The sequence below is a fragment of the Dromaius novaehollandiae genome, chromosome 2, assembly GCF_036370855.1.
Source record: "Dromaius novaehollandiae isolate bDroNov1 chromosome 2, bDroNov1.hap1, whole genome shotgun sequence".
Classification (NCBI taxonomy): Eukaryota; Metazoa; Chordata; class Aves; order Casuariiformes; family Dromaiidae; genus Dromaius; species Dromaius novaehollandiae.
The window spans coordinates 170,045,988-170,262,516 of NC_088099.1; the positions used below are offsets into that span (position 1 = coordinate 170,045,988).

At 55.2% G+C, this 216,529-nt stretch overlaps 6 long non-coding RNA genes across 8 annotated transcripts; 3 read left to right on the plus strand and 3 right to left on the minus strand.

Annotated features, from left to right (window-relative positions):
* Positions 1-34,258: 34,258 nt before the first annotated feature.
* LOC135327369 (uncharacterized) lies at positions 34,259-41,901 on the minus strand. Its single transcript, XR_010387487.1, has 3 exons — positions 41,791-41,901; positions 34,861-35,008; positions 34,259-34,700 (listed from the first exon to the last, which is right to left on the minus strand). It is a non-coding gene; the product is annotated as an uncharacterized LOC135327369 (long non-coding RNA).
* Positions 41,902-42,560: 659 nt separating this feature from the next.
* Positions 42,561-55,205, minus strand: LOC135327370 (uncharacterized). The gene is made up of 3 exons (XR_010387488.1): positions 55,095-55,205; positions 43,163-43,310; positions 42,561-43,002 (listed from the first exon to the last, which is right to left on the minus strand). It is a non-coding gene; the product is annotated as an uncharacterized LOC135327370 (long non-coding RNA).
* A 657-nt stretch (positions 55,206-55,862) lies between these two features.
* On the minus strand, positions 55,863-62,543 carry LOC135327371 (uncharacterized). The gene is made up of 3 exons (XR_010387489.1): positions 62,433-62,543; positions 56,465-56,612; positions 55,863-56,304 (listed from the first exon to the last, which is right to left on the minus strand). It is a non-coding gene; the product is annotated as an uncharacterized LOC135327371 (long non-coding RNA).
* Positions 62,544-63,925: 1,382 nt separating this feature from the next.
* On the plus strand, positions 63,926-206,598 carry LOC135327372 (uncharacterized). Of its 3 annotated transcripts, none has more exons than XR_010387492.1 (4): positions 63,926-64,022; positions 205,565-206,284; positions 206,383-206,438; positions 206,539-206,598. It is a non-coding gene; the product is annotated as an uncharacterized LOC135327372 (long non-coding RNA). The 3 variants fall into 3 exon arrangements; XR_010387490.1 differs by having other exon boundaries at positions 205,565-206,298; positions 206,539-206,589; XR_010387491.1 differs by lacking the exon at positions 63,926-64,022 and adding an exon at positions 205,262-205,318 and having other exon boundaries at positions 205,565-206,298; positions 206,539-206,589.
* A 4,449-nt stretch (positions 206,599-211,047) lies between these two features.
* LOC135327373 (uncharacterized) lies at positions 211,048-212,233 on the plus strand. The gene is made up of 4 exons (XR_010387493.1): positions 211,048-211,375; positions 211,466-211,506; positions 211,590-211,634; positions 211,734-212,233. It is a non-coding gene; the product is annotated as an uncharacterized LOC135327373 (long non-coding RNA).
* A 67-nt stretch (positions 212,234-212,300) lies between these two features.
* On the plus strand, positions 212,301-214,117 carry LOC135327374 (uncharacterized). Its single transcript, XR_010387494.1, has 4 exons — positions 212,301-212,791; positions 212,883-212,923; positions 213,007-213,062; positions 213,162-214,117. It is a non-coding gene; the product is annotated as an uncharacterized LOC135327374 (long non-coding RNA).
* The last annotated feature ends 2,412 nt before the right edge of the window (positions 214,118-216,529 follow it).

Sequence of the window (216,529 nt, forward strand, 5' to 3'; positions counted from 1 at the left end):
TTTCTCCCTTCTTCCCCAGAGGCATTTCTTGACAGTGTAGACACCTTAACATCCCTCTAGTGTGCTCTGGACCCCACTTTTCCACAGAGTGGGGCCCCCCACCCCTCCTGTGGCACCCCAGACCCCTTAGACATCCTCTAGTCTCCTCGAAACTCCTCCAGATTTCTCCCTTCTTCCCCAGAGGCATTTCTGGACCATGTAGACACCTTAGGGGTCCGGAGCACACTAGAGGGGTGCTAAGGTGTCTACATGGTTAAGAAATGTCTCTGGGAAAGAAGGGAGCAATCTGGAGGCCTTCTGAGGAGACTAGAGGGTGTCTAAGTGGTCTAGGGGGCCATAAGAGAGCTGGGGGCCCAATTCTGTGAAAAAGAGGTGTCCAGAGCGCACTAGAGGGGTGCTAAGGTGTCTACATGGTCCAGAAATACCTCTGGGGAAGAAGGGAGAAATCTGGAGGGGTTGCGAAGAGACTAGAGGGTGTCTAAGGGGTCTGGGGGCCCAGAAGAGTGCTGGGGGGCCCAATTCTGTGGAACAGAGGGGTCCAGAGTGCACTAGAGGGATGCTCTTTTCCACAGAGTCCAGATCCCAGCTCTCTTGTGGTCCCCAGGCCGCTTAGACACCCTCTAGTCTCCTCGCAACCCCTCCAGATTTCTCCCTTCTTCCCCAGAGGCATTTTTTGAGTGTGTAGACACCTTAGCACCCCTCTAGTGCACTCTGGACCCCTCTTTTCCACAGGATTGTGCCCCCCGGATATCTTCTGGCCCCCCAGACCCCTTAGACACCTTCTAGTCTCCTCGCAACCCCTCCAGATTTCTCCCTTCTTCCCCAGAGGCATTTCTTGACAGTGTAGACACCTTAGCACCCCTCTAGTGCACTCTGGACCCCTCTTTTCCACAGAATTGGGCCCCCCATATATCTTTGGGATTTCCAGACCCCTTAGACACCCTCTAGTCTCCTCGCAACCCCTCCAGCTTGCTCCCTTCCTCCCCAGAAGCATTTATGGACAGTGTAGACGCCTTAGCACCCCTCTAGTGCACTCTGGACCCCCTTTTCCACAGAATTGGGCCCACCAGATATCTTTCAGATCTCCAGACGCTTTAGACACCCTCTAGTCTCCTCGCAACACCTCCAGATTTCTCCCTTCTTCCCCAGAGGCATTTATGGACAGTGTAGATGCCTTAGCACCCCTCTAGTGCACTCTGGACCCCTCTTTTCCACAGAATTGGGCCCCCCAGATATCTTTGGGACCTCCAGGCCCCTTTAGACACCCTCTAGTCTCCTCGCAACCCCTCCAGATGTCTCCCTTCTTCCCCAGACCCATTTCTTCACAGCGTAGACACCTTTGCACCCCTCTAGTGCACTCTGGACCCCTCTTTTCCACAGAATGGGGCCCCCCAGCTCTCTTTTGGCCCCCCAGGACCCTTGGACATCCTCTAGTCTTCTCGCAACCCTTCCAGATTTCTCCCTTCTTCCCCAGAGGCATTTCTTGATTGTGTCAACACCTTAGCACCCCTCTACTGCGCTCTGGACCCCTAAGGTGTTGACGTGGTCAAGAAATGCCTATGGGGAAGAAGGAAGCAATCTGGAGGGCTTCTGCGGAGACTACAGGGTGTCTTGGGGGTCTGGGGACCAAATGAGAGGTGGGGTCCCCACTTTGTGGAAAAGAGCACCCCTCTAGTGCCCTCTTGATCCCTCTGTTCAACGGAATAGGACCCCTAGCTCTCTTTTGGCCCCCCAGACCCCTTAGACACCCTCTAGTCTCCTTGCCACACCTCCAGATTTCTCCCTTCTTCCCCAGAAGCATTTATGGACAGTGTAGACGCCTTAGCACCCCTCTAGTGTGCTCTGGACCCCCCTTTTCCACAGAATGGGCCCCCCCCAGCTCTCTTTTGGCCCCCCAGACTCCTTAGACACCCTCTAGTCTCCTCGCAACACCTCCAGTTTTCTCCCTTCTTCCCCAGAGGCATTTCTGGACCATGTAGACGCCTTAGCACCCCTCTAGTGCGCTCTGGACCCCTCTTTTCCACAGAATGGGGCCCCCCCAGCTCTCTTGTGTGCCTCTAACCCCGTTAGACCCCCTCTAGTCTCCTCGCAACCCCTCCAGATTTCTCCCTTCTTCTCCAGAGGCATTTTTTGACAAAGTAAACCACTTAGCACCCCTCTAGTGCGCTCTGGACCCCTCTTTTCCACAGAATTGGGCGCCCCAGATATCTTTGGAACCTCCAGACCCCTTAGACACCCTCTAGTCTCCTCGCATCCCCTCCAGATTTTTCCCTTCTTCCCCAGAGGCATTTCTTGACAGTGTAGATGCCTTAGCACCCCTCTAGTGCGCTCTGGACCCCTCTTTTCCACAGCATTGTGCCCCCCAGATATCTTTGGGACCTGCAGACCCCTTAGACACCCTCTAGTCTCCTCGCAACCCCTCCAGATTTCTCCTTTATTCCCCACAGCCATGTCTTGACAGTATAGACGCCTTAGCGCCCCTCTAGTGCACTCTGGACCCCTCTTTTCCACAGAATGGGGCCCCCCGAGCTGTCTTCTGGCCCCCCAGACCAGTTAGACATCCTCTCGTCTGCTAGCAACCCCTACAGATTTCTCACTTCTTCCCCAGAGGCATTTATGGGCAGTGTAGACCCCTTAGCACCCCTCTAGTGCGCTCTGGACCCCTCTTTTCCACAGAATTGGGTCCCCCAGCACTCTTCTGGCCCGCAGGCCACTTAGACACCCTCTAGTCTCCTCGCAAGCCCTCCAGATTTCTTCTTTCTTCCCTAGAGGCATTTCTTGAGCGTGTAGACACCTTAGCACCCCTCTAGTGCGCTCTGGACACCTCTTTTCCACAGAAGGGGGCCCCCCAGTTGTCTTTTGGCCCCCAGACCGCTTTAGACACCCTCTAGTCTCCTCGCAACCCCTCCAGATTTCTCCCTTCTTCCCCAGAGCCATTTCTAGTCCATGTAGAAACGTAAGCACTCCTCTAGTGTGCTCTGGACCCCTTTTTTCCACAGAACGGGGCCCACCAGCCCTGTTCTGCTCCCCCAGACCCCTTAGACCCCCTCTAGTCTCCTCGCAACCGCTCCAGATTTCTCCCTTCTTCCTTAGAGGCTTTTTTTGACTGTGTAGACGCCATAGAACCCCGCTAGTGTGCTCTGGACCCCTCTTTTCCACAGAATGTAGCCCCCCAGCTCTCTTTTGGCCCCCCAGGACCCTTAGACACCCTCTAGTCTTCTCGCAACCCCTCCAGATTTCTCCCTTCTTCCCCAGAGGCATTTCTTGACCGTGTCGACACCTTAGTACCCCTCAACTGCGCTCTGGACCCATAAGGTGTTGACGTGGTCAAGAAATGCCTATGGGGAAGAAGGAAGCAATCTGGAGGGCTTCTGCGGAGACTACAGGGTGTCTTGGGGGTCTGGGGACCAAATGAGAGGTGGGGTCCCCACTTTGTGGAAAAGAGCACCCCTCTAGTGCCCTCTTGATCCCTCTGTTCAACGGAATAGGACCCCTAGCTCTCTTTTGGCCCCCCAGACCCCTTAGACACCCTCTAGTCTCCTTGCCACACCTCCAGATTTCTCCCTTCTTCCCCAGAAGCATTTATGGACAGTGTAGAGGCCTTAGCACCCCTCTAGTGCGCTCTGGACCCCCCTTTTCCACAGAATTGGGCCCACCAGATATATTGGGAATCTCCAGACCCCTTAGACAGCCTCTAGTCTCCTTGCAACCCCTCCAGATTTCTCCCTTCTTCCCCAGAGGCATTTCTTGACAGTGTAGACGCCTTAGCACCCCTCTAGTGCACTCTGGACCCCTCTTTTCTACAGAATTGGGCGCCCCAGATATCTCTGGAACCTCCAGACCCCTTAGACACCCTCTAGTCTCCTCGCAACTCCTCCAGATTTCTCTCTTCTTCCCCAGTAGCATTTCTTCACAGCGTAGACACTTTAGCACCCCTCTAGTGCACTCTGGACCCCTCTTTTCCAAAGAATGGGGCCCCCGAGCTCTCCTCTGGGCCCCCAGACCCCTTAGACATCCTCTAGTCTCTTTGCAACCCCACCAGATTTCTCCCTTCTTCCCCAGAGGCATATCTAGACCACGTAGGCACCTTAGCACCCCTCTAGTGTGCTTTGGACCACTCTTTTCCACAGAACTGGGCCCCGCAGCTCTCTTCTGGCCCCCCAGACCCCTTAGACACTCTCTAGTCTCCTCGCAACCCCCTCCAGATTTCTCCCTTCTTCCCCAGAGGCATTTTTTGACAGTGTAGACGCCTTAGCACCCCCTCTAGTGCACTCTGGACCCCTCTTTTCCACAGAATTGGGCCCCCCAGATATCTTTGGGACCTCCAGACCCCTTAGCCACCCTCTAGTCTCCTCGCAACCCCTCCAGATTTCTCCCTTCTTCCCCAGAGCCATTTCTTGACAGTGTAGACGCCTTGGCACCCCTCTAGTGCACTCTGAACCCGTCTTTTCCACAGAAGGGGGCCCCCTAGCTGTCTTCTGGCCCCCAGACCGCTTTAGACATCCTCTAGTCTCCTTGCAACCCCTCCAGATTTCTCCCTTCTTCCCCAGAGGCATTTCTAGCCCATGTAGACACGTAAGCACTCCTCTAGTGTGCTCTAGATCCCTCTTTTCCACAGAATGCAGCCCCCCTAGCTATCTTCTGGCCCCCCAGGCCCCTTAGACACCCTGTAGTCTCCTCGCAACCCCTCCAGATTTCTCCCTTCTTCCCCAGAGGCATTTCTAGCTCATGTAGACACGTAAGCACTCCTCTAGTGTGCTCTGGACCCCTCTTTTCCACAGAATTGGGCCCCCCAGCTGTCTTCTGGCCCCCCAGACCACTTAGACACCCTCTCGTCCTCTCGCCACCCCTCCAGATTTCTCCCTTCTTCCCCAGAGGCATTTCTTGACCGTGTCAACACCTTAGCACCCCTCAACTGCAATCTGGACCCCTAAGGTGTTGACGTGGTCAAGAAATGCCTATGGGGAAGAAGGAAGCAATCTGGAGGGCTTCTGCGGAGACTACAGGGTGTCTTGGGGGTCTGGGGACCAAATGAGAGGTGGGGTCCCCACTTTGTGGAAAAGAGCACCCCTCTAGTGCCCTCTTGATCCCTCTGTTCAACGGAATAGGACCCCTAGCTCTCTTTTGGCCCCCCAGACCCCTTAGACACCCTCTACTCTTCTTGCAACTCCTCCAGATTTCTCCCTTCTTCCCCAGAAGCATTTATGGACAGTGTAGACGCCTTAGCACCCCTCTAGTGTGCTCTGGACCCCCCTTTTCCACATAATTGGGCCCACCAGATATCTTTCGGATCTCCAGACGCTTTAGACAGCCTCTAGTCTCCTTGCAACCCCTCCAGATTTCTCCCTTCTTCCCCAGAAGCATTTCTAGCCCATGTAGACACCTTAGCACTCCTCTAGTGTGCTCTGGAACCGTCTTTTCCACAGAATTGGGTCCCGCAGCTCTCTTCTGGCCTCCCAGGCCCCTTAGACTCCTTTTAATCTCTTCGCAACCCCCTTCAGATTTCTCCCTTCTTTCCCAGAGGCATTTCTTGACAGTGTAGACACCTTAGCACTCCTCTAGTGTGCTCTGGACCCCTCTTTTCCACAGAATTGGGCCCCCTAGATATCTTAGGGGTCTCCACACCCCTTAGACACTGTCTAGTCTCCTCGCAACCCCTCCAGATTTCTCCCTTCTTCCCCAGAGCCATTTCTTGACAGTGTGGACCACTTAGCACCCCACTAGTGCACTCTGGACCCCTCTTTTCCACAGAATGGGGCCCCCCAGCTCTCTTGTGGGCCTCTAACCCCGTTAAACCCGCTCTAGTCTTCTCATAACCCCTCCAGATTTCTCCCTTCTTCCCCAGAGGCATTTCTTGACAAAGTAAACCACGTACCACCCCTCTAGTGCACTCTGGACCCCTCTTTTCCACAGGATTGTGCCCCCCAGATATCTTTAGGACCTCCAGGCCCCTTAGACACCCTCTAGTCTCCTCGCAACCCCTGCAGATTTCTCCCTTCTTCCCCAGAAGCATTTCTTGACAGTATAGACGCCTTTGGACCCCTCTTTTCCACAGAATGGGGCCCCCCGAGCTGTCTTCTGCCCCCCCAGACCAGTTAGATATCCTCTCGTCTGCTCGCAACCCCTCCAGATTTCTCCCTTCTTCCCCAGAGGCATTTATGGACAGTGTAGACCCCTTAGCACCCCTCTAGTGCGCTCTGGACCCCTCTTTTCCACAGAATTGGGTCCCCCAGCACTCTTCTGGCCCGCAGGCCACTTAGACACCCTCTAGTCTCCTCGCAACTCCTCCAGATTTCTTCTTTCTTCCCTAGAGGCATTATATGACAGTGTATACACTTTAGCACCCCTCTAGTGCGCTCTGGACTCTTTTTCTTCACAGAATTGGGCCCCCCAGATATATTTGATATCTTCAGGCCCCTTAGACACCCTCTAGTCTCCTCGCAACCCCTTCAGATTTTTCTGTTCATCCCCAGAGGCATTTCTTGACAGTGTAGACGCCTTAGCACCCCTCTAGTGCACTCTGGATCCCTCTTTTCCAGAGAATTGGGCCCCGCAGATATCCTTGGGACCTCCAGGCCCCTTAGACACCCTCTAGTCTCTTTGCAACCCCTCCAGATTTCTCCCTTCTTCCCCAGAGCCGTTTCGTGACAGTGTAGACCCCTTAGCATCCCTCTAGTGTGCTCTGGACCCCTCTTTTCCACAGAATTGGGCCCCACAGATATCTTTGGGACCTCCAGACCCCTTAGACACTCTCCAGTCTCCTCGCAACCCCTCCAGATTTCTCCCTTCTTCCCCAGAGCCATTTCTAGTCCATGTAGAAACGTAAGCACTCCTCTAGTGTGCTCTGGACCACTTTTTTCCACAGAACGGGGCCCACCAGCCCTCGTCTGCTCCCCCAGACCCCTTAGACCCCCTCTAGTCTCCTCGCAACCCCTCCAGATTTCTCCCTTCTTCCCCAGAGGCATTTCTGGACCATGTAGACCCCTTAGCACCCCTCTAGTGCACTCTGGACCCCTCTTTTCCACAGAATGGGTCCCCCCGCCAGCTCTCTTTTGGCCCCCCAGACGCCTTAGACCCCCTCTAGTCTCCTCGCAACCCCTCCAGATTTCTCCCTTCTTCCCCAGAGCCATTTCTTGACAGTGTAGATGCCTTAGCACCCCTCTAGTGCACTCTGGACCCCTCTTTTCCACAGAATGCAGCCCCCCAGCTATCTTCTGGCCCCCCAGGACCCTTAGACACCCTCTAGTCTTCTCGCAACCCCTCCAGATTTCTCCCTTCTTCCCCAGAGGCATTTCTTGACCGTGTCGACACCTTAGCACCCCTCTACTGCGCTCTGGACCCCTAAGGTGTTGACGTGGTCAAGAAATGCCTATGGGGAAGAAGGAAGCAATCTGGAGGGCTTCTGTGGAGACTACAGGGTGTCTTGGGGGTCTGGGGACCAAATGAGAGGTGGGGTCCCCACTTTGTGGAAAAGAGCACCCCTCTAGTGCCCTCTTGATCCCTCTGTTCAACGGAATAGGACCCCTAGCTCTCTTTTGGCCCCCCAGGCCCCTTAGACACCCTCTAGTCTCCTTGCCACACCTCCAGATTTCTCCCTTCTTCCCCAGAAGCATTTATGGACAATGTAGACGCCTTAGCACCCCTCTAGTGCGCTCTGGACCCCCCTTTTCCACATAATTGGGCCCACCAGATATCTTTCGGATCTCCAGACGCTTCAGACACCCTCTAGTCTCCTCGCAACTCCTCCAGATTTCTCCCTTCTACCCCAGTGGCATTTTTTCACAGCGTAGACACCTTAGCACCCCTCTAGTGCACTCTGGACCCCTCTTTTCCAAAGAATGGGGCCCCCGAGCTCTCCTCTGGGCCCCCAGACCCCTTAGACACCCTCTAGTCTCTTTGCAACCCCTCCAGATTTCTCCCTTCTTCCCCAGAGGCATATCTGGACCATGTAGGCACCTTAGCATCCCTCTAGTGTGCTTTGGACCACTCTTTTCCACAGAACTGGGCCCCGCAGCTCTCTTCTGGCCCCCCAGACCCCTTAGACACCATCTAGTCTCCTCGCAACCCCCTCCAGATTTCTCCCTTCTTCCCCAGAGGCATTTTTTGACAGTGTAGATGCCTTAGCACCCCTCTAGTGCACTCTGGACCCCTCTTTTCCACAGAATTGGGCCCCCCAGATATCTTTGGGACCTCCAGACCCCTTAGCCACCCTCTAGTCTCCTCGCAACCCCTCCAGATTTCTCCCTTCTTCCCCAGAAGCATTTCTTGACTATGTAGATACCTTAGCACCCTTCTAGTGCACTCTGGACCCCTCTTTTCCACAGAATTGGGCCCCCTAGATATCTCTGGGATCTCCAGACCCCTTAGACACCCTCTAGTCTCCTCGCAACCCCTCCAGATTGCTCCCTTCTCCCCCAGAGGCATTTCTTGACAGTGTAGATGCCTTAGCACCCCTCTAGTGCACTCTGGACCCCTCTTTTCCACAGAATTGGCCCCCCAGCTCTCTTGTAGCCCCCAGGACCCTTAGACACCCTCTAGTGTACTCGCCACCCCTCCAGATTTCTCCCTTCTTCCCCAGAAGCATTTATGGACAGTGTAGATGGCTTAGCACCCCTCTAGTGCACTGTGGACCCCTCTGTTCCACAGAATTGGGCCCCCTAGATATCTTAGGGGTCTCCACACCCTTTAGACACTCTCTAGTCTCCTCGCAACCCCTCCAGATTTCTCCCTTCTTCCCCAGAGCCATTTCTTGACAGTGTAGACCGCTTAGCACCCCTCTAGTGCACTCTGGACCCCTCTTTTCCACAGAATGGGGGCCCCCAGATATCTTTGGGGCCTCGAGACCCCTTAGACACCGTCTAGTCTCCTTGCAACCCCTCCAGATATCTCCCTTCTTCCCCAGAGGCATTTCTTGATAGTGTACACGCCTTAACACCCCTCTAGTGCACTCTGGACCCCTCTTTTCCACAGAATGGGCCCCCCCAGCCCTCTTGTGGGCCTCTAACCCCGTTAAACCCCCTCTAGTCTCCTCACAACCCCTCCAGATTTCTTCTTTCTTCCCCAGAGGCATTTCTTGACAAAGTAAACCACGTAGCACCCCTCTAGTGCACTCTGGACCCCTCTTTGCCACAGGATTGTGCCCCCCAGATATCTTTGGGACCTCCAGGCCCCTTAGACACTCTCTAGTCTCCTTGCAACCCCTCCAGATTTCTTCTTTCTTCCCTAGAGGCATTATTTGACAGTGTATACAGTTTAGCATTCCTCTAGTGCGCTCTGGACCCTTTTTTTTCACAGAATTGGGCCCCCAGCTTTATTTGGAATCTCCAGGCCCCTTAAACAGCCTCTAGTCTCCTCGCAACCCCTTCAGATTTTTCTGTTCTTCCCCAGAGGCATTTCTTGAGCGTGTAGATGCTTTAGCACCCCTCTAGTGCACTCTGGACCCGTCTTTTCCACAGAATTGGGCCCCCCAGCTGTCTTTTGGCCCCCAGACCACTTTAGACACCCTCTAGTTTCCTTGCAACTTCTCCAGATTTCTCCCTTCTTCCCCAGAGGCATTTCTAGGCTATGTAGACACCTTAACACTCCTCTAGTGCGCTCTGGACCCCTCTTTTCTACAGAATTGGGCCCCCCAGCTCTCTTCTGGCCCCCCAGACCCCTTAGACACTTTCTAGTCTCCTCGCAACCCCTCCAGATTTCTCCCTTTTTCCCCAGAGGTATTTCTTGACAGTGTAGACCCCTTAGCATCCCTCTAGTGTGCTCTGGACCCCTCTTTTCCACAGAATTGGGCCCCGCAGATATCCTTGGGACCTCTAGGCCGCTTAGACACTCTCTAGTCTCCTCGCAACTCCTCCAGATTTCTCCCTTCTTCCCCAGAGGCATTTCTGGACCATGTAGAAACGTAAGCACTCCTCTAGTGTGCTCTGGACCACTTTTTTCCACAGAACGGGGCCCACCAGCCCTCGTCTGCTCCCCCAGACCCCTTAGACCCCCTCTAGTCTCCTCGCAACCCCTCCAGATTTCTCCCTTCTTCCCCAGAGGCATTTCTGGACCATGTAGACCCCTTAGCACCCCTCTAGTGCACTCTGGACCCCTCTTTTCCACAGAATGGGTCCCCCCGCCAGCTCTCTTTTGGCCCCCCAGACGCCTTAGACCCCCTCTAGTCTCCTCGCAACCCCTCCAGATTTCTCCCTTCTTCCCCAGAGCCATTTCTTGACAGTGTAGATGCCTTAGCACCCCTCTAGTGCACTCTGGACCCCTCTTTTCCACAGAATGCAGCCCCCCAGCTATCTTCTGGCCCCCCAGGACCCTTAGACACCCTCTAGTCTTCTCGCAACCCCTCCAGATTTCTCCCTTCTTCCCCAGAGGCATTTCTTGACCGTGTCGACACCTTAGCACCCCTCTACTGCGCTCTGGACCCCTAAGGTGTTGACGTGGTCAAGAAATGCCTATGGGGAAGAAGGAAGCAATCTGGAGGGCTTCTGTGGAGACTACAGGGTGTCTTGGGGGTCTGGGGACCAAATGAGAGGTGGGGTCCCCACTTTGTGGAAAAGAGCACCCCTCTAGTGCCCTCTTGATCCCTCTGTTCAACGGAATAGGACCCCTAGCTCTCTTTTGGCCCCCCAGACCCCTTAGACACCCTCTAGTCTCCTCGCAACTCCTCCAGATTTCTCCCTTCTACCCCAGTGGCATTTCTTCACAGCGTAGACACCTTAGCACCCCTCTAGTGCACTCTGGACCCCTCTTTTCCAAAGAATGGGGCCCCCGAGCTCTCCTCTGGGCCCCCAGACCCCTTAGACATCCTCTAGTCTCTTTGCAACCCCACCAGATTTCTCCCTTCTTCCCCAGAGGCATATCTGGACCATGTAGGCACCTTAGCACCCCTCTAGTGTGCTTTGGACCACTCTTTTCCACAGAACTGGGCCCCGCAGCTCTCTTCTGGCCCCCCAGACCCCTTAGACACCATCTAGTCTCCTCGCAACCCCCTCCAGATTTCTCCCTTCTTCCCCAGAAGCATTTCTTGACTATGTAGATGCCTTAGCACCCCTCTAGTGCACTCTGGACCCCTCTTTTCCACAGAATTGGGCCCCCCAGATATCTTTGGGACCTCCAGACCCCTTAGCCACCCTCTAGTCTCCTCGCAACCCCTCCAGATTTCTCCCTTCTTCCCCAGAAGCATTTCTTGACTATGTAGATACCTTAGCACCCTTCTAGTGCACTCTGGACCCCTCTTTTCCACAGAATTGGGCCCCCTAGATATCTCTGGGATCTCCAGACCCCTTAGACACCCTCTAGTCTCCTCGCAACCCCTCCAGATTGCTCCCTTCTCCCCCAGAGGCATTTCTTGACAGTGTAGATGCCTTAGCACCCCTCTAGTGCACTCTGGACCCCTCTTTTCCACAGAATTGGCCCCCCAGGACCCTTAGACACCCTCTAGTGTACTCGCCACCCCTCCAGATTTCTCCCTTCTTCCCCAGAAGCATTTATGGACAGTGTAGATGGCTTAGCACCCCTCTAGTGCACTGTGGACCCCTCTGTTCCACAGAATTGGGCCCCCTAGATATCTTAGGGGTCTCCACACCCCTTAGACACTCTCTAGTCTCCTCGCAACCCCTCCAGATTTCTCCCTTCTTCCCCAGAGCCATTTCTTGACAGTGTAGACCGCTTAGCACCCCTCTAGTGCACTCTGGACCCCTCTTTTCCACAGAATGGGGGCCCCCAGATATCTTTGGGGCCTCGAGACCCCTTAGACACCGTCTAGTCTCCTTGCAACCCCTCCAGATATCTCCCTTCTTCCCCAGAGGCATTTCTTGATAGTGTACACGCCTTAACACCCCTCTAGTGCACTCTGGACCCCTCTTTTCCACAGAATGGGCCCCCCCAGCCCTCTTGTGGGCCTCTAACCCCGTTAAACCCCCTCTAGTCTCCTCACAACCCCTCCAGATTTCTTCTTTCTTCCCCAGAGGCATTTCTTGACAAAGTAAACCACGTAGCACCCCTCTAGTGCACTCTGGACCCCTCTTTGCCACAGGATTGTGCCCCCCAGATATCTTTGGGACCTCCAGGCCCCTTAGACACCCTCTAGTCTCCTTGCAACCCCTCCAGATTTCTTCTTTCTTCCCTAGAGGCATTATTTGACAGTGTATACAGTTTAGCACCCCTCTAGTGCGCTCTGGACCCTTTTTTTCACAGAATTGGGCCCCCAGCTTTATTTGGAATCTCCAGACCCCTTAAACAGCCTCTAGTCTCCTCGCAACCCCTTCAGATTTTTCTGTTCTTCCCCAGAGGCATTTCTTGAGCGTGTAGATGCTTTAGCACCCCTCTAGTGCACTCTGGACCCGTCTTTTCCACAGAATTGGGCCCCCCAGCTGTCTTTTGGCCCCCAGACCACTTTAGACACCCTCTAGTCTCCTTGCAACTTCTCCAGATTTCTCCCTTCTTCCCCAGAGGCATTTCTAGGCTATGTAGACACCTTAACACTCCTCTAGTGCGCTCTGGACCCCTCTTTTCTACAGAATTGGGCCCCCCAGCTCTCTTCTGGCCCCCCAGACCCCTTAGACACTTTCTAGTCTCCTCGCAACCCCTCCAGATTTCTCCCTTTTTCCCCAGAGGTATTTCTTGACAGTGTAGACCCCTTAGCATCCCTCTAGTGTGCTCTGGACCCCTCTTTTCCACAGAATTGGGCCCCGCAGATATCCTTGGGACCTCTAGGCCGCTTAGACACTCTCTAGTCTCCTCGCAACTCCTCCAGATTTCTCCCTTCTTCCCCAGAGGCATTTCTGGACCATGTAGAAACGTAAGCACTCCTCTAGTGTGGTCTGGACCCCTTTTTTCCACAGAACGGGGCCCACCAGCCCTCGTCTGCTCCCCCAGACCCCTTAGACCCCCTCTAGTCTCCTCGCAACCCCTCCAGATTTCTCCCTTCTTCCCCAGAGGCATTTCTGGACCATGTAGACCCCTTAGCACCCCTCTAGTGCACTCTGGACCCCTCTTTTCCACAGAATGGGTCCCCCCGCCAGCTATCTTCTGGCCCCCCAGGCCACTTAGACACCCTCTAGTCTTCTCGCAACCCCTCCAGATTTCTCCCTTCTTCCCCAGAGGCATTTCTTGACCGTGTCGACACCTTAGCACCCCTCAACTGCGCTCTGGACCCCTAAGGTGTTGACGTGGTCAAGAAATGCCTATGGGGAAGAAGGAAGCCATCTGGAGGGCTTCTGCGGAGACTACAGGGTGTCTTGGGGGTCTGGGGACCAAATGAGAGGTGGGGTCCCCACTTTGTGGAAAAGAGCACCCCTCTAGTGCCCTCTTGATCCCTCTGTTCAACGGAATAGGACCCCTAGCTCTCTTTTGGCCCCCCAGACCCCTTAGACACCCTCTAGTCTCCTTGCAACCCCTCCAGATTTCTCCCTTCTTCCCCAGAGGCATTTCTTGACCATGTAGACGCCTTAGCACCCCTCTAGTGCACCCTGGACCCCTCTTTTCCACAGAATTGGGCCCCCCAGATATCTTTGGGACCTCCAGACCCCTTAGACCCCCTCTAGTCTCCTCGCAACCCCTCCAGATTTCTCCCTTCTTTTCCAGAGCCATTTCTTGACAGTGTAGACTCCTTAGCACCCCTCTAGTGCACCCTGGACCCCTCTTTTCCACAGAATTGGGCCCCCCAGATATCTTTGGGACCTCCAGACCCCTTAGACCCCCTCTAGTCTCCTCGCAACCCCCTCCAGATTTCTTCCTTCTTCCCCAGAGGCATTTCTTGACCATGTAGACCCCTTAGTGCCCCTCTAGTGCACTCTGGACCCCTCTTTTCCACAGAATTGGGCGCCCCAGATATCTTTGGAACCTCCAGACCCCTTAGACACCCTCTAGTCTCCTCGCAACTCCTCCAGATTTCTCCCTTCTACCCCAGTGGCATTTCTTCACAGCGTAGACACCTTAGCACCCCTCTAGTGCACTCTGGACCCCTCTTTTCCAAAGAATGGGGCCCCCGAGCTCTCCTCTGGGCCCCCAGACCCCTTAGACACCCTCTAGTCTCTTTGCAACCCCACCAGATTTCTCCCTTCTTCCCCAGAGGCATTTCTTGACCATGTAGGCACCTTAGCACCCCTCTAGTGTGCTTTGGACCCCTCTTTTCCACAGAATTCGCCCCCCAGATATCTTTGGGACCTCCAGACCCCTTTAGACACCCTCTAGTCTCCTCGCATCTCCTCCAGATTTCTCCCTTCTTCCCCAGAGCCATTTCTTCACAGTGTAGACGCCTTAGCACCCCTCTAGTGCGGTCTGGACCCCTCTTTTCCACAGAATTGGGTCCCCCCAGCTCTCATCTGGCCCCCTAGGCCCCTTAGACCCCCTCTAGTCTCCTCGCAACCCCTCCAGATTACACTCTTCTTCCCCAGAGGCATTTCTAGCCCATGTAGACACCTTAGTACTCCTCTAGTGTGCTCTGGAACCGTCTTTTCCACAGAATTGGGTCCCGCAGCTCTCTTCTGGCCTCCCAGGCCCCTTAGACTCCTTTTAATCTCTTCGCAACCCCCTTCAGATTTCTCCCTTCTTCCCCAGAGGCATTTCTAGACCATGTAGACGCCTTAGCACCCCTCTAGTGTGCTCTGGACCCCTCTTTTCCACAGAATTGGGCCCCCCAGATATCTTTGAGACCTCCAGACCCCTTAGAGCTCCTCTAGTCTCATTGCAACCCCTCCAGATTTCTCCCTTCTTCCCCAGAGGCATATCTGGACCATGTAGGCACCTTAGCACCCCTCTAGTGCGCTCTGGACCCCTCTTTTCCACAGAATTGGGTCCCCCAGCACTCTTCTGGCCCGCAGGCCACTTAGACACCCTCTAGTCTCCTCGCAACTCCTCCAGATATCTTCTTTCTTCCCTAGAGGCATTATATGACAGTGTATACACTTTAGCACCCCTCTAGTGCGCTCTGGACTCTTTTTCTTCACAGAATTGGGCCCCCCAGATATATTTGATATCTTCAGGCCCCTTAGACACCCTCTAGTCTCCTCGCAACCCCTTCAGATTTTTCTGTTCATCCCCAGAGGCATTTCTTGACAGTGTAGACGCCTTAGCACCCCTCTAGTGCACTCTGGATCCCTCTTTTCCAGAGAATTGGGCCCCGCAGATATCTTTGGGACCTCCAGACCCCTTAGACACTCTCCATTCTCCTCGCAACCCCTCCAGATTTCTCCCTTCTTCTCCAGAGCCATTTCTAGTCCATGTAGAAACGTAAGCACTCCTCTAGTGTGCTCTGGACCACTTTTTTCCACAGAACGGGGCCCACCAGCCCTCTTCTGCTCCCCCAGACCCCTTAGACCCCCTCTAGTCTCCTCGCAACCCCTCCAGATTTCTCCCTTCTTCCCCAGAGGCATTTCTGGACCATGTAGACCCCTTAGCGCCCCTCTAGTGCACTCTGGACCCCTCTTTTCCACAGAATGGGTCCCCCCGCCAGCTCTCTTTTGGCCCCCCAGACGCCTTAGACCCCCTCTAGTCTCCTCGCAACCCCTCCAGATTTCTCCCTTCTACCCCAGTGGCATTTCTTGACAGTGTAGATGCCTTAGCACCCCTCTAGTGCACTCTGGACCCCTCTTTTCCACAGAATGCAGCCCCCCAGCTATCTTCTGGCCCCCCAGGACCCTTAGACACCCTCTAGTCTTCTCGCAACCCCTCCAGATTTCTCCCTTCTTCCCCAGAGGCATTTCTTGACCGTGTCGACACCTTAGCACCCCTCTACTGCGCTCTGGACCCCTAAGGTGTTGACGTGGTCAAGAAATGCCTATGGGGAAGAAGGAAGCAATCTGGAGGGCTTCTGTGGAGACTACAGGGTGTCTTGGGGGTCTGGGGACCAAATGAGAGGTGGGGTCCCCACTTTGTGGAAAAGAGCACCCCTCTAGTGCCCTCTTGATCCCTCTGTTCAACGGAATAGGACCCCTAGCTCTCTTTTGGCCCCCCAGGCCCCTTAGACACCCTCTAGTCTCCTTGCCACACCTCCAGATTTCTCCCTTCTTCCCCAGAAGCATTTATGGACAATGTAGACGCCTTAGCACCCCTCTAGTGTGCTCTGGACCCCCCTTTTCCACATAATTGGGCCCACCAGATATCTTTCGGATCTCCAGACGCTTCAGACACCCTCTAGTCTCCTTGCAACCCCTCCAGATTTCTCCCTTCTTCCCCAGAGGCATTTCTTGACCATGTAGACCCCTTAGTGCCCCTCTAGTGCACTCTGGACCCCTCTTTTCCACAGAATTGGGCGCCCCAGATATCTTTGGAACCTCCAGACCCCTTAGACACCCTCTAGTCTCCTCGCAACTCCTCCAGATTTCTCCCTTCTACCCCAGTGGCATTTCTTCACAGCGTAGACACCTTAGCACCCCTCTAGTGCACTCTGGACCCCTCTTTTCCAAAGAATGGGGCCCCCTAGAGCTCTCCTCTGGGCCCCCAGACCCCTTAGACATCCTCTAGTCTCTTTGCAACCCCACCAGATTTCTCCCTTCTTCCCCAGAGGCATATCTGGACCATGTAGACATCTTGGCACCCCTCTAGTGTGCTTTGGACCACTCTTTTCCACAGAACTGGGCCCCGCAGCTCTCTTCTGGCCCCCCAGACCCCTTAGACACCATCTAGTCTCCTCGCAACCCCCTCCAGATTTCTCCCTTCTTCCCCAGAGCCATTTCTTGACAGTGTAGATGCCTTAGCACCCCTCTAGTGCACTCTGGACCCCTCTTTTCCACAGAATTGGGCCCCCCAGATATCTTTGGGACCTCCAGACCCCTTAGCCACCCTCTAGTCTCCTCGCAACCCCTGCAGATTTCTCCTTTCTTCCCCAGAAGCATTTCTTGACTATGTAGATACCTTAGCACCCTTCTAGTGCACTCTGGACCCCTCTTTTCCACAGAATTGGGCCCCCTAGATATCCCTGGGATCTCCAGACCCCTTAGACACCCTCTAGTCTCCTCGCAATCCCTCCAGATTGCTCCCTTCTCCCCCAGAGGCATTTCTTGACAGTGTAGATGCCTTAGCACCCCTCTAGTGCACTCTGGACCCCTCTTTTCCACAGAATTGGCCCCCCAGCTCTCTTGTAGCCCCCAGGACCCTTAGACACCCTCTAGTGTACTCGCCACCCCTCCAGATTTCTCCCTTCTTCCCCAGAAGCATTTATGGACAGTGTAGATGGCTTAGCACCCCTCTAGTGCACTGTGGACCCCCTCTGTTCCACAGAATTGGGCCCCCTAGATATCTTAGGGGTCTCCACACCCCTTAGACACTCTCTAGTCTCCTCGCAACCCCTCCAGATTTCTCCCTTCTTCCCCAGAGCCATTTCTTGACAGTGTAGACCGCTTAGCACCCCTCTAGTGCACTCTGGACCCCTCTTTTCCACAGAATGGGGGCCCCCAGATATCTTTGGGGCCTCGAGACCCCTTAGACACCGTCTAGTCTCCTTGCACCCCCTCCAGATATCTCCCTTCTTCCCCAGAGGCATTTCTTGATAGTGTACACGCCTTAATACCCCTCTAGTGCACTCTGGACCCCTCTTTTCCACAGAATGGGCCCCCCCAGCCCTCTTGTGGGCCTCTAACCCTGTTAAACCCCCTCTAGTCTCCTCACAACCCCTCCAGATTTCTTCTTTCTTCCCCAGAGGCATTTCTTGACAAAGTAAACCACGTAGCACCCCTCTAGTGCACTCTGGACCCCTCTTTGCCACAGGATTGTGCCCCCCAGATATCTTTGGGACCTCCAGGCCCCTTAGACACCCTCTAGTCTCCTTGCAACCCCTCCAGATTTCTTCTTTCTTCCCTAGAGGCATTATTTGACAGTGTATACAGTTTAGCACCCCTCTAGTGCGCTCTGGACCCTTTTTTTTCACAGAATTGGGCCCCCCAGCTTTATTTGGAATCTCCAGGCCCCTTAAACAGCCTCTAGTCTCCTCGCAACCCCTTCAGATTTTTCTGTTCTTCCCCAGAGGCATTTCTTGAGCGTGTAGACGCTTTAGCACCCCTCTAGTGCACTCTGGACCCGTCTTTTCCACAGAATTGGGCCCCCCAGCTGTCTTTTGGCCCCCAGACCACTTTAGACACCCTCTAGTCTCCTTGCAACTTCTCCAGATTTCTCCCTTCTTCCCCAGAGGCATTTCTAGGCTATGTAGACACCTTAACACTCCTCTAGTGCGCTCTGGACCCCTCTTTTCTACAGAATTGGGCCCCCCAGCTCTCTTCTGGCCCCCCAGACCCCTTAGACACTTTCTAGTCTCCTCTCAAACCCTCCAGATTTCTCCCTTCTTCCCCAGAGGTATTTCTTGACAGTGTAGACCCCTTAGCATCCCTCTAGTGTGCTCTGGACCCCTCTTTTCCACAGAATTGGGCCCCGCAGATATCCTTGGGACCTCTAGGCCGCTTAGACACTCTCTAGTCTCCTCGCAACTCCTCCAGATTTCTCCCTTCTTCCCCAGAGGCATTTCTGGACCATGTAGAAACATAAGCACTCCTCTAGTGTGGTCTGGACCCCTTTTTTCCACAGAACGGGGCCCACCAGCCCTCGTCTGCTCCCCCAGACCCCTTAGACCCCCTCTAGTCTCCTCGCAACGTCTCCAGATTTCTCCCTTCTTCCCCAGAGGCATTTCTGGACCATGTAGACCCCTTAGCACCCCTCTAGTGCACTCTGAACCCCTCTTTTCCACAGAATGGGTCCCCCCGCCAGCTATCTTCTGGCCCCCCAGGCCACTTAGACACCCTCTAGTCTTCTCGCAACCCCTCCAGATTTCTCCCTTCTTCCCCAGAGGCATTTCTTGACCGTGTCGACACCTTAGCACCCCTCTACTGCGCTCTGGACCCCTAAGGTGTTGACGTGGTCAAGAAATGCCTATGGGGAAGAAGGAAGCCATCTGGAGGGCTTCTGTGGAGACTACAGGGTGTCTTGGGGGTCTGGGGACCAAATGAGAGGTGGGGTCCCCACTTTGTGGAAAAGAGCACCCCTCTAGTGCCCTCTTGATCCCTCTGTTCAACGGAATAGGACCCCTAGCTCTCTTTTGGCCCCCCAGACCCCTTAGACACCCTCTAGTCTCCTTGCCACACCTCCAGATTTCTCCCTTCTTCCCCAGAGGCATTTCTAGCCCATGTAGACACGTAAGCACTCCTCTAGTGTGCTCCAGATCCCTCTTTTCCACATAATGGGGCCCCCCAGCTCTCTTCTGGCCCCCCAGACCCCTTAGACACCCTCTAGTCTCCTTGCAACCCCTCCAGATTTCTCCCTTCCTCCCCAGAAGCATTTATGGACAGTGTAGACGCCTTAGTACCCCTCTAGTGCGCTCTGGACCCCTCTTTTCTACAGAATTGGGCCACCCAGATAACTTTGGGACCCCCAGACTCCTTCGACCCCCGCCAGTCTCCTCGCAACCCCTCCTGATTTCTCCCTTCTTCCCCAGAGGCATTTCTTGACAGTGTAGACGCCTTAGCACCCCTCTAGTGTGCTCTGGACCCCTCTTTTCCACAGAACTGGGCCCCGCAGCTCTCTTCTGGCCCCCTAGACCCCTTAGACACCATCTAGTCTCCTCGCAACCCCCTCCAGATTTCTCCCTTCTTCTCCAGAGCCATTTCTTGACAGTGTAGACTCCTTAGCACCCCTCTAGTGCACCCTGGACCCCTCTTTTCCACAGAATTGGGCCCCCCAGATATCTTTGGGACCTCCAGACCCCTTAGACCCCCTCTAGTCTCCTCGCAACCCCTCCAGATTTCTCGCTTCTTCCCCAGAGGCATTTCTTGACCATGTAGACCCCTTAGTGCCCCTCTAGTGCACTCTGGACCCCTCTTTTCCACAGAATTGGGTGCCCCAGATATCTTTGGAACCTCCAGACCCCTTAGACACCCTCTAGTCTCCTCGCAACTCCTCCAGATTTCTCCCTTCTACCCCAGTGGCATTTCTTCACAGCGTAGACACCTTAGCACCCCTCTAGTGCACTCTGGACCCCTCTTTTCCAAAGAATGGGGCCCCCGAGCTCTCCTCTGGGCCCCCAGACCCCTTAGACACCCTCTAGTCTCTTTGCAACCCCACCAGATTTCTCCCTTCTTCCCCAGAGGCATTTCTTGACCATGTATGCACCTTAGCACCCCTCTAGTGTGCTTTGGACCCCTCTTTTCCACAGAATGGGCCCCCGCCAGCTCTCTTCTGGCCCCCCAGACCCCTTAGACTCCCTCTAGTCTCTTTGCAACCCCTCCAGATTTCTCCCTTCTTCCCCAGAGGCATTTCTTGACAGTGTAGACGCCTTAGCACCCCTCTAGTGCGCTCTGGACCCCTCTTTTTCACAGAATTCGCCCCCCAGATATCTTTGGGACCTCCAGACCCCTTTAGACACCCTCTAGTCTCCTCGCATCTCCTCCAGATTTCTCCCTTCTACCCCAGAGCCATTTCTTCACAGTGTAGATGCCTTAGCACCCCTCTAGTGCGGTCTGGACCCCTCTTTTCCACAGAATTGGGTCCCCCCAGCTCTCATCTGGCCCCCTAGGCCCCTTAGACCCCCTCTAGTCTTCTCGCAACCCCTCCAGATTACACTCTTCTTCCCCAGAGGCATTTCCAGCCCATGTAGACACCTTAGCACTCCTCTAGTGTGCTCTGGAACCGTCTTTTCCACAGAATTGGGTCCCGCAGCTCTCTTCTGGCCTCCCAGGCCCCTTAGACTCCTTTTAATCTCTTCGCAACCCCCTTCAGATTTCTCCCTTCTTCCCCAGAGGCATTTCTAGACCATGTAGACGCCTTAGCACCCCTCTAGTGCGCTCTGGACCCCTCTTTTCCACAGAATTGGGCCCCCCAGATATCTTTGAAACCTCCAGACCCCTTAGAGCTCCTCTAGTCTCATTGCAACTCCTCCAGATTTCTCCCTTCTTTCCCAGAGGCATTTCTGGACTATGTAGACACCTTAGCAGTCCTCTAGTGCGCTCTGGACCCCTCTTTTCCACAGAATTGGGCCCCTCAGCTCTCTTCTGGGCCCCCAGACCCCTTAGACACCCTCTAGCCTCCTTGCAATCCCTCCACATTTCTCCCTTCTTCCCCAGAGCCATTTCTTGACAGTGTAGACCACTTAGCACCCCACTAGTGCACTCTGGACCCCTCTTTTCCACAGAATGGGGCCCCCCAGATATCTTTGGGGCCTCGAGACCCCTTAGACACCGTCTAGTCTCCTTGCAACCCCTCCAGATTTCTCCCTTCTTCCCCAGAGGCATTTCTTGGTAGTATACACGCCTTAACACCCCTCTAGTGCACTCTGGACCCCTCTTTTCCACAGGATTGTGCCCCCCAGATATCTTTGGGACCTCCAGGCCCCTTAGACACCCTCTAGTCTCCTCGCAACCCCTCCAGATTTCTCCCTTCTTCCCCACAGACATGTCTTGACAGTATAGACGCCTTAGCACCCCTCTAGTGCACTCTGGACCCTGTTTTCCACAGAATGGGGCCCCCCGAGCTGTCTTCTGGCCCCCCAGACCAGTTAGACATCCTCTCGTCTGCTAGCAACCCCTCCAGATTTCTCCCTTCTTCCCCAGAGTCATTTATGGGCAGTGTAGACCTCTTAGCACCCCTCTAGTGCGCTCTGGACCCCTCTTTTCCACAGAATTGGGTCCCCCAGCACTCTTCTGGCCCGCAGGCCACTTAGACACCCTCTAGTCTCCTCGCAAGCCCTCCAGATTTCTTCTTTCTTCCCTAGAGGCATTATTTGACAGTGTATACACTTTAGCACCCCTCTAGTGCGCTCTGGACCCTTTTTTTTACAGAATTGGGCCCCCCAGATATATTTGGAATCTTCAGGCCCCTTAGACACCCTCTAGTCTCCCCGCAACCCCTTCAGATTTTTCTATTCTTCCCCAGAGGCATTTCTTGAGCGTGTAGGCACCTTAGCACCCCTCTAGTGCACTCTGGACTCCTCTTTTCCACAGAATGGGGCCCCCCGAGCTCTATTCTGGCCCCCCAGACCAGTTAGACATCCTCTCGTCTGCTCGCAACCCCTCCAGATTTCTCTCTTCTTCCCCAGAGGCATTTATGGACAGTGTAGACCCCTTAGCACCCCTCTAGTGCGCTCTGGACCCCTCTTTTCCACAGAACTGGGTCCCCCAGCACTCTTCTGGCCCGCAGGCCACTTAGACACCCTCTAGTCTCCTCGCAACTCCTCCAGATATCTTCTTTCTTCCCTAGAGGCATTATATGACAGTGTATACACTTTAGCACCCCTCTAGTGCGCTCTGGACCCTTTTTTTCACAGAATTGGGCACCCCAGATATATTTGGAGTCTCCAGGCCCCTTAAACAGCCTCTAGTCTCCTCGCAACCCCTTCAGATTTTTTTGTTCTTCCCCAGAGACATTTCTAGTCCATGTAGACACATAAGCACTCCTCTAGTGTGCTCTGGATCCCTTTTTTCCACATAATGGGGCTCCCCAACTCTCTTCTGGCCCCCCAGACCCCTTAGACAGCCTCTAATCTCCTCACAACCCCTCCAGATTTCTCCCTTCTTCCCCAGAGGCATTTCTGGACAGTGTAGACGCCTTAGCACCCCTCTAGTGCACTCTGTATCCCTCTTTTCCACAGAATTGGGCCCCGCAGATATCCTTGGGACCTCCAGGCCCTTTAGACACCCTCTAGTCTCCTCGCAACCCCTCCAGATTTCTCCCTTCTTCCCCAGAGCCGTTTCGTGACAGTGTAGACCCCTTAGCATCCCTCTAGTGTGCTCTGGACCCCTCTTTTCCACAGAATTGGGCCCCACAGATATCTTTGGGACCTCCAGACCCCTTAGACACTCTCCAGTCTCCTCGCAACCCCTCCAGATTTCTCCCTTCTTCCCCAGATCCATTTCTAGTCCATGTAGAAACGTAAGCACTCCTCTAGTGTGCTCTGGACCCCTTTTTTCCACAGAACGGGGCCCACCAGCCCTCTTCTGCTCCCCCAGACCCCTTAGACCCCCTCTAGTCTCCTTGCAACCCCTCCAGATTTCTCCCTTCTTCCCCAGAGGCATTTCTGGACCATGTAGACCCCTTAGCACCCCTCTAGTGCACTCTGGACCCCTCTTTTCCACAGAATGGGTCCCCCCAGCTCTCTTTTGGCCCCCCAGACGCCTTAGACCCCCTCTAGTCTCCTCGCAACCCCTCCAGATTTCTTCTTTCTTCCCCAGAGGCATTTCTTGACAGTGTAGATGCCTTAGCACCCCTCTAGTGCACTCTGGACCCCTCTTTTCCACAGAATGCAGCCCCCCAGCTATCTTCTGGCCCCCCAGGACCCTTAGACACCCTCTAGTCTTCTCGCAACCCCTCCAGATTTCTCCCTTCTTCCCCAGAGGCATTTCTTGACCGTGTCGACACCTTAGCACCCCTCTACTGCGCTCTGGACCCCTAAGGTGTTGACGTGGTCAAGAAATGCCTATGGGGAAGAAGGAAGCAATCTGGAGGGCTTCTGTGGAGACTACAGGGTGTCTTGGGGGTCTGGGGACCAAATGAGAGGTTGGGTCCCCACTTTGTGGAAAAGAGCACCCCTCTAGTGCCCTCTTGATCCCTCTGTTCAACGGAATAGGACCCCTAGCTCTCTTTTGGCCCCCCAGGCCCCTTAGACACCCTCTAGTCTCCTTGCCACACCTCCAGATTTCTCCCTTCTTCCCCAGAAGCATTTATGGACAGTGTAGAGGCCTTAGCACCCCTCTAGTGCGCTCTGGACCCCCCTTTTCCACATAATTGGGCCCCCCAGATATATTTGGAATCTCCAGACCCCTTAGACACCCTCTAGTCTCCTTGCAACCCCTCCAGATTTCTCCCTCCTTCCCCAGAGGCATTTCTTGAGCGTGTAGACCCCTTAGCACCCCTCTAGTGCACTCTGGACCCCTCTTTTCCACAGAATTGGGTCCCCCAGCACTCTTCTGGCCCGCAGGCCACTTAGACACCCTCTAGTCTCCTCGCAAGCCCTCCAGATTTCTTCTTTCTTCCCTAGAGGCATTTCTTGAGCGTGTAGACGCCTTAGCACCCCTCTAGTGCGCTCTGGACACCTCTTTTCCACAGAAGGGGGCCCCCCAGTTGTCTTTTGGCCCCCAGACCGCTTTAGACACCCTCTAGTCTCCTCGCAACCCCTCCAGATTTCTCCCTTCTTCCCCAGATCCATTTCTAGTCCATGTAGAAACGTAAGCACTCCTCTAGTGTGCTCTGGACCCCTTTTTTCCACAGAACGGGGCCCACCAGCCCTCTTCTGCTCCCCCAGACCCCTTAGACCCCCTCTAGTCTCCTTGCAACCCCTCCAGATTTCTCCCTTCTTCCCCAGAGGCATTTCTGGACCATGTAGACCCCTTAGCACCCCTCTAGTGCACTCTGGACCCCTCTTTTCCACAGAATGGGTCCCCCCAGCTCTCTTTTGGCCCCCCAGACGCCTTAGACCCCCTCTAGGCTCCTCGCAACCCCTCCAGATTTCTTCTTTCTTCCCCAGAGGCATTTCTTGACAGTGTAGATGCCTTAGCACCCCTCTAGTGCACTCTGGACCCCTCTTTTCCACAGAATGCAGCCCCCCAGCTATCTTCTGGCCCCCCAGGACCCTTAGACACCCTCTAGTCTTCTCGCAACCCCTCCAGATTTCTCCCTTCTTCCCCAGAGGCATTTCTTGACTGTGTAGACGCCATAGAACCCCGCTAGTGTGCTTTGGACCCCTCTTTTCCACAGAATGCAGCCCCCCAGCTATCTTCTGGCCCCCCAGGACCCTTAGACACCCTCTAGTCTTCTCGCAACCCCTCCAGATTTCTCCCTTCTTCCCCAGAGGCATTTCTTGACCGTGTCGACACCTTAGTACCCCTCTACTGCGCTCTGGACCCATAAGGTGTTGACGTGGTCAAGAAATGCCTATGGGGAAGAAGGAAGCAATCTGGAGGGCTTCTGCGGAGACTACAGGGTGTCTTGGGGGTCTGGGGACCAAATGAGAGGTGGGGTCCCCACTTTGTGGAAAAGAGCACCCCTCTAGTGCCCTCTTGATCCCTCTGTTCAACGGAATAGGACCCCTAGCTCTCTTTTGGCCCCCCAGACCCCTTAGACACCCTCTAGTCTCCTTGCCACACCTCCAGATTTCTCCCTTCTTCCCCAGAAGCATTTATGGACAGTGTAGACGCCTTAGCACCCCTCTAGTGCGCTCTGGACCCCCCTTTTCCACATAATTGGGCCCACCAGATATCTTTGGGACCTCCAGACGCTTTAGACACCCTCTAGTCTCCTCGCAACCCCTCCAGATTTCTCCCTTCTTCCCCAGAGGCATTTCTTGACAGTGTAGACCCCTTAGCACCGTTCTAGTGCACTCTGGACCCCTCTTTTCTACAGAATTGGGCCCCCAAGATATCTTTGGGACCTCGAGACCCCTTAGACACCCTCTAGTCTCCTCGCAACCCCTCCAGATTGCTCCCTTCTTGCCTAGAGCCATTTCTTGATAGTGTAGACCCCTTAGCATACCTCCAGTGCGCTCTGGACCCCTTTTTTCTACGCAGTGGGCCCCCCAGCTGTTTGCTGGCCCGCCAGGCCCCTTAGACATCCTCTAGTCTGCTCGCAACCCCTCCAGATTACTCCCTTCTTCCCCAGAAACATTTTTTGACGGTGTAGACACCTTAGCACCCCTCTAGTATGCTCTGGACCCCTCTTTTCCACAGAATTGGGTCCCCCAGCTCTCTTTCGGGGCCCCAGGCCCCATAGACCCCGTCTAGTCTCCAGGCCACATGTCCAGATTTCTCCCTTCTTCCCCAGAGGCATTTCTGGACAGTGTAGACATCTTGGCATCCCTCTAGTGCACTCTGGAGCCCTCTTTTCCACAGAATGGGCCCCCCAGCTCTCTTCTGGCTCCCCAGGCCGCTTAGACGCCCTCTAGTCTCCTCGCAACCCCTCCAGATTTCTCCCTTCTTCCCCAGAGGCATTTTTGGACAGTGTAGACATCTTGGCACCCCTCTAGTGCACTCTGGACCCCTCTTTTCCACAGAATTGGGCCACCCAGATGTCTTTGGGACCTCCAGATCCCTTAGACACCCTCTACTGTGTTCACAACTCCTCCAGATTTCTCCCTTCTTCCCCAGAGACATTGCTTGACCATGTAGATCCATTAGCACCACTCTAGTGCACTCTGGACGCCTCTTTTCCACAGAATGGGGCCCCCCGAGCTCTATTCTGGCCCCCCAGACCAGTTAGACATTCTCTAGTCTTCTCGCAACCCCTCCAGATTTCTCCCTTCTTCCCCAGAGGCATTTATGGACAGTGTAGACCCCTTAGCACCTCTCTAGTGCGCTCTGGACCCCTCTTTTCCACAGAATTGGGTCCCCCAGTACTCTTCTGGCCCGCAGGCCACTTAGACACCCTCTAGTCTCCTCGCAACCCCTCCAGATTTCTTCTTTCTTCCCTAGAGGCATTATTTGACAGTGTATACAGCTTAGCACCCCTCTAGTGTGCTCTGGACCCTTTTTTTCCACAGAATTGGGCCCCCCAGATATATTTGGAATCTTCAGGCCCCTTAGACACCCTCTAGTCTCCCCGCAATCCCTTCAGATTTTTCCCTTCTTCCCCAGAGGCATTTCTTGAGCGTGTAGACGCCTTAGCACCCCTCTAGTGCACTCTGGACCCCTCTTTTCCACAGAATGGGGCCCCCCGAGCTCTCTTCTGGCCCCCCAGACCAGTTAGACATCCTCTCGTCTGCTCGCAACCCCTCCAGATTTCTCTCTTCTTCCCCAGAGGCATTTATGGACAGTGTAGACCCCTTAGCACCCCTCTAGTGCGCTCTGGACCCCTCTTTTCCACAGAACTGGGTCCCCCAGCACTCTTCTGGCCCGCAGGCCACTTAGACACCCTCTAGTCTCCTCGCAACTCCTCCAGATATCTTCTTTCTTCCCTAGAGGCATTATATGACAGTGTATACACTTTAGCACCCCTCTAGTGCGCTCTGGACCCTTTTTTTCACAGAATTGGGCACCCCAGATATATTTGGAGTCTCCAGGCCCCTTAAACAGCCTCTAGTCTCCTCGCAACCCCTTCAGATTTTTTTGTTCTTCCCCAGAGACATTTCTAGTCCATGTAGACACATAAGCACTCCTCTAGTGTGCTCTGGATCCCTTTTTTCCACATAATGGGGCTCCCCAACTCTCTTCTGGCCCCCCAGACCCCTTAGACAGCCTCTAATCTCCTCACAACCCCTCCAGATTTCTCCCTTCTTCCCCAGAGGCATTTCTGGACAGTGTAGACGCCTTAGCACCCCTCTAGTGCACTCTGTATCCCTCTTTTCCACAGAATTGGGCCCCGCAGATATCCTTGGGACCTCCAGGCCCTTTAGACACCCTCTAGTCTCCTCGCAACCCCTCCAGATTTCTCCCTTCTTCCCCAGAGCCGTTTCGTGACAGTGTAGACCCCTTAGCATCCCTCTAGTGTGCTCTGGACCCCTCTTTTCCACAGAATTGGGCCCCACAGATATCTTTGGGACCTCCAGACCCCTTAGACACTCTCCAGTCTCCTCGCAACCCCTCCAGATTTCTCCCTTCTTCCCCAGAGCCATTTCTAGTCCATGTAGAAACGTAAGCACTCCTCTAATGTGCTCTGGACCCCTTTTTTCCACAGAACGGGGCCCACCAGCCCTCTTCTGCTCCCCCAGACCCCTTAGACCCCCTCTAGTCTCCTTGCAACCCCTCCAGATTTCTCCCTTCTTCCCCAGAGGCATTTCTGGACCATGTAGACCCCTTAGCACCCCTCTAGTGCACTCTGGACCCCTCTTTTCCACAGAATGGGTCCCCCCAGCTCTCTTTTGGCCCCCCAGACGCCTTAGACCCCCTCTAGTCTCCTCGCAACCCCTCCAGATTTCTTCTTTCTTCCCCAGAGGCATTTCTTGACAGTGTAGATGCCTTAGCACCCCTCTAGTGCACTCTGGACCCCTCTTTTCCACAGAATGCAGCCCCCCAGCTATCTTCTGGCCCCCCAGGACCCTTAGACACCCTCTAGTCTTCTCGCAACCCCTCCAGATTTCTCCCTTCTTCCCCAGAGGCATTTCTTGACCGTGTCGACACCTTAGCACCCCTTTACTGCGCTCTGGACCCCTAAGGTGTTGACGTGGTCAAGAAATGCCTATGGGGAAGAAGGAAGCAATCTGGAGGGCTTCTGTGGAGACTACAGGGTGTCTTGGGGGTCTGGGGACCAAATGAGAGGTTGGGTCCCCACTTTGTGGAAAAGAGCACCCCTCTAGTGCCCTCTTGATCCCTCTGTTCAACGGAATAGGACCCCTAGCTCTCTTTTGGCCCCCCAGACCCCTTAGATACCCTCTAGTCTCCTTGCCACACCTCCAGATTTCTCCCTTCTTCCCCAGAAGCATTTATGGACAGTGTAGACGCCTTAGCACCCCTCTAGTGCGCTCTGGACCCCCCTTTTCCACATAATTGGGCCCCCCAGATATATTTGGAATCTCCAGACCCCTTAGACACCCTCTAGTCTCCTTGCAACCCCTCCAGATTTCTCCCTCCTTCCCCAGAGGCATTTCTTGAGCGTGTAGACCCCTTAGCACCCCTCTAGTGCACTCTGGACCCCTCTTTTCCACAGAATTGGGTCCCCCAGCACTCTTCTGGCCCGCAGGCCACTTAGACACCCTCTAGTCTCCTCGCAAGCCCTCCAGATTTCTTCTTTCTTCCCTAGAGGCATTTCTTGAGCGTGTAGACGCCTTAGCACCCCTCTAGTGCGCTCTGGACACCTCTTTTCCACAGAAGGGGGCCCCCCAGTTGTCTTTTGGCCCCCAGACCGCTTTAGACACCCTCTAGTCTCCTCGCAACCCCTCCAGATTTCTCCCTTCTTCCCCAGATCCATTTCTAGTCCATGTAGAAACGTAAGCACTCCTCTAGTGTGCTCTGGACCCCTTTTTTCCACAGAACGGGGCCCACCAGCCCTCTTCTGCTCCCCCAGACCCCTTAGACCCCCTCTAGTCTCCTTGCAACCCCTCCAGATTTCTCCCTTCTTCCCCAGAGGCATTTCTGGACCATGTAGACCCCTTAGCACCCCTCTAGTGCACTCTGGACCCCTCTTTTCCACAGAATGGGTCCCCCCAGCTCTCTTTTGGCCCCCCAGACGCCTTAGACCCCCTCTAGGCTCCTCGCAACCCCTCCAGATTTCTTCTTTCTTCCCCAGAGGCATTTCTTGACAGTGTAGATGCCTTAGCACCCCTCTAGTGCACTCTGGACCCCTCTTTTCCACAGAATGCAGCCCCCCAGCTATCTTCTGGCCCCCCAGGACCCTTAGACACCCTCTAGTCTTCTCGCAACCCCTCCAGATTTCTCCCTTCTTCCCCAGAGGCATTTCTTGACTGTGTAGACGCCATAGAACCCCGCTAGTGTGCTTTGGACCCCTCTTTTCCACAGAATGCAGCCCCCCAGCTATCTTCTGGCCCCCCAGGACCCTTAGACACCCTCTAGTCTTCTCGCAACCCCTCCAGATTTCTCCCTTCTTCCCCAGAGGCATTTCTTGACCGTGTCGACACCTTAGTACCCCTCTACTGCGCTCTGGACCCATAAGGTGTTGACGTGGTCAAGAAATGCCTATGGGGAAGAAGGAAGCAATCTGGAGGGCTTCTGCGGAGACTACAGGGTGTCTTGGGGGTCTGGGGACCAAATGAGAGGTGGGGTCCCCACTTTGTGGAAAAGAGCACCCCTCTAGTGCCCTCTTGATCCCTCTGTTCAACGGAATAGGACCCCTAGCTCTCTTTTGGCCCCCCAGACCCCTTAGACACCCTCTAGTCTCCTTGCCACACCTCCAGATTTCTCCCTTCTTCCCCAGAAGCATTTATGGACAGTGTAGACGCCTTAGCACCCCTCTAGTGCGCTCTGGACCCCCCTTTTCCACATAATTGGGCCCACCAGATATCTTTCGGATCTCCAGACGCTTTAGACACCCTCTAGTCTCCTCGCAACCCCTCCAGATTTCTCCCTTCTTCCCCAGAGGCATTTCTTGACAGTGTAGACCCCTTAGCACCGTTCTAGTGCACTCTGGACCCCTCTTTTCTACAGAATTGGGCCCCCAAGATATCTTTGGGACCTCGAGACCCCTTAGACACCCTCTAGTCTCCTCGCAACCCCTCCAGATTGCTCCCTTCTTGCCTAGAGCCATTTCTTGATAGTGTAGACCCCTTAGCATACCTCCAGTGCGCTCTGGACCCCTTTTTTCTACGCAGTGGGCCCCCCAGCTGTTTGCTGGCCCGCCAGGCCCCTTAGACATCCTCTAGTCTGCTCGCAACCCCTCCAGATTACTCCCTTCTTCCCCAGAAACATTTTTTGACGGTGTAGACACCTTAGCACCCCTCTAGTATGCTCTGGACCCCTCTTTTCCACAGAATTGGGTCCCCCAGCTCTCTTTCGGGGCCCCAGGCCCCATAGACCCCCTCTAGTCTCCAGGCCACATGTCCAGATTTCTCCCTTCTTCCCCAGAGGCATTTCTGGACAGTGTAGACATCTTGGCATCCCTCTAGTGCACTCTGGAGCCCTCTTTTCCACAGAATGGGCCCCCCAGCTCTCTTCTGGCTCCCCAGGCCGCTTAGACGCCCTCTAGTCTCCTCGCAACCCCTCCAGATTTCTCCCTTCTTCCCCAGAGGCATTTTTGGACAGTGTAGACATCTTGGCACCCCTCTAGTGCACTCTGGACCCCTCTTTTCCACAGAATTGGGCCACCCAGATGTCTTTGGGACCTCCAGATCCCTTAGACACCCTCTACTGTGTTCACAACTCCTCCAGATTTCTCCCTTCTTCCCCAGAGACATTGCTTGACCATGTAGATCCATTAGCACCACTCTAGTGCACTCTGGACCCCTCTTTTCCACAGAATGGGGCCCCCCAAGCTCTATTCTGGCCCCCCAGACCAGTTATACATTCTCTAGTCTTCTCGCAACCCCTCCAGATTTCTCCCTTCTTCCCCAGAGGCATTTATGGACAGTGTAGACCCCTTAGCACCTCTCTAGTGCGCTCTGGACCCCTCTTTTCCACAGAATTGGATCCCCCAGTACTCTTCTGGCCCGCAGGCCACTTAGACACCCTCTAGTCTCCTCGCAACCCCTCCAGATTTCTTCTTTCTTCCCTAGAGGCATTATTTGACAGTGTATACAGCTTAGCACCCCTCTAGTGTGCTCTGGACCCTTTTTTTCCACAGAATTGGGCCCCCCAGATATATTTGGAATCTTCAGGCCCCTTAGACACCCTCTAGTCTCCCCGCAATCCCTTCAGATTTTTCCCTTCTTCCCCAGAGGCATTTCTTGAGCGTGTAGACGCCTTAGCACCCCTCTAGTGCACTCTGGACCCCTCTTTTCCACAGAATGGGGCCCCCCGAGCTCTCTTCTGGCCCCCCAGACCAGTTAGACATCCTCTCGTCTGCTCGCAACCCCTCCATATTTCTCCCTTCTTCCCCAGAGGCATTTATGGACAGTGTAGACCCCTTAGCACCCCTCTAGTGCGCTCTGGACCCCTCTTTTCCACAGAATTGGGTCCCCCAGCACTCTTCTGGCCCGCAGGCCACTTAGACACCCTCTAGTCTCCTCGCAACTCCTCCAGATTTCTTCTTTCTTCCCTAGAGGCATTATATGACAGTGTATACACTTTAGCACCCCTCTAGTGCGCTCTGGACCCTTTTTTTTCACAGAATTGGGCCACCCAGATATATTTGGAATCTCCAGGCCCCTTAGACACCCTCTAGTCTCCTCGCAACCCCTTCAGATTTTTCTGTTCTTCCCCAGAGGCATTTCTTGACAGTGTAGACGCCTTAGCACCCCTCTAGTGCACTCTGGACCTCTCTTTTCCACAGAATTGGCCCCTCAGTTCTCTTGTGGCCCTCAGGCCCCTTTGACATCCTCTAGTCTCCTTGCAACCCCTCCAGATTTCTCCCTTCTTCCCCAGAGCCATTTATGGACCATGTAGACGCCTTAGCACCCCTCTAGTGCGCTCTGGATCCCTCTTTTCCACAGAATGGGGCCCCCCAGCTCTCTTTTGGCCCCCTAGGCCCTTTAGACAGCCTCTAGTCTCCTCGCAACCCCACCAGATTTCTCCCTTCTTCCCCAGAGGCATTTCTGGACCATGTAGACCCCCGTAGCCCCCCTCTAGTGTACTGTGGAGTTGCTTCTGTATTTGCTTTCAGCATTCCTCATTGTCCCTTGTGGTTCTTGTGCCAGGGCCTGTGTGCCTGGAGTGGGGAGATAGAGTTTCCATGGGGGTGGGGGGAGCCTGCAGGCACCATCCTGTCAGCTGCACTGAGTCCTGTGACATGCCTTATGACCCCTCTGGTGTGCCCTAAGCCCCTTTGTTTGTATTTTGCTTTGCCCCAGAGCCCTGCATTTGCCCTCTGATGCCCTCCGGAGCCCTCAATTCACATTTTGGGTTGCCCCCAAGGGCTCTGTGTGTCTTTTGTTGGGCCCTGTGGTTGTTTTGCAGCACACTGCAAAGTTCTCTGTTTAGCTTTCTCTCCTGTCCCAGAGTTTTCTGGGTGCTTCTTGGTGGTGCCCCCAGAGTCACTCTGTTTGCTCTGTCATTGCCTTTTTCTACTTCTGTTGTACCCAGAGCTCTCCATTTGTTCTCTTGTCCTCTGCATACTCCCCTTTCCCCTCTCTATACCCCAGGCCTCTCCCTTCAGCTTTCAGGAAGCTGCTCTCAGGAGTGGGGGTGCCTCTGCTGCCCTGGCAGCCCCAGTTGTCCCTGATGGGGCTGATGGCCATTCCCTCTCCCCAGTTCCTGATGGGCTGCAGCTGCAGGCCCTGGGGCTGGGATGAATGCCAGGTGGAGCTGGGTGGCAGGACAGGCCCCAGGTGGGGCTCCATGGCTGGGGCAGGTGGGACAAGCCCCAGGTGGGGCTGATGGCAAGGGCGGGCACACGCCTGGGCTGGGGCTGCATTTGGGGGAAGCTCATGCTGGGGCTGGTTCTGGACGATGGAGCTGCTGCTGAGCACTGCTGCCTGGGACCGGCACGTGGCTGCCCTGCGGAGGAGGTGAGCGGGGCTGGGGGGGTGCGCGCTCCGGGCTGCAGGTCCCTCATGTGCCGGGGGTCCTGGTGGGTGGGAGTGTCCCGGGCAGCGCAGCACAACTGGGGTGCACTGGGGCCAGGGGAAACTGCACCGGGGCTAGGGAGGGTGGTGTGCTGGGGCAGTGGGGGCTGAGGATGTGGTGGGGAAGAGCAGTGCTCCGGGGCCATGGAGGTGGAGGGAGGGAGGAAGGGGGTGTGCCGAGGCTGTGGTGGTATGGGGGGGGTAAGGGGGTGCATTGGGGTTCGGGTGGGGAGGAAGGAGGTGCGGTGGGTCTGCAGTGGTGCTGGGGGGGAAGAAGGGGGGTGCGCCAGGATGGGGCAGGGGGGAAGGCAGGCGGTCCGCTGGGGCTGTGGTGCGGTTTATTGCGCAGTCGGAGGAGCACGGGGAGGGGGGGGGGTGTCTCCTATGTCCGCTGGGGACCGCGTTGGGGAGGGGGAGGAGGGATCCCAGGGGAAGCGCAGGGAGGGTCGTGGGGGGAGGCAGGGGCAGTGTTGGAGTTGACCTGTAGCCGGCCGCGGCGGTGTCGGGGGAGCCCCGGGCCGGTGCTGGGGATCGCGGGGTCGCGCTCGGGGCTCTGCGGTGGATTCCGGGGAGACAGGGAGGAAAAGGGAACGGGGGCGGGACGGAAAGGAACGGAATCTCCACAGGGTTAAACTTCACCTAGCGCTACGGGGGGAGGGGGGGGGGGTCCGGGGGGCGCCGCTGGCATGCCGGGAGCGGTAGTCTTCCGGCACCGGGCTTCCGGGAGGCCTTTTTTTGTTTGAACGGCATGCCGGGAGATGTAGTCTTCCCGCATTGGGCTGCTCGGACAGCATGCTGTGCCTCTCGAGGCGGCCGGAGGGGCAGTCCTTTGCCAGCGGGGTTCTCACCAGCCGGCCACGTTATGCTCTGTGGCAGGCCAGGAGCTGCAGTTCCAGGTGCCGGTGCCTTCTCAGCCCTGCAGCAGTGGCCCGCTGGGTCTGTTCCTTACTGGACATGTGCCGCTCACGCAGGAGTCCCCATAGGTCATTGGGGACAGTGGCATTTCCCTGGTTTTCCCTGGTACAAGGCAGGAAGCATTTTCCATCTCTGGTGTGACCAGGCAGGCTTGCCCCCAGGGGCTGGGGCCGTCCCTCTTGGAAATGGGGAGGGCAGGGAGAGTAGGAGGGCGCTGCGGGCTCCTGGTAGTTGTAGCTTTGCTCAAGATTGGGGCCAATTAGGCAGCAGCTATGAGGAGTGGCAGTGCTGGGAGGGCACGGTGCAGAGCTGTCCTGCTGTGCAGCACAAGGGAAAGTCCTCAAGGAAATGTGAACAGCACTGTCTCTGTCCAAGGACCCCAAAACAGCCTGAGAGACCCTGGAACAGCCACCCCACAGCAGTACCGGGGACACCATGTCACTGCCTCCCAAGGGCACTGCGTTCAGCTACCTTTAACTGTGTGGAAAGAGCCTGCAGAGGAAGGAGCCCTGGCCACAGGTACAGAGAATCCCCGGTAGCCTGGAACTATATCTCTTTTCTTTACAAAGATGCCATCTCTTTGATGCCTTGCTGCTGCTTCCATCTTGCTCGGTGCCCAAGTCTACTACATTCAGATCCACCTTTCTTGCTGCCCTCTGCTCTGTCTGAGCTGCTTGCCAGATCAAAAGGCGTGTGCGGCTAAGAATTAGGCCAAGGTGTCTCAACTGCTTGCTATAGGACAACCGGGGGGTGAATCGGCAACAGGACAGGAAAGTACCTGTGGATGAGAAACAGCTGCTTTAGAGATCTAAGACGCAGGGGCAACTGAGAGGAGTGAAAGGAGCAGGGGAAAATGGTGATGAGGAAGGTGTGCTGTTAGAGGCAGTACAGTGCAGAAGAGAGGGAAAGCTTGCTCCTATGATGAAATAAAAACTGACCTTAAGAGAGATTTGCTTTTTGCTCTTCAGGTTATGAGTACGCGTGACTTCCTGAGAACTGTTCTGAGCATGCAGTGTTGCAGGTCACGACTGCCTGGGCAGCGATCCCCAACTTGTCTGCCGAGACTACGCAACAGCTCACAGCTGCCTGTGCAATGAAAGCAAAGGCCAACTTCTCAGAGGGAAGAAGCAGGCTCCACACAGGAAGATTATGGCAGGTGAGCTAATGCCCCAGAACCTTCAGTTTTCCTCCGCGTCCCCCCCAGGACTCACCCATTTGCTCCCTAGTTCCCTCAGGACCAATCCATTTGCTTTTAGGTATGCTCCAAGGCACTCCATTTGTTCTCTTGTCCCTTCAAAATTCTTTGCTTCTTTCTAGTTCCTGCAAGGTTATTCTGACATTTGGTGTCTGTAGGCCCTCTGGTAGCATCAAGACTCCTATGTTTGTCCTCTTGTCCTATTAAGTCCCCCCTCTTTTCCCTCTAGTCTCCTCAAAACCTCTCCGTTTGCCATTGGTGCGTCTCGGCGCCTTTGCTTTTCCCTCTAGTCCTCTCAGGATGCCTCTCTTTGCCCTCTGAGCCCCTTAGGGTCCATCTCCTAGCCCTTTAGCCCCATCAGAACCCCTCTGAGTGCCACACGCTGCCCTCAGGACGCCTTGGTTTGCCTTGGGGGTACCCCAGAACCCTATGCATTCATTGCGCCCTTTCAGTATGCCCTACAGCCCTTCTTTTCCATTGGCTGCACTGTAGAGTCCTCTCTATGCCCTATCGCTATGACCATTCCATGTGCCCTCTATCCCATCAGATCCCCTTTCCTTCCGCTCCCCTTTCCTTCCAGTCCCCTTAAGGCTCCTCTGTCTTCCTTGGTTGTGCCTCACATACCTCTATGCGTCCCCTAGTCTGCTCAAAATCCATCCCCTCCTGTCCCCTCAGAGCACCTCCTGAGGTCTTCCTTGTTAGCCAGTTCTCCTATTTTGGCTGTTTAGGCCCCTTAGGACCCCTCTGCTCTGCTGAGCATGCCTCCTGGGGTGCTGGTATGGCCCCAGAGCTGTTCTCTGGACCCCAGGCCTCCTAGAGAACAGCTGGTCTCCTCAGAAACCTTTCATATTTCGTCCTGGTTCCCCACAGTTGGGTTTTTGGCCACCTAGTCCCCTTAAAACTCCTCGCCTGCTCAGAACACCCCTACTGGGGTGCTTGCTGTGACCTGGAGCTGTCTTCGGGCCCCCCAGGCGCCTTAGACAGCCTCTAGTCTCCTCGCAACCCCTCCAGATTTCTCCCTTCTTCCCCAGAGGCATTTCTTGACAGTGTAGACCCCTTAGCACCCCTCTAGTGCGCTATGGACCCCTCTTTTCCACAGAATTGGGCCCCCCAGCTCTCTTTGGTCCCCCCAGACCCCTTAGACATCCTCTAGTCTCTTCGCACCCCCTCCAGATTTCTCCCTTCTTCCCCAGAGGTATTTCTGGACCATGTAGATGTCTTAGCACCCCTCTAGTGTGCTCTGGATTCCTCTTTTCCACAGAGTGGGGCCCCCCACCCCTCCTGTGGCCCCCCAGGCCCCTTAGACACCCTCTAGTCTCCTCGCAACCCCTCCAGATTTCTCCCTTCTTCCCCAGAGGCATTTCTGGACCATGTAGACACCTTAGGGGTCCAGAGCGCACTAGAGGGGTGCTAAGGTGTCTACATGGTCAAGAAATGTCTCTGGGAAAGAAGGGAGCAATCTGGAGGCCTTCTGAGGAGACTAGAGGGTGTCTAAGTGGTCTAGGGGGCCATAAGAGAGCTGGGGGCCCAATTCTGTGGAAAAGAGGTGTCCAGAGCACACTAGAGGGGGTGCTAAGGTGTCTACATGGTCCAGAAATGCCTCTGGGGAAGAAGGGAGAAATCTGGAGGGGTTGCGAAGAGACTAGAGGGTGTCTAAGGGGTCTGGGGGCCCAGAAGAGTGCTGGGGGGCCAAATTCTGTGGAACAGAGGGGTCCAGAGTGCGCTAGAGGGGTGCTCTTTTCCACAGAGTCCAGATCCCAGCTCTCTTCTGGTCCCCAGGCCCCTTAGACACCCTCTAGTCTCCTCGCAACCCCTCCAGATTTCTCCCTTCTTCCCCGGAGGCATTTTTTGACTGTGTAGACGCCATAGAACCCCTCTAGTGCGCTCTGGACCCCTCTTTTCCACAGAATGCAGCCCCCCAGCTATCTTCTGGCCCCCCAGGCCCCTTAGACCCCCTCTAGTCTCCTCGCAACCCCTGCAGATTTTTCCCTTCTTCCCCAGAGGCATTTCTTGACCGTGTCAACACCTTAGCACCCCTCTACTGCGCTCTGGACCCCTAAGGTGTTGACGTGGTCAAGAAATGCCTATGGGAAAGAAGGAAGCAATGTGGAGGGCTTCTGCGGAGACTACAGGGTGTCTTGGGGGTCTGGGGACCAAATGAGAGGTGGGGTCCCCACTTTGTGGAAAAGAGCACCCCTCTAGTGCCCTCTTGATCCTTCTGTTCAACGGAATAGGACCCCTAGCTCTCTTTTGGCCCCCCAGACCCCTTAGACACCCTCTACTCTCCTTGCAACTCCTCCAGATTTCTCCCTTCTTCCCCAGAAGCATTTATGGACAGTGTAGACGCCTTAGCACCCCTCTAGTGTGCTCTGGACCCCCCTTTTCCACATAATTGGGCCCACCAGATATCTTTCGGATCTCCAGACGCTTTAGACAGCCTCTAGTCTCCTTGCAACCCCTCCAGATTTCTCCCTTCTTCCCCAGAAGCATTTCTAGCCCATGTAGACACCTTAGCACTCCTCTAGTGTGCTCTGGAACCGTCTTTTCCACAGAATTGGGTCCCGCAGCTCTCTTCTGGCCTCCCAGGCCCCTTAGACTCCTTTTAATCTCTTCGCAACCCCCTTCAGATTTCTCCCTTCTTTCCCAGAGGCATTTCTTGACTATGTAGACACCTTAGCACTCCTCTAGTGTGCTCTGGACCCCTCTTTTCCACAGAATTGGGCCCCCTAGATATCTTAGGGGTCTCCACACCCCTTAGACACTGTCTAGTCTCCTCGCAACCCCTCCAGATTTCTCCCTTCTTCCCCAGAGCCATTTCTTGACAGTGTGGACCACTTAGCACCCCACTAGTGCACTCTGGACCCCTCTTTTCCACAGAATGGGGCCCCCCAGCTCTCTTGTGGGCCTCTAACCCCGTTAAACCCGCTCTAGTCCTCTCATAACCCCTCCAGATTTCTCCCTTCTTCCCCAGAGGCATTTCTTGACAAAGTAAACCACGTACCACCCCTCTAGTGCACTCTGGACCCCTCTTTTCCACAGGATTGTGCCCCCCAGATACCTTTAGGACCTCCAGGCCCCTTAGACACCCTCTAGTGTCCTCGCAACCCCTGCAGATTTCTCCCTTCTTCCCCAGAAGCATTTCTTGACAGTATAGACGCCTTTGGACCCCTCTTTTCCACAGAATGGGGCCCCCCGAGCTGTCTTCTGCCCCCCCAGACCAGTTAGATATCCTCTCGTCTGCTCGCAACCCCTCCAGATTTCTCCCTTCTTCCCCAGAGGCATTTATGGACAGTGTAGACCCCTTAGGACCCCTCTAGTGCGCTCTGGACCCCTCTTTTCCACAGAATTGGGTCCCCCAGCACTCTTCTGGCCCGCAGGCCACTTAGACACCCTCTAGTCTCCTCGCAACTCCTCCAGATTTCTTCTTTCTTCCCTAGAGGCATTATATGACAGTGTATACACTTTAGCACCCCTCTAGTGCGCTCTGGACCCTTTTTTTTCACAGAATTGGGCCCCCCAGATATATTTGATATCTTCAGGCCCCTTAGACACCCTCTAGTCTCCTCGCAACCCCTCCAGATTTCTCCCTTCTTCCCCAGAGCCGTTTCGTGACAGTGTAGACCCCTTAGCATCCCTCTAGTGTGCTCTGGACCCCTCTTTTCCACAGAATTGGGCCCCACAGATATCTTTGGGACCTCCAGACCCCTTAGACACTCTCCAGTCTCCTCGCAACCCCTCCAGATTTCTCCCTTCTTCTCCAGAGCCATTTCTAGTCCATGTAGAAACGTAAGCACTCCTCTAGTGTGCTCTGGACCACTTTTTTCCACAGAACGGGGCCCACCAGCCCTCTTCTGCTCCCCCAGACCCCTTAGACCCCCTCTAGTCTCCTCGCAACCCCTCCAGATTTCTCCCTTCTTCCCCAGAGGCATTTCTGGACCATGTAGACCCCTTAGCACCCCTCTAGTGCACTCTGGACCCCTCTTTTCCACAGAATGGGCCCCCCAGCTCTCTTCTGGCTCCCCAGGCCGCTTAGCCACCCTCTAGTCTTCTCGCAACCCCTCCAGATTTCTCCCTTCTTCCCCAGAGGCATTTATGGACAGTGTAGACCCCTTAGCACCTCTCTAGTGCGCTCTGGACCCCTCTTTTCCACAGAATTGGGTCCCCCAGTACTCTTCTGGCCCGCAGGCCACTTAGACACCCTCTAGTCTCTTCGCAACCCCTCCAGATTTCTTCTTTCTTCCCTAGAGGCATTATTTGACAGTGTATACAGCTTAGCACCCCTCTAGTGTGCTCTGGACCCTTTTTTTCCACAGAATTGGGCCCCCCAGATATATTTGGAATCTTCAGGCCCCTTAGACACCCTCTAGTCTCCCCGCAATCCCTTCAGATTTTTCCCTTCTTCCCCAGAGGCATTTCTTGAGCGTGTAGACGCCTTAGCACCCCTCTAGTGCACTCTGGACCCCTCTTTTCCACAGAATGGGGCCCCCCGAGCTCTCTTCTGGCCCCCCAGACCAGTTAGACATCCTCTCGTCTGCTCGCAACCCCTCCATATTTCTCCCTTCTTCCCCAGAGGCATTTATGGACAGTGTAGACCCCTTAGCACCCCTCTAGTGCGCTCTGGACCCCTCTTTTCCACAGAATTGGGTCCCCCAGCACTCTTCTGGCCCGCAGGCCACTTAGACACCCTCTAGTCTCCTCGCAACTCCTCCAGATTTCTTCTTTCTTCCCTAGAGGCATTATATGACAGTGTATACACTTTAGCACCCCTCTAGTGCGCTCTGGACCCTTTTTTTTCACAGAATTGGGCCACCCAGATATATTTGGAATCTCCAGGCCCCTTAGACACCCTCTAGTCTCCTCGCAACCCCTTCAGATTTTTCTGTTCTTCCCCAGAGGCATTTCTTGACAGTGTAGACGCCTTAGCACCCCTCTAGTGCACTCTGGACCTCTCTTTTCCACAGAATTGGCCCCTCAGTTCTCTTGTGGCCCTCAGGCCCCTTTGACATCCTCTAGTCTCCTTGCAACCCCTCCAGATTTCTCCCTTCTTCCCCAGAGCCATTTATGGACCATGTAGACGCCTTAGCACCCCTCTAGTGCGCTCTGGATCCCTCTTTTCCACAGAATGGGGCCCCCCAGCTCTCTTTTGGCCCCCTAGGCCCTTTAGACAGCCTCTAGTCTCCTCGCAACCCCACCAGATTTCTCCCTTCTTCCCCAGAGGCATTTCTGGACCATGTAGACCCCCGTAGCCCCCCTCTAGTGTACTGTGGAGTTGCTTCTGTATTTGCTTTCAGCATTCCTCATTGTCCCTTGTGGTTCTTGTGCCAGGGCCTGTGTGCCTGGAGTGGGGAGATAGAGTTTCCATGGGGGTGGGGGGAGCCTGCAGGCACCATCCTGTCAGCTGCACTGAGTCCTGTGACATGCCTTATGACCCCTCTGGTGTGCCCTAAGCCCCTTTGTTTGTATTTTGCTTTGCCCCAGAGCCCTGCATTTGCCCTCTGATGCCCTCCGGAGCCCTCAATTCACATTTTGGGTTGCCCCCAAGGGCTCTGTGTGTCTTTTGTTGGGCCCTGTGGTTGTTTTGCAGCACACTGCAAAGTTCTCTGTTTAGCTTTCTCTCCTGTCCCAGAGTTTTCTGGGTGCTTCTTGGTGGTGCCCCCAGAGTCACTCTGTTTGCTCTGTCATTGCCTTTTTCTACTTCTGTTGTACCCAGAGCTCTCCATTTGTTCTCTTGTCCTCTGCATACTCCCCTTTCCCCTCTCTATACCCCAGGCCTCTCCCTTCAGCTTTCAGGAAGCTGCTCTCAGGAGTGGGGGTGCCTCTGCTGCCCTGGCAGCCCCAGTTGTCCCTGATGGGGCTGATGGCCATTCCCTCTCCCCAGTTCCTGATGGGCTGCAGCTGCAGGCCCTGGGGCTGGGATGAATGCCAGGTGGAGCTGGGTGGCAGGACAGGCCCCAGGTGGGGCTCCATGGCTGGGGCAGGTGGGACAAGCCCCAGGTGGGGCTGATGGCAAGGGCGGGCACACGCCTGGGCTGGGGCTGCATTTGGGGGAAGCTCATGCTGGGGCTGGTTCTGGACGATGGAGCTGCTGCTGAGCACTGCTGCCTGGGACCGGCACGTGGCTGCCCTGCGGAGGAGGTGAGCGGGGCTGGGGGGGTGCGCGCTCCGGGCTGCAGGTCCCTCATGTGCCGGGGGTCCTGGTGGGTGGGAGTGTCCCGGGCAGCGCAGCACAACTGGGGTGCACTGGGGCCAGGGGAAACTGCACCGGGGCTAGGGAGGGTGGTGTGCTGGGGCAGTGGGGGCTGAGGATGTGGTGGGGAAGAGCAGTGCTCCGGGGCCATGGAGGTGGAGGGAGGGAGGAAGGGGGTGTGCCGAGGCTGTGGTGGTATGGGGGGGGTAAGGGGGTGCATTGGGGTTCGGGTGGGGAGGAAGGAGGTGCGGTGGGTCTGCAGTGGTGCTGGGGGGGAAGAAGGGGGGTGCGCCAGGATGGGGCAGGGGGGAAGGCAGGCGGTCCGCTGGGGCTGTGGTGCGGTTTATTGCGCAGTCGGAGGAGCACGGGGAGGGGGGGGGGTGTCTCCTATGTCCGCTGGGGACCGCGTTGGGGAGGGGGAGGAGGGATCCCAGGGGAAGCGCAGGGAGGGTCGTGGGGGGAGGCAGGGGCAGTGTTGGAGTTGACCTGTAGCCGGCCGCGGCGGTGTCGGGGGAGCCCCGGGCCGGTGCTGGGGATCGCGGGGTCGCGCTCGGGGCTCTGCGGTGGATTCCGGGGAGACAGGGAGGAAAAGGGAACGGGGGCGGGACGGAAAGGAACGGAATCTCCACAGGGTTAAACTTCACCTAGCGCTACGGGGGGAGGGGGGGGGGGTCCGGGGGGCGCCGCTGGCATGCCGGGAGCGGTAGTCTTCCGGCACCGGGCTTCCGGGAGGCCTTTTTTTGTTTGAACGGCATGCCGGGAGATGTAGTCTTCCCGCATTGGGCTGCTCGGACAGCATGCTGTGCCTCTCGAGGCGGCCGGAGGGGCAGTCCTTTGCCAGCGGGGTTCTCACCAGCCGGCCACGTTATGCTCTGTGGCAGGCCAGGAGCTGCAGTTCCAGGTGCCGGTGCCTTCTCAGCCCTGCAGCAGTGGCCCGCTGGGTCTGTTCCTTACTGGACATGTGCCGCTCACGCAGGAGTCCCCATAGGTCATTGGGGACAGTGGCATTTCCCTGGTTTTCCCTGGTACAAGGCAGGAAGCATTTTCCATCTCTGGTGTGACCAGGCAGGCTTGCCCCCAGGGGCTGGGGCCGTCCCTCTTGGAAATGGGGAGGGCAGGGAGAGTAGGAGGGCGCTGCGGGCTCCTGGTAGTTGTAGCTTTGCTCAAGATTGGGGCCAATTAGGCAGCAGCTATGAGGAGTGGCAGTGCTGGGAGGGCACGGTGCAGAGCTGTCCTGCTGTGCAGCACAAGGGAAAGTCCTCAAGGAAATGTGAACAGCACTGTCTCTGTCCAAGGACCCCAAAACAGCCTGAGAGACCCTGGAACAGCCACCCCACAGCAGTACCGGGGACACCATGTCACTGCCTCCCAAGGGCACTGCGTTCAGCTACCTTTAACTGTGTGGAAAGAGCCTGCAGAGGAAGGAGCCCTGGCCACAGGTACAGAGAATCCCCGGTAGCCTGGAACTATATCTCTTTTCTTTACAAAGATGCCATCTCTTTGATGCCTTGCTGCTGCTTCCATCTTGCTCGGTGCCCAAGTCTACTACATTCAGATCCACCTTTCTTGCTGCCCTCTGCTCTGTCTGAGCTGCTTGCCAGATCAAAAGGCGTGTGCGGCTAAGAATTAGGCCAAGGTGTCTCAACTGCTTGCTATAGGACAACCGGGGGGTGAATCGGCAACAGGACAGGAAAGTACCTGTGGATGAGAAACAGCTGCTTTAGAGATCTAAGACGCAGGGGCAACTGAGAGGAGTGAAAGGAGCAGGGGAAAATGGTGATGAGGAAGGTGTGCTGTTAGAGGCAGTACAGTGCAGAAGAGAGGGAAAGCTTGCTCCTATGATGAAATAAAAACTGACCTTAAGAGAGATTTGCTTTTTGCTCTTCAGGTTATGAGTACGCGTGACTTCCTGAGAACTGTTCTGAGCATGCAGTGTTGCAGGTCACGACTGCCTGGGCAGCGATCCCCAACTTGTCTGCCGAGACTACGCAACAGCTCACAGCTGCCTGTGCAATGAAAGCAAAGGCCAACTTCTCAGAGGGAAGAAGCAGGCTCCACACAGGAAGATTATGGCAGGTGAGCTAATGCCCCAGAACCTTCAGTTTTCCTCCGCGTCCCCCCCAGGACTCACCCATTTGCTCCCTAGTTCCCTCAGGACCAATCCATTTGCTTTTAGGTATGCTCCAAGGCACTCCATTTGTTCTCTTGTCCCTTCAAAATTCTTTGCTTCTTTCTAGTTCCTGCAAGGTTATTCTGACATTTGGTGTCTGTAGGCCCTCTGGTAGCATCAAGACTCCTATGTTTGTCCTCTTGTCCTATTAAGTCCCCCCTCTTTTCCCTCTAGTCTCCTCAAAACCTCTCCGTTTGCCATTGGTGCGTCTCGGCGCCTTTGCTTTTCCCTCTAGTCCTCTCAGGATGCCTCTCTTTGCCCTCTGAGCCCCTTAGGGTCCATCTCCTAGCCCTTTAGCCCCATCAGAACCCCTCTGAGTGCCACACGCTGCCCTCAGGACGCCTTGGTTTGCCTTGGGGGTACCCCAGAACCCTATGCATTCATTGCGCCCTTTCAGTATGCCCTACAGCCCTTCTTTTCCATTGGCTGCACTGTAGAGTCCTCTCTATGCCCTATCGCTATGACCATTCCATGTGCCCTCTATCCCATCAGATCCCCTTTCCTTCCGCTCCCCTTTCCTTCCAGTCCCCTTAAGGCTCCTCTGTCTTCCTTGGTTGTGCCTCACATACCTCTATGCGTCCCCTAGTCTGCTCAAAATCCATCCCCTCCTGTCCCCTCAGAGCACCTCCTGAGGTCTTCCTTGTTAGCCAGTTCTCCTATTTTGGCTGTTTAGGCCCCTTAGGACCCCTCTGCTCTGCTGAGCATGCCTCCTGGGGTGCTGGTATGGCCCCAGAGCTGTTCTCTGGACCCCAGGCCTCCTAGAGAACAGCTGGTCTCCTCAGAAACCTTTCATATTTCATCCTGGTTCCCCACAGTTGGGTTTTTGGCCACCTAGTCCCCTTAAAACTCCTCGCCTGCTCAGAACACCCCTACTGGGGTGCTTGCTGTGACCTGGAGCTGTCTTCGGGCCCCCCAGGCGCCTTAGACAGCCTCTAGTCTCCTCGCAACCCCTGCAGTTTTTTCCCTTCTTCCCCAGAGGCATTTCTTGACCGTGTCAACACCTTAGCACCCCTCTACTGCGCTCTGGACCCCTAAGGTGTTGACGTGGTCAAGAAATGCCTATGGGAAAGAAGGAAGCAATGTGGAGGGCTTCTGCGGAGACTACAGGGTGTCTTGGGGGTCTGGGGACCAAATGAGAGGTGGGGTCCCCACTTTGTGGAAAAGAGCACCCCTCTAGTGCCCTCTTGATCCCTCTGTTCAACGGAATAGGACCCCTAGCTCTCTTTTGGCCCCCCAGACCCCTTAGACACCCTCTACTCTCCTTGCAACTCCTCCAGATTTCTCCCTTCTTCCCCTGAAGCATTTATGGACAGTGTAGACGCCTTAGCACCCCTCTAGTGTGCTCTGGACCCCCCTTTTCCACATAATTGGGCCCACCAGATATCTTTCGGATCTCCAGACGCTTTAGACAGCCTCTAGTCTCCTTGCAACCCCTCCAGATTTCTCCCTTCTTCCCCAGAAGCATTTCTAGCCCATGTAGACACCTTAGCACTCCTCTAGTGTGCTCTGGAACCGTCTTTTCCACAGAATTGGGTCCCGCAGCTCTCTTCTGGCCTCCCAGGCCCCTTAGACTCCTTTTAATCTCTTCGCAACCCCCTTCAGATTTCTCCCTTCTTTCCCAGAGGCATTTCTTGACTATGTAGACACCTTAGCACTCCTCTAGTGCGCTCTGGACCCCTCTTTTCCACAGAATTGGGCCCCCTAGATATCTTAGGGGTCTCCACACCCCTTAGACACTGTCTAGTCTCCTCGCAACCCCTCCAGATTTCTCCCTTCTTCCCCAGAGCCATTTCTTGACAGTGTGGACCACTTAGCACCCCACTAGTGCACTCTGGACCCCTCTTTTCCACAGAATGGGGCCCCCCAGCTCTCTTGTGGGCCTCTAACCCCGTTAAACCCGCTCTAGTCTTCTCATAACCCCTCCAGATTTCTCCCTTCTTCCCCAGAGGCATTTCTTGACAAAGTAAACCACGTACCACCCCTCTAGTGCACTCTGGACCCCTCTTTTCCACAGGATTGTGCCCCCCAGATATCTTTAGGACCTCCAGGCCCCTTAGACACCCTCTAGTCTCCTCGCAACCCCTGCAGATTTCTCCCTTCTTCCCCAGAAGCATTTCTTGACAGTATAGACGCCTTTGGACCCCTCTTTTCCACAGAATGGGGCCCCCCGAGCTGTCTTCTGCCCCCCCAGACCAATTAGACACCCTCTAGTCTCCTCGCAACTCCTCCAGATTTCTTCTTTCTTCCCTAGAGGCATTATATGACAGTGTATACACTTTAGCACCCCTCTAGTGCGCTCTGGACTCTTTTTCTTCACAGAATTGGGCCCCCCAGATATATTTGATATCTTCAGGCCCCTTAGACACTCTCTAGTCTCCTCGCAACCCCTCCAGATTTCTCCCTTCTTCCCCAGAGCCGTTTCGTGACAGTGTAGACCCCTTAGCATCCCTCTAGTGTGCTCTGGACCCCTCTTTTCCACAGAATTGGGCCCCACAGATATCTTTGGGACCTCCAGACCCCTTACACACTCTCCAGTCTCCTCGCAACCCCTCCAGATTTCTCCCTTCTTCTCCAGAGCCATTTCTAGTCCATGTAGAAACGTAAGCACTCCTCTAGTGTGCTCTGGACCACTTTTTTCCACAGAACGGGGCCCACCAGCCCTCTTCTGCTCCCCCAGACCCCTTAGACCCCCTCTAGTCTCCTTGCAACCCCTCCAGATTTCTCCCTTCTTCCCCAGAGGCATTTCTTGACCATGTAGACCCCTTAGCACCCCTCTAGTGCACTCTGGACCCCTCTTTTCCACAGAATGGGTCCCCCTGCCAGCTCTCCTTTGGCCCCCCAGACGCCTTAGACCCCCTCTAGTCTCCTCGCAACCCCTCCAGATTTCTCCCTTCTTCCCCAGAGGCATTTCTTGACCGTGTCGACGCCTTAGCACCCCTCTACTGCGCTCTGGACCCCTAAGGTGTTGACGTGGTCAAGAAATGCCTATGGGGAAGAAGGAAGCAATCTGGAGGGCTTCTGTGGAGACTACAGGGTGTCTTGGGGGTCTGGGGACCAAATGAGAGGTGGGGTCCCCACTTTGTGGAAAAGAGCACCCCTCTAGTGCCCTCTTGATCCCTCTGTTCAACGGAATAGGACCCCTAGCTCTCTTTTGGCCCCCCAGACCCCTTAGACACCCTCTAGTCTCCTTGCCACACCTCCAGATTTCTCCCTTCTTCCCCAGAAGCATTTATGGACAATGTAGACGCCTTAGCACCCCTCTAGTGCGCTCTGGACCCCCCTTTTCCACATAATTGGGCCCACCACATATCTTTCGGATCTCCAGACGCTTTAGACAGCCTCTAGTCTCCTTGCAACCCCTCCAGATTTCTCCCTTCTTCCCCAGAGGCATTTCTTGACCATGTAGACCCCTTAGCACCCCTCTAGTGCACTCTGGACCCCTCTTTTCCACAGAATTGGGCGCCCCAGATATCTTTGGAACCTCCAGACCCCTTAGACACCCTCTAGTCTCCTCGCAATTCCTCCAGATTTCTCCCTTCTACCCCAGTGGCATTTCTTCACAGCGTAGACACCTTAGCACCCCTCTAGTGCACTCTGGACCCCTCTTTTCCAAAGAATGGGGCCCCCGAGCTCTCCTCTGGGCCCCCAGACCCCTTAGACATCCTCTAGTCTCTTTGCAACCCCACCAGATTTCTCCCTTCGCCCCAGAGGCATATCTGGACCATGTAGGCACCTTAGCACCCCTCTAGTGTGCTTTGGACCCCTCTTTTCCACAGAACTGGGCCCTGCAGCTCTCTTCTGGCCCCCCAGACCCCTTAGACACCATCTAGTCTCCTCGCAACCCCCTCCAGATTTCTCCCTTCTTCCCCAGAGGCATTTTTTGACAGTGTAGATGCCTTAGCACCCCTCTAGTGCACTCTGGACCCCTCTTTTCCACAGAATTGGGCCCCCCAGATATCTTTGGGACCTCCAGACCCCTTAGCCACCCTCTAGTCTCCTCGCAACCCCTGCAGATTTCTCCCTTCTTCCCCAGAAGCATTTCTTGACTATGTAGATACCTTAGCACCCTTCTAGTGCACTCTGGACCCCTCTTTTCCACAGAATTGAGCCCCCTAGATATCTCTGGGATCTCCAGACCCCTTAGACACCCTCTAGTCTCCTCGCAACCCCTCCAGATTGCTCCCTTCTCCCCCAGAGGCATTTCTTGACAGTGTAGATGCCTTAGCACCCCTCTAGTGCACTCTGGACCCCTCTTTTCCACAGAATTGGCCCCCCAGCTCTCTTGTAGCCCCCAGGACCCTTAGACACTCTCTAGTCTCCTCGCAACCCCTCCAGATTTCTCCCTTCTTCCCCAGAGCCATTTCTTGACAGTGTAGACCGCTTAGCACCCCTCTAGTGCACTCTGGACCCCTCTTTTCCACAGAATGGGGGCCCCCAGATATCTTTGGGGCCTCCAGGCCCCTTAGACACCCTCTAGTCTCCTTGCAACCCCTCCAGATTTCTTCTTTCTTCCCTAGGGGCATTATTTGACAGTGTATACAGTTTAGCACCCCTCTAGTGCGCTCTGGACCCCTCTTTTCCACAGAATTGGGCCCCGCAGATATCCTTGGGACCTCCAGGCCCCTTAGACACCCTCTAGTCTCTTTGCCACCCCTCCAGATTTCTCCCTTCTTCCCCAGAGGCATTTCTTGACAGTGTAGATGCCTTAGTACCCCTCTAGTGCGCTCTGGACCCCTCTTTTCTACAGAATTGGGCCACCCAGATATCTTTGGGACCTCCAGACTCCTTCGACCCCCGCCAGTCTCCTCGTAACCCCTCCAGATTTCTCCCTTCTTCCCCAGAGGCATTTCTTGACTGTGTAGACGCCATAGAACCCCTCTAGCGTGCTCTGGACCCCTCTTTTCCACAGAACTGGGCCCCCCAGATATCTTTGGGACCTCCAGACCCCTTAGACCCCCTCTAGTCTCCTCGCAACCCCTCCAGATTTCTCCCTTTTTCCCCAGAGGCATTTCTTGACCATGTAGACCCCTTAGTGCCCCTCTAGTGCACTCTGGACCCCTCTTTTCCAAAGAATGGGGCCCCCGAGCTCTCCTCTGGGCCCCCAGACCCCTTAGACACCCTCTAGTCTCTTTGCAACCCCACCAGATTTCTCCCTTCTTCCCCAGAGGCATTTCTTGACCATGTATGCACCTTAGCACCCCTCTAGTGTGCTTTGGACCCCTCTTTTCCACAGAATGGGCCCCCGCCAGCTCTCTTCTGGCCCCCCAGACCCCTTAGACTCCCTTTAGTCTCTTTGCAACCCCTCCAGATTTCTCCCTTCTTCCCCAGAGGCATTTATGGACAGTGTAGACGCCTTAGCACCCCTCTAGTGCACTCTGGACCCTGTTTTCCACAGAATGGGGCCCCCCAAGCTGTCTTCTGGCCCCCCAGACCAGTTAGACATCCTCTCGTCTGCTCGCAACCCCTCCAGATTTCTCCCTTCTTCCCCAGAGGCATTTTTTGACAGTGTAGACCCCTTAGCACCCCTCTAGTGCACTCTGGACTCCTCTTTTCCACAGAATGGGGCCCCCCGAGCTCTATTCTGGCCCCCCAGACCAGTTAGACATCCTCTCGTCTGCTCGCAACCCCTCCAGATTTCTCCCTTCTTCCCCAGAGGCATTTATGGACAGTGTAGACCCCTTAGCACCCCACTAGTGCGCTCTGGACCCCTCTTTTCCACAGAACTGGGTCCCCCAGCACTCTTCTGGCCCGCAGGCCACTTAGACACCCTCTAGTCTCCTCGCAACTCCTCCAGATATCTTCTTTCTTCCCTAGAGGCATTATATGACAGTGTATACACTTTAGCACCCCTCTAGTGCGCTCTGGACCCTTTTTTTCACAGAATTGGGCACCCCAGATATATTTGGAGTCTCCAGGCACCTTAGACACCCTCTAGTCTCCTCGCAACCCCTTCAGATTTTTTTGTTCTTCCCCAGAGGCATTTCTAGTCCATGTAGACACATAAGCACTCCTCTAGTGTGCTCTGGATCCCTTTTTTCCACATAATGGGGCTCCCCAACTCTCTTCTGGCCCCCCAGACCCCTTAGCCTCTAATCTCCTCACAACCACTCCAGATTTCTCCCTTCTTCCCCAGAGGCATTTCTGGACAGTGTAGACGCCATAGAACCCCGCTAGTGTGCTCTGGACCCCTCTTTTCCACAGAATGCAGCCCCCCAGCTCTCTTTTGGCCCCCCAGGACCCTTAGACACCCTCTAGTCTTCTCGCAACCCCTCCAGATTTCTCCCTTCTTCCCCAGAGGCATTTCTTGACCGTGTCGACACCTTAGTACCCCTCTACTGCGCTCTGGACCCATAAGGTGTTGACGTGGTCAAGAAATGCCTATGGGGAAGAAGGAAGCAATCTGGAGGGCTTCTGTGGAGACTACAGGGTGTCTTGGGGGTCTGGGGACCAAATGAGAGGTGGGGTCCCCACTTTGTGGAAAAGAGCACCCCTCTAGTGCCCTCTTGATCCCTCTGTTCAACGGAATAGGACCCCTAGCTCTCTTTTGGCCCCCCAGGCCCCTTAGACACCCTCTAGTCTCCTTGCCACACCTCCAGATTTCTCCCTTCTTCCCCAGAAGCATTTATGGACAGTGTAGACGCCTTAGCACCCCTCTAGTGCGCTCTGGACCCCCCTTTTCCACATAATTGGGCCCACCAGATATCTTTCGGATCTCCAGACGCTTTAGACACCCTCTAGTCTCCTCGCAACCCCTCCAGATTTCTCCCTTCTTCCCCAGAGACATTTCTTGACAGTGTAGACCCCTTAGCACCGTTCTAGTGTACTCTGGACCCCTCTTTTCTACAGAATTGGGCCCCCAAGATATCTTTGGGACCTCGAGACCCCTTAGACACCCTCTAGTCTCCTCGCAACCCCTCCAGATTGCTCCCTTCTTGCCTAGAGCCATTTCTTGATAGTGTAGACCCCTTAGCATACCTCCAGTGCGCTCTGGACCCCTTTTTTCTACGCAGTGGGCCCCCCAGCTGTTTGCTGGCCCGCCAGGCCCCTTAGACATCCTCTAGTCTGCTCGCAACCCCTCCAGATTACTCCCTTCTTCCCCAGAAACATTTTTTGACGGTGTAGACACCTTAGCACCCCTCTAGTATGCTCTGGACCCCTCTTTTCCACAGAATTGGGTCCCCCAGCTCTCTTTCGGGGCCCCAGGCCCCATAGACCCCCTCTAGTCTCCAGGCCACATGTCCAGATTTCTCCCTTCTTCCCCAGAGGCATTTCTGGACAGTGTAGACATCTTGGCATCCCTCTAGTGCACTCTGGAGCCCTCTTTTCCACAGAATGGGCCCCCCAGCTCTCTTCTGGCTCCCCAGGCCGCTTAGACGCCCTCTAGTCTCCTCGCAACCCCTCCAGATTTCTCCCTTCTTCCCCAGAGGCATTTTTGGACAGTGTAGACATCTTGGCACCCCTCTAGTGCACTCTGGACCCCTCTTTTCCACAGAATTGGGCCACCCAGATGTCTTTGGGACCTCCAGATCCCTTAGACACCCTCTACTGTGTTCACAACTCCTCCAGATTTCTCCCTTCTTCCCCAGAGACATTGCTTGACCATGTAGATCCATTAGCACCACTCTAGTGCACTCTGGACGCCTCTTTTCCACAGAATGGGGCCCCCCGAGCTCTATTCTGGCCCCCCAGACCAGTTATACATCCTCTAGTCTTCTCGCAACCCCTCCAGATTTCTCCCTTCTTCCCCAGAGGCATTTATGGACAGTGTAGACCCCTTAGCACCTCTCTAGTGCGCTCTGGACCCCTCTTTTCCACAGAATTGGGTCCCCCAGTACTCTTCTGGCCCGCAGGCCACTTAGACACCCTCTAGTCTCCTCGCAACCCCTCCAGATTTCTTCTTTCTTCCCTAGAGGCATTATTTGACAGTGTATACAGCTTAGCACCCCTCTAGTGTGCTCTGGACCCTTTTTTTCCACAGAATTGGGCCCCCCAGATATATTTGGAATCTTCAGGCCCCTTAGACACCCTCTAGTCTCCCCGCAATCCCTTCAGATTTTTCCCTTCTTCCCCGGAGGCATTTTTTGACTGTGTAGACGCCATAGAACCCCTCTAGTGCGCTCTGGACCCCTCTTTTCAACAGAATGCAGCCCCCCGGCTATCTTCTGGCCCCCCAGGCCCCTTAGACCCCCTCTAGTCTCCTCGCAACCCCTGCAGATTTTTCCCTTCTTCCCCAGAGGCATTTCTTGACCGTGTCAACACCTTAGCACCCCTCTACTGCGCTCTGGACCCCTAAGGTGTTGACGTGGTCAAGAAATGCCTATGGGGAAGAAGGAAGCAATGTGGAGGGCTTCTGCGGAGACTACAGGGTGTCTTGGGGGTCTGGGGACCAAATGAGAGGTGGGGTCCCCACTTTGTGGAAAAGAGCACCCCTCTAGTGCCCTCTTGATCCCTCTGTTCAACGGAATAGGACCCCTAGCTCTCGTTTGGCCCCCCAGGCCCCTTAGACACCCTCTAGTCTCCTTGCCACACCTCCAGATTTCTCCCTTCTTCCCCAGAAGCATTTATGGACAGTGTAGACGCCTTAGCACCCCTCTAGTGCGCTCTGGACCCCCCTTTTCCACATAATTGGGCCCACCAGATATCTTTCGGATCTCCAGACGCTTTAGACACCCTCTAGTCTCCTCGCAACCCCTCCAGATTTCTCCCTTCTTCCCCAGAGGCATTTTTTGACAGTGTAGACCCCTTAGTGCCCCTCTAGTGCACTCTGGACCCCTCTTTTCTACAGAATTGGGCCCCCCAGCTCTCTTCGGGCCCCCCAGACTCCTTAGACCCCCTCTAGTCTCCTCGCAACCCCTCCAGATTGCTCCCTTCTTCCCCAGAGCCATTTCTTGACAGTGTAGACCCTTTAGCACCCCTCTAGTGCGCTCTGGACCCCTCTTTTTCACAGAATTGGGCCCCCCAGATATCCTTGGGATCCCCAGATCCCTTAGACACCCTCTAGTCTCCTCGCAACCCCTCCAGATTTCTCCCTTCTTCCCCAGAGCCATTTCTTGACAGTGTAGACGCCTTAGCACCTCTCTAGTGCGCTCTGGACCCCTCTTTTCCACAGAATGGGGCCCCCCAGATGTCTTCTGGGCCCCCAGACCCCTTAGACACCATCTAGTCTCCTCGCAACCCCTCCAGATTTCTTCCTTCTTCCCCAGAGCCATTTCTTGACAGTGTAGACGCCTTAGCACCCCTCTAGTGCATTCTGGACCCCTCTTTTCCACAGAATGGGGCCCCCCAGCTCTCTTCTGGACCCCCAGACCCCTTAGACACCCTCTAGTCTCCTCGCAACCCCTCCACGTTTCTCCCTTCTTCCCCAGAGCCATTTCTTCACAGTGTAGACGCTTTAGCAACCCTGTAGTGCGCTCTGGACCCCTCTTTTCCACAGAATGGGGCCCCCCCAGCTCTCTTCTGGCCCCCAGACCCCTTAGAAACCCTGTGGTGTGCTCGCAACGTCTCCAGATTTCTTCCTTCTTCCCCAGAGGCATTTCTGGACCATGTAGACACCTTAGCACCCTTCTAGTGCACTCTGGACCCCTCTTTTCCACAGAACAGGGCCCCCCAGATGTCTTCTGGCCCCCCAGGCCCCTTAGACACCCTCTAGTCTCCTCGCAACTCCTCCAGATTTCTCCCTTCTTCCGCAGAGGCATTTCTTGACAGTGTAGACGCCTAAGCACCCCTCTAGTGCGCTCTGGATCCCTCTTTTCCACAGAATTGGCCCCCCAGCTCTCTTCTGCTCCCCCAGACCCCTTAGACTCCCTCTAGTCTCCTCACAATCCCTCCAGATTTATTTTTTCTTCTCCAGAGCCATTTCTGGACCATGTAGACGCCTTCACATCCCTCTAGTGTGCTCTGGACCCTTCTTTTCCACAGAATGGGGCCCCCCAGCTCTGTTGGGGCCCCCCAGGACCCTTAGACACCCTCTAGTCTCCTCGCAACCCCTCCAGATTTCTCCCTTCTTCCCCAGAGGCATTTCTAGACCATGTAGACACCTTAGCACCCCTCTAGTGCACTGTGGACCCCTCTTTTCCACAGAATGGGCCCCTCAGTTCTCTTCTGGCCCCCCGGACTCCTTAGACACCCTCTAGTCTCCTCGCAACCCCTCCAGATTTCTCCCTTCTTCCCCAGAGGCATTTCTGGACCATGTAGACCCCCGTAGCCCCCCTCTAGTGTACTGTGGAGTTCCTTCTGTATTTGCTTTCAGCATTCCTCATTGTCCCTTGTGGTTCTTGTGCCAGGGCCTGTGTGCCTGGAGTGGGGAGATAGAGTTTCCATGGGGGTGGGGGGAGCCTGCAGGCACCATCCTGTCAGCTGCACTGAGTCCTGTGACATGCCTTATGACCCCTCTGGTGTGCCCTAAGCCCCTTTATTTGTATTTTGCTTTGCCCTAGAGCCCTGCATTTGCCCTCTGATGCCCTCCGGAGCCCTCAATTCACATTTTGGGTTGCCCCCAAGGGCTCTGTGTGTCTTTTGTTGGGCCCTGTGGTTGTTTTGCAGCACACTGCAAAGTTCTCTGTTTAGCTTTCTCTCCTGTCCCAGAGTTTTCTGGGTGCTTCTTGGTGGTGCCCCCAGAGTCACTCTGTTTGCTCTGTCATTGCCTTTTTCTACTTTTGTTGTACCCAGAGCTCTCCATTTGTTCTCTTGTCCTCTGCATACTCCCCTTTCCCCTCTCTATACCCCAGGCCTCTCCCTTCAGCTTTCAGGAAGCTGCTCTCAGGAGTGGGGGTGCCTCTGCTGCCCTGGCAGCCCCAGTTGTCCCTGATGGGGCTGATGGCCATTCCCTCTCCCCAGTTCCTGATGGGCTGCAGCTGCAGGCCCTGGGGCTGGGATGAATGCCAGGTGGAGCTGGGTGGCAGGACAGGCCCCAGGTGGGGCTCCATGGCTGGGACAGGTGGGACAAGCCCCAGGTGGGGCTGATGGCAAGGGCGGGCACACGCCTGGGCTGGGGCTGCATTTGGGGGAAGCTCATGCTGGGGCTGGTTCTGGACGATGGAGCTGCTGCTGAGCACTGCTGCCTGGGACCGGCACGCGGCTGCCCTGCGGAGGAGGTGAGCGGGGCTGGGGGGGTGCGCGCTCCGGGCTGCAGGTCCCTCATGTGCCGGGGGTCCTGGTGGGTGGGAGTGTCCCGGGCAGCGCAGCACAACTGGGGTGCACTGGGGCCAGGGGAAACTGCACCGGGGCTAGGGAGGGTGGTGTGCTGGGGCAGTGGGGGCTGAGGATGTGGTGGGGAAGAGCAGTGCACTGGGGCCATGGAGGGAGGAAGGGGGTGTGCCGAGGCTGTGGTGGTATGGGGGGGGTAAGGGGGTGCATTGGGGTTCGGGTGGGGAGGAAGGAGGTGCGGTGGGTCTGCAGTGGTGCTGGGGGGGAAGAAGGGGGGTGCGCCAGGATGGGGCAGGGGGGAAGGCAGGCGGTCCGCTGGGGCTGTGGTGCGGTTTATTGCGCAGTCGGAGGAGCACGGGGAGGGGGGGGGTGTCTCCTATGTCCGCTGGGGACCGCGTTGGGGAGGGGGAGGAGGGATCCCAGGGGAAGCGCAGGGAGGGTCGTGGGGGGAGGCAGGGGCAGTGTTGGAGTTGACCTGTAGCCGGCCGCGGCGGTGTCGGGGGAGCCCCGGGCCGGTGCTGGGGATCGCGGGGTCGCGCTCGGGGCTCTGCGGTGGATTCCGGGGAGACAGGGAGGAAAAGGGAACGGGGGCGGGACGGAAAGGAACGGAATCTCCACAGGGTTAAACTTCACCTAGCGCTACGGGGGGAGGGGGGGGGTCCGGGGGGCGCCGCTGGCATGCCGGGAGCGGTAGTCTTCCGGCACCGGGCTTCTGGGAGGCCTTTTTTTGTTTGAACGGCATGCCGGGAGATGTAGTCTTCCCGCATTGGGCTGCTCGGACAGCATGCTGTGCCTCTCGAGGCGGCCGGAGGGGCAGTCCTTTGCCAGCGGGGTTCTCACCAGCCGGCCACGTTATGCTCTGTGGCAGGCCAGGAGCTGCAGTTCCAGGTGCCGGTGCCTTCTCAGCCCTGCAGCAGTGGCCCGCTGGGTCTGTTCCTTACTGGACATGTGCCGCTCACGCAGGAGTCCCCATAGGTCATTGGGGACAGTGGCATTTCCCTGGTTTTCCCTGGTACAAGGCAGGAAGCATTTTCCATCTCTGGTGTGACCAGGCAGGCTTGCCCCCAGGGGCTGGGGCCGTCCCTCTTGGAAATGGGGAGGGCAGGGAGAGTAGGAGGGCGCTGCGGGCTCCTGGTAGTTGTAGCTTTGCTCAAGATTGGGGCCAATTAGGCAGCAGCTATGAGGAGTGGCAGTGCTGGGAGGGCACGGTGCAGAGCTGTCCTGCTGTGCAGCACAAGGGAAAGTCCTCAAGGAAATGTGAACAGCACTGTCTCTGTCCAAGGACCCCAAAACAGCCTGAGAGACCCTGGAACAGCCACCCCACAGCAGTACCGGGGACACCATGTCACTGCCTCCCAAGGGCACTGCGTTCAGCTACCTTTAACTGTGTGGAAAGAGCCTGCAGAGGAAGGAGCCCTGGCCACAGGTACAGAGAATCCCCGGTAGCCTGGAACTATATCTCTTTTCTTTACAAAGATGCCATCTCTTTGATGCCTTGCTGCTGCTTCCATCTTGCTCGGTGCCCAAGTCTACTACATTCAGATCCACCTTTCTTGCTGCCCTCTGCTCTGTCTGAGCTGCTTGCCAGATCAAAAGGCGTGTGCGGCTAAGAATTAGGCCAAGGTGTCTCAACTGCTTGCTATAGGACAACCGGGGGGTGAATCGGCAACAGGACAGGAAAGTACCTGTGGATGAGAAACAGCTGCTTTAGAGATCTAAGACGCAGGGGCAACTGAGAGGAGTGAAAGGAGCAGGGGAAAATGGTGATGAGGAAGATGTGCTGTTAGAGGCAGTACAGTGCAGAAGAGAGGGAAAGCTTGCTCCTATGATGAAATAAAAACTGACCTTAAGAGAGATTTGCTTTTTGCTCTTCAGGTTATGAGTACGCGTGACTTCCTGAGAACTGTTCTGAGCATGCAGTGTTGCAGGTCACGACTGCCTGGGCAGCGATCCCCAACTTGTCTGCCGAGACTACGCAACAGCTCACAGCTGCCTGTGCAATGAAAGCAAAGGCCAACTTCTCAGAGGGAAGAAGCAGGCTCCACACAGGAAGATTATGGCAGGTGAGCTAATGCCCCAGAACCTTCAGTTTTCCTCCGCGTCCCCCCCAGGACTCACCCATTTGCTCCCTAGTTCCCTCAGGACCAATCCATTTGCTTTTAGGTATGCTCCAAGGCACTCCATTTGTTCTCTTGTCCCTTCAAAATTCTTTGCTTCTTTCTAGTTCCTGCAAGGTTATTCTGACATTTGGTGTCTGTAGGCCCTCTGGTAGCATCAAGACTCCTATGTTTGTCCTCTTGTCCTATTAAGTCCCCCCTCTTTTCCCTCTAGTCTCCTCAAAACCTCTCCGTTTGCCATTGGTGCATCTCGGCGCCTTTGCTTTTCCCTCTAGTCCTCTCAGGATGCCTCTCTTTGCCCTCTGAGCCCCTTAGGGTCCATCTCCTAGCCCTTTAGCCCCATCAGAACCCCTCTGAGTGCCACACGCTGCCCTCAGGACGCCTTGGTTTGCCTTGGGGGTACCCCAGAACCCTATGCATTCATTGCGCCCTTTCAGTATGCCCTACAGCCCTTCTTTTCCATTGGCTGCACTGTAGAGTCCTCTCTATGCCCTATCGCTATGACCATTCCATGTGCCCTCTATCCCATCAGATCCCCTTTCCTTCCGCTCCCTTTTCCTTCCAGTCCCCTTAAGGCTCCTCTGTCTTCCTTGGTTGTGCCTCACATACCTCTATGCGTCCCCTAGTCTGCTCAAAATCCATCCCCTCCTGTCCCCTCAGAGCACCTCCTGAGGTCTTCCTTGTTAGCCAGTTCTCCTATTTTGGCTGTTTAGGCCCCTTAGGACCCCTCTGCTCTGCTGAGCATGCCTCCTGGGGTGCTGGTATGGCCCCAGAGCTGTTCTCTGGACCCCAGGCCTCCTAGAGAACAGCTGGTCTCCTCAGAAACCTTTCATATTTCATCCTGGTTCCCCACAGTTGGGTTTTTGGCCACCTAGTCCCCTTAAAACTCCTCACCTGCTCAGAACACCCCTACTGGGGTGCTTGCTGTGACCTGGAGCTGTCTTCGGGCCCCCCAGGCGCCTTAGACAGCCTCTAGTCTCCTCGCAACCCCTCCAGATTTCTCCCTTCTTCCCCAGAGGCATTTCTTGACAGTGTAGACCCCTTAGCACCCCTCTAGTGCGCTATGGACCCCTCTTTTCCACAGAATAGGGCCCCCCAGCTCTCTTTGGTCCCCCCAGACCCCTTAGACATCCTCTAGTCTCTTCGCAACCCCTCCAGATTTCTCCCTTCTTCCCCAGAGGTATTTCTGGACCATGTAGATGTCTTAGCACCCCTCTAGTGTGCTCTGGATTCCTCTTTTCCACAGAGTGGGGCCCCCCACCCCTCCTGTGGCACCCCAGACCCCTTAGACACCCTCTAGTCTCCTCGCAACCCCTCCAGATTTCTCCCTTCTTCCCCAGAGGCATTTCTGGACCATGTAGACACCTTACTGCCTTTCTAGTGCACTCTGGATTCCTCTTTTCCACAGAGTGGGGCCCCCTAGCTCTCTTGTGGCCCCCCAGGCCCCTTAGACACCCTCTAGTCTCCTCGGAACCCCTCCAGATTTCTCCCTTCTTCCCCAGAGGCATTTCTGGACCATGTAGACACCTTAGGGGTCCAGAGCGCACTAGAGGGGTGCTAAGGTGTCTACATGGTCAAGAAATGTCTCTGGGAAAGAAGGGAGCAATCTGGAGGCCTTCTGAGGAGACTAGAGGGTGTCTAAGTGGTCTAGGGGGCCATAAGAGAGCTGGGGGCCCAATTCTGTGGAAAAGAGGTGTCCAGAGCACACTAGAGGGGGTGCTAAGGTGTCTACATGGTCCAGAAATGCCTCTGGGGAAGAAGGGAGAAATCTGGAGGGGTTGCGAAGAGACTAGAGGGTGTCTAAGGGGTCTGGGGGCCCAGAAGAGTGCTGGGGGGCCAAATTCTGTGGAACAGAGGGGTCCAGAGTGCGCTAGAGGGGTGCTCTTTTCCACAGAGTCCAGATCCCAGCTCTCTTCTGCTCCCCAGGCCCCTTAGACACCCTCTAGTCTCCTCGCAACCCCTCCAGATTTCTCCCTTCTTCCCCGGAGGCATTTTTTGACTGTGTAGACGCCATAGAACCCCTCTAGTGCGCTCTGGACCCCTCTTTTCAACAGAATGCAGCCCCCCGGCTATCTTCTGGCCCCCCAGGCCCCTTAGACCCCCTCTAGTCTCCTCGCAACCCCTGCAGATTTTTCCCTTCTTCCCCAGAGGCATTTCTTGACCGTGTCAACACCTTAGCACCCCTCTACTGCGCTCTGGACCCCTAAGGTGTTGACGTGGTCAAGAAATGCCTATGGGGAAGAAGGAAGCAATGTGGAGGGCTTCTGTGGAGACTACAGGGTGTCTTGGGGGTCTGGGGACCAAATGAGAGGTGGGGTCCCCACTTTGTGGAAAAGAGCACCCCTCTAGTGCCCTCTTGATCCCTCTGTTCAACGGAATAGGACCCCTAGCTCTCGTTTGGCCCCCCAGGCCCCTTAGACACCCTCTAGTCTCCTTGCCACACCTCCAGATTTCTCCCTTCTTCCCCAGAAGCATTTATGGACAGTGTAGACGCCTTAGCACCCCTCTAGTGCGCTCTGGACCCCCCTTTTCCACATAATTGGGCCCACCAGATATCTTTCGGATCTCCAGACGCTTTAGACACCCTCTAGTCTCCTCGCAACCCCTCCAGATTTCTCCCTTCTTCCCCAGAGGCATTTTTTGACAGTGTAGACGCCTTAGCACCTCTCTAGTGCGCTCTGGACCCCTCTTTTCTACAGAATTGGGCCCCCCAGCTCTCTTCGGGCCCCCCAGACTCCTTAGACCCCCTCTAGTCTCCTCGCAACCCCTCCAGATTGCTCCCTTCTTCCCCAGAGCCATTTCTTGACAGTGTAGACCCCTTAGCACCCCTCTAGTGCGCTCTGGACCCCTCTTTTTCACAGAATTGGGCCCCCCAGATATCCTTGGGATCCCCAGATCCCTTAGACACCCTCTAGTCTCCTCGCAACCCCTCCAGATTTCTCCCTTCTTCCCCAGAGCCATTTCTTGACAGTGTAGACGCCTTAGCACCTCTCTAGTGCGCTCTGGACCCCTCTTTTCCACAGAATGGGGCCCCCCAGATGTCTTCTGGGCCCCCAGACCCCTTAGACACCATCTAGTCTCCTCGCAACCCCTCCAGATTTCTCCCTTCTTCCCCAGAGCCATTTCTTGACAGTGTAGACGCCTTAGCACCCCTCTAGTGCATTCTGGACCCCTCTTTTCCACAGAATGGGGCCCCCCAGCTCTCTTCTGGACCCCCAGACCCCTTAGACACCCTCTAGTCTCCTCGCAACCCCTCCACGTTTCTCCCTTCTTCCCCAGAGCCATTTCTTCACAGTGTAGACGCTTTAGCAACCCTGTAGTGCGCTCTGGACCCCTCTTTTCCACAGAATGGGGCCCCCCCAGCTCTCTTCTGGCCCCCAGACCCCTTAGAAACCCTGTGGTGTGCTCGCAACGTCTCCAGATTTCTTCCTTCTTCCCCAGAGGCATTTCTGGACCATGTAGACACCTTAGCACCCTTCTAGTGCACTCTGGACCCCTCTTTTCCACAGAACAGGGCCCCCCAGATGTCTTCTGGCCCCCCAGGCCCCTTAGACACCCTCTAGTCTCCTCGCAACTCCTCCAGATTTCTCCCTTCTTCCGCAGAGGCATTTCTTGACAGTGTAGACGCCTAAGCACCCCTCTAGTGCGCTCTGGATCCCTCTTTTCCACAGAATTGGCCCCCCAGCTCTCTTCTGCTCCCCCAGACCCCTTAGACTCCCTCTAGTCTCCTCACAATCCCTCCAGATTTATTTTTTCTTCTCCAGAGCCATTTCTGGACCATGTAGACGCCTTCACATCCCTCTAGTGTGCTCTGGACCCTTCTTTTCCACAGAATGGGGCCCCCCAGCTCTGTTGGGGCCCCCCAGGACCCTTAGACACCCTCTAGTCTCCTCGCAACCCCTCCAGATTTCTCCCTTCTTCCCCAGAGGCATTTCTAGACCATGTAGACACCTTAGCACCCCTCTAGTGCACTGTGGACCCCTCTTTTCCACAGAATGGGCCCCTCAGTTCTCTTCTGGCCCCCCGGACTCCTTAGACACCCTCTAGTCTCCTCGCAACCCCTCCAGATTTCTCCCTTCTTCCCCAGAGGCATTTCTAGACCATGTAGACACCTTAGCACCCCTCTAGTGCACTGTGGACCCCTCTTTTCCACAGAATGGGCCCCTCAGTTCTCTTCTGGCCCCCCGGACTCCTTAGACACCCTCTAGTCTCCTCGCAACCCCTCCAGATTTCTCCCTTCTTCCCCAGAGGCATTTCTGGACCATGTAGACCCCCGTAGCCCCCCTCTAGTGTACTGTGGAGTTCCTTCTGTATTTGCTTTCAGCATTCCTCATTGTCCCTTGTGGTTCTTGTGCCAGGGCCTGTGTGCCTGGAGTGGGGAGATAGAGTTTCCATGGGGGTGGGGGGAGCCTGCAGGCACCATCCTGTCAGCTGCACTGAGTCCTGTGACATGCCTTATGACCCCTCTGGTGTGCCCTAAGCCCCTTTATTTGTATTTTGCTTTGCCCTAGAGCCCTGCATTTGCCCTCTGATGCCCTCCGGAGCCCTCAATTCACATTTTGGGTTGCCCCCAAGGGCTCTGTGTGTCTTTTGTTGGGCCCTGTGGTTGTTTTGCAGCACACTGCAAAGTTCTCTGTTTAGCTTTCTCTCCTGTCCCAGAGTTTTCTGGGTGCTTCTTGGTGGTGCCCCCAGAGTCACTCTGTTTGCTCTGTCATTGCCTTTTTCTACTTTTGTTGTACCCAGAGCTCTCCATTTGTTCTCTTGTCCTCTGCATACTCCCCTTTCCCCTCTCTATACCCCAGGCCTCTCCCTTCAGCTTTCAGGAAGCTGCTCTCAGGAGTGGGGGTGCCTCTGCTGCCCTGGCAGCCCCAGTTGTCCCTGATGGGGCTGATGGCCATTCCCTCTCCCCAGTTCCTGATGGGCTGCAGCTGCAGGCCCTGGGGCTGGGATGAATGCCAGGTGGAGCTGGGTGGCAGGACAGGCCCCAGGTGGGGCTCCATGGCTGGGACAGGTGGGACAAGCCCCAGGTGGGGCTGATGGCAAGGGCGGGCACACGCCTGGGCTGGGGCTGCATTTGGGGGAAGCTCATGCTGGGGCTGGTTCTGGACGATGGAGCTGCTGCTGAGCACTGCTGCCTGGGACCGGCACGCGGCTGCCCTGCGGAGGAGGTGAGCGGGGCTGGGGGGGTGCGCGCTCCGGGCTGCAGGTCCCTCATGTGCCGGGGGTCCTGGTGGGTGGGAGTGTCCCGGGCAGCGCAGCACAACTGGGGTGCACTGGGGCCAGGGGAAACTGCACCGGGGCTAGGGAGGGTGGTGTGCTGGGGCAGTGGGGGCTGAGGATGTGGTGGGGAAGAGCAGTGCACTGGGGCCATGGAGGGAGGAAGGGGGTGTGCCGAGGCTGTGGTGGTATGGGGGGGGGTAAGGGGGTGCATTGGGGTTCGGGTGGGGAGGAAGGAGGTGCGGTGGGTCTGCAGTGGTGCTGGGGGGGAAGAAGGGGGGTGCGCCAGGATGGGGCAGGGGGGAAGGCAGGCGGTCCGCTGGGGCTGTGGTGCGGTTTATTGCGCAGTCGGAGGAGCACGGGGAGGGGGGGGGTGTCTCCTATGTCCGCTGGGGACCGCGTTGGGGAGGGGGAGGAGGGATCCCAGGGGAAGCGCAGGGAGGGTCGTGGGGGGAGGCAGGGGCAGTGTTGGAGTTGACCTGTAGCCGGCCGCGGCGGTGTCGGGGGAGCCCCGGGCCGGTGCTGGGGATCGCGGGGTCGCGCTCGGGGCTCTGCGGTGGATTCCGGGGAGACAGGGAGGAAAAGGGAACGGGGGCGGGACGGAAAGGAACGGAATCTCCACAGGGTTAAACTTCACCTAGCGCGACGGGGGGAGGGGGGGGGGTCCGGGGGGCGCCGCTGGCATGCCGGGAGCGGTAGTCTTCCGGCACCGGGCTTCCGGGAGGCCTTTTTTTTGTTTGAACGGCATGCCGGGAGATGTAGTCTTCCCGCATTGGGCTGCTCGGACAGCATGCTGTGCCTCTCGAGGCGGCCGGAGGGGCAGTCCTTTGCCAGCGGGGTTCTCACCAGCCGGCCACGTTATGCTCTGTGGCAGGCCAGGAGCTGCAGTTCCAGGTGCCGGTGCCTTCTCAGCCCTGCAGCAGTGGCCCGCTGGGTCTGTTCCTTACTGGACATGTGCCGCTCACACAGGAGTCCCCATAGGTCATTGGGGACAGTGGCATTTCCCTGGTTTTCCCTGGTACAAGGCAGGAAGCATTTTCCATCTCTGGTGTGACCAGGCAGGCTTGCCCCCAGGGGCTGGGGCCGTCCCTCTTGGAAATGGGGAGGGCAGGGAGAGTAGGAGGGCGCTGCGGGCTCCTGGTAGTTGTAGCTTTGCTCAAGATTGGGGCCAATTAGGCAGCAGCTATGAGGAGTGGCAGTGCTGGGAGGGCACGGTGCAGAGCTGTCCTGCTGTGCAGCACAAGGGAAAGTCCTCAAGGAAATGTGAACAGCACTGTCTCTGTCCAAGGACCCCAAAACAGCCTGAGAGACCCTGGAACAGCCACCCCACAGCAGTACCGGGGACACCATGTCACTGCCTCCCAAGGGCACTGCGTTCAGCTACCTTTAACTGTGTGGAAAGAGCCTGCAGAGGAAGGAGCCCTGGCCACAGGTACAGAGAATCCCCGGTAGCCTGGAACTATATCTCTTTTCTTTACAAAGATGCCATCTCTTTGATGCCTTGCTGCTGCTTCCATCTTGCTCGGTGCCCAAGTCTACTACATTCAGATCCACCTTTCTTGCTGCCCTCTGCTCTGTCTGAGCTGCTTGCCAGATCAAAAGGCGTGTGCGGCTAAGAATTAGGCCAAGGTGTCTCAACTGCTTGCTATAGGACAACCGGGGGGTGAATCGGCAACAGGACAGGAAAGTACCTGTGGATGAGAAACAGCTGCTTTAGAGATCTAAGACGCAGGGGCAACTGAGAGGAGTGAAAGGAGCAGGGGAAAATGGTGATGAGGAAGGTGTGCTGTTAGAGGCAGTACAGTGCAGAAGAGAGGGAAAGCTTGCTCCTATGATGAAATAAAAACTGACCTTAAGAGAGATTTGCTTTTTGCTCTTCAGGTTATGAGTACGCGTGACTTCCTGAGAACTGTTCTGAGCATGCAGTGTTGCAGGTCACGACTGCCTGGGCAGCGATCCCCAACTTGTCTGCCGAGACTACGCAACAGCTCACAGCTGCCTGTGCAATGAAAGCAAAGGCCAACTTCTCAGAGGGAAGAAGCAGGCTCCACACAGGAAGATTATGGCAGGTGAGCTAATGCCCCAGAACCTTCAGTTTTCCTCCGCGTCCCCCCCAGGACTCACCCATTTGCTCCCTAGTTCCCTCAGGACCAATCCATTTGCTTTTAGGTATGCTCCAAGGCACTCCATTTGTTCTCTTGTCCCTTCAAAATTCTTTGCTTCTTTCTAGTTCCTGCAAGGTTATTCTGACATTTGGTGTCTGTAGGCCCTCTGGTAGCATCAAGACTCCTATGTTTGTCCTCTTGTCCTATTAAGTCCCCCCTCTTTTCCCTCTAGTCTCCTCAAAACCTCTCCGTTTGCCATTGGTGCGTCTCGGCGCCTTTGCTTTTCCCTCTAGTCCTCTCAGGATGCCTCTCTTTGCCCTCTGAGCCCCTTAGGGTCCATCTCCTAGCCCTTTAGCCCCATCAGAACCCCTCTGAGTGCCACACGCTGCCCTCAGGACGCCTTGGTTTGCCTTGGGGGTACCCCAGAACCCTATGCATTCATTGCGCCCTTTCAGTATGCCCTACAGCCCTTCTTTTCCATTGGCTGCACTGTAGAGTCCTCTCTATGCCCTATCGCTATGACCATTCCATGTGCCCTCTATCCCATCAGATCCCCTTTCCTTCCGCTCCCCTTTCCTTCCAGTCCCCTTAAGGCTCCTCTGTCTTCCTTGGTTGTGCCTCACATACCTCTATGCGTCCCCTAGTCTGCTCAAAATCCATCCCCTCCTGTCCCCTCAGAGCACCTCCTGAGGTCTTCCTTGTTAGCCAGTTCTCCTATTTTGGCTGTTTAGGCCCCTTAGGACCCCTCTGCTCTGCTGAGCATGCCTCCTGGGGTGCTGGTATGGCCCCAGAGCTGTTCTCTGGACCCCAGGCCTCCTAGAGAACAGCTGGTCTCCTCAGAAACCTTTCATATTTCATCCTGGTTCCCCACAGTTGGGTTTTTGGCCACCTAGTCCCCTTAAAACTCCTCGCCTGCTCAGAACACCCCTACTGGGGTGCTTGCTGTGACCTGGAGCTGTCTTCGGGCCCCCCAGGCGCCTTAGACAGCCTCTAGTCTCCTCGCAACCCCTCCAGATTTCTCCCTTCTTCCCCAGAGGCATTTCTTGACAGTGTAGACCCCTTAGCACCCCTCTAGTGCGCTATGGACCCCTCTTTTCCACAGAATTGGGCCCCCAGCTCTCTTTGGTCCCCCCAGACCCCTTAGACATCCTCTAGTCTCTTCGCAACCCCTCCAGATTTCTCCCTTCTTCCCCAGAGGTATTTCTGGACCATGTAGATGTCTTAGCACCCCTCTAGTATGCTCTGGATTCCTCTTTTCCACAGAGTGGGGCCCCCCACCCCTCCTGTGGCACCCCAGACCCCTTAGACACCCTCTAGTCTCCTCGCAACCCCTCCAGATTTCTCCCTTCTTCCCCAGAGGCATTTCTGGACCATGTAGACACCTTACTACCTCTCTAGTGCACTCTGGATTCCTCTTTTCCACAGAGTGGGGCCCCCTAGCTCTCTTGTGGCCCCCCAGGCCCCTTAGACACCCTCTAGTCTCCTCGCAACCCCTCCAGATTTCTCCCTTCTTCCCCAGAGGCATTTCTGGACCATGTAGACACCTTAGGGGTCCAGAGCGCACTAGAGGGGTGCTAAGGTGTCTACATGGTCAAGAAATGTCTCTGGGAAAGAAGGGAGCAATCTGGAGGCCTTCCGAGGAGACTAGAGGGTGTCTAAGTGGTCTAGGGGGCCATAAGAGAGCTGGGGGCCCAATTCTGTGGAAAAGAGGTGTCCAGAGCGCACTAGAGGGGGTGCTAAGGTGTCTACATGGTCCAGAAATGCCTCTGGGGAAGAAGGGAGAAATCTGGAGGGGTTGCGAAGAGACTAGAGGGTGTCTAAGGGGTCTGGGGGCCCAGAAGAGTGCTGGGGGGCCAAATTCTGTGGAACAGAGGGGTCCAGAGTGCGCTAGATGGGTGCTCTTTTCCACAGAGTCCAGATCCCAGCTCTCTTCTGCTCCCCAGGCCCCTTAGACACCCTCTAGTCTCCTCGCAACCCCTCCAGATTTCTCCCTTCTTCCCCGGAGGCATTTTTTGACTGTGTAGACGCCATAGAACCCCTCTAGTGCACTCTGGACCCCTCTTTTCCACAGAATGCAGCCCCCCGGCTATCTTCTGGCCCCCCAGGCCCCTTAGACTCCCTCTAGTCTCCTCGCAACCCCTGCAGATTTTTCCCTTCTTCCCCAGAGGCATTTCTTGACCGTGTCAACACCTTAGCACCCCTCTACTGCGCTCTGGACCCCTAAGGTGTTGACGTGGTCAAGAAATGCCTATGGGGAAGAAGGAAGCAATGTGGAGGGCTTCTGCGGAGACTACAGGGTGTCTTGGGGGTCTGGGGACCAAATGAGAGGTGGGGTCCCCACTTTGTGGAAAAGAGCACCCCTCTAGTGCCCTCTTGATCCCTCTGTTCAACGGAATAGGACCCCTAGCTCTCTTTTGGCCCCCCAGGCCCCTTAGACACCCTCTAGTCTCCTTGCCACACCTCCAGATTTCTCCCTTCTTCCCCAGAAGCATTTATGGACAGTGTAGACGCCTTAGCACCCCTCTAGTGCGCTCTGGACCCCCCTTTTCCACATAATTGGGCCCACCAGATATCTTTCGGATCTCCAGACGCTTTAGACACCCTCTAGTCTCCTTGCAACCCCTCCAGATTTCTCCCTTCTTCCCCAGAGGCATTTATGGACAGTGTAGACGCCTTAGCACCCCTCTAGTGCGCTCTGGACCTCTCTGTTCCACAGAATTGGGCCGCCCAGCTCTCTTCTGGCCCCCCAGACCCCTTAGCCACCCTCTAGTCTCCTCGCAACCCCTCCAGATTTCTCCCTTCTTCCCCAGAGGCACTTCTTGACCATGTAGACCCCTTAGCACCCCTCTAGTGCGCTCTGGACCCCTCTTTTCCACAGAACGCCCCCCCCAGCTCTCTTCTGGCTCCCCAGGCCCCTTAGACACCTTCTAGTCTCCTGGCAACCCCTCCAGATTTCTCCCTTCTTTCCCAGAGGCATTTATTGAGCGTGTAGACGACTTAGCACCTCTCTAGTGTGCTCTGGACCCCCTCTTTTCCACAGCATTGGGTCCTCCATCTCTCTTCTGTCCCCCCAGAGCCCTTACACACTCTGTAGTCTGCTCGCATCCCTTCCAGATTTCTCCTTTCTTCCCCAGAGGCAATTCTGGATAGTGTAGACACCTTAGCACCCCTCTAGTGCGCTCTGGATCCCTCTTTTCCACAGAATGGGGACCCCCAGCCCTCTTCTGGCCCCCCAGGCCCCTTGGACACACCCTAGTCTTCTCGCAACCCCTCCAGATTTCTCCCTTCTTCCCCAGAGGCATTTATTGAGCGTGTAGACGCCTTAGCACCCCTCTAGTGTGCTCTGGACCACTCTTTTCCACAGAATGGGCCCCGACAGCTCTCCTCTGGCCCCCCAGACGCCTTAGACAGCCTCTAGTCTCCTTGCAACCCGTCCAGATTTCTCCCTTCTTTCCCAGAGGCATTTCTTGACAGTGTAGATGACTTATCACCCCTCTACTGCACTTTGGAGCCTTCTTTTCCACAGAATGGGGCCCCCCAGCTCTCTTGTGTCCCCCAGGCCCCTTAGACACCCTCTAATTTGCTAGAAGCTCCTCCAGACTGCACCCTTCTTCCCCAGAGGCATTTCTTGACAGTGTAGACGCCGTAGCACCCCTCTAGTGCACTCTGGACCCCTCTTTGCCACAGAATTCGGCCCCCCAGCTGTCTGCTGGCCCCCAGACCCCTTAGAAACCCTCTAGTCTCCTCGCCACCTTTCCAGATTTCTCCCTTCTTCCCCGGAGGCATTTTTGGACCGTGTAGACATCTTGGCACCCCTCTAGTGCGTTCTGGGGCCCTCTTTTCCACAGAATGGGCCCCCCAGCTCTCTTTTGGCTCCCCAGGCCCCTTAGACGCCCTCCAGTCTCCTCGCAACCCCTCCAAATTTTTCCCTTCTTCCCCAGAGGCATTTCTTGACAGTGTAGATGCCTTAGCACCCTTCTCCTGCACTCTGGACCCCTCTTTTCCACAGAATGGGGCCCCGCAGATATTTTCTGCTCCCCCAGATCCCTTAGACACCCTCTGGTGTGCTCGCAACTCCTCCAGATTTCTCCCTTCTTCCCCAGAGCCATTTCTTGACAGTGTAGATGCCTTGGCACCCCTCTAGTGCGCTCTGGACCCCTCTTTTCCACAGAATGGGGCCCCCAGAGATCTTTGGGACCTCCAGATCCCTTAGACACTCTCTAGTCTCCTGGCAACCCCTCCAGATTTCTCCCTTCTTCCCCAGAGGCATTTCTAGACCATGTAGACACCTTAGCACCCCTCTAGTGCGCTCTGGACCCCTCTTTTCCACAGAATGCCCCCCCCAGCTCTCTTCTGCCCCCCCCAGACCCTTTAGACACGCTCTAATCTCCTCGCAACCCCTCCAGATTTCTCCCTTCTTCCCCAGAGGCATTTCTTGACAGTGTAGACCCCTTAGCACCCCTCTAGTGCGCTCTGGACCCCTCTTTTTCACAGAATTGGGCCCCCCAGATATCCTTGGGATCTCCAGATCCCTTAGACACCCTCTAGTCTCCTCGCAACCCCTCCAGATTTCTCCCTTCTTCCCCAGAGCCATTTCTTGACAGTGTAGACGCCTTAGCACCCCTCTAGTGCGCTCTGGACCCCTCTTTTCCACAGAATGGGGCCCCCCAGATGTCTTCTGGGCCCCCAGACCCCTTAGACCCCCTCTAGTCTCCTCGCAACCCCTCCAGATTTCTCCCTTCTTCCCCAGAGGCATTTCTTGACAGTGTAGACGCTTTAGCAACCCTCTACTGTGCTCTGGACCCCTCTTTTCCACAGAAGGGGGCCCCCCCAGCTCTCTTCTGGCCCCCAGACCCCTTAGAAACCCTGTGGTGTGCTCGCAACCGTCTCCAGATTTCTCCCTTCTTCCCCAGAGGCATTTCTTGACAGTGTAGACGCTTTAGCAACCCTCTACTGTGCTCTGGATCCCTCTTTTCCACAGAACAGGGCCCCCCAGCTCTCTTCTGGCCCCCCAGGCCCCTTAGACACCCTCTACTCTCCTCGCAACCCCTCCAGATTTCTCCCTTCTTCCCCAGAGGCATTTCTTGACAGTTTAGACCACTTACCACTCCTCTAGTGCGCTCTGGACCCCTTTTTTCTACACAATTGTGCCCCCCAGATATATTCTGCTCCCCCAGACCCCTTAGACACGCTCTAGTCTCCTGGCAAGCCCTCCAGATTTCTCCCTTCTTCCCCAGAGGCATTTCTTGACAGTGTAGACGCCTTAGCACCCCTCTAGAGTGCGCTGGACCCCTCTTTGCCACAGAATGGGCCCCCCAGCTCTCTTCTGGCCCCCAGGCCCCTTAGACACCGTCTAGTCTCCTCACAACCCCTCTAGATTTCTCCCTTCTTCCTCAGAGCCATTTTTGGACAGTGTAGACCCCTTAGCACTCCTCTAGTGTGCTCTGGACCCCTCTTCTCTACACAGTTGTGCCCCCCAGATATGTTTGGGACCTCCAGCCCCCTTAGACACCCTCTAGTCTCCTGGCAAGCCCTTCAGATTTCTCCCTTCTTCCCCAGAGACATTTCTTGACCAAGTAGACGCCTTAGCACCCCTGTAGTGCACTCTGGACCCCTCTTTTCCACAGAATGGGCCCCCCCAGATCTCTTCTGGCACCCCAGACCGCTTAGACACCCTCTAGTCTCCTCGCAGTCCCTCCAGATTTCTCCCTTCTTCCCCAGAGCCATTTCTTGACAGGTTGGATGCCATAGCACCCCTCTAGTGCACTCTGGACCCCTCTTTTATACACAATTGTGCCCCCCAGATATCTTCTGCTCCCCCAGACCCGTTAGACCCTCTAGCCTCCTCACAACCCCTCCAGATTTCTCCCTTCTTCCCCAGAGACATTTTTTGAATATCTACATGCCTTAGCACCCCTCTTCTGCACTCTCAACCCCTCTTTTCCACAGAATTGGGACCCGCAGCTCTCTTCTGGGCCCCCAGACCCCTTAGACACCCTCTAGTCTCCTCGCAACCCCTGCAGATTTCTCCCTTCTTCCCCAGAGACTTTTTTTGACAGTGTAGATGCCTTAGCACTCCTCTAGTGTGCTCTGGACCCCTCTTTTCCACAGAATTGGGCCACCCAGATATCTCTGGGACCTCCAGACCCCTTACACACCCTCTAGTCTCCTTGCAACCCCTCCAGATTTCTCCCTTCTTCCCCAGAGCCATTTCTGGACCATGTAGACACCTTAGCACCCCTCTAGTGCGCTCTGGACCCCTCTTTTCCACAGAATTGGGCCACCCAGATATCTTTGGGCCCGCCAGCCCCCGTAGACACCCTCTAGTCTCCTTGCAATCCCTCCAGATTTCTCCCTTCTTCCCCAGAGCCATTTCTTGACCAAGCAGACGACTTAGCACCCCTCTAGTGCACTCTGGACCCCTCTTTTCCACAGAATTGGACCCCCCAGCCCTCTTCTGGCCCCCCGGACCCTTTAGACACCCTCTAGTATCTTCGCAACCCCTCCAGATTTCTCCCTTCTTCCCCAGAGCCATTTCTTGACCCTGTAGACGCCTTAGCACCACTCTAGTGCGCTCTGGACACCTCTTTTCCACAGAATTGGGCCCCCCAGCTCTCTTCTGGCCCCCCAGGCCCCTCTAGACCCTCTAATGTGCTAGAAACTCCTCCAGACTGCTCCCTTCTTCCCCAGAGGCATTTCTTGACAGTGTAGACGCCTTAGCACCCCTCTAGTGCACTCTGGACCCCTCTTTTCCACAGAACTGGGCCCCCCAGATCTCTTCTGGGCCCCCAGAGCCCTTAGACACCCTCTAGTCTCCTCGCAACCCCTCCAGATTTCTCCCTTCTTCCCCACAGCCATTTCTGGACCATGTAGACCCCTTAGCACCCCTCTAGTGCACTCTGGACCCCTCTTTTCCACAGAACTGGGCACCCCAGCTCTCTTCTGGCCCCCCAGGACCCTTGGACACCCTCTAGTCTCCTGGCAACCCCTCCCGATTTCTCCCTTCTTCCTCAGAGCCATTTCTTGACAGTGTAGACCCCCTAGCACCCCTCTAGCGCGCTCTGGACCCCTCTTCTCCACAGAATTGGGCCATCCAGATATCATTGGGACCTCCAGACCCCTTAAACACTCTCTAGTCTCCTCACAACCCCTCCAGATTTCTCCCTTCTTTCCCAGAGGCATTTCTTGACAGTGTAGATGCCTTAGCACCTCTCTAGTGCCTGCTGGACCTCTCTGTTCCACAGAATTGTGCCCCCCCAGCTCTCTTCTGGCCCCCCAGACCCCTTAGACCCCCTCTAGTCTCCTCGCAACCCCTCCAGATTTCTCCCTTCTTCCCCAGAGCTTTTTCTTGACTATGTAGACACCTTAGCACCCCTCTAGTGTGCTCTGGACCCCTCTTTTCCACAGAATTGGGCCACCCAGATATCTCTGGGACCTCCAGACTCCTTAGACACGCTCTAGTCTTCTCGCAACCCCTCCACATTTCTCCCTTCTTCCCCAGAGGCATTTCTGGACCATGTAGACACCTTAGCACCCCTCTAGTGTGCTCTGGACTCCTCTTTTCCACAGAACTGGGCCACCCAGCTATCTTTGGGTCCCCCAGCCCCCTTAGACACCGTCTAGTCTCCTCACAATCCCTCCAGATTTCTCCTTTCTTCTCCAGAGCCATTTCTGGACCATGCAGACGACTTAGCACCACTCTAGTGCGCTCTGGACCCCTCTTTTCCACAGAATTGGGCCCCCCAGCTCTCTTCTGGCCCCCCAGGCCCCTTAGACAGCCTCTAGTCTCCTTGCAACCCGTCCAGATTTCTCCCTTCTTCCTCAGAGCCGTTTCTTGACAGTGTAGGCCACTTAGCACCCCTCTAGTGCACTCTGGACCCCTCTTTTCCACAGAATGGGGCCCCGCACCTCTTTTCCGGCCCCTCAAACTCCTTAGACATCCTCTAGTCTTCTCGTAATCCCTCCAGATTTCTCCCTTCTTACCCCAGATATTTCTAGATCATGCAGACACCTTAGCACCCCTCTAGTGCACTCTGGACCCCTCTTTTCCACAGAATGGGCCCCCCAGCTCTCTTCTGGCCCCCCAGACCCCTTAGACACCCTCTAGTCTCCTGGCAACCCCTCCAGATTTCTCCCTTCTTCCCCAGAGGCATTTCTGGAGCATGTAGACGCCTTAGCATCCCTGTAGTGCGCTCTGGATCCCTCTTTTCCACAGAATGGGAACCCCAGCTCTCTTCTGGGCCACCAGACCCGTTAGACCGTCTCTAGTCCCCTCGCAACCCCTCCAGATTTCGCCCTTCTTCCCCAGAGGCATTTCTGGACCATTTAGACACCTTAGCATCCCTGTAGTGCGCTCTGGACCCCTCTTTGCCACAGCATGGGAACCCCAGCTCTCTTCTGGGCCACCAGACCCGTTAGACCGTCTCTAGTCCCCTCGCAACCCCTCCAGATTTCGCCCTTCTTCCCCAGAGGCATTTCTGGAGCATGTAGACCCATCAGCACACCTCTAGTGCGCTCTGGACCCCTCTTTGCCACAGAATGCCCCCCCCCCCAGCTCTCTTGTGGGCCTCTAGCCCTCTTAGACAGCCTTTATGGTCCTCGCCAGCCCCTCCAGATTTCTCCCTTCCTCCCCAGAGCCATTTTTGGACCATGTAGACGCCTTACCACCCCTGTAGTGCGCTCTGGACCCCTCTTTTCCACAGAATGGGGCCCCGCACCTCTTTTCCGGCCCCTCAAACTCCTTAGACATCTTCTAGTCTCCTCGTAATCCCTCCAGATTTCTCCCTTCTTACCCCAGATATTTCTAGATCATGCAGACACCTTAGCACCCCTCTAGTGCACTCTGGACCCCTCTTTTCCACAGAATGGGGCCCCCCAGATCTCTTCTGTCTCCCCGGACCCCTTAGACACCCTCTAGTCTCCTGGCAACCCCTTCAGATTGCTCCCTTTTTCCCCAGAGCCATTTCTCGACCATTTAGATGCCTTAGCACCCCTCTAATGCACTCTGGACCCCTCTTTTCCACAGATGGGGCCCCCCCGATCTCTTCTGCTCCCCCAGACCCCTTAGACACCCTCTAGGCTGCTCGCATCCCTTCCAGATTTCTCCTTTCTTCCCCAGAGGCATTTCTGGATAGTGTAGACACCTTAGCACCCCTCTAGTGCACTCTGGACCCCTCTTTTCTGCAGAATTGGGCTCCCCCCAGGTCTTTTCTGTCCCCCCAGACTCCTTAGACGCCCTCTAGTGTGCTCGCATCCCTTCCAGATTTCTCCCTTCTTCCCCAGAGCCATTTCAGGACCATGTAGACACCTTAGCACCCCTCTAGTGCGCTCTGGATCCCTCTTTTCCACAGAATGGGGCCCCACAGCTCTCTTCTGGCCCCCCAGACGCCTTGGACACCCTCTAGTGTGCTCACAACCCTTCCAGATTTCTCCCTTCTTTCCCAGAGGCATTTCTTGACAGTGTAGATGACTTAGCGCCCCTCTACTGCACTTTGGAGCCTTCTTTTCCACAGAATGGGGCCCCCCAGCTCTCTTGTGTCCCCCAGGCCCCTTAGACACCCTCTAATGTGCTAGAAGCGCCTCCAGACTGCTCCCTTCTTCGCCAGAGGCATTTCTTGACAGTGTAGACGCCGTAGCACCCCTCTAGTGCACTCTAGACACCTCTTCGCCACAGAATGGGCCCCCCAGCTCTCTTCTCGCCCCCCAGATGCTTCAGACACCCTCTAGTCTCCTCGCCACCCTTCCAGATTTCTCCCTTCTTCCCCGGAGGCATTTCTGGACCATGTAGACATCTTGGCACCCCTCTAGTGCGTTCTGGAGCCCTCTTTTCCACAGAATGGGCCCCCCAGATCTGTTCTGGCCCCTCAGACCCCTTAGACACCCTCTAGTCTCCTCGCAACCCCTCCACATTTCTCCCTTCTTCCCCAGAGGCATTTCTTGACAGTGTAGACGCTTTAGCAACCCTCTAGTGTGCTCTGGACCCCTCTTTTCCACAGAATGGGCCCCCCCCAGCTCTCTTCTGGCCCCCAGACGCCTTAGACACCCTCTAGTCTCCTCGCAACGTCTCCAGATTTCTCCCTTCTTCCCCAGAGGCATTTCTGGACCATGCAAACCCCTTAGCACCCCTCTAGTGCACTCTGGACCCCTCTTTGCCACAGAATGGGCCCCCCAGCTCTCTTCTGGGCCCCCAGACCCCTTAGACACCCTGTGGTGTCTCCTCGCAACCCCTCCAGATTTCTTCCTTCTTCCCCAGAGGCATTTCTGGACCATGTAGACACCTTAGCACCCCTCTAGTGCACTCTGGACCCCTCTTTTCCACAGAATGGGGCCCCCCAGCTCTCTTGTGGACCCCAGACCCCTTAGACCCCCTCTAGTCTCCTCTCAACCCCTTCAGATTGCTCCCTTCTTCCCCAGAGGCATTTCTAGACCATGTAGACCCCTTAGCACCCCTCTAGCACGCTCTGGAGCCGTCTTTTTTACAGAATGGGGCTCCCCAGATATCTTTGGGACCTACAGACCCCTTAGATCCCCTCTAGTCTTCTTGGCACCCCTACAGATTTCTCCCTTCTTCCCCAGAGCCTTTTCTTGACTATGTAGACACCTTAGCACCCCTCTAGTGTGCTCTGGACCCCTCTTTTCCACAGAATTGGGCCACCCAGATATCTCTGGGACCTCCAGACTCCTTAGACACGCTCTAGTCTTCTCGCAACCCCTCCACATTTCTCCCTTCTTCCCCAGAGGCATTTCTGGACCATGTAGACACCTTAGCACCCCTCTAGTGTGCTCTGGACCCCTCTTTTCCACAGAATTGGGCCACCCAGCTATCTTTGGGCCCCCCAGCCCCCTTAGACACCGTCTAGTCTCCTCACAACCCCTCCAGATTTCTCCTTTCTTCCCCAGAGCCATTTCTGGACCATGCAGACGACTTAGCACCACTCTAGTGCGCTCTGGACCCCTCTTTTCCACAGAATTGGGCCCCCCAGCTCTCTTCTGGCCCCCCAGGCCCCTCTAGACCCTCTAATGTGCTAGAAACTCCTCCAGATTTCTCCCTTCTTCCCCAGAGCCATTTCTTGACAGTGTAGACACCTTAGCACCCCTCTAGTGCACTCTGGACCCCTCTTTTCCACAGAACTGGGCCCCCCAGCTCTCTTCTGGCCCCCCAGGCCCCTTAGACAGCCTCTAGTCTCCTTGCAACCCGTCCAGATTTCTCCCTTCTTCCTCAGAGCCGTTTCTTGACAGTGTAGACCCCTTAGCACACCTCTAGTGCACTCTGGACTCCTCTTTTCCACAGAATTGGGCCATCCAGATATCTTTGGTACCTCCAGACCCTTTAGACACCCTCTAGTCTCCTTGCAACCCCTCCAGATTTCTCCCGTCTTCCCCAGAGCCATTTCTTGACCAAGTAGACGACTTAGCACCCCTCTAGTGCGCTCTGGGCCCCTCTTTTCCACAGAATTGGGCCCCCCAGCTCTCTTCTGGCCCCCCAGACCCCTTAAACACCCTCTAGTCTCCTCACAATCCCTCCAGATTTCTCCCTTCTTTCCCAGAGGCATTTCTTGACAGTGTAGATGCCTTAGCACCCCTCTAGGGCGCGCTGGACCTCTCTGTTCCACAGAATTGTGCCCCCCCAGCTCTCTTCTGCCCCCCCAGACCCCTTAGACACCCTCTAGTCTCCTGGCAAGCCCTCCAGATTTCTCCCTTCTTCCCCAGAGGCATTTCTGGACCATGTAGACACCTTAGCACCCCTCTAGTGCGCTCTGGACCCCTCTTTTCCATAGAATTGGGCCACCCCAGCTCTCCTCTGGCCCCCCAGACCCCTTAGACACCCTCTAGTCTCCTCGCAATCCCTCCAGATTTCTCCTTTCTTCCCCAGAGACATTTCTTGACAGTGTAGATGCCTTAGCACCCCTCTAGTGCACTTTGGACCCCTCTTTTCTACGGAATGCCCCCCCCCAGCTCTCTTCTGGCCCCCGAGACGCCGTAGACACCCTCTAGTCTCCTGGCAATCCCTCCAGATTTCTCCTTTTTTCCCCAGAGGCATTTCTTGACAGTGTAGACGCCTTAGCACCCCTCTAGTGCACTCTGGACCCCTGTTTTCCACAGATTGGGCCCCCCCAGATATCATTGGGATCTCCAGACCCCTTAGACACCCTCTAGTCTCCTCGCAACCTCTCCACATTTCTCCCTTCTTCCCAAGAGGCATTTCTGGACCATGTAGATGCCTTAACACCCCTGTTCTGCACTCTGGACCCCTCTTTTCCACAGAATGGGGCCCCCGAGCTCTCTTCTGGCCCCCCAGTCCCCTTAGACACCCTCTAGTCTCCTCACAACCCCTCCAGATTTCTCCCTTCTTCCCCAGAGGCATTTCTGGACCATGTGGATGCCCTAGCACCCCTCTAGTGCACTCTGAACCCCTCTTTTCCACAGAATGGGGCCCCCCTGATCTCTTCTGCTCCCCCAGATCCCTTAGACACTCTCTAGTGTGCTCGCAGCCCCTCCAGATTTCTCCCTTCTTCCCCAGAGGCATTTCTTGACAGTGTAGACACCTTAGCACCCCTCTAGTGTGCTCTGGACCCCTCTTTTCCACAGAATTGGGCCACCCAGCTCTCTTTGGGCCCCCCAGCCCCCTTAGACACCGTCTAGTCTCCTCAAAACCCCTCCAGATTTCTCCTTTCTTCCCCAGAGCCATTTCTGGACCATGCAGACGACTTAGCACCACTCTAGTGCGCTCTGGACCCCTCTTTTCCACAGAATTGGGCCCCCCAGCTCTCTTCTGGCCCCCCAGGCCCCTCTAGACCCTCTAATGTGCTAGAAACTCCTCCAGATTTCTCCCTTCTTCCCCAGAGCCATTTCTTGACTATGTAGACGCTTTAGCACCCCTCTAGTGCGCTCTGGACCTCTCTTTTCTACAGAACTGGGCCCCCCAGCTCTCTTCTGGCCCCCCAGGCCCCTTAGACAGCCTCTAGTCTCCTTGCAACCCGTCCAGATTTCTCCCTTCTTCCTCAGAGCCGTTTCTTGACAGTGTAGACCCCTTAGCACACCTCTAGTGCACTCTGGACCCCTCTTTTCCACAGAATTGGGCCATCCAGATATCTTTGGTACCTCCAGACCCTTTAGACACCCTCTAGTCTCCTTGCAACCCCTCCAGATTTCTCCCGTCTTCCCCAGAGCCATTTCTTGACCAAGTAGACGACTTAGCACCCCTCTAGTGCGCTCTGGGCCCTTCTTTTCCACAGAATTGGGCCCCCCAGCTCTCTTCTGGCCCCCCAGACCCCTTAAACACCCTCTAGTCTCCTCACAACCCCTCCAGATTTCTCCCTTCTTTCCCAGAGGCATTTCTTGACAGTGTAGATGCCTTAGCACCCCTCTAGTGCGCGCTGGACCTCTCTGTTCCACAGAATTGTGCCCCCCCAGCTCTCTTCTGCCCCCCCAGACCCCTTAGACACCCTCTAGTCTCCTGGCAAGCCCTCCAGATTTCTCCCTTCTTCCCCAGAGGCATTTCTGGACCATGTAGACACCTTAGCACCCCTCTAGTGCGCTCTGGACCCCTCTTTTCCATAGAATTGGGCCCCCCCAGCTCTCCTCTGGCCCCCCAGACCCCTTAGACACCCTCTAGTCTCCTCGCAACCCCTCCAGATTGCTCCCTTTTTCCCCAGAGCTATTTCTCGACCATTTAAATGCCTTAGCACTCCTCTAGTGCACTTTGGACCCCTCTTTTCCACAGAATGGGGCCCCCCCGATCTCTTCTGCTCCCCCAGACCCCTTAGACACTCTCTAGGCTGCTCGCATCCCTTCCAGATTTCTCCTTTCTTCCCCAGAGGCATTTCTGGATAATGTAGACACCTTAGCACCCCTCTAGTGCACTCTGGACCCCTCTTTTCTGCAGAATTGGGCTCCCCCCAGGTCTTTTCTGTCCCCCCAGACTCCTTAGACGCCCTCTAGTGTGCTCGCAACTCCTCCAGATTTCTCCCTTCTTCCTCAGAGCCATTTCAGGACCATGTAGACACCTTAGCACCCCTCTAGTGCGCTCTGGATCCCTCTTTTCCACAGAATGGGGCCCCACAGCTCTCTTCTGGCCCCCCAGACGCCTTGGACACCCTCTAGTGTGCTCACAACCCTTCCAGATTTCTCCCTTCTTTCCCAGAGCTATTTCTGGACAATGTAGATGCCTTAGCACCCCTCTAGTGTGCTCTGGACCCCTCTTTTCCACAGAATTGGGCCCTCCAGATATTTTTGGAACTTCCAGACCCCTTAGATACTCTCTAGTCTCCTCGCAACCCCTCCAGATTTCTCCCTTCTTCCCCAGAGGCATTTCTGGACCATGTAGACGCCTTACCACCCCTGTAGTGCGCTCTGGACCCCTCTTTTCCACAGAATGGGGCCCCGCACCTCTTTTCCGGCCCCTCAAACTCCTTAGACATCCTCTAGTCTCCTCGTAATCCCTCCAGATTTCTCCCTTCTTACCCCAGATATTTCTAGATCATGCAGACACCTTAGCACCCCTCTAGTGCACTCTGGACCCCTCTTTTCCACAGAATGGGCCCCCCAGCTCTCTTCTGGCCCCCCAGACCCCTTAGACACCCTCTAGTCTCCTGGCAACCCCTCCAGATTTCTCCCTTCTTCCCCAGAGGCATTTCTGGAGCATGTAGATGCCTTAGCATCCCTGTAGTGCGCTCTGGACCCCTCTTTTCCACAGAATGGGAACCCCAGCTCTCTTCTGTGCCACCAGACCCGTTAGACCGTCTCTAGTCCCCTCGCAACCCCTCCAGATTTCGCCCTTCTTCCCCAGAGGCATTTCTGGAGCATGTAGACCCATCAGCACACCTCTAGTGCGCTCTGGACCCCTCTTTGCCACAGAATGCCCCCCCCCCCCAGCTCTCTTGTGGGCCTCTAGCCCTCTTAGACAGTCTTTATGGTCCTCGCCAGCCCCTCCAGATTTCTCCCTTCTTCCCCAGAGCCATTTCTTGACAGTGTAGACACCTTAGCACCCCTCTAGTGCACTCTGGACCCCTCTTTTCCACAGAATGGGGCCCCCCAGATCTCTTCTGTCTCCCCGGACCCCTTAGACACCCTCTAGTCTCCTGGCAACCCCTCCAGATTGCTCCCTTCTTCCCCAGAGGCATTTCTTGACAGTGTAGATGCTTTAGCACCCCTTAGTGTGCTCTGGACCCCTCTTTTCCACAGAATGCCCCCCCCCAGCTCTCTTCTGGCTCCCCAGGCCCCTTAGACACCCTCTAGTCTCCTCGCAACTCCTCCAGATTGCTCCCTTTTTCCCCAGAGCCATTTCTCGACCATTTAGATGCCTTAGCACCCCTTTAGTGCACTCTGGACCCCTCTTTTCCACAGAATGGGGCCCCCCCGATCTCTTCTGCTCCCCCAGACCCCTTAGACACCCTCTAGGCTGCTCGCATCCCTTCCAGATTTCTCCTTTCTTCCCCAGAGGCATTTCTGGATAGTGTAGACACCTTAGTACCCCTCTAGTGCACTCTGGACCCCTCTTTTCTGCAGAATTGGGCTCCCCCCAGGTCTTTTCTGTCCCCCCAGACTCCTTAGACGCCCTCTAGTGTGCTCGCAACTCCTCCAGATTTTTCCCTTCTTCCCCGGAGGCATTTCTGGACCATGTAGACATCTTGGCACCCCTCTAGTGCGTTCTGGAGCCCTCTTTTCCACAGAATGGGCCCCCCAGCTCTCTTCTGGCTCCCCAGGCCCCTTAGACGCCCTCCAGTCTCCTCGCAACCCCTCCAGATTTCTCCCTTCTTCCTCAGAGGCATTTCTTGACAGTGTAGATGCCTTAGCACCCTTCTTCTGCACTCTGGACCCCTCTTTTCCACAGAATGGGGCCCCGCAGATATCTTCTGCTCCCCCAGACCCCTTAGACACCGTCTGGTGTGCTCGCAACTCCTCCAGATTTCTCCCTTCTTCCCCAGAGCCATTTCTTCACAGTGTAGATGCCTTGGCACCCCTCTAGTGCGCTCTGGACCCCTCTTTTACACAGAATGGGGCCCCCAGAGATCTTTGGGACCTCCAGATCCCTTAGACATCCTCTAGTCTCCTGGCAACCCCTCCAGATTTCTCCCTTCTTCCCCAGAGCCATTTCTAGACCATGTAGACACCTTAGTACCCCTCTAGTGCGCTCTGGACCCCTCTTTTCCACAGAATGCCCCCCCCAGCTCTCTTCTGCCCCCCCAGACCCTTTAGACACGCTCTAATCTCCTCGCAACCCCTCCAGATTGCTCCCTTCTTCCCCAGAGGCATTTCTTGACAGTGTAGATGCCTTAGCACCCCTCTAGTGCGCTCTGGACCCCTCTTTTTCACAGAATTGGGCCCCCCAGATATCCTTGGGATCTCCAGATCCCTTAGACACCCTCTAGTCTCCTCGCAACCCCTCCAGATTTCTCCCTTCTTCCCCAGAGCCATTTCTTGACAGTGTAGATGCTTTAGCACCCCTCTAGTGTGCTCTGGACCCCTCTTTTCCACAGAATGGGGCCCCCCAGCTCTCTTCTGGGCCCCCAGACCCCTTAGACACCCTCTAGCCTCCTCGCAACCCCTCCAGATTTCTCCCTTCTTCCCCAGAGCCATTTCTTGACAGTGTAGACCCCTTAGCACCCCTCTAGTGCACGCTGAACCTCTCTGTTCCACAGAATTGTGCCCCCCCAGCTCTCTTCTGCCCCCCCAGACCCCTTAGACACCCTGTAGTCTCCTCGCAACCCCTCCAGATTTCTCCCTTCTTCCGCAGAGGCATTTCTTGACAGTGTAGACGCTTTAGCACCCCTCTAGTGCGCTCTGGACCCCTGTTTTCCACAGAATGGGGCCCCCCAGATCTCTTCTGGCCCCCAGACCCCTTAGACACCCTCTAGTCTCCTCGCAACCCCTCCAGATTTCTCCCTTCTTCCCCAGAGCCATTTCTTGACAGTGTAGACGCCTTAGCAACCCTCTAGTGTGCTCTGGACCCCTCTTTTCCACAGAATGGGGCCCCCCCAGCTCTCTTCTGGCACCCAGACCCCTTAGACACCCTGTGGTGTGCTCGCAACCCCTCCAGATTTCTCCCTTCTTCCCCAGAGGCATTTCTGGACCATGTAGACACCTTATCACTCCTCTAGTGCGCTCTGCACCCCTCTTTTCCACAGAATTGGACCCCCAGCTCTCTTCTGGACCCCAGACCCCTTAGACCCCCTTTAGTCTCCTCGCAACCCCTCCAGATTTCTCCCTTCTTCCCCCAGAGGCATTTCTGGACCATGTAGACACCTTAGCACCCCTCTAGTGTGCTCTGGACCCCTCTTTTCCACACAGTTGGGCCCCGCAGCTCTCTTCTGGCCCCCCAGGCCCCTTAGACATGCTCTAGTCTCCTCGCAACTCCTCCAGATTTCTCCCTTCTTCCGCAGAGGCATTTCTTGACAGTGTAGACGCCTTAGCACCCCTCTACTGCACTTTGGAGCCTTCTTTTCCACAGAATGGGGCCCCCCAGCTCTCTTCTACTCCCCCAGAGCCCTTAGATCCCCTCCAGTCTCCTCGCAACTCCTCCAGATTTCTCCCTTCTTCCGCAGAGGCATTTCTTGACAGTGTAGATGCCTTAGCACCCCTGTAGTGCGCTCTGGACCCCTCTTTTCCACAGAATTGGGCTCCTCAGCTCTCTTCTGCTCCCCCAGGCCCCTTAGACACCCTCTAGTCTACTCGCAACCCCTCCAGATTTCTCCCTTCTTCCCCAGAGCCATTTCTGGACCATGTAGACCCATCAGCACCCCTCTAGTGCGCTCTGGACCCCTCTTTGCCACAGAATGGCCCCGCCCCCAGCTCTCTTGTGAGCCTCTAGCCCTCTTAGACAGCCTCTATGGTCCTCGCCAGCCCCTCCAGATTTCTCCCTTCTTCCGCAGAGGCATTTCTTGACAGTGTAGACGCCTTAGCACCCCTCTAGTGCGCTCTGGACCCCTCTTTTCCACAGAATGCCCCCCCCCAGCTCTCTTCTGCTCCCCCAGACCGCTTAGACCCCCTCTAGTCTCCTCGCAACCCCTCCAGATTTCTCCCTTCTTCCCCAGAGCCATTTCTTGACAGTGTAGACACCTTAGCACCCCTCTAGTGCGCTCTGGACCCCTCTTTTCCACAGAATTGGGCCCCGCACCTCTCTTCTGGGCTTCTAGCCCTGTTAGACACTCTTTAGTCTCCTTGCAATCCCTCCAGATTTCTCCCTTCTTCCCCAGAGGCATTTCTTGACAGTGTAGACCCCTTAGCACCCCTCTAGTGTGCTCTGGACCCCTCTTTTCCACAGAATTGGCCCACCCAGATATCTTTTGGATCTCCAGGCCCCTTACACACCCTCTAGTCTCCTCGCTCTCCCTCCAGATTTCTCCCTTCTTCCCCAGAGGCATTTCTAGACCATGTAGACCCCTTAGCACCCCTCTAGCACGCTCTGGAGCCGTCTTTTTTACAGAATGGGGCTCCCTAGATATTTTTGGGACCTCCAGACCCCTTAGATCCCCTCTAGTCTTCTTGGCACCCCTACAGATTTCTCCCTTCTTCCCCAGAGGCATTTCTTGGCTATGTAGACACCTTAGCACCCCTCTAGTGTGCTCTGGACCCCTCTTTTCCACAGAATTGGGCCACCCAGATATCTCTGGGACCTCCAGACTCCTTAGACACGCTCTAGTCTTCTCGCAACCCCTCCACATTTCTCCCTTCTTCCCCAGGGGCATTTCTGGACCATGTAGACACCTTAGCACCCCTCTAGTGCGCTCTGGACCCCTCTTTTCCACAGAATTGGGCCACCCAGCTATCTTTGGGCCCCCCCAGCCCCCTTAGACACCCTCTAGTCTCCTCACAACCCCTCCAGATTTCTCCTTTCTTCCCCAGAGCCATTTCTTGACCAAGCAGACGACTTAGCACCCCTCTAGTGCGCTCTGGACCCCTCTTTTCCACAGAATTGGGCCCCCCAGCCCTCTTCTGGCCCCCCGGACACTTTAGACACCCTCTAGTATCCTCGCAACCCCTCCAGATTTCTCCTTTCTTCCCCAGAGCCATTTCTTGACCCTGTAGACGCCTTACCACCACTCTAGTACGCTCTGGACCCCTCTTTTCCACAGAATTGGGCCCCCCAGCTCTCTTCTGGCCCCCCAGGCCCCTCTAGACCCTCTAATGTGCTAGAAACTCCTCCAGATTTCTCCCTTCTTCCCCAGAGCCATTTCTTGACTATGTAGACGCTTTAGCACCCCTCTAGTGCGCTCTGGACCCCTCTTTTCCACAGAACTGGGCCCCCCAGCTCTCTTCTGGCCCCCCAGGCCCCTTAGACAACCTCTAGTCTCCTTGCAACCCGTCCAGATTTCTCCCTTCTTTCTCAGAGCCGTTTCTTGACAGTGTAGACGCTTTAGCACCCCTCTAGTGCGCTCTGGACCCCTCTTTTCCACAGAACTGGGCCCCCCAGCTCTCTTCTGGCCCCCCAGGCCCCTCTAGACCCTCTAATGTGCTAGAAACCCCTCCAGATTTCTCCCTTCTTTCCCAGAGGCATTTCTGGACCATGTAGACACCTTAGCACCCCTCTAGTGCACTCTGAACCCCTCTTTTCCACAGAATGGGGCCCCCCCAATCTTTTCTGCTCCCCCAGACCCGTTAGACACCCTCTAGTGTGCTCGCAGCCCCTCCAGATTTCTCCCTTCTTCCCCAGAGGCATTTCTTGACAGTGTAGACACCTTAGCACCCCTCTAGTGCGCTCTGGACCCCCCTTTTCCACAGAATGGGCCCCCTAGCTCTCTTCTGCCCCCCAGGCCCCTTAGACATCCTCTAGTCTCCTCGCAACCCCTCCAGATTTCTCCCTTCTTCCCCAGAGCTATTTCTGGACAATGTGGATGCTTTAGCACCCCTCTAATGTGTTCTGGACCCCTCTTTTCCACAGAATTGGGCCCTCCAGATATTTTTGGAACTTCCAGACCCCTTAGATACTCTCTAGTCTCCTCGTAATCCCTCCAGATATCTCCCTTCTTACCCCAGATATTTCTAGATCATGCAGACACCTTAGCACCTCTCTAGTGCACTCTGGACCCCTCTTTTCCACAGAATGGGCCCCCCAGCTCTCTTCTGGGCCCCCAGACCCCTTAGACACCCTCTAGTCTCCTGGCAACCCCTCCAGATTTCTCCCTTCTTCCCCAGAGGCATTTCTGGACCATGTAGACGCCTTACCACCCCTGTAGTGCGCTCTGGACCCCTCTTTTCCACAGAATGGGGCCCCGCACCTCTTTTCCGGCCCCTCAAACTCCTTAGACATCCTCTAGTCTCCTCGTAATCCCTCCAGATTTCTCCCTTCTTACCCCAGATATTTCTAGATCATGCAGACACCTTAGCACCTCTCTAGTGCACTCTGGACCCCTCTTTTCCACAGAATGGGCCCCCCAGCTCTCTTCTGGCCCCCCAGACCCCTTAGACACCCTCTAGTCTCCTGGCAACCCCTCCAGATTTCTCCCTTCTTCCCCAGAGGCATTTCTGGAGCATGTAGACGCCTTAGCATCCCTGTAGTGCGCTCTGGACCCCTCTTTGCCACAGAATGGGAACCCCAGCTCTCTTCTGGGCCACCAGACCCGTTAGACCGTCTCTAGTCCCCTCGCAACCCCTCCAGATTTCGCCCTTCTTCCCCAGAGGCATTTCTGGAGCATGTAGACCCATCAGCACACCTCTAGTGCACTCTGGACCCCTCTTTGCCACAGAATGGCCCCCCACCCAGCTCTCTTGTGGGCCTCTAGCCCTCTTAGACAGCCTTTATGGTCCTCGCCAGCCCCTCCAGATTTCTCCCTTCTTCCCCAGAGCCATTTCTTGACAGTGTAGACACCTTAGCACCCCTCTAGTGCACTCTGGACCCCTCTTTTCCACAGAATGGGGCCCCCCAGATCTCTTCTGTCTCCCCGGACCCCTTAGACACCCTCTAGTCTCCTTGCAACCCCTCCAGATTGCTCCCTTCTTCCCCAGAGGCATTTCTTCACAGTGTAGATGCTTTAGCACCCCTTTAGTGTGCTCTGGACCCCTCTTTTCCACAGAATGCCCCCCCAGCTCTCTTCTGGCTCCCCAGGCCCCTTAGACACCCTCTAGTCTCCTCGCAACCCCTCCAGATTGCTCCCTTTTTCCCCAGAGCTATTTCTCGACCATTTAGATGTCTTAGCACCCCTCTAGTGCACTCTGGACCCCTCTTTTCCACAGATGGGGCCCCCCCGATCTCTTCTGCTCCCCCAGACCCCTTAGACACCCTCTAGGCTGCTCGCATCCCTTCCAGATTTCTCCTTTCTTCCCCAGAGGCATTTCTGGATAGTGTAGACACCTTAGCACCCCTCTAGTGCACTCTGGACCCCTCTTTTCTGCAGAATTGGGCTCCCCCCAGGTCTTTTCTGTCCCCCCAGACTCCTTAGACGCCCTCTAGTGTGCTCGCAACTCCTCCAGATTTCTCCCTTCTTCCCCAGAGCCATTTCTGGACCATGTAGACACCTTAGCACCCCTCTAGTGCGCTCTGGATCCCTCTTTTCCACAGAATGGGGCCCCACAGCCCTCTTCTGGCCCCCCAGGCCCCTTGGACACCCCCTAGTCTCCTGGCAACCCCTCCAGATTTCTCCCTTTTTCCCCAGAGGCATTTCTTGAGTGTGTAGACGCCTTAGCAGCCCTCTAGTGTGCTCTGGACCACTCTTTTCCACAGAATGGGCCCCGACAGCTCTCTTCTGGCCCCCCAGACGCCTTGGACACCCTCTAGTGTGCTCACAACCCTTCCAGATTTCTCCCTTCTTTCCCAGAGGCATTTCTTGATAGTGTAGATGACTTAGCGCCCCTCTACTGCACTTTGGAGCCTTCTTTTCCACAGAATGGGGCCCCCCAGCTCTCTTGTGTCCCCCAGGCCCCTTAGACACCTTCTAATGTGCTAGAAGCTCCTCCAGACTGCTCCCTTCTTCGCCAGAGGCATTTCTTGACAGTGTAGACGCCGTAGCACCCCTCTAGTGCACTCTAGACCCCTCTTTGCCACAGAATTCGGCCCCCCAGCTGTCTGCTGGCCCCCCAGGCGCCTTAGACACCCTCTAGTCTCCTCGCAACCCCTCCAGATTTCTCCCTTCTTCCCCAGAAGCATTTATGGACAGTGTAGATGCCTTAGCACCCCTCTAGTATGCTCTGGACCCTTCTTTTCCACAGAATTGTGCCCCCCAGCTCTCTTCTCGCCCCCCAGACACTTTAGACACCCTCTAGTCTCCTCGCCACCCTTCCAGATTTCTCCCTTCTTCCCCGGAGGCATTTCTGGACCATGTAGACATCTTGGCACCCCTCTAGTGCATTCTGGAGCCCTCTTTTCCACAGAATGGGCCCCCCAGCTCTCTTCTGGCTCCCCAGGCCCCTTAGACGCCCTCCAGTCTCCTCGCAACCCCTCCAGATTTCTCCCTTCTTCCGCAGAGGCATTTCTTGACAGTGTAGATGCCTTAGCACCCTTCTTCTGCACTCTGGACCCCTCTTTTCCACAGAATGGGACCCCCCAGATATCTTCTGCTCCCCCAGACCCCTTAGACACCCTCTGGTGTGCTCGCAACTCCTCCAGATTTCTCCCTTCTTCCCCAGAGCCATTTCTTGACAGTGTAGATGCCTTGGCACCCCTCTAGTGCACTCTGGACCCCTCTTTTCCACAGAATGGGGCCCCCAGAGATCTTTGGGACCTCCAGATCCCTTAGACACACTCTAGTCTCCTGGCAACCCCTCCAGATTTCTCCCTTCTTCCCCAGAGCCATTTCTAGACCATGTAGACACCTTAGCACCCCTCTAGTGCGCTCTGGACCCCTCTTTTCCACAGAATGCCCCCCCCAGCTCTCTTCTGCCCCCCCAGACCCTTTAGACACGCTCTAATCTCCTCGCAACCCCTCCAGATTGCTCCCTTCTTCCCCAGAGGCATTTCTTGACAGTGTAGATGCCTTAGCACCCCTCTAGTGCGCTCTGGACCCCTCTTTTTCACAGAATTGGGCCCCCCCAGATATCCTTGGGATCTCCAGATCCCTTAGACACCCTCTAGTCTCCTCGCAACCCCTCCAGATTTCTCCCTTCTTCCCCAGAGACATTTTTTGACAGTGTAGATGCTTTAGCACCCCTCTAGTGCGCTCTGGACCCCTCTTTTCCACAGAATGCCCCCCCCCCCCCAGCTCTCTTCTGGCCCCCCAGGCCCCTTAGACACCCTCTAGTCTCCTCGCAACCCCTCCAGATTGCTCCCTTTTTCCTCAGAGCCATTTCTCGACCATTTAGATGCTTTAGCACCCCTCTAGTGCACTCTGGACCCCTCTTTTCCACAGAATGGGGCCCCCCCGATCTCTTCTGCTCCCCCAGACCCCTTAGACACCCTCTAGGCTGCTCGCATCCCTTCCAGATTTCTCCTTTCTTCCCCAGAGGCATTTCTGGATAGTGTAGACACCTTAGTACCCCTCTAGTGCACTCTGGACCCCTCTTTTCTGCAGAATTGGGCTCCCCCCAGGTCTTTTCTGTCCCCCCAGACTCCTTAGACGCCCTCTAGTGTGCTCGCAACTCCTCCAGATTTCTCCCTTCTTCCCCGGAGGCATTTCAGGACCATGTAGACACCTTAGCACCCCTCTAGTGCGCTCTGGATCCCTCTTTTCCACAGAATGGGGCCCCACAGCTCTCTTCTGGCCCCCCAGACGCCTTGGACACCCTCTAGTGTGCTCACAACCCTTCCAGATTTCTCCCTTCTTTCCCAGAGGCATTTCTTGACAGTGTAGATGACTTAGCGCCCCTCTACTGCACTTTGGAGCCTTCTTTTCCACAGAATGGGGCCCCCCAGTTCTCTTGTGTCCCCCAGGCCCCTTAGACACCCTCTAATGTGCTAGAAGCTCCTCCAGACTGCTCCCTTCTTCGCAGGGGCATTTCTTGACAGTGTAGACGCCGTAGCACCCCTCTAGTGCACTCTAGAGCCCTCTTCGCCACAGAATTCGGCCCCGCAGATCTCTTCTGGCCCCCCAGGCCCCTTAGACACCCTCTAGTCTCCTCGCAACCTCTCCAGATTTCTCCCTTCTTCCCCAGAAGCATTTATGGACAGTGTAGACGCCTTAGCACCCCTCTAGTATGCTCTGGACCCTTCTTTTCCACAGAATCGGGCCCCCCAGCTCTCTTCTCGCCCCCCAGATGCTTTAGACACCCTCTAGTCTCCTCGCCACCCTTCCAGATTTCTCCCTTCTTCCCCGGAGGCATTTCTGGACCATGTAGACATCTTGGCACCCCTCTAGTGCATTCTGGAGCCCTCTTTTCCACAGAATGGGCCCCCCAGCTCTCTTCTGGCTCCCCAGGCCCCTTAGATGCCCTCCAGTCTCCTCGCAACCCCTCCAGATTTCTCCCTTCTTCCCCAGAGGCATTTCTTGACAGTGTAGATGCCTTAGCACCCTTCTTCTGCACTCTGGACCCCTCTTTTCCACAGAATGGGACCCCCCAGATATCTTCTGCTCCCCCAGACCCCTTAGACACCCTCTGGTGTGCTCGAACTCCTCCAGATTGCTCCCTTCTTCCCCAGAGGCATTTCTTGACAGTGTAGATGCCTTAGCACCCCTCTAGTGCACTGTGGACCCCTCTTTTCCACAGAATGGGGCCCCCAGAGATCTTTGGGACCTCCAGATCCCTTAGACACCCTCTAGTCTCCTCGCAACCCCTCCAGATTTCTCCCTTCTTCCCCAGAGCCATTTCTTGACAGTGTAGACGCTTTAGCACCCCTCTAGTGCGCTCTGGACCCCTCTTTTCCACAGAATGGGGCCCCCCAGCTCTCTTCTGGGCCCCCAGATCCCTTAGACACCCTCTAGCCTCCTCGAAACCCCTCCAGATTTCTCCCTTCTTCCCCAGAGCCATTTCTTGACAGTGTAGACCCCTTAGCACCCCTCTAGTATGCTCTGGACCCTTCTTTTCCACAGAATCGGGCCCCCCAGCTCTCTTCTGGCCCCCCAGGCCCCTTAGACACCCTCTAGTCTCCTCGCAACTCCTCCAGATTTCTCCCTTCTTCCGCAGAGGCATTTCTTGACAGTGTAGACGCCTTAGCACCCCTCTACTGCACTTTGGAGCCTTCTTTTCCACAGAATGGGGCCCCCCAGCTCTCTTCTGCTCCCCCAGAGCCCTTAGATCCCCTCCAGTCTCCTCGCAACTCCTCCAGATTTCTCCCTTCTTCCGCAGAGGCATTTCTTGACAGTGTAGATGCCTTAGCACCCCTGTAGTGCGCTCTGGACCCCTCTTTTCCACAGAATTGGGCCCCTCAGCTCTCTTCTGCTCCCCCAGGCCCCTTAGACACCCTCTAGTCTCCTCGCAACCCCTCCAGATTTCTCCCTTCTTCCCCAGAGCCATTTCTGGACCATGTAGACCCATCAGCACCCCTCTAGTGCGCTCTGGACCCCTCTTTGCCACAGAATGGCCCCCCCCCAGCTCTCTTGTGGGCCTCTAGCCCTCTTAGACAGCCTCTATGGTCCTCGCCAGCCCCTCCAGATTTCTCCCTTCTTCCGCAGAGGCATTTCTTGACAGTGTAGATGCCTTAGCACCCCTCTAGTGCGCTCTGGACCCCTCTTTTCCACAGAATGCCCCCCCCAGCTCTCTTCTGGCCCCCCAGACCCCTTAGACACCCTCTAGTCTCCTCGCAACCCCTCCAGATTTCTCCTTTCTTCCCCAGAGACATTTCTTGACAGTGTAGACGCCTTAGCACCCCTCTAGTGCACTCTGGACCCCTCTTTTCTATGGAATGGCCCCACCCCAGCTCTCTTCTGGCCCCCGAGACGCCATAGACACCCTCTAGTCTCCTGGCAATCCCTCCAGATTTCTCCTTTTTTCCCCAGAGGCATTTCTAGACCATGTAGGCACCTTAGCACCCCTCTAGTGCACTCTGGACCCCTCTTTTCCACAGATTGGGCCCCCCCCAGATATCATTGGGATCTCCAGACCCCTTAGACCCTCTCTAGTCTCCTCGCAACCCCTCCAGATTTCTCCCTTCTTCCCCAGAGCCATTTCTGGACCATGTGGATGCCCTAGCACCCCTCTAGTGCACTCTGAACCCCTCTTTTCCACAGAATGGGGCCCCCCCAATCTCTTCTGCTCCCCCAGACCCGTTAGACACCCTCTAGTGTGCTCGCAGCCCCTCCAGATTTCTCCCTTCTTCCCCAGAGGCATTTCTTGACAGTGTAGACGCTTTAGCACCCCTCTAGTGCGCTCTGGACCCCTCTTTTCCACAGAATGGGGCCCCCCAGATCTCTTCTGGGCCCCCAGACCCCTTAGACACCCTCTAGTCTTCTCGCAACCCCTCCAGATTTCTCTCTTCTTCCCCAGAGGCATTTCTGGACCATGTAGACACCTTAGCACTCCTCTAGTGCGCTCTGCACCCCTCTTTGCCACAGAATGCCCCCCCCAGCTCTCTTCTGGCCCCCCAGACCCCTTAGACACCCTCTAGTCTCCTCGCAACCCCTCCACATTTCTCCCTTCTTCACCCAGAGGCATTTCTGGACCATGTAGACACCTTAGCACCCCTCTAGTGCGCTCTAGACCCCTCTTTTCCACAGAATTGGGCCCCCCAGCCCTCTTCTGGCCCCCCGGACCTTATAGACACCCTCTAGTATCCTCGCAACCCCTCCAGATTTCTCCTTTCTTCCCCAGAGCCATTTCTTGACCCTGTAGACGCCTTAGCACCACTCTAGTACGCTCTGGACCCCTCTTTTCCACAGAATGGGCCCCCAGCTCTCTTCTGCCCCCCCAGGCCCCTCTAGACCCTCTAATGTGCTAGAAACTCCTCCAGATTTCTCCCTTGTTCCCCAGAGCCATTTCTTGACTATGTAGACGCTTTAGCACCCCTCTAGTGCACTCTGGACCCCTCTTTTCCACAGAACTGGGCCCCCCAGCTCTCTTCTGGCCCCCCAGGGCCCTTAGACACCCTCTAGTCTCCTTGCAACCCGTCCAGATTTCTCCCTTCTTCCTCAGAGACGTTTCTTGACAGTGTAGACGCCTTAGCACCCCTCTAGTTCACTCTGGACCCCTCTTTTCCACAGAATTGGGCCATGCAGATATCTTTGGTACCTCCAGACCCTTTAGACACCCTCTAGTCTCCTTGCAACCCCTCCAGATTTCTCCCTTCTTCCTCAGAGCCATTTTTGGACAGTGTAGACCCCTTAGCACCCCTCTAGTGCGCTCTGGGCCCTTCTTTTCCACAGAATTGGGCCCCCCAGCTCTCTTCTGGCCCCCCAGTCCCCTTAAACACCCTCTAGTCTCCTGGCAACCCCTCCAGATTTCTCCCTTCTTCCCCAGAGGCATTTCTTGACAGTGTAGATGCCTTAGCACCCCTCTAGTGTGCGCTGGACCTCTCTGTTCCACAGAATGGGGCCCCCCCAGCTCTCTTCTGGCCCCCCAGACCCCTTAGACACCCTCTAGTCTCCTGGCAAGCCCTCCAGATTTCTCCCTTCTTCCCCAGAGGCATTTCTGGACCATGTAGACGCCTTAGCACCCCTCTAGTGCGCTCTGGACCCCTCTTTTCCATAGAATTGGGCCCCCCCAGCCCTCTTCTGGCCCCCCAGACCCCTTAGACACCCTCTAGTCTCCTCGCAACCCCTCCAGATTTCTCCTTTCTTCCCCAGAGACATTTCTTGACAGTGTAGACGCCTTAGCACCCCTCTAGTGCACTCTGGACCCCTCTTTTCTATGGAATGGCCCCACCCCAGCTCTCTTCTGGCCCCCGAGACGCCGTAGACACCCTCTAGTCTCCTGGCAATCCCTCCAGATTTCTCCTTTTTTCCCCAGAGGCATTTCTTGACAGTGTAGACGCCTTAGCACCCGTCTAGTGCACTCTGGACCCCTCTTTTCCACAGATTGGGCCCCCCCAGATATCATTGGGATCTCCAGACCCCTTAGACCCTCTCTAGTCTCCTCGCAACCCCTCCAGATTTCTCCCTTCTTCCCCAGAGCCATTTCTGGACCATGTGGATGCCCTAGCACCCCTCTAGTGCACTCTGAACCCCTCTTTTCCACAGAATGGGGCCCCCCCAATCTCTTCTGCTCCCCCAGACCCCTTAGACACCCTCTAGTGTGCTCGCAGCCCCTCCAGATTTCTCCCTTCTTCCCCAGAGGCATTTCTTGACAGTGTAGACACCTTAGCACCCCTCTAGTGCGCTCTGGACCCCCCTTTTCCACAGAATGGGCCCCCTAGCTCTCTTCTGCCCCCCAGGCCCCTTAGACATCCTCTAGTCTCCTCGCAACCCCTCCAGATTTCTCCCTTCTTCCCCAGAGCTATTTCTGGACAATGTGGATGCTTTAGCACCCCTCTAATGTGTTCTGGACCCCTCTTTTCCACAGAATTGGGCCCTCCAGATATTTTTGGAACTTCCAGACCCCTTAGATACTCTCTAGTCTCCTCACAACCCCTCCAGATTTCTCCCTTCTTCCCCAGAGGCATTTCTGGACCACGTAGACGCCTTACCACCCCTGTAGTGCGCTCTGGACCCCTCTTTTCCACAGAATGGGGCCCCGCACCTCTTTTCCGGCCCCTCAAACTCCTTAGACATCCTCTAGTCTCCTCGTAATCCCTCCAGATATCTCCCTTCTTACCCCAGATATTTCTAGATCATGCAGACACCTTAGCACCCCTCTAGTGCACTCTGGACCCCTCTTTTCCACAGAATGGGCCCCCCAGCTCTCTTCTGGCCCCCCAGACCCCTTAGACACCCTCTAGTCTCCTGGCAACCCCTCCAGATTTCTCCCTTCTTCCCCAGAGGCATTTCTGGAGCATGTAGACGCCTTAGCATCCCTGTAGTGCGCTCTGGATCCCTCTTTTCCACAGAATGGGAACCCCAGCTCTCTTCTGTGCCACCAGACCCGTTAGACCGTCTCTAGTCCCCTCGCAATCCCTCCAGATTTCGCCCTTCTTCCCCAGAGGCATTTCTGGACCATTTAGACACCTTAGCATCCCTGTAGTGCGCTCTGGACCCCTCTTTGCCACAGAATGGGAACCCCAGCTCTCTTCTGGGCCACCAGACCCGTTAGACCGTCTCTAGTCCCCTCGCAACCCCTCCAGATTTTGCCCTTCTTCCCCAGAGGCATTTCTGGAGCATGTAGACCCATCAGCACACCTCTAGTGCACTCTGGAGCCCTCTTTGCCACAGAATGGCCCCCCACCCAGCTCTCTTGTGGGCCTCTAGCCCTCTTAGACAGCCTTTATGGTCCTCGCCAGCCCCTCCAGATTGCTCCCTTCTTCCCCAGAGCCATTTCTTGACAGTGTAGACACCTTAGCACCCCTCTAGTGCACTCTGGACCCCTCTTTTCCACAGAATGGGGCCCCCCAGATCTCTTCTGTCTCCCCGGACCCCTTAGACACCCTCTAGTCTCCTCGCAACCCCTCCAGATTGCTCCCTTCTTCCCCAGAGGCATTTCTTGACAGTGTAGATGCTTTAGCACCCCTTTAGTGTGCTCTGGACCCCTCTTTTCCACAGAATGCCCCCCCCAGCTCTCTTCTGGCTCCCCAGGCCCCTTAGACACCCTCTAGTCTCCTCGCAACCCCTCCAGATTGCTCCCTTTTTCCCCAGAGCTATTTCTCGACCATTTAGATGTCTTAACACCCCTCTAGCGCACTCTGGACCCCTCTTTTCCACAGAATGGGGCCCCCCCGATCTCTTCTGCTCCCCCAGACCCCTTAGACACCCTCTAGGCTGCTCGCATCCCTTCCAGATTTCTCCTTTCTTCCCCAGAGGCATTTCTGGATAGTGTAGACACCTTAGCACCCCTCTAGTGCACTCTGGACCCCTCTTTTCTGCAGAATTGGGCTCCCCCCAGGTCTTTTCTGTCCCCCCAGACCCCTTAGACACCCTCTAGGCTGCTCGCAAGCCCTCCAGATTTAGTCCTTCTTCCCCAGAGGCATTTCTGGATAGTGTAGAAACCTTAGCACCCCTCTAGTGCACTCTGGACCCCTCTTTTCTGCAGAATTGGGCTCCCCCCAGGTCTTTTCTGTCCCCCCAGACTCCTTAGACGCCCTCTAGTGTGCTCGCAACTCCTCCAGATTTCTCCCTTCTTCCCCAGAGCCATTTCAGGACCATGTAGACACCTTAGCACCCCTCTAGTGCGCTCTGGATCCCTCTTTTCCACAGAATGGGGCCCCACAGCCCTCTTCTGGCCCCCCAGGCCCCTTGGACACCCCCTAGTCTCCTGGCAACCCCTCCAGATTTCTCCCTTCTTCCCCAGAGCCATTTCTTGACAGTGTAGACGCCTTAGCAGCCCTCTAGTGTGCTCTGGACCACTCTTTTCCACAGAATGGGCCCCGACAGCTCTCTTCTGGCCCCCCAGACGCCTTGGACACCCTCTAGTGTGCTCACAACCCTTCCAGATTTCTCCCTTCTTTCCCAGAGGCATTTCTTGACAGTGTAGATGACTTAGCGCCCCTCTACTGCACTTTGGAGCCTTCTTTTCCACAGAATGGGGCCCCCCAGCTCTCTTGGGTCCCCCAGGCCCCTTAGACACCCTCTAATGTGCTAGAAGCTCCTCCAGACTGCTCCCTTCTTCGCCAGAGGCATTTCTTGACAGTGTAGACGCCGTAGCACCCCTCTAGTGCACTCTAGACCCCTCTTTGCCACAGAATTCGGCCCCCCAGCTGTCTGCTGGCCCCCCAGGCGCCTTAGACACCCTCTAGTCTCCTCGCAACCCCTCCAGATTTCTCCCTTCTTCCCCAGAAGCATTTATGGACCATGTAGACATCTTGGCACCCCTCTAGTGCATTCTGGAGCCCTCTTTTCCACAGAATGGGCCCCCCAGCTCTCTTCTGGCTCCCCAGGCCCCTTAGACGCCCTCCAGTCTCCTCGCAACCCCTCCAGATTTCTCCCTTCTTCCCCAGAGGCATTTCTTGACAGTGTAGATGCCTTAGCACCCCTCTAGTGCACTCTGGACCCCTCTTTTCCACAGAATTGGCCCCCCAGATATCTTCTGCTCCCCCAGACCCCTTAGACACCCTCTGGTGTGCTCGCAACTCCTCCAGATTTCTCCCTTCTTCCCCAGAGCCATTTCTTGACAGTGTAGATGCCTTGGCACCCCTCTAGTGCACTCTGGACCCCTCTTTTCCACAGAATGGGGCCCCCAGAGATCTTTGGGACCTCCAGATCCCTTAGACCCCCTCTAGTCTCCTGGCAACCCCTCCAGATTTCTCCCTTCTTCCCCAGAGCCATTTCTAGACCATGTAGACACCTTAGCACCCCTCTAGTGCGCTCTGGACCCCTCTTTTCCACAGAATGCCCCCCCCAGCTCTCTTCTGCCCCCCCAGACCCTTTAGACACGCTCTAATCTCCTCGCAACCCCTCCAGATTGCTCCCTTCTTCCCCAGAGGCATTTCTGGACAGTGTAGATGCCTTAGCACCCCTCTAGTGCGCTCTGGACCCCTCTTTTTCACAGAATTGGGCCCCCCAGATATCCTTGGGATCTCCAGATCCCTTAGACACCCTCTAGTCTCCTCGCAACCCCTCCAGATTTCTCCCTTCTTCCCCAGAGCCATTTCTTGACAGTGTAGACGCTTTAGCACCCCTCTAGTGTGCTCTGGACCCCTCTTTTCCACAGAATGGGGCCCCCCAGCTCTCTTCTGGGCCCCCAGACCCCTTAGACACCCTCTAGCCTCCTCGCAACCCCTCCAGATTTCTCCCTTCTTCCCCAGAGCCATTTCTTGACAGTGTAGACCCCTTAGCAACCCTCTAGTGTGCTCTGGACCCCTCTTTTCCACAGAATGGGGCCCCCCAGCTCTCTTCTGGGCCCCCAGACCCCTTAGACACCCTCTAGCCTCCTCGCAACCCCTCCAGATTTCTCCCTTCTTCCCCAGAGGCATTTCTTGACAGTGTAGACCCCTTAGCACCGCTCTAGTGCGCTCTGGACCTCTCTGTTCCACAGAATTGTGCCCCCCCAGCTCTCTTCTGGCCCCCCAGACCCCATAGACACCCTCTAGTCTCCTCGCAACCCCTCCAGATTTCTCCCTTCTTCCCCAGAGCCATTTCTTGACAGTGTAGACGCCTTAGCACCCCTCTAGTGCGCTCTGGACCCCTCTTTTCCACAGAATGGGGCCCCCCAGATGTCTTCTGGGCCCCCAGACCCCTTAGACACCCTCTAGTCTCCTCGCAACCCCTCCACATTTCTCTCTTCTTCCCCAGAGGCATTTCTTGACAGTGTAGATGCCTTAGCACCCCTCTAGTGCGCGCTGGACCTCTCTGTTCCACAGAATTGTGCCCCCCCAGCTCTCTTCTGGCCCCCCAGACCCCTTAGATACCCTCTAGTCTCCTGGCAAGCCCTCCAGATTTCTCCCTTCTTCCCCAGAGGCATTTCTGGACCATGTAGACGCCTTAGCACCCCTCTAGTGCGCTCTGGACCCCTCTTTTCCATAGAATTGGGCCCCCCCAGCCCTCTTCTGGCCCCCCAGACCCCTTAGACACCCTCTAGTCTCCTCGCAACCCCTCCAGATTTCTCCTTTCTTCCCCAGAGACATTTCTTGACAGTGTAGACGCCTTAGCACCCCTCTAGTGTGCTCTGGACTCCTCTTTTCCACAGAATGGCCCCACCCCAGCTCTCTTCTGGCCCCCGAGACGCCGTAGACACCCTCTAGTCTCCTGGCAATCCCTCCAGATTTCTCCTTTTTTCCCCAGAGGCATTTCTTGACAGTGTAGACGCCTTAGCACCCGTCTAGTGCACTCTGGACCCCTCTTTTCCACAGATTGGGCCCCCCCAGATATCATTGGGATCTCCAGACCCCTTAGACCCTCTCTAGTCTCCTCGCAACCCCTTCAGATTTCTCCCTTCTTCCCCAGAACCATTTCTGGACCATGTGGATGCCCTAGCACCCCTCTAGTGCACTCTGAACCCCTCTTTTCCACAGAATGGGGCCCCCCCAATCTCTTCTGCTCCCCCAGACCCGTTAGACACCCTCTAGTGTGCTCGCAGCCCCTCCAGATTTCTCCCTTCTTCCCCAGAGGCATTTCTTGACAGTGTAGATGCCTTAGTACCCTTCTTCTGCACTCTGGACCCCTCTTTTCCACAGAATTGGCCCCCCAGATATCTTCTGCTCCCCCAGACCCCTTAGACACCCTCTGGTGTGCTCGCAACTCCTCCAGATTTCTCCCTTCTTCCCCAGAGCCATTTCTTGACAGTGTAGATGCCTTGGCACCCCTCTAGTGCACTCTGGACCCCTCTTTTCCACAGAATGGGGCCCCCAGAGATCTTTGGGACCTCCAGATCCCTTAGACACACTCTAGTCTCCTGGCAACCCCTCCAGATTTCTCCCTTCTTACCCCAGATATTTCTAGATCATGCAGACACCTTAGCACCCCTCTAGTGCACTCTGGACCCCTCTTTTCCACAGAATGGGCCCCCCAGCTCTCTTCTGGCCCCCCAGACCCCTTAGACACCCTCTAGTCTCCTGGCAACCCCTCCAGATTTCTCCCTTTTTCCCCAGAGGCATTTCTGGAGCATGTAGACGCCTTAGCATCCCTGTAGTGCGCTCTGGACCCCTCTTTGCCACAGAATGGCCCCCCACCCAGCTCTCTTGTGGGCCTCTAGCCCTCTTAGACAGCCTTTATGGTCCTCGCCAGCCCCTCCAGATTTCTCCCTTCTTCCCCAGAGCCATTTCTTGACAGTGTAGACACCTTAGCACCCCTCTAGTGCACTCTGGACCCCTCTTTTCCACAGAATGGGGCCCCCCAGATCTCTTCTGTCTCCCCAGACCCCTTAGACACCCTCTAGTCTCCTCGCAACCCCTCCAGATTGCTCCCTTCTTCTCCAGAGGCATTTCTTGACAGTGTAGATGCTTTAGCACCCCTTTAGTGTGCTCTGGACCCCTCTTTTCCACAGAAGGGGCCCCCCCGATCTCTTCTGCTCCCCCAGACCCCTTAGACACTCTCTAGTCTGCTCGCATCCCTTCCAGATTTCTCCCTTTCTTCCCCAGAGGCATTTCTGGATAGTGTAGACACCTTAGCACCCCTCTAGTGTGCTCTGGACGCCTCTTTTCTGCAAAATTGGGCTCCCCCCAGGTCTTTTCTGTCCCCCCAGACTCCTTAGACGCCTTCTAGTGTGCTCGCAACTCCTCCAGATTTCTCCCTTCTTCCCCAGAGGCATTTCTGGACCATGTAGACACCTTAGCACCCCTCTAGTGCACTCTGGACCCCTCTTTTCCACAGAACTGGGCCCCCCAGCTCTCTTCTGGCTCCCCGGACCCCTTAGACACCCTCTAGTCTCCTCGCAACCCCTCCAGTTTGCTCCTTTTTTCCCCAGAGCCATTTCTCGACCATTTAGATGCCGTAGCACCCCTCTAGTTCACGCTGGACCCCTCTTTTCCACAGCATTGGGTCCTCCACCTCTCTTCTGGCCCCCCAGAGGCCTTACAGAGTCTCTAGTCTGTTCGCATCCCTTCCAGATTTCTCCTTTCTTCCCCAGAGGCATTTCTGGATAGTGTAGACAGCTTAGCACCCCTCTAGTGTGCTCTGGACGCCTCTTTTCTGCAGAATTGGGCTCCCCCCAGGTCTTTTCTATCCCCCCAGACTCCTTAGACACACCCTAGTCTCCTCGCAACCCCTCCAGATTGCTCCCTTCTTCCTCAGAGGCATTTCTTGACAGTGTAGACCCCTTAGCACCCCTCTAGTGTGCTCTGGACCACTCTTTTCCACAGAATGGGCCCCGACAGCTCTCCTCTGGCCCCCCAGACGCCTTAGACACCCTCTAGTGTGCTCACAACCCTTCCAGATTTCTCCCTTCTTCCCCAGAGGCATTTCTTGACAGTGTAGATGACTTAGCGCCCCTCTACTGCACTTTGGAGCCTTCTTTTCCACAGAATGGGGCCCCCCAGCTCTCTTGTGTCCCCCAGGCCCCTTAGACACCCTCTAATGTGCTAGAAGCTCCTCCAGACTGCTCCCTTCTTCGCCAGAGGCATTTCTTGACAGCGTAGACGCCGTAGCACACCTCTAGTGCACTCTGGACCCCTCTTTGCCACAGGATTCGGCCCCCCAGCTGTCTGCTGGCCCCCCAGGCGCCTTAGACACCCTCTAGTCTCCTCGCAACCCCTCCAGATTTCTCCCTTCTTCCCCAGAGCCATTTCTGGACAGTGTAGACACCTTAGCATCCCTGTAGTGCGTTCTGGAGCCCTCTTTTCCACAGAATGGGCCCCCCAGCTCTCTTCTGGCTCCCCAGGCCCCTTAGACACCCTCTGGTGTGCTCGCAACTCCTCCAGATTTCTCCCTTCTTCCCCAGAGCCATTTCTTGACAGTGTAGATGCCTTGGCACCCCTCTAGCGCGCTCTGGACCCCTCTTTTCCACAGAATGGGGCCCCCAGAGATCTTTGGGATCTCCAGATCCCTTAGACACCCTCTAGTCTCCTGGCAACCCCTCCAGATTTCTCCTTTCTTCCCCAGAGGCATTTCTAGACCATGTAGACAACTTAGCACCCCTCTAGTGCGCTCTGGACCCCTCTTTTCCACAGAATGCCCCCCCCAAGCTCTCTTCTGCCCCCCCAGACCCTTTAGACACGCTCTAATCTCCTCGCAACCCCTCCAGATTTCTCCCTTCTTCCCCAGAGGCATTTATGGACAGTGTAGACCCCTTAGCACTCCTCTAGTGCACTCTGGACCCCTCTTTTTCACAGAATTGGGCCCCCCCAGATATCCTTGGGATCTCCAGATCCCTTAGACACCCTCTAGTCTCCTCGCAACCCCTCCAGATTTCTCCCTTCTTCCCCAGAGCCATTTCTTGACAGTGTAGACGCTTTAGCACCCATGTAGTGCGCTCTGGACCCCTCTTTTCCACAGAATGGGGCCCCCCAGATCTCTTCTGGGCCCCCAGACCCCTTAGACACCCTCTAGTCTCCTCGCAACCCCTCCACATTTCTCCCTTCTTCCCTAGAGGCATTTCTAGACCATGTAGACGCCTTAGCAACCCTCTAGTTTGCTCTGGACCCCTCTTTTCCACAGAATGGGCCCCCCCCAGCTCTCTTCTGGCCCCCAGACCCCTTAGACACCCTGTGGTGTGCTCGCAACGTCTCCAGATTTCTCCCTTCTTGCCCAGAGCCATTTCTTGACAGTGTAGACCACTTGCCACCTCTCTAGTGCCTTCTGGACCCCTCCTTTCCACAGAATGGGGCCCCCCAGATGTCTTTGGGCCCCTCAGACTCATTAGACACTCTCTAGTCTCCTGGCAACCCCTCCAGATTTCTCCCTTCTTCCCCAGAGGCATTTCTTGACAGTGTAGACACCTTATCACCCCTCTAGTGCACTCTGGACCCCTCTTTACCACAGAATGGGCACCCCCAGCTCTCTTTTGGCCCCCCAGACCCCTTAGACACCTTGCAGTCTCCTCACAACCCCTCCAGATTTCTCCCTTCTTCCCCAGAGGCATTTCTTGACCGTGCAGACACCTTAGAACCCCTCTAGTGTGCTCTGGACCCCTCTTTTGAACACAATTGTGCTCCCCAGATATCTTTGGGACCTCCACACACCTTAGACCCCCTCTAGTCTACCCGCAACCCCTCCAGATTGCTCCCTTCTTCCCCAGAGGCATTTCTGGACCATGTACACACCTTATCACCCCTCTAGTGCACTCTGGATCCCTCTTTTCCACAGAATGCCCCCCCCAGCTCTCTTCTGGCCCCCCATCCCCCTTAGACAGCCTCTAGTCTCCTGGCAACCCCTCCAGATTTCTCCCTTCTTCCCCAGAGGCATTTCTTGACAGTGTAGACACCTTAGCACCGCTCTAGTGTGCGCTGGACCTCTCTTTTCCACAGAATGCCCCCCCCAGCTCTCTTCTGGCCCCCCAGACCCCTTAGACACCCTCTAGTCTCCTCGCAACCCCTCCAGATTTCTCCCTGCTTCTCCAGAGCCATTTCTTGACAGGGTAGATGCCTTAGCACCCCTCTAGTGGGCGCTGGACCCCTCTGTTCCACAGAATGGGCCCCCCAGCTCTCTTCTGGCCCCCCAGGCCCCTTAGACACCCTCTAGTCTCCTCGCAACCCCTCCAGATTTCTCCCTTCTTCCTCAGAGCCATTTCTTGACAGTGTAGACCCCTTTGCACCCCTCTAGTGCACTCTGGACCCCTCTTTTCCACAGAATTGGGCCATCCAGATATATTTGGGATCTACAGACCCTTTAGACACCCTTTAGTCTCCTCGCAACCCCTCCAGATTTCTCCCTTCTTCCCCAGAGCCAGTTCTTGACAGTGTAGATGCCTTAGCACCCCTCTAGTGTGCTCTGGACCCCTCTTATCCACAGAATTGGGCCCTCCAGATTTCTTTGGGACCTCCAGACTCCTTAGACTCCCTCTAGTCTCCTCGCAACCCCTCCAGATTGCTCCCTTCGTCCCCAGAGGCAGTTCTTGACAGTGTAGATGCCTTAGCACCCCTCCAGTGCGCTCTGGAGCCCTCTTTATCACAGAATTGGGCCCCCCAGCTCTCTTCTGGGCCCCCAGACCCCTTAGACACCCTCTAGTCTCCTCGCAACCCCTCCAGATTTCTCCCTTCTTCCCCTGAGGCATTTCTGGACTATGTAGACGCCTTAGCACCCCTCTAGTGCACTCTGGACCCCTCTTCTCCACAGAATTGGCCCCCCAGCTCTCTTCGAGCTGCCCAGGCCCCTTAGACACCCTGTAGTCTCATCACAATCCCTCCAGATTTCTTCCTTCTTCCCCAGAGGCATATATGAACCATGTAGATGCCTTAGCACACCTACAGTGCGCCCTGGACCCCTCTTTTCCACAGAATGGGGACCTGCAGCTCTCTTCTGGCCCCCCAGACCCTTTAGACACCCTCTAGTCTCCTCGCAACCCCTCCAGATTTCTCCCTTCTTCCTCAGAGCCATTTCTTGACAGTGTAGACCCCTTAGCACCCCTCTAGTGCACTCTGGACCCCTCTTTTCCACAGAATGGGCCCCCCCAGCTCTCTTCTGGCCCCCCAGACCCCGTAGACACCCTCTAGTCTCCTGGCAACTCCTCCAGATTTTTCCCTTCTTCCTCAGAGCCATTTCTTGATAGTGTAGATGCCTTAGCACCCCTCTAGTGCACTCTGGACCCCTCTTTTCCACAGAATGGGGCCCCCCAGATATCTTTGGGACCTCCAGCCCCCTTAGACCCCCTCTAGTCTCCTGGCAACCCCTCCAGATTTCTCCCTTCTTCGCCAGAGGCATTTCTTGACAGTGTAGACGCCTTAACACCCCTCTAGTGTGCTCTGTACTCCTTTTTTTCACAGAATTGGGACCCCCGCATATCTTCTCGGCCTGTACCCCATTGGACAACCTCTAGTCTTCTCGCAACCCCTCCATATTTCTCCCTTCTTCCCCAGAGGCATTTCTGGACAGTGTAGATGCCTTAGCACCCTTCTAGTGCCCTCCGGAGCCCTCTTTTCCACAGAATGGGGCCCCCTAGCTCTGGTCAGGCGCCCCAGGCCCCTTAGACACCTTCTAGTCTCCTCGCAACCCCTCCAGATTTCTCCCTTCTTCCCCAGAGGCATTTCTAGACCATGTAGACCTGTTAGAACACCTCTAGTGCACTCAGGACCCCTCTTTTCTATACAGTTGTGTCCCCCAGATATCTTTGGGACCTCCAGACCCCTTAGACCCCTTCTAGTCTACTAGCAACCCCTCCAGATTTCTCCCTTCTTCCCCAGAGGCATTTCTTGACAGTGTACACGCCTAAGCACCCCTCTAGTGCACTTTGGATCCCTCTTTTCCACAGAATTGGGACCCCCAGCTCTCTTGTGGCCCCCAGACCCCTTAGACACCCTCTAGTCTCCTCGCAACCCCTCCAGATTTCTCCCTTCTTCCCTAGCGGCATTTCTAGACCATGTAGACGCCTTAGCACCCCTCAAGTGGGTGCTGGACCCCTCTGTTCCACAGAATTGGGCCGCCCAGCTCTCTTCTGAGCCCCCAGACCCCTTAGACACCCTCTAGTCTCCTGGCAACCCCTCCAGATTTCTCCCTTCTTCCCCAGAGGCATTTCTAGACAGTGTAGACGCCTTAGCACCCCTCTAGTGCGCTCTGGACCCCTCTTTTCCACAGAATGGGGCTCCCCACCTCTCTTCGGAAACCTCAGCCCCCTTAGACACCCTCTAGTCTCCTGGCAACCCCTCCAGATTTCTCCCTGCTTCTCCAGAGCCATTTCTTGACAGTGTAGACCACTTGCCACCTCTCTAGTGCCTTCTGGACCCCTCCTTTCCACAGAATGGGGCCCCCCAGTTGTCTTTGGGCCCCTCAGACTCATTAGACACTCTCTAGTCTCCTGGCAACCCCTCCAGATTTCTCCCTTCTTCCCCAGAGGCATTTCTTGACCGTGTAGACAGCTTAGCACCCCTCTAGTGTGCTCTGGACCCCTCTTTTGTACACAATTGTGCTCCCCAGATATCTTTGGGACCTCCAGACCCCTTAGACCCCCTCTAGTCTCCTTTCAACCCTCCAGGTGTCTCTCTGCTTCTCCACAGCCATTTCTTGACAGGGTAGATGCCTTAGCACCCCTCTAGTGCACTCTGGAGCCCTCTTTTTAACACAGTTCGGCCCCCCCAAGCTCTCTTCTGGGCCCCCAGCCCGCTTAGACACCCTCTAGTCTCCTCGCAACCCCTCCATATTTCTCCCTTCTTCCTTAGAGCCATTTCTTGACAGTGTAGACACCTTAGCACCCCTCTAGTGCGCTCTGGACCCCTCTTTTCCACAGAATTGGCCCCCCAGCTCTTTTCTGGGCCCCCAGACCCCTTAGACTCCCTCTAGTCTCCTCACAACCCCTCCAGATTTCTCCCTTCTTCCCCAGAGACATTTCTTGACAGTGTAGACGCCTCAGCACCCCTCTAGTGCACTCTGGACCCCTCTTTTCCACAGAATAGGGCCCCCCAGCTCTCTTCTGGCCCCCCAGACCCCTTAGACACCCTCTAGTCTCCTTGCAACCCCTCCAGATTTCTCCCTTCTTCCCCAGAGGCATTTCTAGACCATGTAGACCTGTTAGAACTCCTCTAGTGCGCTCTGGACCCCTCTTTTCTATACAGTTGTGTCCCCCGGATATCTTTGGGACCTCCACACCCCTTAGACACCCTCTAGTCTACTAGCAACCCCTCCAGATTTCTCCCTTCTTCCTCAGAGCCATTTCTTGACAGTGTAGACCCCTTAGCACCCCTCTAGTGCACTCTGGACCCCTCTTTTCCACAGAATTGGGCCATCCAGATATATTTGGGATCTACAGACCCTTTAGACACCCTCTAGTCTCCTCGCAACCCCTCCAGATTTCTCCCTTCTTCCCCAGAGCCATTTCTTGACAGTGTAGATGCCTTAGCACCCCTCTAGTGTGCTCTGGACCCCTCTTATCCACAGAATTGGGCACCCCATATATCTTTGGGATCTCCAGCCCCCTTAAACACCCTCTAGTCTCCTCACAACCCCTCCAGATTTCTCCCTTCTTCCCCAGAGGCATTTCTAGACCACACAGACACCTTAGCGCCCCTCTAGTGCGCGCTGGACCTCTCTGTTCTACAGAATGGGGCCCCCCAGCGATCTTCTGGGCCCCCAGACCCCTTAGACACCCTCTAGTCTCCTCGCAACCCCTCCAGATTTCTCCCTTCTTCCCCTGAGGCATTTCTGGACTATGTAGACGCCTTAGCACCCCTCTAGTGCACTCTGGACCCCTCTTTTCCACAGAATTGGCCCCCCAGCTCTCTTCGAGCTGCCCAGGCCCCTTAGACACCCTGTAGTCTCATCACAATCCCTCCAGATTTCTTCCTTCTTCCCCAAGGGCATATATGAACCATGTAGATGCCTTAGCACACCTACAGTGCGCCCTGGACCCCTCTTTTCCACAGAATGGGGACCTGCAGCTCTCTTCTGGCCCCCCAGACCCTTTAGACACCCTCTAGTCTCCTCGCAACCCCTCCAGATTTCTCCCTTCTTCCTTAGAGCCATTTCTTGACAGTGTAGACACCTTAGCACCCCTCTAGTGCGCTCTGGACCCCTCTTTTCCACAGAATTGGCCCCCCAGCTCTTTTCTGGGCCCCCAGACCCCTTAGACTCCCTCTAGTCTCCTCACAACCCCTCCAGATTTCTCCCTTCTTCCCCAGAGACATTTCTTGACAGTGTAGACGCCTCAGCACCCCTCTAGTGCACTCTGGACCCCTCTTTTCCACAGAATAGGGCCCCCCAGCTCTCTTCTGGTCCCCCAGACCCCTTAGACACCCTCTAGTCTCCTCACAACCCCTCCAGATTTCTCCCTTCTTGCCCAGAGCCATTTCTTCACAGTGTAGACCACTTGCCACCTCTCTAGTGCCTTCTGGACCCCTCCTTTCCACAGAATGGGGCCCCCCAGATGTCTTTGGGCCCCTCAGACTCATTAGACACTCTCTAGTCTCCTGGCAACCCCTCCAGATTTCTCCCTTCTTCCCCAGAGGCATTTCTTGACAGTGTAGACACCTTATCACCCCTCTAGTGCACTCTGGACCCCTCTTTACCACAGAATGGGCACCCCCAGCTCTCTTTTGGCCCCCCAGACCCCTTAGACACCTTGCAGTCTCCTCACAACTCCTCCAGATTTCTCCCTTCTTCCCCAGAGGCATTTCTTGACCGTGTAGACACCTTAGCACCCCTCTAGTGTGCTCTGGACCCCTCTTTTGAACACAATTGTGCTCCCCAGATATCTTTGGGACCTCCACACACCTTAGACCCCCTCTAGTCTACCCGCAACCCCTCCAGATTGCTCCCTTCTTCCCCAGAGGCATTTCTAGACAATGCACACAACTTAGCACCCCTCTAGTGCACTCTGGACCCCTCTTTTCCACAGAATTGGGCCCCAGATCTCTTCTGGGCCCCCAGCCCCCTTAGACTCCCTCTAGTCTCCTCACAACCCCTCCAGATTTCTCCCTTCTTCCCCAGAGGCATTTGTGGACCATGTAGACGCCTTAGCACCCCTCTAGTGCGCTCTGGACCCCTCTTTTCCACATAATTGGGCCCCCCAGATTTCTTTGGGGCCTCCAGACGCTTTAGACACCCTCTAGTCTCTTCGCAACCCCTCCAGATTGCTCCCTTCTTCCCCAGAGGCATTTCTGGACCATGTAGACACCTTAGCACCCTTCTAGTGCACTCTGGATCCCTCTTTTCCACAGAATGCCCCCCCCAGCTCTCTTCTGCCCCCCCAGCCCCCTTAGACGGCCTCTAGTCTCCTGGCAACCCCTCCAGATTTCTCCCTTCTTCCCCAGAGGCATTTCTTGACAGTGTAGACACCTTAGCACCGCTCTAGTGTGCGCTGGACCTCTCTGTTCCACAGAATGGGCCCCCCCAGCTCTCTTCTGGCCCCCCAGACCCCTTAGACACCCTCTAGTCTCCTCGCAACCCCTCCAGATTTCTCCCTGCTTTTCCAGAGCCATTTCTTGACAGGGTAGATGCCTTAGCACCCCTCTAGTGGGCGCTGAACCCCTCTGTTCCACAGAATGGGCCCCCCAGCTCTCTTCTGGCCCCCCAGGCCCCTTAGACACCCTCTAGTCTCCTCGCAACCCCTCCAGATTTCTCCCTTCTTCCTCAGAGCCATTTCTTGACAGTGTAGACCCCTTAGCACCCCTCTAGTGCACTCTGGACCCCTCTTTTCCACAGAATTGGGCCATCCAGATATATTTGGGATCTACAGACCCTTTAGACACCCTCTAGTCTCCTCGCAACCCCTCCAGATTTCTCCCTTCTTCCCCAGAGCCATTTCTTGACAGTGTAGATGCCTTAGCACCCCTCTAGTGTGCTCTGGACCCCTCTTATCCACAGAATTGGGCACCCCATATATCTTTGGGATCTCCAGCCCCCTTAAACACCCTCTAGTCTCCTCACAACCCCTCCAGATTTCTCCCTTCTTCCCCAGAGGCATTTCTAGACCACACAGACACCTTAGCGCCCCTCTAGTGCGCGCTGGACCTCTCTGTTCTACAGAATGGGGCCCCCCAGCGATCTTCTGGGCCCCCAGACCCCTTAGACACCCTCTAGTCTCCTCGCAACCCCTCCAGATTTCTCCCTTCTTCCCCTGAGGCATTTCTGGACTATGTAGACGCCTTAGCACCCCTCTAGTGCACTCTGGACCCCTCTTTTCCACAGAATTGGCCCCCCAGCTCTCTTCGAGCTGCCCAGGCCCCTTAGACACCCTGTAGTCTCATCACAATCCCTCCAGATTTCTTCCTTCTTCCCCAGAGGCATATATGAACCATGTAGATGCCTTAGCACACCTACAGTGCGCCCTGGACCCCTCTTTTCCACAGAATGGGGACCTGCAGGTCTCTTCTGGCCCCCCAGACCCTTTAGACACCCTCTAGTCTCCTCGCAACCCCTCCAGATTTCTCCCTTCTTCCCCAGAGGCATTTCTTGACAGTGTAGATGCCTTAGTACCCCTCTAGTGTGCTCTGGACTCCTCTTTTCCACAGAATGGGCCCCCCCAGCTCTCTTCTGGCCCCCATGCCCCTTAGACACCTTCTAGTCTCCTTGCAGTCCCTCCAGATTTCTCCCTTCTTCCCCAGAGGCATTTCTTGACCATGTAGATGCCTTAGCACCGCTCTAGTGCACTCTGGACCCCTCTTTTCCCCAGAATGCCCCCCCCCAGCTATCTTCTGGCCCCTAGAGCCCTTAGACACCCTCTAGTCTCCTCGCAACCCCTCCAGATTTCTCCCTTCTTCCTCAGAGCCATTTCTTGACAGTGTAGACCCCTTAGCACCCCTCTAGTGCACTCTGGACCCCTCTTTTCCACAGAATTGGCCCCCCCAGCTCTCTTCGAGCTGCCCAGGCCCCTTAGACACCCTGTAGTCTCATCACAATCCCTCCAGATTTCTCCCTTCTTCCCCAGAGGCATTTCTTGACCGTGTAGACAGCTTAGCACCCCTCTAGTGTGCTCTGGACCCCTCTTTTGTACACAATTGTGCTCCCCAGATATCTTTGGGACCTCCAGACCCCTTAGACCCCCTCTAGTCTCCTTTCAACCCTCCAGGTTTCTCTCTGCTTCTCCACAGCCATTTCTTGACAGGGTAGATGCCTTAGCACCCCTCTAGTGCACTCTGGAGCCCTCTTTTTAACACAGTTCGGCCCCCCCAAGCTCTCTTCTGGGCCCCCAGCCCGCTTAGACACCCTCTAGTCTCCTCGCAACCCCTCCATATTTCTCCCTTCTTCCTTAGAGCCATTTCTTGACAGTGTAGACACCTTAGCACCCCTCTAGTGCGCTCTGGACCCCTCTTTTCCACAGAATTGGCCCCCCAGCTCTTTTCTGGGCCCCCAGACCCCTTAGACTCCCTCTAGTCTCCTCACAACCCCTCCAGATTTCTCCCTTCTTCCCCAGAGACATTTCTTGACAGTGTAGACGCCTCAGCACCCCTCTAGTGCACTCTGGACCCCTCTTTTCCACAGAATAGGGCCCCCCAGCTCTCTTCTGGCCCCCCAGACCCCTTAGACACCCTCTAGTCTCCTTGCAACCCCTCCAGATTTCTCCCTTCTTCCCCAGAGGCATTTCTAGACCATGTAGACCTGTTAGAACTCCTCTAGTGCGCTCTGGACCCCTCTTTTCTATACAGTTGTGTCCCCCGGATATCTTTGGGACCTCCACACCCCTTAGACACCCTCTAGTCTACTAGCAACCCCTCCAGATTTCTCCCTTCTTCCTCAGAGCCATTTCTTGACAGTGTAGACCCCTTAGCACCCCTCTAGTGCACTCTGGACCCCTCTTTTCCACAGAATTGGGCCATCCAGATATATTTGGGATCTACAGACCCTTTAGACACCCTCTAGTCTCCTCGCAACCCCTCCAGATTTCTCCCTTCTTCCCCAGAGCCATTTCTTGACAGTGTAGATGCCTTAGCACCCCTCTAGTGTGCTCTGGACCCCTCTTATCCACAGAATTGGGCACCCCATATATCTTTGGGATCTCCAGCCCCCTTAAACACCCTCTAGTCTCCTCACAACCCCTCCAGATTTCTCCCTTCTTCCCCAGAGGCATTTCTAGACCACACAGACACCTTAGCGCCCCTCTAGTGCGCGCTGGACCTCTCTGTTCTACAGAATGGGGCCCCCCAGCGATCTTCTGGGCCCCCAGACCCCTTAGACACCCTCTAGTCTCCTCGCAACCCCTCCAGATTTCTCCCTTCTTTCCCTGAGGCATTTCTGGACTATGTAGACGCCTTAGCACCCCTCTAGTGCACTCTGGACCCCTCTTTTCCACAGAATTGGCCCCCCAGCTCTCTTCGAGCTGCCCAGGCCCCTTAGACACCCTGTAGTCTCATCACAATCCCTCCAGATTTCTTCCTTCTTCCCCAAGGGCATATATGAACCATGTAGATGCCTTAGCACACCTACAGTGCGCCCTGGACCCCTCTTTTCCACAGAATGGGGACCTGCAGCTCTCTTCTGGCCCCCCAGACCCTTTAGACACCCTCTAGTCTCCTCGCAACCCCTCCAGATTTCTCCCTTCTTCCTTAGAGCCATTTCTTGACAGTGTAGACACCTTAGCACCCCTCTAGTGCGCTCTGGACCCCTCTTTTCCACAGAATTGGCCCCCCAGCTCTTTTCTGGGCCCCCAGACCCCTTAGACTCCCTCTAGTCTCCTCACAACCCCTCCAGATTTCTCCCTTCTTCCCCAGAGACATTTCTTGACAGTGTAGACGCCTCAGCACCCCTCTAGTGCACTCTGGACCCCTCTTTTCCACAGAATAGGGCCCCCCAGCTCTCTTCTGGTCCCCCAGACCCCTTAGACACCCTCTAGTCTCCTCACAACCCCTCCAGATTTCTCCCTTCTTGCCCAGAGCCATTTCTTCACAGTGTAGACCACTTGCCACCTCTCTAGTGCCTTCTGGACCCCTCCTTTCCACAGAATGGGGCCCCCCAGATGTCTTTGGGCCCCTCAGACTCATTAGACACTCTCTAGTCTCCTGGCAACCCCTCCAGATTTCTCCCTTCTTCCCCAGAGGCATTTCTTGACAGTGTAGACACCTTATCACCCCTCTAGTGCACTCTGGACCCCTCTTTACCACAGAAGGGGCACCCCCAGCTCTCTTTTGGCCCCCCAGACCCCTTAGACACCTTGCAGTCTCCTCACAACTCCTCCAGATTTCTCCCTTCTTCCCCAGAGGCATTTCTTGACCGTGTAGACACCTTAGCACCCCTCTAGTGTGCTCTGGACCCCTCTTTTGAACACAATTGTGCTCCCCAGATATCTTTGGGACCTCCACACACCTTAGACCCCCTCTAGTCTACCCGCAACCCCTCCAGATTGCTCCCTTCTTCCCCAGAGGCATTTCTAGACAATGCACACAACTTAGCACCCCTCTAGTGCACTCTGGACCCCTCTTTTCCACAGAATTGGGCCCCAGATCTCTTCTGGGCCCCCAGCCCCCTTAGACTCCCTCTAGTCTCCTCGCAACCCCTCCAGATTTCTCCCTTCTTCCCCAGAGGCATTTGTGGACCATGTAGACGCCTTAGCACCCCTCTAGTGCGCTCTGGACCCCTCTTTTCCACATAATTGGGCCCCCCAGATTTCTTTGGGGCCTCCAGACGCTTTAGACACCCTCTAGTCTCTTCGCAACCCCTCCAGATTGCTCCCTTCTTCCCCAGAGGCATTTCTGGACCATGTAGACACCTTAGCACCCTTCTAGTGCACTCTGGATCCCTCTTTTCCACAGAATGCCCCCCCCAGCTCTCTTCTGCCCCCCCAGCCCCCTTAGACGGCCTCTAGTCTCCTGGCAACCCCTCCAGATTTCTCCCTTCTTCCCCAGAGGCATTTCTTGACAGTGTAGACACCTTAGCACCGCTCTAGTGTGCGCTGGACCTCTCTGTTCCACAGAATGGTCCCCCCCAGCTCTCTTCTGGCCCCCCAGACCCCTTAGACACCCTGTAGTCTCATCACAATCCCTCCAGATTTCTTCCTTCTTCCCCAGAGGCATATATGAACCATGTAGATGCCTTAGCACACCTACAGTGCGCCCTGGACCCCTCTTTTCCACAGAATGGGGACCTGCAGCTCTCTTCTGGCCCCCCAGACCCTTTAGACACCCTCTAGTCTCCTCGCAACCCCTCCAGATTTCTCCCTTCTTCCCCAGAGGCATTTCTTGACAGTGTAGATGCCTTAGTACCCCTCTAGTGTGCTCTGGACTCCTCTTTTCCACAGAATGGGCCCCCCCAGCTCTCTTCTGGCCCCCATGCCCCTTAGACACCTTCTAGTCTCCTTGCAGTCCCTCCAGATTTCTCCCTTCTTCCCCAGAGGCATTTCTTGACCATGTAGATGCCTTAGCACCGCTCTAGTGCACTCTGGACCCCTCTTTTCCCCAGAATGCCCCCCCCCCCAGCTATCTTCTGGCCCCTAGAGCCCTTAGACACCCTCTAGTCTCCTCGCAACCCCTCCAGATTTCTCCCTTCTTCCTCAGAGCCATTTCTTGACAGTGTAGACCCCTTAGCACCCCTCTAGTGCACTCTGGACCCCTCTTTTCCACAGAATTGGCCCCCCCAGCTCTCTTCGAGCTGCCCAGGCCCCTTAGACACCCTGTAGTCTCATCACAATCCCTCCAGATTTCTCCCTTCTTCCCCAGAGGCATTTCTTGACCGTGTAGACAGCTTAGCACCCCTCTAGTGTGCTCTGGACCCCTCTTTTGTACACAATTGTGCTCCCCAGATATCTTTGGGACCTCCAGACCCCTTAGACCCCCTCTAGTCTCCTTTCAACCCTCCAGGTTTCTCTCTGCTTCTCCACAGCCATTTCTTGACAGGGTAGATGCCTTAGCACCCCTCTAGTGCACTCTGGAGCCCTCTTTTTAACACAGTTCGGCCCCCCCAAGCTCTCTTCTGGGCCCCCAGCCCGCTTAGACACCCTCTAGTCTCCTCGCAACCCCTCCATATTTCTCCCTTCTTCCTTAGAGCCATTTCTTGACAGTGTAGACACCTTAGCACCCCTCTAGTGCGCTCTGGACCCCTCTTTTCCACAGAATTGGCCCCCCAGCTCTCTTCTGGGCCCCCAGACCCCTTAGACTCCCTCTAGTCTCCTCACAACCCCTCCAGATTTCTCCCTTCTTCCCCAGAGACATTTCTTGACAGTGTAGATGCCTCAGCACCCCTCTAGTGCACTCTGGACCCCTCTTTTCCACAGAATAGGGCCCCCCAGCTCTCTTCTGGTCCCCCAGACCCCTTAGACACCCTCTAGTCTCCTCACAACCCCTCCAGATTTCTCCCTTCTTGCCCAGAGCCATTTCTTCACAGTGTAGACCACTTGCCACCTCTCTAGTGCCTTCTGGACCCCTCCTTTCCACAGAATGGGGCCCCCCAGATGTCTTTGGGCCCCTCAGACTCATTAGACACTCTCTAGTCTCCTGGCAACCCCTCCAGATTTCTCCCTTCTTCCCCAGAGGCATTTCTTGACAGTGTAGACACCTTATCACCCCTCTAGTGCACTCTGGACCCCTCTTTACCACAGAAGGGGCACCCCCAGCTCTCTTTTGGCCCCCCAGACCCCTTAGACACCTTGCAGTCTCCTCACAACTCCTCCAGATTTCTCCCTTCTTCCCCAGAGGCATTTCTTGACCGTGTAGACACCTTAGCACCCCTCTAGTGTGCTCTGGACCCCTCTTTTGAACACAATTGTGCTCCCCAGATATCTTTGGGACCTCCACACACCTTAGACCCCCTCTAGTCTACCCGCAACCCCTCCAGATTGCTCCCTTCTTCCCCAGAGGCATTTCTAGACAATGCACACAACTTAGCACCCCTCTAGTGCACTCTGGACCCCTCTTTTCCACAGAATTGGGCCCCAGATCTCTTCTGGGCCCCCAGCCCCCTTAGACTCCCTCTAGTCTCCTCGCAACCCCTCCAGATTTCTCCCTTCTTCCCCAGAGGCATTTGTGGACCATGTAGACGCCTTAGCACCCCTCTAGTGCGCTCTGGACCCCTCTTTTCCACATAATTGGGCCCCCCAGATTTCTTTGGGGCCTCCAGACGCTTTAGACACCCTCTAGTCTCTTCGCAACCCCTCCAGATTGCTCCCTTCTTCCCCAGAGGCATTTCTGGACCATGTAGACACCTTAGCACCCTTCTAGTGCACTCTGGATCCCTCTTTTCCACAGAATGCCCCCCCCAGCTCTCTTCTGCCCCCCCAGCCCCCTTAGACGGCCTCTAGTCTCCTGGCAACCCCTCCAGATTTCTCCCTTCTTCCCCAGAGGCATTTCTTGACAGTGTAGACACCTTAGCACCGCTCTAGTGTGCGCTGGACCTCTCTGTTCCACAGAATGGTCCCCCCCAGCTCTCTTCTGGCCCCCCAGACCCCTTAGACACCCTCTAGTCTCCTCGCAACCCCTCCAGATTTCTCCCTGCTTTTCCAGAGCCATTTCTTGACAGGGTAGATGCCTTAGCACCCCTCTAGTGGGCGCTGAACCCCTCTGTTCCACAGAATGGGCCCCCCAGCTCTCTTCTGGCCCCCCAGGCCCCTTAGACACCCTCTTCTCCTCGCAACCCCTCCAGATTTCTCCCTTCTTCCTCAGAGCCATTTCTTGACAGTGTAGACCCCTTAGCACCCCTCTAGTGCACTCTGGACCCCTCTTTTCCACAGAATTGGGCCATCCAGATATATTTGGGATCTACAGACCCTTTAGACACCCTCTAGTCTCCTCGCAACCCCTCCAGATTTCTCCCTTCTTCCCCAGAGCCATTTCTTGACAGTGTAGATGCCTTAGCACCCCTCTAGTGTGCTCTGGACCCCTCTTATCCACAGAATTGGGCACCCCATATATCTTTGGGATCTCCAGCCCCCTTAAACACCCTCTAGTCTCCTCACAACCCCTCCAGATTTCTCCCTTCTTCCCCAGAGGCATTTCTAGACCACACAGACACCTTAGCGCCCCTCTAGTGCGCGCTGGACCTCTCTGTTCTACAGAATGGGGCCCCCCAGCGATCTTCTGGGCCCCCAGACCCCTTAGACACCCTCTAGTCTCCTCGCAACCCCTCCAGATTTCTCCCTTCTTCCCCTGAGGCATTTCTGGACTATGTAGACGTCTTAGCACCCCTCTAGTGCACTCTGGACCCCTCTTTTCCACAGAATTGGCCCCCCAGCTCTCTTCGAGCTGCCCAGGCCCCTTAGACACCCTGTAGTCTCATCACAATCCCTCCAGATTTCTTCCTTCTTCCCCAGAGGCATATATGAACCATGTAGATGCCTTAGCACACCTACAGTGCGCCCTGGACCCCTCTTTTCCACAGAATGGGGACCTGCAGCTCTCTTCTGGCCCCCCAGACCCTTTAGACACCCTCTAGTCTCCTCGCAACCCCTCCAGATTTCTCCCTTCTTCCCCAGAGGCATTTCTTGACAGTGTAGATGCCTTAGTACCCCTCTAGTGTGCTCTGGACTCCTCTTTTCCACAGAATGGGCCCCCCCAGCTCTCTTCTGGCCCCCATGCCCCTTAGACACCTTCTAGTCTCCTTGCAGTCCCTCCAGATTTCTCCCTTCTTCCCCAGAGGCATTTCTTGACCATGTAGATGCCTTAGCACCGCTCTAGTGCACTCTGGACCCCTCTTTTCCCCAGAATGCCCCCCCCCAGCTATCTTCTGGCCCCTAGAGCCCTTAGACACCCTCTAGTCTCCTCGCAACCCCTCCAGATTTCTCCCTTCTTCCTCAGAGCCATTTCTTGACAGTGTAGACCCCTTAGCACCCCTCTAGTGCACTCTGGACCCCTCTTTTCCACAGAATTGGGCCATCCAGATATATTTGGGATCTACAGACCCTTTAGACCCCCTCTAGTCTCCTGGCAACCCCTCCAGATTTCTCCCTTCTTCCCCAGAGCCATTTCTTGACAGTGTAGATGCCTTAGCACCCCTCTAGTGTGCTCTGGACCCCTCTTATCCACAGAATTGGGCCCTCCAGATTTCTTTGGGACCTCCAGACTCCTTAGACTCCCTCTAGTCTCCTCGCAACCCCTCCAGATTGCTCCCTTCGTCCCCAGAGGCAGTTCTTGACAGTGTAGATGCCTTAGCACCCCTCCAGTACGCTCTGGAGCCCTCTTTATCACAGAATTGGGCCCCCCAGCGATCTTCTGGGCCCCCAGACCCCTTAGACACCCTCTAGTCTCCTCGCAACCCCTCCAGATTTCTCCCTTCTTCCCCAGAGGCATTTCTGGACTATGTAGATGCCTTAGCACCCCTCTAGTGCACTCTGGACCCCTCTTTTCCACAGAATTGGCCCCCCCAGCTCTCTTCGAGCTGCCCAGGCCCCTTAGACACCCTGTAGTCGCATCACAATCCCTCCAGATTTCTTCCTTCTTCCCCAGAGGCATATATGAACCATGTAGATGCCTTAGCACACCTACAGTGCGCCCTGGACCCCTCTTTTCCACAGAATGGGGACCTGCAGCTCTCTTCTGGCCCCCCAGACCCTTTAGACACCCTCTAGTCTCCTCGCAACCCCTCCAGATTTCTCCCTTCTTCCTCAGAGCCATTTCTTGACAGTGTAGACCCCTTAGCACCCCTCTAGTGCACTCTGGACCCCTCTTTTCCACAGAATGGGCCCCCCCAGCTCTCTTCTGGCCCCGCAGACCCCGTAGACACCCTCTAGTCTCCTGGCAACTCCTCCAGATTTCTCCCTTCTTCCTCAGAGCCATTTCTTGATAGTGTAGATGCCTTAGCACCCCTCTAGTGCACTCTGGACCCCTCTTTTCCACAGAATGGGGCCCCCCAGATATCTTTGGGACCTCCAGCCCCCTTAGACCCCCTCTAGTCTCCTCGCAACCCCTCCAGATTTCTCCCTTCTTCCTCAGAGCCATTTCTTGACAGTGTAGACGCCTTAGCACCCCTCTAGTGTGCTCTGGACTCCTCTTTTCCTCAGAATTGGGCCCCCCAGTTCTCTTCTGGCCCCCCAGACCCCTTAGACACCTTCTAGTTTCCTGGCAACCCCTCCAGATTTCTCCCTTCTTCCCCAGAGCCATTTCTAGACCATGCACACACCTTAGCACCCGTCTATTGTGCTCTGGACCCCTCTTTTCCACATAATGGGGCCTCCCAGATATCTTAGGGACCTCCAGCCCCCTTACACTCCTTCTAGTCTCCTCGCAACCCCTCCAGATTTCTCCATTCTTCCCCAGAGGCATTTCTGGACCATGTAGACGCCTTAGCACCCTTCTAGTGCACTCTGGATCCCTCTTTTCCACAGAATGGGCCCCCCCAGCTCTCTTCTGGCCCCCCAGGCCCCTTAGACACCCTCTAGTCTCCTCGCAACCCCTCCAGATTTCTCCCTTCTTCCTCAGAGCCATTTCTTGACAGTGTAGACCCCTTAGCACCCCTCTAGTGCACTCTGGACCCCTCTTTTCCACAGAATTGGGCCATCCAGATATATTTGGGATCTACAGACCCTTTAGACACCCTCTAGTCTCCTCGCAACCCCTCCAGATTTCTCCCTTCTTCCCCAGAGCCATTTCTTGACAGTGTAGATGCCTTAGCACCCCTCTAGTGTGCTCTGGACCCCTCTTATCCACAGAATTGGGCACCCCATATATCTTTGGGATCTCCAGCCCCCTTAAACACCCTCTAGTCTCCTCACAATCCCTCCAGATTTCTCCCTTCTTCCCCAGAGGCATTTCTAGACCACACAGACACCTTAGCGCCCCTCTAGTGCGCGCTGGACCTCTCTGTTCTACAGAATGGGGCCCCCCAGCGATCTTCTGGGCCCCCAGACCCCTTAGACACCCTCTAGTCTCCTCGCAACCCCTCCAGATTTCTCCCTTCTTCCCCTGAGGCATTTCTGGACTATGTAGACGCCTTAGCACCCCTCTAGTGCACTCTGGACCCCTCTTTTCCACAGAATTGGCCCCCCAGCTCTCTTCGAGCTGCCCAGGCCCCTTAGACACCCTGTAGTCTCATCACAATCCCTCCAGATTTCTTCCTTCTTCCCCAGAGGCATATATGAACCATGTAGATGCCTTAGCACACCTACAGTGCGCCCTGGACCCCTCTTTTCCACAGAATGGGGACCTGCAGCTCTCTTCTGGCCCCCCAGACCCTTTAGACACCCTCTAGTCTCCTCGCAACCCCTCCAGATTTCTCCCTTCTTCCCCAGAGGCATTTCTTGACAGTGTAGATGCCTTAGTACCCCTCTAGTGTGCTCTGGACTCCTCTTTTCCACAGAATGGGCCCCCCCAGCTCTCTTCTGGCCCCCATGCCCCTTAGACACCTTCTAGTCTCCTTGCAGTCCCTCCAGATTTCTCCCTTCTTCCCCAGAGGCATTTCTTGACCATGTAGATGCCTTAGCACCGCTCTAGTGCACTCTGGACCCCTCTTTTCCCCAGAATGCCCCCCCCCAGCTATCTTCTGGCCCCTAGAGCCCTTAGACACCCTCTAGTCTCCTCGCAACCCCTCCAGATTTCTCCCTTCTTCCTCAGAGCCATTTCTTGACAGTGTAGACCCCTTAGCACCCCTCTAGTGCACTCTGGACCCCTCTTTTCCACAGAATTGGCCCCCCCAGCTCTCTTCGAGCTGCCCAGGCCCCTTAGACACCCTGTAGTCTCATCACAATCCCTCCAGATTTCTCCCTTCTTCCCCAGAGGCATTTCTTGACCGTGTAGACAGCTTAGCACCCCTCTAGTGTGCTCTGGACCCCTCTTTTGTACACAATTGTGCTCCCCAGATATCTTTGGGACCTCCAGACCCCTTAGACCCCCTCTAGTCTCCTTTCAACCCTCCAGGTTTTTCTCTGCTTCTCCACAGCCATTTCTTGACAGGGTAGATGCCTTAGCACCCCTCTAGTGCACTCTGGAGCCCTCTTTTTAACACAGTTCGGCCCCCCCAAGCTCTCTTCTGGGCCCCCAGCCCGCTTAGACACCCTCTAGTCTCCTCGCAACCCCTCCATATTTCTCCCTTCTTCCTTAGAGCCATTTCTTGACAGTGTAGACACCTTAGCACCCCTCTAGTGCGCTCTGGACCCCTCTTTTCCACAGAATTGGCCCCCCAGCTCTTTTCTGGGCCCCCAGACCCCTTAGACTCCCTCTAGTCTCCTCACAACCCCTCCAGATTTCTCCCTTCTTCCCCAGAGGCATTTCTTGACAGTGTAGACGCCTCAGCACCCCTCTAGTGCACTCTGGACCCCTCTTTTCCACAGAATAGGGCCCCCCAGCTCTCTTCTGGCCCCCCAGACCCCTTAGACACCCTCTAGCCTCCTGGCAACCCCTCCAGATTTCTCCCTTCTTCCCCAGAGGCATTTCTAGACCATGTAGACCTGTTAGAACTCCTCTAGTGCGCTCTGGACCCCTCTTTTCTATACAGTTGTGTCCCCCGGATATCTTTGGGACCTCCACACCCCTTAGACACCCTCTAGTCTACTAGCAACCCCTCCAGATTTCTCCCTTCTTCCTCAGAGCCATTTCTTGACAGTGTAGACCCCTTAGCACCCCTCTAGTGCACTCTGGACCCCTCTTTTCCACAGAATTGGGCCATCCAGATATATTTGGGATCTACAGACCCTTTAGACACCCTCTAGTCTCCTCGCAACCCCTCCAGATTTCTCCCTTCTTCCCCAGAGCCATTTCTTGACAGTGTAGATGCCTTAGCACCCCTCTAGTGTGCTCTGGACCCCTCTTATCCACAGAATTGGGCACCCCATATATCTTTGGGATCTCCAGCCCCCTTAAACACCCTCTAGTCTCCTCACAACCCCTCCAGATTTCTCCCTTCTTCCCCAGAGGCATTTCTAGACCACACAGACACCTTAGCGCCCCTCTAGTGCGCGCTGGACCTCTCTGTTCTACAGAATGGGGCCCCCCGCGATCTTCTGGGCCCCCAGACCCCTTAGACACCCTCTAGTCTCCTCGCAACCCCTCCAGATTTCTCCCTTCTTTCCCTGAGGCATTTCTGGACTATGTAGACGCCTTAGCACCCCTCTAGTGCACTCTGGACCCCTCTTTTCCACAGAATTGGCCCCCCAGCTCTCTTCGAGCTGCCCAGGCCCCTTAGACACCCTGTAGTCTCATCACAATCCCTCCAGATTTCTTCCTTCTTCCCCAGAGGCATATATGAACCATGTAGATGCCTTAGCACACCTACAGTGCGCCCTGGACCCCTCTTTTCCACAGAATGGGGACCTGCAGCTCTCTTCTGGCCCCCCAGACCCTTTAGACACCCTCTAGTCTCCTCGCAACCCCTCCAGATTTCTCCCTTCTTCCTTAGAGCCATTTCTTGACAGTGTAGACACCTTAGCACCCCTCTAGTGCGCTCTGGACCCCTCTTTTCCACAGAATTGGCCCCCCAGCTCTCTTCTGGGCCCCCAGACCCCTTAGACTCCCTCTAGTCTCCTCACAACCCCTCCAGATTTCTCCCTTCTTCCCCAGAGACATTTCTTGACAGTGTAGATGCCTCAGCACCCCTCTAGTGCACTCTGGACCCCTCTTTTCCACAGAATAGGGCCCCCCAGCTCTCTTCTGGTCCCCCAGACCCCTTAGACACCCTCTAGTCTCCTCACAACCCCTCCAGATTTCTCCCTTCTTGCCCAGAGCCATTTCTTCACAGTGTAGACCACTTGCCACCTCTCTAGTGCCTTCTGGACCCCTCCTTTCCACAGAATGGGGCCCCCCAGATGTCTTTGGGCCCCTCAGACTCATTAGACACTCTCTAGTCTCCTGGCAACCCCTCCAGATTTCTCCCTTCTTCCCCAGAGGCATTTCTTGACAGTGTAGACACCTTATCACCCCTCTAGTGCACTCTGGACCCCTCTTTACCACAGAAGGGGCACCCCCAGCTCTCTTTTGGCCCCCCAGACCCCTTAGACACCTTGCAGTCTCCTCACAACTCCTCCAGATTTCTCCCTTCTTCCCCAGAGGCATTTCTTGACCGTGTAGACACCTTAGCACCCCTCTAGTGTGCTCTGGACCCCTCTTTTGAACACAATTGTGCTCCCCAGATATCTTTGGGACCTCCACACACCTTAGACCCCCTCTAGTCTACCCGCAACCCCTCCAGATTGCTCCCTTCTTCCCCAGAGGCATTTCTAGACAATGCACACAACTTAGCACCCCTCTAGTGCACTCTGGACCCCTCTTTTCCACAGAATTGGGCCCCAGATCTCTTCTGGGCCCCCAGCCCCCTTAGACTCCCTCTAGTCTCCTCGCAACCCCTCCAGATTTCTCCCTTCTTCCCCAGAGGCATTTGTGGACCATGTAGACGCCTTAGCACCCCTCTAGTGCGCTCTGGACCCCTCTTTTCCACATAATTGGGCCCCCCAGATTTCTTTGGGGCCTCCAGACGCTTTAGACACCCTCTAGTCTCTTCGCAACCCCTCCAGATTGCTCCCTTCTTCCCCAGAGGCATTTCTGGACCATGTAGACACCTTAGCACCCTTCTAGTGCACTCTGGATCCCTCTTTTCCACAGAATGCCCCCCCCAGCTCTCTTCTGCCCCCCCAGCCCCCTTAGACGGCCTCTAGTCTCCTGGCAACCCCTCCAGATTTCTCCCTTCTTCCCCAGAGGCATTTCTTGACAGTGTAGACACCTTAGCACCGCTCTAGTGTGCGCTGGACCTCTCTGTTCCACAGAATGGTCCCCCCCAGCTCTCTTCTGGCCCCCCAGACCCCTTAGACACCCTCTAGTCTCCTCGCAACCCCTCCAGATTTCTCCCTGCTTTTCCAGAGCCATTTCTTGACAGGGTAGATGCCTTAGCACCCCTCTAGTGGGCGCTGAACCCCTCTGTTCCACAGAATGGGCCCCCCAGCTCTCTTCTGGACCCCCAGGCCCCTTAGACACCCTCTAGTCTCCTCGCAACCCCTCCAGATTTCTCCCTTCTTCCTCAGAGCCATTTCTTGACAGTGTAGACCCCTTAGCACCCCTCTAGTGCACTCTGGACCCCTCTTTTCCACAGAATTGGGCCATCCAGATATATTTGGGATCTACAGACCCTTTAGACACCCTCTAGTCTCCTCGCAACCCCTCCAGATTTCTCCCTTCTTCCCCAGAGCCATTTCTTGACAGTGTAGATGCCTTAGCACCCCTCTAGTGTGCTCTGGACCCCTCTTATCCACAGAATTGGGCACCCCATATATCTTTGGGATCTCCAGCCCCCTTAAACACCCTCTAGTCTCCTCACAACCCCTCCAGATTTCTCCCTTCTTCCCCAGAGGCATTTCTAGACCACACAGACACCTTAGCGCCCCTCTAGTGCGCGCTGGACCTCTCTGTTCTACAGAATGGGGCCCCCCAGCGATCTTCTGGGCCCCCAGACCCCTTAGACACCCTCTAGTCTCCTCGCAACCCCTCCAGATTTCTCCCTTCTTCCCCTGAGGCATTTCTGGACTATGTAGACGCCTTAGCACCCCTCTAGTGCACTCTGGACCCCTCTTTTCCACAGAATTGGCCCCCCAGCTCTCTTCGAGCTGCCCAGGCCCCTTAGACACCCTGTAGTCTCATCACAATCCCTCCAGATTTCTTCCTTCTTCCCCAGAGGCATATATGAACCATGTAGATGCCTTAGCACACCTACAGTGCGCCCTGGACCCCTCTTTTCCACAGAATGGGGACCTGCAGCTCTCTTCTGGCCCCCCAGACCCTTTAGACACCCTCTAGTCTCCTCGCAACCCCTCCAGATTTCTCCCTTCTTCCCCAGAGGCATTTCTTGACAGTGTAGATGCCTTAGTACCCCTCTAGTGTGCTCTGGACTCCTCTTTTCCACAGAATGGGCCCCCCCAGCTCTCTTCTGGCCCCCATGCCCCTTAGACACCTTCTAGTCTCCTTGCAGTCCCTCCAGATTTCTCCCTTCTTCCCCAGAGGCATTTCTTGACCATGTAGATGCCTTAGCACCGCTCTAGTGCACTCTGGACCCCTCTTTTCCCCAGAATGCCCCCCCCCAGCTATCTTCTGGCCCCTAGAGCCCTTAGACACCCTCTAGTCTCCTCGCAACCCCTCCAGATTTCTCCCTTCTTCCCCAGAGGCATTTCTTGACAGTGTAGACCCCTTAGCACCCCTCTAGTGCACTCTGGACCCCTCTTTTCCACAGAATTGGGCCATCCAGATATATTTGGGATCTACAGACCCTTTAGACCCCCTCTAGTCTCCTCGCAACCCCTCCAGATTTCTCCCTTCTTCCCCAGAGCCATTTCTTGACAGTGTAGATGCCTTAGCACCCCTCTAGTGTGCTCTGGACCCCTCTTATCCACAGAATTGGGCCCTCCAGATTTCTTTGGGACCTCCAGACTCCTTAGACTCCCTCTAGTCTCCTCGCAACCCCTCCAGATTGCTCCCTTCGTCCCCAGAGGCAGTTCTTGACAGTGTAGATGCCTTAGCACCCCTCCAGTACGCTCTGGAGCCCTCTTTATCACAGAATTGGGCCCCCCAGCGATCTTCTGGGCCCCCAGACCCCTTAGACACCCTCTAGTCTCCTCGCAACCCCTCCAGATTTCTCCCTTCTTCCCCAGAGGCATTTCTGGACTATGTAGACGCCTTAGCACCCCTCTAGTGCACTCTGGACCCCTCTTTTCCACAGAATTGGCCCCCCCAGCTCTCTTCGAGCTGCCCAGGCCCCTTAGACACCCTGTAGTCTCATCACAATCCCTCCAGATTTCTTCCTTCTTCCCCAGAGGCATATATGAACCATGTAGATGCCTTAGCACACCTACAGTGCGCCCTGGACCCCTCTTTTCCACAGAATGGGGACCTGCAGCTCTCTTCTGGCCCCCCAGACCCTTTAGACACCCTCTAGTCTCCTCGCAACCCCTCCAGATTTCTCCCTTCTTCCTCAGAGCCATTTCTTGACAGTGTAGACCCCTTAGCACCCCTCTAGTGCACTCTGGACCCCTCTTTTCCACAGAATGGGCCCCCCCAGCTCTCTTCTGGCCCCGCAGACCCCGTAGACACCCTCTAGTCTCCTGGCAACTCCTCCAGATTTCTCCCTTCTTCCTCAGAGCCATTTCTTGATAGTGTAGATGCCTTAGCACCCCTCTAGTGCACTCTGGACCCCTCTTTTCCACAGAATGGGGCCCCCCAGATATCTTTGGGACCTCCAGCCCCCTTAGACCCCCTCTAGTCTCCTCGCAACCCCTCCAGATTTCTCCCTTCTTCCCCAGAGCCATTTCTTGACAGTGTAGACGCCTTAGCACCCCTCTAGTGTGCTCTGGACTCCTCTTTTCCTCAGAATTGGGCCCCCCAGTTCTCTTCTGGCCCCCCAGCCCCCTTAGACACCTTCTAGTTTCCTGGCAACCCCTCCAGATTTCTCCCTTCTTCCCCAGAGCCATTTCTAGACCATGCACACACCTTAGCACCCGTCTATTGTGCTCTGGACCCCTCTTTTCCACATAATGGGGCCTCCCAGATATCTTTGGGACCTCCAGCCCCCTTACACTCCTTCTAGTCTCCTCGCAACCCCTCCAGATTTCTCCATTCTTCCCCAGAGGCATTTCTGGACCATGTAGACGCCTTAGCACCCCTCTAGTGTGCTCTGGACCCCTCTTTTCCACAGAATGGGCCCCCCCAGCTCTCTTCTGGCCCCCATGCCCCTTAGACACCTTCTAGTCTCCTTGCAGTCCCTCCAGATTTCTCCCTTCTTCCCCAGAGGCATTTCTGAACCATGTAGATGCCTTAGCACCGCTCTAGTGCACTCTGGACCCCTCTTTTCCCCAGAATGCCCCCCCCCAGCTATCTTCTGGCCCCTAGAGCCCTTAGACACCCTCTAGTCTCCTCACAACCCCTCCAGATTTCTCCCTTCTTCCTCAGAGGCATTTCTGGACAGTGTAGACCACTTACCACCCCTCTAGTGCACTCTGGACCCCTCTTTTCCACAGAATTGGGCCATCCAGATATATTTGGGATCTACAGACCCCTTAGACACCCTCTAGTCTCCTGGCAACCCCTCCAGATTTCTCCCTTCTTCCCCAGAGCCATTTCTTGACAGTGTAGATGCCTTAGCACCCCTCTAGTGTGCTCTGGACCCCTCTTATCCACAGAATTGGGCACCCCATATATCTTTGGGATCTCCAGCCCCCTTAAACACCCTCTAGTCTCCTCACAACCCCTCCAGATTTCTCCCTTCTTCCCCAGAGGCATTTCTAGACCACACAGACACCTTAGCGCGCCTCTAGTGCGCGCTGGACCTCTCTGTTCTACAGAATGGGGCCCCCCAGCGATCTTCTGGGCCCCCAGACCCCTTAGACACCCTCTAGTCTCCTCGCAACCCCTCCAGATTTCTCCCTTCTTCCCCAGAGGCATTTCTGGACTATGTAGACGCCTTAGCACCCCTCTAGTGCACTCTGGACCCCTCTTTTCCACAGAATTGGCCCCCCCAGCTCTCTTCGAGCTGCCCAGGCCCCTTAGACACCCTGTAGTCTCATCACAATCCCTCCAGATTTCTTCCTTCTTCCCCAGAGGCATATATGAACCATGTAGATGCCTTAGCACACCTACAGTGCGCCCTGGACCCCTCTTTTCCACAGAATGGGGACCTGCAGCTCTCTTCTGGCCCCCCAGACCCTTTAGACACCCTCTAGTCTCCTCGCAACCCCTCCAGATTTCTCCCTTCTTCCTTAGAGCCATTTCTTGACAGTGTAGACACCTTAGCACCCCTCTAGTGCGCTCTGGACCCCTCTTTTCCACAGAATTGGCCCCCCAGCTCTTTTCTGGGCCCCCAGCCCCCTTAGACCCCCTCTAGTCTCCTGGCAACCCCTCCAGATTTCTCCCTTCTTCGCCAGAGGCATTTCTTGACAGTGTAGACGCCTTAACACCCCTCTAGTGTGCTCTGTACTCCTTTTTTTCACAGAATTGGGACCCCCGCATATCTTCTCGGCCTGTACCCCATTGGACAATCTCTAGTCTTCTCGCAACCCCTCCATATTTCTCCCTTCTTCCCCAGAGGCATTTCTGGACAGTGTAGATGCCTTAGCACCCTTCTAGTGCCCTCCGGAGCCCTCTTTTCCACAGAATGGGGCCCCCTAGCTCTGGTCAGGCGCCCCAGGCCCCTTAGACACCTTCTAGTCTCCTCGCAACCCCTCCAGATTTCTCCCTTCTTCCCCAGAGGCATTTCTAGACCATGTAGACCTGTTAGAACACCTCTAGTGCACTCAGGACCCCTCTTTTCTATACAGTTGTGTCCCCCAGATATCTTTGGGACCTCCAGACCCCTTAGACCCCTTCTAGTCTACTAGCAACCCCTCCAGATTTCTCCCTTCTTCCCCAGAGGCATTTCTTGACAGTGTACACGCCTTAGCACCCCTCAAGTGGGCGCTGGACCCCTCTGTTCCACAGAATTGGGCCGCCCAGCTCTCTTCTGAGCCCCCAGACCCCTTAGACACCCTCTAGTCTCCTCGCAACCCCTCCAGATTTCTCCCTTCTTCCCCAGAGGCATTTCTAGACAGTGTAGACGCCTTAGCACCCCTCTAGTGCGCTCTGGACCCCTCTTTTCCACAGAATGGGGCTCCCCACCTCTCTTCGGAAACCTCAGCCCCCTTAGACACCCTCTAGTCTCCTGGCAACCCCTCCAGATTTCTCCCTGCTTCTCCAGAGGCATTTCTTGACAGTGTAGACCACTTGCCACCTCTCTAGTGCCTTCTGGACCCCTCCTTTCCACAGAATGGGGCCCCCCAGTTGTCTTTGGGCCCCTCAGACTCATTAGACACTCTCTAGTCTCCTGGCAACCCCTCCAGATTTCTCCCTTCTTCCCCAGAGGCATTTCTTGACCGTGTAGACAGCTTAGCACCCCTCTAGTGTGCTCTGGACCCCTCTTTTCCACAGAATTGGCCCCCCAGCTCTTTTCTGGGCCCCCAGACCCCTTAGACTCCCTCTAGTCTCCTCACAACCCCTCCAGATTTCTCCCTTCTTCCCCAGAGACATTTCTTGACAGTGTAGACGCCTCAGCACCCCTCTAGTGCACTCTGGACCCCTCTTTTCCACAGAATAGGGCCCCCCAGCTCTCTTCTGGCCCCCCAGACCCCTTAGACACCCTCTAGTCTCCTTGCAACCCCTCCAGATTTCTCCCTTCTTCCCCAGAGGCATTTCTAGACCATGTAGACCTGTTAGAACTCCTCTAGTGCGCTCTGGACCCCTCTTTTCTATACAGTTGTGTCCCCCGGATATCTTTGGGACCTCCACACCCCTTAGACACCCTCTAGTCTACTCGCAACCCCTCCAGATTTCTCCCTTCTTCCCCAGAGCCATTTCTTGACAGTGTACACGCCTAAGCACTCCTCTAGTGCGCTCTGGACCCCTCTTTTCCACAGAATTAGCCCCCCAGCTCTCTTCTGGGCCCCCAGACCCCTTAGACTCCCTCTAGTCTCCTCACAACCCCTCCAGATTTCTCCCTTCTTCCCCAGAGACATTTCTTGACAGTGTAGACGCCTCAGCACCCCTCTAGTGCACTCTGGACCCCTCTTTTCCACAGAATAGGGCCCCCCAGCTCTCTTCTGGTCCCCCAGACCCCTTAGACACCCTCTAGTCTCCTCACAACCCCTCCAGATTTCTCCCTTCTTGCCCAGAGCCATTTCTTGACAGTGTAGACCACTTGCCACCTCTCTAGTGCCTTCTGGACCCCTCCTTTCCACAGAATGGGGCCCCCCAGATGTCTTTGGGCCCCTCAGACTCATTAGACACTCTCTAGTCTCCTGGCAACCCCTCCAGATTTCTCCCTTCTTCCCCAGAGGCATTTCTTGACAGTGTAGACACCTTAGCACCCCTCTAGTGCACTCTGGACCCCTCTTTTGAACACAATTGTGCTCCCCAGATATCTTTGGGACCTCCACACACCTTAGACCCCCTCTAGTCTACCCGCAACCCCTCCAGATTGCTCCCTTCTTCCCCAGAGGCATTTCTAGACAATGCACACAACTTAGCACCCCTCTAATGCACTCTGGACCCCTCTTTTCCACAGAATTGGGCCCCAGATTTCTTTGGGGCCTCCAGACGCTTTAGACACCCTCTAGTCTCTTTGCAACCCCTCCAGATTGCTCCCTTCTTCCCCAGAGGCATTTCTGGACCATGTAGACACCTTAGCACCCTTCTAGTGCACTCTGGATCCCTCTTTTCCACAGAATGCCCCCCCCAGCTCTCTTCTGGCCCCCCAGCCCCCTTAGACAGCCTCTAGTCTCCTGGCAACCCCTCCAGATTTCTCCCTTCTTCCCCAGAGGCATTTCTTGACAGTGTAGACACCTTAGCACCGCTGTAGTGTGTGCTGGACCTCTCTGTTCCACAGAATGGGCCCCCCCAGCTCTCTTCTGGCCCCCCAGACCCCTTAGACACCCTCTAGTCTCCTCGCAACCCCTCCAGATTTCTCCCTGCTTTTCCAGAGCCATTTCTTGACAGGGTAGATGCCTTAGCACCCCTCTAGTGGGCGCTGAACCCCTCTGTTCCACAGAATGGGCCCCCCAGCTCTCTTCTGGCCCCCCAGGCCCCTTAGACACCCTCTAGTCTCCTCGCAACCCCTCCAGATTTCTCCCTTCTTCCTCAGAGCCATTTCTTGACAGTGTAGACCCCTTAGCACCCCTCTAGTGCACTCTGGACCCCTCTTTTCCACAGAATTGGGCCATCCAGATATATTTGGGATCTACAGACCCTTTAGACACCCTCTAGTCTCCTCGCAACCCCTCCAGATTTCTCCCTTCTTCCCCAGAGCCATTTCTTGACAGTGTAGATGCCTTAGCACCCCTCTAGTGTGCTCTGGACCCCTCTTATCCACAGAATTGGGCACCCCATATATCTTCGGGATCTCCAGCCCCCTTAAACACCCTCTAGTCTCCTCACAACCCCTCCAGATTTCTCCCTTCTTCCCCAGAGGCATTTCTAGACCACACAGACACCTTAGCGCCCCTCTAGTGCGCGCTGGACCTCTCTGTTCTACAGAATGGGGCCCCCCAGCGATCTTCTGGGCCCCCAGACCCCTTAGACACCCTCTAGTCTCCTCGCAACCCCTCCAGATTTCTCCCTTCTTCCCCTGAGGCATTTCTGGACTATGTAGACGCCTTAGCACCCCTCTAGTGCACTCTGGACCCCTCTTTTCCACAGAATTGGCCCCCCAGCTCTCTTCGAGCTGCGCAGGCCCCTTAGACACCCTGTAGTCTCATCACAATCCCTCCAGATTTCTTCCTTCTTCCCCAGAGGCATATATGAACCATGTAGATGCCTTAGCACACCTACAGTGCGCCCTGGACCCCTCTTTTCCACAGAATGGGGACCTGCAGCTCTCTTCTGGCCCCCCAGACCCTTTAGACACCCTCTAGTCTCCTCGCAACCCCTCCAGATTTCTCCCTTCTTCCTTAGAGCCATTTCTTGACAGTGTAGACCCCCTAGCACCCCTCTAGTGCGCTCTGGACCCCTCTTTTCCACAGAATTGGCCCCCCAGCTCTTTTCTGGGCCCCCAGACCCCTTAGACTCCCTCTAGTCTCCTGGCAACCCCTCCAGATTTCTCCCTTCTTCCCCAGAGACATTTCTTGACAGTGTAGACGCCTCAGCACCCCTCTAGTGCACTCTGGACCCCTCTTTTCCACAGAATAGGGCCCCCCAGCTCTCTTCTGGTCCCCCAGACCCCTTAGACCCCCTCTAGTCTCCTTTCAACCCTCCAGGTTTCTCTCTGCTTCTCCACAGCCATTTCTTGACAGGGTAGATGCCTTAGCACCCCTCTAGTGCACTCTGGAGCCCTCTGTTTAACACAGTTCGGCCCCCCCAGCTCTCTTCTGGGCCCCCAGCCCGCTTAGACACCCTCTAGTCTCCTCGCAACCCCTCCATATTTCTCCCTTCTTCCTTAGAGCCATTTCTTGACAGTGTAGACACCTTAGCACCCCTCTAGTGCGCTCTGGACCCCTCTTTTCCACAGAATTGGCCCCCCAGCTCTTTTCTGGGCCCCCAGACCCCTTAGACTCCCTCTAGTCTCCTCACAACCCCTCCAGATTTCTCCCTTCTTCCCCAGAGACATTTCTTGACAGTGTAGACGCCTCAGCACCCCTCTAGTGCACTCTGGACCCCTCTTTTCCACAGAATAGGGCCCCCCAGCTCTCTTCTGGCCCCCCAGACCCCTTAGACACCCTCTAGTCTCCTTGCAACCCCTCCAGATTTCTCCCTTCTTCCCCAGAGGCATTTCTAGACCATGTAGACCTGTTAGAACTCCTCTAGTGCGCTCTGGACCCCTCTTTTCTATACAGTTGTGTCCCCCGGATATCTTTGGGACCTCCACACCCCTTAGACACCCTCTAGTCTACTAGCAACCCCTCCAGATTTCTCCCTTCTTCCCCAGAGCCATTTCTTGACAGTGTACACGCCTAAGCACTCCTCTAGTGCGCTATGGATCCCTCTTTTCCACAGAATTGGCCCCCCAGCTCTCTTCTGGGCCCCCAGACCCCTTAGACTCCCTCTAGTCTCCTCACAACCCCTCCAGATTTCTCCCTTCTTGCCCAGAGCCATTTCTTCACAGTGTAGACCACTTGCCACCCCTCTAGTGCCTTCTGGACCCCTCCTTTCCACAGAATGGGGCCCCCCAGATGTCTTTGGGCCCCTCAGACTCATTAGACACTCTCTAGTCTCCTGGCAACCCCTCCAGATTTCTCCCTTCTTCCCCAGAGGCATTTCTTGACAGTGTAGACACCTTATCACCCCTCTAGTGCACTCTGGACCCCTCTTTACCACAGAAGGGGCACCCCCAGCTCTCTTTTGGCCCCCCAGACCCCTTAGACACCTTGCAGTCTCCTCACAACTCCTCCAGATTTCTCCCTTCTTCCCCAGAGGCATTTCTTGACCGTGTAGACACCTTAGAACCCCTCTAGTGTGCTCTGGACCCCTCTTTTGAACACAATTGTGCTCCCCAGATATCTTTGGGACCTCCACACACCTTAGACCCCCTCTAGTCTACCCGCAACCCCTCCAGATTGCTCCCTTCTTCCCCAGAGGCATTTCTAGACAATGCACACAACTTAGCACCCCTCTAGTGCACTCTGGACCCCTCTTTTCCACAGAATTGGGCCCCAGATCTCTTCTGGGCCCCCAGCCCCCTTAGACACCCTCTAGTCTCCTGGCAACCCCTCCAGATTTCTCCCTTCTTCCCCAGAGGCATTTCTTGACAGTGTAGACACCTTAGCACCGCTCTAGTGTGCGCTGGACCTCTCTGTTCCACAGAATGGGCCCCCCCAGCTCTCTTCTGGCCCCCCAGACCCCTTAGACACCCTCTAGTCTCCTCGCAACCCCTCCAGATTTCTCCCTTCTTCCCCAGAGGCATTTCTAGACCATGTAGACCTGTTAGAACTCCTCTAGTGCGCTCTGGACCCCTCTTTTCTATACAGTTGTGTCCCCCGGATATCTTTGGGACCTCCACACCCCTTAGACACCCTCTAGTCTACTAGCAACCCCTCCAGATTTCTCCCTTCTTCCCCAGAGCCATTTCTTGACAGTGTACACGCCTAAGCACTCCTCTAGTGCGCTCTGGACCCCTCTTTTCCACAGAATTGGCCCCCCAGCTCTCTTCTGGGCCCCCAGACCCCTTAGACTCCCTCTAGTCTCCTCACAACCCCTCCAGATTTCTCCCTTCTTCCCCAGAGACATTTCTTGACAGTGTAGACGCCTCAGCACCCCTCTAGTGCACTCTGGACCCCTCTTTTCCACAGAATAGGGCCCCCCAGCTCTCTTCTGGTCCCCCAGACCCCTTAGACACCCTCTAGTCTCCTCACAACCCCTCCAGATTTCTCCCTTCTTGCCCAGAGCCATTTCTTGACAGTGTAGACCACTTGCCACCTCTCTAGTGCCTTCTGGACCCCTCCTTTCCACAGAATGGGGCCCCCCAGATGTCTTTGGGCCCCTCAGACTCATTAGACACTCTCTAGTCTCCTGGCAACCCCTCCAGATTTCTCCCTTCTTCCCCAGAGGCATTTCTTGACAGTGTAGACACCTTAGCACCCCTCTAGTGCACTCTGGACCCCTCTTTTGAACACAATTGTGCTCCCCAGATGTCTTGGGGACCTCCACACACCTTAGACCCCCTCTAGTCTACCCGCAACCCCTCCAGATTGCTCCCTTCTTCCCCAGAGGCATTTCTAGACAATGCACACAACTTAGCACCCCTCTAATGCACTCTGGACCCCTCTTTTCCACAGAATTGGGCCCCAGATCTCTTCTGGGCCCCCAGACCCCTTAGACTCCCTCTAGTCTCCTCGCAACCCCTCCAGATTTCTCCCTTCTTCCCCAGAGGCATTTGTGGACCATGTAGACGCCTTAGCACCCCTCTAGTGCGCTCTGGACCCCTCTTTTCCACATAATTGGGCCCCCCAGATTTCTTTGGGGCCTCCAGACGCTTTAGACACCCTCTAGTCTCTTCGCAACCCCTCCAGATTGCTCCCTTCTTCCCCAGAGGCATTTCTGGACCATGTAGACACCTTAGCACCCTTCTAGTGCACTCTGGATCCCTCTTTTCCACAGAATGCCCCCCCCAGCTCTCTTCTGGCCCCCCAGCCCCCTTAGACAGCCTCTAGTCTCCTGGCAACCCCTCCAGATTTCTCCCTTCTTCCCCAGAGGCATTTCTTGACAGTGTAGACACCTTAGCACCGCTGTAGTGTGTGCTGGACCTCTCTGTTCCACAGAATGGGCCCCCCCAGCTCTCTTCTGGCCCCCCAGACCCCTTAGACACCCTCTAGTCTCCTCGCAACCCCTCCAGATTTCTCCCTGCTTTTCCAGAGCCATTTCTTGACAGGGTAGATGCCTTAGCACCCCTCTAGTGGGCGCTGAACCCCTCTGTTCCACAGAATGGGCCCCCCAGCTCTCTTGTGTCCCCCAGGCCCCTTAGACACCCTCTAATGTGCTAGAAGCTCCTCCAGACTGCTCCCTTCTTCGCCAGAGGCATTTCTTGACAGCGTAGACGCCGTAGCACACCTCTAGTGCACTCTGGACCCCTCTTTGCCACAGGATTCGGCCCCCCAGCTGTCTGCTGGCCCCCCAGGCGCCTTAGACACCCTCTAGTCTCCTCGCAACCCCTCCAGATTTCTCCCTTCTTCCCCAGAAGCATTTATGGACAGTGTAGACACCTTAGCATCCCTGTAGTGCGCTCTGGACCCCTCTTTGCCACAGAATGGGAACCCCAGCTCTCTTCTGGGCCACCAGACCCGTTAGACCGTCTCTAGTCCCCTCGCAACCCCTCCAGATTTCGCCCTTCTTCCCCAGAGGCATTTCTGGACCATTTAGACACCTTAGCATCCCTGTAGTGCGCTCTGGACCCCTCTTTGCCACAGAATGGGAACCCCAGCTCTCTTCTGGGCCACCAGACCCGTTAGACCGTCTCTAGTCCCCTCGCAACCCCTCCAGATTTCTCTTTTCTTCCCCGGAGGCATTTCTGGACCATGTAGACATCTTGGCACCCCTCTAGTGCGTTCTGGAGCCCTCTTTTCCACAGAATGGGCCCCCCAGCTCTCTTCTGGCTCCCCAGGCCCCTTAGACACCCTCTGGTGTGCTCGCAACTCCTCCAGATTTCTCCCTTCTTCCCCAGAGCCATTTCTTGACAGTGTAGATGCCTTGGCACCCCTCTAGCGCGCTCTGGACCCCTCTTTTCCACATAATGGGGCCCCCAGAGATCTTTGGGATCTCCAGATCCCTTAGACACCCTCTAGTCTCCTGGCAACCCCTCCAGATTTCTCCTTTCTTCCCCAGAGGCATTTCTAGACCATGTAGACACCTTAGCACCCCTCTAGTGCGCTCTGGACCCCTCTTTTCCACAGAATGCCCCCCCCAGCTCTCTTCTGCCCCCCCAGACCCTTTAGACACGCTCTAATCTCCTCGCAACCCCTCCAGATTTCTCCCTTCTTCCCCAGAGCCATTTCTTGACAGTGTAGACCCCTTAGCACTCCTCTAGTGCACTCTGGACCCCTCTTTTTCACAGAATTGGGCCCCCCCAGATATCCTTGGGATCTCCAGATCCCTTAGACACCCTCTAGTCTCCTCGCAACCCCTCCAGATTTCTCCCTTCTTCCCCAGAGCCATTTCTTGACAGTGTAGACGCTTTAGCACCCATCTAGTGCGCTCTGGACCCCTCTTTTCCACAGAATGGGGCCCCCCAGATCTCTTCTGGGCCCCCAGACCCCTTAGACACCCTCTAGTCTCCTCGCAACCCCTCCACATTTCTCCCTTCTTCCCTAGAGGCATTTCTAGACCATGTAGACGCCTTAGCAACCCTCTAGTTTGCTCTGGACCCCTCTTTTCCACAGAATGGGCCCCCCCCAGCTCTCTTCTGGCCCCCAGACCCCTTAGACACCCTGTGGTGTGCTCGCAACCCCTCCAGATTTCTCCCTTCTTCCCCAGAGCCATTTCTTGACAGTGTAGACGCTTTAGCACCCATCTAGTGCGCTCTGGACCCCTCTTTTCCACAGAATGGGGCCCCCCAGATCTCTTCTGGGCCCCCAGACCCCTTAGACACCCTCTAGTCTCCTCGCAACCCCTCCACATTTCTCCCTTCTTCCCTAGAGGCATTTCTAGACCATGTAGACGCCTTAGCAACCCTCTAGTTTGCTCTGGACCCCTCTTTTCCACAGAATGGGCCCCCCCCAGCTCTCTTCTGGCCCCCAGACCCCTTAGACACCCTGTGGTGTGCTCGCAACCCCTCCAGATTTCTCCCTTCTTCCCCAGAGGCATTTCTGGACCATGGAGACCCCTTAGCACCCCTCTAGTGCGCTCTGCACCCCTCTTTTCCACAGAATGGGGCCCCACAGCTCTCTTCTGGCCCCCCAGACTCCTTAGACACCCTCTAGTCTCCTCGCAACCCCTCTAGATTTCTCCCTTCTTCCCCCAGAGGCATTCCTGGACCATGTAGACACCTTAGCACCCCTCTAGTGTGCGCTGGACCCCTCTTTTCCACACAGTTGGGCCCCGCAGCTCTCTTCTGGCCCCCCAGGCCCCTTAGACACCCTCTAGTCTCCTCGCAACTCCTCCAGATTTCTCCCTTCTTCCGCAGAGGCATTTCTTGACAGTGTAGATGCCTTAGCACCCCTCTAGTGCACTCTGGACCTCTCTGTTAAACACAATTGGGCCCCCCAGCTCTCTTCTGGGCCCCCAGCCCGCTTAGACTCCCTCTAGTCTCCTCGCAACCCCTCCAGATTTCTCCCTTCTTCCGCAGAGGCATTTCTTGACAGTGTAGATGCCTTAGCACCCCTCTAGTGCACTTTGGATCCCTCTTTTCCACAGAATCGGGCCCCCAGCTCTCTTGTGGCCCCCAGACCCCTTAGACACCCTCTAGTCTCCTGGCAACCCCTCCAGATTTCTCCCTTCTTCCCCAGAGGCATTTCTTGACAGTGTAGACGCCTTAGCACCGCTCTAGTGCACTCTGGACCCCTCTTTTCCACAGAATTGGGCCATCCAGATATATTTGGGATCTACAGACCCTTTAGACACCCTCTAGTCTCCTCGCAACCCCTCCAGATTTCTCCCTTCTTCCCCAGAGCCATTTCTTGACAGTGTACATGCCTAAGCACCCCTCTAGTGCACTTTGGATCCCTCTTTTCCACAGAATCGGGCCCCCAGCTCTCTTGTGGCCCCCAGACCCCTTAGACACCCTCTAGTCTCCTGGCAACCCCTCCAGATTTCTCCCTTCTTCCCCAGAGGCATTTCTTGACAGTGTAGACGCCTTAGCACCGCTCTAGTGTGCGCTGGAGCCCTCTGTTACAGAGAATTGGGCCCCCAGCTCTCTTCTGGGCCCTCAGAGCCCTTAGACACCCTCTAGTCTCCTCGCAACCCCTCCAGATTTCTCCCTTCTTCCCCAGAGGCATTTCTAGACAGTGTAGACGCCTTAGCAACCCTCTAGTGCGCTCTGAACCCCTCTTTTCCACAGAATGGGGCTCCCCACCTCTCTTCAGAAACCTCAGCCCCCTTAGACACCCTCTAGTCTCCTCGCAACCCCTCCAGATTTCTCCCTTCTTGCCCAGAGTCATTTCTTGACAGTGTAGACCACTTGCCACCTCTCTAGTGCCTTCTGGACCCCTCCTTTCCACAGAATGGGGCCCCCCAGATGTCTTTGGGCCCCTCAGACTCATTAGACACTCTCTAGTCTCCTGGCAACCCCTCCAGATTTCTCCCTTCTTCCCCAGAGGCATTTCTTGACCGTGCAGACACCTTAGAACCCCTCTAGTGTGCTCTGGACCCCTCTTTTGAACACAATTGTGCTCCCCAGATATCTTTGGGACCTCCACACACCTTAGACCCCCTCTAGTCTACCCGCAACCCCTCCAGATTGCTCCCTGCTTTTCCAGAGCCATTTCTGGACCATGTACACACCTTATCACCCCTCTAGTGCACTCTGGATCCCTCTTTTCCACAGAATGCCCCCCCCAGCTCTCTTCTGGCCCCCCATCCCCCTTAGACAGCCTCTAGTCTCCTGGCAACCCCTCCAGATTTCTCCCTTCTTCCCCAGAGGCATTTCTTGACAGTGTAGACACCTTAGCACCGCTCTAGTGTGCGCTGGACCTCTCTTTTCCACAGAATGCCCCCCCCAGCTCTCTTCTGGCCCCCCAGACCCCTTAGACACCCTCTAGTCTCCTCGCAACCCCTCCAGATTTCTCCCTGCTTCTCCAGAGCCATTTCTTGACAGGGTAGATGCCTTAGCACCCCTCTAGTGGGCGCTGGACCCCTCTGTTCCACAGAATGGGCCCCCCAGCTCTCTTCTGGCCCCCCAGGCCCCTTAGACACCCTCTAGTCTCCTCGCAACCCCTCCAGATTTCTCCCTTCTTCCTCAGAGCCATTTCTTGACAGTGTAGACCCCTTAGCACCCCTCTAGTGCACTCTGGACCCCTCTTTTCCACAGAATTGGGCCATCCAGATATATTTGGGATCTACAGACCCTTTAGACACCCTCTAGTCTCCTCGCAACCCCTCCAGATTTCTCCCTTCTTCCCCAGAGCCATTTCTTGACAGTGTAGATGCCTTAGCACCCCTCTAGTGTGCTCTGGACCCCTCTTATCCACAGAATTGGGCCCTCCAGATTTCTTTGGGACCTCCAGACTCCTTAGACTCCCTCTAGTCTCCTCGCAACCCCTCCAGATTGCTCCCTTCGTCCCCAGAGGCAGTTCTTGACAGTGTAGATGCCTTAGCACCCCTCCAGTGCGCGCTGGAGCCCTCTTTATCACAGAATTGGGCCCCCCAGCTCTCTTCTGGTCCCCCAGACCCCTTAGACACCCTCTAGTCTCCTCGCAACCCCTCCAGATTTCTCCCTTCTTCCCCTGAGGCATTTCTGGACTATGTAGACGCCTTAGCACCCCTCTAGTGCACTCTGGACCCCTCTTCTCCACAGAATTGGCCCCCCAGCTCTCTTCGAGCTGCCCAGGCCCCTTAGACACCCTGTAGTCTCATCACAATCCCTCCAGATTTCTTCCTTCTTCCCCAGAGGCATATATGAACCATGTAGATGCCTTAGCACACCTACAGTGCGCCCTGGACCCCTCTTTTCCACAGAATGGGGACCTGCAGCTCTCTTCTGGCCCCCCAGACCCTTTAGACACCCTCTAGTCTCCTCGCAACCCCTCCAGATTTCTCCCTTCTTCCTCAGAGCCATTTCTTGACAGTGTAGACCCCTTAGCACCCCTCTAGTGCACTCTGGACCCCTCTTTTCCACAGAATGGGCCCCCCCAGCTCTCTTCTGGCCCCCCAGACCCCGTAGACACCCTCTAGTCTCCTGGCAACTCCTCCAGATTTTTCCCTTCTTCCTCAGAGCCATTTCTTGATAGTGTAGATGCCTTAGCACCCCTCTAGTGCACTCTGGACCCCTCTTTTCCACAGAATGGGGCCCCCCAGATATCTTTGGGACCTCCAGCCCCCTTAGACCCCCTCTAGTCTCCTCGCAACCCCTCCAGATTTCTCCCTTCTTCCCTAGCGGCATTTCTAGACCATGTAGACGCCTTAGCACCCCTCAAGTGGGCGCTGGACCCCTCTCTTCCACAGAATTGGGCCGCCCAGCTCTCTTCTGAGCCCCCAGACCCCTTAGACACCCTCTAGTCTCCTCGCAACCCCTCCAGATTTCTCCCTTCTTCCCCAGAGGCATTTCTAGACAGTGTAGACGCCTTAGCACCCCTCTAGTGCGCTCTGGACCCCTCTTTTCCACAGAATGGGGCTCCCCACCTCTCTTCGGAAACCTCAGCCCCCTTAGACACCCTCTAGTCTCCTCGCAACCCCTCCAGATTTCTCCCTGCTTCTCCAGAGCCATTTCTTGACAGTGTAGACCACTTGCCACCTCTCTAGTGCCTTCTGGACCCCTCCTTTCCACAGAATGGGGCCCCCCAGTTGTCTTTGGGCCCCTCAGACTCATTAGACACTCTCTAGTCTCCTGGCAACCCCTCCAGATTTCTCCCTTCTTCCCCAGAGGCATTTCTTGACCGTGTAGACAGCTTAGCACCCCTCTAGTGTGCTCTGGACCCCTCTTTTGAACACAATTGTGCTCCCCAGATATCTTTGGGACCTCCAGACCCCTTAGACCCCCTCTAGTCTCCTTTCAACCCTCCAGGTTTCTCTCTGCTTCTCCACAGCCATTTCTTGACAGGGTAGATGCCTTAGCACCCCTCTAGTGCACTCTGGAGCCCTCTGTTTAACACAGTTTGGCCCCCCCAGCTCTCTTCTGGGCCCCCAGCCCGCTTAGACATCCTCTAGTCTCCTCGCAACCCCTCCATATTTCTCCCTTCTTCCTTAGAGCCATTTCTTGACAGTGTAGACACCTTAGCACCCCTCTAGTGCGCTCTGGACCCCTCTTTTCCACAGAATTGGCCCCCCAGCTCTTTTCTGGGCCCCCAGACCCCTTAGACTCCCTCTAGTCTCCTCACAACCCCTCCAGATTTCTCCCTTCTTCCCCAGAGACATTTCTTGACAGTGTAGACGCCTCAGCACCCCTCTAGTGCACTCTGGACCCCTCTTTTCCACAGAATAGGGCCCCCCAGCTCTCTTCTGGCCCCCCAGACCCCTTAGACACCCTCTAGTCTCCTTGCAACCCCTCCAGATTTCTCCCTTCTTCCCCAGAGGCATTTCTAGACCATGTAGACCTGTTAGAACTCCTCTAGTGCGCTCTGGACCCCTCTTTTCTATACAGTTGTGTCCCCCGGATATCTTTGGGACCTCCACACCCCTTAGACACCCTCTAGTCTACTAGCAACCCCTCCAGATTTCTCCCTTCTTCCTCAGAGCCATTTCTTGACAGTGTAGACCCCTTACACCCCTCTAGTGCACTCTGGACCCCTCTTTTCCACAGAATGGGCCCCCCCAGCTCTCTTCTGGCCCCCCAGACCCCGTAGACACCCTCTAGTCTCCTGGCAACTCCTCCAGATTTCTCCCTTCTTCCTCAGAGCCATTTCTTGATAGTGTAGATGCCTTAGCACCCCTCTAGTGCACTCTGGACCCCTCTTTTCCACAGAATGGGGCCCCCCAGATATCTTTGGGACCTCCAGCCCCCTTAGACCCCCTCTAGTCTCCTGGCAACCCCTCCAGATTTCTCCCTTCTTCCTCAGAGCCATTTCTTGACAGTGTAGACCCCTTAGCACCCCTCTAGTGCACTCTGGACCCCTCTTTTCCACAGAATTGGGCCATCCAGATATATTTGGGATCTACAGACCCTTTAGACCCCCTCTAGTCTCCTCGCAACCCCTCCAGATTTCTCCCTTCTTCCCCAGAGCCATTTCTTGACAGTGTAGATGCCTTAGCACCCCTCTAGTGTGCTCTGGACCCCTCTTATCCACAGAATTGGGCCCTCCAGATTTCTTTGGGACCTCCAGACTCCTTAGACTCCCTCTAGTCTCCTCGCAACCCCTCCGGATTGCTCCCTTCGTCCCCAGAGGCAGTTCTTGACAGTGTAGATGCCTTAGCACCCCTCCAGTACGCTCTGGAGCCCTCTTTATCACAGAATTGGGCCCCCCAGCTCTCTTCTGGGCCCCCAGACCCCTTAGACACCCTCTAGTCTCCTCGCAACCCCTCCAGATTTCTCCCTTCTTCCCCAGAGGCATTTCTGGACTATGTAGACGCCTTAGCACCCCTCTAGTGCACTCTGGACCCCTCTTTTCCACAGAATTGGCCCCCCCAGCTCTCTTCGAGCTGCCCAGGCCCCTTAGACACCCTGTAGTCTCATCACAATCCCTCCAGATTTCTTCCTTCTTCCCCAGAGGCATATATGAACCATGTAGATGCCTTAGCACACCTACAGTGCGCCCTGGACCCCTCTTTTCCACAGAATGGGGACCTGCAGCTCTCTTCTGGCCCCCCAGACCCTTTAGACACCCTCTAGTCTCCTCGCAACCCCTCCAGATTTCTCCCTTCTTCCTCAGAGCCATTTCTTGACAGTGTAGACACCTTACACCCCTCTAGTGCACTCTGGACCCCTCTTTTCCACAGAATGGGCCCCCCCAGCTCTCTTCTGGCCCCCCAGACCCCGTAGACACCCTCTAGTCTCCTGGCAACTCCTCCAGATTTCTCCCTTCTTCCTCAGAGCCATTTCTTGATAGTGTAGATGCCTTAGCACCCCTCTAGTGCACTCTGGACCCCTCTTTTCCACAGAATGGGGCCCCCCAGATATCTTTGGGACCTCCAGCCCCCTTAGACCCCCTCTAGTCTCCTCGCAACCCCTCCAGATTTCTCCCTTCTTCCCCAGAGCCATTTCTTGACAGTGTAGACGCCTTAGCACCCCTCTAGTGTGCTCTGGACTCCTCTTTTCCTCAGAATTGGGCCCCCCAGTTCTCTTCTGGCCCCCCAGACCCCTTAGACACCTTCTAGTTTCCTGGCAACCCCTCCAGATTTCTCCCTTCTTCCCCAGAGCCATTTCTAGACCATGCACACACCTTAGCACCCGTCTATTGTGCTCTGGACCCCTCTTTTCCACATAATGGGGCCTCCCAGATATCTTTGGGACCTCCAGCCCCCTTACACTCCTTCTAGTCTCCTCGCAACCCCTCCAGATTTCTCCATTCTTCCCCAGAGGCATTTCTGGACCATGTAGACGCCTTAGCACCCCTCTAGTGTGCTCTGGACCCCTCTTTTCCACAGAATGGGCCCCCCCAGCTCTCTTCTGGCCCCCATGCCCCTTAGACACCTTCTAGTCTCCTTGCAGTCCCTCCAGATTTCTCCCTTCTTCCCCAGAGGCATTTCTGAACCATGTAGATGCCTTAGCACCGCTCTAGTGCACTCTGGACCCCTCTTTTCCCCAGAATGCCCCCCCCCAGCTATCTTCTGGCCCCTAGAGCCCTTAGACACCCTCTAGTCTCCTCACAACCCCTCCAGATTTCTCCCTTCTTCCTCAGAGGCATTTCTGGACAGTGTAGACCACTTACCACCCCTCTAGTACACTCTGGACCACTTTTTTCCACAGAATGGGGACCCCAGCTATCTTCTGGCCCCTAGAGCCCTTAGACACCCTCTAGTCTCCTCGCAACCCCTCCAGATTTCTCCCTTCTTCCTCAGAGGCATTTCTGGACAGTGTAGACCACTTACCACCCCTCTAGTGCACTCTGGACCCCTCTTTTCCACAGAATTGGGCCATCCAGCTATATTTGGGATCTACAGACCCCTTAGACACCCTCTAGTCTCCTGGCAACCCCTCCAGATTTCTCCCTTCTTCCCCAGAGCCATTTCTTGACAGTGTAGATGCCTTAGCACCCCTCTAGTGTGCTCTGGACCCCTCTTATCCACAGAATTGGGCACCCCATATATCTTCGGGATCTCCAGCCCCCTTAAACACCCTCTAGTCTCCTCACAACCCCTCCAGATTTCTCCCTTCTTCCCCAGAGGCATTTCTAGACCACACAGACACCTTACGCCCCTCTAGTGCGCGCTGGACCTCTCTGTTCTACAGAATGGGGCCCCCCAGCGATCTTCTGGGCCCCCAGACCCCTTAGACACCCTCTAGTCTCCTCGCAACCCCTCCAGATTTCTCCCTTCTTCCCCAGAGGCATTTCTGGACTATGTAGATGCCTTAGCACCCCTCTAGTGCACTCTGGACCCCTCTTTTCCACAGAATTGGCCCCCCCAGCTCTCTTCGAGCTGCCCAGGCCCCTTAGACACCCTGTAGTCTCATCACAATCCCTCCAGATTTCTTCCTTCTTCCCCAGAGGCATATATGAACCATGTAGATGCCTTAGCACACCTACAGTGCGCCCTGGACCCCTCTTTTCCACAGAATGGGGACCTGCAGCTCTCTTCTGGCCCCCCAGACCCTTTAGACACCCTCTAGTCTCCTCGCAACCCCTCCAGATTTCTCCCTTCTTCCTTAGAGCCATTTCTTGACAGTGTAGACACCTTAGCACCCCTCTAGTGCGCTCTGGACCCCTCTTTTCCACATAATTGGCCCCCCAGCTCTTTTCTGGCCCCCCAGACCCCTTAGACTCCCTCTAGTCTCCTCACAACCCCTCCAGATTTCTCCCTTCTTCCTCAGAGCCATTTCTTGATAGTGTAGATGCCTTAGCACCCCTCTAGTGCACTCTGGACCCCTCTTTTCCACAGAATGGGGCCCCCCAGATATCTTTGGGACCTCCAGCCCCCTTAGACCCCCTCTAGTCTCCTGGCAACCCCTCCAGATTTCTCCCTTCTTCGCCAGAGGCATTTCTTGACAGTGTAGACGCCTTAACACCCCTCTAGTGTGCTCTGTACTCCTTTTTTTCACAGAATTGGGACCCCCGCATATCTTCTCGGCCTGTACCCCATTGGACAACCTCTAGTCTTCTCGCAACCCCTCCATATTTCTCCCTTCTTCCCCAGAGGCATTTCTGGACAGTGTAGATGCCTTAGCACCCTTCTAGTGCCCTCCGGAGCCCTCTTTTCCACAGAATGGGGCCCCCTAGCTCTGGTCAGGCGCCCCAGGCCCCTTAGACACCTTCTAGTCTCCTCGCAACCCCTCCAGATTTCTCCCTTCTTCCCCAGAGGCATTTCTAGACCATGTAGACCTGTTAGAACACCTCTAGTGCACTCAGGACCCCTCTTTTCTATACAGTTGTGTCCCCCAGATATCTTTGGGACCTCCAGACCCCTTAGACCCCTTCTAGTCTACTAGCAACCCCTCCAGATTTCTCCCTTCTTCCCCAGAGGCATTTCTTGACAGTGTACACGCCTAAGCACCCCTCTAGTGCACTTTGGATCCCTCTTTTCCACAGAATTGGGACCCCCAGCTCTCTTGTGGCCCCCAGACCCCTTAGACACCCTCTAGTCTCCTCGCAACCCCTCCAGATTTCTCCCTTCTTCCCCAGAGGCATTTCTGGACTATGTAGACGCCTTAGCACCCCTCTAGTGCACTCTGGACCCCTCTTTTCCACAGAATTGGCCCCCCAGCTCTCTTCGAGCTGCCCAGGCCCCTTAGACACCCTGTAGTCTCATCACAATCCCTCCAGATTTCTTCCTTCTTCCCCAGAGGCATTTCTAGACAGTGTAGACGCCTTAGCACCCCTCTAGTGCGCTCTGGACCCCTCTTTTCCACAGAATGGGGCTCCCCACCTCTCTTCGGAAACCTCAGCCCCCTTAGACACCCTCTAGTCTCCTCGCAACCCCTCCAGATTTCTCCCTGCTTCTCCAGAGCCATTTCTTGACAGTGTAGACCACTTGCCACCTCTCTAGTGCCTTCTGGACCCCTCCTTTCCACAGAATGGGGCCCCCCAGTTGTCTTTGGGCCCCTCAGACTCATTAGACACTCTCTAGTCTCCTGGCAACCCCTCCAGATTTCTCCCTTCTTCCCCAGAGGCATTTCTTGACCGTGTAGACAGCTTAGCACCCCTCTAGTGTGCTCTGGACCCCTCTTTTCCACAGAATTGGCCCCCCAGCTCTTTTCTGGGCCCCCAGACCCCTTAGACTCCCTCTAGTCTCCTCACAACCCCTCCAGATTTCTCCCTTCTTCCCCAGAGACATTTCTTGACAGTGTAGACGCCTCAGCACCCCTCTAGTGCACTCTGGACCCCTCTTTTCCACAGAATAGGGCCCCCCAGCTCTCTTCTGGCCCCCCAGACCCCTTAGACACCCTCTAGTCTCCTTGCAACCCCTCCAGATTTCTCCCTTCTTCCCCAGAGGCATTTCTAGACCATGTAGACCTGTTAGAACTCCTCTAGTGCGCTCTGGACCCCTCTTTTCTATACAGTTGTGTCCCCCGGATATCTTTGGGACCTCCACACCCCTTAGACACCCTCTAGTCTACTAGCAACCCCTCCAGATTTCTCCCTTCTTCCCCAGAGCCATTTCTTGACAGTGTACACGCCTAAGCACTCCTCTAGTGCGCTCTGGACCCCTCTTTTCCACAGAATTGGCCCCCCAGCTCTCTTCTGGGCCCCCAGACCCCTTAGACTCCCTCTAGTCTCCTCACAACCCCTCCAGATTTCTCCCTTCTTCCCCAGAGACATTTCTTGACAGTGTAGACGCCTCAGCACCCCTCTAGTGCACTCTGGACCCCTCTTTTCCACAGAATTGGCCCCCCAGCTCTCTTCGAGCTGCCCAGGCCCCTTAGACACCCTGTAGTCTCATCACAATCCCTCCAGATTTCTTCCTTCTTCCCCAGAGGCATATATGAACCATGTAGATGCCTTAGTACCCCTCTAGTGTGCTCTGGACTCCTCTTTTCCACAGAATGGGCCCCCCCAGCTCTCTTCTGGCCCCCATGCCCCTTAGACACCTTCTAGTCTCCTTGCAGTCCCTCCAGATTTCTCCCTTCTTCCCCAGAGGCATTTCTTGACCATGTAGATGCCTTAGCACCGCTCTAGTGCACTCTGGACCCCTCTTTTCCCCAGAATGCCCCCCCCCAGCTATCTTCTGGCCCCTAGAGCCCTTAGACACCCTCTAGTCTCCTCGCAACCCCTCCAGATTTCTCCCTTCTTCCTCAGAGCCATTTCTTGACAGTGTAGACCCCTTAGCACCCCTCTAGTGCACTCTGGACCCCTCTTTTGCACAGAATTGGGCCATCCAGATATATTTGGGATCTACAGACCCTTTAGACCCCCTCTAGTCTCCTGGCAACCCCTCCAGATTTCTCCCTTCTTCCCCAGAGCCATTTCTTGACAGTGTAGATGCCTTAGCACCCCTCTAGTGTGCTCTGGACCCCTCTTATCCACAGAATTGGGCCCTCCAGATTTCTTTGGGACCTCCAGACTCCTTAGACTCCCTCTAGTCTCCTCGCAACCCCTCCAGATTGCTCCCTTCGTCCCCAGAGGCAGTTCTTGACAGTGTAGATGCCTTAGCACCCCTCCAGTACGCTCTGGAGCCCTCTTTATCACAGAATTGGGCCCCCCAGCTCTCTTCTGGGCCCCCAGACCCCTTAGACACCCTCTAGTCTCCTCGCAACCCCTCCAGATTTCTCCCTTCTTCCCCAGAGGCATTTCTGGACTATGTAGACGCCTTAGCACCCCTCTAGTGCACTCTGGACCCCTCTTTTCCACAGAATTGGCCCCCCCAGCTCTCTTCGAGCTGCCCAGGCCCCTTAGACACCCTGTAGTCTCATCACAATCCCTCCAGATTTCTTCCTTCTTCCCCAGAGGCATATATGAACCATGTAGATGCCTTAGCACACCTACAGTGCGCCCTGGACCCCTCTTTTCCACAGAATGGGGACCTGCAGCTCTCTTCTGGCCCCCCAGACCCTTTAGACACCCTCTAGTCTCCTCGCAACCCCTCCAGATTTCTCCCTTCTTCCTCAGAGCCATTTCTTGACAGTGTAGACCCCTTAGCACCCCTCTAGTGCACTCTGGACCCCTCTTTTCCACAGAATGGGCCCCCCCAGCTCTCTTCTGGCCCCCCAGACCCCGTAGACACCCTCTAGTCTCCTGGCAACTCCTCCAGATTTCTCCCTTCTTCCTCAGAGCCATTTCTTGATAGTGTAGATGCCTTAGCACCCCTCTAGTGCACTCTGGACCCCTCTTTTCCACAGAATGGGGCCCCCCAGATATCTTTGGGACCTCCAGCCCCCTTAGACCCCCTCTAGTCTCCTGGCAACCCCTCCAGATTTCTCCCTTCTTCCCCAGAGCCATTTCTTGACAGTGTAGACGCCTTAGCACCCCTCTAGTGTGCTCTGGACTCCTCTTTTCCTCAGAATTGGGCCCCCCAGTTCTCTTCTGGCCCCCCAGACCCCTTAGACACCTTCTAGTTTCCTGGCAACCCCTCCAGATTTCTCCCTTCTTCCCCAGAGCCATTTCTAGACCATGCACACACCTTAGCACCCGTCTATTGTGCTCTGGACCCCTCTTTTCCACATAATGGGGCCTCCCAGATATCTTTGGGACCTCCAGCCCCCTTACACTCCTTCTAGTCTCCTCGCAACCCCTCCAGATTTCTCCATTCTTCCCCAGAGGCATTTCTGGACCATGTAGACACCTTAGCACCCCTCTAGTGTGCTCTGGACCCCTCTTTTCCACAGAATGGGCCCCCCCAGCTCTCTTCTGGCCCCCATGCCCCTTAGACACCTTCTAGTCTCCTTGCAGTCCCTCCAGATTTCTCCCTTCTTCCCCAGAGGCATATATGAACCATGTAGATGCCTTAGCACCGCTCTAGTGCACTCTGGACCCCTCTTTTCCCCAGAATGCCCCCCCCCCAGCTATCTTCTGGCCCCTAGAGCCCTTAGACACCCTCTAGTCTCCTCACAACCCCTCCAGATTTCTCCATTCTTCCTCAGAGGCATTTCTGGACAGTGTAGACCACTTACCACCCCTCTAGTACACTCTGGACCACTTTTTTCCACAGAATGGGGACCCCAGCTATCTTCTGGCCCCTAGAGCCCTTAGACACCCTCTAGTCTCCTCGCAACCCCTCCAGATTTCTCCCTTCTTCCTCAGAGGCATTTCTGGACAGTGTAGACCACTTACCACCCCTCTAGTGCACTCTGGACCCCTCTTTTCCACAGAATTGGGCCATCCAGATATATTTGGGATCTACAGACCCCTTAGACCCCCTCTAGTCTCCTGGCAACGCCTCCAGATTTCTCCCTTCTTCGCCAGAGGCATTTCTTGACAGTGTAGACGCCTTAACACCCCTCTAGTGTGCTCTGTACTCCTTTTTTTCACAGAATTGGGACCCCCGCATATCTTCTCGGCCTGTACCCCATTGGACAACCTCTAGTCTTCTCGCAACCCCTCCATATTTCTCCCTTCTTCCCCAGAGGCATTTCTGGACAGTGTAGATGCCTTAGCACCCTTCTAGTGCCCTCCGGAGCCCTCTTTTCCACAGAATGGGGCCCCCTAGCTCTGGTCAGGCGCCCCAGGCCCCTTAGACACCTTCTAGTCTCCTCGCAACCCCTCCAGATTTCTCCCTTCTTCCCCAGAGCCATTTCTTGACAGTGTAGACCCCTTAGCACCCCTCTAGTGCACTCAGGACCCCTCTTTTCTATACAGTTGTGTCCCCCAGATATCTTTGGGACCTCCAGACCCCTTAGACCCCTTCTAGTCTACTAGCAACCCCTCCAGATTTCTCCCTTCTTCCCCAGAGGCATTTCTTGACAGTGTACACGCCTAAGCACCCCTCTAGTGCACTTTGGATCCCTCTTTTCCACAGAATTGGGACCCCCAGCTCTCTTGTGGCCCCCAGACCCCTTAGACACCCTCTAGTCTCCTCGCAACCCCTCCAGATTTCTCCCTTCTTCCCCAGCGGCATTTCTAGACCATGTAGACGCCTTAGCACCCCTCAAGTGGGCGCTGGACCCCTCTGTTCCACAGAATTGGGCCGCCCAGCTCTCTTCTGAGCCCCCAGACCCCTTAGACCCCCTCTAGTCTCCTCGCAACCCCTCCAGATTTCTCCCTTCTTCCCCAGAGCCATTTCTTGACAGTGTAGACGCCTTAGCACCCCTCTAGTGCGCTCTGGACCCCTCTTTTCCACAGAATGGGGCTCCCCACCTCTCTTCGGAAACCTCAGCCCCCTTAGACACCCTCTAGTCTCCTGGCAACCCCTCCAGATTTCTCCCTGCTTCTCCAGAGCCATTTCTTGACAGTGTAGACCACTTGCCACCTCTCTAGTGCCTTCTGGACCCCTCCTTTCCACAGAATGGGGCCCCCCAGTTGTCTTTGGGCCCCTCAGACTCATTAGACACTCTCTAGTCTCCTGGCAACCCCTCCAGATTTCTCCCTTCTTCCCCAGAGGCATTTCTTGACCGTGTAGACAGCTTAGCACTCCTCTAGTGTGCTCTGGACCCCTCTTTTCCACAGAATTGGCCCCCCAGCTCTTTTCTGGGCCCCCAGACCCCTTAGACTCCCTCTAGTCTCCTCACAACCCCTCCAGATTGCTCCCTTCTTCCCCAGAGACATTTCTTGACAGTGTAGACGCCTCAGCACCCCTCTAGTGCACTCTGGACCCCTCTTTTCCACAGAATAGGGACCCCCAGCTCTCTTCTGGCCCCCCAGACCCCTTAGACACCCTCTAGTCTCCTTGCAACCCCTCCAGATTTCTCCCTTCTTCCCCAGAGGCATTTCTAGACCATGTAGACCTGTTAGAACTCCTCTAGTGCGCTCTGGACCCCTCTTTTCTATACAGTTGTGTCCCCCGGATATCTTTGGGACCTCCACACCCCTTAGACACCCTCTAGTCTACTAGCAACCCCTCCAGATTTCTCCCTTCTTCCCCAGAGCCATTTCTTGACAGTGTACACGCCTAAGCACTCCTCTAGTGCGCTCTGGACCCCTCTTTTCCACAGAATTGGCCCCCCAGCTCTCTTCTGGGCCCCCAGACCCCTTAGACTCCCTCTAGTCTCCTCACAACCCCTCCAGATTTCTCCCTTCTTCCCCAGAGACATTTCTTGACAGTGTAGACGCCTCAGCACCCCTCTAGTGCACTCTGGACCCCTCTTTTCCACAGAATAGGGCCCCCCAGCTCTCTTCTGGCCCCCCAGACCCCTTAGACACCCTCTAGTCTCCTTGCAACCCCTCCAGATTTCTCCCTTCTTCCCCAGAGGCATTTCTAGACCATGTAGACCTGTTAGAACTCCTCTAGTGCGCTCTGGACCCCTCTTTTCTATACAGTTGTGTCCCCCGGATATCTTTGGGACCTCCACACCCCTTAGACACCCTCTAGTCTCCTCGCAACCCCTCCAGATTTCTCCCTTCTTCCCCAGAGACATTTCTTGACAGTGTAGACGCCTCAGCACCCCTCTAGTGCACTCTGGACCCCTCTTTTCCACAGAATAGGGCCCCCCAGCTCTCTTCTGGTCCCCCAGACCCTGTAGACATCCTCTAGTCTCCTCACAACCCCTCCAGATTTCTCCCTTCTTGCCCAGAGCCATTTCTTGACAGTGTAGACCACTTGCCACCTCTCTAGTGCCTTCTGGACCCCTGCTTTCCACAGAATGGGGCCCCCCAGATGTCTTTGGGCCCCTCAGACTCATTAGACACTCTCTAGTCTCCTGGCAACCCCTCCAGATTTCTCCCTTCTTCCCCAGAGGCATTTCTTGACAGTGTAGACACCTTAGCACCCCTCTAGTGCACTCTGGACCCCTCTTTTGAACACAATTGTGCTCCCCAGATATCTTTGGGACCTCCACACACCTTAGACCCCCTCTAGTCTACCCGCAACCCCTCCAGATTGCTCCCTTCCTCCCCAGAGGCATTTCTAGACAATGCACACAACTTAGCACCCCTCTAATGCACTCTGGACCCCTCTTTTCCACAGAATTGGGCCCCAGATCTCTTCTGGGCCCCCAGCCCCCTTAGACTCCCTCTAGTCTCCTCGCAACCCCTCCAGATTTCTCCCTTCTTCCCCAGAGGCATTTGTGGACCATGTAGACGCCTCAGCACCCCTCTAGTGCGCTCTGGACCCCTCTTTTCCACATAATTGGGCCCCCCAGATTTCTTTGGGGCCTCCAGACGCTTTAGACACCCTCTAGTCTCTTCGCAACCCCTCCAGATTGCTCCCTTCTTCCCCAGAGGCATTTCTGGACCATGTAGACACCTTAGCACCCTTCTAGTGCACTCTGGATCCCTCTTTTCCACAGAATGCCCCCCCCAGCTCTCTTCTGGCCCCCCAGCCCCCTTAGACAGCCTCTAGTCTCCTGGCAACCCCTCCAGATTTCTCCCTTCTTCCCCAGAGGCATTTCTTGACAGTGTAGACACCTTAGCACCGCTCTAGTGTGCGCTGGACCTCTCTGTTCCACAGAATGGGCCCCCCCAGCTCTCTTCTGGCCCCCCAGACCCCTTAGACACCCTCTAGTCTCCTCGCAACCCCTCCAGATTTCTCCCTGCTTTTCCAGAGCCATTTCTTGACAGGGTAGATGCCTTAGCACCCCTCTAGTGGGCTCTGAACCCCTCTGTTCCACAGAATGGGCCCCCCAGCTCTCTTCTGGCCCCCCAGGCCCCTTAGACACCCTCTAGTCTCCTCGCAACCCCTCCAGATTTCTCCCTTCTTCCTCAGAGCCATTTCTTGACAGTGTAGACCCCTTAGCACCCCTCTAGTGCACTCTGGACCCCTCTTTTCCACAGAATTGGGCCATCCAGATATATTTGGGATCTACAGACCCTTTAGACACCCTCTAGTCTCCTCGCAACCCCTCCAGATTTCTCCCTTCTTCCCCAGAGCCATTTCTTGACAGTGTAGATGCCTTAGCACCCCTCTAGTGTGCTCTGGACCCCTCTTATCCACAGAATTGGGCACCCCATATATCTTTGGGATCTCCAGCCCCCTTAAACACCCTCTAGTCTCCTCACAACCCCTCCAGATTTCTCCCTTCTTCCCCAGAGGCATTTCTAGACCACACAGACACCTTAGCGCCCCTCTAGTGCGCGCTGGACCTCTCTGTTCTACAGAATGGGGCCCCCCAGCGATCTTCTGGGCCCCCAGACCCCTTAGACGCCCTCTAGTCTCCTCGCAACCCCTCCAGATTTCTCCCTTCTTCCCCTGAGGCATTTCTGGACTATGTAGACGCCTTAGCACCCCTCTAGTGCACTCTGGACCCCTCTTTTCCACAGAATTGGCCCCCCAGCTCTCTTCGAGCTGCCCAGGCCCCTTAGACACCCTGTAGTCTCATCACAATCCCTCCAGATTTCTTCCTTCTTCCCCAGAGGCATATATGAACCATGTAGATGCCTTAGCACACCTACAGTGCGCCCTGGACCCCTCTTTTCCACAGAATGGGGACCTGCAGCTCTCTTCTGGCCCCCCAGACCCTTTAGACACCCTCTAGTCTCCTCGCAACCCCTCCAGATTTCTCCCTTCTTCCTTAGAGCCATTTCTTGACAGTGTAGACACCTTAGCACCCCTCTAGTGCGCTCTGGACCCCTCTTTTCCACAGAATTGGCCCCCCAGCTCTTTTCTGGGCCCCCAGACCCCTTAGACTCCCTCTAGTCTCCTCACAACCCCTCCAGATTTCTCCCTTCTTCCCCAGAGCCATTTCTAGACCATGCACACACCTTAGCACCCGTCTATTGCGCTCTGGACCCTTCTTTTCCACATAATGGGGCCTCCCAGATATCTTTGGAACCTCCAGCCCCCTTACACTCCTTCTAGTCTCCTGGCAACGTCTCCAGATTTCTCCCTTCTTCCCCAGAGGCATTTCTGGACCATGTAGACGCCTTAGCACCCCTCTAGTGTGCGCTGGACCCTTCTTTTCCACAGAATGAGGTCCCCCAGCTCTCTTCGAGCCGCCCAGGCCCCTTACACACCCTCTAGTCTCCTCGCAACCCCTCCAGATTTCTCCCTTCTTCCCCAGAGCCATTTCTTGAAGACCTACATGCCTTAGCACCCCTCTAGTGCGCTCTGCACCCCTCTTTTCTACACAATTGTGCCCCCCAGATATCTTTGGGACCTGCAGACCCCTTAGACACCCTCTAGTCTCCTCGCAACCCCTCCAGATTTCTCCCTTCTTCCCAGAGGCATTTCTGAACCATGTAGATGCCTTAGCACTCCTCTAGTGCGCTCTGGAGCCCTCTTTATCACAGAATTGGGCCCCCCCAGCTCTCTTCTGGGCCCCCAGACCCCTTAGACACTCTCTAGTCTCCTCGCAACCCCTCCAGATTTCTCCCTTCTTCCCCAGAGGCATTTCTTGACAGTGTAGATGCCTTAGTACCCCTCTAGTGTGCTCTGGACTCCTCTTTTCCACAGAATGGGCCCCCCCAGCTCTCTTCTGGCCCCCATGCCCCTTAGACACCTTCTAGTCTCCTTGCAGTCCCTCCAGATTTCTCCCTTCTTCCCCAGAGGCATTTCTGAACCATGTAGATGCCTTAGCACCGCTCTAGTGCACTCTGGACCCCTCTTTTCCCCAGAATGCCCCCCCCCAGCTATCTTCTGGCCCCTAGAGCCCTTAGACACCCTCTAGTCTCCTCGCAACCCCTCCAGATTTCTCCCTTCTTCCTCAGAGCCATTTCTTGACAGTGTAGACCCCTTAGCACCCCTCTAGTGCACTCTGGACCCCTCTTTTCCACAGAATTGGGCCATCCAGATATATTTGGGATCTACAGACCCTTTAGACACCCTCTAGTCTCCTCGCAACCCCTCCAGATTTCTCCCTTCTTCCCCAGAGCCATTTCTTGACAGTGTAGATGCCTTAGCACCCCTCTAGTGTGCTCTGGACCCCTCTTATCCACAGAATTGGGCACCCCATATATCTTTGGGATCTCCAGCCCCCTTAAACACCCTCTAGTCTACTCGCAACCCCTCCAGATTGCTCCCTTCGTCCCCAGAGGCAGTTCTTGACAGTGTAGATGCCTTAGCACCCCTCCAGTACACTCTGGAGCCCTCTTTATCACAGAATTGGGCCCCCCAGCTCTCTTCTGGGCCCCCAGACCCCTTAGACACCCTCTAGTCTCCTCGCAACCCCTCCAGATTTCTCCCTTCTTCCCCAGAGGCATTTCTGGACTATGTAGACGCCTTAGCACCCCTCTAGTGCACTCTGGACCCCTCTTTTCCACAGAATTGGCCCCCCCAGCTCTCTTCGAGCTGCCCAGGCCCCTTAGACACCCTGTAGTCTCATCACAATCCCTCCAGATTTCTTCCTTCTTCCCCAGAGGCATATATGAACCATGTAGATGCCTTAGCACACCTACAGTGCGCCCTGGACCCCTCTTTTCCACAGAATGGGGACCTGCAGCTCTCTTCTGGCCCCCCAGACCCTTTAGACACCCTCTAGTCTCCTCGCAACCCCTCCAGATTTCTCCCTTCTTCCTCAGAGCCATTTCTTGACAGTGTAGACCCCTTAGCACCCCTCTAGTGCACTCTGGACCCCTCTTTTCCACAGAATGGGCCCCCCCAGCTCTCTTCTGGCCCCCCAGACCCCGTAGACACCCTCTAGTCTCCTGGCAACTCCTCCAGATTTCTCCCTTCTTCCTCAGAGCCATTTCTTGATAGTGTAGATGCCTTAGCACCCCTCTAGTGCACTCTGGACCCCTCTTTTCCACAGAATGGGGCCCCCCAGATATCTTTGGGACCTCCAGCCCCCTTAGACACCCTCTAGTCTCCTGGCAACCCCTCCAGATTTCTCCCTTCTTCGCCAGAGGCATTTCTTGACAGTGTAGACGCCTTAACACCCCTCTAGTGTGCTCTGTACTCCTTTTTTTCACAGAATTGGGACCCCTGCATATCTTCTCGGCCTGTACCCCATTGGACAACCTCTAGTCTTCTCGCAACCCCTCCATATTTCTCCCTTCTTCCCCAGAGGCATTTCTGGACAGTGTAGATGCCTTAGCACCCTTCTAGTGCCCTCCGGAGCCCTCTTTTCCACAGAATGGGGCCCCCTAGCTCTGGTCAGGCGCCCCAGGCCCCTTAGACACCTTCTAGTCTCCTCGCAACCCCTCCAGATTTCTCCCTTCTTCCCCAGAGGCATTTCTAGACCATGTAGACCTGTTAGAACACCTCTAGTGCACTCAGGACCCCTCTTTTCTATACAGTTGTGTCCCCCAGATATCTTTGGGACCTCCAGACCCCTTAGACCCCTTCTAGTCTACTAGCAACCCCTCCAGATTTCTCCCTTCTTCCCCAGAGGCATTTCTTGACAGTGTACACGCCTAAGCACCCCTCTAGTGCACTTTGGATCCCTCTTTTCCACAGAATTGGGACCCCCAGCTCTCTTGTGGCCCCCAGACCCCTTAGACACCCTCTAGTCTCCTCGCAACCCCTCCAGATTTCTCCCTTCTTCCCCAGAGGCATTTCTGGACTATGTAGACGCCTTAGCACCCCTCTAGTGCACTCTGGACCCCTCTTTTCCACAGAATTGGCCCCCCAGCTCTCTTCGAGCTGCCCAGGCCCCTTAGACACCCTGTAGTCTCATCACAATCCCTCCAGATTTCTTCCTTCTTCCCCAGAGGCATATATGAACCATGTAGATGCCTTAGCACACCTACAGTGCGCCCTGGACCCCTCTTTTCCACAGAATGGGGACCTGCAGCTCTCTTCTGGCCCCCCAGACCCTTTAGACACCCTCTAGTCTCCTCGCAACCCCTCCAGATTTCTCCCTTCTTCCTCAGAGCCATTTCTTGACAGTGTAGACCCCTTAGCACCCCTCTAGTGCACTCTGGACCCCTCTTTTCCACAGAATGGGCCCCCCCAGCTCTCTTCTGGCCCCCCAGACCCCGTAGACACCCTCTAGTCTCCTCGCAACCCCTCCAGATTTCTCCCTTCTTCCCCAGAGGCATTTCTAGACAGTTTAGACGCCTTAGCACCCCTCTAGTGCACTCTGGACCCCTCTTTTCCACAGAATGGGGCTCCCCACCTCTCTTCGGAAACCTCAGCCCCCTTAGACACCCTCTAGTCTCCTGGCAACCCCTCCAGATTTCTCCCTTCTTCCCCAGAGGCATTTCTTGACCGTGTAGACAGCTTAGCACCCCTCTAGTGTGCTCTGGACCCCTCTTTTGTACACAATTGTGCTCCCCAGATATCTTTGGGACCTCCAGACCCCTTAGACCCCCTCTAGTCTCCTTTCAACACTCCAGGTTTCTCTCTGCTTCTCCACAGCCATTTCTTGACAGGGTAGATGCCTTAGCACCCCTCTAGTGCACTCTGGAGCCCTCTGTTTAACACAGTTCGGCCCCCCCAGCTCTCTTCTGGGCCCCCAGCCCGCTTAGACACCCTCTAGTCTCCTCGCAACCCCTCCATATTTCTCCCTTCTTCCTTAGAGCCATTTCTTGACAGTGTAGACACCTTAGCACCCCTCTAGTGCGCTCTGGACCCCTCTTTTCCACAGAATTGGCCCCCCAGCTCTTTTCTGGGCCCCCAGACCCCTTAGACTCCCTCTAGTCTCCTCACAACCCCTCCAGATTTCTCCCTTCTTCCCCAGAGACATTTCTTGACAGTGTAGACGCCTCAGCACCCCTCTAGTGCACTCTGGACCCCTCTTTTCCACAGAATAGGGCCCCCCAGATGTCTTCTGGCCCCCCAGACCCCTTAGACACCCTCTAGTCTCCTTGCAACCCCTCCAGATTTCTCCCTTCTTCCCCAGAGGCATTTCTAGACCATGTAGACCTGTTAGAACTCCTCTAGTGCGCTCTGGACCCCTCTTTTCTATACAGTTGTGTCCCCCGGATATCTTTGGGACCTCCACACCCCTTAGACACCCTCTAGTCTACTAGCAACCCCTCCAGATTTCTCCCTTCTTCCCCAGAGCCATTTCTTGACAGTGTACACGCCTAAGCACTCCTCTAGTGCGCTATGGATCCCTCTTTTCCACAGAATTGGCCCCCCAGCTCTCTTCTGGGCCCCCAGACCCCTTAGACTCCCTCTAGTCTCCTCACAACCCCTCCAGATTTCTCCCTTCTTCCCCAGAGACATTTCTTGACAGTGTAGACGCCTCAGCACCCCTCTAGTGCACTCTGGACCCCTCTTTTCCACAGAATAGGGCCCCCCAGCTCTCTTCTGGTCCCCCAGACCCCTTAGATACCCTCTAGTCTCCTCGCAACCCCTCCAGATTTCTCCCTTCTTGCCCAGAGCCATTTCTTCACAGTGTAGACCACTTGCCACCTCTCTAGTGCCTTCTGGACCCCTCCTTTCCACAGAATGGGGCCCCCCAGATGTCTTTGGGCCCCTCAGACTCATTAGACACTCTCTAGTCTCCTGGCAACCCCTCCAGATTTCTCCCTTCTTCCCCAGAGGCATTTCTTGACAGTGTAGACACCTTATCACCCCTCTAGTGCACTCTGGACCCCTCTTTACCACAGAAGGGGCACCCCCAGCTCTCTTTTGGCCCCCCAGACCCCTTAGACACCTTGCAGTCTCCTCACAACTCCTCCAGATTTCTCCCTTCTTCCCCAGAGGCATTTCTTGACCGTGTAGACACCTTAGAACCCCTCTAGTGTGCTCTGGACCCCTCTTTTGAACACAATTGTGCTCCCCAGATATCTTTGGGACCTCCACACACCTTAGACCCCCTCTAGTCTACCCGCAACCCCTCCAGATTGCTCCCTTCTTCCCCAGAGGCATTTCTAGACAATGCACACAACTTAGCACCCCTCTAGTGCACTCTGGACCCCTCTTTTCCACAGAATTGGGCCCCAGATCTCTTCTGGGCCCCCAGCCCCCTTAGACTCCCTCTAGTCTCCTCGCAACCCCTCCAGATTTCTCCCTTCTTCCCCAGAGGCATTTGTGGACCATGTAGACGCCTTAGCACCCCTCTAGTGTGCTCTGGACCCCTCTTTTCCACATAATTGGGCCCCCCAGATTTCTTTGGGGCCTCCAGACGCTTTAGACACCCTCTAGTCTCTTCGCAACCCCTCCAGATTGCTCCCTTCTTCCCCAGAGGCATTTCTGGACCATGTAGACACCTTAGCACCCTTCTAGTGCACTCTGGATCCCTCTTTTCCACAGAATGCCCCCCCCAGCTCTGTTCTGGCCCCCCAGCCCCCTTAGACAGCCTCTAGTCTCCTGGCAACCCCTCCAGATTTCTCCCTTCTTCCCCAGAGGCATTTCTTGACAGTGTAGACACCTTAGCACCGCTCTAGTGTGCGCTGGACCTCTCTGTTCCACAGAATGGGCCCCCCCAGCTCTCTTCTGGCCCCCCAGACCCCTTAGACACCCTCTAGTCTCCTCGCAACCCCTCCAGATTTCTCCCTGCTTTTCCAGAGCCATTTCTTGACAGGGTAGATGCCTTAGCACCCCTCTAGTGGGCGCTGAACCCCTCTGTTCCACAGAATGGGCCCCCCAGCTCTCTTCTGGCCCCCCAGGCCCCTTAGACACCCTCTAGTCTCCTCGCAACCCCTCCAGATTTCTCCCTTCTTCCTCAGAGCCATTTCTTGACAGTGTAGACCCCTTAGCACCCCTCTAGTGCACTCTGGACCCCTCTTTTCCACAGAATTGGGCCATCCAGATATATTTGGGATCTACAGACCCCTTAGACACCCTCTAGTCTCCTGGCAACCCCTCCAGATTTCTCCCTTGTTCCCCAGAGCCATTTCTTGACAGTGTAGATGCCTTAGCACCCCTCTAGTGTGCTCTGGACCCCTCTTATCCACAGAATTGGGCACCCCATATATCTTTGGGATCTCCAGCCCCCTTAAACACCCTCTAGTCTCCTCACAACCCCTCCAGATTTCTCCCTTGTTCCCCAGAGGCATTTCTAGACCACACAGACACCTTAGCGCCCCTCTAGTGCGCGCTGGACCTCTCTGTTCTACAGAATGGGGCCCCCCAGCGATCTTCTGGGCCCCCAGACCCCTTAGACACCCTCTAGTCTCCTCGCAACCCCTCCAGATTTCTCCCTTCTTCCCCAGAGGCATTTCTGGACTATGTAGACGCCTTAGCACCCCTCTAGTGCACTCTGGACCCCTCTTTTCCACAGAATTGGCCCCCCAGCTCTCTTCGAGCTGCCCAGGCCCCTTAGACACCCTGTAGTCTCATCACAATCCCTCCAGATTTCTTCCTTCTTCCCCAGAGGCATATATGAACCATGTAGATGCCTTAGCACACCTACAGTGCGCCCTGGACCCCTCTTTTCCACAGAATGGGGACCTGCAGCTCTCTTCTGGCCCCCCAGACCCTTTAGACACCCTCTAGTCTCCTCGCAACCCCTCCAGATTTCTCCCTTCTTCCTCAGAGCCATTTCTTGACAGTGTAGACCCCTTAGCACCCCTCTAGTGCACTCTGGACCCCTCTTTTCCACAGAATGGGCCCCCCCAGCTCTCTTCTGGCCCCCCAGACCCCGTAGACACCCTCTAGTCTCCTCGCAACCCCTCCAGATTTCTCCCTTCTTCCCCAGAGGCATTTCTGAACCATGTAGACGCCTTAGCACCCCTCTAGTGCGCTCTGGACCCCTCTTTTCCACAGAATGGGGCTCCCCACCTCTCTTCGGAAACCTCAGCCCCCTTAGACACCCTCTAGTCTCCTGGCAACGTCTCCAGATTTCTCCCTGCTTCTCCAGAGCCATTTCTTGACAGTGTAGACCACTTGCCACCTCTCTAGTGCCTTCTGGACCCCTCCTTTCCACAGAATGGGGCCCCCCAGTTGTCTTTGGGCCCCTCAGACTCATTAGACACTCTCTAGTCTCCTGGCAACCCCTCCAGATTTCTCCCTTCTTCCCCAGAGGCATTTCTTGACCGTGTAGACAGCTTAGCACCCCTCTAGTGTGCTCTGGACCCCTCTTTTGTACACAATTGTGCTCCCCAGATATCTTTGGGACCTCCAGACCCCTTAGACCCCCTCTAGTCTCCTTTCAACCCTCCAGGTTTCTCTCTGCTTCTCCACAGCCATTTCTTGACAGGGTAGATGCCTTAGCACCCCTCTAGTGCACTCTGGAGCCCTCTGTTTAACACAGTTCGGCCCCCCCAGCTCTCTTCTGGGCCCCCAGCCCGCTTAGACACCCTCTAGTCTCCTCGCAACCCCTCCATATTTCTCCCTTCTTCCTTAGAGCCATTTCTTGACAGTGTAGACACCTTAGCACCCCTCTAGTGCGCTCTGGACCCCTCTTTTCCACAGAATTGGCCCCCCAGCTCTTTTCTGGGCCCCCAGACCCCTTAGACTCCCTCTAGTCTCCTCACAACCCCTCCAGATTTCTCCCTTCTTCCCCAGAGACATTTCTTGACAGTGTAGACGCCTCAGCACCCCTCTAGTGCACTCTGGACCCCTCTTTTCCACAGAATAGGGCCCCCCAGCTCTCTTCTGGCCCCCCAGACCCCTTAGACACCCTCTAGTCTCCTTGCAACCCCTCCAGATTTCTCCCTTCTTCCCCAGAGGCATTTCTGGACCATGTAGACCTGTTAGAACTCCTCTAGTGCGCTCTGCACCCCTCTTTTCTATACAGTTGTGTCCCCCGGATATCTTTGGGACCTCCACACCCCTTAGACACCCTCTAGTCTACTAGCAACCCCTCCAGATTTCTCCCTTCTTCCCCAGAGCCATTTCTTGACAGTGTACACGCCTAAGCACTCCTCTAGTGCGCTATGGATCCCTCTTTTCCACAGAATTGGCCCCCCAGCTCTCTTCTGGGCCCCCAGACCCCTTAGACTCCCTCTAGTCTCCTCGCAACCCCTCCAGATTTCTCCCTTCTTGCCCAGAGCCATTTCTTCACAGTGTAGACCACTTGCCACCCCTCTAGTGCCTTCTGGACCCCTCCTTTCCACAGAATGGGGCCCCCCAGATGTCTTTGGGCCCCTCAGACTCATTAGACACTCTCTAGTCTCCTGGCAACCCCTCCAGATTTCTCCCTTCTTCCCCGGAGGCATTTCTTGACAGTGTAGACACCTTATCACCCCTCTAGTGCACTCTGGACCCCTCTTTACCACAGAAGGGGCACCCCCAGCTCTCTTTTGGCCCCCCAGACCCCTTAGACACCTTGCAGTCTCCTCACAACTCCTCCAGATTTCTCCCTTCTTCCCCAGAGGCATTTCTTGACCGTGTAGACACCTTAGAACCCCTCTAGTGTGCTCTGGACCCCTCTTTTGAACACAATTGTGCTCCCCAGATATCTTTGGGACCTCCACACACCTTAGACCCCCTCTAGTCTACCCGCAACCCCTCCAGATTGCTCCCTTCTTCCCCAGAGGCATTTCTAGACAATGCACACAACTTAGCACCCCTCTAGTGCACTCTGGACCCCTCTTTTCCACAGAATTGGGCCCCAGATCTCTTCTGGGCCCCCAGCCCCCTTAGACGGCCTCTAGTCTCCTGGCAACCCCTCCAGATTTCTCCCTTCTTCCCCAGAGGCATTTCTTGACAGTGTAGACACCTTAGCACCGCTCTAGTGTGCGCTGGACCTCTCTGTTCCACAGAATGGGCCCCCCCAGCTCTCTTCTGGCCCCCCAGACCCCTTAGACACCCTCTAGTCTCCTCGCAACCCCTCCAGATTTCTCCCTTCTTCCTCAGAGCCATTTCTTGACAGTGTAGACCCCTTAGCACCCCTCTAGTGCACTCTGGACCCCTCTTTTCCACAGAATTGGGCCATCCAGATATATTTGGGATCTACAGACCCTTTAGACACCCTCTAGTCTCCTCGCAACCCCTCCAGATTTCTCCCTTCTTCCCCAGAGCCATTTCTTGACAGTGTAGATGCCTTAGCACCCCTCTAGTGTGCTCTGGACCCCTCTTATCCACAGAATTGGGCACCCCATATATCTTCGAGATCTCCAGCCCCCTTAAACACCCTCTAGTCTCCTCACAACCCCTCCAGATTTCTCCCTTCTTCCCCAGAGGCATTTCTAGACCACACAGACACCTTAGCGCCCCTCTAGTGCGCGCTGGACCTCTCTGTTCTACAGAATGGGGCCCCCCAGCGATCTTCTGGGCCCCCAGACCCCTTAGACACCCTCTAGTCTCCTCGCAACCCCTCCAGATTTCTCCCTTCTTCCCCTGAGGCATTTCTGGACTATGTAGACGCCTTAGCACCCCTCTAGTGCACTCTGGACCCCTCTTTTCCACAGAATTGGCCCCCCAGCTCTCTTCGAGCTGCCCAGGCCCCTTAGACACCCTGTAGTCTCATCACAATCCCTCCAGATTTCTTCCTTCTTCCCCAGAGGCATATATGAACCATGTAGATGCCTTAGCACACCTACAGTGCGCCCTGGACCCCTCTTTTCCACAGAATGGGGACCTGCAGCTCTCTTCTGGCCCCCCAGACCCTTTAGACACCCTCTAGTCTCCTCGCAACCCCTCCAGATTTCTCCCTTCTTCCTTAGAGCCATTTCTTGACAGTGTAGACACCTTAGCACCCCTCTAGTGCGCTCTGGACCCCTCTTTTCCACAGAATTGGCCCCCCAGCTCTTTTCTGGGCCCCCAGACCCCTTAGACTCCCTCTAGTCTCCTCACAACCCCTCCAGATTTCTCCCTTCTTCCCCAGAGCCATTTCTAGACCATGCACACACCTTAGCACCCGTCTATTGCGCTCTGGACCCTTCTTTTCCACAGAATGGGGCCCCCCAGATATCTTTGGAACCTCCAGCCCCCTTACACTCCTTCTAGTCTCCTGGCAACGTCTCCAGATTTCTCCCTTCTTCCCCAGAGGCATTTCTGGACCATGTAGACGCCTTAGCACCCCTCTAGTGCGCGCTGGACCCTTCTTTTCCACAGAATGAGGTCCCCCAGCTCTCTTCGAGCCGCCCAGGCCCCTTACACACCCTCTAGTCTCCTCGCAACCCCTCCAGATTTCTCCCTTCTTCCCCAGAGCCATTTCTTGAAGACCTACATGCCTTAGCACCCCTCTAGTGCGCTCTGCACCCCTCTTTTCTACACAATTGTGCCCCCCAGATATCTTTGGGACCTGCAGACCCCTTAGACACCCTCTAGTCTCCTCGCAACCCCTCCAGATTTCTCCCTTCTTCCCAGAGCCATTTCTGAACCATGTAGATGCCTTAGCACTCCTCTAGTGCGCTCTGGAGCCCTCTTTATCACAGAATTGGGCCCCCCCAGCTCTCTTCTGGCCCCCCAGACCCTTTAGACACCCTCTAGTCTCCTCGCAACCCCTCCAGATTTCTCCCTTCTTCCTCAGAGCCATTTCTTGACAGTGTAGACCCCTTAGCACCCCTCTAGTGCACTCTGGACCCCTCTTTTCCACAGAATGGGCCCCCCCATCTCTCTTCTGGCCCCCCAGACCCCGTAGACACCCTCTAGTCTCCTGGCAACTCCTCCAGATTTCTCCCTTCTTCCTCAGAGCCATTTCTTGATAGTGTAGATGCCTTAGCACCCCTCTAGTGCACTCTGGACCCCTCTTTTCCACAGAATGGGGCCCCCCAGATATCTTTGGGACCTCCAGCCCCCTTAGACACCCTCTAGTCTCCTGGCAACCCCTCCAGATTTCTCCCTTCTTCGCCAGAGGCATTTCTTGACAGTGTAGACGCCTTAACACCCCTCTAGTGTGCTCTGTACTCCTTTTTTTCACAGAATTGGGACCCCCGCATATCTTCTCGGCCTGTACCCCATTGGACAACCTCTAGTCTTCTCGCAACCCCTCCATATTTCTCCCTTCTTCCCCAGAGGCATTTCTGGACAGTGTAGATGCCTTAGCACCCTTCTAGTGCCCTCCGGAGCCCTCTTTTCCACAGAATGGGGCCCCCTAGCTCTGGTCAGGCGCCCCAGGCCCCTTAGACACCTTCTAGTCTCCTCGCAACCCCTCCAGATTTCTCCCTTCTTCCCCAGAGGCATTTCTAGACCATGTAGACCTGTTAGAACACCTCTAGTGCGCTCTGCACCCCTCTTTTCTATACAGTTGTGTCCCCCAGATATCTTTGGTACCTCCAGACCCCTTAGACCCCTTCTAGTCTACTAGCAACCCCTCCAGATTTCTCCCTTCTTCCCCAGAGGCATTTCTTGACAGTGTACACGCCTAAGCACCCCTCTAGTGCACTTTGGATCCCTCTTTTCCACAGAATTGGGACCCCCAGCTCTCTTGTGGCCCCCAGACCCCTTAGACACCCTCTAGTCTCCTCGCAACCCCTCCAGATTTCTCCCTTCTTCCCCAGAGGCATTTCTGGACCATGTAGACGCCTTAGCACCCCTCTAGTGCACTCTGGACCCTTCTTTTCCACAGAATGAGGTCCCCCAGCTCTCTTCGAGCCGCCCAGGCCCCTTACACACCCTCTAGTCTCCTCGCAACCCCTCCAGATTTCTCCCTTCTTCCCCAGAGCCATTTCTTGAAGACCTACATGCCTTAGCACCCCTCTAGTGCGCTCTGCACCCCTCTTTTCTACACAATTGTGCCCCCCAGATATCTTTGGGACCTGCAGACCCCTTAGACACCCTCTAGTCTCCTCGCAACCCCTCCAGATTTCTCCCTTCTTCCCAGAGGCATTTCTGAACCATGTAGATGCCTTAGCACTCCTCTAGTGCGCTCTGGAGCCCTCTTTATCACAGAATTGGGCCCCCCCAGCTCTCTTCTGGCCCCCCAGACCCTTTAGACACCCTCTAGTCTCCTCGCAACCCCTCCAGATTTCTCCCTTCTTCCTCAGAGCCATTTCTTGACAGTGTAGACCCCTTAGCACCCCTCTAGTGCACTCTGGACCCCTCTTTTCCACAGAATTGGCCCCCCCAGCTCTCTTCTGGCCCCCCAGACCCCGTAGACACCCTCTAGTCTCCTGGCAACTCCTCCAGATTTCTCCCTTCTTCCTCAGAGCCATTTCTTGATAGTGTAGATGCCTTAGCACCCCTCTAGTGCACTCTGGACCCCTCTTTTCCACAGAATGGGGCCCCCCAGATATCTTTGGGACCTCCAGCCCCCTTAGACACCCTCTAGTCTCCTGGCAACCCCTCCAGATTTCTCCCTTCTTCGCCAGAGGCATTTCTTGACAGTGTAGACGCCTTAACACCCCTCTAGTGTGCTCTGTACTCCTTTTTTTCACAGAATTGGGACCCCCGCATATCTTCTCGGCCTGTACCCCATTGGACAACCTCTAGTCTTCTCGCAACCCCTCCATATTTCTCCCTTCTTCCCCAGAGGCATTTCTGGACAGTGTAGATGCCTTAGCACCCTTCTAGTGCCCTCCGGAGCCCTCTTTTCCACAGAATGGGGCCCCCTAGCTCTGGTCAGGCGCCCCAGGCCCCTTAGACACCTTCTAGTCTCCTCGCAACCCCTCCAGATTTCTCCCTTCTTCCCCAGAGGCATTTCTAGACCATGTAGACCTGTTAGAACACCTCTAGTGCACTCAGGACCCCTCTTTTCTATACAGTTGTGTCCCCCAGATATCTTTGGGACCTCCAGACCCCTTAGACCCCTTCTAGTCTACTAGCAACCCCTCCAGATTTCTCCCTTCTTCCCCAGAGGCATTTCTTGACAGTGTACACGCCTAAGCACCCCTCTAGTGCACTTTGGATCCCTCTTTTCCACAGAATTGGGACCCCCAGCTCTCTTGTGGCCCCCAGACCCCTTAGACACCCTCTAGTCTCCTCGCAACCCCTCCAGATTTCTCCCTTCTTCCCCAGAGGCATTTCTGGACTATGTAGACGCCTTAGCACCCCTCTAGTGCACTCTGGACCCCTCTTTTCCACAGAATTGGCCCCCCAGCTCTCTTCGAGCTGCCCAGGCCCCTTAGACACCCTGTAGTCTCATCACAATCCCTCCAGATTTCTTCCTTCTTCCCCAGAGGCATATATGAACCATGTAGATGCCTTAGCACACCTACAGTGCGCCCTGGACCCCTCTTTTCCACAGAATGGGGACCTGCAGCTCTCTTCTGGCCCCCCAGACCCTTTAGACACCCTCTAGTCTCCTCGCAACCCCTCCAGATTTCTCCCTTCTTCCTCAGAGCCATTTCTTGACAGTGTAGACCCCTTAGCACCCCTCTAGTGCACTCTGGACCCCTCTTTTCCACAGAATGGGCCCCCCCAGCTCTCTTCTGGCCCCCCAGACCCCGTAGACACCCTCTAGTCTCCTCGCAACCCCTCCAGATTTCTCCCTTCTTCCCCAGAGGCATTTCTGAACCATGTAGACGCCTTAGCACCCCTCTAGTGCGCTCTGGACCCCTCTTTTCCACAGAATGGGGCTCCCCACCTCTCTTCGGAAACCTCAGCCCCCTTAGACACCCTCTAGTCTCCTGGCAACCCCTCCAGATTTCTCCCTGCTTCTCCAGAGGCATTTCTTGACAGTGTAGATGCCTTAGTACCCCTCTAGTGTGCTCTGGACCCCTCTTTTCCACAGAATGGGCCCCCCCAGCTCTCTTCTGGCCCCCATGCCCCTTAGACACCTTCTAGTCTCCTTGCAGTCCCTCCAGATTTCTCCCTTCTTCCCCAGAGGCATTTCTGAACCATGTAGATGCCTTAGCACCCCTCTAGTGCACTCTGGACCCTTCTTTTCCACAGAATGAGGTCCCCCAGCTCTCTTCGAGCCGCCCAGGCCCCTTACACACCCTCTAGTCTCCTCGCAACCCCTCCAGATTTCTCCCTTCTTCCCCAGAGCCATTTCTTGAAGACCTACATGCCTTAGCACCCCTCTAGTGCGCTCTGCACCCCTCTTTTCTACACAATTGTGCCCCCCAGATATCTTTGGGACCTGCAGACCCCTTAGACACCCTCTAGTCTCCTCGCAACCCCTCCAGATTTCTCCCTTCTTCCCAGAGGCATTTCTGAACCATGTAGATGCCTTAGCACTCCTCTAGTGCGCTCTGGAGCCCTCTTTATCACAGAATTGGGCCCCCCCAGCTCTCTTCTGGCCCCCCAGACCCTTTAGACACCCTCTAGTCTCCTCGCAACCCCTCCAGATTTCTCCCTTCTTCCTCAGAGCCATTTCTTGACAGTGTAGACCCCTTAGCACCCCTCTAGTGCACTCTGGACCCCTCTTTTCCACAGAATTGGCCCCCCCAGCTCTCTTCTGGCCCCCCAGACCCCGTAGACACCCTCTAGTCTCCTGGCAACTCCTCCAGATTTCTCCCTTCTTCCTCAGAGCCATTTCTTGATAGTGTAGATGCCTTAGCACCCCTCTAGTGCACTCTGGACCCCTCTTTTCCACAGAATGGGGCCCCCCAGATATCTTTGGGACCTCCAGCCCCCTTAGACACCCTCTAGTCTCCTGGCAACCCCTCCAGATTTCTCCCTTCTTCGCCAGAGGCATTTCTTGACAGTGTAGACGCCTTAACACCCCTCTAGTGTGCTCTGTACTCCTTTTTTTCACAGAATTGGGACCCCCGCATATCTTCTCGGCCTGTACCCCATTGGACAACCTCTAGTCTTCTCGCAACCCCTCCATATTTCTCCCTTCTTCCCCAGAGGCATTTCTGGACAGTGTAGATGCCTTAGCACCCTTCTAGTGCCCTCCGGAGCCCTCTTTTCCACAGAATGGGGCCCCCTAGCTCTGGTCAGGCGCCCCAGGCCCCTTAGACACCTTCTAGTCTCCTCGCAACCCCTCCAGATTTCTCCCTTCTTCCCCAGAGGCATTTCTAGACCATGTAGACCTGTTAGAACACCTCTAGTGCACTCAGGACCCCTCTTTTCTATACAGTTGTGTCCCCCAGATATCTTTGGGACCTCCAGACCCCTTAGACCCCTTCTAGTCTACTAGCAACCCCTCCAGATTTCTCCCTTCTTCCCCAGAGGCATTTCTTGACAGTGTACACGCCTAAGCACCCCTCTAGTGCACTTTGGATCCCTCTTTTCCACAGAATTGGGACCCCCAGCTCTCTTGTGGCCCCCAGACCCCTTAGACACCCTCTAGTCTCCTCGCAACCCCTCCAGATTTCTCCCTTCTTCCCCAGAGGCATTTCTGGACTATGTAGACGCCTTAGCACCCCTCTAGTGCACTCTGGACCCCTCTTTTCCACAGAATTGGCCCCCCAGCTCTCTTCGAGCTGCCCAGGCCCCTTAGACACCCTGTAGTCTCATCACAATCCCTCCAGATTTCTTCCTTCTTCCCCAGAGGCATATATGAACCATGTAGATGCCTTAGCACACCTACAGTGCGCCCTGGACCCCTCTTTTCCACAGAATGGGGACCTGCAGCTCTCTTCTGGCCCCCCAGACCCTTTAGACACCCTCTAGTCTCCTCGCAACCCCTCCAGATTTCTCCCTTCTTCCTCAGAGCCATTTCTTGACAGTGTAGACCCCTTAGCACCCCTCTAGTGCACTCTGGACCCCTCTTTTCCACAGAATGGGCCCCCCCAGCTCTCTTCTGGCCCCCCAGACCCCGTAGACACCCTCTAGTCTCCTCGCAACCCCTCCAGATTTCTCCCTTCTTCCCCAGAGGCATTTCTGAACCATGTAGACGCCTTAGCACCCCTCTAGTGCGCTCTGGACCCCTCTTTTCCACAGAATGGGGCTCCCCACCTCTCTTCGGAAACCTCAGCCCCCTTAGACACCCTCTAGTCTCCTGGCAACCCCTCCAGATTTCTCCCTGCTTCTCCAGAGGCATTTCTTGACAGTGTAGATGCCTTAGTACCCCTCTAGTGTGCTCTGGACTCCTCTTTTCCACAGAATGGGCCCCCCCAGCTCTCTTCTGGCCCCCATGCCCCTTAGACACCTTCTAGTCTCCTTGCAGTCCCTCCAGATTTCTCCCTTCTTCCCCAGAGGCATTTCTGAACCATGTAGATGCCTTAGCACCGCTCTAGTGCACTCTGGACCCCTCTTTTCCCCAGAATGCCCCCCCCCAGCTATCTTCTGGCCCCTAGAGCCCTTAGACACCCTCTAGTCTCCCCGCAACCCCTCCAGATTTCTCCCTTCTTCCCCAGAGCCATTTCTTGACAGTGTAGATGCCTTAGCACCCCCCCTAGTGTGCTCTGGACCCCTCTTATCCACAGAATTGGGCACCCCATATATCTTCGGGATCTCCAGCCCCCTTAAACACCCTCTAGTCTCCTCACAACCCCTCCAGATTGCTCCCTTCGTCCCCAGAGGCAGTTCTTGACAGTGTAGATGCCTTAGCGCCCCTCCAGTACACTCTGGAGCCCTCTTTATCACAGAATTGGGCCCCCCAGCGATCTTCTGGGCCCCCAGACCCCTTAGACACCCTCTAGTCTCCTCGCAACCCCTCCAGATTTCTCCCTTCTTCCCCAGAGGCATTTCTGGACTATGTAGACGCCTTAGCACCCCTCTAGTGCACTCTGGACCCCTCTTTTCCACAGAATTGGCCCCCCCAGCTCTCTTCGAGCTGCCCAGGCCCCTTAGACACCCTGTAGTCTCATCACAATCCCTCCAGATTTCTTCCTTCTTCCCCAGAGGCATATATGAACCATGTAGATGCCTTAGCACACCTACAGTGCGCCCTGGACCCCTCTTTTCCACAGAATGGGGACCTGCAGCTCTCTTCTGGCCCCCCAGACCCTTTAGACACCCTCTAGTCTCCTGGCAACTCCTCCAGATTTCTCCCTTCTTCCTCAGAGCCATTTCTTGATAGTGTAGATGCCTTAGCACCCCTCTAGTGCACTCTGGACCCCTCTTTTCCACAGAATGGGGCCCCCCAGATATCTTTGGGACCTCCAGCCCCCTTAGACACCCTCTAGTCTCCTGGCAACCCCTCCAGATTTCTCCCTTCTTCGCCAGAGGCATTTCTTGACAGTGTAGACGCCTTAACACCCCTCTAGTGTGCTCTGTACTCCTTTTTTTCACAGAATTGGGACCCCCGCATATCTTCTCGGCCTGTACCCCATTGGACAACCTCTAGTCTTCTCGCAACCCCTCCATATTTCTCCCTTCTTCCCCAGAGGCATTTCTGGACAGTGTAGATGCCTTAGCACCCTTCTAGTGCCCTCTGGAGCCCTCTTTTCCACAGAATGGGGCCCCCTAGCTCTGGTCAGGCGCCCCAGGCCCCTTAGACACCTTCTAGTCTCCTCGCAACCCCTCCAGATTTCTCCCTTCTTCCCCAGAGGCATTTCTAGACCATGTAGACCTGTTAGAACACCTCTAGTGCACTCAGGACCCCTCTTTTCTATACAGTTGTGTCCCCCAGATATCTTTGGGACCTCCAGACCCCTTAGACCCCTTCTAGTCTACTAGCAACCCCTCCAGATTTCTCCCTTCTTCCCCAGAGGCATTTCTTGACAGTGTACACGCCTAAGCACCCCTCTAGTGCACTTTGGATCCCTCTTTTCCACAGAATTGGGACCCCCAGCTCTCTTGTGGCCCCCAGACCCCTTAGACACCCTCTAGTCTCCTCGCAACCCCTCCAGATTTCTCCCTTCTTCCCCAGCGGCATTTCTAGACCATGTAGACGCCTTAGCACCCCTCAAGTGGGCGCTGGACCCCTCTGTTCCACAGAATTGGGCCGCCCAGCTCTCTTCTGAGCCCCCAGACCCCTTAGACACCCTCTAGTCTCCTCGCAACCCCTCCAGATTTCTCCCTTCTTCCCCAGAGGCATTTCTAGACAGTGTAGATGCCTTAGCACCCCTCTAGTGCGCTCTGGACCCCTCTTTTCCACAGAATGGGGCTCCCCACCTCTCTTCGGAAACCTCAGCCCCCTTAGACACCCTCTAGTCTCCTGGCAACCCCTCCAGATTTCTCCCTGCTTCTCCAGAGCCATTTCTTGACAGTGTAGACCACTTGCCACCTCTCTAGTGCCTTCTGGACCCCTCCTTTCCACAGAATGGGGCCCCCCAGTTGTCTTTGGGCCCCTCAGACCCCTTAGACTCCCTCTAGTCTCCTCACAACCCCTCCAGATTTCTCCCTTCTTCCCCAGAGGCATTTCTTGACCGTGTAGACAGCTTAGCACCCCTCTAGTGTGCTCTGGACCCCTCTTTTGTACACAATTGTGCTCCCCAGATATCTTTGGGACCTCCAGACCCCTTAGACCCCCTCTAGTCTCCTTTCAACCCTCCAGGTTTCTCTCTGCTTCTCCACAGCCATTTCTTGACAGGGTAGATGCCTTAGCACCCCTCTAGTGCACTCTGGAGCCCTCTGTTTAACACAGTTCGGCCCCCCCAGCTCTCTTCTGGGCCCCCAGCCCGCTTAGACACCCTCTAGTCTCCTCGCAACCCCTCCATATTTCTCCCTTCTTCCTTAGAGCCATTTCTTGACAGTGTAGACACCTTAGCACCCCTCTAGTGCGCTCTGGACCCCTCTTTTCCACAGAATTGGCCCCCCAGCTCTTTTCTGGGCCCCCAGACCCCTTAGACTCCCTCTAGTCTCCTCACAACCCCTCCAGATTTCTCCCTTCTTCCCCAGAGACATTTCTTGACAGTGTAGACGCCTCAGCACCCCTCTAGTGCACTCTGGACCCCTCTTTTCCACAGAATAGGGCCCCCCAGCTCTCTTCTGGCCCCCCAGACCCCTTAGACACCCTCTAGTCTCCTTGCAACCCCTCCAGATTTCTCCCTTCTTCCCCAGAGGCATTTCTAGACCATGTAGACCTGTTAGAACTCCTCTAGTGCGCTCTGCACCCCTCTTTTCTATACAGTTGTGTCCCCCGGATATCTTTGGGACCTCCACACCCCTTAGACACCCTCTAGTCTACTAGCAACCCCTCCAGATTTCTCCCTTCTTCCCCAGAGCCATTTCTTGACAGTGTACACGCCTAAGCACTCCTCTAGTGCGCTATGGATCCCTCTTTTCCACAGAATTGGCCCCCCAGCTCTCTTCTGAGCCCCCAGACCCCTTAGACACCCTCTAGTCTCCTCGCAACCCCTCCAGATTTCTCCCTTCTTCCCCTGAGGCATTTCTAGACAGTGTAGATGCCTTAGCACCCCTCTAGTGCGCTCTGGACCCCTCTTTTCCACAGAATGGGGCTCCCCACCTCTCTTCGGAAACCTCAGCCCCCTTAGACACCCTCTAGTCTCCTGGCAACCCCTCCAGATTTCTCCCTGCTTCTCCAGAGCCATTTCTTGACAGTGTAGACCACTTGCCACCTCTCTAGTGCCTTCTGGACCCCTCCTTTCCACAGAATGGGGCCCCCCAGTTGTCTTTGGGCCCCCCAGACCCCTTAGACTCCCTCTAGTCTCCTCACAACCCCTCCAGATTTCTCCCTTCTTCCCCAGAGACATTTCTTGACAGTGTAGACGCCTCAGCACCCCTCTAGTGCACTCTGGACCCCTCTTTTCCACAGAATGGTCCCCCCCAGCTCTCTTCTGGTCCCCCAGACCCCTTAGATACCCTCTAGTCTCCTCACAACCCCTCCAGATTTCTCCCTTCTTGCCCAGAGCCATTTCTTCACAGTGTAGACCACTTGCCACCTCTCTAGTGCCTTCTGGACCCCTCCTTTCCACAGAATGGGGCCCCCCAGATGTCTTTGGGCCCCTCAGACTCATTAGACACTCTCTAGTCTCCTGGCAACCCCTCCAGATTTCTCCCTTCTTCCCCAGAGGCATTTCTTGACAGTGTAGACATCTTATCACCCCTCTAGTGCACTCTGGACCCCTCTTTACCACAGAAGGGGCACCCCCAGCTCTCTTTTGGCCCCCCAGACCCCTTAGACACCTTGCAGTCTCCTCACAACTCCTCCAGATTGCTCCCTTCTTCCCCAGAGGCATTTCTAGACAATGCACACAACTTAGCACCCCTCTAGTGCACTCTGGACCCCTCTTTTCCACAGAATTGGGCCCCAGATCTCTTCTGGGCCCCCAGCCCCCTTAGACTCCCTCTAGTCTCCTCGCAACCCCTCCAGATTTCTCCCTTCTTCCCCAGAGGCATTTGTGGACCATGTAGACGCCTTAGCACCCCTCTAGTGTGCTCTGGACCCCTCTTTTCCACATAATTGGGCCCCCCAGATTTCTTTGGGGCCTCCAGACGCTTTAGACACCCTCTAGTCTCTTCGCAACCCCTCCAGATTGCTCCCTTCTTCCCCAGAGGCATTTCTGGACCATGTAGACACCTTAGCACCCTTCTAGTGCACTCTGGATCCCTCTTTTCCACAGAATGCCCCCCCCAGCTCTCTTCTGGCCCCCCAGCCCCCTTAGACAGCCTCTAGTCTCCTTGCAACCCCTCCAGATTTCTCCCTTCTTCCCCAGAGGCATTTCTTGACAGTGTAGACACCTTAGCACCGCTCTAGTGTGCGCTGGACCTCTCTGTTCCACAGAATGGGCCCCCCCAGCTCTCTTCTGGCCCCCCAGACCCCTTAGACACCCTCTAGTCTCCTCGCAACCCCTCCAGATTTCTCCCTGCTTTTCCAGAGCCATTTCTTGACAGGGTAGATGCCTTAGCACCCCTCTAGTGGGCGCTGAACCCCTCTGTTCCACAGAATGGGCCCCCCAGCTCTCTTCTGGCCCCCCAGGCCCCTTAGACACCCTCTAGTCTCCTCGCAACCCCTCCAGATTTCTCCCTTCTTCCTCAGAGCCATTTCTTGACAGTGTAGACCCCTTAGCACCCCTCTAGTGCACTCTGGACCCCTCTTTTCCACAGAATTGGGCCATCCAGATATATTTGGGATCTACAGACCCTTTAGACACCCTCTAGTCTCCTCGCAACCCCTCCAGATTTCTCCCTTCTTCCCCAGAGCCATTTCTTGACAGTGTAGATGCCTTAGCACCCCTCTAGTGTGCTCTGGACCCCTCTTATCCACAGAATTGGGCACCCCATATATCTTTGGGATCTCCAGCCCCCTTAAACACCCTCTAGTCTCCTCACAATCCCTCCAGATTTCTCCCTTCTTCTCCAGAGGCATTTCTAGACCACACAGACACCTTAGCGCCCCTCTAGTGCGCGCTGGACCTCTCTGTTCTACAGAATGGGGCCCCCCAGCGATCTTCTGGGCCCCCAGACCCCTTAGACACCCTCTAGTCTCCTCGCAACCCCTCCAGATTTCTCCCTTCTTCCCCAGAGGCATTTCTGGACTATGTAGACGCCTTAGCACCCCTCTAGTGCACTCTGGACCCCTCTTTTCCACAGAATTGGCCCCCCCAGCTCTCTTCGAGCTGCCCAGGCCCCTTAGACACCCTGTAGTCTCATCACAATCCCTCCAGATTTCTTCCTTCTTCCCCAGAGGCATATATGAACCATGTAGATGCCTTAGCACACCTACAGTGCGCCCTGGACCCCTCTTTTCCACAGAATGGGGACCTGCAGCTCTCTTCTGGCCCCCCAGACCCTTTAGACACCCTCTAGTCTCCTCGCAACCCCTCCAGATTTCTCCCTTCTTCCTTAGAGCCATTTCTTGACAGTGTAGACACCTTAGCACCCCTCTAGTGCGCTCTGGACCCCTCTTTTCCACAGAATTGGCCCCCCAGCTCTTTTCTGGGCCCCCAGACCCCTTAGACTCCCTCTAGTCTCCTCACAACCCCTCCAGATTTCTCCCTTCTTCCCCAGAGCCATTTCTAGACCATGCACACACCTTAGCACCCGTCTATTGCGCTCTGGACCCTTCTTTTCCACATAATGGGGCCTCCCAGATATCTTTGGAACCTCCAGCCCCCTTACACTCCTTCTAGTCTCCTGGCAACGTCTCCAGATTTCTCCCTTCTTCCCCAGAGGCATTTCTGGACCATGTAGACGCCTTAGCACCCCTCTAGTCTGCTCTGGACCCTTCTTTTCCACAGAATGAGGTCCCCCAGCTCTCTTCGAGCCGCCCAGGCCCCTTACACACCCTCTAGTCTCCTCGCAACCCCTCCAGATTTCTCCCTTCTTCCCCAGAGCCATTTCTTGAAGACCTACATGCCTTAGCACCCCTCTAGTGCGCTCTGCACCCCTCTTTTCTACACAATTGTGCCCCCCAGATATCTTTGGGACCTGCAGACCCCTTAGACACCCTCTAGTCTCCTCGCAACCCCTCCAGATTTCTCCCTTCTTCCCAGAGCCATTTCTGAACCATGTAGATGCCTTAGCACTCCTCTAGTGCGCTCTGGAGCCCTCTTTATCACAGAATTGGGCCCCCCCAGCTCTCTTCTGGCCCCCCAGACCCTTTAGACACCCTCTAGTCTCCTCGCAACCCCTCCAGATTTCTCCCTTCTTCCTCAGAGCCATTTCTTGACAGTGTAGACCCCTTAGCACCCCTCTAGTGCACTCTGGACCCCTCTTTTCCACAGAATGGGCCCCCCCATCTCTCTTCTGGCCCCCATGCCCCTTAGACACCTTCTAGTCTCCTTGCAGTCCCTCCAGATTTCTCCCTTCTTCCCCAGAGGCATTTCTGAACCATGTAGATGCCTTAGCACCGCTCTAGTGCACTCTGGACCCCTCTTTTCCCCAGAATGCCCCCCCCCAGCTATCTTCTGGCCCCTAGAGCCCTTAGACACCCTCTAGTCTCCTCGCAACCCCTCCAGATTTCTCCCTTCTTCCTCAGAGCCATTTCTTGACAGTGTAGACCCCTTAGCACCCCTCTAGTGCACTCTGGACCCCTCTTTTCCACAGAATTGGGCCATCCAGATATATTTGGGATCTACAGACCCCTTAGACACCCTCTAGTCTCCTGGCAACCCCTCCAGATTTCTCCCTTGTTCCCCAGAGCCATTTCTTGACAGTGTAGATGCCTTAGCACCCCTCTAGTGTGCTCTGGACCCCTCTTATCCACAGAATTGGGCACCCCATATATCTTTGGGATCTCCAGCCCCCTTAAACACCCTCTAGTCTCCTCACAACCCCTCCAGATTTCTCCCTTCTTCCCCAGAGGCATTTCTAGACCACACAGACACCTTAGCGCCCCTCTAGTGCGCGCTGGACCTCTCTGTTCTACAGAATGGGGCCCCCCAGCGATCTTCTGGGCCCCCAGACCCCTTAGACACCCTCTAGTCTCCTCGCAACCCCTCCAGATTTCTCCCTTCTTCCCCAGAGGCATTTCTGGACTATGTAGACGCCTTAGCACCCCTCTAGTGCACTCTGGACCCCTCTTTTCCACAGAATTGGCCCCCCCAGCTCTCTTCGAGCTGCCCAGGCCCCTTAGACACCCTGTAGTCTCATCACAATCCCTCCAGATTTCTTCCTTCTTCCCCAGAGGCATATATGAACCATGTAGATGCCTTAGCACACCTACAGTGCGCCCTGGACCACTCTTTTCCACAGAATGGGGACCTGCAGCTCTCTTCTGGCCCCCCAGACCCTTTAGACACCCTCTAGTCTCCTCGCAACCCCTCCAGATTTCTCCCTTCTTCCTCAGAGCCATTTCTTGACAGTGTAGACCCCTTAGCACCCCTCTAGTGCACTCTGGACCCCTCTTTTCCACAGAATGGGCCCCCCCAGCTCTCTTCTGGCCCCCCAGACCCCGTAGACACCCTCTAGTCTCCTGGCAACTCCTCCAGATTTCTCCCTTCTTCCTCAGAGCCATTTCTTGATAGTGTAGATGCCTTAGCACCCCTCTAGTGCACTCTGGACCCCTCTTTTCCACAGAATGGGGCCCCCCAGATATCTTTGGGACCTCCAGACCCCTTAGACACCCTCTAGTCTCCTGGCAACCCCTCCAGATTTCTCCCTTCTTCGCCAGAGGCATTTCTTGACAGTGTAGACGCCTTAACACCCCTCTAGTGTGCTCTGTACTCCTTTTTTTCACAGAATTGGGACCCCCGCATATCTTCTCGGCCTGTACCCCATTGGACAACCTCTAGTCTTCTCGCAACCCCTCCATATTTCTCCCTTCTTCCCCAGAGGCATTTCTGGACAGTGTAGATGCCTTAGCACCCTTCTAGTGCCCTCCGGAGCCCTCTTTTCCACAGAATGGGGCCCCCTAGCTCTGGTCAGGCGCCCCAGGCCCCTTAGACACCTTCTAGTCTCCTCGCAACCCCTCCAGATTTCTCCCTTCTTCCCCAGAGGCATTTCTAGACCATGTAGACCTGTTAGAACACCTCTAGTGCACTCAGGACCCCTCTTTTCTATACAGTTGTGTCCCCCAGATATCTTTGGGACCTCCAGACCCCTTAGACCCCTTCTAGTCTACTAGCAACCCCTCCAGATTTCTCCCTTCTTCCCCAGAGGCATTTCTTGACAGTGTACACGCCTCAGCACCCCTCTAGTGCACTTTGGATCCCTCTTTTCCACAGAATTGGGACCCCCAGCTCTCTTGTGGCCCCCAGACCCCTTAGACACCCTCTAGTCTCCTCGCAACCCCTCCAGATTTCTCCCTTCTTCCCCAGAGGCATTTCTGGACTATGTAGACGCCTTAGCACCCCTCTAGTGCACTCTGGACCCCTCTTTTCCACAGAATTGGCCCCCCAGCTCTCTTCGAGCTGCCCAGGCCCCTTAGACACCCTGTAGTCTCATCACAATCCCTCCAGATTTCTTCCTTCTTCCCCAGAGGCATATATGAACCATGTAGATGCCTTAGCACACCTACAGTGCGCCCTGGACCCCTCTTTTCCACAGAATGGGGACCTGCAGCTCTCTTCTGGCCCCCCAGACCCTTTAGACACCCTCTAGTCTCCTCGCAACCCCTCCAGATTTCTCCCTTCTTCCTCAGAGCCATTTCTTGACAGTGTAGACCCCTTAGCACCCCTCTAGTGCACTCTGGACCCCTCTTTTCCACAGAATGGGCCCCCCCAGCTCTCTTCTGGCCCCCCAGACCCCGTAGACACCCTCTAGTCTCCTCGCAACCCCTCCAGATTTCTCCCTTCTTCCCCAGAGGCATTTCTAGACAGTGTAGACGCCTTAGCACCCCTCTAGTGCGCTCTGGACCCCTCTTTTCCACAGAATGGGGCTCCCCACCTCTCTTCGGAAACCTCAGCCCCCTTAGACTCCCTCTAGTCTCCTCACAACCCCTCCAGATTTCTCCCTTCTTCCCCAGAGCCATTTCTTGACAGTGTAGACACCTTAGCACCCCTCTAGTGCACTCTGGACCCCTCTTTTCCACAGAATGGGGCCCCCCAGTTGTCTTTGGGCCCCTCAGACTCATTAGACACTCTCTAGTCTCCTGGCAACCCCTCCAGATTTCTCCCTTCTTCCCCAGAGGCATTTCTTGACCGTGTAGACAGCTTAGCACCCCTCTAGTGTGCTCTGGACCCCTCTTTTGTACACAATTGTGCTCCCCAGATATCTTTGGGACCTCCAGACCCCTTAGACCCCCTCTAGTCTCCTTTCAACCCTCCAGGTTTCTCTCTGCTTCTCCACAGCCATTTCTTGACAGGGTAGATGCCTTAGCACCCCTCTAGTGCACTCTGGAGCCCTCTGTTTAACACAGTTCGGCCCCCCCAGCTCTCTTCTGGGCCCCCAGCCCGCTTAGACACCCTCTAGTCTCCTCGCAACCCCTCCATATTTCTCCCTTCTTCCTTAGAGCCATTTCTTGACAGTGTAGACACCTTAGCACCCCTCTAGTGCGCTCTGGACCCCTCTTTTCCACAGAATTGGCCCCCCAGCTCTTTTCTGGGCCCCCAGACCCCTTAGACTCCCTCTAGTCTCCTCACAACCCCTCCAGATTTCTCCCTTCTTCCCCAGAGACATTTCTTGACAGTGTAGACGCCTCAGCACCCCTCTAGTGCACTCTGGACCCCTCTTTTCCACAGAATAGGGCCCCCCAGCTCTCTTCTGGCCCCCCAGACCCCTTAGACACCCTCTAGTCTCCTTGCAACCCCTCCAGATTTCTCCCTTCTTCCCCAGAGGCATTTCTAGACCATGTAGACCTGTTAGAACTCCTCTAGTGCGCTCTGCACCCCTCTTTTCTATACAGTTGTGTCCCCCGGATATCTTTGGGACCTCCACACCCCTTAGACACCCTCTAGTCTACTAGCAACCCCTCCAGATTTCTCCCTTCTTCCCCAGAGCCATTTCTTGACAGTGTACACGCCTAAGCACTCCTCTAGTGCGCTATGGACCCCTCTTTTCCACAGAATTGGCCCCCCAGCTCTCTTCTGGGCCCCCAGACCCCTTAGACTCCCTCTAGTCTCCTCACAACCCCTCCAGATTTCTCCCTTCTTCCCCAGAGCCATTTCTAGACAGTGTAGACACCTTAGCACCCCTCTAGTGCACTCTGGACCCCTCTTTTCCACAGAATGGGGCCCCCCAGCTCTCTTCTGGCCCCCCAGACCCTGTAGACATCCTCTAGTCTCCTGGCAACTCCTCCAGATTTCTCCCTTCTTCCCCAGAGGCATTTCTAGACCATGCACACACCTTAGCACCCGTCTATTGTGCTCTGGACCCCTCTTTTCCACATAATGGGGCCTCCCAGATATCTTTGGGACCTCCAGCCCCCTTACACTCCTTCTAGTCTCCTCGCAACCCCTCCAGATTTCTCCATTCTTCCCCAGAGGCATTTCTGGACCATGTAGACGCCTTAGCACCCCTCTAGTGTGCTCTGGACCCCTCTTTTCCACAGAATGGGCCCCCCCAGCTCTCTTCTGGCCCCCATGCCCCTTAGACACCTTCTAGTCTCCTTGCAGTCCCTCCAGATTTCTCCCTTCTTCCCCAGAGGCATTTCTGAACCATGTAGATGCCTTAGCACCGCTCTAGTGCACTCTGGACCCCTCTTTTCCCCAGAATGCCCCCCCCCAGCTATCTTCTGGCCCCTAGAGCCCTTAGACACCCTCTAGTCTCCTCACAACCCCTCCAGATTTCTCCCTTCTTCCTCAGAGGCATTTCTGGACAGTGTAGACCACTTACCACCCCTCTAGTACACTCTGGACCACTTTTTTCCACAGAATGGGGACCCCAGCTGTCTTCGGGCCCCCCAGGCCCCTTAGACACCCTCTAGTCTCCTCGCAACCCCTCCAGATTTCTCCCTTCTTGCTCAGAGCCATTTCTTGACAGTATAGATGCCATAGCACCCCTCTACTGCGCTCTAGACCCCTCTTTTCTACACAGTTGTGCCCCCCAGATATCTTTGGGACCTCCAGACCCCTTAGACACTCTCTAGTGTCCTCGCAACCCCTCCAGATTGTTCCCGTCTTCCCCAGAGCCATTTCTGGACAGTGTAGACACCTTAGCACCCCTCTAGTGCGCTCTGCACCCCTCTTTTCTACACAATTGTGCCCCCCAGATATCTTTGGGACCTGCAGACCCCTTAGACACCCTCTAGTCTCCTCACAACCCCTCCAGATTTCTCCCTTCTTCCCAGAGGCATTTCTGAACCATGTAGATGCCTTAGCACTCCTCTAGTGCGCTCTGGAGCCCTCTTTATCACAGAATTGGGCCCCCCCAGCTCTCTTCTGGCCCCCCAGACCCTTTAGACACCCTCTAGTCTCCTCGCAACCCCTCCAGATTTCTCCCTTCTTCCTCAGAGCCATTTCTTGACAGTGTAGACCCCTTAGCACCCCTCTAGTGCACTCTGGACCCCTCTTTTCCACAGAATTGGCCCCCCCAGCTCTCTTCTGGCCCCCCAGACCCCGTAGACACCCTCTAGTCTCCTGGCAACTCCTCCAGATTTCTCCCTTCTTCCTCAGAGCCATTTCTTGATAGTGTAGATGCCTTAGCACCCCTCTAGTGCACTCTGGACCCCTCTTTTCCACAGAATGGGGCCCCCCAGATATCTTTGGGACCTCCAGCCCCCTTAGACACCCTCTAGTCTCCTGGCAACCCCTCCAGATTTCTCCCTTCTTCGCCAGAGGCATTTCTTGACAGTGTAGACGCCTTAACACCCCTCTAGTGTGCTCTGTACTCCTTTTTTTCACAGAATTGGGACCCCCGCATATCTTCTCGGCCTGTACCCCATTGGACAACCTCTAGTCTTCTCGCAACCCCTCCAGATTTCTCCCTTCTTCCCCAGAGGCATTTCTGGACAGTGTAGATGCCTTAGCACCCTTCTAGTGCCCTCCGGAGCCCTCTTTTCCACAGAATGGGGCCCCCTAGCTCTGGTCAGGCGCCCCAGGCCCCTTAGACACCTTCTAGTCTCCTCGCAACCCCTCCAGATTTCTCCCTTCTTCCCCAGAGGCATTTCTAGACCATGTAGACCTGTTAGAACACCTCTAGTGCACTCAGGACCCCTCTTTTCTATACAGTTGTGTCCCCCAGATATCTTTGGGACCTCCAGACCCCTTAGACCCCTTCTAGTCTACTAGCAACCCCTCCAGATTTCTCCCTTCTTCCCCAGAGGCATTTCTTGACAGTGTACACGCCTAAGCACCCCTCTAGTGCACTTTGGATCCCTCTTTTCCACAGAATTGGGACCCCCAGCTCTCTTGTGGCCCCCAGACCCCTTAGACACCCTCTAGTCTCCTCGCAACCCCTCCAGATTTCTCCCTTCTTCCCCAGAGGCATTTCTGGACTATGTAGACGCCTTAGCACCCCTCTAGTGCGCTCTGAACCCCTCTTTTCCACAGAATGGGGCTCCCCACCTCTCTTCGGAAACCTCAGCCCCCTTAGACACCCTCTAGTCTCCTGGCAACCCCTCCAGATTTCTCCCTGCTTCTCCAGAGGCATTTCTTGACAGTGTAGATGCCTTAGTACCCCTCTAGTGCACTCTGGACCCCTCTTTTCCACAGAATGGGGCCCCCCAGTTGTCTTTGGGCCCCTCAGACTCATTAGACACTCTCTAGTCTCCTGGCAACCCCTCCAGATTTCTCCCTTCTTCCCCAGAGGCATTTCTGAACCATGTAGATGCCTTAGCACCGCTCTAGTGCACTCTGGACCCCTCTTTTCCCCAGAATGCCCCCCCCCAGCTATCTTCTGGCCCCTAGAGCCCTTAGACACCCTCTAGTCTCCTCGCAACCCCTCCAGATTTCTCCCTTCTTCCCCAGAGCCATTTCTTGACAGTGTAGATGCCTTAGCACCCCCCCTAGTGTGCTCTGGACCCCTCTTATCCACAGAATTGGGCACCCCATATATCTTCGGGATCTCCAGCCCCCTTAAACACCCTCTAGTCTCCTCACAACCCCTCCAGATTGCTCCCTTCGTCCCCAGAGGCAGTTCTTGACAGTGTAGATGCCTTAGCGCCCCTCCAGTACACTCTGGAGCCCTCTTTATCACAGAATTGGGCCCCCCAGCGATCTTCTGGGCCCCCAGACCCCTTAGACACCCTCTAGTCTCCTCGCAACCCCTCCAGATTTCTCCCTTCTTCCCCAGAGGCATTTCTGGACTATGTAGACGCCTTAGCACCCCTCTAGTGCACTCTGGACCCCTCTTTTCCACAGAATTGGCCCCCCCAGCTCTCTTCGAGCTGCCCAGGCCCCTTAGACACCCTGTAGTCTCATCACAATCCCTCCAGATTTCTTCCTTCTTCCCCAGAGGCATATATGAACCATGTAGATGCCTTAGCACACCTACAGTGCGCCCTGGACCCCTCTTTTCCACAGAATGGGGACCTGCAGCTCTCTTCTGGCCCCCCAGACCCTTTAGACACCCTCTAGTCTCCTGGCAACTCCTCCAGATTTCTCCCTTCTTCCTCAGAGCCATTTCTTGATAGTGTAGATGCCTTAGCACCCCTCTAGTGCACTCTGGACCCCTCTTTTCCACAGAATGGGGCCCCCCAGATATCTTTGGGACCTCCAGACCCCTTAGACACCCTCTAGTCTCCTGGCAACCCCTCCAGATTTCTCCCTTCTTCGCCAGAGGCATTTCTTGACAATGTAGACGCCTTAACACCCCTCTAGTGTGCTCTGTACTCCTTTTTTCACAGAATTGGGACCCCCGCATATCTTCTCGGCCTGTACCCCATTGGACAACCTCTAGTCTTCTCGCAACCCCTCCATATTTCTCCCTTCTTCCCCAGAGGCATTTCTGGACAGTGTAGATGCCTTAGCACCCTTCTAGTGCCCTCCGGAGCCCTCTTTTCCACAGAATGGGGCCCCCTAGCTCTGGTCAGGCGCCCCAGGCCCCTTAGACACCTTCTAGTCTCCTCGCAACCCCTCCAGATTTCTCCCTTCTTCCCCAGAGGCATTTCTAGACCATGTAGACCTGTTAGAACACCTCTAGTGCACTCAGGACCCCTCTTTTCTATACAGTTGTGTCCCCCAGATATCTTTGGGACCTCCAGACCCCTTAGACCCCTTCTAGTCTACTAGCAACCCCTCCAGATTTCTCCCTTCTTCCCCAGAGGCATTTCTTGACAGTGTACACGCCTAAGCACCCCTCTAGTGCACTTTGGATCCCTCTTTTCCACAGAATTGGGACCCCCAGCTCTCTTGTGGCCCCCAGACCCCTTAGACACCCTCTAGTCTCCTCGCAACCCCTCCAGATTTCTCCCTTCTTCCCCAGCGGCATTTCTAGACCATGTAGACGCCTTAGCACCCCTCAAGTGGGTGCTGGACCCCTCTGTTCCACAGAATTGGGCCGCCCAGCTCTCTTCTGAGCCCCCAGACCCCTTAGACACCCTCTAGTCTCCTCGCAACCCCTCCAGATTTCTCCCTTCTTCCCCAGAGGCATTTCTAGACAGTGTAGATGCCTTAGCACCCCTCTAGTGCGCTCTGGACCCCTCTTTTCCACAGAATGGGGCTCCCCACCTCTCTTCGGAAACCTCAGCCCCCTTAGACACCCTCTAGTCTCCTGGCAACCCCTCCAGATTTCTCCCTGCTTCTCCAGAGCCATTTCTTGACAGTGTAGACCACTTGCCACCTCTCTAGTGCCTTCTGGACCCCTCCTTTCCACAGAATGGGGCCCCCCAGTTGTCTTTGGGCCCCTCAGACCCCTTAGACTCCCTCTAGTCTCCTCACAACCCCTCCAGATTTCTCCCTTCTTCCCCAGAGGCATTTCTTGACCGTGTAGACAGCTTAGCACCCCTCTAGTGTGCTCTGGACCCCTCTTTTGTACACAATTGTGCTCCCCAGATATCTTTGGGACCTCCAGACCCCTTAGACCCCCTCTAGTCTCCTTTCAACCCTCCAGGTTTCTCTCTGCTTCTCCACAGCCATTTCTTGACAGGGTAGATGCCTTAGCACCCCTCTAGTGCACTCTGGAGCCCTCTGTTTAACACAGTTCGCCCCCCCCAGCTCTCTTCTGGGCCCCCAGCCCGCTTAGACACCCTCTAGTCTCCTCGCAACCCCTCCATATTTCTCCCTTCTTCCTTAGAGCCATTTCTTGACAGTGTAGACACCTTAGCACCCCTCTAGTGCGCTCTGGACCCCTCTTTTCCACAGAATTGGCCCCCCAGCTCTTTTCTGGGCCCCCAGACCCCTTAGACTCCCTCTAGTCTCCTCACAACCCCTCCAGATTTCTCCCTTCTTCCCCAGAGACATTTCTTGACAGTGTAGACGCCTCAGCACCCCTCTAGTGCACTCTGGACCCCTCTTTTCCACAGAATAGGGCCCCCCAGCTCTCTTCTGGCCCCCCAGACCCCTTAGACACCCTCTAGTCTCCTTGCAACCCCTCCAGATTTCTCCCTTCTTCCCCAGAGGCATTTCTAGACCATGTAGACCTGTTAGAACTCCTCTAGTGCGCTCTGGACCCCTCTTTTCTATACAGTTGTGTCCCCCGGATATCTTTGGGACCTCCACACCCCTTAGACACCCTCTAGTCTACTAGCAACCCCTCCAGATTTCTCCCTTCTTCCCCAGAGCCATTTCTTGACAGTGTACACGCCTAAGCACTCCTCTAGTGCGCTATGGATCCCTCTTTTCCACAGAATTGGCCCCCCAGCTCTCTTCTGGGCCCCCAGACCCCTTAGACTCCCTCTAGTCTCCTCACAACCCCTCCAGATTTCTCCCTTCTTCCCCAGAGACATTTCTTGACAGTGTAGACGCCTCAGCACCCCTCTAGTGCACTCTGGACCCCTCTTTTCCACAGAATGGTCCCCCCCAGCTCTCTTCTGGTCCCCCAGACCCCTTAGATACCCTCTAGTCTCCTCACAACCCCTCCAGATTTCTCCCTTCTTGCCCAGAGCCATTTCTTCACAGTGTAGACCACTTGCCACCTCTCTAGTGCCTTCTGGACCCCTCCTTTCCACAGAATGGGGCCCCCCAGATGTCTTTGGGCCCCTCAGACTCATTAGACACTCTCTAGTCTCCTGGCAACCCCTCCAGATTTCTCCCTTCTTCCCCAGAGGCATTTCTTGACAGTGTAGACACCTTATCACCCCTCTAGTGCACTCTGGACCCCTCTTTACCACAGAAGGGGCACCCCCAGCTCTCTTTTGGCCCCCCAGACCCCTTAGACACCTTGCAGTCTCCTCACAACTCCTCCAGATTGCTCCCTTCTTCCCCAGAGGCATTTCTAGACAATGCACACAACTTAGCACCCCTCTAGTGCACTCTGGACCCCTCTTTTCCACAGAATTGGGCCCCAGATCTCTTCTGGGCCCCCAGACCCCTTAGACTCCCTCTAGTCTCCTCGCAACCCCTCCAGATTTCTCCCTTCTTCCCCAGAGGCATTTGTGGACCATGTAGACGCCTTAGCACCCCTCTAGTGTGCTCTGGACCCCTCTTTTCCACATAATTGGGCCCCCCAGATTTCTTTGGGGCCTCCAGACGCTTTAGACACCCTCTAGTCTCTTCGCAACCCCTCCAGATTGCTCCCTTCTTCCCCAGAGGCATTTCTGGACCATGTAGACACCTTAGCACCCTTCTAGTGCACTCTGGATCCCTCTTTTCCACAGAATGCCCCCCCCAGCTCTCTTCTGGCCCCCCAGCCCCCTTAGACAGCCTCTAGTCTCCTTGCAACCCCTCCAGATTTCTCCCTTCTTCCCCAGAGGCATTTCTTGACAGTGTAGACACCTTAGCACCGCTCTAGTGTGCGCTGGACCTCTCTGTTCCACAGAATGGGCCCCCCCAGCTCTCTTCTGGCCCCCCAGACCCCTTAGACACCCTCTAGTCTCCTCGCAACCCCTCCAGATTTCTCCCTGCTTTTCCAGAGCCATTTCTTGACAGGGTAGATGCCTTAGCACCCCTCTAGTGGGCGCTGAACCCCTCTGTTCCACAGAATGGGCCCCCCAGCTCTCTTCTGGCCCCCCAGGCCCCTTAGACACCCTCTAGTCTCCTCGCAACCCCTCCAGATTTCTCCCTTCTTCCTCAGAGCCATTTCTTGACAGTGTAGACCCCTTAGCACCCCTCTAGTGCACTCTGGACCCCTCTTTTCCACAGAATTGGGCCATCCAGATATATTTGGGATCTACAGACCCTTTAGACACCCTCTAGTCTCCTCGCAACCCCTCCAGATTTCTCCCTTCTTCCCCAGAGCCATTTCTTGACAGTGTAGATGCCTTAGCACCCCTCTAGTGTGCTCTGGACCCCTCTTATCCACAGAATTGGGCACCCCATATATCTTTGGGATCTCCAGCCCCCTTAAACACCCTCTAGTCTCCTGGCAACCCCTCCAGATTTCTCCCTTCTTCCCCAGAGGCATTTCTAGACCACACAGACACCTTAGCGCCCCTCTAGTGCGCGCTGGACCTCTCTGTTCTACAGAATGGGGCCCCCCAGCGATCTTCTGGGCCCCCAGACCCCTTAGACACCCTCTAGTCTCCTCGCAACCCCTCCAGATTTCTCCCTTCTTCCCCAGAGGCATTTCTGGACTATGTAGACGCCTTAGCACCCCTCTAGTGCACTCTGGACCCCTCTTTTCCACAGAATTGGCCCCCCCAGCTCTCTTCGAGCTGCCCAGGCCCCTTAGACACCCTGTAGTCTCATCACAATCCCTCCAGATTTCTTCCTTCTTCCCCAGAGGCATATATGAACCATGTAGATGCCTTAGCACACCTACAGTGCGCCCTGGACCCCTCTTTTCCACAGAATGGGGACCTGCAGCTCTCTTCTGGCCCCCCAGACCCTTTAGACACCCTCTAGTCTCCTCACAACCCCTCCAGATTTCTCCCTTCTTCCCCAGAGCCATTTCTAGACCATGCACACACCTTAGCACCCGTCTATTGCGCTCTGGACCCTTCTTTTCCACATAATGGGGCCTCCCAGATATCTTTGGAACCTCCAGCCCCCTTACACTCCTTCTAGTCTCCTGGCAACGTCTCCAGATTTCTCCCTTCTTCCCCAGAGGCATTTCTGGACCATGTAGACACCTTAGCACCCCTCTAGTCTGCTCTGGACCCTTCTTTTCCACAGAATGAGGTCCCCCAGCTCTCTTCGAGCCGCCCAGGCCCCTTACACACCCTCTAGTCTCCTCGCAACCCCTCCAGATTTCTCCCTTCTTCCCCAGAGCCATTTCTTGAAGACCTACATGCCTTAGCACCCCTCTAGTGCGCTCTGCACCCCTCTTTTCTACACAATTGTGCCCCCCAGATATCTTTGGGACCTGCAGACCCCTTAGACACCCTCTAGTCTCCTCGCAACCCCTCCAGATTTCTCCCTTCTTCCCAGAGGCATTTCTGAACCATGTAGATGCCTTAGCACTCCTCTAGTGCGCTCTGGAGCCCTCTTTATCACAGAATTGGGCCCCCCAGCTCTCTTCTGGGCCCCCAGACCCCTTAGACACTCTCTAGTCTCCTCGCAACCCCTCCAGATTTCTCCCTTCTTCCCCAGAGGCATTTCTTGACAGTGTAGATGCCTTAGCACCGCTCTAGTGTGCGCTGGACTCCTCTTTTCCACAGAATGGTCCCCCCCAGCTCTCTTCTGGCCCCCATGCCCCTTAGACACCTTCTAGTCTCCTTGCAGTCCCTCCAGATTTCTCCCTTCTTCCCCAGAGGCATTTCTGAACCATGTAGATGCCTTAGCACCGCTCTAGTGCACTCTGGACCCCTCTTTTCCCCAGAATGCCCCCCCCCAGCTATCTTCTGGCCCCTAGAGCCCTTAGACACCCTCTAGTCTCCTCGCAACCCCTCCAGATTTCTCCCTTCTTCCTCAGAGCCATTTCTTGACAGTGTAGACCCCTTAGCACCCCTCTAGTGCACTCTGGACCCCTCTTTTCCACAGAATTGGGCCATCCAGATATATTTGGGATCTACAGACCCCTTAGACACCCTCTAGTCTCCTGGCAACCCCTCCAGATTTCTCCCTTGTTCCCCAGAGCCATTTCTTGACAGTGTAGATGCCTTAGCACCCCTCTAGTGTGCTCTGGACCCCTCTTATCCACAGAATTGGGCACCCCATATATCTTTGGGATCTCCAGCCCCCTTAAACACCCTCTAGTCTCCTCACAACCCCTCCAGATTTCTCCCTTCTTCCCCAGAGGCATTTCTAGACCACACAGACACCTTAGCGCCCCTCTAGTGCGCGCTGGACCTCTCTGTTCTACAGAATGGGGCCCCCCAGCGATCTTCTGGGCCCCCAGACCCCTTAGACACCCTCTAGTCTCCTCGCAACCCCTCCAGATTTCTCCCTTCTTCCCCAGAGGCATTTCTGGACTATGTAGACGCCTTAGCACCCCTCTAGTGCACTCTGGACCCCTCTTTTCCACAGAATTGGCCCCCCCAGCTCTCTTCGAGCTGCCCAGGCCCCTTAGACACCCTGTAGTCTCATCACAATCCCTCCAGATTTCTTCCTTCTTCCCCAGAGGCATATATGAACCATGTAGATGCCTTAGCACACCTACAGTGCGCCCTGGACCCCTCTTTTCCACAGAATGGGGACCTGCAGCTCTCTTCTGGCCCCCCAGACCCTTTAGACACCCTCTAGTCTCCTCGCAACCCCTCCAGATTTCTCCCTTCTTCCTCAGAGCCATTTCTTGACAGTGTAGACCCCTTAGCACCCCTCTAGTGCACTCTGGACCCCTCTTTTCCACAGAATGGGCCCCCCCAGCTCTCTTCTGGCCCCCCAGACCCCGTAGACACCCTCTAGTCTCCTGGCAACTCCTCCAGATTTCTCCCTTCTTCCTCAGAGCCATTTCTTGATAGTGTAGATGCCTTAGCACCCCTCTAGTGCACTCTGGACCCCTCTTTTCCACAGAATGGGGCCCCCCAGATATCTTTGGGACCTCCAGCCCCCTTAGACACCCTCTAGTCTCCTGGCAACCCCTCCAGATTTCTCCCTTCTTCGCCAGAGGCATTTCTTGACAGTGTAGACGCCTTAACACCCCTCTAGTGTGCTCTGTACTCCTTTTTTTCACAGAATTGGGACCCCCGCATATCTTCTCGGCCTGTACCCCATTGGACAACCTCTAGTCTTCTCGCAACCCCTCCATATTTCTCCCTTCTTCCCCAGAGGCATTTCTGGACAGTGTAGATGCCTTAGCACCCTTCTAGTGCCCTCCGGAGCCCTCTTTTCCACAGAATGGGGCCCCCTAGCTCTGGTCAGGCGCCCCAGGCCCCTTAGACACCTTCTAGTCTCCTCGCAACCCCTCCAGATTTCTCCCTTCTTCCCCAGAGGCATTTCTAGACCATGTAGACCTGTTAGAACACCTCTAGTGCACTCAGGACCCCTCTTTTCTATACAGTTGTGTCCCCCAGATATGTTTGGGACCTCCAGACCCCTTAGACCCCTTCTAGTCTACTAGCAACCCCTCCAGATTTCTCCCTTCTTCCCCAGAGGCATTTCTTGACAGTGTACACGCCTAAGCACCCCTCTAGTGCACTTTGGATCCCTCTTTTCCACAGAATTGGGACCCCCAGCTCTCTTGTGGCCCCCAGACCCCTTAGACACCCTCTAGTCTCCTCGCAACCCCTCCAGATTTCTCCCTTCTTCCCCAGAGGCATTTCTGGACTATGTAGACGCCTTAGCACCCCTCTAGTGCACTCTGGACCCCTCTTTTCCACAGAATTGGCCCCCCAGCTCTCTTCGAGCTGCCCAGGCCCCTTAGACACCCTGTAGTCTCATCACAATCCCTCCAGATTTCTTCCTTCTTCCCCAGAGGCATATATGAACCATGTAGATGCCTTAGCACACCTACAGTGCGCCCTGGACCCCTCTTTTCCACAGAATGGGGACCTGCAGCTCTCTTCTGGCCCCCCAGACCCTTTAGACACCCTCTAGTCTCCTCGCAACCCCTCCAGATTTCTCCCTTCTTCCTCAGAGCCATTTCTTGACAGTGTAGACCCCTTAGCACCCCTCTAGTGCACTCTGGACCCCTCTTTTCCACAGAATGGGCCCCCCCAGCTCTCTTCTGGCCCCCCAGACCCCGTAGACACCCTCTAGTCTCCTCGCAACCCCTCCAGATTTCTCCCTTCTTCCCCAGAGGCATTTCTAGACAGTGTAGACGCCTTAGCACCCCTCTAGTGCGCTCTGGACCCCTCTTTTCCACAGAATGGGGCTCCCCACCTCTCTTCGGAAACCTCAGCCCCCTTAGACTCCCTCTAGTCTCCTGGCAACCCCTCCAGATTTCTCCCTTCTTCCCCAGAGCCATTTCTTGACAGTGTAGACACCTTAGCACCCCTCTAGTGCACTCTGGACCCCTCTTTTCCACAGAATGGGGCCCCCCAGTTGTCTTTGGGCCCCTCAGACTCATTAGACACTCTCTAGTCTCCTGGCAACCCCTCCAGATTTCTCCCTTCTTCCCCAGAGGCATTTCTTGACCGTGTAGACAGCTTAGCACCCCTCTAGTGTGCTCTGGACCCCTCTTTTGTACACAATTGTGCTCCCCAGATATCTTTGGGACCTCCAGACCCCTTAGACCCCCTCTAGTCTCCTTTCAACCCTCCAGGTTTCTCTCTGCTTCTCCACAGCCATTTCTTGACAGGGTAGATGCCTTAGCACCCCTCTAGTGCACTCTGGAGCCCTCTGTTTAACACAGTTCGGCCCCCCCAGCTCTCTTCTGGGCCCCCAGCCCGCTTAGACACCCTCTAGTCTCCTCGCAACCCCTCCATATTTCTCCCTTCTTCCTTAGAGCCATTTCTTGACAGTGTAGACACCTTAGCACCCCTCTAGTGCGCTCTGGACCCCTCTTTTCCACAGAATTGGCCCCCCAGCTCTTTTCTGGGCCCCCAGACCCCTTAGACTCCCTCTAGTCTCCTCACAACCCCTCCAGATTTCTCCCTTCTTCCCCAGAGACATTTCTTGACAGTGTAGACGCCTCAGCACCCCTCTAGTGCACTCTGGACCCCTCTTTTCCACAGAATAGGGCCCCCCAGCTCTCTTCTGGCCCCCCAGACCCCTTAGACACCCTCTAGTCTCCTTGCAACCCCTCCAGATTTCTCCCTTCTTCCCCAGAGGCATTTCTAGACCATGTAGACCTGTTAGAACTCCTCTAGTGCGCTCTGCACCCCTCTTTTCTATACAGTTGTGTCCCCCGGATATCTTTGGGACCTCCACACCCCTTAGACACCCTCTAGTCTACTAGCAACCCCTCCAGATTTCTCCCTTCTTCCCCAGAGCCATTTCTTGACAGTGTACACGCCTAAGCACTCCTCTAGTGCGCTATGGACCCCTCTTTTCCACAGAATTGGCCCCCCAGCTCTCTTCTGGGCCCCCAGACCCCTTAGACTCCCTCTAGTCTCCTCACAACCCCTCCAGATTTCTCCCTTCTTCCCCAGAGCCATTTCTAGACAGTGTAGACACCTTAGCACCCCTCTAGTGCACTCTGGACCCCTCTTTTCCACAGAATGGGGCCCCCCAGCTCTCTTCTGGCCCCCCAGACCCTGTAGACATCCTCTAGTCTCCTGGCAACTCCTCCAGATTTCTCCCTTCTTCCCCAGAGGCATTTCTAGACCATGCACACACCTTAGCACCCGTCTATTGTGCTCTGGACCCCTCTTTTCCACATAATGGGGCCTCCCAGATATCTTTGGGACCTCCAGCCCCCTTACACTCCTTCTAGTCTCCTCGCAACCCCTCCAGATTTCTCCCTTCTTCCCCAGAGGCATTTCTGGACCATGTAGACGCCTTAGCACCCCTCTAGTGTGCTCTGGACCCCTCTTTTCCACAGAATGGGCCCCCCCAGCTCTCTTCTGGCCCCCATGCCCCTTAGACACCTTCTAGTCTCCTTGCAGTCCCTCCAGATTTCTCCCTTCTTCCCCAGAGGCATTTCTGAACCATGTAGATGCCTTAGCACTGCTCTAGTGCACTCTGGACCCCTCTTTTCCCCAGAATGCCCCCCCCCAGCTATCTTCTGGCCCCTAGAGCCCTTAGACACCCTCTAGTCTCCTCACAACCCCTCCAGATTTCTCCCTTCTTCCTCAGAGGCATTTCTGGACAGTGTAGACCACTTACCACCCCTCTAGTACACTCTGGACCACTTTTTTCCACAGAATGGGGACCCCAGCTGTCTTCGGGCCCCCCAGGCCCCTTAGACACCCTCTAGTCTCCTCGCAACCCCTCCAGATTTCTCCCTTCTTGCTCAGAGCCATTTCTTGACAGTATAGATGCCATAGCACCCCTCTACTGCGCTCTAGACCCCTCTTTTCTACACAGTTGTGCCCCCCAGATATCTTTGGGACCTCCAGACCTCTTAGACACTCTCTAGTGTCCTCGCAACCCCTCCAGATTGTTCCCGTCTTCCCCAGAGCCATTTCTGGACAGTGTAGACACCTTAGCACCCCTCTAGTGCACTCTGGACCCCTCTTTTCCACAGAATGGGGCCCCCCAGCTCTCTTCTGGCCCCCCAGACCCCTTAGACACCCTCTAGTCTCCTGGCAACTCCTCCAGATTTCTCCCTTCTTCCTCAGAGCCATTTCTTGATAGTGTAGATGCCTTAGCACCCCTCTAGTGCACTCTGGACCCCTCTTTTCCACAGAATGGGGCCCCCCAGATATCTTTGGGACCTCCAGCCCCCTTAGACCCCCTCTAGTCTCCTGGCAACCCCTCCAGATTTCTCCCTTCTTCGCCAGAGGCATTTCTTGACAGTGTAGACGCCTTAACACCCCTCTAGTGTGCTCTGTACTCCTTTTTTTCACAGAATTGGGACCCCCGCATATCTTCTCGGCCTGTACCCCATTGGACAACCTCTAGTCTTCTCGCAACCCCTCCATATTTCTCCCTTCTTCCCCAGAGGCATTTCTGGACAGTGTAGATGCCTTAGCACCCTTCTAGTGCCCTCCGGAGCCCTCTTTTCCACAGAATGGGGCCCCCTAGCTCTGGTCAGGCGCCCCAGGCCCCTTAGACACCTTCTAGTCTCCTCGCAACCCCTCCAGATTTCTCCCTTCTTCCCCAGAGGCATTTCTAGACCATGTAGACCTGTTAGAACACCTCTAGTGCACTCAGGACCCCTCTTTTCTATACAGTTGTGTCCCCCAGATATCTTTGGGACCTCCAGACCCCTTAGACCCCTTCTAGTCTACTAGCAACCCCTCCAGATTTCTCCCTTCTTCCCCAGAGGCATTTCTTGACAGTGTACACGCCTAAGCACCCCTCTAGTGCACTTTGGATCCCTCTTTTCCACAGAATTGGGACCCCCAGCTCTCTTGTGGCCCCCAGACCCCTTAGACACCCTCTAGTCTCCTCGCAACCCCTCCAGATTTCTCCCTTCTTCCCCAGCGGCATTTCTAGACCATGTAGACGCCTTAGCACCCCTCAAGTGGGCGCTGGACCCCTCTGTTCCACAGAATTGGGCCGCCCAGCTCTCTTCTGAGCCCCCAGACCCCTTAGACACCCTCTAGTCTCCTCGCAACCCCTCCAGATTTCTCCCTTCTTCCCCAGAGGCATTTCTAGACAGTGTAGACGCCTTAGCACCCCTCTAGTGCGCTCTGGACCCCTCTTTTCCACAGAATGGGGCTCCCCACCTCTCTTTGGAAACCTCAGCCCCCTTAGACACCCTCTAGTCTCCTGGCAACCCCTCCAGATTTCTCCCTGCTTCCCCAGAGGCATTTGTGGACCATGTAGACGCCTTAGCACCCCTCTAGTGCGCTCTGGACCCCTCTTTTCCACAGAATGGGGCTCCCCACCTCTCTTCAGAAACCTCAGCCCCCTTAGACACCCTCTAGTCTCCTGGCAACCCCTCCAGATTTCTCCCTTCTTCCCAGAGGCATTTCTGAACCATGTAGATGCCTTAGCACCCCTCTAGTGCGTTCTGGACCCCTCTTTTCTATACAGTTGTGCCCCCCAGATATCTTTGGGACCTCCAGACTCGTTAGACACCCTCTAGTTTCCTGGCAACCCCTCCAGATTTCTCCCTTCTCCCCCAGAGGCATTTCTTGACCGTGTAGACCTGTTAGAACCCCTCTAGTGCGCTCTGGACCCCTGTTTTCTACACAGTTGTGCCCCCCAGATATCCTTGGGACCTCCAGCCCCCTTAGACATTCTCTAGTCTCCTGGCAACCCCTCCAGATTTCTCCCTGCTTCTCCAGAGGCATATATGAACCATGTAGACGCCTTAGCACCCCTCTAGTGCACTATGGACCCCTCTTTTCCACAGAATTGGGCCCCCCAGCTCTCTTCTGGGCCCCCAGACCCCTTAGACACCCTCTAGTCTCCTGGCAACCCCTCCAGATTTCTCCCTTCTTCCCCAGAGGCATTGCTTGACATTGTAGACACCTTAGCACTGCTCTAGTGTGCGCTGGACCTCTCTGTTCCACAGAATGGCCCCCCCCCCCCAGCTCTCTTCTGGCCCCCCAGACCCCTTAGACACCCTCTAGTCTCCTGGCAACCCCTCCAGATTTCTGCCTGCTTCTCCAGAGCCATTTCTTGACAGGGTAGATGCCTTAGCACCCCTCTAGTGTGCTCTGGAGCCCTCTGTTACAGAGAATTGGGCCCCCCAGCGATCTTCTGGGCCCCCAGACCCCTTAGACACCCTCTAGTCTCCTCGCAACCCCTCCAGATTTCTCCCTTCTTCCCCAGAGGCATTTCTGGACTATGTAGACGCCTTAGCACCCCTCTAGTGCACTCTGGACCCCTCTTTTCCACAGAATTGGCCCCCCCAGCTCTCTTCGAGCTGCTCAGGCCCCTTAGACACCCTGTAGTCTCATCACAATCCCTCCAGATTTCTTCCTTCTTCCCCAGAGGCATATATGAACCATGTAGATGCCTTAGCACACCTACAGTGCGCCCTGGACCCCTCTTTTCCACAGAATGGGGACCTGCAGCTCTCTTCTGGCCCCCCAGACCCTTTAGACACCCTCTAGTCTCCTCGCAACCCCTCCAGATTTCTCCCTTCTTCCTCAGAGCCATTTCTTGACAGTGTAGACCCCTTAGCACCCCTCTAGTGCACTCTGGACCCCTCTTTTCCACAGAATGGGCCCCCCCAGCTCTCTTCTGCCCCCCCAGACCCCTTAGACACCCTCTAGTCTCCTGGCAACCCCTCCAGATTTCTCCCTTCTTCCCCAGAGGCATTTTAGACCATGCACACACCTTAGCACCCCTCTATTGTGCTCTGGACCCCTCTTTTCCACATAATAGTGCCCCCCAGATATCTTTGGGACCTCCAGACCCCTTAGACACTCTCTAGTGTCCTCGCAACCTCTCCAGATTGCTCCCGTCTTCCCCAGAACCATTTCTGGATAGTGTAGACACCTTAGCACCCTTCTAGTGCACTCCGCACCCCTCTTTTCCACAGAATGGGGCCCCCCAGCTCTCTTCTGGCCCCCAGACCCCTTAGACACCCTCTAGTCTTCTGGCAACCCCTCCAGATTTCTCCCTTCTTCCTCAGAGCCATTTCTTGACAGTGTAGATGCCTTAGCACCCCTCTAGTGCACTCTGGACACCTCTTTTCCACAGAATGGGGCCCCCCAGATATCTTTGGGACCTCCAGCCCCCTTAGACACCCTCTAGTCTCCTGGCAACCCCTCCAGATTTCTCCCTTCTTTCCCAGAGCCATTTCTTGACAGTGTAGACGCCTTAACACCCCTCTAGTGTGCTCTGGACTCCTCTTTTCCACAGAATTAGGCCCCCCAGCTCTCTTTGGGCCCCCCAGACCCCTTAGACTCCCTCTAGTCTCCTCGCAACCCCTCCAGATTTCTCCCTTCTTCCCCAGAGGCATTTCTAGACCATGTAGACGCCTTAGCACCCCTCTAGTGCGCTCTGGACCCCTCTTTTCTATACAGTTGTGACCCCCAGATATTTTTGGGACCTCCACACCCCTTAGACATTCTCTAGTCTCCTCGCAACCCCTCCAGATTTCTCCCTTCTTCCCCAGAGGCATTTCTTGACAGTGTACATGCCTAAGCACCCCTCTAGTGCACTCCGCACCCCTCTTTTCCACAGAATGGGGCCCCCCAGCTCTCTTCTGGCCCCCCAGACCCCTTAGACACCCTCTAGTCTTCTGGCAACCCCTCCAGATTTCTCCCTGCTTCCCCAGAGGCATTTGTGGACCATGTAGACGCCTTAGCACCCCTCTAGTGCGCTCTGGACCCCTCTTTTCCACAGAATGGGGCTCCCCACCTCTCTTCGGAAACCTCAGCCCCCTTAGACACCCTCTAGTCTCCTTTCAACCCTCCAGGTTTCTCTCTGCTTCTCCACAGCCATTTCTTGACAGGGTAGATGCCTTAGCACCCCTCTAGTGCACTCTGGAGCCCTCTGTTAAACACAGTTCGGCCCCCCCAGCTCTCTTCTGGGCCCCCAGCCCGCTTAGACACCCTCTAGTCTCCTCGCAACCCCTGCAGATTTCTCCCTGCTTCCCCAGAGGCATTTCTGGACCATGTAGACACCTTAGCACCCCTCTAGTGCACTCTGGACCCCTCTTTTCCACAGAATTGGCCCCCCAGCTGTCTTTGGGCCCCCCAGGCCTCTTAGACACCCTCTAGTCTCCTCGCAACTCCTCCAGATTTTTCTCTTCTTACCCAGAGCCATTTCTGGACAGTATAGATGCCTTAGCACCCCTCTAGTGCGCTCTGGACCCCTCTTTTCCACAGAATTGGGCCCCCCGGCTCTCTTCTGGCCCCCCAGACACCTTAGACACCCTCTAGTTTCCTGGCAACCCCTCCAGATTTCTCCCTTCTTCCCCAGAGCCATTTCTAGACCATGCACACACCTTAGCACCCCTCTAGTGCGCTCTGGACCCCTCTTTTCCAAAGAATAGGGCCCTCTAGCTCTCTTCTGCTTCCCCAGACCCCTTAGACACCCTCTAGTCTCCTCGCAACCCCTCCAGATTTCTCCCTTCTTCGCCAGAGGCATTTCTTGACAGTGTAGACGCCTTAGCACCCCTCTAGTGTGTTCTGTACTCCTTTTTTTCACAGAATTGGGACCCCCGCATATCTTCTCGGCCTGTACCCCATTGGACAACCTCTAGTCTTCTCGCAACCCCTCCATATTTCTCCCTTCTTCCCCAGAGGCATTTCTGGACAGTGTAGATGCCTTAGCACCCTTCTAGTGCCCTCCGGAGCCCTCTTTTCCACAGAATGGCGCCCCCTAGCTCTGGTCAGGCGCCCCAGGCCCCTTAGACACCTTCTAGTCTCCTTGCAACCCCTCCAGATTTCTCCCTTCTTCCCCAGAGGCATTTCTAGACCATGTAGACCTGTTAGAACACCTCTAGTGCACTCAGGACCCCTCTTTTCTATACAGTTGTGTCCCCCAGATATCTTTGGGACCTCCAGACCCCTTAGACCCCTTCTAGTCTCCTGGCAACCCCTCCAGATTTCTCCCTTCTTCCCCAGAGGCATTTCTTGACAGTGTACACGCCTAAGCACCCCTCTAGTGCACTTTGGACCCCTCTTTTCCACAGAATTGGGACCCCCAGCTCTCTTGTGGCCCCCAGACCCCTTAGACACCCTCTAGTCTCCTCGCAACCCCTCCAGATTTCTCCCTTCTTCCCCAGCGGCATTTCTAGACCATGTAGACGCCTTAGCACCCCTCAAGTGGGCGCTGGACCCTTCTGTTCCACAGAATTGGGCCGCCCAGCTCTCTTCTGAGCCCCCAGACCCCTTAGACACCCTCTAGTCTCCTCGCAACCCCTCCAGATTTCTCCCTTCTTCCCCAGAGGCATTTCTAGACAGTGTAGACGCCTTAGCACCGCTCTAGTGGGCGCTGGACCTCTCTGTTCCACAGAATTGGGCCGCCCAGCTATCTTCTGGGCCCCCAGACCCCTTAGACACCCTCTAGTCTTCTCGTAACCCCTCCAGATTTCTCCCTGCTTCCCCAGAGGCATTTGTGGACCATGTAGACGCCTTAGCACCCCTCTAGTGCGCTCTGGACCCCTCTTTTCCACAGAATGGGGCTCCCCACCTCTCTTCGGAAACCTCAGCCCCCTTAGACACCCTCTAGTCTCCTGGCAACCCCTCCAGATTTCTCCCTGCTTCTCCAGAGGCATTTCTTGACAGTGTAGACCACTTGCCACCTCTCTAGTGCCTTCTGGACCCCTCCTTTCCACAGAATGGGGCCCCCCAGTTGTCTTTGGGCCCCTCAGACTCATTAGACACTCTCTAGTCTCCTGGCAACCCCTCCAGATTTCTCCCTTCTTCCCCAGAGGCATTTCTTGACCGTGTAGACAGCTTAGCACCCCTCTAGTGTGCTCTGGACCCCTCTTTTGTACACAATTGTGCTCCCCAGATATCTTTGGGACCTCCAGACCCCTTAGACCCCCTCTAGTCTCCTTTCAACCCTCCAGGTTTCTCTCTGCTTCTCCACAGCCATTTCTTGACAGGGTAGATGCCTTAGCACCCCTCTAGTGCACTCTGGAGCCCTCTGTTAAACACAGTTCGGCCCCCCCAGCTCTCTTCTGGGCCCCCAGCCCGCTTAGACACCCTCTAGTCTCCTCGCAACCCCTGCAGATTTCTCCCTGCTTCCCCAGAGGCCTTTCTGGACCATGTAGACACCTTAGCACTCCTCTAGTGCACTCTGGACCCCTCTTTTCCACAGAATTGGCCCCCCAGCTGTCTTTGGGCCCCCCAGGCCTCTTAGACACCCTCTAGTCTCCTCGCAACTCCTCCAGATTTTTCTCTTCTTACCCAGAGCCATTTCTGGACAGTATAGATGCCTTAGCACCCCTCTAGTGCGCTCTGGACCCCTCTTTTCCACAGAATTGGGCCCCCCAGCTCTCTTCTGGCCCCCCAGACACCTTAGACACCCTCTAGTTTCCTGGCAACCCCTCCAGATTTCTCCCTTCTTCCCCAGAGCCATTTCTAGACCATGCACACACCTTAGCACCCCTCTAGTGCGCTCTGGACCCCTCTTTTCCAAAGAATAGGGCCCTCTAGCTCTCTTCTGCGTCCCCAGACCCCTTAGACACCCTCTAGTCTCCTCGCAACCCCTCCAGATTTCTCCCTTCTTCCCCAGCGGCATTTCTAGACCATGTAGACGCCTTAGCACCCCTCAAGTGGGCGCTGGACCCTTCTGTTCCACAGAATTGGGCCGCCCAGCTCTCTTCTGAGCCCCCAGACCCCTTAGACACCCTCTAGTCTCCTCGCAACCCCTCCAGATTTCTCCCTTCTTCCCCAGAGGCATTTCTAGACAGTGTAGACGCCTTAGCACCGCTCTAGTGGGCGCTGGACCTCTCTGTTCCACAGAATTGGGCCGCCCAGCTATCTTCTGGGCCCCCAGACCCCTTAGACACCCTCTAGTCTTCTCGTAACCCCTCCAGATTTCTCCCTGCTTCCCCAGAGGCATTTGTGGACCATGTAGACGCCTTAGCACCCCTCTAGTGCGCTCTGGACCCCTCTTTTCCACAGAATGGGGCTCCCCACCTCTCTTCGGAAACCTCAGCCCCCTTAGACACCCTCTAGTCTCCTGGCAACCCCTCCAGATTTCTCCCTGCTTCTCCAGAGGCATTTCTTGACAGTGTAGACCACTTGCCACCTCTCTAGTGCCTTCTGGACCCCTCCTTTCCACAGAATGGGGCCCCCCAGTTGTCTTTGGGCCCCTCAGACTCATTAGACACTCTCTAGTCTCCTGGCAACCCCTCCAGATTTCTCCCTTCTTCCCCAGAGGCATTTCTTGACCGTGTAGACAGCTTAGCACCCCTCTAGTGTGCTCTGGACCCCTCTTTTGTACACAATTGTGCTCCCCAGATATCTTTGGGACCTCCAGACCCCTTAGACCCCCTCTAGTCTCCTTTCAACCCTCCAGGTTTCTCTCTGCTTCTCCACAGCCATTTCTTGACAGGGTAGATGCCTTAGCACCCCTCTAGTGCACTCTGGAGCCCTCTGTTAAACACAGTTCGGCCCCCCCAGCTCTCTTCTGGGCCCCCAGCCCGCTTAGACACCCTCTAGTCTCCTCGCAACCCCTGCAGATTTCTCCCTGCTTCCCCAGAGGCCTTTCTGGACCATGTAGACACCTTAGCACCCCTCTAGTGCACTCTGGACCCCTCTTTTCCACAGAATTGGCCCCCCAGCTGTCTTTGGGCCCCCCAGGCCTCTTAGACACCCTCTAGTCTCCTCGCAACTCCTCCAGATTTTTCTCTTCTTACCCAGAGCCATTTCTGGACAGTATAGATGCCTTAGCACCCCTCTAGTGCGCTCTGGACCCCTCTTTTCCACAGAATTGGGCCCCCCAGCTCTCTTCTGGCCCCCCAGACACCTTAGACACCCTCTAGTTTCCTGGCAACCCCTCCAGATTTCTCCCTTCTTCCCCAGAGCCATTTCTAGACCATGCACACACCTTAGCACCCCTCTAGTGCGCTCTGGACCCCTCTTTTCCAAAGAATAGGGCCCTCTAGCTCTCTTCTGCGTCCCCAGACCCCTTAGACACCCTCTAGTCTCCTCGCAACTCCTCCAGATTTTTCTCTTCTTCCCCAGAGCCATTTCTGGACAGTATAGATGCCTTAGCACCCCTCTAGTGCGCTCTGGATCCCTCTTTTCCACAGAATGCGCCCCCAGCTCTCTTCTGGCCCCCCAGCCCCCTTAGACAGCCTCTAGTCTCCTGGCAACCCCTCCAGATTTCTCCCTTCTTCGCCAGAGGCATTTCTTGACAGTGTAGACGCCTTAACACCCCTCTAGTGTGCTCTGTACTCCTTTTTTTCACAGAATTGGGACCCCCGCATATCTTCTCGGCCTGTACCCCATTGGACAATCTCTAGTCTTCTCGCAACCCCTCCATATTTCTCCCTTCTTCCCCAGAGGCATTTCTGGACAGTGTAGATGCCTTAGCACCCTTCTAGTGCCCTCCGGAGCCCTCTTTTCCACAGAATGGGGCCCCCTAGCTCTGGTCAGGTGCCCCAGGCCCCTTAGACACCTTCTAGTCTCCTCGCAACCCCTCCAGATTTCTCCCTTCTTCCCCAGAGGCATTTCTGAACCATGTAGATGCCTTAGCACCCCTCTAGTGCGTTCTGGACCCCTCTTTTCTATACAGTTGTGCCCCCCAGATATCTTTGGGACCTCCAGACTCGTTAGACACCCTCTAGTTTCCTGGCAACCCCTCCAGATTTCTCCCTTCTCCCCCAGAGGCATTTCTTGACCGTGTAGACCTGTTAGAACCCCTCTAGTGCGCTCTGGACCCCTCTTTTCTACACAGTTGTGCCCCCCAGATATCCTTGGGACCTCCAGCCCCCTTAGACATTCTCTAGTCTCCTGGCAACCCCTCCAGATTTCTCCCTGCTTCTCCAGAGGCATTTCTGAACCATGTAGACGCCTTAGCACCCCTCTAGTGCACTATGGACCCCTCTTTTCCACATAATTGGGCCCCCCAGCTCTCTTCTGGGCCCCCAGACCCCTTAGACACCCTCTAGTCTCCTGGCAACCCCTCCAGATTTCTCCCTTCTTCCCCAGAGGCATTTCTGGACCATGTAGACTCCTTAGCACTCCTCTAGTGCGCTCTGGAGTCCTCTTTTACACAGAATTGGGCCCCCCACCTCTCTTCTGGACCCCCAGAGCCCTTAGACTCCCTCTAGTCTCCTCGCAACCCCTCCAGATTGCTCCCTTCTTCCCCAGAGACATTTCTTGACAGTATAGATGCCTTAGCACCCCTCTAGTGCGCTCTGGACCCCTCTTTTCCACAGAATTGGGCCCCCTGGCTCTCTTCTGGCCCCCAGACCCCTTAGACACCCTCTCGTTTCCTGGCAACCCCTCCAGATTTCTCCCTTCTTCCCCAGAGGCATTTCTTGACAGTGTACACGCCTAAGTACCCCTCTAGTGCACTTTGGATCCCTCTTTTCCACAGAATCGGGCCCCCAGCTCTCTTCTGGCCCCCAGACCCCTTAGACACCCTCTAGTCTCCTCGCAACCCCTCCAGATTTCTCCCTTCTTCCCCAGAGGTATTTCTTGACAGTGTAGACGCCTTAGCACCACTCGAGTGTGCGCTGGAGCCCTCTGTTACAGAGAATTGGGCCCCCAGCTCTCTTCTGGGCCCCCAGAGCCCTTAGACACGCTCTAGTCTCCTCGCAACCCCTCCAGATTTCTCCCTTCTTCCCCAGAGGCATTTCTGGACCATGTAGACTCCTTAGCACTCCTCTAGTGCGCTCTGGAGTCCTCTTTTCCACAGAATAGGGCCCCCCAGCTCTCTTCTGGACCCCCAGAGCCCTTAGACTCCCTCTAGTCTTCTGGCAACCCCTACAGATTTCTCCCTTCTTCCCCAGAGGCATTTCTTGACAGTGTAGACACCTTAGCACCGCTCTAGTGTGAGCTGGACCTCTCTGTTCCACAGAATGGCCCCCCCCCAGCTCTCTTCTGACCCCCCAGACCCCTTAGACACCCTCTAGTCTCCTTGCAACCCCTCCAGATTTCTCCCTGCTTCTCCAGAGCCATTTCTTGACAGGGTAGATGCTTTAGCTCCCCTCTAGTGCGCTCTGGAGCCCTCTGTTACAGAGAATTGGGCCCCCCAGCTATCTTCTGGGCCCCCAGAGCCCTTAGACACCCTCTAGTCTCCTCGCAACCCCTCCAGATTTCTCCCTTCTTCCCCAGAGGCGTTTCTGAACCATGTAGATGCCTTAGCACCCCTCTAGTGCGCTCTGGACCCCTCTTTTCCACAGAGTTGGGCCATCCAGATATCTTTGGGACCTCCAGACCCCTTAGACACGCTCTATTCTCCTCGCAACCCCTCCAGATTTCTCCCTTCTTCCCCAGAGGCATTTCTGGACCATGTAGACGCCTTAGCACCCCTCTAGTGCGCTCTGGACCCCTCTTTTCCACAGAATGGGGCTCCCCACCTCTCTTCGGAAACCTCAGCCCCCTTAGACACCCTCTAGTCTCCTCGCAACCCCTCCAGCTTCCTCCCTTCTTCCCCAGAAGCATTTTTGACAGTGTATACGCCATAGCACTCCTCTAGTGCGCTCTTGAGCCCTCTTTACCACAGAATTGGGCCCCGCACCTCTCTTCTGGGCCCCGTGGCCCTTTAGACACTCTCTAGTCTCCTTGCAATCCCTCCAGATTTCTCCCTTCTTCCCCAGAGGCATTTCTTGACAGTGTAGATCCCTTAGCACTGGTCTAGTGTGCTCTGGACCCCTCTTTTGTACACAATTGTGACCCCCAGATATCTTTGGGTCCTGCACACCCCTTAGACACCCTCTAGTCTCCTCGCAACCCCTCCAGATTTCTCCCCTCTTCCCCAGAGGCATTTCTGGACCATGTAGACTCCTTAGCACTCCTCTAGTGCGCTCTGGAGTCCTCTGTTACACAGAATTGGGCCCCCCACCTCTCTTCTGGACCCCCAGAGCCCTTAGACTCCCTCTAGTCTCCTCGCAACCCCTCCAGATTGCTCCCTTCTTCCCCAGAGACATTTCTTGACAGTATAGATGCCTTAGCACCCCTCTAGTGCGCTCTGGACCCCTCTTTTCCACAGAATTGGGCCCCCCGGCTCTCTTCTGGCCCCCCAGACCCCTTAGACACCCTCTCGTTTCCTGGCAACCCCTCCAGATTTCTCCCTTCTTCCCCAGAGGCATTTCTTGACAGTGTACACGCCTAAGCACCCTTCTAGTGCACTTTGGATCCCTCTTTTCCACAGAATCGGGCCCCCAGCTCTCTTGTGGCCCCCAGACCCCTTAGACACCCTCTAGTCTCCTGGCAACCCCTCCAGATTTCTCCCTTCTTCCCCAGAGGCATTTCTTGACAGTGTAGACGCCTTAGCACCACTCTAGTCTGCGCTGGAGCCCTCTGTTACAGAGAATTGGGCCCCCAGCTCTCTTCTGGGCCCCCAGAGCCCTTAGACACGCTCTAGTCTTCTCGCAACCCCTACAGATTTCTCCCTTCTTCCCCAGAGGCATTTCTTGACAGTGTAGATACCTTAGCACCGCTCTAGTGTGAGCTGGACCTCTCTGTTCCACAGAATGGCCCCCCCCAGCTCTCTTCTGACCCCCCAGACCCCTTAGACACCCTCTAGTCTCCTTGCAACCCCTCCAGATTTCTCCCTGCTTCTCCAGAGCCGTTTCTTGACAGGGTAGATGCTTTAGCTCCCCTCTAGTGCGCTCTGGAGCCCTCTGTTACAGAGAATTGGGCCCCCCAGCTATCTTCTGGGCCCCCAGACCCCTTAGACATGCTCTAGTCTCCTCGCAACCCCTCCAGATTTCTCCCTTCTTCCCCAGAGGCATTTCTGGACCATGTAGACACCTTAGCACCCCTCTAGTGCGCTCTGGACCCCTCTTTTCCACAGAATGGGGCTCCCCACCTCTCTTCGGAAACCTCAGCCCCCTTAGACACCCTCTAGTCTCCTCGCAACCCCTCCAGCTTCCTCCCTTCTTCCCCAGAAGCATTTTTGACAGTGTATACGCCATAGCACTCCTCTAGTGCGCTCTTGAGCCCTCTTTACCACAGAATTGGGCCCCGCACCTCTCTTCTGGGCCCCGTGGCCCTTTAGACACCCTCTAGTTTCCTGGCAACCCCTGCAGATTTCTCCCTTCTTCCCCAGAGGCATTTCTTGACAGTGTAGGCGCCTTAGCACTCCTCTAGTGTGCTCTGCACCCCTCTTTTCCAAAGAATGCCCCCCCCCCAGCTGTCTTCGGGCCCCCAGACCCCTTAGACACCCTGGAGTCTCCTTGCAATCCCTCCAGATTTCTCCCTTCTTCCCCAGAGGCATTTCTTGACAGTGTAGATCCCTTAGCACTGGTCTAGTGTGCTCTGGATCCCTCTTTTGTACACAATTGTGACCCCCAGATATCTTTGGGTCCTGCACACCCCTTAGACACCCTCTAGTCTCCTCGCAACCCCTCCAGATTTCTCCCCTCTTCCCCAGAGGCATTTCTGGACCATGTAGACTCCTTAGCACTCCTCTAGTGCGCTCTGGAGTCCTCTGTTACACAGAATTGGGCCCCCCACCTCTCTTCAACCCCCAGAGCCCTTAGACTCCCTCTAGTGTCCTTGCAACCCCTCCAGATTTTTCCCTTCTTCCCCAGAGCCATTTCTGGACCATGTAGACGCCTTAGCACCCCTCTAGTGCACTGTGGACCCTTCTTTTCGGCAGAATGTCCCCCCCAGCTCTCTTCTGGCCCCCCAGACCCCTTAGACACCCTCTAGTCTCCTCGCAACTCCTCCAGATTGCTCCCTTCTTCCCCAGAGGCATTTCTAGACCATGTAGGCTCCTTAGCACTCCTCTAGTGCACTCTGGAGTCCTCTGTTCCACAGAATTGGGCCCCCCAGCTCTCTTCTGGACCCCCAGAGCCCTTAGACTCCCTCTAGTCTCCTCGCAACTCCTCCAGATTGCTCCCTTCTTCCCCGCAGACATTTCTTGACAGTATAGATGCCTTAGCACCCCTCTAGTGCGCTCTGGACCCCTCTTTTCCACAGAATTGGGCCCCCCGGCTCTCTTCTGGCCCCCCAGACACCTTAGACACCCTCTAGTTTCCTGGCAACCCCTCCAGATTTCTCCCTTCTTCCCCAGAGCCATTTCTAGACCATGCACACACCTTAGCACCCCTCTAGTGCGTTCTGGACCCCTCTTTTCTATACAGTTGTGCCCCCCAGATATCTTTGGGACCTCCAGACCCCTTAGATCCCCTCTAGTCTCCTGGCAACCCCTCCAGATTTTTCCCTTCTTCCGCAGAGGCATTTCTGGACCATGTACACAGCTTAGCACCCCTCTAGTGCACTCTGGACTACTCTTTTCTACAGAATGGGGACCCCAGCTGTCTTTGGGACCCCCGGCCGCTTAGACACCCTCTAGTCTCCTCGCAACCCCTCCAGATTTCTCTCTTCTTCCCAGAGGCATTTCTGAACCATGTAGATGCCTTAGCACCCCTCCAGTGCGCTCTGGAGCCCTCTTTATCACATAATTGGGCCCCCTAGCTCTCTTCTGGCCCCCCAGACCCCTTAGACACCCTCTAGTCTCCTCGCAATCCCTCCAGATTTCTCCCTTCTTCCCAGAGGCATTTATGGACCATGTAGATGGCTTAGCATCCCTCTAGTGCACTCTGGATCCCTCTTTTCCACAGAATGCGGCCCTCCACCTCTCTTCTGGTCCCGCAGCCCCCTTAGACAGCCTCTAGTCTCCTGGCACCCCCTCCAGATTTCTCCCTTCTTGCCCAGAGCCACTTCTTGACCGTGTAGATGCCTTAGCACCCTTCTACTGCGCTCTCAACGACTCTTTTCCACTGAATTGGGCCACCTGGCTGTCTTCGAGCCCTAATCCAATTAACCTTTTTTTTGCCTCAGAGCTCCATTTTGGATATCTAGAGTACTTTAGGACCCTGTTAGAAGCCTCAGAATTCCTGTTGAGCTTTTCTTCATGCTGTGGAGCCCTTTTTTGTTCCCCTACCAGACTTAGCAGCCCTCTGTTCTGCTTTGGCCTCATCTCTTGTGCTTTTATTTTTCCGTGCAGAGCTCTCTTTGTCCTCCAGACCCCTCAGCACCCCTCTAGTCCCCTCAGCAGGCTTGTAAAGGCCTTTGTCATGATCGAAAGCTGTGTTTTGGATCTCCAGTTCCCTTAGGACCCCTATAGTGCACTGAGAACCCATCTGGAGGCCTTTGTTGTGCCCCACAGCCCTGTTTTGGTCATCTGCATAGTATAAGAGCCTTCCTGTCTCCTCAGAGCACCTCCTGAGGTCAGTCACGTTAGCCAGTTTTGTTTTTTTTGCCTTTTAGTCCCCTTAGGAGCCTTCTGGTCTGCTCAGAACCACTCCTGGGGTGTGGTGCTTGTTCTGCACCAGAGCTGTCCTCTGGCTGCACAGCCCCCTTTGGAATTCTCTAGTCTCCTCAGAAGCCCTTCAGATTTCTTCCTTGTTCTCCAGAGTCATTCCTTGGCCATGCGGGCTGCTTAGCACCTCTCTAGTGGCCTCTGGACTACTCTTTTGTCCTTCCTTGTTCCCTAGAGCTGTCTTTTGGCTATTTCCTTTAGGAGTTATTTAGTGGTCTCAGAATTCTTCCTGAGCCCTCTCTTATGCCCTAGAGTGCTGTTTTCATTGTTTAGGTGCCTGAGTACCCATGTTTTCTTCTGAACCCCTTTGGAGGCTTTACTTGTTCTCTTCTGCCTTCTTTTAGTTGCTCTCTAGTCTGCGTAAGAGATATCTAATCTGCTCTGGATTCTTCTTTAGAGCTTTGTTGTGCTGCATAGACCTCTATTGGTCCTGTAGAGCTCTGAGGAACCCCTTTATTTTACTCTGGACTACTCTGTCAGCCTTTCTTTTGTGCCTGAGCTCTGTTTTGGCCCTTTAGTCCTTGTGTGACCGCTGTCATCCATTCATAACTGCTTCTGGAAGCCTTTGTTGTGTCCCAGAGCCCTGCGTGGGTTCTCCAGCCCTCTTAGCATCCCTCTTCCCTCCTCGTGCGAGTCCTCCCCTTAGGCATACAGAGGTAGTATTCCCCTGGGGAACTCTCCATTCCACCCAGTGGCCCCTTTTTCTAAGCACTCTAGGTACTATACAGGAAATACCCCTGTTTGGAAGTACTCACATTACAGAAGCAGCGTTGTTCCGGGGGGTTATTTAGATATCTTGGTTTGCCCTAGAGGAAATGCTGTCTTCCTACAACAGCTGTATTCAATACAGGTGTGAACCAATTAGAGCAGTGTGGTGTAGCGTTCCCTTTATAGGTTATGTGGAATCTTGTAGTTTTCTTTCTAAGCGTAAGCAGAACTGATTTCTAGTTTTCAGTGTAAAGGCTAGTGCTAGTTAGGGTAAAAGAATTTAATAACAGACCTCCTGGTATTATGGATACAGTATATGAAGTCTTAGTAACAAAGAAGATGGTCCATTTTATCCAAGAGGTCTGTTTAGCCTTTCTGTGCTCTGCAGCCTAGCTACAGAGTGGAAGCAAAAGCCTTGCTCTTCCCTAGCCCTCTGTCTTTATGGCTGGCAGTGCTTTGCCCCTCCCCTTCCCAGGGCTTGTGGGTAGGGCAGTGGGCGGGGCTAGGGGTACATAAACCGAGGGCCTGGTGGCAGGGAGTTCATTCTGCGTTTGCTGTCCTTTGGGGTTAGTGGTCTGAACTTGTCTCGGCGAATAGCAGCATTTGCAGAAGCAAAGGTATCCAGGAAGAGTTATTGCTGCATTTGGAGATGCAAAGGCTGTTCCTTAAGATTAGAGCAACGGGATGGCTGAAGGTGGAGCCGTAAGCCTGCCAGAAAAATCGCTTAAAGCAGGCAGTTTCGGTTTTGCGTCGGTGTCTCGGCGCGGGGCGTTCAGGGGTGGAAGAGGGCTTCTGCGTCTGCAGTCGTATCTTTTGTTAACCATCAGTATTGTTTTGTTGCGTTTCTGTGTTTATTGCGGAAGGGATGCAGCTTCATCGCTCGGCTCTTTGAAGATGATGACACTCGAAGAATTGTTTGTCCCTCAGCTGGATTGCAGAGAAAAGGACAGAACAGGGGTCCCCGGAAAACATTTCCATCTACGTTTCTGCTCTACGTAGTGCTTGTGTGCCTTATGTCCAGTAATGTGGATGCATGTGAGATATCGTTCTCGTCAGCTACTGTGGTTTCCGGCTTGCTTGCCGGATGTTCTGCTGCTCCTCAGAAATATTGTCAGCTCTGTTCCAAGAGGAAGTGAGTAAGTTTTTTTTGTAGTATGCAGAGTTATGGAAGAGTCTAGACTTTATGTGAAGAGTGTGAAGAGCCAAGTGAGCATTCTTCCTGCCTGGAAGTGCAGTATGATGAGAAAGGAAGTCACATCTTTGGAAACTAAGTGCAGCTGTGAGTAAGTCCATGTGTCTGAAGGGGTCAAAAAGCAACCTCCTGCAAGCTAACGAATTCACCTCTTTTCTTGTCCAAGCCTCAGTGCTGAGAGAGGAAAAAAAACTGCTGGCCTTCTCGGGACCGGCAGGAAGCAGTTTGCAGTCTCGCCCGGCAGCTCTTTTCTTTCATCTGTGCCTGCGAACCCACTGCCATCTGCTCTTTTGTGGCTCTGCTTCTGACTCCTACCGTGGCTTCTGGGGCTGTCCGCTTTGCTTTTTCAGATACCTTGCGGGCCTTTTCCAGGCATGCCTGAGGATTTGAGGTGAGGTAGAATGGGTGAGTGTAATGGCGTGTCAGTTGTTTTACGGCTAGTCCGCAGTGCCTAGGAGAAGAGTAATTTTGTTGTTTTGTTTTTTGCAGGTGTCATGGGATTACTTTCAGTCAGGATGTGGGAGTATCGCTTTGGCGCGGTGCAGGTGAATGGAGCGACAATGGCGGTTTGGAGAGGCACGCTCTTGCAGATGAGCATGGAGGTGCCCGGCATGGGGTGTGACTGCTTGCGCTCTGGTTTGGCAGGTGATGAAGGTGAGCGAAGGAAGATTAGAGAGGATGTGGCTGCCATTGAGTGATGCCTCTTAAGGATCAAAAAGTGACCTGACCGCCCCCCTCCGCCCCCAGCCCTGGAAAAGCTAAGGTGAGGGGCAAAGGGTGTTGGGGTTGTCTTCATTCTGTGCATGCGTGCTGATATTCAGTGTAGTAGGGAGGGCTGCTCTGGATGAGTGGTGTGTGAGGCAGAGGTGGTGGGGTGCGCATGGCAGAAAGTGAGGGTGTGGTACGTAGGGCAGCTCCAGCCTGTGTCTGTGTTGTGTAGTCTATGTGGTGTGTGTTATAGCTGTGCTATCTTTTGCTCAGGTCTTGATGTTGCTCTTGATCTTTGTGCTCAAGGAGCACAGCCCACGCTCCACAGCGCCATCGCGGCAGGCATCCACCGTCTTTTGCCTGGCCTCAGTCATCGGCATCGCTCCAGCGGATCGCGTCTCGTCCCGTGCGGGCAGCTGAAAGGGGCGGTCCGTCGCTCCGGCTTTGCATCGTGACCATTTGCGGCCGCTCATCTTCGGGGCCATTGTCGAGGCCTTTTTGCCTGCCCCTCTTCTGTTTCTGCTCTTGTTTTTCATCTTCTTGGCATGCTTTCAGGGTTCTTCCCTGTATCGCCGCAGCCTCGGGTCTTCCCGGCCGGGTGCTTCGGCATCGGTCGTCCCAGCTTTGCGGGCCGCTTTCCATCCCGGGCAGTGGCGTTTGACTCTTTTCTGGGCTCATCCGGAGCAGCAGAGCTGCACGGTCATGGCATCGTAGGGCTTTCTGGCTGGTAGCATCTTATGCGTGGGAATAGTTCTTTTTGCGTACGGCTTTCCTGCATGTTTGTGTCTGATGCTTGTACCTATGTGTGTTTGTTTTGTGTCTAATGCTTGTCTGTGTGTGTGGGGCTGGAGCTGCTTTGCCTGCGGTTAATAGCAATGGTAGCGTATGGAGTGTGGCAGTGATGGCCCGGAATGGTGATCGGTCAGTGTCTGTGTGCTCCAGTTTATGTTGCTTTTTGCAGATGCAGAGCAGTGTTCCAAGTGGGTGCAAGGGAGCTGGAAGGAAGGGGCATGCCCCAAGAAGGTGAGCTAGAGATTTGGTTTTGGAAGGAGAGTGTTGCGGTCAGTGGGTTGCCCGGTTAATTTTTGCTTTGTGCTTGTAGGTGTGGAGCCTTGGGGGGAGCAGGTCGCTCACATCCAGGAGGAGCTGGGCGAGGTGAGCATCAGTCTGGGTGAGGACGTAGAGCCCGGCGTAGGGCCGTCATCTCATCGGTGTCGTCCCCATCGCCCGGCGCCGTTCCTGTTTTACAGGTGTGTGGCAGACCTCGGCGTGGGGAGCCGTAGCCCGGCAGTTGGGACGGGAGAGCGGAGCAGGTAAAGGTGTTGTAGCGAGGTAATGTTGTGCATGGGGTGTGGTTTTTGGCATGACCTCAAGGTGTGGTCTTCTCGCTGGTTTTGCAGGCATTGCAGGAAGTTTTGGAGAGGAGAAGCTGAGCGGCAACGAGGAGCCTGAGCAGGTGAGAAGGGAAGCTTGTCTGCCTGAGTTTTATTATGCGGTAGGGTGCTGCTGGGCTGCCTCTCGGTGATGTGTTTTGCTCTGCTTTTTCAGGTACGGTGCGGGCCTTTCCCAGGCGAGGCTGAGGATTTGAGGTGAAGTGGAATGGGTGCGTATAATGGTGTGGCAGTAGTTGTAGGGCTAGTCTGCACTGCCTAGCAGAAGAGTAGTTTTGTTGTTTTGCGTTTTCCAGATGCCACGGGCAGCGTCACAGCCACAATGCTGGAGCGTGGCTTTGGCACAGTACAGGTGAGTGCGATGACAATGGTGGTTTGGAGGAGGGTGCTCTCGCAGATGTGGCTGGAGCTGACCGGCAAGGGGGTCACTGCTTGTGCTCTGGTTTGGCAGGTGATAAAGGCAACTGTGGTGACTGAAGGGAGATCAGCGCGGATGCGGCTGCCATTGAGGATGGCTCTTGAGGAGCGATGGTGATGGCCAGCATTTGAACAGTTAAGTTGAGGGGCAAAGGGTATCAGGGGTGTCTTAACTCTGTGTGTGTGTGTGTGTGTGTGTGTGTGTGTGTACGCTGATGTTCAGTGTAGAGCGGAGGGCTGTTCTGGATGAGTGGGGTATGTGTGAGGCAGAGGTGCTGAGGTGCGCATGGCAGAAAGTGAGGGTGCGGTAGGCGGGGCAGCTCCAGCCTGTGTCTGTGTTGTTGTGTAGTCTATGTGGTGTGTGTTGTAGCTGTGCTATCTTTTGCTCAGGTCTTGATGTCGCCCTTGCTCTTTGTGCTCAAGGAGCACGGCCTACACTGTGGAGCGCTAGCATTGTAGGCCTCTGTCATGTTTTGCTGGCTTGACTCATCAGTATCGTACCCACGGATGGTGTCTCGTCACGTGCAGGCAGCCGAAGGGGGCGGTCCGTGCCTCCGGCTTTGCATCGTGCCCATCGATCTTTGCGGCCACCGTCGAGGCCTCGTCGGCCGCTCTTGTTCCGAGGCCGCTCTTGTTTTGCGTCTAACCGGTGCCCTTTCAGGGTTTTCTTCCCTGCGTCATCACGGCCTCAGGTCTTCCTCGCTGGCCTCTTCCGCATGGCCGTTCCTCGCTTTGCCGGCCGCTTTCCATCCCGGGCGTTGACATCTTAGTCTTTTCTGGGCTCGTCCAGAGCATCAGAGCCGCAGGGCTGTGGTGTCATCAGATACCATGTGGAACGCATTGGAATAGTTCTTTTTGCATAGGGCTTTCCTTCATGTTTGTGTCTAATGTTTTTTTTTTTTTGGTCTGTCTGTGTGTGTTTGGAGCTGCCTTGCTTGTGGGTGTTAGGAATGGTGGTGTGCGGAGTGTGTCAGTGATGGACTGGAATGGTGATTTGTTAATGTCTGTGTGCTCCACTTTATGTTGTTTTGTTTTGTTGTTTTTTTGCAGATGCTGAGCAGTGTTCTGAGTGGGCCCAAGGGAGCTGGAGGAAGAAAGGGGCATGCCCCAAGAAGGTGAGCTAGAGATTTGGTGTTGGAAGGAGAGTGTTGCGGTCAGTGGGTTGCGCGGTTAATTTTTGCTTTGTGCTTGTAGGCGTGGAGCCTTGCGGGGAGCAGGTCGCTCACATCCAGGAGGAGCAGGGTGAGGTGAGCATCAGTCCGGGAGCGGACGTAGAGCCCGGCGTAGGGCCATCACCTCGTCGGCGCTGTCCCCATCGCCCAGCGCTGTTCCTGTTTTACAGGTGTGTGGCGGACCTCGGTGTGGGGAGCTATAGCCCAGCAGCTGGGATGGGAGAGCGGAGCAGGAAAAGGTGTGGGAGCGAATGCCTGATGTGGATGGGCTGTGGTGTTGCGGGCATCGCCTGAGCACGTGATTTCTCTCTGTGCTAGCAGGTTTTGCGGGAAGTTGTGGAGAGAAGCAGCTGAGTGCTGAGAAGAGCCTGAGCAGGTGAGCGGGGGAGCTTGTTGGGTCTGATTTTATTGTGGGGTGGGTGGTGTTGGGCTGCCTCTTGGTGATGCCTTTTGCTCTGCTTTTTCAGGTCTGCTGTGGGCCTTTCCCAGGCGTGGCTGAGACTTTCAGGTGAGTGGATTGGAGCTGGATGTTGTAGGGCTGGTGAGCGCTGCCTGGCAGAAGAGTCACTTTGTTATTTTGTTTTTTTCCAGGCGCCACGGGCTTCCCCCCAGGCAGGATGTTGGCGTTTGGAGTTGTTGCGGTGCAGGTGAGTGGAGTGCCGATGGCGCTTTGGTGGAGGGTGCCCTTGCAGATGGGGATGGAGCTGACTGGCAAGGGGGTGACTGCTTGTGCTCTGGTTTTGCAGGTGATGAAGGCAAATGTGGTGAGCAAAGGAAGATCAGTGTGGATGCGGCTGCTGCTGAGGATGGCTCTTGAGGACCGGTGACCTACAGCACTGCCACAGTTAAGTTGAGGGGCAAAGGGTGTTGGGGCATCCTCAGTTTCTGTGTATGTGTGTGTGCGTGCTGATGTTCAGTGTAGAGTGGAGGGTTGTTCTGGATGAGTGGTGTGTGTGAGGCAGAGGCAGTGGGGTGTGCATGGCAGAAAGCGAGGGTGGGTGTCAGGCAGGGCAGCTCCAGCCTGTGTCTGTGTTGTTGTGTAGTGTATGTGGTGTGTGTTGTAGCTGTGCTATCTTTTGCTCAGGTCTTGATGTTGCTCTTGCTCTTTGTGCTCAAAGAGCACAGCCTATGCTCTGCAGTGGTAGCGTGGCAGGCATCCATTGTCTTTTGCCTGGCCAGACTCATCAGCATTGCTCCAATGGACTACATCTTGTTCTGCACAGGCAGCTGAAAGGGGCAGTCTGTCACTGTGACTCTGCATTGTGGCCGTTTGCAGTGTAGTCATAGTCGAGGCCTCCTCGGCCGCACCTCTTCTGGGGCCGCTCTTGTTTTGCGTCTCGCTGGCGCCCTTTCAGGGTTTCCTTCCCTGCGTCATCATGGCCTCGGGTCTTTCTCGCCAGCCTCCTCTGCGTCAGTCTTCTGAGCTTTGCCGGTGCCTTTCCATCCTGGGCATTGACGTTTGACTCTTTTCTGGGCTCGTCCAGAGCCTAGGCCCTACGATGCCACCACTGTGTGGCTCTTCCTGGCCAGTAGTGTCTTATGTGTGGGAACAGGTTTTTTTTGTGTAGGGCTGTCCTCTGTGTTTGTGTCTGCTGTTTGTTTGTCTGTGTGTTTTTGGGGCTGGAGCTGCCTTGCCTGTGGGTGTTAGCCATGGTGGTGTGTGGAGTGTGTCCGTGATGGACTGGAGTGGTGGTGTTGCAGGCATCGCCTGAGTGTGTGATTTCTCTCTGTGCTTGCAGGTTTTGCGGGAAGTTGTGGAGAGAAGCAGCTGAGTGCTGAGAAGAGCCTGAGCAGGTGAGCGGGGGAGCTTTTCGGTCTGATTTTATTGTGGTGTGGGTGGTGTTGGGCTGCCTGTCGGTGATGCCTTTTGCTCTGTTTTTTCAGGTCTGCTGTGGGCCTTTCCCAGGCGTGGCTGAGACTTTCAGGTGAGTGGATTGGAGCTGGATGTTGTAGGGCTGGTGAGTGCTGCCTGGCAGAAGAGTCACTTTGTTATTTTGTTTTCTTCCAGGTGCCACGGGCTTCCTCCCCAGGCATTGGAGTTGTTGTGGTGCAGGTGAGTGGAGTGCCGATGGCGCTTTGGTGGAGGGTGCCCTTGCAGATGGGGATGGAGCTGACTGGCAAGAGAGTGACTGCTTGTGCTCTGGTTTTGCAGGTGATGAAGGCAAATGTGGTGAGCAAAGGAAGATCAGTGTGGATGCGGCTGCTGCTGAGGATGGCTCTTGAGGACCGGTGACCTACAGCACTGCCACAGTTAAGTTGAGGGGCAAAGGGTGTTGGGGCATCCTCAGTTTCTGTGTATGTGTGTGTGCGTGCTGATGTTCAGTGTAGAGTGGAGGGTTGTTCTGGATGAGTGGTGTGTGTGAGGCAGAGGCAGTGGGGTGTGCATGGCAGAAAGTGAGGGTGGATGTCAGGCAGGGCAGCTCCAGCCTGTGTCTGTGTTGTTGTGTAGTGTATGTGGTGTGTGTTGTAGCTGTGCTATCTTTTGCTCAGGTCTTGATGTTGCTCTTGCTCTTTGTGCTCAAGGAGCACAGCCTATGCTCTGCAGCAGTAGCGTGGCAGGCATCCATTGTCTTTTGCCTGGCCAGACTCATCAGCATTGCTCCAATGGACTACGTCTTGTTCTGCATAGGCAGCTGAAAGGGGTGGTCTGTGACTCTGACTGTGCATCGTTGCCGTTTGCGGTCCGTCATAGTCGTGGCCACCGTTGAGGCCTCATCGGCCACACCTCTTCCGGGGCCGCTCTTGTCTTGCGTCTCGCTGGCGCCCTTTCAGGGTTTCCTTCCCTGCGTCATCATGGCCTCGGGTCTTTCTCGCCGGCCTCCTCTGCATCACTCTTCTGAGCTTTGCCGGTGCCTTTCCATCCTGGGCATTGACGTTTGACTCTTTTCTGGGCTCGTCCAGAGCCTCGGCCCTACGACGCCACGACCGTGCGGCTCTTTCTGGCCGGCAGTCTTATGTGTGGGAATAGGGTTTTTTTTGTGTAGGGCTGTCCTCTGTGTTTGTGTCTGCTGTTTGTTTGTCTGTGTGTTTTTGGGGCTGGAGCTGCCTTGCCTGTGGGTGTTAGCCATGGTGGTGTGTGGAGTGTGTCCGTGATGGACTGGAGTGGTGGTGTTGCGGGCATCGCCTGAGTGTGTGACTTCTCTCTGTGCTTGCAGGTTTTGCGGGAAGTTGTGGAGAGAAGCAGCTGAGTGCTGAGAAGAGCCTGAGCAGGTGCGTGGGGCAGCCTGTTGGGTCTGATTTTATTGTGGTGTGGGTGGTGTTGGGCTGCCTCTCAGTGATGCCTTTTTCTCTGTTTTTTCAGGTCTGCTGTGGGCCTTTCCCAGGCGTGGCTGAGACTTTCAGGTGAGTGGATTGGAGCTGGATGTTGTAGGGCTGGTGAGCGCTGCCTGGCAGAAGAGTCACTTTGTTATTTTGTTTTTTTCCAGGCGCCACGGGCTTCCCCCCAGGCAGGATGTTGGCGTTTGGAGTTGTTGCGGTGCAGGTGAGTGGAGTGCCGATGGCGCTTTGGTGGAGGGTGCCCTTGCAGATGGGGATGGAGCTGACTGGCAAGGGGGTGACTGCTTGTGCTCTGGTTTGGCAGATGATGAAGGCAAATGTGGTGAGCAAAAGAAGATCAGAGGGTGCGGCTGCTGCAGAGGATGTGTCTGCTGTTGAGGATGCCTCTTGAGGAGCAACAGTGATGCAGAGCACTGCAAAAGCGAAGTGCATGGGCAAAGGGTGTTGCGGGGTGTGTGTGTGTGTGTTGGTGTGTGTGAGGCAGAGGCAGTGGGGTGTGCATGGCAGAAAGTGAGGGTGGGTGTCAGGCAGGGCAGCTCCAGCCTGTGTCTGTGTTGTTGTGTAGTGTATGTGGTGTGTGTTGTAGCTGTGCTATCTTTTGCTCAGGTCTTGATGTTGCCCTTGCTCTTTGTGCTCAAGGAGCACAGCATATGCTTTGTAGTGCTAGTGCAACAGGCATCTGCTGTCTTTTGTCTGGTCTTGACTGACTCATCTGTGTTGCTCCAATGATCATCTTGTTCTGTGCAGGCAGCTGAAAGCAGCAGTCTGTCACTGTGATTCTGCATTGTTTCTGGCCAATCATCTTGGCAGCCATCATTCAGGTCTTGTTGGTCGTGTGTTTTCTGAGGCCTCTCTTATTTTGCATCTTCCTGGTGCCCTTTCAGGGTTTTCTTCCCTGTGTCATCAGAACCTCGGGTCTTTCTTGCTGGCCTCTTCTGCATGGCCGTTCCTCGCTTTGCTGGCCCCTTTCCATCACAGATGGTGGCATCTGACTCTTTTCTGGTCTCGTGGAGAGCACCAGAGCCGCACGGTCGTGGCATTGTAGGGCTTTCTGGCTGGCAGCATCTTCTGTGCTGGCATTGTTTTTTGCATGGAGGGTGTGTGTACGTGTCTGTGTGTACGTGTCTGTGTGTACGTGTCTGTGTGTACGTGTCTGTGTGTGTGTTTGGAGCTGCCTTGCCTGTGGGTGTAGTAATGGTAGTTGCCAGAGCAGAATAATGTATCTATGAAACACTTATTTTGTTTTTTCTTTTTTTTTTTGGGGGGGGGGGTTGTGTCAGTAAGAGATAAAAGTAGGTTTTTTTCTTTAATTTTTTTTATTGGGATGGCCATTTTGGGGGTGGGGGGGGGGTTCTATTCATGCCAGGATAGTGTTATCTTTAAATAAGGATGGAAGCATGTGGTTTTGTTAGTAGCTGTGATGACTGTCTGTGGTGGGAGTGTGTGGGCAGTTGGGTGGGCTTGGTGGTGCGTGTGTCTAACCTTGTATGCATGTGTTTTTCTTTTTCCAGGTTGTAGTTAGAATTTATTTTAAAATAATTTAAAAAAAAACCCCAGCTGGGGGATTTTTTTTTTTTTCCCCCGGCTGGTTTTTTTTTCCCCCGGTCCCGGCCGCTCTGCGAGGCGATGATCATCGCCAATGTTGGTGCGGAGCTGTGGCTGGGGACTGGGGGTTTTGTAGGCAGGGCAGTTTTTGGAGGTGTCCAGTAATGCTGTTACTGGGAGCTGTCCAGAAGACTGGAGGCGCTTGCCTGTTACTGTAGGGAGGTAGAATGATTGTGGTGGGAGTGAGTGGGCAGCTGTGTGGTTGTTGGGTGGGCTTGGTGGTGAGTGTGTCTAACTTTGTATGCATGTGTTTTTCTTTTTCCAGGTTGTAGTTAGAATTTATTTTAAAATAATTAAAAAAAACCCCAGCTGGGGGATTTTTTTTTTTTTCCCCCGGCTGGGTTTTTTTTCCCCCGGTCCCGGCCGCTCTGCGAGGCGATGATCATCGCCAATGTTGGTGCGGAGCTTTGGCTGGGGACCGGGGGTTTTGTAGGCAGGGCAGTTTTTGGAGGTGTCCAGTAACGTTGTTACTGGGAGCTGTCCAAAAGACTGGAGGCGCTTGCCGACTGATGAGAGTAGTAGCGGTGAGAATGTAGAGGTGAATGCTGAAGAGTGTGTGCAGCTCTTGTAGAGTGTGGGCTTGTTATGTTTTGTATGTTGTGATGATGATTTTTTTTGTGCAATAAAACAATAAAGATGGTGGTGTGTGTGTCTCCTTTCAAATAAAGATGGTTTTGCTGTTTGTTTCTGTTGTCTTATTTGAATTGCATGCGCCACACATTTGCTCTTACCCTTTTCCTCTTTGCTCTTGCTCTTTTGACCTTTTAAAATAAGAAGAAGGCAGAAGTTTTTGTCTTGTTCTTATTTTAATTTTTTGGTCCTCTGTTCTGTTTCCTATTCTTTTTTCTTTGTCTGTCTCTTATGCCTTTTTCTTCTCCTTTTCCCTGATTGTCTATGTTCACTTTGTGCAGGTTTCTCTCTACCTTTCTCTGTCTTTACTATTTACTCTTTCAGTCTGCCTGCACTGTGGTGCTCTGCTCTCTGTGCTTTTCTCTGTATTCTGTGCTCTGCCCTCAGCTTTGTGTTTTCTGCTTTGCTCTCTGTGTTCTGCTGTGTTCTGCTTTGCTCTGTATTTTCTGTTTTGCTGTGCTCTTTGCTGTGCTTTTTGCTTTGTTCTGTTCTCTGTGTTCTGCTCTTTTCTCTGTTCTGCTCTCTCAGCTCTCCTGTGTGTGCTTTTTGCTCTGTTCTCTGTTTTCTCTGTTGTTTTCTGTGCTTTCTGTCTTCTTTGTGGTTGTCTTTGTTCTCTCTGGTTGTCTTCTCTGTTGTCTTTTTTCTGTTTGTTGTCTCTGTTGTTCTGTCTTTGTCCTCTGTTGTCCTGTCTTTGTCCTCTGTTGTCTTTGTCTTTGTTTGTTGTCTTTGTCCTCTGTTGTTCTGTGTTTGTCCTGTGTTTGTCTTTTGTTGTTTGTCTTGTCTCTGTTTGTCTTTGTCTTGTCTCTGTTTGTCTTTGTCTTGTCTCTGTTTGTCTTTGTCTTGTCTCTGTTTGTCTTGTCTCTGTTTGTCTTTGTCTTGTCTCTGTTTGTCTTTGTCTTGTCTCTGTTTGTCTTTGTCTTGTCTCTGTTTGTCTTTGTCTCTCTTTGTCTTTGTCTCTCTTTGTCTCTCTTTGTCTCTGTCTCTGTCTCTCTTTGTCTTTGTCTTCTGTTTCCTCTTCCTCTTCTCCTCTCTTCCTCTTCTCCTCTCTTCCTCTTCTCCTCTCTTCCTCTTCTCCTCTCTTCCTCTTCTCCTCTCTTCCTCTTCTCCTCTCTTCCTCTTCTCCTCTCTTCCTCTTCTCCTCTCTTCCTCTTCTTTTTTCTAGCATACTGGCTGGGAGCAAATAATAATAATTTAACCATTTAAAAAAAAAATTATTTGCTCCCAGCCAGTATCCTACCCCTGCTACTGAATTCATTAAATATGCAAATTAAGCCTTTCTATACTTATTATTTTTCTTTCTTTTTATATATAATATATACTCACTATACATACCACACATACACACTGTACACACATACTATACACATATACTACACAGTCTATGCATGTATATATGCACAAAAACTGCACATAGACAAATAGTATACATAGTATATA